General features: G+C 41.0%; 8 protein-coding genes and 1 pseudogene across 13 annotated transcripts; 4 read left to right on the forward strand and 5 right to left on the reverse strand.

The window, feature by feature from the left end:
• Positions 1-30078: 30078 nt before the first annotated feature.
• On the reverse strand, positions 30079-34452 carry LOC137287792 (uncharacterized; annotated as a pseudogene).
• An 18420-nt stretch (positions 34453-52872) lies between these two features.
• On the reverse strand, positions 52873-56357 carry LOC137287516 (uncharacterized). Of its 2 annotated transcripts, none has more exons than XM_067819856.1 (2): positions 56152-56357; positions 52873-55142 (listed from the first exon to the last, which is right to left on the reverse strand). In XM_067819856.1, exon 2 carries the CDS (start codon positions 55061-55063, stop codon positions 53531-53533), a length of 1533 nt encoding a protein of 510 aa, XP_067675957.1. In that variant the 5' UTR covers positions 55064-55142; positions 56152-56357; the 3' UTR covers positions 52873-53530. The 2 variants fall into 2 exon arrangements, with proteins under 2 accessions (XP_067675957.1, XP_067675958.1); XM_067819857.1 differs by lacking the exon at positions 56152-56357 and adding an exon at positions 55749-55915.
• A 10100-nt stretch (positions 56358-66457) lies between these two features.
• LOC137286514 (serine-rich adhesin for platelets-like) lies at positions 66458-112189 on the forward strand. The gene is made up of 22 exons (XM_067818429.1): positions 66458-66561; positions 71825-76385; positions 79029-80215; positions 80332-80701; positions 80785-80924; positions 81297-81411; positions 88250-88468; positions 88678-88784; positions 89933-90076; positions 92851-93003; positions 97186-97276; positions 97679-97792; positions 100283-100416; positions 101672-101755; positions 104807-104971; positions 107094-107201; positions 107763-107932; positions 108163-108252; positions 108385-108531; positions 108965-109072; positions 109498-109585; positions 109973-112189. The coding sequence occupies exons 2-22, from the start codon at positions 71843-71845 to the stop codon at positions 110099-110101; spliced, it is 8406 nt and encodes a 2801-aa protein (XP_067674530.1). The 5' UTR covers positions 66458-66561; positions 71825-71842; the 3' UTR covers positions 110102-112189.
• An 8554-nt stretch (positions 112190-120743) lies between these two features.
• Positions 120744-142281, forward strand: LOC137286982 (uncharacterized). Of its 3 annotated transcripts, none has more exons than XM_067819048.1 (8): positions 120744-120875; positions 124385-125435; positions 125746-126001; positions 126192-126988; positions 127219-127934; positions 128371-128485; positions 134585-134754; positions 140326-142281. In XM_067819048.1, the coding sequence occupies exons 2-8, from the start codon at positions 124397-124399 to the stop codon at positions 141721-141723; spliced, it is 4491 nt and encodes a 1496-aa protein (XP_067675149.1). In that variant the 5' UTR covers positions 120744-120875; positions 124385-124396; the 3' UTR covers positions 141724-142281. The 3 variants fall into 3 exon arrangements, with proteins under 3 accessions (XP_067675149.1, XP_067675151.1, XP_067675150.1); XM_067819050.1 differs by having other exon boundaries at positions 125755-126001; XM_067819049.1 differs by lacking the exon at positions 120744-120875 and adding an exon at positions 120986-121270.
• Positions 142282-142733: 452 nt separating this feature from the next.
• LOC137286895 (protein O-mannosyl-transferase TMTC3-like) lies at positions 142734-182866 on the reverse strand. The gene is made up of 21 exons (XM_067818914.1): positions 182784-182866; positions 181356-181600; positions 180931-181067; positions 180746-180827; positions 180413-180512; positions 178398-178513; positions 177730-177902; positions 175274-175526; positions 172413-172564; positions 171597-171680; positions 171328-171465; positions 170159-170283; positions 169796-169899; positions 162798-162880; positions 152861-152933; positions 151514-151600; positions 151207-151280; positions 149014-149134; positions 148765-148869; positions 147557-147640; positions 142734-146795 (listed from the first exon to the last, which is right to left on the reverse strand). Exons 2-21 carry the CDS (start codon positions 181539-181541, stop codon positions 146454-146456), a joined length of 2619 nt encoding a protein of 872 aa, XP_067675015.1. The 5' UTR covers positions 181542-181600; positions 182784-182866; the 3' UTR covers positions 142734-146453.
• A 4713-nt stretch (positions 182867-187579) lies between these two features.
• On the forward strand, positions 187580-203392 carry LOC137287206 (uncharacterized). Its single transcript, XM_067819391.1, has 7 exons — positions 187580-187732; positions 188505-188895; positions 189350-189431; positions 191594-191739; positions 193394-193534; positions 194514-194690; positions 197799-203392. Exons 2-7 carry the CDS (start codon positions 188541-188543, stop codon positions 198248-198250), a joined length of 1353 nt encoding a protein of 450 aa, XP_067675492.1. The 5' UTR covers positions 187580-187732; positions 188505-188540; the 3' UTR covers positions 198251-203392.
• A 1573-nt stretch (positions 203393-204965) lies between these two features.
• LOC137288115 (CUE domain-containing protein 2-like) lies at positions 204966-218029 on the reverse strand. 3 transcript variants are annotated; one of them, XM_067820511.1, is made up of 10 exons: positions 217784-217851; positions 217382-217428; positions 215806-215880; positions 215430-215573; positions 211743-211801; positions 210381-210529; positions 209548-209748; positions 208926-208984; positions 208727-208787; positions 204966-206564 (listed from the first exon to the last, which is right to left on the reverse strand). In XM_067820511.1, exons 2-10 carry the CDS (start codon positions 217405-217407, stop codon positions 206418-206420), a joined length of 921 nt encoding a protein of 306 aa, XP_067676612.1. In that variant the 5' UTR covers positions 217408-217428; positions 217784-217851; the 3' UTR covers positions 204966-206417. The 3 variants fall into 3 exon arrangements, with proteins under 3 accessions (XP_067676612.1, XP_067676611.1, XP_067676613.1); XM_067820510.1 differs by having other exon boundaries at positions 217382-218029; XM_067820512.1 differs by lacking the exon at positions 217382-217428 and having other exon boundaries at positions 217784-217867.
• Positions 218030-229143: 11114 nt separating this feature from the next.
• LOC137288117 (uncharacterized) lies at positions 229144-240740 on the forward strand. The gene is made up of 7 exons (XM_067820514.1): positions 229144-230485; positions 235337-235463; positions 236189-236354; positions 236520-237546; positions 237983-238100; positions 238637-238791; positions 239522-240740. The coding sequence occupies exons 1-7, from the start codon at positions 229533-229535 to the stop codon at positions 239625-239627; spliced, it is 2652 nt and encodes an 883-aa protein (XP_067676615.1). The 5' UTR covers positions 229144-229532; the 3' UTR covers positions 239628-240740.
• Positions 240741-242147: 1407 nt separating this feature from the next.
• LOC137288116 (uncharacterized) lies at positions 242148-264886 on the reverse strand. The gene is made up of 10 exons (XM_067820513.1): positions 264767-264886; positions 262451-264062; positions 261837-261932; positions 260903-261511; positions 260558-260680; positions 254562-254732; positions 250435-250541; positions 248905-249115; positions 244438-244731; positions 242148-243777 (listed from the first exon to the last, which is right to left on the reverse strand). Exons 2-10 carry the CDS (start codon positions 263997-263999, stop codon positions 243272-243274), a joined length of 3666 nt encoding a protein of 1221 aa, XP_067676614.1. The 5' UTR covers positions 264000-264062; positions 264767-264886; the 3' UTR covers positions 242148-243271.
• Positions 264887-268760: the final 3874 nt, after the last annotated feature.

Genomic DNA, 268760 nt, shown 5'->3' on the forward strand with positions numbered 1-268760 from the left:
AGGTTGTAACGGGCACATGACGTCATGGTGAACATGAAAAGATTGAAACACTTGCCTCCCTGCTCCTCTGTCGGCAACGTTGCACTCGTCCTCCCTCCCTCCCTCCCTCCCTCCTGGGTCCACTTCTGTCCATGGAGTTCTTGTCGGCAGTCGTCACTGCCTCTGGGGGACTTCATGGTCCATTTCTGCCCCCAGGATGATGATGTCCATGGTGCTGAGAGCAAAGATAATGAGAAGTTCAATGTTTAAAATAACTGATGTTAATTGATGTCTACTTGCCTTTATGGTATTCTGTCAGCTTCGTGGCAGTGGTCCTTGGTCCCTCCCTCCTGGGTCCACTTCACGGTCCATTTTTGCCGCCGGGATGATGATGTCCATGGTCCTAATTGTATACATAAAGAATAAATTAATGTTTGAAATCATTGATATTGATTACATAGGTAATGAATGCCAAAAGTATGTATATACATGTATACAGAAATATGGACAAATTTGTATCCTGAAATACAGGTTGTAACGGGCACATGACGTCATGGTGAACATGAAAAGATTGAAACACTTGCCTCCCTGCTCCTCTGTCGGCAACGTTGCACTCGTCCTCCCTCCCTCCCTCCCTCCCTCCCTCCTGGGTCCACTTCTGTCCATGGAGTTCTTGTCGGCAGTCGTCACTGCCTCTGGGGGACTTCATGGTCCATTTCTGCCCCCAGGATGATGATGTCCATGGTGCTGAGAGCAAAGATGATGAGAAGTTTAATGTTTAAAATAACTGATGTTAATTGATGTCTACTTGCCTTTATGGTCCTCTGTAAGCTTCGTCCACTTGTGTTCATGGAGTTCTTGTCGGCAGTCGTCACTGCCTCTGGGGGACTTCATGGTCCATTCCTACCCCCAGGATGATCATGTCCATGGTGCTGAAAGCAAAGATGATGAGAAGTTTAATGTTTAAAATAACTGATGTTAATTGATGTCTACTTGCCTTTATGGTCCTCTGTGAGCTTCGTCCACTTGTGTTCATGGAGTTTTTCTCGGCAGTCGTCACTGCCTCTGGGGGACTTCATGGTCCATTCCTACCCCCAGGATGATCATGTCCATGGTGCTGAAAGCAAAGATGATGAGAAGTTTAATGTTTAAAATAACTGATGTTGATTGATGTCTACTTGCCTTTATGGTCGTCTGTCAGCTTCGTGGCAGTGGTCCTTGGTCCCTCCGTCCTGGGTGCACTTCACGGTCCATTTTTGCCGCCGGGATGATGATGTCCATGGTCCTAATTGTATACATAAAGAATAAATTAATGTTTGAAATCATTGATATTGATTACATAGGTAATGAATGCCAAAAGTATGTATATACATGTATACAGAATTATGGACAAATTTGTATCCTGAAATGCAGGTTGTAACGGGCACATGACGTCATGGTGAACATGAAAAGATTGAAACACTTGCCTCCCTGGTCCTCTGTCGGCATCGTTGCACTCGTCCTCCCTCCCTCCCTCCCTCCCTCCTGGGTCCACTTCTGTCCATGGAGTTCTTCTCGGCAGTCGTCACTGCCTCTGGGGGACTTCATGGTCCATTTCTGCCCCCAGGATGATGATGTCCATGGTGCTGAGAGCAAAGATGATGAGAAGTTTAATGTTTAAAATAACTGATGTTAATTGATGTCTACTTGCCTTTATGGTCCTCTGTGAGCTTCGTCCACTTGTGTTCATGGAGTTCTTCTCGGCAGTCGTCACTGCCTCTGGGGGACTTCATGGTCCATTTCTACCCCCAGGATGATGATGTCCATGGTGCTGAAAGCAAAGATAATGAGAAGTTTAATGTTTAAAATAACTGATGTTAATTGATGTCTACTTGCCTTTATGGTCGTCTGTCAGCTTCGTGGCAGTGGTCCTTGGTCCCTCCCTCCTGGCTCCACTTCACGGTCCATTTTTGCCGCCGGGATGATGATGTCCATGGTCCTAATTGTATACATAAAGAATAAATTAATGTTTGAAATCATTGATATTGATTACATATTTAATGAATGCCAAAAGTATGTATATACATGCATACAGAATTATGGATAAATTTGCATCCGGAAATGCAGCTTCTAACGGGCACATGATGTCATGGTGAACATGAAAAGATTGAAACACTTGCCTCCCTGGTCCTCTGTCGGCATCGTTGCACTCGTCCTCCCTCCCTCCCTCCCTCCCTCCTGGGTCCACTTCTGTCCATGGAGTTCTTCTCGGCAGTCGTCACTGCCTCTAGGGGACTTCATGGTCCATTTCTACCCCCAGGATGATGATGTCCATGGTGCTGAGAGCAAAGATGATGAGAAGTTTAATGTTTAAAATAACTGATGTTAATTGATGTCTACTTGCCTTTATGCTCCTCTGTGAGCTTCGTCCACTTGTGTTCATGGAGTTCTTGTCGGCAGTCCTCACTGCCGCTGGGGGACTTCATGGTCCATTCCTACCCCCAGGATGATGATGTCCATGGTGCTGAAAGCAAAGATAATGAGAAGTTTAATGTTTAAAATAACTGATGTTAATTGATGTCTACTTGCCTTTATGGTCGTCTGTCAGCTTCGTGGCAGTGGTCCTTGGTCCCTCCCTCCTGGGTCCACTTCACGGTCCATTTTTGCAGCCGGGATGATGATGTCCATGGTCCTAATTGTATACATAAAGAATAAATTAATGTTTGAAATCATTGATATTGATTACATAGGTAATGAATGCCAAAAGTATGTATATACATGTATACAGAATTATGGACAAATTTGTATCCTGAAATGCAGGTTGTAACGGGCACATGACGTCATGGTGAACATGAAAAGACTGAAACACTTGCCTCCCTGGTCCTCTGTCGGCATCGTTGCACTCGTCCTCCCTCCCTCCCTCCCTCCCTCCTGGGTCCACTTCTGTCCATGGAGTTCTTCTCGGCAGTCGTCACTGCCTCTGGGGGACTTCATGGTCCATTTCTGCCCCCAGGATGATGATGTCCATGGTGCTGAGAGCAAAGATGATGAGAAGTTTAATGTTTAAAATAACTGATGTTAATTGATGTCTACTTGCCTTTATGCTCCTCTGTGAGCTTCGTCCACTTGTGTTCATGGAGTTCTTCTCGGCAGTCGTCACTGCCTCTGGGGGACTTCATGGTCCATTTCTGACCCCAGGATGATGATGTCCATGGTGCTGAAAGCAAAGATAATGAGAAGTTTAATGTTTAAAATAACTGATGTTAATTGATGTCTACTTGCCTTTATGGTCGTCTGTCAGCTTCGTGGCAGTGGTCCTTGGTCCCTCCCTCCTGGGTCCACTTCACGGTCCATTTTTGCAGCCGGGATGATGATGTCCATGGTCCTAATTGTATACATAAAGAATAAATTAATGTTTGAAATCATTGATATTGATTACATAGGTAATGAATGCCAAAAGTATGTATATACATGTATACAGAATTATGGACAAATTTGTATCCTGAAATGCAGGTTGTAACGGGCACATGACGTCATGGTGAACATGAAAAGATTGAAACACTTGCCTCCCTGGTCCTCTGTCGGCATCGTTGCACTCGTCCTCCCTCCCTCCCTCCTGGGTCCACTTCTGTCCATGGAGTTCTTCTCGGCAGTCGTCACTGCCTCTGGGGGACTTCATGGTCCATTTCTGCCCCCAGGATGATGATGTCCATGGTGCTGAGAGCAAAGATGATGAGAAGTTTAATGTTTGAAATAACTGATGTTAATTGATGTCTACTTGCCTTTATGGTCCTCTGTGAGCTTCGTCCACTTCTGTTCATGGAGTTCTTGTCGGCAGTCGTCACTGCCTCTGGGGGACTTCATGGTCCATTTCTACCCCCAGGATGATGATGTCCATGGTGCTGAAAGCAAAGATAATGAGAAGTTTAATGTTTAAAATAACTGATGTTAATTGATGTCTACTTGCCTTTATGGTCGTCTGTCAGCTTCGTGGCAGTGGTCCTTGGTCCCTCCCTCCTGGCTCCACTTCACGGTCCATTTTTGCCGCCGGGATGATGATGTCCATGGTCCTAATTGTATACATAAAGAATAAATTAATGTTTGAAATCATTGATATTGATTACATATTTAATGAATGCCAAAAGTATGTATATACATGTATACAGAATTATGGACAAATTTGTATCCTGAAATGCAGGTTGTAACGGGCACATGACGTCATGGTGAACATGAAAAGACTGAAACACTTGCCTCCCTGGTCCTCTGTCGGCATCGTTGCACTCGTCCTCCCTCCCTCCCTCCCTCCCTCCTGGGTCCACTTCTGTCCCTGGAGTTCTTCTCGGCAGTCGTCACTGCCTCTGGGGGACTTCATGGTCCATTTCTGCCCCCAGGATGATGATGTCCATGGTGCTGAAAGCAAAGATGATGAGAAGTTTAATGTTTAAAATAACTGATGTTAATTGATGTCTACTTGCCTTTATGGTCCTCTGTGAGCTTCGTCCACTTGTGTTCATGGAGTTCTTCTCGGCAGTCGTCACTGCCTCTGGGGGACTTCATGGTCCATTTCTGCCCCCAGGATGATGATGTCCATGGTGCTGAAAGCAAAGATAATGAGAAGTTTAATGTTTAAAATAACTGATGTTAATTGATGTCTACTTGCCTTTATGGTCGTCTGTCAGCTTCGTGGCAGTGGTCCTTGGTCCCTCCCTCCTGGGTCCACTTCACGGTCCATTTTTGCAGCCGGGATCATGATGTCCATGGTCCTAATTGTATACATAAAGAATAAATTAATGTTTGAAATCATTGATATTGATTACATATTTAATGAATGCCAAAAGTATGTATATACATGTATACAGAATTATGGACAAATTTGTATCCTGAAATGCAGGTTGTAACGGGCACATGACGTCATGGTGAACATGAAAAGATTGAAACACTTGCCTCCCTGGTCCTCTGTCGGCATCGTTGCACTCGTCCTCCCTCCCTCCCTCCCTCCTGGGTCCACTTCTGTCCATGGAGTTCTTCTCGGCAGTCGTCACTGCCTCTGGGGGACTTCATGGTCCATTTCTGCCCCCAGGATGATGATGTCCATGGTGCTGAGAGCAAAGATGATGAGAAGTTTAATGTTTAAAATAACTGATGTTAATTGATGTCTACTTGCCTTTATGGTCCTCTGTGAGCTTCGTCCACTTGTGTTCATGGAGTTCTTCTCGGCAGTCGTCACTGCCTCTGGGGGACTTCATGGTCCATTTCTGACCCCAGGATGATGATGTCCATGGTGCTGAAAGCAAAGATAATGAGAAGTTTAATGTTTAAAATAACTGATGTTAATTGATGTCTACTTGCCTTTATGGTCGTCTGTCAGTTTCGTGGCAGTGGTCCTTGGTCCCTCCCTCCTGGCTCCACTTCACGGTCCATTTTTGCCGCCGGGATGATGATGTCCATGGTCCTAATTGTATACATAAAGAATAAATTAATGTTTGAAATCATTGATATTGATTACATAGGTAATGAATGCCAAAAGTATGTATATACATGTATACAGAATTATGGACAAATTTGTATCCTGAAATGCAGGTTGTAACGGGCACATGACGTCATGGTGAACATGAAAAGATTGAAACACTTGCCTCCCTGGTCCTCTGTCGGCATCGTTGCACTCGTCCTCCCTCCCTCCCTCCCTCCTGGGTCCACTTCTGTCCATGGAGTTCTTCTCGGCAGTCGTCACTGCCTCTGGGGGACTTCATGGTCCATTTCTGCCCCCAGGATGATGATGTCCATGGTGCTGAGAGCAAAGATGATGAGAAGTTTAATGTTTAAAATAACTGATGTTAATTGATGTCTACTTGCCTTTATGGTCCTCTGTGAGCTTCGTCCACTTGTGTTCATGGAGTTCTTCTCGGCAGTCGTCACTGCCTCTGGGGGACTTCATGGTCCATTTCTGACCCCAGGATGATGATGTCCATGGTGCTGAAAGCAAAGATAATGAGAAGTTTAATGTTTAAAATAACTGATGTTAATTGATGTCTACTTGCCTTTATGGTCGTCTGTCAGCTTCGTGGCAGTGGTCCTTGGTCCCTCCCTCCTGGGTCCACTTCACGGTCCATTTTTGCCGCCGGGATGATGATGTCCATGGTCCTAATTGTATACATAAAGAATAAATTAATGTTTGAAATCATTGATATTGATTACATAGGTAATGAATGCCAAAAGTATGTATATACATGTATACAGAATTATGGACAAATTTGTATCCTGAAATGCAGGTTGTAACGGGCACATGACGTCATGGTGAACATGAAAAGATTGAAACACTTGCCTCCCTGGTCCTCTGTCGGCATCGTTGCACTCGTCCTCCCTCCCTCCCTCCCTCCTGGGTCCACTTCTGTCCATGGAGTTCTTCTCGGCAGTCGTCACTGCCTCTGGGGGACTTCATGGTCCATTTCTGCCCCCAGGATGATGATGTCCATGGTGCTGAGAGCAAAGATGATGAGAAGTTTAATGTTTAAAATAACTGATGTTAATTGATGTCTACTTGCCTTTGTGGTCCTCTGTCAGCTTCGTTCACTTCCGTCCATGGAGTTCCTTTCGGCAATCGTCACTGCCTCTGGGGGACTTCATGGTCCATTTCTGCCCCCAGGATGATGATGTCCATGGTGCTGAAAGCCAAGATAACGAAAAGTTTAATGTTTGAAACAATTGATGTTAATTGATGTCTACTTGCCTCCCTGGTCCTCTGTCAGCTTCTTGGCAGTGGTCCTTTGTCCCTCCCTCCTGGTTCCACTTTACGGTCCATTTTTGCCCCCAGGGTGATGATATCCATGGTCCTAATTGTATACATAAAGAATAAATTAATGTTTAAAATTATTGATTGTTACTTTATGGGTAATGAATGGTAAAAGTATGTATATACATGTCTACGGAATTGTTGAAAAATCTGTATCCTGAAATGCACGTTGTAACGGCCACATGATGTCAAAAGATTGAAACACTTGCCTCGCTGGTTCTCTGTCGGTTTCGTGGCACTCGCCCTCCATCACTCGGCACTTGGTTCACTTCTGTCCTTGGAGTGTCTTGTTTTTAGTCGTCACTGCCTCTGGCTGAATTCATAGTTCATTTCTGCCCCCCGGATAATGATGTCCATGGTCCTAGTAGAAAAGATAACTTGAACTTTAATGTTTAAAATCGCTGACGCTTACTACATATATAATGAATGGCAAATGTATTTCTTTATGTCTGCACGGCGGTCCTACTCATAAAGGTAAAGATCGTTTATATCGTTCATACTTATCACAGATGATATGACTGCATGAATGTAGTTTTACGCTGCTTTTAGCAATATTACATGATTTCCACAATGGGGAACAACAACTATAAAATGATGTTAACAAAGATGTTAAATGCCAAACAAATATGTTGGGTCGTGAAAAACACGATTTAACCTGAATATCAACCTGAAATATTGCAATATTTTATCCGGTGGTGGCCAGTACACTGCCCCCAAAGAGACCATATGGGACTTGCTGTGTCTGGGAACTACCTATTGAATGAATTAAGGGTGGGTAAGCACTAAATCATGCCATCTCTATGACAGCATCATGCAGGGCATGCATGAGGAGGCCCTATCGACCTAACCGCCTAAACTACCAGTCAAAGGCTGTCAGCACTGGGGGCACAGAGTGTACCAACCCTAACTTGCTACAACAACCATCCTGACTGGACAGTCAGGCCCTAACACCGAACCTACTCCATAGTTTCATCGGCTGGGAGGTACGCGAAAAGCGGAGACACTGTAGAGCCACCATCAGACATGAACTCCTCCCATCGGTGTCTCGGAGAAACAGTGTACTGAAGTCCGAGTAGAAGCGGGTGTGGAGGGACCAAAACCAAATCCAAAATGTGCCAGGGTCCCTGCGTCTGAAAGAAACGGGTATTGGAATCACATTTTTAACGTATGTAGATTTGTTTAATAACAGTGTGTAAGTGTGGCTTCTGCCGTTTTATCAATTTTCCAATGGGTCGTCATTGACACAGTTTAGGAATGTAACTGGAATACTCATGTTCTCTCAATCACAAGCGAGTACTTGCGGGGTTCGGGGGATATATTTGTGTAAATGGTAGTCCAGATTTGTTCTAAGACATACATAATTCAATCATAAATATCATGGCACTGCACAGACACAGTGTAACCATGTTATTTATAACACTTTACAATTCATTTGTATATGCTTTACAAATCCCTTTAGATAAATCGCATTACCCTTTATATAAAGAGCATGCACATAGATATATTACCTCCTCAAAGGGACGCAGGCTGGATTAACATACTATATAAGTTTATGATAAAGCTTATGGAACACTAGCACAGGTCTTTGAAGGGCATTTAGAAGTGAAATACATAAGAATGAAGATTTTATGGATATCAACGTCTTTATTATGAGAACACAACGTTTCGGGGTTAATGCTTAATGGGGTACAGAGCCATATTTACATGTACAGGTAAAACAATAACAAAGTAACAAGTGGAATGAATTAACGAAAGCTGGAAGCCAGTATAAACAAGCACTGATAGGAAGCTGACGGTTATGATAACAATGATGGAGGCCAATGGTATTACAGATGAAAGGATATGTATACATAACACGGAAAGGGGATAAGGACGATGTACATGATTGGGGATAAACTATGGAAGTGAATGGTGATACATCACGCATGATTGGATGATGTTTACATAGCAACTGGCGCTAAAGGAAACTACAAGAGGCCATCGAGATCCGGAGACGCAAACCAGCAATCAACCGTGACCAAGGAGGGTACCTTCCAAGTGCCTGGGACTTATTGATAGATTTATCTCATCTATCTGTGTACATTCTATGTAATTCATGTATAGACAATCTACCTGTGTACATCCTTATCAACTTGTGTTTGTACATCACCCTCATGTAAACATGCTCATCAAGCCCCATGCAGTCATCATGTACACCGCCTTAATCCCCAATCATGTGCTATGTAAACATCATCCAGTCATGCGTGATGTATCACCATTCACTTCCATAGTTTATCCCCAATCATGTACATCATCCTTATCCCCTATCCGTGTTATGTATACATATCCTTTCATCTGTAATACCATTGGCCTCCATCATTGTTATCATACCTGTCAGCTTCCTATCAGTGCTTGTTTATACTGGATTCCAGCTTACGTTGTAAGCGTTGTGTTCTCATAATAAAGAAGTTGATATCCATAAAATCTTCATTCTTAGCGTGTACAGATTATGTTATACACTTCCGGAAATACATACATGATATATAAGATACTTCTAACCCGTTTACACATACAAAATGTACATTTATATCCTGTGCAATACACTTTGTCTATACCTCTATCAAGTACACGGGTAAGTTGAATAAACACTACCATACAACATAATACACTACTTACTAAAATACTACATATATAGCAAGGCCTAAAATACATAATGGTCAACCTAAAATTCCAGATAAAGTAATACATGAACTTACCCTATGTTCCCTCGCGCAGAACATGTGCTCACTGGCAGAAGGGAGAAATAGTCTGCTGATGAGCCAAACGTTTGAAGTTTGACCTCATATGACTAAAACGATCACGTGACCCCAGAGAACAATAAAACCCCAATTACAGGCCAAGCCCGTGACTGCCCAAGTGACAATACCCAGGAACCTATATACAATAAAGAGGCTACACTATCCAAGTGCTAGAGTTGACACGGGTATTTAAGGAAATTAAATGTTACATGCTTAGGTTTATGTCATTAAATATTTTGGTTTAGGTTATTAATTTACTTCATATAAGTTTACTATGATGATGATGATGATGATGATTTAAAATCTAACAATATACAACACACAAACATACTGCTACATGAATGCGAAAAGCATATGCTGGATTGTAAAAATAAACCTGTAACAGGATGTCCTGGTCGTCCGTTGCCCTCGGAATTTGTCACATAGCCCTTCACACCTGGTTGAAAAAGTAAGTGCATGATTTGGAAATGAAATGGGTAGTTTTATGCTGTTTGTGTTTCTCTGTGATCTCAAATGTCTTGCTAATCAGTATCCATGCTCTGATAGTAAGACAAGAGCGTGAGAGGATGGAACAATGGTGACCAATCAGCCACCCGTGTACTCCTGAGACATGCAATTGTCAATCAGACAATCAGTACACCAACTTCATCGTCCGCCAGTCATTATAAACACACTATATGTGAAGGGGAAAATAAGAAAAAGATGTTGTAGATTTGGACGGGAAGTGAACAATCTATGTACAGTCCATGCAACTAACCACGAACGCATACAAAACAAAACCAGTAATAGTTCAAACTGTTTACTCAATGCTGTGTTCTGGAATGTTCAGTTTTCCAAAAATAAATCCACAGAAATAGCTGACATGCTTACTGAATATGACATTGATGTTTTATTCTTAACTGAAACTTAGCTTCAAGAGGCAGGGGATGAAGCAATATATAGCCGAAATGACACCACCAGGATTCCGTCATGTGCATGTCCTTCCAGAAGGAAGAGGAGATTGAGTCACGAGGACAGTCTTCTTGAGCGGATAACACCAAAGGCATCCTTATCCCCATTTGAAAACTTGGAAGCAACTTTTACATCCTTTGACATAACACTTAAGGTAGTCTATATACAGGCCGACACCTTCATCTAAAAATAAACTTTGTGTTTTGGCCCTGCATCCTACACAAAAACTATATATGTTTTACTAGTTTATGTTGCCAAATCGTTGATTGATGTTTTTTTGTTTGTGAAAACAAAGCAAAAGAACCAGACAGGTAACTCTATAAACTTTACGAATCATTTGTCTTGTTGGCTGTGTGGTCCATTCAACAAATAAGCACCTTATAATATATACCTAGATATATACCCAGAACTGCTCTTGTTATGCGACCCGTGAAGGTCCCGGGGTAGAATAGGCCTTCAGCAACCCATGCTTGCCATAAAAGGCGACTATGCTTGTCGTAAGAGGCGACTAACGGGATCGGGTGGTCAGACTAGCTGACTTGGTTGACACATGTCATCGGTTCCCAATTGCGCAGATCGATGCTCATGTTGTTGATCACTGGATTGTCTGGTCCAGACTCGATTATTTACAGACCGTCGCCATATAGCTGGAATATTGCTAAGTGCGACGTAAAACTAAACTCACTCACTCACTCACTCACTCTTGTTATGCTGAAGTGATTCTTTACAGTTCAGTAAAAAATAATAAGGAATCAGCCACAGATATGGAATCGTTTTCAGGAAACTGAATATAAAAGGAAATCGCCCTGAATGTTTCATGCCATGTTTACACATCGGAGAGTAACGCAGTTTATGTCACGTGACAGCTGACAAACCTTCCAAACTCTGTTTCTATATCTTGGGAGACAGCCTAGTGGTTGGTACAGTGTGTAAAGCCCATTTCTGGTGATATAGCAGAAATTGCTTTAAACCGCTGTAAATCCATACTCACCTACTGCTAGACACATATTAGATGATCCCGCGCACTAAACGCATTTGTGACAAGAGAGGCGGTACAACGAATTGGGCGAGTACACGTGGCTGCTACAAGCAGCTTGACGATTGTGCACGTGCAATACATGCTAACCGTGACATGAAATCAACACCGCTACTGATAAACACCTGTCTCGCTACTGTTTTACACCTGTCTCAAGACTGTTAAACAGATTTCAGTTGTAGTAAAAAAATGTCTGTGCACGTGCAATACATGCTAACCGTGACATGAAATCAACACCGCTACTGATTAACACCTGTCTCGCTGCTGTGTAACACCAGTCTCGCTACTGTTTTACACCTGTGTCAATACTGTGAAACAGATTTCAGTTGTAGTAAAAAATGTCCAAGTTAGGAAAACATGGGCAAATAGTTCATTCTCGGGCAAAGGAGATAGCATACAATGTTATCATGTATATGGACACAAATTGTGCAACCAAAGCAGATTCTCTTTTACAAAGTAGCCTTGCTACTGGACTCTCAACGGCAACTTTGAAGCGCATTAAGGCAGAAGGTGGTAGGAGTGCGAGTGGACCTACATTTATCAGTCCCACCAAGTTACGCAAACCCAAAACTTGCAGTTACAAACTTGATGATTTCGACCGGTGTGCAGCCCGCAATTTGTACAAAGTTTATATGGCGTTAAAAAACACACACAACAATTTTGTTAAAAAAAAACCCAGGAAAATGTCATTTGCTTTGTGAAATGGATCGGTGGTCCTAAACATATTTGCTCAGTATATTGTGTTGATTAAATTCGTTGGGATTGTACCTGCTCCCAAATCGAGTGTGCTATAACAATTCATGCGTGAAACGCACGGGGAAAATTAACTTCTCGATATTTATCAGACAACCTGTCTCCCTCGTGTTTCAAGTGGGTCGTTCTGTGGGGCGTTCCCAAGTATGCAAATTGGGGTCATTTGTCAGGTTGTGGATCATCTTATATGTGTTAACCAGTACTTTCATCTGTTCAATCATACTATACGATTTAAATAACTAGGTGATGTTTTTCTAGTCAATACCTTAGTCAGTATTCCTTAGTCAAGTCTGAAGTTTGAAGACCGAAAGTTGAGGCTAACACTATTTCTGGCGATTGGGGACAGGAATGTATGACAGTAGAGTGCTACTACAGTATACTGGGAAAGCAGGGATGAGTGATATTTTGAACCAATGTCAGTAGAGCCAGACTCGCCAATGATCAGGCCGTCGTTCCTTACCACTGCCCACCACGTAGAGAAGCCAGCGTCGTAGCAGCGGAGGGACAGGTTCTATCCTTTTCTGTTGACCAGATCAGCCACATGTTTCACCTCAGATCGGCCTAACAACCGCCGGATCACTGAACTTGCCATGTTAGCTACATATATTCTCACTTGTACTCTCTTGATTGCAGAACAGATACTGCGCACGAATATGGTCAGTCTCAGGTGTAGATGGAGCAGAGAAGGCTGTTTCACACGTCAGAAACAGTGCTTCAATGAAACATGTCTGCACTGTCTCTCAAGACGCCTGATATTGAAAGTATGTAAGCCTACGTTACTTATGTTGGTAATAGTTTGTTTTCTTCAAATTTTGGTTACGATTTAATTTTTTGAAGGAAACGTCCTCTTGGTTATTAACATATTAATCAATGTTCGAATATTTCTTACTTTCCATTTCGGTATTGTTCGTCAGTGAATGCTATCATTTCCTAAAATAGGATCTATATGATATACATACTTATTGTGCAAGGTTCAGTTGTTTTAAAAAGTGTAATTGAGGTTTAATATCTTGTCTTTCAACCCCTGAAATCGAAAACGAAAGTACTATTACAAGTGTCTGGATGACGAAGAAAACCGCGTTGTAGTGGTTCGCCTTTCAGCATTCGTTTACACGTATGTACCTTTCTTGAAAGTGTTATGACATAAAGTAAAATGTGATGTTATGGGTAATTTGTTCCAGTTAGTACAAATTATGCAAATAGATCAGTTGTGTCTATAAAAGTGTTACGATACCGAAAATTGACGATACGATACAAATTGCGATATCTTGGAAAGATATGCTTCGATTCCATGCACATCACGGTATGCAATCTTTAGTTATTTTCTTTCAAAATGTATATTTTATGTCAAGTAACCATGTAAATATTGACATAAAAGTCAATATCTAGTGAAAAGTAACAATTTGAAGGTTAAAGATACGCTTCACGATACGAAAAAGTATCGATTCATTTATCGTTGGATAAAGTATCACTATTATCGATACTACGATATATCGTCAGAATAGCTCTCTTCCTTTAAAGCGGGCCACCCCAATCATTTGGTTATATTTGTATCAAGTAAATATCGAAAATGACATCGTAGACAATAATAAATACTTCGGCGTTAAATTCAGTAGATAAAAGAACCTTTTTAGATTAGCAATCAAATATTTATCATGGAGGGCCTCTGAAATCATATTTGTCTTTGAAGAAAATCTAGAAAAATCATAATGTACCTTTAGACTGTTTACTTCATTCACGCTTTTGACGTAATGATATGAAGGCCTCCGAATATAAGAACAAACTGACGAACACAAGAAAATACACAGGTTGTGTTTGTTCAAAAGAAATAAAAAGTAATAAAAACTCTTGATGAAAGTTGAAGCACACTGCAATACACGCGTGTTTTATCAGCAAAATGATACTGTACCAATAAACAGCGATGTGGTAATGATCACTGTAGAAGGTTCCTACGATGTTGGAATGTGGAGGCCAATTCCACGCAGTGGTTGCTGGGCCCATATTCTACCAACACAACGCTGCAGCGTTCGAAATAATCGCCGGCCCGGAGGCCTAGCGCCGATTGTTATTGCATCGGGCCGGCAGTTTGAAATATGTGCACGCCCTTGCAGCCCTCAGTATATTATCAATTTCTTCAAAAAGAGTCTTTTGCACTGACTTTGAGAACCACCCACGAGTGAGTGAGTGAGTTAATATTTAACGTCACATCGGCATCATTGCAGAAATACCGTGACGAGAACGATTAATTATAAAAATACAAATAAATTAATAGCACATACATTGTAAAAGCCTGTCAACGAAGGACAGTAAAACTAACTAGTATATCACAGGGTAAAGCGTAACACTAGTGGTTAGACCTAAAACAATGTATCTATAGAGGGCAATACAATATAAAAATGAACTATAGGGTGCCCAGAACTGAAGATAGGACACCTTACTAAGGACCATGGGGACTTAAAGTACATTTGCTTCCTGCATGGACTCTAGTTGGATTTACATCATCTCTTCAGCTGTTAGCAATTTAGACAAATCTAGCCATACAATAAAAGAACACTCATTGTACGATTAAAAACCTGGAAAACGTAAATTTACATCAAATGTTTTGGGACTTAAATACCCTCTCATGAGGACAATGTTTTTACAGTTCTTCAACCCCCTTTGAGGGTAGAGCCACTGACGATTTGAGTTACTAATTAAATCTTCCAATCATAAAATACTTTATGTATTTACAATTCATTCAACAAATCTAATTCCTATAAAATGCAATAATTAAAAGAGGACTAACATTGCTAAAAAGATCCTTCATGGTTCGTGAATTAAAATACTGATCCCTTGTGATGGAATACTCAACACAGTCAAGCAGGTTATGCTTGACTGTGATTCTTTCATCACACGGAATACAGAACGGAGGATCCTCGCCTTTCAAAAGGTATTCATGAGTATATCTCGTATGGCCAATACGACATCGCCGCAAAATGACCTCTTCAAATCTGGACTGACAACCTATGTGGGTATACCCAATATAAGGTTTTATTGCATGTAATTTATTTCCACCCACTTGGGTGTCCCACTTCTTTTGCATCAGATCACGGATATACGATCTAGTTGTAGCTTTATAATCAGAGTATGGAATAAGTGGTGTCACAGATTTGTTGAGCGCTGCCTTGGCAGCAAGATCAGACATTGTGCTACCAGAAATGCCTACATGGCTTGGTAACCAACAAAACACGATGTCGTATTGACCAGTAGCAAGATCATTATACAATTCTATAATTTCTATTAAAAATCGACGTTTACATGGCAGGTTTTTAATAGCTTGGAGGCAAGAAAGAGAGTCTGAGTAGGTTATATACTGTTTATGTCGAGGATGTCTTTCAGTATATTTAAGAGCCGTTAATATAGCGTTTGCTTCCGCTGTGAAAATAAAACTGTTATCTGATAAGATAAGATAAGATAAGATTAGATAATACTTTATTATCCCGAGGGACATTTTGGTTACATCGTAAACAAAACACTGAATCACAACGTACTTTACAAGAACGCTAAAATCATGCACATATAGATAAATACCATATAAAGAGCACTAAGATGTTGCAGTAAGATAGGACTAACATGCTGCGATAAAAGGTGAAAACAGTTTGTAAAAAAGAAGCCTCATGGGATAAGATGGTAAAAAAGTTATTAAAAAAATATTAACTGTTGTTAAAATAGCGAATACCAGCTGGTACAAAAGAATGACGGAACCTGTTTGTTCTGGCTGCCGGCATGCGCAGACGGCGTCCTGATGGAAGAAATTCAAAATCATAATAGAGAATGTGAGAGAATGTGAGAGTTTTTTAACAATTTGCTGCTCGTAAATTTGGCCGATAGGAGTTACTGATTCTGAACCAATTATTTTGCGTGCTGTGTCAACAATTTTGTTGAGTTTAGCTTTGTTTTGAACAGACAGGTTACCAAACCAACAAAGAAGATTGAAAATTAAAATACTTTGTATAAAGGTTTTGTAGAAAAGAACCATGAGTGAACAATCAATTCTAAAAGTGTTTAAACGACGAAGGAAGTACAACCGCCGCTGACCTTTCTTGTAAACATAATCAACGTTATCATTCCAGGATAATCTTGAATCAAGGACAGTGCCCAAATACTTGTATGTGTTTACAATTTCAATATCTTCGTTGTTGATTGAAATCTGGGCCAAAGGATCACAAGTTTTTGGTAATCTGGTAATCTGAAAGATATTTTCTGGATCCAATGACAGTGGCACAAGCAACTGCGCCACCATCGTTGGACGTAAACAAAGATTTGTATGTACTATAGTAAATTTTTAATTGACTGTATTCTTGTTTATATTGTAATTCACTTGTTTCCGTTTTTTAAACCTCGTCAGTGTCAACTTCGGGTCTAACTAGCTGCCAAGGAGGAGACGAAAGAAGACGGGAAGACGGGAAGGAGATATATTGGCTAGCTCAATGCCGCCAGCAGAAAGAAAAGGTTTCACTCTTACTCCCAGAGGCGAAACTAGAGAAGACTTTTTATTGTATAGATCCTCATAAAGAGGAATAAAAGACAGTTATATGCAGGATTGGCCTCATTAGAGTATAGTTTTGTTATATGCTATAAGGAGAGTTTTATACGTCGTTGAGTAAGAGATGGCTCATCGACCTCGACGTAAAGACGGTCAATAGGAGAGGTTCTAAATGACCCAAGACAAAGTCTTAGACCTTGATGGTAGATAGAAACAAGTATTTTGATGATGCTTTTATAGGCTCCACCATAAACGGTTGGAGCCATAATCATGTGTCGAACGGATGAGAGATCTGTATAGGTAGAGTAGAGCACTGTGGTCTCCTCCCCACTTAGAACTGGAAACAACTTTTAACAGATCAAGTGCTTTCAGGCATTTAGGTTTAAGGGATTTAATGTGGGGTAGAAAAGTTAGACGTGAGTCGAAAATAAGACCCAAGAACTTGGCCTCCTTTACTACTTTGATTGGAGTGCCATTTAACAATAATACTGGACCTTTATGCGGTTTATACTTTCTGCAGAAATGCAAACAATTTGTTTTTGTTATAGAAAATTTAAACTCATTTTCAAGTGACCATTTTTCAATTTTATTGAGACAAATTTATAATTGCCGCTCTATTGTATGCATATTTCCACCTCTACAAGAAACAATAAAATCATCCACAAATTGTGATCCATCTATTGAATCACTTACAACCTTAGACAGACTATTGATTTTAATACTAAATAAAGTCACAGACAAAATACTGCCTTGTGGAACACCCTGATCTTGATGAAAGTAGTCTGAGACGGTTCAAACCACACGTACTTGAAACTGTCTGTCAGTTAAAAAAATAGATATAAATTGAGGCAAGCGACCTCTCAACCCCAAAGAATGTAAATCCTTAAAAATACCATGCTTCCGAGTAGTATCATATGCTTTTTCAAAATAAAAAACGATTGATACTGCATGTTGTTTTCTAATGAAAGAATTTTTAACAAATGATTCCAAAAGAACCAAGTGGTCAGTTGTGCTTCGGTCTTTGTGCTTCGGTCTTTACGCAAACTACATTGTATCTCAGTGATCAGATTCTTGGTTTCCCAAAACCAAAATAAGCGATTATTTACCATTTGCTCCATGGTTTTGCAAACGCAACTAGTTAAGGAAATGGGTCGATAATTTGATGGATCTGTATGATCCCTGCCAGGCATTGCAGTAGGAACAAATATGGCTTTTCGCCATGAAGGGGGTAAATGTTGCGTTATCCAAATATGGTAAAAATGCCAAGTAACGTTTCGAGACAGGATTCAGGCAAGTGTTTTAAGAGTTGGTAATGGGTATCATCAGGTCCTGTTGCAGTATCGTGAGCCTGTGATAGCGCAGCATGAAGTTCATGTTATGAAAATGACTCATTATAATCTTCATAATTATTAGAATCAAAATTCGCTGTTTTCTTTTCTTGGTGTGTTTGTCTGGAATTTTGGATGATAATTTGAGGAGGACGAATGTTTAGCCAAAGTTTCACCCAGCTTGTTTGCAGTATCAGATTTTTCAGTTAGTGTATTATTATCATTTTTGAGATGCCGAATACTACTGCATTTGGAACCCTTGCCTTTAATTTTTTGCATCATATTCCATACGCTTGACGTAGGAGTACGGGAATTTATTTTGGAAACGTTCTTTTCCAAGTATGGCGTTCAATGTGTTGAAACGTTCGTTGAGTCTTAACGTAGCTGTTTTTTACATTATTTAAGTTATGTACAGTAGGATGAAGGCGAAAACATTTCTTGGCTTTCTTCCTCTTTTTCCTAGCCGTTTGCATTCATGATTAAGCCATGGTTTACGGGTGTGCAGCTTTACAGAGGACTTATATTGGAATATTTTCATCAGCTATATGTTCTAATTTGTCCGAGAACATTTTAACTGGATCAGGTACGTACATCCATGAAAAGGTCTGACTTAAGCTCTTCAATGTAGGTGGCCTGCAATAAGGACCAAATGGACTTTGAAAAAATCCATCTTGTTACAGGCGGATCATCGGAAGGGTTAATTGCTGTAAGTACTGTTGGGAAATGGTCACTGCCACAAAGATCATTATGAACTGACCATTCAAATTCATTATCAACGTTTGAATCAGTGAGTGACAGGTCTAAGGAAGAATATGTTCCCGTTGCAGGATGTAAATATGTGTCAGAGCCATTACTGAACGTACTTGAATTATTATAAGATATAAACTCTTCAAGAACTTTTCCTTTACTGTGGGTATCAGGACTTACCCCATAGTGGGTTATGTCCATTGAAATCACCAATTATGATACAGGATTTTGGTAATTGGTCAAATAAATCTAAATATAAATAAATAAATAGATCAGTCTGGTGAAGAATGGCAGAAGGAGAGGTATACAAGGAACAAAGAGTTAGGGTTACATGCAAAGTAAGAGGAACAGCAACAGCTTGAAGATTGGTTTTAACAAGAACAGGTCTATGAATAATACCATCTCTCACCAGTATGGAAGATCCACCAGTTATTATGTCACCAGGGGGGTGAAAAAGAATGATAGGAATTTACGCTATTCAAACTTTTGTTTCAAGTAGGTTTCTTGAAAACTAAATGCTGACGGTGTAAAGTCCTGTGCTAGTAATTGTACTTCATTAAAATTGGTCCTAAGTCCTCTGCAATTCCACTGGATTAAGGAGTTATTGTTCATTTAATAGCAGGGAGTAGTACTGGGGACAGACTTTTCCCCTTTCGAGGCGAACTACTGCTATTTCGCGCATGGGGATGAGAAGAGGCGTCCAGTAGAAATTATGCGCCATGCAAAGCCTTAGTGTGCTACGTCAATTCTACTAGATATCATGGTTGCATCATAAGAAATGATGAAAGTTATCAAGCTAAAGTTATCAATGATAATGGATATAAACTGGAACAATACGCTGATGATACTGTACTGTTTCTTGATGGGGCTGAAGAGACATTGTATTCTGCTACTGACAACCTTTTACAAATTATCAGGTTTGAAAATTTAGAAGATTTAGATAAATTGAAAGCAACCTGGATTGGATCAAAAGCTAGATCTATTGATCAGTCCGAGACGTAACGTGTACGCGAGACGGTGCGCTCCGCGGTACTAACTGAAGCGCTCCCCGCTAATTAATTCAATCGCCGTGGAACCACCTCGACTGGGTGTGAACACGATGCAGGGTAATTAAAGCGTCCCGTAAAATCCCCAAGGGTGGTGGGGTACTTGACTGTTGTGAATGAACAGGTTTTTCGATCTCGGATGCCACGATTTCGTCATTTGCACTCAGTGGATTACAACCTGCAGAATACAAGTTGTTTGTCCGACAAAATATGCACAATCATCCTAGGTTGATGCATACTGGACCTCTCTAATTTTCGATTTTTTTCGGCACGTGAAAACATCGGGAAAGCAGAAATACCACGCCCAGGTTCGGCTGTTTACGTAAGCAAATCAATTCATCGCTCATGAAAAGGTGATTTATTTCATTTGAATGTATAACTGGTGGAAATGTTAACGTATTTATCTTGCAGAAAGTTACGGAATGTTTTGAAACTAATACGACTCCTATCGCATCTTGCATCTTGCATCTTGCATCTTGCATCTTGCATGAATCAAAACTTAGCTAACTTCGTCAAAAGTAATTCTGCGAAAACTATTAAATGTCACATATACAAGTGCACAATCACTTGCTGACATCGTTATAAATGAAACCCCGTCATTAACACTGCTCAATTCGGTCTTTAATTACCTTAAATCGACCTTTTTCTCAACAGTGCACAATTCTCAGCCGCAAACGACATTTCAACCAATCAGAGCGGCGCGTCTCCGTGACGTAATAGTGGGTATAGAAATGAGGGTCTGTGCAGTATTCATCTACATTTCAGGGGTTAAACTATTTCGTTTTCAGGTTTGTACAAACCTGAAGTCGCGAAAGCTGTTGAGAAAAATGAAAGCTCACAATCTGTTATCATTCAGTTTTGTCTCCTGCTTTGCCTAGTTTTCGAGTTACAACCCTTGTTTTCATAGACGATTCTGTCAAAATCACTTTGTGTCGCTAGGTTGTAATCCGTGTTAGGTGGTATACACGTTATTTGTCATCATTCACTTGATGCTCAGTTAATGAATTTATAACAGGTATAATTAGTGGTAACGCCACTTAGATTACCCGACAAAGGCCCCCATTTGGCATTCCTTTCGTCTGGGTCGATCAAAGGATTAACCGATAACACGCTCATTGATTAATTAGTTTTATGGGGATTTAAATGGGGGGTTGTCAAAAGGTTGTGTTTATGTATGTATATTTACTAATCTATACTGAATACACTCTGTCGTGTCTCTGTCTATGTAAAACAACACTTTTCTTTCAAAGGATTAACCGTCAATACATTGATTGATTGCTCATTATTGGCTAACGAAATAACTTTTTAAAAAGAATGACGCACATTATGCAAATTATTTGCTAGGTGTGCTATCTTGGGTAACCAATGAAACTACACAGCCATGTGAAAAACCTGAAACGATACATCACGTTTTCGTATATTAGACTGTGAAAAAGACACATCACTTGGGAAATCTGAAGATGAATTATATATCACTTGTTTTTGTGGATATTGATAGATACATTCCTCGAAGAAGGTATTAGCCTGACATTGCTCCTTTAACTTTAATTTTAATATTTGCATTTTTGTTTTTAATAAGTTGTCGTAGCTTTCAACAGAATCATTGTTTTCGTCGTAAAGTGTAATGATACAGACGACATACACTAGGGCGTGCGTGTGAATTATGATTCATATGGGAAAAGTATGAAATGTCAACATATTACATTCCTGTTATACATTCGCAGATCGCTTCTTTTTATTAAGTTTCAAAATTCATATAAGTATGATTATATAGTAATTGGGATTATGAGACCAAGTATAAAGACGTATATTGACAAGTGTCTACAAACTGGTGAGGGAACGTTACAAACCAAGAAAATTTAGCATGTGAAGAAATTTATCTCGCAGTATTTTCACTTCGACCCCGACCTCGCTTAGTTTATCTTACAGGCTGTGTCATGCAAACTCCTTTTGGTAATGCTTCAAATACATATGCTATGTTATCAAGTTTTGATTGTTACATTCTCAGAAAGCTATTGTTTATTGTTTGATAGTTGCACGCTTTTCTCCTCACGTCTGCTTTATATAAGTTACTTGTATCCCGGAGCGGTATTAACATAAGCAACATATTGCTTGTTTACCGATCCAATTCCCCTTCTGGAAATAAATATGTTTAAACCATATGGCGGCATTTCAAACAAAGACCTATGGGTGCTCAGTTATTTTCTAAATTCTATTGTAAACATGTCACTAGTCTGCGTGTCCTTCATAGTTTTAGAAAAACGGTGACAACTGCAATATTCAACATATGTCATATTTGGGATTTCACTTTCTTAGTGAAGTACAAATTCTAGTACTTTTTTCGGTTGAGTCCCATCCGGGATTCGAACCCGCACCCTCAGAGTCAGGCACCTAATCGCCAGCACACAAAGTCAGCCGCCTAGCCCGCTCAGCCACCGCGACTTCCACAAAAATGAAAGTCGGACAACTGGTAGTCTAGACTGCGTACTTTGTGTACCCCTCTGATGAGTGTAAATTGGCTCGGCTCCCACGGCCGAAAGCTATGACTACACGATGCCATTTAGACTTTGTGTGCTGGCGATTAGGTGCCTGACTCTGAGGGTGCGGGTTCGAATCCCGGATGGGTACTAGAATTTGTACTTCACTAAGAAAGTGAAATCCCAAATATGACATATGTTGCATTTGACCACTTTCTAAATGGCATCGTGTAATCAACTGCAATATTGTTTTCACAATTACATCACATCTCGCGAGGCCTTATTCATTCCTAATCAAGCGCTTCCGGTTACGTAGTCTGGCTGCTAGGTGGGCAGCGCCTGCTCCATCGGCCGTGACGGACACAGGGACAGTGCAGCTCACTCCCTTGGCAGGCATTAAATAAATGAAACAATAGTATCGATGGACGTAGTCTGGTTGTTATAAAGTATTTCGGCAATGTAAGCTTTCTCAATACTGAAATGCCGAAATTGCCCGACAGTGATTTCCGTTTAGCATTTCGTATGTCTGCACTAAATATTCAAAGTTATAAATCAAGGTCGGATGTATTGCATGTTGTGTAATGTATGGTTGGAGGAGCATCAAAAGGAATAACAACTGAGTTAAAATAACAAACACGGATGAAAGGATTAGCCGATAACAATCTAACTGATTTATTACTTTTATCTTGCACAGCGGATTTGTCAAAAGTGGGGTACCCCACTGTGCCCCCTGCCTTTGTTTCAGGGTGGATTAACAAGGGATTAAGTACAACCAGTTCTGAACTTTATTCTGCCTGCCTGCCTGCCCGCCCGCCTGCCTGCCCGCCCGTGTTTAAAATCATGGTTACCAACTAACAAACGGCATCACAGACATACATCCATGTTATTCCTAACTGAGTGAAGGAGTGAGTGAGTGATTTGTTCCAAGACATTTGATTTAATACTAGTTAATTGTTCATTCTCTAGGGACCATATTTTCACGTTTGTGTGACGTTAATAATAATATCGGTCCATTTATATAGCACAACACTGCACATCAGAAATACTCACAGCGCTAACAATAAACATCAAAACACATTATTGCCCTGGATAACCGAAACTGCCTGCGATGCGATAGAATGTCAATAGTCTTGTGACCTATCCCATCGGGAACGCATTTCCTGTTGGGTGAACAGAAGCAATTTTGAGCAAATTCACTTGCTTAAGATGTGACCTCATGTATCACATATGATTCTTTCTGTCAGTACTATGTGTTACCTTGATATCATCAACTTTATGTTTTCTAAATTTCTCCTAGACCCAGTCAGTCACTATTCATTGGGCCTTATCCTCACCTGACATATAATACTCCAACAGAAGTCGTTGCCGAAGTCCTCCTCGGAACAGAACATGCAACTAACGAAATCACGAAATTCAGTCGCCCTCTTTCAACAAGCAGTTGTCATAAATATGTTTCCCATATGAGAAGCAGGTAATCCAAGCCATTCTATACTACCAAAACTTCCAATATGCGGCAAGTGAATTTTAATCCAGCAAAAACTGAAACGATTTTATTCTCTCGCAAAGTAAATCAAATGAAAGGAACTCAAGTAAATGAAGTATATTTCCATAAACCTTAAGGTATTTATCTTCAAAACGATTGTTAATGGAAATAACAATTTGAAGAGATAGTAAAAATTGTAAGTCCTATGGTAAACTGCTTAAGAAGCTTTAAATATAGATTAACTAGACATACATTAGAATGTATGTATACTTATCATATACTTCCACACTTTGATTATTGTTGCCACATATGGGACAACTGTACGACAGAACAATCTATTATTTTAGAAAATTTACAATTAGACGCTCTAAGAACGATTTGCGGAGCCGTGAGAGGAACCAGTCATGAAAAAATCTACAATGAGACAAACTTCGTACCATTAGTTAAGCGTAGAGAAATCAAGAAACTTACTTTACTCTACAAAATGAAAAATAATCTTACTCCAGCCTACGTATCAGATTTAAGTCCAGAACATGTTTCCGTTTTAAGTTCCTACAATCTGAGAAATAAATTAAATTAATTTATAAATGATTCGTTGCCACACAGAGTCGTATGCTCGGTCCTTTTTACCAAACACCATACTCTCATGGAACAATTTACCACTTGAAATAATTAACTCAGAATCAGTAAATTCATTCAATAAACGACAGACCAAAGAAAGACATGTTCTCTTTGACCAAAACTTTGGATCTAGATTTTGTCAAATAATTCATGATCGTCTCAGATTGGGGTGTAGTGACTTGAACACTCATCGCTTTGATAGACATATTTCACATAATCCAAATTGTGCATGTGTATCCATGGGAAGACTCTCTCCTGCCCTTATTATGACTCAATAAAATCAGATCAATTTTTCTACACTAGTGGCTTTGGCCTAAACTCAGTTCTTCAAAGTAATCAAACTTCAAGCAACGGAATTAATCAACTTATTCTTGACTCTGTTCATAAATACATACTGCTTTCAAATAGATTCAAATTCTTCTAGACTACAACCACTGTGAACCCCTTTAATGCAACTTATGTAGACGTATTTCCCGAATGTTAATGATCTAATGTCTTTGTGGAAATAACTGTTTCTTTTGCTTTTATTATTTTCTGAAATAATTCCTTGCCCCTGTACTGTGTAAAGTTTGATTGCATTATATCATAGGTAATGGAGAGGCACTTGTCTTAAGCCTTTGGCTCGTTGTGCCAATCCATATTCATGTTATTTATGTTCATGAATAAAATATGTTTACACACCAAAACAATACTACCAAAACATGATATACGGTCATCTCTGGCCTGCATCCAGACGGTGTTACATCCCCAGAAACCGATCCGACTGATCGTTCGATAATGAAATCCAACACGACTGTTAATCCTTGGATGATCAGAACTGTAACAGGGACCGTGAGTTTCACTAAACAAAACAATGCGTCATGAAAGACGAGTAACCATCCTTTACCCACTCCTCTGTCACCATGATGTATGTCACCTGGTACGTGGTGTAAGAATGATAACATCTACCCCAAGAGATAACATATGGTGTGTTTGTCTTCGTTTGGACCAGTGACTCCTTATTTGATTAAGTTGATACTAAGAATGCACTTTTAAGTGTGTACGTGTATAATGTTTTCATAAATAAAAGCAGAACCTAATATTGGTCAATAAAATACTAGACCTAGAGAGCTTGGGTTGCCACTTGAATCATGGTATATTTAATGCTCTGACACGCCACGCACATATGAAGATGATCATATATAATACTCTCACACGCCAAGTACATAGGTAGATGATCTTATATAATGCTCTGACACGACACGCACATATGAAGATGATCACATCTAATACTCTCACACGCCAAGTACATAGGTAGATGATCTTATATAATGCTCTGACACGCCATATGCAAGCATAGATGGTCATATGTAAAGCTGAAAATCTTAGGCTATGAGTTCCGTACTGTAAACCCACGATGTGGTGACATATTTAGCCCACGTCTATGTACTACACGTATTACATATGTGTTGCCGTAGACTTGCTGACGGTACATTTAGTGTTGACACATGACTAGCGATGCTTAGAAAACGCTTCCTGATGTGTTGTTTCAAATCACACATTCTGATACGACATTGTCTTAGTAACTAAATGACCGGGTATCCATGACGCCTCGTATCACTAACTTTGAGACTGACGTGTAGATAAAAATATCTGTAGACATTCGTATGTTGAGTGGACAACAAGTTACTCATCTGTATTCACAAACGTCAGTATATATCGCATGTAACCTCGAACACTTCCTCTTCTGCTACCTCGTTTAATACTCAATAAAAATAAAAATGAAAATCAATGACTTTTAAAGTTTTTAATTTGAGAGTAACCGAGTACATTATAAAGCTTCAGTTTTCTGGGAGAAAACAACCCAAACATAATTATTCGGTATACGATAACGGTAATGAAACAGCATTGTGAAATGCATTAACGTTGGGTTTTTTCTTCCATGACTGATAGACACGACTCTTACAGTGCCTGTGTATATCAGTTCCGTCCGTTCATTTCAGTCCTATATCAGTGAGTGTGTGAGTTTAGTTTTACGCCGCTTTTAGCAATATTCCAGCAATATCACGGCGGGGGACACCAGAAAATGGGCTTCACACATTGTACCCATGTGGGGACTCGAACCCGGATCTTCGGCATGACGAGCGAACGCTTTAACCACTAGGCTACCCCACCGCCCAGTCCTATATCAGTGGTTTGGGCGTTGTATATAAGACAAACTACGGTTTATATTAACTGTATTGATCAGAGATGCGATCGTGCTGCCATTGTCCAAAGTGCTATAATTTCCCAAAATCGTGGCTTGCAGCGCACGCGATGCCAGTATTTGTGCGTACATGCTCGAAAATAATCCACGCCGCTAAAATAGTACAAGTCTATACTTGTATATATGTGCAATAACATAACCACACCCCTATCATAGTACCAGTCTATACTTGTATATATGTGTACTAACATGGCCCACACCCTTTTTATAGTATCAGTCTATACTTGTCTATGTGTGTACTAACATGGTCCCACCACTATCATATCACCAGTCTATACTTGTCTATGTGTGTACTAACATGACCCACACCCTTTTCATAGTATCAGTCTATACTTGTCTATGTGTGTACTAACATGGCCCACACCCTTTTCATAGTATCAGTCTATACTTGTCTATGTATGTACTAACACGACCACATCCCTAATATAGTATCAGTCTATACTTGTCTATGTGTGTACTAACATGGCCCACACCCTTTTCATAGTATCAGTCTATACTTGTCTATGTATGTACTAACACGACCACATCCCTAATATAGTATCAGTCTATACTTGTCTATGTGTGTACTAACATGGCCCACACCCTTTTCATAGTATCAGTCTATACTTGTATATATGTGTACTAACATGGCCCACATCCTTTTCATAATATCAGTCTATACTTGTCTATGTGTGTACTAACATGGTCCCACCACTATCATATCACCAGTCTATACTTGTCTATGTGTGTACTAACATGACCCACACCCTTTTCATAGTACCACTCTGTACTTGTATATATGTGCAATAACATGGCCCACATCCTTTTCATAGTATCAGTCTATACTTGTCTATGTGTGTACTAACGTGGCCCACACCCTTTTCATAGTATCAGTCTATACTGGAGTATATGTGTACTAACATGGCCCACACCCTTTTCATAGTATCAGTCTATACTTGTCTATGTATGTACTAACATGACCCACACCCTTTTCATAGTATCAGTCTATACTGGAGTATATGTGTACTAACATGGCCCACACCCTTTTCATAGTATCAGTCTATACTTGTCTATGTGTGTACTAACATGACCCACACCCTTTTCATAGTATCAGTCTATACTTGTCTATGTGTGTACTAACATGACCCACACCCTTTTCATAGTATCAGTCTATACTTGTCTATGTGTGTACTAACATGACCCACACCCTTTTCATAGTATCAGTCTATACTTGTATATATGTGTACTAACATGGCCCACATCCTTTTCATAATATCAGTCTATACTTGTCTATGTGTGTACTAACATGGTCCCACCACTATCATATCACCAGTCTATACTTGTCTATGTGTGTACTAACATGACCCACACCCTTTTCATAGTACCACTCTGTACTTGTATATATGTGCAATAACATGGCCCACATCCTTTTCATAGTATCAGTCTATACTTGTCTATGTGTGTACTAACGTGGCCCACACCCTTTTCATAGTATCAGTCTATACTGGAGTGTATGTGTACTAACATGGCCCACACCCTTTTCATAGTATCAGTCTATACTTGTCTATGTATGTACTAACATGACCACACCCTTTTCATAGTATCAGTCTATACTGGAGTATATGTGTACTAACATGGCCCACACCCTTTTCATAGTATCAGTCTATACTTGTCTATGTGTGTACTAACATGACCCACACCCTTTTCATAGTATCAGTCTATACTTGTCTATGTGTGTACTAACATGACCCACACCCTTTTCATAATATCAGTCTATACTTGTCTATGTGTGTACTAACATGACCCACACCCTTTTCATAGTATCAGTCTATACTTGTCTATGTGTGTACTAACATGACCCACACCCTTTTCATAGTATCAGTCTATACTGGAGTATATGTGTACTAACATGACCCACACCCTTTTCATAGTATCAGTCTATACTGGAGTATATGTGTACTAACATGATCACCATCTCTGACACAGTACCAGGCTGTATCTAGCACCGTCCAAGACTAAATACTTAGGTAACCAGCCGCCATGCCCTAGTCATAATATAAACATGCTGAGTACCAATGAAAAATACACGGGGCAGGATGGCGAATCAACTGAAAAACCGTACATATGGGGTGGAAGATACAAACACGTGTAATATGAAACATCGTACTTTGATGGATACATTCATTCAGGAATAATATGTGTCTCTATTTTGAATTGTGGTCAAACGGACGAATCATCAAAAGTAATTGAACTGAAATACTATTTTACAGATTTGGAAAGGAACCCCTTATTTCTCCGACCAACACTAATTACATACCATTAAGCGGCTATCCTCGCGTCACTGTAGAAAAAAAAACCTGTCACCAACAAGTAACAAGTTTGAGAATACAGTTTAACTAAGATAAAGCATGTATTATATTTATCGAATTGTCGCCAGAATTACATTCCTATCAACTGGTTTCAATGAGAACCATTGAAATGGTGGGTATAAGCTTTCCTCCATGTCTGAAATCGACACTCTTATCAGCATTTGTCAGAAACAAATAAAAGGAAATCGAACTTAAATCTTTAAATCAATATGTCTGATAGGAGGTAATGAGTTAGCAGGACGTGGCAGTTGGAGTGACGTAGCTCCGAATGATGCAGGCAGTGAACCCAGTGAAACACCAGTATTGCGGGCAGAATCACCCCAGGCACGCCGACTGTCAGGGGTGTTCTGAAATTAACACAAGACATGATATGAAGTTGATAACTGTGGATGAAATGAATATATTCACTTCACATACTCATTGACACTACAGGTTGCTTGGTCCTAATGTCATGGATGACATCACTAAATAGTCATACTATGTGTTTTGATAGTTTCTGGTATCACTGTGTGTAAGAGACCAACCCTCATGTGATGAAAGGGCGCGTCCACGTCTGTAACCTGGGCACTCTCATCTTCAACCTTGTTCTGAAATATCGAAAAACGAATGTCCTAATTATAATATGATCAGAGCTTCATTACAGAACAATATCGTATTAATGACTGACGATTGAAACAATTCTCTATGGGAATATTTCATGCACCACATAACAGTCTATAGATTATTCGAAAGGTACTGGATATTTAGTGTCTTTAATGAGATAAATAGTAAAACAGTGGGACATCGACCTGATGTTGGCATTTGTCGTTGACATTGAAATGACCATGAATGCTATTAAAATGATTGGTCTACCCAACCTACTATCCATCGCATCATTTGCCATGAATTGTTAAACTAATGATTATTATTAATAGTAATATAATAATATGTTCTCAAGACAATCGTGAATATGACTAGGAAAACTCCTAATCAAACGCTCCAAGTCATCATGGTTCATGTCAGGGCATTCTTACTGCAGGCCAGCTCCAGGATCGTTGAGAATGTATTTTTGTTATTGGCGGAGACGAACGCGCCGACAGACCTGGACAACATGGTAACATGTTAATGTTGCTCTGGTGGGGGTATTAAGTAGAAACGTGAGCCCCGCCCAACGTCGCTTCGTCAACCTTAAACAGGCACTACGTTCATGTCGGCGTCCCAATATCACATTGTGTGCCTCCAGCATGTACTCTCGTTAGAACTGACCAGTGACATGGCCATGAATAACATGTAATGGTTTTCTGTTAGCCACAGAGATTTCACCCCACACCATTACCGAGCCAAAACGGTCGTTCTGTTCAAAGTTAAGGGCATGAAAACGTTCGTCTTGTCTACGCTACGCTCTGCGGCTCTCAAAGAAGTAAAAACAAGCCTTACTTTATCCAAAACACTCCTACTCCGACTCGTTCTTGACACGAACGACGTTTTCCATTAGTGTAATGGTCTGTCAATCGTGGGATGGTAGGCTCCACCTTGAAAGCCGAGTACGAATCGTGTCCACTCGCTCTAACACTTGTAGCTCAGTAAAGGTCATGTGCGTCTGCTATGGCCATTGGTCGACTAGATCAACGTGTGCCATCGAAGTTGACATCGTGGTTGTAATATGTCAACTAATGACTGTGAACATAAAGACCTCGTCACAACACCACAAATGAAAGTTGCCACTCCTAGAGTGAGAGACGCCCCATGTCATGGTTGGTTCAGTCTCATCTGGGATTCGAACCCACACCATCAGAGTCAGGCACCTAATCGCCAGCACACGATCATAAGGTGCCTCACCTGATGTGACTCGATCCAACAGAAGTGGTAAAATCAGTACTTCGCTAAGAAACTGTAATCCCAAATATGACATATGTTACATTTAATGCCACTTTCTAAATGGCATTGTGTGAACACTGTTATATATTTCGTTTGCTTCTTTACCATCCACCATCGTCTTCTGATGACTTGCATCCATCATTCATCACAGCAAAATGTTTTATCGTTTTATTTTAAGACCTTTGACAGAATTTCCATGAATGTATGGCCCTCATACACACACAACTATTTACACGCTTTCCATTTTTTGTATGTTTATGGAAGGAACATTTTTAAGTTAGAAATGTTTGCCTCATCCACTTGACCCTTTGATATTGATTAATATTATAAAAACAAAACCATACATATTGAGGGGTTAGAGAGTGGTAATGTTTTAGTAATACTCAATGCATCCTGACGTGCATTGGGGTAGGGAATGACATGTTTTCGTTTTAATGTAATCACCGTTTTATGGCACTTCGTGTATATAGCAAAAGAGATCGCAGATAGACAAAGCACTGCAACGAGCCCTCCGACGACACCTCCGATGATCGCTGAAAATATATGGTGCATGATGTAAAATGACAAAAGGTACTATGTCATAATCAGGTAAAAAATGAAGGATTTTTCTTGGATGATGGGATTCCAACCTAAATATTACCGTCCCCTATAGCAGACATAATTAAAGTGTAGAGAAAGTTGGTAGATTGTTTGCACATAACTCAAGCACAATGACTTCATCAAGGTTATAAACATGTGCCATGACGACGCTGAACCTAATACTCTAACCAGTCGTACTAAATTTACTACATGGTCATTTAGATGTGTAAATGCATGACAGGAAATATTCCCGTCGTTGACAGACTGTGCCCAGTAAAGAACGTGCGACAGTATGTATGTATTACCACGCTGTTGGGATGACATATGGTATGTGTCGTTATGAACCTCCAGTGACGTCGAATTGTGAATGTCCGGGGTGGAATAGGCCTTCAGCAACCCATGTTTGCCATAAAAGGCGACATTGCTTGCCGTTAGAGGCGACTAACGGGATTGGGTGGGAGGCTCTATGACTTAGTTGACACTTGTGATCTGCTCCCAATTGATCAGATCGATGCTAATGCTGTTGATCACCGTATTGTCGGGCCCAAACTCTGTTATTTACAGACCGCCGCGATATAGCCCAAACATTGCTTACTGAGGCGTAAAACTAAACTCACTCACTCCAGTGACACTACTCTATAGTCTCGCCAAGTTCTCCTTTTACCCAGTTCACCTTTACAGGCAATGCGCGGGCATTTCCCAGGAATAGTCCTGGACGTTGAATTATTTTACTTTAACGAGTTTTGAAGACTGGTGTAAGTTTGTCTTGCTATTACTGAACGTAACGGTAATGTATCACATTATTCAAAACGTCCAGTATTTTGTGCCGATGTCTGGCATCGACCCAACAATACATCGCCAGTTTCGTGGTTATATCCACTAGACCATGAAAAATCGCTGTAGAAGATGCGACCCGTCGTCAGTGTGAACCGTGCGTTTCTCGCAAGATGGGTTGTGCAGGCAGCGCTCATGGAGGACACAGGTAGTGCGCACAGAGCACATGTATTGCCCTCCAAGGCAAGGCGTCAACTGCCAGTCGCTTCCCGGTTGATTTCAAAAGTAAATACAAAATATTGAAATTGAGTGTCAGTCGGTTTATAAGTTGGACCAAAACCTTCTCCTGAGTTTTGTTGGAAAAGGTGAGTCCTTGGCCTTATAAACTTGTGTCAATCCTGTGGGCTCTGCTCAATTTCCCTTGCTGCAGGCTTACATTCGCATACAAACAAAACTTCGCAGTCGGTTTTGATCCTGCACTAAACATATATTAGATATAAATGTAAGTAAATGATTATGGTGATTTATGATCCTTCTTACGTGTATTAGACACTGTTGTCAGTAGTATCATTGTCACTGACGGAGTCCCTTTCACGCGTGTTGTGCCGGAAGTAGGTGTGTCTGATGTGTCTGGTACAGCAGTCATCACTGATGGGACCAGTGGGGTCGTAGTTGTAACCTTCGGACAATAATGTGTCACGTCTGATGGAATTTTCGATCCACATGCCACAGACACAAGTCCTTTATTAGCAGAAGCTGAAAACACAGCACCATACCCATTCAAGCAAGCTCATTTCTGCATCATGAAGTGCAGTCGATTGAATATCGAATACGCAATGCAAATGTAATGGCTACCAGACATGTGCCACCAGTTGCATGTCAATAAATGTTCCCCCATACATATATATCACATGATGATTACATGTACACACCCCTTAGTTTGTCATAGGTCGAAACAGATAATATCACACCAGACAACTTTGATGAATTCTGAATTCCGACTATGGTGAATGAAAACCAGTTGTTTCAATTACATGTCTAAAGGATACAATACCTGTCACAAGAATCCACAGCAGTCCACTGGTACTCGTGCCAACGCTTGCAGTCTTGTTCAGGGTAATGTCTATCTAGCTGGTATTACTTTGAAGTAATATGTTGTTAATGGTGTCATTACACTTGAAAATGGTGCGATTTCCGCCTTCCTCCGAAAAGACGAGGGTGCAAGAGGATGAGTTCACGGTGTTGTCAACAAGTTTAACGGTAATGCTTGACTGACATGTATATTCAACACAATGAGAGTTTGTATCAGAATGGACTGCCTGGTTGTCAAGTAAGAACACCTGTGAGTCTTTGAGCGTGGAGTCCCCGGTGAAACTCAAAATTTGAAAATGCAGTGTTGCAGCCACGGTCAGCAATAACATGAAACAGATCTGAGTGGGTGAGTGAGTGAGTTTAGTTTTACGCCGCACTCAGCTATATTCCAGCTATACGGCGGCGGTCTGTGATTAATCAAGTCTGGATCAGACAATCTTGTGATAAACAACACAAGTCTGATACGATGACATGTGTCAGCCATCTTTATATGGATCACACGAAACCTTTGGATGAGTACTCTCGTGTGCGGTGTCAGGAGCGGCACGAAACATCCTTAAGGTAGGCCATCATCATATGTAACAATAATGATGGAAGTGATAATTAGATGCCCGTGAGGTATCAGCCAATAGGAAATGACGCTGATTAGAGTTCTATATAACGATGAACACATCAAGTGTTGAATCGATAGTAAGGCTAATACCTGAAACGTTTGATTACACCCTTCAGGAGATGTAGTGGACAACGAAGCCTGTCATTTTTTGGCCTTATTCTAGTATCCTGTCAACCATTTCTAAGTCATACGTTGGTAAAACTATTATTATGCTGATTACGTATGTTATCGTAAAGTGTTAGAGTTGTCTTGAATGTATCTATTCAACAGTACTTACCATCAACACATTCGTATTCAAACATAATGCAATTCCAGTCCATTTGGATCCTGTCACTGTCTTTCCCATTCAACTGACAGTACTGTCTTCCTATGCATTGTGTCACAAAATCTTTGTACATCTTGTCCTGTCCCGGGATCAGTAAAGCTTTAGCTGGAAGTTCATACGTTCTCATGTCTTCAACAACCGTCAAATTCTGACAACATTGGTCACAGGTCTTACCACTTAGTGTCTTCGATGTTATCAAATTTTGACAATGCGAAGCTGTTTTACATTTTCTGGTTGTGAACATTTTGGGATACATCTTTTCACGATCTTTACATGTACCGGGATCAGTGGAGAACTGGTGTGGATAGCATCCTGCTTTGGTATACGTCCTATTCCCAACGATATCTGCATTGTGGAATAAGAAATTGGCTAATTATAGCATATCATCCAGGCTGCATTTACCTTTACGTTGTATTTACTTCCACGATGATATACTAAGGTACAGTTAAGGTTTCAAAGCATTCAGACTTACTTTACTCAAATGTCGAGTGTATATGCGGTTTTGCGTGCGCTTTCTTTAATCGAATGTTTAATTAATTTCATACTTATTTGGCCACGCTTTCACATATGCCTAATGGTTAAGGGCTACCACATATGAAAAAGCTTTCTATGTGGTATGTGCGCATTCTGTACACATGAAAAAGACACTGACAGTCAGGAGAGTGAAAGAAGAGTGGCAAGAAAGAAGAGAGGCTAGACAAGAGCAGGATATACGATGATCCATTACATGCATTCCGTGCTTGGTAAACTGAAAGGGTAGCCTATGTCTCTCCCTCCTTCTGTCTCCTAGTTTCTTGTTGAGTGACCATGCTTACCGACGAACTGAAGGGTGAAAGTGAAAAGATGAACTATCCGTATCTTGGACACCATCTCCTATCCGTATGTTCTTCCTTCTGAAATGGTGCCGTAAGCGAAGACATTATATATATATGATTCCTACAAGTATTTGATTCGGTCATTCCCTGTTAAATGCATAGCAAACATATAGGGCTGTTTATTTGTAATCGTTCTGGTTTTGTCTGTTTTTGCCTGCGTACCATGATCGCTTCCGATCCAGTGCACAACTTATCCACCTTAATTAATTTTGCATGAAAAGATCATATAGAATATATGCCTGGTTGAGAGAAGAACATCGTCTGTTTTTGATTTACCAGATACGTTAAACCCTAGAAATACAGCCACGAATGGCAAATCAGTGGCACTCGAATACCTGTCAACAGTTGAAACATGTTGTCAGTTATTGTCAGTATGCATGCTCTAACAGTTGTGATGGATTTATGATTAGTAGTTTCATGTACTGCCACATATATTTGACTTTGTAGACGACCCATTGAAATCTGGTTGCATTAAGATGCGGAGAAATCACACCGGTGATAAACAGATATGCGATATTCACATCACATTGCTGGCTGTCACATTTCTAAAATACGGGAGCACGAAGTGATCATCACAACACCCTACCTGATAACGTTCCAATGATTGTAAACACGAGTAGAAGACATATTCCGGTGTTATTTCTTGTTCTGAATAACAAGTCAACTAGAGAAGCAGATATTAACGTCAGTGAACTGTTGCAGACAGGACCTCCAGCAAATCGAAAATGTACATTGATGAAGAAGGCTCTCAAGTGTTCTTTTGAGAAATCTAATATAACCATCAAGGAATTGTAAAACGGAACTAATTATCAACCAAAAACATGCTATCAAAAGACGAACATCTTAAAACGTACTATCCTATATATTTCAATGCAACTTGCATGAACCAGTAAACATCTTCAGCAGCCCATGCTTGTCTTAAGAAGCGACTAACGGGATCATTTGCTGACTTGTTTGATGTATGTCATCGGATACCTGCTGCTGCTTATGTCAGTCATATTCTACTTTGGTCTCGACACGACTATTTTCCTACCGCTGTCAACGTCTGAAATACACAACATGTAAAAACATGCAAACTTGAAATCTCAAAAGCATCATACACACCTTAAGTTACCTGCCGTGCAGTCCAAAGTTTCATTGACAGTGTTCTTGGTGAATAACACAAACCCTTTTATATATTGAACCTGTAAGTGGGGTTATTTCTGACGTGTTTCGCATTCCAGTAACTCCTGACTTCACGGGTATTCAGGAACACTATCCAACGCAAGCGTTAATCAAAGCGGCCAATGCTATGAGGAGATAACAGATATATATTGATTATTGACGTTGCATTGACTTTTGTTCGGGTATCATGAGTCGGGTACCAACAAGGACCCTTGAATGGTAACCGACCTGTTATGGGAGAAGTCAGTTCATCGCATCAAGGTGGTTCACTTGCCCCATTGGAACGCCGCATTCAGACATGGATCAATAGTTTCTAAAGGTGGAACAAATTACTGGGGTGAATCATTCCAATCTTTCCAGATGAAGCTTGTTAAACAACATATCTCGTCAACCGATCAATTGTAGGTGGTGTCAAACGTGTACGATATCTGATTTTGTATGAGCATGAAATTGACCCCTTCATTCACCACACTTGACCCCTACAGTCAACCACAATCGTTGAAACTGTATAATAGGTGTAAAATATCAACTCACAAAACAATGTTTAATTGATAAACCTGAACTCGAACATCTCTTAAACCAGTTGTCTTTATCTCGCCCCACACCCACAACCACACCCACACCCACACGTGTACCTCGTACCCCACCATCACCCGAGAAGACCTTCTGCCTGCAAGAGTACGGAAGCGATTCATTGATGAGAATCAGAAGTTCAGTGTTGTGAGATGAGGATACTTGACTCCACCTTGTAAGACCGCTCAGAACTCAGCTATGATAAGAAGTACTACCTGTTATGTTTCCGAACTCAATGATTAATGTGCTGCTAAACATACTGTATACACGAAATGGCATAACAAACAAACTTGGTCCATTAAAGATCAGAAAACAGCATTCGACACATAATCAACTTGACTCATTATATACTTATGTTTGCACTTCATGTTGCACTTCATGTTTCACTGATTGACGATTCTAAATAGTACTTTCCGAGTTAAAAGTGTTTGTCTGCTTTTTATGTCGATGTCTGAGGTGGTTTGAGTGTGTTTTAGCAAAGCATGACGATTGTTCAGATACATGTAGCTCAATGCCAGTTCATAATGCACTCATAATTGAAATCAGACTAAATGTTGGTCCCACAAGGTAATTTATCAACTGATATGCAATTAGAGACATCCTTCCAAGAGAAGAGGTTCGAATCTCGGATGGAACTCGACCCAAACCAGTACTAGAATTTGTACTTTACTGAGTGTGATCTGTATTACATCCGACAATTTCTAACCAACAGATCAGGTTACATACTACCCACATGTTCTTGATAGCCTTATTCTGTGTTGTTTAGCTAGCAAGAGAAAAAATATATACATTGACCCTTCTATACAGCTTGACAGCCAGTGTGTGAAATATAACATGATACGAACGACCTAGGAAAATCAATTTAATCTGTCAATTTCGGATTAAGTTTGATCCCGAACTGCGCATAATGAAACGCCAATACTTGATGGATTATTACATGAAAGTATAATTGAATCATCTCTGAAGACCATTAATTTGCACAACTAAGCGCATCACACGAAAATGGTGTTGACAGGTAGAAAGTATATTGGTATATGCTACACAAATGATTCGCAATTATTTATAACAACATGGACGTCGAAGAGAAAGTGTCATTTAATTTTTCATTAAGGTTACATGTGTAGTCCCAGTCCTCGGATAAATTTCCAAAATATGCATAAAGTTATGGGTGGGGTGGCGTTGATTGTGTACATGACATGCGGGGGGATCACATACTTTGTGCATACAATTTACTGGCATCATTTACATTATACAAGCTTCTCAAAAAACGTTAGCATCACACCTCCACCCCGTTTTACACGACAGTATTTATCAAACTCCTCTATACATGTACATGTACATGTTTCTGCAGGCATATTTACGATGGAAATATTTTACAATCAGATGAACTGGTAATCACACTTTGTTGTGTCATTAGAGTTAGATTTCAGCCTTGATATTATGTATTGTGCATTTGAATAGAACGTCAAATAAAGGCCCTGAATCCATTCCTCTGAGTGCGGTAAAGATAGATCGTTACTTATTGAAAGACACTATTTGTTCAGTGAACCCGTACATTAGTGCTGGACACGAACGCAAACGTTTGAGACGTACGCCAGGTTTACGTTGGCTGTATGAAGTGCATCTATCGTGAACATCACAGGATACCTCTTTAGATAATCATTGCACTGTTGTGCAAACACGAAATATCGAATACTGGCTCGAAACCAAATGCCAAGGTTTGCTGTGAAACATAAGACCATGAATACATCAATGAGTGTTAAGCGTCCACATGCCCACAACACCACAACAAGTCCATACACCTAAAGACGTCATTGATTAATTAATGAGGGTCATCCCAAGTGTTCAAAATAAGACATCTGATCGTATCTAGACATGTAGTTTGTTGTGTGTTGCTGTGAACTATCGGGAAGTTTACATTGAGAAAGTGCGCATGGTCTTTCCTTATGTGTCCTTGTGAAAAGTCACATGGTATCAGCAGATACTGAGTACAGGCTGTAATCTAGGCGAGCGTCCCCGACAAGGAAGTGACACAAATGATAGTCACGTAGGTCTATAATGAGGAATAATCTTGTCTGAAGATAACCAATCAAGCACTCGTACTGAGGGTTATGATCACCGAATTCTACCGTTTATTTATAGGTAAGGACACGTGCAGAATATAACTGTGCTTAGCCACGATCCATACTTTCCGATGTACTTGTGGAAGGTGTGTTATTGTTAAATACCTCATTGTTAAATAAATATATCAGTACGCACTGCACTGATTATCGTGATAAGAACACTGTAGTATAGGTGTATCCACGGTCTTTGCCCTGTGTGTATTGATGGGTGCACCTTTACTTACCGGTGATTCCGATTGTTGGAAACAGTACTCGGCTGCCATATAAGTAGATTTTTCTGTAACAAGCAATACAAGCCTAGTTTATACAAAGGAATAATAAAGAAAACATGATTATATTATCACGTATATAGTAAGATCGTTTTTACAATGAGGAGGACGTCCTGATTTATCTGTGTGTGCTTCTTCGGGACATGTTCATGTTTTATCAGTGTGGGTCTTCACTGCAGTAGTGTCAGCATGTTGAAACAGTGACGTTGCACCGGACTGACGGTAGTGAAAGACAGTGTTATATTGATGTAGCAAGGCGTGGAGACATCCTACCGAGGACATCCTCACCTTTTTCGGCTTGCCGACGGGGATTATTCTCTTTGGTCATGTGGAAAAGGTGTCCGACCTCGCATTGGAAGGTCCAAGGTTCTAAGCCCAGCACGGGTCTCGGACATTTTATGGGCGCTACACGAACATTGATATTGTTTCTTGTCACGCCTCTCCTTTGTTGCTGAATCCCTTTAAATAAAATCTTGAAGAGCATTAGAAGTGAAATGCGTAAGAAAAGTAAGATCTATGGATGTCAACTTCTTTGTTGTGAATACCACGACGTTTGGGAGCGTCGAAACGTCGAGTTATTAAAGAAGCTAATATCCATAAATATTGCTTTCCCTTTAGACAGCAACTTCAGATAACAACTTCAGAGTCCACCTTTAGATTACACCGTTAGATTTATACCTGAAGATACGACTTATAGATTACCACATTAGATTACATCTTCGTGTTATATAGTTTGATTGCACCATTGGATTGTACTGTTAGACAACGCCTTTAGATTGCACCTTTAGATTATACCCGTATATTACACCATCAGAATACACCCGTAGATAACACCTTCAGGTCACCCTTTAGATAACACTTGTAGATTGCACCTTTAGATTAATATTAGTTACATTAATTTTCAAATTCTCTAAGAATCGTCTAAGCAGTAAAACAAAATTTAATTATATTTAGAGAAAATGGCAATTGTTCAGCAAAAGGAAGATCATATCTCCATGTCATATGCATAGATGCTTGATAGGTATTTGGAAGACTGCAGGATAATACACAACACTTAATATGGATGTGTAGCTTCCTCATTATTTATACCCGACATATGTTGGCTAATGCTTGCCGAGTCATTAGGCGACCTGATTCATTCATCTGGTGAAGGGACAAACGTTAGCCCAGGAACGCCGCGTGCAAATAGTAAAGAAGTTGCACATTGATTTCTAGTGTGTTGTATTTATCATATAAATGGTTGACAAAAGTACCTTAAAAGATTTGCACTACGATAATGTCAGTACGACCTGCATGGTTTGCTTCGGTATCGTGTGGAGAGAGCAGATATACCAGAGAGCAGAGATGTCATGGGGATTTTATATACCTGACAGTGAACGATTTTCCGAGGGGACAATTGTTGGGAAAGAGTTTTCTCCCCTGAAAGACTGCACCAGTCCTTTGTGTGCTTCCTGGCTTGTGCGGTGTTATGTTGGAACGGTGTTTTAGATAAACACAGATCTGACATTTCAAGGTAGATTTATGTTACATCATCTAAGACAAATTACAATGTACCCTGTGTTTGGTAGGGGTGGTGGGGGGATCACACTGAACAAAATCGTGATTTGTATGTGGACGATCATGGTGTGTACCACAATCCGGCCCAATCAGTCATCGAACATTGAAATGCGATCGCCTTCCTTTGAGACCGTACGCTAACCACTTCAACCCTGTTGTAAATTTGTCGCCAAACTGACACATGCTAAGAGTAAAGAGTCATGCTTTAAATTCATTACCAGGAGCTGATGTAATCGATGTAAATATAGCTTGGAATCAGTACCCCACGGTGTCCGTGTCTTTTGTAAATTTAGCTCACAGCTACTTTAATGGGATAACTACTAGTAGTTTAACAGGGACAGGTATCTGGTTGTGATTAACATTAGTCGATGAACATTTGATGACAGTTCATTTCGTCTGACGTCTGTCATCAGTGTAGTATATCTGTCCACATTGTGTCATTTTCTAACACGCCCGTTTTGTGTAGCCGTTAACAACACTGAGACCTGTAAAACCCATTCACCCTCATTCTTGTCCCAGGAATGTGCTTAAACACACTGATTCTTTTCCCTATATTACGTCGACCACGTTCACGTTCACGTCCACATCTTGAAAAACGCTTGCATGCTGTTTTTTTTTACATTCATACACACTCATACGCCTTGGTTCCTTTTCAAAATCAACCCGAAATGGAAAACCCCCGACTATGTTTAATAGAATATAATGTTAAACCAAGTCTATTGTTTTGCCTCGGCCAATGCCCTCGGGTGATTGTTAGTGGAACCGAGCCGCAGTTCAAAAGCGCTCGTGTCATTGCGAGGATTAAAGATTTTTAGACGAAGCAAGTATAGATTTCCTTAGGTATGTGAATCTCCCATTTTCGTCTCCTTTTCACATAAAATGTGATTATTTCTCACTCTGAAACACAAACCCACGCTAATCTAGCAAGGCTGGCTTGCTTACACATCGCTAGTTCAGTCCGGCCCAACTAGATACACACTAGGGCTTCGTGTGGTGTTTTATTTTGACCTCCACACATTTTATTCACTATTGTTATTATTATTTTGATAGTATTTTGGTATGGGTGGTCAAGGTAAATTATGAATTGAAGATGTTTTAGTGTCTTTGTTTTTGTTCAAGCAGCAGCAGCAGCAGCAGGATCTTGCAGACTAAGTAGACATATTTACTGTACTTATGGCCATATTTAACACCTACAGTTTGTGTCATATCCGCTTGGAAATGTGTATATCTACGTATGGGTGACTCATGATCTGCTTGGAAACGTGTATATCTACGTATGGGTGACTCATGATCTGCTTGGAAACGTGTATATCTACGTATGGGTGACTCATGATCTGCTTGGAAACGTGTATATCTACGTATGGGTGACTCATGATCTGCTTGGAAACGTGTATATCTTCGTATGGGTGACTCATGATCTGCTTGGAAATGTGTATATCTTCGTATGGGTGGCTCATGATCTGTTCTATGTTTTGGTGCATAAGTATGTTTTCTGCTCTATGTTTTGGTCCCCTAAGTATCTGTTATTTTGCTGATCGTGTTTCTTATACCTTACTTGACATTACACGATTATGAATGTTATATGGAGGTATAGAGGGGTTCCAGTTAGCCAGTGGAAATCGCTCACTCCGAGTGGCCCATATGTGAGAAAGGTTATAGTTGGGGATCATAGTTCAGGTGAAATTGGGTTTAACGTCGATATTGTTAAAAAATTCGCTCATATGTGCATGTGTGGCTGCATGTACTTCCCCAGACTTTAGTGTCTTTTATAGTGTTTGTTCACTGAGATACCATGCCACAGTTAAACATGAATGCCCCACTCAGACACATTATGCTGAGCCGAGCGCCAGACAGGGACAAACCATATTTTAACGTCTTTGGGTATGATGCTGCCGGGTATTGAACCTGCAACCTTCCGGTCTTCGGGCGGACCACGCCTGGCAGACACCGCATGTCAGACAATCTCAGAACAACTTTCATCTGTTTTTTCGTTGTTATGTACAGTAGCGCACTAACACGTTCACTGTAAATTCCAAATTTTCCCCCGACGTGAACCCGAACCCATCCGGTCTCCGAGTTTAGGCCTAATACCTGGACCGTTACTAGAGCGAGTTTCGGTTACGTCGCTTTTAATAATATTCCCGCAATATCAAGACAAGAGACATAGTAAATCGATGGAGTTTGGCTATAGAATCACGCTATCTAAAATCGCATAGACATTGTACACCTTACTAAGGTTGACACATGTCGACAGAGAGTAACAGTGGTACAGTGAGTTTACTTGTACGCAGCTTTTGCCAAAATTACAGCGATTTCACAATGGGGGACATCAGAAATGGGAGTCACACATTGTACTTATGTGGGGAATAGAACCCGGTTTTCGACGTGACGAGATGACACGTTACCGCCGCCATCCTTCGCTATTTAATACTGACGGGTGTATTCGAACCTTGCAATGACATGTTTCTCAAAGAAGGACGTGTGTTGTCTTGCTTTGCTCGTTGCTCGATGCTCGATGCTTGACTAAAGGTATTGACCAATATTTATCGGGTTTGACCAATCAACTACCGTAGTCTAAAGCGTTCTAGCGTTTGCTTGTCACCCCAGGTTCGATTTCCCCATATGTATACAACGTGTGAAGCAAATATCCGGTTTCTAATAACAAGCAGAACGTGTGGTCTTAGAATTGCATAACACGAAGCACAGCCGTTTGATATGGATAATGAATAAGATCGATTACATGCACCCTCCCCCTTTCAACCTTCCCCCTCCCCTCTGCATTGGAACACCCGTAGGAGGCAATGTAAATAATCAACAGCTGGCATTGACGTGAAACATATATATGTCAACATACGTCCTGGGGTACGTAGCGGGGCTTTGATGTGTGGTTCATCGGACATTTGTTATGGCTTTTTTGGTTGTTTCTTTTCGCGCGCAGGTGTGTGTGTGTATGTGTGCATATATATACACACCCTAATTTGTTGTAATATGCGGTGCTAGCACAACCTTACTTCGGTGCAAGGAACAAACCCTTTCACCTTGGAGGACCTTTGCTCTTTCTGATCTGTATTGATTCGACTGACGAGGACGTTATTATAGAGCTGACAAGGAGCAGACTTTTGTACCCTAAGGACGTTCTTCCTTATCTGTATTGATTCGACTAACCCATAGACGTCTTTATATAGCTGACAAAGTTACCGCGGGAAGTACAGCCGTAATAATGATATATGTCTCAGGGTCAGAAAACACAAGTATGTTTTGAAACAGAAGGTCAAAGAGCATTATTCCATTTAATTTGGGAAAGCATCATTGTCTCTCTTCATTCCTGTCACTATTATCGCTAGACGAGGACGAAAAATAATTTCTACTGCTTTATTAAATATACTGTTTCCTCAATCTTCATCCCAAAAGAGCAGTACATTTTCCCAGGGCAAGGTCAAAATATGATGTAATGAACACCTAAACCAGGGACACAATGAACCTACACAACCCAACAAGCTACACATCAACAGGAAAAGGTACCTCAGGGTACATAAGTGTGAATGTAAGAACATAAGTAATGTGTTTTTATGAAAGTATGCTCTGACAAAAAAAAAGACAAAAAAACCCAAAAAAAACAACAAACAACAAAAACGAATTTCACATCACACACTCATATATCATTCAATAACACGCATGAAGGCATATTGTAAACCAGATTCATTCGTAAACTAAACTATGGTCAGCATTTGGTATTGATGATGTGCTTATACTATGTTGACCACAACAAGGGGTTTGAACTCTCCAGACAGTATTACCATCTCATATAGGACGTACATAAATACTGGAGTGAGTATGTTTAACGTGGCTTTTAGCAATATTCCAGCAATATAACAGCGTGGGCCACCAGAGATGACAGTCACGCGGTCTACAGCAAGACGAGCGGCAGCGTATTAAACCACCCCACCGCCCTCTTTCGTTGTTAGGGCGGTGGAGCAGCCTAGTAGTTAAAGCGTTCGTTCGCCATGCCGAAGACTCGGGTTCTATTCCCCCAAATGGATACAATGTGTGAAGTCCATTTCAGGTATCCCCCGTCGTTATATTCCTGGAATATTACTAAAAGTGGCGTAAAACTAAACTCACTCACTCACTCTTTCGCTGTTAAACCGTGACACAAAACAGATTCTTAGTTCCAGACTAGATCCAATATATTTCACACAAAGTGGATAAGTACATTTATTTTGGTCATTAAATGGTACTCCCCAAACGTTCAGCCAGACCAAAGGGCTGGTTAGATGTAAAACTTGCCAACCCTGACAAAAACGTACCTTTCCGCAAATGATTTAGGTTTGACAAGCGAGGTAGTTCATCATTCAATTGGAATTCATCATTTTTTTGTAAGAGTGAATTAATAATGATATATTATCCTGGGATATAGTGTATACCTACATATACATGTCTAAGTTTTAACCCGGCCGTCGGGTAGGTGAATTTGAGACTATGGTAGTCCGCGTTGGAAGTACCCGTCCCTGGCGACCTGGTAGACAAGTATTTCGAACGCTGGTTTAGTGTTATAGTAATACTTGGTAATATATTGTGCACGTTAAACAAAAGCAAACTGACAGTACAATATACGTTACATTCTATACATTGAAACACTCCCTAAAAACGGTAAAAAGTAGATGTACATTATGACAGACAGTGTACATTTTGTTTCAATGGGCACTGGTGATCATGAAATACAATGTATAGGTGCAGTCACGTATTTGTGACCACGAGTAGACATCGTCCAGATAATTCTTGACAACGACAACTACTGACTTCTACTACAGGTTTGACACCGAGCAATTACATAATATGATTACAAGAAACAGTTAAAAGCGTTGGAAAAATATTATTGATGAAAACTATGAGATGTTAGAAGGCGGTTTCCAAACAGGATGAAATCGCTATCTGTTGTGGTTTTTCACAGACGCATTTGCAAATTAAAACGCCAAGAGAGGTACGGTATTTACAAACATGACATTGTCCTACTCTAACTCTAAAGTAGACGTCATGCACCCATCGGGATTCTACACACATTACTTGTATAATTGTTACCATAGAATAGTACACGATGCTGCAAATCTACGTCGGACGCAGCTCACGGCTTGTATAACGACATTTATTATTAGCTCGTTGAAGATACTGCAGTGTAATATTTTCACTTCAGTATTACACTAGTGTAATACCGCTTGACCTATGACGTCAAAATGGTTCAAAGTTGTGACGTCACAATGCTAATGTTGATGTCGCGATTTTACTAGACCTTCTTTACTTGAAAGCTGAGTGTCCTCACACTATAGGCAATTTCGCCGCAGTTTCTGTCAATTTATGTCGGCGAGTAACAAACAGAATACTAAACTCGCTTCCGTGAAATACCATTTTCATTAAACTCGTTACAGATTTAGAATCAAACTCGCTTTCGCTCGTTTGATACCAAATCATTAACTCGTTTAATAAAAATGGTATTACACGGAAGGTCGTTTAGTATCCTCTATGTATTATATTGGAGATAAAAGGAACGAATCCAATAAGAACGGTAGCATTCCAGTTCCATCCAGGCCAAAATCTGGGGTGGATCTGTAACTTAGTGGTGAACGACTCCGCTCATAAAGGCTCATGTTCAATTTCCTACACATTATACCATGTTCACAGTACAAAGAACATTTATAGTGTTACTCGTCGGATACTGGAGGGATAATGATGAAAAAAGCACGCTCACCTACTGAAAAGATGTGTATGGATTGGGACGAATCTGAAGTAGTTGTATTTGTACAGGTGTTGTTGTTCTGATACAAGAATACTGTGCCCATCTCCACATGGTATTCTTCTTGAGGGGTTGCCTTCCATAGAAGTTTCAGGATCAGGGCCTACCAGTAGAACAGAACTGGTTATCAAAGATGAATGCCGGTTCCTGGGACCTCTATGGGTGCTAGACGCCATGGTCGTGGCTGAATGACGGAAGTGGGGGCTGTACTGCCCATATTTGCTCTTGTTATACTTAGGGCATCAGCAAACTCAGAATCCAGAACATGGTCGCCTTGGTTGCCAACTTTCACCTGCAGTTGAAGCATTAGCATGGAGAAAATGTAGCATTACCGAGTAATTATTTAATATGGAGGAATCGCTATTAGACCATGTGATGTTTACACTTCGTTCGTTTGAAATGAATATCATGGTATGAAGTACTAATCGACATTACATAAATTGATTCCACACACATACACTCACATGGCACCCCAATCACTATACACGTTTACTGATTAAAACATTACAGGACGTGAACACATATCGCATGTGTAACAGAATGACATGTATGGACTATTACGTGATATAGAATATTTCATTGATGACTCTGTTCTGTGGTATGTCTACACTTCTTCCTCTGTGTTAAATACAAGGAGAACAAACAGACAAAGGACTGTCATTGCCATCAAGCCAAAGTGACGAGCTCTAAAATACTGTCATGCATGCGAACAGATAATGCCAGGAGGATATTTTGTTTTCAAAATATCTCTCGATTCTCAACCATTATTTGCTTCATATGTTACTGAAACAGAACCGTCCTAAGATATCCTTCATAAGATATGTACTGGACATGTAATTGTAAATGATCGTAAGTGCTATATCAAAACTTTCGAAACAATGTATCTCGATCACATTCTAATTATTTAGGTAGATCTGTCAAAATAGTCTGAATGTATCCGTGTGCTGTCAAGGGTACAGTTCAGTAATACACATTAAAGTATACATGTATCATCATGGATACTGAATAAACAATATTCGTGTATCCCTACCTCATTTTTCTTCTGCTTCTTTTTACAGAAAACACATAATAGTATCAGCAAAAGAGGCACTAGCAGCACAATACCTATGGTGAGGCCGACTGCTGCCCCGCGACTCAAGCCACCTGGAAATGTGGAACAAAGATCGCGTACCAATAGCAGTAACATCTGGTGAAGGTATGTGTCAAACGGTTGTTGATTTATAAATTTTAGCTAATGATGTTGTTATTAGTCATTTTATGTCATTACATAAAAGTTTTAGCGTTCATCCTCCCTAGATCCACTAGTAAAGTTGTCACATAAAATGTCTCGCTAGTTGTGTCGGGATGTTTTGATGGCGCTACGATCGATCATGATTAACAATGACTATCATCTGACGTTCAGTAAAGATCGAATGATGGATATTGAAAATACGTTCTGAAAGCACCAGGCTTGGTTTTTATCAAGAACACATTGCTTTCAATGTCTTGTAAACACATTAGGTATGCAATGCAAACGTTTGGCAACCTCATTTGCTACCCACCACCACCCGAGTCATCGTCATCATCCTTTCCCCTCCTCGGCTTTCTTGAAGGTGACGTCATGATGCTAGTTGTGGTCGTTTCCGGGCACGTTGAGACATTCCCGGCTGCTGTTAACGTTGACGTCCCACAGTGAACTACTATGCTGGCTTCATAATGTGTGGCTGTGTAAAATGACAGATATATGTACATCGACTGCTAGTTACATTTTATATACCATGTTACAAAACTATCCTCTCATATCAAAAAGGTATGTTTATTTAGTTCTCATGTGATCAATCACGCGGATTGTCTTTAACAGTTTCCAAATGTATAAATGTGTAAAACGTATATACCCATGTTCGGATCTACGTTCAGTTGATAAGCTTGAGCAAACACGGACATCATGCGGCTCACCAATTCTGTGCCCATAGTTTTGAACATTCCGTCATGATCCCATCCTTGGCAATAGACATCATCGTTATAAAGAGCCTACATTGTCATTTCTGTTTCCCAGCGCAATGGCAATTGCAAATAGTTTAAGGTACGTCAACACTGTTTAATAGTTCAAGCCACGTTTAGGAGCGTGAGAGCACTATCGTACTTTACAAATGCGATAGTCAAACCTGGAACATCGTACAAAATCTGACAAGGATAAGGTATATTTATTTACCAGATAGTTTGATGTCAAGTTTTCAACAGAGTAAACTTAACGCGTCTTCTACGCAAGGTAGAACCACGATCGCATTGGGAAATGTTGGCTTGAGATAACAAAGATGTCAACTAAACTCTATATTGGCTAGGCACGTGGAAATATCTCACTGTGAACGTGTGCGCGGACGATAATAATAAATCAAGACCGGCGATAAAGTTGAGGTGAAATGTTTCTGTTTTGCTTTTTTGTTTTTGCTGTTGTTGTGATAATTCTACATGTAATAAACTGTAGTACTCATATTTTGGTATGTTTTGATATGTTCATTCTTTGGTTAAACGCAAAACCTAATTGTTGATTTGCCTTGCCATAGGTCTTATGTATATTACCTCAAGTCCTGGAATGGCTTTTTCATGTACGAATGTACAGAAACGGAGGTGACTTGAACTCCACTAGCGCGGACTATAAAAACAAAGATCACTTTTACTTCAACCTCTTGCGATTTTTGTTGCCACTAAGTTGCTACTTACTGATACCTTATCACTATTAAAGTTGCTGTCTGTATCCGGTAGGCATTCCTCGTTCATGTGCTGGTGAAGAAGAAAATATACTGAGCCCCAAAAGAACCTTCACATTCTTTCTTCTGGGCTCTACAAAAAAAAAAAGAGGTGGTAAGATGGTTAAATTGTTATTATTTCATTGATGAGATCTGTGTGATGTACTCGATACACTGACAGTGTCAAAATCAGTTCCATTAGGCTACCGTTCCAAAACATGGGTATACAGAATGTCAAGTCACAAGAATAAAACTTCGAAATTTCTCAGTTCAATATTGTGTATGGCCGTCCCGCGCATTCACCACTGCCAAACACAGTTTCCTCATCGACTGCCTGATGCTTGTGAACAGGTGGCTAGGGATTCTCCGCCATTGCTCTTGCAAGACAGTTCCTGCAAATTATGAAGTTGGTTTCTAAGACCACGAAGCCTTCTCCCAAGTGCATCCCAAACGTGCTCTATTGGATTAACGGGACCTCGATGGCCAGTCCATGACGTTGATTACAGCGTTTTGAAGGAAATTTCGTGTCAACATCGCGGTATCCGGCCGAGCATTATCATGCTGGAACTGTAGACCTGGGCCATGAATCGCCATAACTGATGTTAATTGATGTCTACTTGCCTTTATGGTCCTCTGTCAGTTTCGTGGCAGTGGTCCTTCGTCCCTCCCTCCTGGGTCCACTTCAAGGTCCGTTTTTGCCCCCAGGATGATGATGTCCATGGTCCTAATTGTATATATAAAGAATAAATTCATGTTTGAAATCAGTGATATTGATTACATAGGTAATGAATGCCAAAATATTTATATACATGTATACAGAATTATGGACAAATTTGTATCCTGAAATGCAGGTTGTAACGGGCACATGACGTCATGGTGAATATGAAAAGATTGAAACACTTGCCTCCCTGGTCCTGTGTTGGCTTCGTGGCACTCGTGGCGTCCTCCCTCAATTCCTCAATCGTGGGTCCACTTCTGTCCATGGATTTCTTCTCGGCAGTCGTCACTGCCTCTGGGGGACTTCATGGTCCTTTTCTGCCCCCAGGGTGATGATGTCCATGGTGCTGAAATCAAAGATAATGAGAAGTTTAATGTTTGAAATAACTGATGTGAATTGATGTCTACTTGCTTTTATGGTCCTCTGTCAGCTTCGTGGCAGTGGTCCTTCGTCCCTCCCTCCTGGGTCCACTTCACGGTCCATTTTTGCCCCCAGGTTGATTATGTCCACGGTCCTAATTGTATATATAAAGAATAAATTCATGTTTGAAATCAGTGATATTGATTACATAGGTAATGAATGCCAAAAGTATGTATATACATGTATACAGAATTATGCAAAAATTGGTATCCTGAAATGCAGGTTGTAACGGGCACATGACGTCATAATGAATATGAAATGATTGAAACACTTGCCTCCCTGGTCCTGTGTCGGCTTCGTGGCACTCGTCCTCCCTCCCTCCCTCCTGGGTCCACTTCTGTCCATGGATTTCTTCTCGGCAGTTGTCACTGCCTCTGGGGGACTTCATGGTCCATTTCTGCCCCCAGGATGATGATGTCCATGGTGCTGAGAGCAAAGATAATGAAAAGTTTAATGTTTGAAATAACTGATGTTAATTGATGTCTACTTGCCTTTGTGGTCCTCTGTCAGCTTCGTCCATTTCCGTCCATGGAGTTCTTCTCGACAGTCGTCACTGCCTCTGGGGGACTTCATGGTCCATTTCTGCCCCCAGGATGATGATGTCCATGGTGCTGAAAGCAAAGATAATGAAAAGTTTAATGTTTGAAATAACTGATGTTAATTGATGTCTACTTGCCTTTGTGGTCCTCTGTCAGCTTCGTCCACTTCTGTCCAGAACTTGCTGTTCCTCCGGGTTGCTGCCGCCACTAACGGGTTAACTTGTATCGGGCAGACGTCATCAAACATTCAGGCCGCCAACCGACTGAGTAGCAACCACGCCCAATGCGTACTTTGAATCTTCAGGATCGATTCCTGATCGAGTCAGTAACGATTGCCTCGGTGCATATCGTCAGTCGTTACACATATGCGGGCCGACCCACGATTACTTGTTTATGTATTTTACGTGCCGACCCACAGCAATGACAGCAGTGTAATCAATGACTTTAAACGGCAGAGGTGTGTGCGGGTGTTTCTTACATTTAGAACCTAAACTGAAAATACTGTTACCATTTTACAGTAGACGGCATTAGTTGAAGAGGAGAAACATTATCGACACTCCATTTTATCAGAGGTGCTGTCAGCATTTATGCCAGTAGTCCAGTATTGCCAAGACATCAGCGCTGCCACATGGATTGTAGACTTTCATCTGGCAACACTCGAATATTTAACTAATACTGTTGAGTGCGGCGTAAAACTAATCACACTCACTACTTTCCCGTGTTTTGCACAAAGTGTACAATCTGATCTCTAACGATGTCGCCCCGGTCAGACAGCTAAAGAAAAAACATGATGTCATTTCACTAGCTTTCCACGCCCAAAATGGCAACGTTCGGTAACGCTGAAAATTCCTCTAGGGCGTCAGTAGGCCTTTGCACGACCAACACAGATGTTCATTGAAACCTGAATTCGTCTGTGTCAGAGCTGTTTAACACTGCTCTCATCTGTGAACAATGTAGTGCTCAAGTCTTGTCTATAAAATCTCAAGTAGTGTCTACACTAACTAGACGGTCGTGACGGTAACGTGGAAATATGACTGGACATGTCGCAATGCAATGCTCCTTAAAATGGTTGGGTACGGTGCTGCCACTAATAGATGTTATTTAATGTGTCAGTTTCGTTTTGAATCTGTAGATACACCAAGCCAATGTGGTGTCTTGTTGACGTGTCGTCCCATGTAAACGACCAGCATTTATCGAGTCATGACCGTTACCCTGATATAGATTATATATTCAAAGGGAAGGTGTTGTGTTTCGGTGAACATTAAATGTCAAGAAACAGCGTTTTGTGCTTGTCCTGTTTGCAGTATACCCATAGAGTTTTTACGTTGATTTTCAGCACGTTGTGGTGATATGTAATTGTGATAATGGCGGACAAACCTAAACACGAGCTTTATGAGTATCTGTTCCGGTGAATGAGTATCATACTCCCAACAAACACGCAGACATCCAAACAGCACATCCAACATTGTGCACGAATATGCACCTGCAAACTGGGTATCCCGACCTTTGCCTAGGTCTGACATTAGTGCATGTGGGTATAGGTATTGGCGATGTAAGCTGTGAGGGGTCAATACATCGATCATATATATGGCCACTATACTGCGTAACAAAGACGCATGACAGGATTAAAGGGTTCCCCCACACTATAGGCTTGCGTAGTGGATCAGTATTTGGGTAGCGTTTCAATGCCATCAAACAGGCTAGGACAAAACTTGCAGAAGAAATATAGAAAACATGATATTGTTAGGATAGACTCAATGTTGCAGATTTTCAATGAAATTGACAAACTATCTCAGCAATGTCTTCCTTTTATCACTGACAACCAAACTGAAGCACTTGCACATCGCAACGGCGTGACGAGACAATGTAAACCAACTCCATGGGGTGCTTGCGTTTAACATAACTAAATATACTGCAAACTACCCTTTAAAACATTTAATCATAACTGTATGTTTCAGTTTCAACTTTACGCTCAGCGGGTATTAAGTGAGTGTGTCGATGCTTGCAGTCTTCTAGCAATATCACGACCAACCACACGATGGCTACAGCAACAGGATTCACACATTGCAACCCAATAGGGAATGGACCTCGTGTGTTTGGTGCTTGTAGCGGACTACTTGGCAACTTCCCGCCGTTGTGAACAAACACCAAATGTAGTACAACTACACTGCATGGACCTTGTTTGTCGTGACGTGACAGTTACAGGCACTAGGTGTACACAAGGTCAGGAATATATACGATGATTATGACATATGTACATACGACATAGTGCAAACACCTTTATGGGATTACAGAAATATGCAGGGCACATTGCTTAAGGAAAATAATAAATAGTAAGTTGAGACATTGTGCATGCCATAAATAATACAGCATGTCTTATACTCGCTTTCACTGGTTTTATGGGATGCTCATATACGCACTATATCGAGTCTGGTACCACAACAGAACATGTATCATACTCTGTCCACTTCATTAACTCCCTCTGCTTCCTTGACACACTCATCTTCTTCTTCGCCAATTCCTTCATCAACAAGCTGAGCTTCATCCTGCAGCTTAACATCCTCCTCTTCCGCGGATTCTCTCACTTGATCAGCCTCTTGGGCCTCCCGAGCCTCCTGTCCGTGCAAACCCGGCGTGTCCTCTTCCCTGACCTCCGTGGACTCCTTCACCTGGTTGCCGGCCCACGCACAGTCTCCCTCTTCCTCTATAGCTGTGTCTACATTGCTTTGACCACTCTTGTTCCTCCCGGTCTTCTTACTATTGGCGGAAGCCGCTTTACTGAAAGCTGAAGGTGAACGCACCATGAGGAATTCCTCAAGATCCCTGTGAACTGCTACGTCAGAGTACTTGTCTGGAGACCTCAACGCACCTGGCCTGTTCATCTCCAGCATCATCCGCAGCAACACGGTGTCCGTGCAGTGGGCTGGGAAACCGGACATCTGGGGGACATGCACTGCTACTGACCGGCCGGGAGTGGGCTGCTGATAGATCCGATTAAAATGGACGTAACTGGATACAGAGTCAAACTGGTACTGGGTCTCTGTCTTTGCGACGGTGCGACGGTCTTTCTTTACCTTTCTGTAAGGGTTATTGTAGCTTGCTTTGGCATCTTTCTTCACGAACTGGGTGAAGTGTTTCAGTTTGATAGCCTCGTTCTGGGTTCCCAAGGGAAGACGAATGCTCTGATTAACACTAAGACATCGGTTGAGTTCCTGAGTATTTGGGGCTACGAGAGGAGACGGGCTCTCCTTGAAAGCGTTACGCGTGAAACGGCGAGATGACCGGATGGGGCTATCGATGCTGGGGTAGATCTCACTATACCCAGATCTTGATGTCCCGCAATCCGCACCCTTCATTTTATGGCCAGTGAGTTCAAAACCTTCCCCTTGAGACCGAATTGATCTCTTGGACATGTTTCCATACGACGGAGAGAGTGCTGGGCCAAGCATAAAGTAAGGAGATGTGAAAGAAGGAAGAGAGATGTCGTCTTTAGTTTTAACGTCTCCCATCTCCTTCTCTAACACTGCTCCATTACTAGGCTCGCTGTGAGCCTTTCCAATATGGACTTTGATTTGACGGTCGACGTCTTGAGGCTGGCTTCGTTGCAAGGGCTGGATTCTATCAGGAAGCAATTTAATTGTGTCTGGAGCGACATACTTCCCCAACCGGTCACGTACTGGTTTTCCACGAAGCACAAACTGAATTGATGACGGGCCGAAGTTGGTGTCCATGGTAGAAATGCCTTGATTCGCTGTGCGCATTCGTGAGAGTACTTCCATTCGCCTAGATGCAGGGTTGGTGCTGGTAATGAGAAATTCTTTACTGCAGCTCGGCCGCCCATTCATGTAGAAACTTTCACCGTTGGCTACCCACGCTTTTTCTGTGGGAGGGGGAAGCGGTTGGATTGCTTTACTGGGAGAAGTGAACGTGTTTTCCCGAGACGGGGACACCCCTTGAATACGCAGTCTATCTATCACTTTCGCCATCACGAGTTGTCAAGTGTTCTGTACTACGTAACGAAATCGAAGGTATATTTCAAACACACGTGGTTGCAGCGACCATATTCTGAAACAGACGAAATAGGTTTGATTTATTATCACATGCAAGAAATATTCAAACTCATTTTTAAATTAATTACCACCTCAATCACCCATGTCTAGTATACCGAACTTTCCCCACAAAACCTGACGACTTGAAATACTAAGATGATGAATGTTCCTGAACAGCGTCCAGTGAGTCCTAATACCTTTGGCCTATTAGCTACATAACGTTGTAATGGTATCACTCACAAAGCAATTACTGATCGAAGTGGGGAGCTACCCATAAACCTGCCTCTATATTCTGTATATTCTTTTCAACATCGGTAGTCAGTTAATCGCCACATGGGCATGTTAGCTGAACAGAACCTTTAACAGCAAACCCAAAGTTTTAAATCAGTACTCTGTACCGGGAGTTGTGTCTGATAGCGTGAGGTTTGTACAGCATACACAACCTTCACACTATGAACTGATATCTTAACGAACTCTTGTGAGATCTTGCCGAGAAGACACCCAAGTCCCCTTGTCTCAGTGGGGAGTAACCAGACACTGGATTACACAGACACATTCGACGCACTTCATGAGACATGTTCGGTGAACACTCGTTTCCCTTCACACTCACGCTCAACCTTACCCTAACCCGTCATGTGTGATTCCACCTCTATCCCTAGGGCACGGTGTCACACGCGGCCAGTCGCATGGTCGAACTAAACTATCAGCTTATCCTTATTCCTGTGTTGGTCAAACTAACAATACGTCAGATCATTCACACACATCTATACGCTTATTAGTGATGTCGTTGGCATGGCGAAAACAAACAACCCCACCAACTCCATCCACGTATAGCTTACATCAATACGGTTTAGCTTAAAATATATCAACCACTGAATAAACCAACAGAATCTGTCGCTCACAAAGTGGGGAATCTTTCAGTTATTTATCAACACGACAAAATATATTAACTGAAGTATGGTACATAAGGTTCAACAATAGTGTGAAATGAACGAACTGTTTCTCTACTGTTTGTCAACACTTACCAATTTAGCACCAATGACTTGATAATTCCATATAACCTCCTTGTTAAATTCATGATCTTCTCAAAGATATGGAAAGTTCTGTGCAACGTCTTCAGCAGTGACTACTGCATAACCGACGAAGATATGTAAGTTTTCCAGGAGGAATGAGTTATTTTCATGTGGCCATTTTGTTGCAAGTGTTGGCAAGGTGTGCGTGGTTTGCGTGTCGGGGTAATGTGGGATATTGAAGTATCAGCCCGAGGTCTCTAACACCACCGTGTGGAGCTAAATCATTATTCCTTCCATTGTATTTTACCAACACCGTATCGCCCTACTAATTTCATGATGTGACGTCACTAAGTCGGTTGGCAACATGTCTTATCAAACAACTGATGTTGTCTTCAGTTTTTGCAACTAACATTAATATACTTCAAGTACTATCAAACTGCCAGGGTGAAATAAAACATCTATGACAAGACTGATATGTGTTTGTTTGTCACTACAGCCAAGTTAGCAATACAAATAACCGTGCAGAGTCGTTGAATGTACCCGTCAATCCTTCGAGAAGCAAGCATGTTTCATTTAGCAAGGGAGATGATCGATGTGTGGCTAAATTTGATATTTTTCCGCTTTGTTAAACACGTGTAAAACGTATTGTTAACAATAACTTCCCAGTGACCATAAACCACGTGACAAGGCTTCGTTACATGTCCCTGAATGTGCTAATAAGCAAACCACTGAGCCGACTGGTAACCAGATTAAGTGATTACTGAGAATATTAATCGAGTGTTTAGCTGAGATTAATAGAACGAATGTCTGCACATGAACAAGTCTTGCCACAAGCCACCTTTGAAAGCGTCGTCTGTGTCATATCTTCTTCTTGTCAAACACATTGAACTGTTCTGACAGCTCTTCAAGGGCGTTGTTCGATTGTTCCTTCTACTTTCCTCAGTGAGTGAGTGAGTGAGTAACTGTTTATGGTTTTACGCCGCTTTAGCAATACTCCAGCAATATCACGGCGGGGACACCAGTAATGGACTTCCCACATTGTACCCATGTGGGGAATCGTGCCGGGCCTTGGGCATTACGAGCGAACCCTTTAACCACTAGACTACCCCACCGCCCCCTCAAGACACAGACATGTATTTACTCAAACATGGCGAACAGGTGTCACAACAATGAACGGTCTCAAGAGATGAAAATCTGTCTATCCAATATGTTTGGAATCGGAAAATGGGCATTTCGGACAAAGGAAGAGAGTTTATGTAACAATTCTAGTTTGAACATAATTCTATAATATAATGGAGATCAATTATGTCCAGACATGACACGCAGCTAGCGAGTCCATGTATGTTCACATATTCCATGATTACATTCTTAGAACATATTGGGAATATGTCACTAGACAAAACACTCCCTCTATCTCTATTAACCAGTTACAACCTGTACGACCTAAACAGTTGGTGCCATGCACTGGAACATGGTATTACACTACATTCGATATCAACATCTGGGGTCTTGAAACTGTTACCTGGTTACTATACCAATATACCCCATGTGACAGGCGTATATAGCTGTTTTTTAATACCTCGTTAAAAAGTGTACACCTGTTAGTGTCTACAGATCTCAGTATGTACCACTGGTCTCGGAAATGTTCAAACTATACTTGAACTATGTGGACTGGATCAGTTGAAACCTGTAAAGCAATGCAAACTCCCCATTCAGATGTCTAACCAATATTTCTATCCTCGGAAAGGGTGAGGCAGTAAAATAAGGCATTGAAAAATTACAGATGATTACAGTAAAATGATTACAGAAAAAGCGTTTATGACACGTAGAAAGGGTACCTCTCTTGGGTATGTTTCATTGATGTATTTACGTTTCACATATGTCTGAACGGGTACCTCTCTGTATGTTTTATGAATGTATGTGCGTTTCACATATGTCTGAACGGGTACCTCTCTGTATGTTTTATGAATGTATGTGCGTTTCACCTATGTCTGCACGGGTACCTCCCTGTATGTTTTATGAGTGTATGTGCGTTTCACATATGTCTGAACGGGTACCTCTCTGTATGTTTTATGAATGTATTTGCGTTTCACATATGTCTGAACGGGTACCTCTCTGTATGTTTTATGAATGTATGTGCGTTTCACATGTCTGTACAGACCCCTCTCTGTGTGTTTCATGAATGTATGTACGTTTCACATATGTCTGCACCGGTACCTCTCTGTATGTTTTATAAATGTATGTGCGTTTCACATGTCTGTACAGACCCCTCTGTGTGTGTTTCATGAATGTATGTGTGTTTCACATATATCTGTACAAACCCCATCTATACGTTTCATACATGTATGTACGTTTCACATTTGTCTGTACATGCCCCTCTCTATACGTTTCACACATGCCTGTGCACATACATCTCACATGTGCCAATTATATGTCTACAGATGCAACTACACACTTTTATACGTTCCTCTGTAAAATTCGAATGTCACCCAGAACATGTTCACGTGTACAACACGAAAATTGTTCGCACGAAATCGGCACGTTTACACATAATTCGCAATTTAGTTTATAGTACATTATAAGTTGTTCACTGGTCACGACTGGTACCCACGATATTTGTTCATGTTCCCTTAGTCCTAAGAAACATAAAGAAACATCAAAGGTACGTCATCTCGTTGGCCATATTTATCTTACCGAACTCTTCAATGTTCGTTTTGAATTGTTCGAAGCTTGGGTATTGAATGATAATAAGGAATGTGGAAGTTACCCAACAGTCCAAACAGCACTCAACCAAACGAAGTCCCACAGTTCGGCGTTTCCAGCGGGTAGCACAGAAAATGTTACTCGCCTGTGATGAGGGTATACTGAATGGTTCAGCCAATCTGAGCCTCGGACAACGTTTATACGTGACTTAAAGGGGCACTGATGCGGAGCAATTTCCGTGGACTGGTGTAAACTTTTGTTATTGTTTTTCTCTCGTGGGTACCCGGATGGTATCCCAGAATTCGTGACTGGTTCGTGACCTCTGCTGCGCATTCCGTATACGCAATTGATAGTTTAATTATAGACAGATCAACTAAGGTGAAGTCATTTAACGGGATGGCCTAAAAGTCGGGCCAAGAAAAGTCGGGCCGGGCCGGGCCACCGAGTACTACTAAAAGTGGATTGCAGAATATTAAAACGAAATCTGCGCATTTGGGTAGCTAGAATTCCAAGTATGGTTTGGTTGAAAATGTATAGTTAACGATGAAAAACCAAAATTGATAACGTACCGAGAGTCCCAGAGTAAAGACATTGTCTTGTTGTTATGTGTTGTCCTTGATATGTCTGTGTGAGAAGGTTACTTACTTCTCTCAGCGCGTGAGGTGTGACATCCTGGGGTTCTGGGCAGGAAGTGTTTTTACAGCTTTTCTTTCTCTAATTAAAACAGTTGGGATTTCCTAATTAACCTTTATTGTCTCATGCTGAATCAGCAGAGGATGTTTATGTTAAAGAGGAGCGGGCATTGGCGAAAGCCAGTGGGCAACTGTAATATAACATGATTATAAATATGTGTTGAGAGACATATATACTAAATCACAACTTTTTGTAATATGTTGTAAAGGATACAAAAAAAAGGAAAAATGCATTCGCACGCGCTAAAATCGTATGTATTGCCACTGTATTCTAAAAAGCATAAATCCAGCAAAAATCCAATAGCCTCCGAGTATGCAAATGCTTAAATTTACAAGTGCACATGACAGACAAAATGCAATAATATCTACCTAAATAACACTTAGCAGAGCATGTGCAAACACGTTTCCTCAAAGCGCAGCACTCTTTTTCTATACAGTCTCAACATACACACTGTGTCACAAGTATGCAAATTCAGTCAGAAGCATCTATCATCTCTCAAATGGATCTTGAAGTGTATTTAAATCCATAGATTGGTATCATATCTACCTAAACATCACATTGCAGTGTTACAAAATGCAACATGTAAAGATAACCGGTCCCTTTCAACATAACCTGTCTTTCAACATAGCCTCGACCAAAAGTGTTAAGTCTCTGAATTTCAAATTAAGTATTTGAAACAAACACGTTGCTCAAAGTGAACCCTATTTTCTATACATTCTCATTAAAGACACAGTATCACAAGCTTTCGGTCCGGCTTGGCCCGACCTCTCAAAAGCAACTTAAACCTAACCCATGTATCTTGAATTGTAATTCAACCCATAGATTAGATCTACATGTACCTAAATATCACCTTTTCATGTTACAAAATGCACCATGTAAAGACAACAGGTCCCTTAAAGTGAAGCCCTTTTCGATCTCCATTCTCAACATAGCCTCGATCAAAAGTGTTAAGTCTCTGTTCGACCCGACGTGGGCCGACCTCTCAAAAACACCTTACGCCTCACAGATGTATCTAAATTTCTATTTAAATCCATAGTTTATTATCATATTTACCGAAATGTGGCTTTACAGAGTTTCAAAGCGTTGTATTTGAAACAAACACGTTGCCCAAAGTGAACCCTATTTTCTGTACATTCTCAATAAAGACACAGTATCACATGCTTTCGGTCCGACTTGGCCCGAGCTCCCTAAAGCAGCTTAAACCTGACACATGCATCCAGACATATGTTGAAATCCATCGATTGGTAGTATATCTACCTAAAGATTTATTTGTGATGCAATGAAATGCAACATGTGAAGATAAGTGGTCCCTGAAAGTGAAGCCCTTTTGGCTGTACATTCTCAACATGGCCTCGATCAAAAGTGCTAAGTCTCTGTTCGGCCCGACTTGGCCCGAGCACTCAAAAACAGCTCAAACCCCTCGCATGAATAATGATTAGTGTTTATATACAAGAAACAGTATTTTATCTACTTAACTAATCCTTTCCAGAGTCTCAAAGCGAAGTATTTGATGGAAAAAAACGTTGATCAAAGTGCAGCACTCTCTTCCATATATATTCTCAACAAAGACACTCAGGATTTTCTCTGGCCGTCAAATTTAAGGCATCTTGCGCCTTTGATTTGTCCATAGGTTAGTATCATATCTACCTGCATATCGCTTTACAGAGTTTCAGATGGTTGTATTGGAAACAAACACGTTATTTGACGAGAACCCGACTCGGCCCGTTCTCTCAAGAACAGATTAAAGCTCACACGTATACTGATTAATGTTTACATCCATAGAAAAGTATTATATCTGCCTTACTAGTTCTTTATAGAGTCTCAAAACGGAGTATTTGAAGCAAGCACCTTGCTTAAAGTGACGCCCAGTGTTTGGTCTTCACTGCGCGGGCTAATGAACTTGATGGACCTGTTAATTACACCTGCATCCAGCTTGCTTAATTACCCTTGTCTAATTGCAATCAGCTAGGTGTTGTGATTCAATCAACATACTGTTGCCCTTAATTACCTGTCAGGGGCCTTCAGAGTTATTGATTCCTCCGCCGTTTCTTTATAACGTTTTTCACAATAACTGACTAAATTACAAATACTAAAATGAGACATTTGTTTCATTATATATTTATAAACATGTACACATATAATAAACTGAAAAAAATAGTAGAAGATATTACACCCAATTATACGACATGAAGCGCTTGAAAAGCTTGGGGTTTTTTTCACTGGTTAAGAATATAGAACTTTCCCGCACATTTCTATAGCATAGACATCACTGAATACTATCACAGACACAGACAGACGAGTGAGGCTATTCATGACAAGATTTAAACATATCAGAAACTTAATACCTACCAGAAGATAGGTAACACGAGACATCTTACGGAATTTGAGTATGACATATTATGGTTACATAATTTGAACATTCGAAACTATGAAAACACATCCAATACGTCTCTAGGTTGTCCAGCTCCGGACCAGGAGAAATTTGTTTTCACAGCATGAGCTTTGCAACACAAAGCCTACTCGGAGGTGCTGTTTCCGGATGTTGTAAACTTACAGGCTTTCATGCAGATAAACTTGCTTTCCTGAACACACATACAGACAATAAAAGCATTAAAGAGGGTCGTGGGAGAAGTATGCTTTCATAAACCCTCAGTATCTCACGTAACCTTCTCCAAATGTATCCCTACAAAACTGTTTTCAAGTCATATGACCTGAAAATGTCTACATTACTTCTTGGCGACTCGTTGTTGAAGTATGTTGGACGTTATACGGAGAAAGAAGGGATCTCGACAAGGTCTCTTTCGGGAGCCAAGGTGGCCGACATTCCCGATCGCTTGTGGGACACTGAGAACTTTAAGGTAGGAAACCGTTGAAGTATGTAGGATTTTGCACAGAATGAGGACTATTTGATGTGCGTAGACGTAATATATCATTGGATATTGCAAGCTACAAAGCGCATATTATATTTTCATCGCCCATATGGATTCATTTCTAAAGTAATTTTTAATTCTAAATTGTTTCCAGTTCATTAATAATTCAGGAATTAATAACCTGGCGTACATACCTAGGACTCCTGGAAAGGTCTTGGTCAACTTTTCGAAACTGGTTGACATTATAAGGAAACAGAACCCAGGGTATTTCATCTAGTTTTATGCATCTATTTAAAACATGACATTTGAATGCCTGTTACGTTTTTTATAAATGAGAACTGTTTAAATTGACACATTGGATTTTTGATTCAAAAATAAAGATAAAACACATGACATAGAAGTAGCTGGATGAAAAGCGCTACTAAATGGGCACATGAGATCGTCTTGCTTAGAGCAAACAGTCAAATCGGATGCAGACAAGGGACTGTAATAATCTTTTGATTCTGTATTGAGGAAATAAGCTGGAAGATCTAAAATTGGGGAAGCATGGGCAGATGTTTGATTAATGGGTACAGGGTACAAATGGACTTTACACAGAAAAAGCTGAGATCTGAAGGACGTCAGAGGAATTTTGATTGTAATGTATAAATTTGAAGCATTTCGAGTATAATACAAAAAGTTTCTGAGAATGTCGTGACTTGGATTGATTGTAACCAAAACCAACTGCAGAATTAGGAGTACCAGCATTAGGATTCGGTATATGTGTCCAGTACCTACAATGGAAAGGGAACTGTTATTGGCACCACGAAGGCAACACAAGGGTTTGAGTTTGAAGCAGGAGCGCTCATCTACTATAATACTGTGAAGCATCTGCATGACTGACAATGACTGGATACTGGACACATCTACCTCACCTCGTACTCATAGGATTACTTAGCTATTAATGCCTACTTATTATCAGTAACTTTCAAAAAGCGGTAGGGACGGCGTCGTACCTTACCTGATCTGGTGAATCTCTCATGGAAAGCAGTAATTGCATCTGGTGAAACATTCTCTTCTGGTTCCCATGAGGTTTGTGAATAGCCTACCCATTTGACTAGATAGTGGCGCTTACCATTTTTCATTTGGTTGACGCAGCAATTTTTCAACTGGGTAGTATTGGTCAGCATTGTTACTATATTTTTCACTTACCTTTGTTTGGGGAGGAGGTTCCTTAGAATTATTGACTTTCTTTTGAGGAGACGGTTCCTTGGAATCATTGGTTTTCTTTGGAGGAGGTTCCTTAGACTGATTAGTCTCTTCATTAGCACCTTTCTGCTGTGAGTCCTGTTGTGAGTCAGATGGGGATTCATCTGGATTAGGCTCTGGTGCATTTCTGGGTGCTATACCTAGAGGGTCAGGTAGTCCTGCTACTGGTTCATAGTAGAAGGGTTTCATCCTGTTCGCATGGGTTTGGGAGGGCAAATCTTTGCCTGTTTCTCTATCACGGAGTCTGTAAGTGCTCTTATTTAAATCTCACTTACTACATACGGTCCTATGAACTTGGGGATTAGTTTAGGAGACTTACCATTTGTAACAGCATGGTTGGTAATCCAAACTAAATCACCTACGGCATAGTGGGGTTCCTTGCTTCCTCTGTCATAGCGTTCTTTCATTTTCTCTTGAACGACTTTGAGATTTTCAGAAGCTATCTTCTTTACCATTTTCAGGTTAGTCATTACCTGGGTGACATGTTCAGTAGCTGTTTTACCCATATTTTATTTTGGTAAAATAGCTGTGTCGAAGGGGATATTCATTTCCTTGCCAAACACCATGTGGATTGGAGAGAATCCTGTTGATTGGGTGCACGGTGACATCCGGACAGAGACTTAACACTTTTGATTGAGACTATGTTGAGAATGGAGAGCGAGAAGGGCTTTACTCTAAGGGGCCAGTTTTCTTTACATGTTGCACTTGATAAGATTATGAAGTATTATTTAGGTAATATGATATCACTCTAAGGATGTAAATACATTTCTACATACATGAGTTAGGCTGAAGCTGCTTTTGAGAGGTCGGGCCAAGCCGAACCGAAAGCTTGTGATATTGTGTCTTTATTGAGAATGTCTAGAAAATAGAGTTGAATTTAAGCAATGTGCTTGCTTCAAATACTACGTTTTGAGGCTCAAGAAAGAGGTATTTAGGTAGATAGAACAGTCATCTGTAATTGTAAACACAAAACACTACACGTGTGTTAGGTTTAAGCTGCTTTTGAGAGGTCGGGCCAAGCCGGACCGAAAGCTTGTGATACTGTGCCTTTATTGAGAATGTATAGAAAATAGAGTTGACTTTAAGCAATGTGCTTGCTTCAAATACTACGTTTTGAGACTCAAGAAAGAGGTATTTAGGTAGATAGAATAGTCATGTAATTGTAAACAAAAACACTACACGTGTGTTAGGTTTAAGCTGTTTTTGAGAGGTCGGGCCAAGTCGGGCCGAACAGAGACTTAACACTTTTGATTGAGGCTATGTAGAGAATGGAAAGCGAAAAGGGTTTTACTTTAAGGGGCCATTTTTCTTTACATGTTGCACTTGATAAGATTATGAAGTATTATTTAGGTGGATATGAAACCGGTCTATGGATTTAATTACAATTGAAGATGCACGTTCTAGCTTTAAGCTGGTTTTGAGAGGTCGGGCCGAGCAGGGCCGAACTATTGTGGTTGAGATGACGTTTAGAATGTGGGGTTCATATCTTGCATGCTTTAAATACTATGAATAGTGAATTTATGGTGTGGTATTAATTGGATGTAGACGTAGGAAATATTTCCGTGCTGATGGAAGCCTGTATCCGAATGAGGTCAAATATTTATGCATTTTAAATCATGTTTCGTTTATCGATTCCACTTTTAGACGTAACCTCGGTCAGCCAGCTCGCAGGAAACTCGTCTTCATGAGTTTTAGCCGATTTCGTCGTAGTAAACTGTATATGGCGCGCGTTTGTGGCTTAAACTTCATTATTATTATCAAGGATGTATTTTGCATTAATCGTTTGTAGGCATGGTGCTCATTAATGGCTTCATTATCCAATAATATATTTGGCCCGCCGCGGCCCGGCCCGGCCCGACTTTTAGGCCATCCCTCATTTAACTTCATTACGAATGTATTATGAAAACAAATGAAACGCTTTGAAGGTTAATCATCTGCCAGTGGTAGATATGGTAACAAACTATTATGAGGGAAAAATAACGAATTCGAAGCCAATGTACGTCTCTATATTTTGTCTCATAATCCTAATTAGTTTATTGTCATATTTGTATGATTTTGAAAATTAATAAAAGAACACAGGTCTACTTATACTTATAGTAAATTTCAAACATGACAGCACCATTTATGCATTGTATAGATTGCAAATGTGCATCCTATTTCACACACATACGCGATCTATTGTGTGTTTTCTGTCATATAGATTCTGCTGAATGCTACAACAAATAAATTAAAACAAAATGCAAATAATGAATGTAAAACAGACTAATTTTATAACAACAGTGTCAGGCTACTACCTTGTTCAGGGATATTCACATAAAAGAACGATATTCCATTCATCTGCAGCTGGTAAATAATCCTGATTTGTGTCGTGTGTCTTACAAAAGTCTAATTTCAGAAAAGGAACACATCGTTTCACGTCTTTCAAATTGGTGAAAACCAGATAAACCTCTCATTGGTCACCCAAGATAGCACACCTGGCAACTAATTGTATGATGTCCACCATTCTAAGTAATTTAGTTTACCAACAATGAGCAATCAATCAATCAACGCAAAGGTGGTTAATTCTTTGAAGGGAGGATGTTGTGATATCGAGGCAATATTGGACATCCACTGTCCTTCACGCTTAAGCCTAAAGATGGTTTAGCTACACAGTTGTTTGTGAATGAGTGTTTTGAAAAACAAAACCTCAACCGTACATTAAACTAATTGTTTGAGTTTATTTCGATTTTCTTTTACATTAAACCACATTTGATGAATTTCAGTTCGTTTTAGTTTGGCACGTTACATATTTCGTTTTAGAACTTGTTTGCAATTTCTGAAACAAGGGCGGGTAACTGCAATCCAGAAACGACAAAAGAAAACGTACACGTCCAATGTGTCAAAATGTGAAAACTCCTTTAACTTTAAGGTGATTTTGATGTGGCTTTGGTATTTGATTTACGCATAGGTGTGTGGATACAATGATGAAAATTAGATCTGATGTCCTTACTTTCCTTTTTGCGAAATGATGATTTTTTTCGACGTACCCAGCTCACAAGTATACAGCACAACATTATATCATGCAAAGGGGTTGCAACTTTGAGATATAACTAAGTTATGTGTATACACCAATACCGAAATATTTTTGTTCGTATGTTCGTATATCGGATTATTGGCTATCAGTGGGATGACTAGTGGGTTTATCTCATACTGACGGGAGTATCAGCTGATTATCCATCATCAGTTGGGAAACACATCAATGAAGTTTCATGATAGTTATTTCGCAGTGATCCATGTCACATCTCTGTTTCAACCAACAGAAAGTTCGGAAATGCTTACTACTTCAGAAGCACTTGATGGTAAACCCACTATTATGGAGACACTGTGTTTTGAAACGATGTCAGTGTTTTCTTGAAAATGTGAGAACTTTTATGACAAAAATAATTGTCACTGAAAAAATGACTTAGCTGCATCAGAAATTTCCATTAGACCCATACCCGATCTGGGAGACATTTGGATGGCCCATATACAACTACAAGTATTGATGTTTTGTGCACACTAACGTTCACTCATCATCCTGAAGACCTGGGTTTGATTTCCCACATTCGTAAAGACCCTTACTGAAATTTCTAATAGTGCTGTAAAAGCATACTCACTCACTACAGAACCTGTGTTCATGTTTTGGAACCATATATTTTCATACTGAATTTGTGAAATGGGGATTGCATTGACCATATCATCATTCTAATCATTTGTAGACAGCCCTGCATTCTCGTATTCCAACATACTAAAGAAGTGCACTTCTAATTCAATGAATCACATACAGTTATTCATGACATATTTCTATTTTGGATGAATAATGGTGCATAATTGTGGGTGAATATTTCTTCCCTGTAAGATAAATGATCAAAAAAGAAACGAATCACTATCATATTTGTACCATTAAGGGGTGATAGTTGCTCCTTAGGAATAACTGGTTGATAGTCAGTGATAAGTGCCACTTGTGTGAAGTTCACATGCACTAATTAGGGTGAATCCATGATGACAGGCTCAAGGGCCACAACTTTACACAACTGATGATGGCCCTTTTGATAAGTACACTACCTAGGCCTTGATGACAATGAACAAGCTAATATAATTAGACAATGAAGCTAGAAATGGTAGAAAATGGTGAAACATTTGCCTTTTGAAATATGATGCAAAATTGGAGTAAACCATATCCATTTGTGCTCTTGGAATGATTAGTAGTCATGGAGTAAAAAAATTAATGTGATAAAGAACATAAATAACCTTTAACCTTGCATTGATATTTGTTTAACACCAATATTCTTATATGTATGTGTGAGACCCCTGAAGATCCGGGTTAGAATTGATCTTCAGTAACCCATGCTTGTCGCAAGAGTGAGTGAGTTAATATTTAACGTCACATCGGCAGTATTGCAGCCATATCGTGACGAGTTGTCGCAAGAAGCAACTAACGGGGTTGGGTGGTCAGACTTAAGTGTCATGGTATCCCAGTTGCATAGATAGATGCTCAAGCATTGGATTGTCTGGTCCAGACTCGGTTATTTACAGACCATCACCATGTAGCTGGAATATTCTTGAGTGCAGTGTAAAACCAGGGATACTCTATAACAGGGATTGGTCACTCGCTTGCTTTCCTTACCATTTGTACTAATTAACGTGTGCCTCGTCATGCTCCACTGCACACGTCGACTTGGTTTGTTCTCAGCGCAAATCGGCTGCGCTTCACAGTATTTCAACCAGTTTATTGTCTGAAACTATCGGCATCTCCCGGAGTAATACTCGGTAGATTGGAGTAGGCTCCCCTGAATTTTGTCACAACAAGCTGGTTACACTTCCTGTCGCCGAATGATGCATGTGTGGATTAATGAGAGGACTTGAGAATGTGTTTACACATTGCCTTGTTCAAAGACTCTCAGTTTATGTGACAATTTTGATACAGCGTTCGAAACGATCGCCAGCCCAGAGGCCCAGCGTCGGTTGTTAATGTATCAGGCCAACAGTTTCAGTTATCTGCAGGCCCTTGTGGTCTTCTGTCAATTAGATCTCATTTCTTTTCAACTAGCATCTTGCCCATAATTTGTACTAATGTTCAGGAATTATCCCTGATCCTTCATGTTAGGATAACTTCCAGTTTCACTTCATAGTATTATATATTCAGTGCCGCATAGGAATGTCAGCAGTCTATAACTAATGTAAACTTCTCTGTGCTCCATACACTTCACTAATGGATTTTGTAGGGACTGTGAAACTCTCTACAATGAAGACTATTTTGTTTTTATTGGTTTGATTTCAACAAAATGGGTATGCAGACTTTAAAGACTGCAAGTGGCAGCAAGCCCTGATGGCCAAATGGCAAACTAAAGAACTGCAAACACTGTTATTATATGTATTTGAAATTATCTGTTACACAATTAAAATGTCTCATTATGTTTCAGTGGTTTTCTGTTTGTGTGGAATGCTTAGGCTGCATAAAAATATGTATCTCAGACACATTCTTTTCAAAAGTGACGAGTAAGACTTTGATTTTTAATTTTTGATAGAAAAAAAGTGACGAGGGAGGAACACATTTTTATTTCTTTTTCCTTCAGGAATACAGTTTGGAAAGTTAAGCACATGTTAATGAGTTGTAGATTCAGTCACTCTCATTCTTACAGACACTCAGTCTATAATGGACAAATGGATGGTCGTGGCAAAGTCGAAATTATTTTTTAAGAGGTTAATGAAGATGACCAGATGTCTTCCTGCATGTGCGCAATTGCATGGATACTGACAGAATGTCAACTGACACAGTCACTGCCCCCTAAAAAACAGAAAGTTTAAAACCATCACAAAGCGTTAAAAAGTCCTTTGCAGTTTTGTCAAATATCAACAATAGTTTCAGAACTAAAACATTCAAGCATCAAAGGCATCCATGGCAGATTAGAACAGATCAGATATGTCATACCTCACACTTTCACCAGATAGAATATTCCCCTCAATACTTAGAGGTGTATTTGAAAGAAATGAATTTTAGGACGACTAAACACATTCAAACATTGGCTTGTAGTAATGAGTGATCAGATCAGATCAACGATATGTCATATTTTTCACACACATGAAATACTTGTGACTGTATACACCCTACCAATTATTTTTTAATTCAGAAAATCATCACTATTACTTCCAAACACCTCTCACCAGATGGAACGTTTCCCTAACAGAAATTAAAGGTGTGTGTGAAAGAAGTGTTTTGAGCAATAACTAGAAACACTCAAAAAATGCTGTGTAGTATTTCAATGGCAGATCAGAACAGATCAGCGAGATGACACGTTTTTCACACACCTCAAATACATCCTAACAATATGTTTAGATTATCAAATTATAAATATTACCTGCAAACACCTTTCGGGTCATAGTATATTCCCCTCATAAATATTTAAGGTGCATGTGAAAGAGGTTTTGGAGCAATAACTAGAAACACTCAAAGTTATACTATTTCAATGGCGGATCAGAACAGATCCGCGAGATGGCACATTTTTCAACACCTCAAAAACATCCTACCGATTTTTTTTAAATTATAAAATTATCACTATTACTTCCAAACACCTTTCACTAGATGGTATGTTCCCCTAATGGAAATTAAAGGTGTATGTGAATGAAGTTTTTGAAGCTGAAACAAAAGCACTCAAACAACGCCGTGGAATATTTCAATGGCGGATCGGATCAGATCGGCGAGATGGCACATATTTCACACACCTCAAGTACGTCCTAACAATTTATTTTAGATTATGAAACTATCACTACTACCTGCAAACACCTTTCGCCTGATGGTAAATTCCCCTCATAAAAATTAAAGGTGTATGTGAAAGACGGTTTTGAGCAATATCTACACACACTTCAAACAACGGCGTGTAGTATTTCAGTGGCGCATCAGATCAGATCGGCGATATGCCACATTTTTCACACACCCCAATTAAACCCCAACATGTTTTTAAGTCACAAAACTATCACTATTGCTTGCAGACACCTTTCAACTAAAGGTATATTTCTCTGCTAAAACATAAAGGAATGTGTGAAAGAAGCTTTTATTGACGAAACTCAGTCTATCTTCGCTGTGTACCGATAATTGAAGCCAGAGAGTTACAAGATGCCGACTTGAAACTTTACTACAAACATATTTTCTTATACTGACACTAATTACAAATATGTGACTAGAACTGAAGTAACAGAACAGGTGACTTACCTTCTACTTGTAGGTTCCGAGTTGTCACAACACTCAGCGAATGTAGTCAGCTGTTGAAAATGAACCGAGCTCAATCTTAAATACTAAGCTGCCGCCATATTGTCTCCACTGGTCACGTGACAAAGCGAGACATACGTTCAGCGGTTTTTCGAGGAGTTTCACCTCCCCTCTCTATATAGGCTCCCTGGTAAAACTAAAACTCACTCACTCACTCACTCATTTACTCACTCACTCCAAGTTGCTGCAGATGTGGGCAACAGATGTGGGCGTATATAATCACAGTACATGATTACATGTATTTCTTATGGCACTAACATCTCTGCATCATTATATGATTGCATGTATTTCTGTCAGCACTAAGATGTATTTTGCAACACTTACAGACTGTCCTAGTCATCTCTCATTTCTTACATTTTTTATGCAATCAGAGTGTCCTATGACCATTCAATCCCATTGTCACCGAAAAACTTCCATTTTGTTGTAGGAATTTACTACTGAGGTGGAGACATGAAAAATGTCTTATCTATGTCTTCCTTATTGCTTAATTGATGCTTGCTTGGTAGCAAACATTTATTTGAAGATATTGCTGGTAGAGCAATTTTTACATACCTTCAGTGGATGAATAAATAAACAATTACTGGATGTGATTTTGTATACATCACCCCATAAGTTTACTTACTGTTTTAACTCATTTGATCAAACTGTGTAACAGCAGAATGAGCTATTGTCATGGCTTGCATGGTCAGCATCATGCCATCTGCTCCTTTGTCCAATAAATATGAAAATAAAGGAAATATTTTTTTTATCATTGCAGATAAAGAATCGCAGTCATGTGTTATTTAGACTCCTGTCCCATGGCATTATTCTTCCATTAAAATATTCATTTGATGTACAATTTTGCGTAGCTGCATTTATTTGATTTGTTTGATCTGTTTTCTTCCAGGATTTCCTTTAACTTGGTATGTGGTTATCCAAGTCTAAGACCAGCTGTAGCAGTGACACAAGCAAAAAGCAGACTCCCCAAACGCCGGGAGTCTGTGGGAGCCAGGAGTATGACCTGTTGAATAAACGCAAGAGAAGGAGGTGGGAGGCCAGTGATGAGAATCTTGACAATTGTCTCCCAGTGTCTGAAAAACCCACAACAGCTAAAAAAACAAGAGCCACCGTAAGTGCTAGTCAGTATGAGGATGATGTGTCTGATGAGGAGTATGTCATCATCGACTTGTTCTCCTCTGATGAATCTGATAATAAGACTGTGGCACACAAACCATCCTCCCAAAAGAAAAATACACAAAATGACCCCAAGAATATTGCTGCAAATTCACAGGTGTCTCCAATCTACAACACCTCATCCATCTTCAAGAAATTCCAAAATCAAAGGGAAAGTAGGGGGACAAGTTCTTCAAGGCAAGATTCTGCTGATGAGCTGATGTTTACACAGGATGCAGGCAACACTGATTTACCAGAGATATCCTGGCCAAAGAGAAGGACTCCCAGACAATCTCAGATACACAGTTCCACCTCTAGCCAGAGCCAGGCCAGTCAGTCACCCAAGAGGAACCAAAGTATGTCTCAGATCATCCAACGAGTCATCTCAGATATCCACAGTTCTAGTTCTGACTCAGAGGACATGTTAGATAAAAAGTTTGTAACACTGAAGAGGCATGTAAAGGAACAGTTACCAGGCTCTAACAGTAATCCAAGTAATAAAAGTTGTGTTCAGGGTATGAAATCCTCAGGACACACACTTACTGCCATAAAACCAAGACCTAACAAGCTCTCTCTCAGCAAAAAGAAACCAAATGTTTCGTCTGACAGTTTTTCAGACTTTGTGATACTAGAAACATCTAGTACCGAATCTTCGTCAGATGAAATACCCGCAAGCAAGCGAAAGAATATTAAGATTACTAACTCTACAACCTCAGTCCCAGTTGGTGTTGTGTGTGAGAAAAACAATAATCTTGACTGTCAAATAGCTAAGCAGAAAAGGCCAAAAGATGCTGGAAATATGTCGCGGTCCAATTCATCATCAGTTTTACCATCCAGACAATTGACAAAGCCTAGTGAAAAGGATGCCTCCTTCATTATAGCAGATTCCTCTGCAGCAGATAGTGAGCTCCCTAAACAGGTGCCCATGTCCAGCACCACCAGTTGTACTGGTAGACAGGTGGTTGAAGAAGCTTACAAATTGAGGACATCAACAGCTGTCAGTAGTAGGAAGCTTAGGACGAAGAGAACCTGTGAAAGTTTTTCAGATGAAGATATTTCATGCCATTCCTCTGAATCAGAAGAAGGGTACCAACAACCCCTTCTGCGGACAGCTCCCAGAAAGTCCAAAGCTGTTGCATCTTCCTCTGATGAGGAGACACAAGAATATCGGTATGAGCAAGGTGAACACCAAACAAAAGCATCTACACTTGACTCCTCCAGTTTGATTGTTTCTCAGACTGCCAAGGAGAAGTTGAAGAAGGTGGTGTCTGCTGCTGGCCAGATTGAGTGTAGGAGGAGCTGCGCACAGGATGATGACACACAAGAGTATGACATCCAGGTTTGTGACAATAGGAACTTTGGCTCTCTTGGTTCTCAAAATGCAGACAGTGTTAAACAAGCAAGCGAAACAAAATCTCCTTTAGGGGAAAAAACTGTGTCTGGATCCAAACCAACGCATGATGAAATCGATGATGAACTGACGCAGCCCCCAGACACATTGTTTGACTCCCTGGAAGGTGATGACAGTGATATTATGGTGATTGGTCTTGATGAGGACATAACACAACCAATGGAAGAGGATGAGGAAGAACTGACTCAGGAACCATCACAGACTGCTTATGGGAATCCTCCTGAGCTGTCCCTGGTTGATGCAATGGTGCCTCAGAAATTTGCTTCCAACATATCTGATATTGATCCCCCACTTCTGACACAGCAGATTTCAAAGCCAAGAGCTAAGTCCAGTGTTGAACCTTCCATGGTGGAAACTGCAAGTACCAGTACAACTTTTGCAGACTCAAAGAAAGGCAATAGATTCTGTCTTAAGAAAATTGAAAGTAGATCTAGAGGTAGCACTGAAAGCAGTAACAGTGAAAATTGTCTTTTGTTTAAGCCAGTGAATGATAGCAATCAGGAGTGTGAGAAAAGTGAAAATAGTGCTGATTTTGATATTTCAAAGCATTCTGAAACCCTCGGGTCAGGACTTCACAAACAATCTGTGGCAGCCTTTCAACAGGAACAGTCAGAGGACACAAAGAAAGAGTTCACTGATATACCAAATGATTTTGAAACAGTAAAGGTGAAAATTGAAGGCGTAAAGATTAAACAGGAGAAGGACCTTGAGTTTCCCACCAAACTGCCATGTTACACACAGGAAGAAGATGTTATATTTGTTTATGACTCCAGTGATGATGAGGCTCTTATTGATCTCTCACAGACCAATGTTCGCTCAGACCACATCTCTGACACTGACAGCATGTTTGATGTGTTTGAGCACTCTGATACAGAGTTGTTTGATCTTGACTTTGGCGACAATGAGGATGTAACACTGGTTAACGATGTTGATTATGATAAATCCCTAGATGACATAGCTGAGGAAGAAAAGAACCCCTTTGATCATCTGGGAGAGTCTGATGAATCTGATGAACAACTGACTCAAAGGACAACCACCTCTGGAAAAAAAGGGACATTTGACTTTGAACATGTTTCTGATGATTCAAGTGAACAAGTTGATTCTCCAAAGTCATGGAACAGAACAAGCATTTATGAGATCAGCTCAGATTCAGAAAAAGAGGAACTTTTCCATCCTGAACATAGGCCTTCACATTCAATGTCTGTTGGTGAAGCACAGGATGCAAAATCGGTTGAAGACCTGTACCTTGCAGAAACACAAGTAGATGATAGCACAGAGGACAGTTATGAGATGCTTAAATGGAATGATAAACCTACACGTTTAAATGTTGTACCAAAAAACAAACAGCCTGCTGTTCCGCAATATCCTCTTACCAGTGATAACAGTCTGTTTGGTGTATTGACTGAAGTTGATGACTGTCTTGATGAAAAGAATGACAGCAGTGTGAAACAATCAGTCTCTGATTTAAGTGACAAGAAAGAAGACCGTAAGGAAAATGAAATCCAGGCTGGCAGCAGTACTGGACTACTGAAGGTGTTAAGAGGAAGAAGGGTGTCATTTGATACGAGGCAGGAACCTTCTGTACCAAAAACAGATGATTCATTTCTGTCTGATGAAGACCTCTATATGGCTGCAACACAAATGGATGCAAGTGTATCTGAAGCCATCAATTTGTCAAAAGCTGTTGTTACCCAGGATCAATATGTGTGTAGCCACGAAAAGAAAAAGCGAAAAACTGCTTCAGTTAAATCAGTTGTTATGTCATCTGCCAATGTAGAAATCAGTCCTTCAGTATTCAAAACTCCTAGTTCATCCAAATTGGGGAAAAGTAGTACTGGTCATGAAAACATATTTGATGTTGATACCCAAGTTGACAGTCCTCATCTGCCATCTGTGGGGCCATCAAAGACTTCAACACCCAAATGTACTGATGTAAAAACAAAATCATTATTTGCCATGACCAAATTAAATTTTCAGAAGTTATACAGCGCACAAACACAGTCAATGTCCTCATCTATTCACACAGACGCTTCCACTGCCTGGAAACTGGGGCCAAAGTCTGATAAAGAATCTGACAATGATAATGATGATGATGATGATGATGCTTTGTATAGAGCTCTGGATGATCTAGAGGAGACAAACCTGTCCTGTCTAAATACCACAGAACTCCCAGAAGAGCAGGTACATGACAAGGACCATGTGGATAATGTATATGGAGCTGCTACACAAGTTCAGTCTGAATCCAAGGGAAGGATTAGCCAACGGAGGGATGTGTATGGAGCTGCCACCCAGATTGATCCTGCATCACGACAGGTTTTGGAGAATCTACACAGATCTAGCGATGAGGAAGTTCCTGCTTCCATGGATGTTGATCCTTTCGATGTAATGACTCAGGTGGATGAACCTTACCGCCCTAATCCTCCACTTGTAGAACCTTGTGTCAAGGGAGCACTACCTGAACAAAGGAGAGAATCAGCAGAAACCAATTTTCCAAAGACTGCACAATCTGTAATGAAAAGAATAATGTCCAAGCATAACCAAAGGAAAAGCATTATGGTTTGCCCAGATAAGAGTAAACTGTCTAAAAAAACCGAGACAAATAAAAAAGAAGTAGAGCAAAAATCAGATGTGGCTGTTATCACAAAGTCTAAGTTTTACAAGGCTACTCCACAAATAAAGACTCCATGGTTGTCCAAAAGAGTTCAACCACCAAAAACGGTGCCACAAAAAGCTGGCAGATTTAGCAAAAAGAAAAAGCAGAAAAGTGAAGATGTTGGCTTCTCCCTGACACAGAAGATAAAGACAGCCAAGCAGCATCAAAAGGAGAGATCCCGCAAGACGGCTGTGGATCCTATGGTGCCTACAGCCAAGATGAAGCCAGCAGGTTGGTTTGGCTTGATGCCTAGTTTTACATTTAGTCTGTGTATGTTACTGAGTTTGTCATTTATTTACTGTGAAACAATTCATAGTATATGAATATTTCCCTCAAACACATGATTACCTTTCTCCTGAAACTTTTTTCTGATCCACGTGTTAACTTGAATACAATATTTAAAGGCCGGGATTTTGCCTCTCTATCTCCTGGTCCTCATGGCATTTTCACCTATCGGAAGTGCAGGAAAATCACTAAAGTTTTCCTGTGGTTCACAGGCATGCATGTGTTTGTTGTTTCTGAGGTTTGGCTATTTTCTTCTGTTTGTGATGGTATGTCTAATCACACTAAGTTCCTCCCTGTTGATCATGTTGGAAACACATGTCCCCTCAGGTACACCACTGACTGTGTACCATTAGGTGATCTCATTGGTTCAGGTGAGAATTTATAGGGTCATGTCTGGAGCCAAGTAATTCATCTTCAGATTGACAACCATACAGCCATCACAGCGAGGTGGCACAGTGTCTCCATCACTAATTCGGGAGATATGTGAGTTCCTAATGTGGTGTGACAAGTACGGCTGTTGGATGATTCTGGTGTATCTTCCAGGTTTAGATAATGTGCGAGCAGAAGCACTCTTTCTCTGGATTCTGGTTCCAGACAAGCAGATGCTCCAGTGGAGAATTTCGATTGTATGGGTCATTTCCGACTGACTGCATCCAACTGACTCATCCATCTGTTTCCTAGAAATCCCAGAGCATACCTCTTAAATTATGAGGTTTTCAGCACTTCTGATAGGTGAGATAACTCCCCCAGTAGAAACACAAAACCTTGGACTTTGAATATTATATTCAAGCTAACCCTTGGGTTCAGAAATGAGTTTCAGTGAAAAGGTGATCAAGTGAGATAGTACACTACGAAGTATTACTGTCACCCCTCGCAATAACATGCTTCGCGATACCACGGATTCGGTTAAACCGTGGGGTAATCCGTGGCTCCCATAATAAGGTTGTACTGCGATCACACCCACGAAATTGAAAATAGCTCATCAACAAATCCGCTGCTGTGCTGTTATAACTTACGTAAACAAGTGAAATTCTGTGCGGATGGCAACTGACAGTGTTTATCGTACATATCCATTATGTTTCACATGCTTAAAACATGCAGGGCTTTCTCAGTAATAATCGTACCAACATCGTAGCAGTAAAGACAAGACATACTATCAGTCGAGTTGCGATGAGTGCTTACAATGTTCACTGTGATGCAACACACCACCGCGCTTTAGCGCGGTAAGACACAGTCATCCCAAGATATGGTGTCAGAAACCACATTTTATTTGATTAAATTAAATGCCAATTTTATTTATTAAAACTGTTGACAGAAACAACAGAAACACCTTGAGAGCAGTACCTCATTCCATACACGTACAACTTCCGCATACCTTATTCATGAGGGTCCATTTTTCGTGCCTACCCCGATAGCACCAATTTCACATTATTCTTAGCAGTCACCAACAGATTACAGTCTCGTAATCCATAGACTCCGAGACCCGCGTTACTGACTCATTGAAGTCAGTTTCAACAATTAAATGGGCAAAATTTTCTTTTTTTACAATCAAAGTTGCAAGAAGTCAGCGGTGACTTGTCAAACTGTCTCCTACGTAAATTGTATCAAGACAGGTAACGGCCTGTGTTCATTGTTATGTTAAATATGTTTGCAGAAAACACGCATTATATACTAGCCAGATAGCAATGTAAAATAATCTGTTACAATAACAGCTTAATATGTAAAATATTCTCATAATGGAACAGAAGTTCTTTGATGTAATATTGTCTGATCGTTTTTACCTGAATCACCGGTACATTGGACCAAAACATCTGTGCACAGCTGATCGCTATTTCCGGCTTAGTTGAATAACAACAAAGATGTATATTCACGTGAATGTACGTCTTTGCTAACAGGTAGTGTTTTTGATTGCAAAGTTTTCTGTACATATATATATTTTCATTTTTCAAAGTTTGTTTATTTTCACCTTCAACGATACGATATATTTTTACTGGACCCAATTCAAGAAACAGCAGTTTTGTTATGTCCTTGGAATATACGATCTAACTCGGCCTTTGTTCCACATTATGTAATAGGTACTATAACGCGGATGTCTAATAATGCGGGGGGTCATCCGTGGCAAGGGATGACTGTATCGTTGTTGTCAATGTTCAGTGTCACCGTACGAAACAGTATTCAGCTTGTTTGTATGTTTGTAAAATATCTGCCAGTTCTGTCTGGCATGGTACAAAAGTATTTTGTTAACATTTTGTTGAAGAATCTTTTGTGGAGGGATGAGACTGGTAGATCATAATCCTGGTATTACAAAACACTTGTCACACTTATTTTCATTCTTATTTTCTGCTAATTATGTCTTGTTTTTCTCTCTACAAGCTGACTATGCTTGTTATAAGAGGCAACTAATGGGATTGGGTTGACTAATGGGACTTGGTTGACATGTCAGATTCCAAGCGCAGACTGATGCTTATGCAGTTGATCACTGGATTGTCTGGTCCAGACTCCAGACTCTTGCTGAGTGTGCTATAACACTAAACTGACTCACTCAGTCCAGAAGGCATAGCTAATAGTATTACATGTTTCATATTTCAGCTTTTCACACCAGCAACAGTGATGTGGTTCTCCCTGATGAAGAGGAGATCATGGCCAAAGGCCTGCCTCTGTTGACCTTTAACAAGCTGGTGGAGAAGCACAAGCCAGAAAAGGACAGGACCAGAGGTTCTGCAGATGAACCCCCAACTGATGTTGACATGGAGGTCGAAAATATTACTGCCTCTGTGACAAAAAACAATGCTGAAACCTTGCTTTCATCTGTCTTGAATAAAAACATATCAAAAGTGTGTGAAAAATCTAAAGACAGATCCAAGTCAGTATCACCAAAACCATCATCATCCAAATCCTCTGGAGCTTCATCCAAACATTCTTCAAGATTATCCCACACATATCACGCTGCCCATTCAAAATCAGAGTCAAGTTCATCTAGAGTAAAGTCTAGTTCATCCAAATCTAGTTCATCCAAAACAACATCATCTAGATCATCCAAATCAACATCCAGTTCATCCAAAACAACATCATCTAGATCATCCAAATCAACATCCAGTTCATCCAAAACAACATCATCTAGATCATCCAAATCAACATCCAGTTCATCCAAAACAACATCATCTAAATCATCCAACTCAACATCAAGATCAGCACATCCAGCATCAAGTTCAACAAGATCCTCATCAGATACATCCAAGTCTGCATCACGGTTATCACCAGCTTTAGCTTCATCATCCATTTCAGGACGGTCCTCTATCTCTTCATCTTCAAGATCATCTGGTTCTGTTAAACCATCACCTTTGTCACAAAATAGACATTCAGTTGCTGAAAGGAAGATTTCTAAAGATATGGTTCCCCCCAAGTCAGGGCAGAAGGAATCTTTTCTCAAAGTGCTTTCAAAGGCTGCATCAGCTTCTACCCCACCTCCAGGGAAAACATCACCAAGTTCTGCAGCTTCTGCTAAACCAGCTAAAGAGACCTCCTTCGATCTGTCTATGTACCCTCTTCCTGCTAAGATTAGGACTGCACCCACTCCTCTGGCTGGACCAGGGAAAGAAAACAAAGTAGAAAGTCTTGAACCAAGGACTTTAGGAACAGCTTCCAGTTTGAAGATGACAGAGTTTCATACCCCTGTACGGTTGTCCACGCCACCTCCAGCACACCATCCTAATGACTTGCCGCCTGAGAAACTGCTCAGGAAACTCAGTGAAAATGACCCAAGGAAAGCCAGCCAGGTACGTTTTATAACAAACATGCTTAGATGCATTTTGAAAAGAAAGCATTCCATATTTTATATGTTTGTATTTTAAAAAATCATCGTTATTGATCATTGAGTGTATTTGTTTTGTAGGTAAGACACATACGTAAGTCTGTGCCTCCACATGCATCCAGGGACGCAAGAGGCCTGTCTGCACAAACTTCGGGTCAGCATCAGAATCTCCTATTGAAACCAACCCAGAATCTGCTGTTGAAGCCATCAGTGTCCACTAAACCAATGGGCACGAATCAGAGACCAAGGACAGCCTTCAGACCTATTGAACCAATACTACCTTTTTCACAAATGTTAAAGGGTTCTGCAGGAGAGCGTGCACCATCAGTATCTACAGCAGCAGCAGAAACAAAGACTCAGAATGTGGTTAAAGATCCATCCAAACTGATGGATATGACTTACTACCTTCAGAGGGTCCTTGCCTGGAACCCTTTATGGCTGGAAGAACAATGTAAGTGAAACATTCATTCTTTCTCATTCTCAGAACTGTCTAATTCAGCACACTGAAGAGACCTGTTACTGTTTTGTCTCCAGGTAAACCAGAGTTTGCTGGCCACCCACCCCCAATTTTGAAACCTGAGGAATCTGTGTACCCACTATTGGAGAGCTACACCAGTCTAGAGGACTACCAGACCATCATGACCAGACTGCTGCTCATGGAGACCTGGGATATGGTTGGTTGCATCTCACTTAGGCTTCTTGTCTGGTGTGTGGTAGACACCGTGTTTTCTTTATTGGAGACAGAATTGCATATCATATCTGCTTCAGCAGAACAGTATGTACCAAGATATCTGAGACTACCCTTCTGAACTTATTTTTTGTAGAATTTTGTTATTATGTGGATTATCAGTTTGTTATTATGTGGATTATCAACAACTGAAGTTACTAAACCAAACTGGACTTGAACTTCAGCCTGGTTAAGGTCACAGACTGAAAGATTGATTGCTTTACCCTGCTATCAATGATTCATGTGAGACTTCCGTGTACCATCCACCATTACTCCATGCAATGCATCTCCATGACCACTGACACTTATCATGTTTCAGATATTCAAGGAGTGGAAACAAAAGAAAGTGAAGACAGTGACAAATGTGATGTTTCTCAGTGTGGACATTTGTAACAAGCAGGACAAGGGTGGACTCAGCAAATTCATCTGGCAAGGTCAGTGGAGTTGGGATACATATAAGACAAGGTCGTCAACCCCTCTGACTCTGGAGTTGCCAACACACACCACAGACAGGTTAACCAGTTCCCAAACCCCACAAGCCATAGAATCCATCAGAATGATGAAGCATATTACGAACCTATAGCTATCGGTCATGTGATTCATTTGTTAAATTTTTCATTTTATTGACAGATTGAAAGTTATTAAACCCTTTTCCAGAGTATTAGTGAAAAAACAATTCTCAGGTTCCTGCTTCTGTAATGGGGCCACATTGAAAACGTCAGAGAGCTAAATACATCTGAATTGTTATTTCCATCTCTTTGCAAGACCGAGTAATGTAAGTCAAGTGACATCTCCAGGGATCACTTTTTTGCAGGGATTTGGGGATTTTTATCGTTTAAAATACAAAATTTTAAAATTATCCTATCTCACAATTTGCACTTCTGTCTCTTGCTGTGATACTGAGCCTAATGAATGAGAACTTTCCCTCTAGGCCTCTCTTGTCCATATGCCCATGTTCCCCAGACTACTCTCCTTAATAGGTCAATGGTCCAATACAGTGAATGCCTATCTACCTACATGACTACTTCAGACTGATCATTCTTCTCCTTATCACACTACTGTGGTCTCTTCCTCGGATCGACACTCATCATTTGTGGATTGTATTTGCCTGTGTACCTGGAGCACTTGCTGTCGGGAATGCGGCCCATTACCTAAGATGTTTTTAGAACATATAGATGTGCTTGCTCCCATCGGCTGGCAGACAGAACTCATTACACTTCAACAGAGAATAGTCATTTGCCTAACAACCCCTCTGCATTCAGCGACCCATATTCAACAGCTCGTCGTTCGAAGATTCCACTGTTGGGAGGTGATGACTGTTTTGGTGTCCATAGTCAAATGTCTACTGTACTTGTTAAGTACAGTGTTTTGTACCTATTTTGTTGGGTTGAGTCCCATGCAGGATTCGAATCCATACCTGTATGACACTGTGAAATGAGATGTCTACTTGTCATTCCACCTCATCGAACTAGCCTGTGTTGCCAGCTAACTCACATAGCTGATCTACAGTGTCAAGTCACTGTACTGATACACATTGAGTCAATTCGCCACATATAACTGTTTATTATTGCCGAAATGGTTCACATCATCGAATTGATTTGTCACACCGAATCTGTTCGCCGCTCCAAATGGATTCGCTGGCTAAACCATTTCGCAACAACATATTGGGTCATATCATCAATTCATTACACCTTATATGACTGTTTCTATCACCAAAACGACTCTCACCATCAAATCGGTTCACCACATCAGAATGGTTTGCTTTGCCGAAACAATTCACCTCGTTGAACCGTATCACCTTGGCCTGAACATTTCACCTCGACTGACCTGTTCATCTGATCGTTCTAAATCTCTCCATCGGTTGAAATCATGGAAACGTTATCGAACCAATCCAAACCACAGCACCGATCACAGACTGATCCAGATAACATCAACATTACGGCACATCACTCTTAACCAGATCACTAATGTGAACTGATTTACCAGCCTGAGTTGTTTCACCGTGCTGTACCGATTCACCTGCCGAATCAAGTCACATTTGATGTCAGTAGCGCAAACATCTAGACATATTCCGCTCGTCACTTAATGTACTGACGATCTGAGATCAAGACACCTCCGGGTTCATCTCATTCTAGATTTAATCTACCTTCTGATCTTCACCTTTAATGAATGATCCGGTTTAATGAATCTTCTCTTCGGTGTAGATACCCCCAGATCTACACAACCACCCATTTGGGCAATACTATATAAGCTTGCTATTCAGATATATTCTGTGATGCTCCACTGAGCCAAGTTACTACAGACTACTTGTAACAACGTTTTGGTGTGTCGCTAGGTGCAGAAAGTGAGAAACGCCTGAGTGCAGTTTGATTTTTGGTTGGGTTGCTCTGTTGTCTACCTTAGCTCAAGTACTGAGCTCAGAGGTGACTGCAGTTATGTCCAGCGATCACCAGGCAGCGATTTACTATTTTTATTACTCCTCAGCAAACCATAATTCTATTTGGTCAACCAAATATTCCTGAGGTTTCTGGTCATACAAATTTCATCAATTTGTAAACAATTTGAACGTTCCTGTAGACCTACCTACAAACCTACTACCTTCATCACTCCATTAGTTCTGTCATAGTAGCGTGACTACTTGAATGTTCCTGTCTCAGGAGATATCCCTTTGTCAAAAGGCAAGAGTTGCTAGACCTCTCATTTCTCTCTACCTGCGGGAAGCCTATTTTCTCATCCCAGTACATCCAGACAATCGTAAGTATCTTTGATTCACTTTCAAGGAGCATGATTACCTGTAGGGGGCCCTTCTGTTGGCATATTTACTGCCCTGTTGGTCTTTACTCGGGTATCCAAACTGGTAACATTACGAGCTACCTGCATTGTTGAGGTGTGACATTCGAGAGCTATATCAATGACTGTCTTCAAGCCCAGCAAGATCCAGTCATCCTTTGTTGTCACAGGCAGTTCACCATCAAGCTGCTAACCGGATTAGGGTGGCTCCTGATATACGAGAACTTGGAGTTAATACCAATTAAAATTCAAAGGGGCGATATTTGACACACAACAGGCCATGTTGTTTGTACCCTAGGACAAATAGGGCAAAATTCGGTGCATTCTAGCGTTGAACTCACCCAGAACTGCCTTTGGCAGGAGTTACTAGGGTTATTGACATCAGCACAAGCACTGACTTTCAGGGGCCAACTGCAACTTTGCCCTCTTCTGATGTTTTTGTGCCAGTACATATAGAACGACAATCCCAGGGAGTTGATTCATTTTCTACAACAGGTTCTTCATTGATGAGTCGATGAGCAGAATGTTTGTGCTGGAGTCTCTACAGTGCTCTTCACACCGACTCGTCTCCTGTTCTTCAACGCATTCCTCAAGGCATGTGATGTCCCCTTTCTTCATCATCAAGTGGCTGGGCAGTGGTCATCTGCAAAACGCCCTTCACATCAACAAGTTGGAATTCAGTGCTGTCATTCTCAACCATTCAACACTTAGTGGCAGAACTCATCTACTGATTCAATCATACAACTAAACAGTAATATGGTACATCAATCATCAAGGCTCGACAGGTTCGGTAGCTCTGCTCCAGTGGATGTTTGATTCTACCATCTAATCGAATCTCCCGAGCCAGACACATTCCAGGGGCGAATAATGTCATAGCCGACGCCCTGTCATGCCCCAAACGGTCATCACCAACAGAGTGGAAATAACTGACCCTGATATTCCAATAAGTGAGCTACATGGTATCTCAACCAGATGTAGATCTATTTGGCCCTTGATACAGCCATCAGCTTCCATGGTTAATGTTCTCAATTCCGGATCCTCAGACATGGGACCACGATGCATTAGCCATATCCCCTGACTCTTCTACCCAGGGTAGTTCAACCAGCAAACAATATTCCACTCTTGGTTGTGTTCTTTTGGCTAGCGGGAAGCTGGTTTGTCAGCATAAAAATCTAGCAGAACTGAATCCAGTATTTCTACCCGCTCGAATTGACCTACTTCATCATGCACATTTGAACATGGACCGGGTGTCATCACAAACCCTCAATCTACATGTATGGTGCATTTACAGATATCTGTGATAACCAAGGATTACTTTTTCAGAGTAGCTACAGTTATAACATCTGCACACAGGACATCCACCGGATCATTGTATGATGACAAATGGAAGAAATTAGGAACATTACTGTAGAATCAGGAGAATTAGCTCTCCCACTACGGTCTCACATCCATCAGGTTGTTGCCGAATTTCTGCAGCATATATGGGCTACAAAGCAACTCAAAGGTGCTACAATTTTTCAACCTATTTTGCTGCAGTTAATTCAGTTCTTGCTACAACTACTGGAACCAAGGTGTCTACTACTCCCAGCCTCCAATATCTGCTAAGTTCCTTCAGACTTGTTGACCAGTCTAGGAGGTTCAGACTACCTCCATGGGATTTGTCCTTCATCACTTGGTATTCAGTGAATATGAGCCACTACATGATGAGGAGTGTAAACAGATAACGTTCAAAACTTTCTTTCTAGTTGCATTAGCTACTGCGGCTCGTATTTAGGAGATGCATGCATTGAATTTGAATTGAGTGGTTTGAGCGAAACATCATGGCAGAATATTTCTGGAACTGCTTTGGGACTTTTGTCACAAAGAACCAGTTACCAAGAAGAACTGAATAGAAAAAGTTCACTATCCCACCATTGTCAACAGATCTTGGGCCAGATGATGTTGAAGATTTGTCTCTCTGCCCTGTCAGAGCTCTATGGATATTCCTAGCTGCCTGCCAAGGGCACCGCCATCTTTGTAAGAGGCTATTCATCCCGCTATCTACCACATCCAGGCTGAGGTCTCACAGACAACTTTGTCCTTTTGGATGCATGCTACCAAACTGAGGGTGTATGCCTTTGCTGGGTTGCCTCCCCCAGCAGCATCCAGTCCACATGAGACCCAGGCGTTAGCCTCTATGATGGCCATCATGAGGGGTTGTTTTAGGCGCTCGATACAGTGCTTTCCCCACATTATCTGAGGGACTTATCTGTCACTGACGTCCAGGGTTTATACCAGTTTGAACCCCTTGTGTTGGCACAGCAGCTATCATTGGCCCATCAATGTAGATGAGTACAGTAGTACAGTGTGCATTTTTGCATTCGCTCTATTGTACATGCTGAATGAATTTCGGAATTTTACTTTTGAATTTTCTCCTCGATTCTTCTGGGAATAGAATTCTTCACTCAGTTTTGTTGGTTTATCGCAATTAACTCTATATGAACCAATCTCATTCTTGTATTTGCAATGTAGAAAAGATTGAGAGTCTTGCTTGCTGACCTCTACTCCACGGAGCAATCACGTAAGTGTAGTGAGTCCTTCCCGATTTCTTTTGTAGCTTTCATAGTGTTCTAGATCCATAAGTACCTTAGCACTTGTGGTCTTACTTTGGTAACTAGTGGAACCCATGTGGTGCTGTTCTGGTACTGAACATTAAACTTGGGTGCTTTTCTGATTCAGTTTCCTACTCCCCTCTTTGCCTTGGGGTCGTGGGGTGCTGTCTCAAAGCAGGTGCGGGCCTGATGACTAGTCACATGATTATATTTATGGGGTTCCTCTGATAAATCTTGACCAAGTCAGGTGACTCACCTAGTTATACCCCAGCTGTGAAGTAAGGGCATATATAGTGTTCACTCCAGCCAGCCGGCCTTCCTTAACGAAACTTTGTTTGATAATTTCTTCGTTTCATATATGGAAATAAAGGTGTACAAGGCAAAACTATTGTCTAATATGTATATGAAGTTCTGTAGAGTCAAGAAGAAAATTTTGTGAGCTGATCCAGACATATTATATATCAACATCAATCATTCCATGTCCCAAAGTGGGAAGTGGGGGATATGTGAGCTGTGCTCACTTCTACACTTGTTGTAGATTGTGTTTGCGAGAGTTGCGGCTGAACACCATATCACTCAGGAGCACCCACTCCCTGGATTGATTGTGCCTAGTAAGACTATGCTAGTTTGATCTGGCCTGCAGTGTTCATTGCTATCTACAGTTGTCATTACCCTATACAGTGTATACTGTTAGTGCTTTTGACCCCGGGTAATCTATGACGTACCATCCAACCATGGGAAAAGTACAAATCATGAGATACAATAAGTTTAAATATTTGGAAAATTTACTAGAATATACTGTTTATTTATATACTTATCCTATCTCACAGGATGTATGTCCCACCCGTCCTCCCCGCTACTCAGATTACAGTGATGGCTTCAAGAAGAGAATGATCACTCTGAGGCAGTCACATGTGTAGTAATGGGAGTGTGCTGCATGCTCAGCATGGTACTAGGGACCTGTCCTATAAGGAGAGCATATGGACAAGAGAGGCCTACAGGGAAAGTTCTCACAGCCTCCACGCTACTCAGATTACTCTGTTTACAGTTGCTACTGTCATTGGCGCCAAGAACAGAATGATCACTCTGAGGTAGTCACGTGGGTAGAGAGGGGAGCGTGCTGCCCTGGGGACAAGAGATGCCTTCAGGGAAAGTGCTCATGTATTCTACTCAGCGTCGAAGCATGATAGATGTGCAAATCGTGAGATAGGATAAATATATAAATGTACAATTTATAGTTATATTTTCCAAAATATCCCATTACATTTTAAAAAGGGGAGAAATTCCCATTACTATGTAATGATATAGGAATATCCAAAACATTTCCTCTGAAAATCCCATTGTTAAGATTAAGAAAGAGATTTTCCCCCATTGACCATTTGCTCCAGAGTAATCCCTGCACCTCAACTTCTGCCTTACAGGGTGCACTTGTACAAAGCGATCGTAACACTAAGGTGACTAGAACTAATATGCTTTAACATAGACTTAAGGTAGTTCAACAGTACCTTGAAAGTTAGCCCTTGTTAACCTTGTTATGTATGATGATGCTCAAACATCATCTGTTGCATATATTTGTCATGCCATTGTCTGTAAATTGTATTTGCAAGAATTTGGTATCATTATACAGGGATGGCAATTTTCCATGAATTTTTTGGAAATCCGCATATTTAAATGCAAACCCTGTGAAGGGCCGCCAGACCACTGATTTTCAGCTGGAATCACTTCCACATGTTGCCATTCCTGAATATAATACATGAACTGTTTATGTCAATTAAATGCCTGAATATATGCAGATTTAGCACTTTGTCATTAGTTTTTATGTTACAAGTGAAGTTTCTAATTATCAATTAAGAATGCATGTCTGAGGCTTTGGCCCTGTTTGTGAGTGCAGGAGTACTTACAAGAGAGCAGTACCGCCGCTGCCAGTATCCTCTGGAAGGAGACCTGGTGAGGATGAATGTTTGGGGGTCACCATTGCCAGCTCAGAAGGGTGCAGTCATCAGGCCTCCAGCCCAGCCAACATGGAAGCCATTCATGGGATATGTGGAGAGGATGAATGTCCGGCCCTGCGACAATGCAATTAATCTCTTCCAAACATACCCTCTACTTAGTAAGTCCATAAGTTGCCTGGTCCAAATCATTGCTCAATAAATACAGTTAAGTACAACAGTGAATTGTTCAGTGAAATGGCTGTTAGGATTTGTACAGAAAACACAGAGGTTATTTTTTTTCAAGAGATTGGAATATCAATTGTATCTTATGAAAGCAGAAAACATGTTTGTCTGAGACCTGTTATAGTGTAATGTCATGTCTGGTCAGAATGCTGTGTTGAGAAGTCAAGTGGTGAGCTGCATCTCCTGACTCTGACGGCACTTGGACGGTACCGCAAGTTTAAGCCCATCAGTGACAGACTTATGACACTAGAGGTGAGAAAACAGATTCCATCAGTATGAAGCGTATGAGGAGGCAAGGCACCCCACTGTCAATAAGAATAATCTGTCCATGTCGTTGGAGGATGCTTACATTTTTACTGTCGATTAAGGCCGATCTCATTGTGCTGAATGCAACTAACGTAACAAACTATCCATTTGATGATAAATTATGTGGTTTATACAGTTACAGCCACAGAATGACTTGTCACTGCATGAAATCACTGTAACGGAGTGATGTTGGTGAAAACATTGTAGTGACAGGTGGCCATGTGGTACTGAGAATGCTGATGTATGTGTGTGATATGGTGTCATGCTGGTTGTATGCTATGTGTGATATGGTGTCATGCTGTGGGTATGCTGTGTGTGACATGGTGTCAAGTGAGTATGATATGTGTGAGCTGGTGTTGTGTAGTGTGTGACATGATGTCATTCTGTGGATGCTGTGGGTATGGTATATGTGACATGATGTCATGCTGTGAGTGACATGGTGTCTTGCTGCAGCTGTGCTATGTGTGACATGGTGTCATGCTGTGAGTATTCCTTCTCATGGTGTCATGCTGTGGATATGGTATGTGTGACATGGTGTCATGCTGTGGGTATGGTATGTGTGACATCGTGTCATGCTGTGGGTATGCTGTGTGTGACATGTTGTCATATTGTGGGTATGCTGTGTGACATGGTGTCATGTTGTGGGTGTTCCTTCTCATGCTGTGGGTATGGTATGTGTGACATGGTGTCATGCTGTGGGCATGCCGTGTGTGACATGTCATGTTGAGTGGATTCTATGTGTGACATGGTGTCATTCTGTCTTTATGCTTTGTGTGACATGGTGTCATTCTGTGTTTATGTTATGTTTGATGTGGTGTCATTCTGTGTTTATGCTATGTGTGACATTGTGTCATTCTGTGTTTATGCAATGTGTGACATTGTGTCATTCTGTGTTTATGCTATGTGTGACATGGTGTCATTCTGTGTTTATGCTATGTGTGACATGATGTCATTCTGTGTTTATGCGATGTGTGACATGGTGTCATGTTGTGGGTATGGGTTGTGTGACATGGTGTCATGCTGTGGGTATGGGTTGTGACATGGTGTTATATGGTGGATATGCTGTGTGATATGGTGTCATGTTGTTACTGCAGCCACTGTGTTCGCTGGTCAGCAATCGACGGCAGTTCCAGGGACTCATCTACCTGCCTCGCAGCCCACTGCTCAGGGACATCCTGCATCCAAGCAGCCAGAGAGTATTCCACCAAGATACACGCAAACCTGATCCGGCACTCCTGGTAGGACACACATTACATACTTTCCTGTAAGGGACATGCAGTATCATTCTAACATGAAGACACTACAAGGGCTTGTGCAAATTGTTTTCTTCACAGAGTGCTGTGTTAGTCAGTTTAGGGCACATTCTAAAGATAGTAGTTCCTTCAACTATCTTAGCTCTATTACATCATGGACAAAATTTATGTTTGGGCATAATATTTATACACAATTCAGATTATCACATATTGTTCTCTGTGAACACACAAAAACATTTTCCCAGTTTTGCAAGAATTAAGAAAGGTTGGTTGTTGATAATCATGTGAAGTTACTAGTTAAATGCCACCTTTCAAGATTTTGTGTTTGGTGGTTGAAAGTAGAGTATATTTCTCTGCCCAAACTGTGGAACCCACAAGATTTTAAAGGATCCCCAACTATGTGTTTGAGGTGCAGAGATGTGCACTGTGGATTTCAGATGACATCTGTACATTTCTCTTACAATTCTACAACTCCGGGAGTGTCTCATTCAAAAGTCTGCAGAGAAAGGGATCCAAAGAACTCAGATCTAAGATGGAAAGATCAATGATTAATTGAAAGTCAGGGCACGAGAAGCTCTCAAGGGAGAGTTATCATTTTTTCCCGCAGCTAAGGTTATGGCTGTGGTGGAGTAGTTCTCCATGATAACTATTATCTTTCCTTATCCTTACTCATGCTTGTAATGCTTATCTTCTTCTGTGCAAGGGTGGTGGGGTAGCCTAATGGTTGAAGCGTTCGCTTGTCATGCCGTTCTATTCCCCACATGGGTACAATGTGTGAAGCCCATTTTCTGGTGTCCCCAGACACTAAAAAGCAGAGTAAAACTAAACTCACTCACTCACTTATTCACTTCTTCTAAGCAAATGATAGTGGAACACTTGAATCCCATGTAAGTCCCTTGAAGAGGACCTAAAAGTTCACTCACCCACGAGTTGCTTCCCTTGAACTCTTTTCCTGCCCAAACAGTCATTGACTTGCCACACTTGTCACACTCTCCTTCATGGCCCAAACAGATGGTTTTGTGAGCACTGGAGTCCCATATAAGGCCCCATATCCTTATATTATCCAGATTAAACTGTGCATGGTTTTTGGCTATAATTAGCTTTCATCGTATGTAAAAATTTGGATAATTACCCGTACTCTGTGACATTTAGTCATCATATTTGTAGTTTGTTTGGTGAAACCTTGCAGTGACTGCAGGTACGGGTTACCATGTTGTTTCACCTAGTGTTGCAGATACTGTATTGATTTATTAGATTTGCAATATAATCATTACTTGTGTTATATCTATAGTCGTGTGATGAACTGGATGAGGAATCCATCTCAAGTCAAAGGTGATAAATCTGGAGATGCTTTACAGAGGCATTCGCCTGTTGCTGGTCAGGATTTAGCTGTGTCTAAGAAGACGTCTGCTACTACTGAGTTGACGCCATTGGAGAGTAAAAGGAAGACGATGATCGTTCCCTGCAACCACCACAGCCCTTCAGCTGTTTGGAGACTTGTCTCCAGCAATGCTGACATCTGTCAACAAAACTGACATCATCACAGCTGCAGGAAGATGCAGATGATGCCTCAGTGAACTTGAGCGCTTTGTCTACCCATCAGTTCCAGCCTACAATGCAGAATTCCAACTAGGCTCACTTCATGAAGCAGTTTACAGCACTGGTGATGGTGATGATGGCATTCTGGTTTACCAAAGAAAAAGCTGCACATCAGAACCCTAGGATGATAGATGGCATTTGGGGAAGCATGGGCCTTCCAGATCCAGTTCCCAAGAGATCTACATCCACATCCCTCAAGTCTGCGGTCGAAGACGTTCAAAAAGATCTTCACATTTGGAAGACTCTGTAGTCATAGGGAAGAGAAAGATGGATCCACAGACGTCCTTCGACTACAAGACACCATGAAGTCACATCAGGGAATTCTCAATGTCCAAGAATATCAAGCATAGACAAAAGCAAGCATCAACCAATCAGAGGGCTTGCTTTGATCACACACCCTTTGGGCGGCTTTATCGTCCTTGCTGTCATCCACTATTTGTGTCAAGATGGTGTAGCGATCAGCAAAGCAGGTGTATGGGGTACACCAAAGTGTCCAGCCTTGTCTAGATATATTGCACTGTGAAGCATTTCGAGTTGGGGGTCATCTCAAAATGTTTCTAGTTTTTCAAAAAATCTTTAATGCTCACATTGACACGAGGGCCTGTGGGTTGAGGAGGGGGTGGGGGTGTTGGATTCAGGATGTACTTAAGGACAGCTGATGATTCCACGAAGTGGCCTGATCCACGATTGTATGCCGTCAGCTTCTGGAAGTATAATAAGCATGAGCCAGGAAAAGGAAAAATATGTAATTTTTCATTAAATTGATATTTTATACTTATCCTGACTCATGATGCCATGCCCTCCCAAGCTCACTGCAGAAGGCACTTCGGGTTTCCCAGCAAACCCAGAGGCCAGGGCTTATTCAGGAGAGAGTGACAGGCATGGCAAGTCACATGACTGTTTGGGCAGGAAGAGGGTTCAAGGAAGGCAACTTGAGGGTGAGTGAACTTTTAGGTCCTCTTCAAGGGAACTCCAAGTGATTCAAGTGTTCCACTATCATTTGCATAGAAGAAGAAGATAAGCATAATTGGTATGATTCAGAATAAGTGTACAATATTAATTTTGCCTAAAAAATGACATCTTTTACATTTGAACTCAGCATTTAGAACTGAAGAATAGGAAGAAACATTTGGGTGATATTAAGATGATTTTGTTTGTAGAAATCTTACAATCAGTCGCAGGCAGAGGCCATAAGTGCTGTGTGCAGGGCAGTGCAGGAGCCTAGACACATGCCACGTATCTGTCTACTGCAGGGGCCACCAGGTACAGGCAAGACGCACACCATCACTGGCATCATCTCCAGGATTATACAGGTACCATCTCAAACAAACATACCACTCATCGCTGACATTGTCACAAAGATTATACAGGTATCATCTCAAACAAACATACCACTCATTGCTGACATTGTCATAAAGATTATGCAAGTACATCTCAAGCAAACATACCACTCATCGCTGACATTGCCACAAACATTATACAGGTACCATCTCAAACAAACATACCACTCATTGCTGACATTGTCACAAGGATTATGCAAGTACATCTCAAGCAAACATACCACTCATCGCTGACTTTGCCACAAACATTATACAGGTACCATCTCACAAAAACATACCACTCATCACTGACATTGTCACAGAGATTTTAAGGTAACATCTCATACAAACATACCACTCCTCACTGACATTGTCACAGAGATTTTAAGGTAACATCTTATACAAACATACCACTCCTCACTGACATTGTCACAGAGATTTTAAGGTAACATCTCATACAAACATACCACTCCTCACTGACATTGTCACAGAGATTTTAAGGTAACTTCTCATACAAACATACCACTCCTCACTGACATTGTCACAGAGATTTCAAGGTAACATCTCATACAAACATACCACTCCTCACTGACATTGTCACGGAGATTTTAAGGTAACATCTCATACAAACATACCACTCATCACTGACATTGTCACGGAGATTTTAAGGTAACATCTCATACAAACATACCACTCCTCACTGACATTGTCAGGGAGATTTTAAGGTAACATCTCATACAAACATACCACTCCTCACTGACATTGTCACAGAGATTTTAAGGTAACATCTCATACAAACATACCACTCCTCACTGACATTGTCACAGAGATTTTAAGGTAACATCTCATACAAACATACCACTCCTCACTGACATTGTCACAGAGATTTTAAGGTAACATCTCATACAAACATACCACTCATCACTGACATTGTCACAGAGATTTTAAGGTAACATCTCATACAAACATACCACTCATCACTGACATTGTCACAGAGATTTTAAGGTAACATCTCACAAAAACATACCACTCCTTGCTGACATTGTCACAGAGATTTTAAGGTAACATCTCATACAAACATACCACTCCTCACTGACATTGTCACAGAGATTTTAAGGTAACATCTCACAAAAACATGCCACTCCTCACTGACATTGTCACAGAGATTTTAAGGTAACATCTCATACAAACATACCACTCCTCACTGACATTGTCACAGAGATTTTAAGGTAACATCTCATACAAACATACCACTCCTCACTGACATTGTCACAGAGATTTTAAGGTAACATCTCATACAAACATACCACTCCTCACTGACATTGTCACAGAGATTTTAAGGTAACATCTCATACAAACATACCACTCCTCACTGACATTGTCACAGAGATTTTAAGGTAACATCTCACACAAACATACCACTCCTCACTGACATTGTCAGGGAGATTTTAAGGTAACATCTCATACAAACATACCACTCCTCACTGACATTGTCACAGAGATTTTAAGGTAACATCTCATACAAACATACCACTCCTCACTGACATTGTCACAGAGATTTTAAGGTAACATCTCATACAAACATACCACTCCTCACTGACATTGTCACAGAGATTTTAAGGTAACATCTCATACAAACATACCACTCCTCACTGACATTGTCACAGAGATTTTAAGGTAACATCTCACAAATACATACCACTCCTCACTGACATTGTCACAGAGATTTTAAGGTAACATCTCATACAAACATACCACTCCTCACTGACATTGTCACAGAGATTTTAAGGTAACATCTCACAAAAACATGCCACTCCTCACTGACATTGTCACAGAGATTTTAAGGTAACATCTCATACAAACATACCACTCCTCACTGACATTGTCACAGAGATTTTAAGGTAACATCTCATGCAAACATACCACTCCTCACTGACATTGTCACAGAGATTTTAAGGTAACATCTCATACAAACATACCACTCCTCACTGACATTGTCAGGGAGATTTTAAGGTAACATCTCACAAAAACATACCACTCCTCGCTGACATTGTCACAGAGATTTTAAGGTAACATCTCATACAAACATACCACTCCTCACTGACATTGTCACAGAGATTTTAAGGTAACATCTCATACAAACATACCACTCCTCACTGACATTGTCAGGGAGATTTTAAGGTAACATCTCATACAAACATACCACTCATCACTGACATTGTCACAGAGATTTTAAGGTAACATCTTATAAAAACATACCACTCCTCACTGACATTGTCACAGAGATTTTAAGGTAACATCTTATACAAACATACCACTCCTCACTGACATTGTCACAGAGATTTTAAGGTAACTTCTCATACAAACATACCACTCCTCACTGACATTGTCACAGAGATTTTAAAGTAAGATCTCATACAAACATACCACTCCTCACTGACATTGTCACAGAGATTTTAAGGTAACATCTCATACAAACATACCACTCCTCACTGACATTGTCACAGAGATTTTAAGGTAACATCTCATACAAACATACCACTCCTCACTGACATTGTCACAGAGATTTTAAGGTAACATCTCATACAAACATACCACTCATCACTGACATTGTCACAGAGATTTTAAGGTAACATCTCATACAAACATACCACTCCTCACTGACATTGTCAGGGAGATTTTAAGGTAACATCTCACAAATACATACCACTCCTCGCTGACATTGTCACAGAGATTTTAAGGTAACATCTCATACAAACATACCACTCCTCACTGACATTGTCACAGAGATTTTAAGGTAACATCTCACAAAAACATGCCACTCCTCACTGACATTGTCACAGAGATTTTAAGGTAACATCTCATACAAACATACCACTCCTCACTGACATTGTCACAGAGATTTTAAGGTAACATCTCATGCAAACATACCACTCATCACTGACATTGTCACAGAGATTTTAAGGTAACATCTCATACAAACATACCACTCCTCACTGACATTGTCAGGGAGATTTTAAGGTAACATCTCACAAAAACATACCACTCCTCGCTGACATTGTCACAGAGATTTTAAGGTAACATCTCATACAAACATACCACTCCTCACTGACATTGTCACAGAGATTTTAAGGTAACATCTCATACAAACATACCACTCCTCACTGACATTGTCACAGAGATTTTAAGGTAACATCTTATACAAACATACCACTCCTCACTGACATTGTCACAGAGATTTTAAGGTAACTTCTCATACAAACATACCACTCCTCACTGACATTGTCACAGAGATTTTAAGGTAACATCTCATACAAACATACCACTCATCACTGACATTGTCACAGAGATTTTAAGGTAACATCTTATACAAACATACCACTCCTCACTGACATTGTCACAGAGATTTTAAGGTAACTTCTCATACAAACATACCACTCCTCACTGACATTGTCACAGAGATTTTAAAGTAACATCTCATACAAACATACCACTCATCACTGACATTGTCACAGAGATTTTAAGGTAACATCTTATACAAACATACCACTCCTCACTGACATTGTCACAGAGATTTTAAGGTAACTTCTCATACAAACAACTTCTAGTATGTGCACTGACGAGTAAAGATGATAGCATCCTGGCACTCTTGAAAATCCAAATTAATCTTTAATAATGAATGCCTTTTAGAGAAAATCAAGTAACAAAAAAGGGTAAAGGATGTGGTCAAGTCGCCAGGGAAGGCGATGTAGAGACGCTTTTGTTCATCTCAAACACACATACCACTCGTCGCTGACATTGTCACAAAGATTATGCTGGAACCATCTCAAACAAACATACCACTCATTGCTGACATTGTCACAAAGATTATACAGGTATCATCTCAAACACACATACCTCTCATCGCTGACATTGTCACAAACATTATACAAGAACCATGTCATACAAACAACTTCCGGTATGCGCACTGATGGAAGAAGATGATAACATCAGGTTAAACTAGGTCTTCAACAACTATTTAGTACTGGTTGTCCGGACTGGGAACTTGATTGATTAGGTGACATGGAGACCTGACACAGTCAGAAGTTGCTCATGAAGCAGTCTTTATATCATGACAATTATACATCAGCTCACATCAGCAAACATCTTCTAGTTACATTTTATATCTAATTCTAGGACAGCAAGGGCAAGTGTTGTGTCTGTCTTTGTACGCCATCGAATGGTGCTGCAGATGAACTCATGAGGAGACTCATAGATCTACGCAGTGGTGAGTTGATGTTGTTTCTGTGACAATAAGAACTTCAGATATCGGTGTTGTTTCTGTGACAATAAGAACTGTAGGTATACTCATGAGGAGACTCCTAGCTCTATGCAGTGGTGAGTAGGTGTTTGTTCTGTGACAATAAGAACTGTAGATATACTCATGAGGAGACTCTTAGCTCTATGCAGTGGTGAGTCAATTATGGTTCTCTTAGACTGAGAGCTCTTCACAGTGGTGAGTAGTAGTTGGCTTTCTCACAAAAAGAGGTCTAGATGAACTTGCAAAGAGAGTCAGCTTTACACAGTGGTGTGTGCATGTTTGTTCTGTCAGTCTGTCACAGCTGCAGAATAAGGTAGTCAAGTGTTTTGGACAAGTAGGTTTGCATCCTACATTCTGTGTGTGTTGAAGGTGGAAGTGGATGTTCTTCTATGAGGCTGGTACGATTTGGAAAAGTGAACAGCATCCATCCAGATGTCCAGGAGTACTCCTACGATGAACTAGTCAACACAGAGCGAGCAAAAGGTACCAGGCTTGTTGATAATATTCTCTACACAGGTTTAAACAAGGAGACACATCGATCAAGGAAATGTCATAAGGTGTTATCATCATGTGGAGTCCCAGTGCTGGAAATTACGATTAGGTACTTTTTAACTGCCAGATATTTGCTTTTCATAGTTGCATTAATGTTACATCACAGCTAAGGAATTCCAAATGATATGTATCTTTCATCACACCACAGCCAAACTGTAGCGCAAATGAGGTTGCGCAGCGTAAAGAATATATCAAGTCTTCTTATATGCGAGCGAAGCAAGCAAAGGTTGGCAACGTACTTTCCTCGCTTTGGTTCGAAAAATAATTTTGGGGGGTTTGAGTGAGGGGTTGAAGGCTCACTCGGTCAGGGCAGTCGCTGCTTCCAAAGCATTTGCATTGGCACTGCCCATTGAAGAAATTTGCTCTGCTGCTATTTGCAGCAGACCTAGCATGTTTATTAAGCATTATCAGCTTGATACGCACTCACGTGATAGAGCACACTTTCGCAATTCGGTTCTATCCAGTGGACAGTGTGCTGCCACCCGGCCCGAATGAGTCTTGGTTCATTGACAGTTGACGCTGCTGTTACTGCGTATTAGTGCTATGTCTCCACTGTTGACAAGTCTGACTACTGACGATCTAGTACGATCTGTTTTCAGTATAGGTTGCGTTTTCCCCCTTAGGGTGCTCTGTATAGAATTCACAATGTGGGCGGGATTATGTTCGCACTTTGAACAGTGCTATACATCATGCTTATTGGTGCGGTTGCTCCATGTCGGTTTCCTCCCAAAATGCCTCTCGTCGAAGCTTCGGGTGAGATCACAGGTGAGCGTTACTGCGTAAGTTAATTTTCATAATTACAATCGCTATTATTACGTACTGTGCCAGAAGTCCCTCCTCCCTAGCCTCCGGTCTTTGGGAGTCTGAGTTTATGCATATATGTACCCCAAGGACAATCTCTATGAAAAAGAATTAGACAAACTGTAGAGGTTTCCAATTCTTTGAAGAGAATCGTCCTTGGGGTAGGGCCACCCACTTCCCCTGCTTTATATAACAGAAGGAATGATGATACAGGCTTGAATGCTTACCTGTTTTTCCTGCGCATGCGCGGCAGAGGGGTGACTCCACGTGGTGAAGGGCTGTATAATGAACAAAAAAGACTTTCTGTTTATTGTACAATATTTTATTAAAACATTGATACAACTGTCAGGTGACATTTTCAGAAAATGCATATACGTACCCCAAGGATGATTCTCATCAAAGAATTGGAAACCTCTACAGGTTTGTCTAAGTTTCATAGATTTATATCGACATTATTTAGTAGAAATTAATCATCAGAGCACACTCAATGTTTGAGAACACTTCCTACAGTAGCGAGTGCATCTGTGTCTTGTTTCCTTTTGGTTTATATGAAGCAAATAAAAAGGTGTCTGAGTTATTCCAAAGAAATCAAACTTTAGTTGTGGATTGACTTGAATGTCACAGTCCTTTTCTGGACTATTCTGGAGAAAAATGCAAATAAAAATCACTGACACATTGATTATTTCACGTGATAAAACCATCTGAGTAAGAGATGTTTAACCTTACTTGAAACTACACAGTGCTTAAGTGTCCCGACCTTTAACCTCACCAGCAGTACTGAATTATCTGTCTCACACAGTCTGTTTTAGGTTGTACTCATAAATCTTTTGGCTGTTCTCACAACATAAAATCTTAAGATAACAGATGCTTTTCTTTACTGCCCGTGAACGTATATAGAAGTGAACATAATAAATTATGCCACTTGGACAATCAAAACTTTGGATAGTTTTATAGTGCTTTTGTTTTGGTTTATTTGTCACAAATAATATTCATCTTCCTGTGATAGATTAGTCTTGATTATTCTCTGCAACAATGAAGTTGCGGGGGATATAGAAACAAGCTCCATCCCAGAATTGAATTTTATTTAAGTGGGTTTCCATGGAAACATGACTTAGGCTGTGACATGACTAATGATGAGGATGTCATATGATGTGGAGCAGATCTTCCAAACTATACATTCTATCTCCATCAAATTTGAAACATTTGTGTTATACACCAGTGTGTGAATTTTACTTCTTGTGGTTTCCATGACAAGTTTGACTTTGATTGACATTGGTTGTTGTGCTCTTTTCTCTGGCAGAACTTTAAAACCGTTCTCTATTTCTTCTCCAAACTTGGCACATAGATAGGTCTGGTGGTATACTGGTGCCTTTTGATAGGTTTGTATATCTGAATAAAATATTGTTTGCATTTCCATGGCAACCAGTTCGACCTCGACTGAATTTAATGGTAGTTTTCTTTTCCAGAACAGAACTGTACAACTTAACAATACTGTCCTTCTACTCTGCAATATGTACCATTGACATACTGAAATCATAATTAGTAGACATATTCTTGAAGAGTAATTTGCCGTTGCAGGGGATATTGATGACTTTGTCTTCTTGTTTTTCTGTCATTCAGAGGAGAAGCGTAAAAGAGAAAACAGCTCATCGCTGCCAGACAGTGTACGTCAAGAGCAACTACAACTTCGACAACGGATTGAGAAAGTTAAGAAGGAGCTTGACACCATGAGTAGATCAGGGAACAAAATTCAGGTACAAGATAAGTCTGTTAGCAGTAGAACCTTGGTTTTATCAGAAAATACAGTAACTTCTTTGCGAAGCATTTTAGAAGTTGTATAACTGGAAGAAAACCACATACTTTGAATAGTCAACTTTGTATTTACAATGAAGGTCATCACATGCTTGCTAGTGGTGTTGGTACATCCACCTAAACGTCACACTCATTGCAGTAAAGAAGTCAACTATCCATAGACCTTGGTTTCCCTTCCTTAACAAAATACACATACAAGATAAATCTGTTAGCTGTAGAACATTGGTAGATGAGGGAACTATAGGTACAGGCTAATTGTGATAGGTGTAGAACATTAGTAGATCAAGAAACTGTAGTTATTGGTTAATTGTGATAGCAGTAGAACATTAGTAGATCAGGAAACTGTAGCTATTGGCTAATAGTGATATCAGTAGAACATTAGTAGATCAGGAAACTATAGGTACAGGCTAACTGTGATAGCTGTAGAACACTGGTTTACATGAAAACGATAAATGATTACATAACTAGAAAGACAAAACAGACATAAGACACATGTTCCTGAAACTTCTGTGCCTGAAATCTGACACTTTGTGATGAATCACGGAAAACTATGATGTAACATTGTTCTGTTTTCATGCTTCACTCTGAGTGGTGAAACGCCAGCACTGTTTCACCAGCCATTTGTCACCCCTCCGTGTGAAGAGTGAAAATAGAACAATCTTGCATGATAGTTTCTGAAACAGCTATTCCATGATCAATCATAAATCAGCTGTAGGTTCTGTGTGTTAGCAGCTGACCTGTGGTTGCTCAGCGAGCTGAATTCCCTTCTTTCATTGTGCGCATGTATATCTGCATCAACCACAGCCTTCTGTTTTGCTACCTGGCAATAAATACAGATTGCAGAAATATGATTTAGGTTGCAACTTGGAGGGGTTGTATGCTTATTCTGTTGCAAAAACTATGGACACCACATCCATATTTGTAGAAGATGTTTTCTAACTGTTTGTTACACAAGTGATTCCCTCTACCCTTTTTGCTAGCGATTTCTTATTTATATCCACAGTTATATGCAGAGGTGATCTCTCACTTCTCTGATCCATGAGCATCACGTGATTCATGCTTGTGGCTTGTTACAGTCCATAGCAATGACTCACCTGGTGCTTACACACCATGTGAATACTGTTATCAATTACATTCACACGGTTTACCTGTAAGCATTTGACTGGTGGTTAAAATTCGAAGTGTGTTCAATTGCAGATTGACAGAAGGCAGGCAGACCTCAGGAAGTATGAAAAAGAACTCCGTTACTTGGACAAACAGCAGTGTGGACCAGCTCAACATGTATGTTGCACATTAGTTTCAGAACTGTGTTTGTCAGTACTATTGTATTAAGTGTTTTCCATGTGTTTTACTAAACAATTACAGTTCAAGTCTGTCTTCCATATCCATAACCCAGTGTGAAAACAACTTGTATGAATACACTGAGGTATCATGTGTCACCAGTTATGGGGTTATCTGCCTCTGACTTTTCTGTCACGTCCTATAACCTTATTAAACACACAAAACATTTTCCTTCCTCAAATATCCTTCAGTTTCCTGCTCTTTTTCAGACATTGTGATTTACATGGAAATGTTCCTGTATTGTCCATTAAAGTTTTTTTGATTCAGGCTTTTTCGTATATCTATGTACTTGTTTGTTGATTTCCTACTTTGTATGATTCACCATTTATGATTATTTCCCATTTGTATCTACTTTGCTGCTATCAACTCCAGTTGCATGCAATGTCTTACTCTCAGTGCCTCTCCTGCCTATGTGACCGTATGTGCCACCGGTCTGATCTTACATTGTCTGACCGCTGCTCTGTTGAGCAGACCTTCTGTAATACTGATAGGTATGCATATCATCATCTCCCAGCCCGGTAGCCATGCATCCTGCAACCGTCTTTAGTGCTTAAATGGTCCTATGGCTCAACCTATTTAGGTGTCTTTTCCTTATCCTGACTCATGCTTATTTGCTTAACGCCTCTTCCCTGGTGAAGGTAACAAGCATGGTCGGTCAGCTGGCCATTTGCGTGGGAAAGGGGAGGCTACTTGTGGGTGAGTGTATTTTACGTCCGCTTCTTTTAGAAGGGAACTTTAAGGGATCTCAGGTAATTCCACTACCTTCGCCAGGAAGAGAAGATAAACAATTAAGCTTGAGTCAGGAAAAGAATAAAATATCAATTTTATTCAGAAAATTACATACTGGTTACAGTGATTCCAGATTTTGTTCATCACCTGTTTTCATGTTAAGGATTTTAGCGATAAGAAGCAAATTGCACACTGAGGTGGTTAGTGAATGAGTGAAAGAGTTTTTACTCTGCTTTTAGCATCACTGTAAACTGGAAATATTCTGTGTCAGTTTATATTTTGTGAATGCATTTACTTATTATAAAAAGATATGCATGGTCATCTATTTCCCGATATCAGTGGCTTTTCGCTCGGTAACAGGATACTACAAGGGAAATACCTTTGTTTTGGAAGCTTCTTACAAATAACATGGATGCATCTTTTAGTGGCGGGTATTGTTCAAACATCAACATTATCACTGTCCACTCACCAAAGGTATGCTTGTAGTTGTAAGAAGCGATTTTATTGGATGAAGATTAGTTTCTAATGACGCTTTTCAGCCTCCGTCTGCTATGAGGATTGTGATTGGTCAGAATCATACATGTGTCCTTAGGCATCCAGTCATATTACAGCGATGGATACCGTCCTCTTAAAAAAAACCCTTTAGATTCAGGTGAAAGCTTTTGGTAAAATCATGCTTACTGTGAACAGTTTGGTCAAAAAAACTCATCACCTATAGTATATTATGGAATTGGATGTATCATGCTAGGTTATAACCTGTGACAAGAATGCTTCATGCATATATTTTAGCATTAAACATCATGTCCAAGCGACCCGTGAAGGTCCCGGGGTAGAGTAGGCCTTCAGCAACCCACGCTTGCCATAAGAGGCGTCTATGCTTGTTGTAAGAGACAACTAACAGGACCGGATGGTCAGGCTCGCTGACTTGGTTGACACGTCACTGGTTCCCAATTGCGCAGATCGATGCTCATGTTGTTGATCACTGGTTTGTCTGGTCCAGATTTGATTATTTACAGCCTGCTGCCATATAGCTGGAATATTACTGAGTGCAGCATAAAACTAAACTCACTCACACACTCATGTCGAAGCAAGACCTTCAAGGTGACAAAAGCCAGGATGTCACTTGAATGACATTAAATGATCACACAGTCTAAGTAAACTTATCCTCAGTACTTTTCGTTACACTCCACCACTGAGTCTAACAAAACCTTATGGGAGGTCACGTCAGGTAACCTTTGAGATTGACCAATCCGAACACAGCTTACCAAATCGCGAAAGTGCAAATTCACACATACCTTTTGAACTTTTTATCTCGAGAGGGTTTGTACCCGAACGATTCCGAATTCTATTTAACGTATGCTCGCTTACGGGTGATGCACACGACGTATGTACAACCACGACAACGGTGAATAAACAGTCGCCGAAAATGGTGTTTGGGGCAATATTCAAGGATGTTATCTTGCAGAAATATTAGCTAATGGTAACCATGTCAACAGAAACCCCAAAGCGTATAAACTGCAGGTCAAATAACTGTATTATATGCAGATTTTTGTTTGTGGAGAGATCTGTGTCAGTGGCCTGGATATTTTGAAAGTCCCTCTGATCCCTAAATAGTAGCTGTTGTGTCTGATTGGATAAATCTATTTAACGGTCTCGCGTTTGATTGGACTGTCATTTGTCGCTCAAAGGTTACCTGACGCGACCTTCTACTAGGTTTTATTAGACTCAGTGGTGGAGTGTAACAAAATACACTGAGACTAAGTTTACTTAGACTGATGATCACACAAAAAAGATGGAAATAGTAAGTTGTAATGTACATTTGACAACTTTTATGAATACTGTAAATGATTTTATTCTTCAGTTTACTAAGTATGTTTAATTTTTATATCGAAACAGTGATGTTGCATTATGATGTAAGAAGCTTGGTGGCTTTTGTTAGCAAGTCCAATACTGCCACAGAAGAGGCGGGGCGTACTTTGACGTAATATTTTCTAGGGGCAGAATATTTCTGGTTTACTGTATTTCAGCCATGTCATGCGGGTCACCCCAGAAATGGGCTTCACACTGTAGTAGCTAAGTATTTACTCTATGGAGTAGAGTCATATTACAGTAGTGTTGATTCATTTTTGTCACTTAGCTAGTTCTTAAATTGTACAAAAGTGAGATTTACAGTGAAATCTATTTTGAATTTTTTTCCAGAACTTGTCACAGAATCATACAGTGTTTGCACTTTTAATTGATGTGTTTTGTTTGTGCTGACAGTCTGTCCAACTGACTCATTCAGAGGAGACCAGAATACGTCAGCGAGTCCTGCAGGATGCCCATGTCATCTGTGGAACCCTCAGCAGCCTTGGAAGTGCTCGCATCATGAACATCCTTCGTACCAACAACTGTAGGAACCCCTTCCTTTGTGCCATCATTGATGAGGTAACAGACAGTTGCAGTTCAGTTGATGAAGGCTTGCAACAGTATGAATGAATTAAAAAAAGATTGTATCAATGTAAAGCTCACCTGACTGAAAGTTAAGTTAGCCTCTGTTATGGGTTTTTAGCCCAGGATGTTATTAGACGACTAATAAATACAGTAGAACACGGATATAACGAACTCCAGGGGACCAAGGGATTTAGTTCGCTATATCAGTTGTTCGTTATTCAAGTTTGACCGCCATATTGGCTTATAGAGATGAAGAGACACGTATATACATGGGCTACATATTTTTATTCTTGTACATTGACATTTTCGGCTACAACAATTTCATTGTCAGCGTTGATGAAGTCATCCAGCGTGACATCAGCCGGGATTTCTTCTGCCTTATCTGACAGTTCACTCCACATAATTCTGAGATATGGAAAGAACCATGTTGTCACTCTCATCGTCTGATGAATCTTCATCTTGCACAGGAATAACAAGTTTTCAGCCAATCATCAACGAGGTTGGGGTCAACTGATGCACTTTCCCCGTGATCTGATCTGCATATAATACCACGCCTCTGTTTGAACCTGTCAATCCAAGCACTGTTGCAACTGAAATCTAAATAACCTAACTTGGATGCCAATCCATTTGCCTTAGTCTGCAACATGGGACCACTCAAAGGAATGTTTTCACTTCTCGCTCCTTGAAACCATTTGTAGAGCGCATCTTATACATCTTGGTGATTTGCAGTTCGTAACTTCTTGCGGGCGGGGCCGAAATCACTAGAGACACATTTTGCCAGTATCGAGTCGCGATTCTTAATAATGGAACTGAGTGTTGATTTCGGAATGCCAAAGTCGAGAGCGATGTTTGTCTTCGATCTTACTCCTGATTCTACAGCCTGGATTATCTGATGCTTTGTGTCAAAGGTGATAGCTTTACGTTTGCCTGCCATAGCGACGAGAGCGAACTGAAGATCTGTGTATCAGTCAAGCTTTTAAACAAGATGTGTTTCTTTTGTTAATTAATTAATGACTATCCAACAATGTTGATTCACCGCCAACGAGGTTAAACAATGTTGATTCACCGCCAACGAGGTTAAACAATGTTGATTCACCGCCCACAAGGTTGATGTATGCCGCTAAGTCGTTGAGCTGACACTGAGTGAGTTCGCTACTCATGTCGTTAATTGGGCTTGGGGTCAGGAAATCAGTTCGCTGTAACCGTTAATTCACTACTCACGAGTTCGTTATTCACGTATAATTTTAATGATATTATAAAGGGACCATTGACAGGACTTTCAAATTTGTTCGCTATATCCATGTTCGTTATATCCATGTTCTACTGTAGATATCAACTGAGCTGGGTTTCCACTGTCTCGTTGGAAGATGACAACCAGCAGGTGCTCTGCCTGGAGGAAGGTTCTACTACGTAGTCTCCTGTAATTAGTAATGGTGTCATGTGTCCTTATGTTTTAAGTGAAAGCATTATTTCCATGTGAATCATCAATGTGTGAAGGGTAGATTAGTCCTGCAGCAACTCATGCTTGTTGTAAGAAGCGACTAACGGGATTGGGTGGTCAGGCTCGCTGACTTGGTTGACATATGTCATTGGTTCTGAATCGCGTAGATTGATGCTCATGCTGTAGATCACTGGATTGTCTGGTCTAGACTCAATTATTTACATACTGCTGCCATAATGCTGGAATATTGTGTGGCGTAAAACTGAACTAACTATCTCTGGTAGTTTCAGATAAAAATGTATACAGTTCAAAAACACATATGCAAAATTAGAGCAACATGAATTGCATCTTCTTCAGTATAGGTGCATTGAAAGGAATACTGAAAATCTGATATGACCTTCTTAAACTAATTCAGATGTTACGGACAAATGAGTGAAGCTTGGTCTTTGGCTGCATGGCTTCAGAGGCAATAATGCCATCTGTAAAATTGATGTTTCTTGTAACAATTGTCATAAATTAGATATATGGTCTTGGAGAATGGAAACTTTTGAAAAGTGGTTTTGCTTGTTGCTGTTTGAAAATTCTTATGGTTCCAGTATTTATAGGTAGGCAGGCATTTCTGACAGCAACCAGCATCTGAACTTTTTCAGAATGACACATGTGTTGTTGTTGCAGGCTACCCAGTCCACAGAGCTTGACTGTCTGATCCCCCTGCAGTATGGCATTAGTAAGCTGGTGATGGTGGGCGACCCAGAGCAACTTCCGCCCACAGTAATCTCCCAGGTACATCATATGCACCACACTCCAGGCTACCTTACTTCTAAGGACACACCAACTTCCATTAGTTAACAGATCTGAGATATACATCATCTAGGCTCCGATTCAGGACACGATGCCAAGACATGCACATGCACAGAATATAATGGAGAATTACACCTTTGTTGTCCAGTGAATCATTTCTTGGTAACTTTGGACTCAGGAAAATGTAACCTCACACCTCTGCAACTAGGAACACTTTATCAAAAGCACAGCTTCATACTTGTGAGACTCAATGTACTTTCCTCGAACAAACAGCCTCAGAATCAGTGTACATGAACTCAGTAGTTTGTCATCAGTGGCTGTAAGTGGAACATGTCAGTGAAGTGAGTGAAGAGTTGATGTTGGCTTCTCGTGACTTTCTTCGAAAGAAAGAGCTGCCCATCTTGCTCAGATCTGGTATCGGACAAAGGACAAGATTTAACTTTGATCACTGTAGTAGTCACATGTGAAATGATCATGTTCAGAATATCTCTAGGATGTTTAAGTTTCATATAACCTTATGTTGAGGTTTTGTCTTTTCAACAGAAAGCTAAGGACATGAAGTTTGGGCTGTCCCTTTTTGAGAGGCTTTACACATACTTCAAATCAAAGGACCAGAATGTTGTTCTGATGCTGAAAACACAGTACCGCATGGATCCTGCCATCCTCAGCTTCCCCAACCTGTATGTGTACGACGGCCAGCTGAACACTGACAGGTAGGCCAGTCGGCAGGCAACACCTGGTGTTCAAGGTAGTGCCTCCCAGAATGTAATGACTGATATCAGAGTATTAGTCCAAAATGTCCAAGATAACTGATGAACTTCACTTTTTGGACACACTGACTAACTGTAATTTGCCCCTCTTACACTGACTGCAGTTCTTTGTGTCTATCAGTACTGTATGTTTTGTATGTTTGAGATTCTAACTCCTGTGTTCATGACTTCAGTTCAGTTGGTGTCCGAGTTAGGAGCTGGCCACTGTTGCCATACCTGGTGTTCAACATAGAGGATGGTCAGGAACAGAGCTCAGCTGAAGGGTGGGTCTGCTTCCTTCCTGTAGCTGTCTCTAGGGTTCATTTGTCAATAGCGATTTTAATACTTTTAAATATTTCCATGTCAAGCTCCTTTCACCACAAGCATAATTATGATGTTCATTTTTTTCCAAACAGGTCTGTGAGCAACCAGGCTGAAGCCATGTGCGTGGCAGAGCTTTGTCACCATATCATTACCCGCTGCAATATACCTGCAACCAGGCTAGGAGTTATCTGCCCTTATCAGAGTCAAAAAAGTCTTGTCAACAGCTCCCTCAGCTCCAAGTAAGTTTATATGTAGTCACACACAGGATCACTGTTTGTTATTTCCACCCCATTGCTGTGCAGTCATATGACTGGCACCTCTAAATCATGAAATCTGGAACAGACTGGTGATTGATATCATGAGCATGTCCTATACTGTAAGAATTGCCGCAAAGTTATCCTTTTCTTAGATACCCAGTAAGGAAATTTGGAATCCTCCCATTTGTACGTGGGGAACCCAAGAGCTGGCACATACTGAACAGTATTTTTTCTGTAAGATTGACATTTGACAGATGGTTTTGTAAAAAATTCCATAAAAGATGCCTCAAAATGATGAAAATCAATTTAATTGAAGAAAGGGTTGAAGTTACAGATCCATAGCAATATCCTGTGTATGAGCTATCTTTTCCTAGTACTCTTTATCTTCTGAATGCATCCTGCTTTCCTCCTGTAGAAGAGTGCGAGATGTGGAGGTGGGAACAGTGGACGGGTTCCAGGGACGAGAGAAGCATGTCATCATCATGTCTTGCGTCAGGGCACGCAGCTCTGATGGAAGTATTGGGTATGTTACAGATAGGTAGCCTCTGTCAGTGATCTTTGCTAGGGAGCTTTTAAAGTTGTCTGTTCTGTAAATTGAGTTCTCAAAAAATGGCTCAAACAAGGCTCATGGCAAACTCATTCATCATACAGTGATGTGTGTTGATAATGACAGTATATGAAATAAGGCCAGTCCAACCGCCTGAGATGGGCTAGATTTCTGACAATCAAAATTTACAGCTGGCCAGTCTGCTCTGGCTGATGAAAACATTGGATGACATGTTCCATACATCCAATTTATATTGTTTAGTCGAGGTAAATCCGGTTTGGGCTGGTAACATTTTGAAGTTTCCAGCCCTTCACTGTCGTCTCCTGTACGTAACCTAGCTTGTAACGTTCCCCAACACATTCCCCACACTGAACAAGCCATACTGTATGTATACCTTGCAGGTTTCTGTCCGATCGAAGGAGAATGAACGTGGCTCTCACCCGTGCAAAGTATTCCCTATACATCCTTGGCCATCTCGACACGCTAAAGGTAAGCTAACTTTATGGGTGTAGTAGCTGGGTTTGTTTAAATATGGATGAAGATTTTTGTTTCGTAGCAAGGTCTAGAAGTCACTCGTAATGGGGTCTTTTCACCTGGCGTAGTAGTACTAATGTATTGCTGTATTTGGGGGTATTTATTACCCGATTCCCAAGATGGGTGAAAAAGTAGCGTTGTTCATAACTGAAGTCTGGGGGATATGCAAGTTTTTATCATATATATTTCAGCTCTTACAGCAGTTTGTCAACACATCAGTGACTGATATTGTGGGAAATGTGTTCCCTTGTAGGACAAGCATAAATAAGTGGGGAACATTTTTAGCTGGAATTGCCATGGGGTACTTACTGTTCATGTACTGTAACAATGTGACTGTTTCAGAGAGGGCAGGACTGGCGGTCTCTTATAGATGATGCCAAACGAAGGGAGGTTGTTGTCAGTGTACCATCAGTCAGTAATTTCAGTACCATGGCAATGAAGTGCTTTAAGTCTCTGAATGCAACCCATTAGGTCGACTTGTGGAGACTTTATGTGCTGACCGGGAGCAGAATCCATTGAGTGTTTTACTTTCTCTACAATAGTTGTACAGTAATTATGATCAAGTTCAAGGATGACTAAAGGTGTGACAATGAACAAAAGGCCCTCCCAAGGCTTTAACTGGACAACAGTGTTTCATATTGTACAAAAGGTCCTCCCATTACTGGACAACAGTGTTTCATATTGTAGAAAAGGCCATTCCAAGGCCTCAACTGGACAACAATGTTTCATATTGTACATGGGGCCCTCCCTTAACTGGACCACAGTGTTTCATATTGTACAAGAGGCCCTCCCTTAACTGGACCACCGTGTTTCATATTGTAGAAAAGGCCATTCCAAGACCTCAACTGGACAACAATGTTTCATACTGTACAAAAGGTCCTCTCATAACTGGACACCAGTGTTTCATATTGTACAAGAGGTCCTCCCTTAACTGGACCACAGTGTTTCATATTGTACAAAAGGCCCTTCCAAGGCCTCAACTGGACAACCATGTTTCATATTGTACAAAACGCCCTTCCAAGGCCTCAACTGGACAACAGTGTTTCATATTGTACAAGAGGTCCTCCCTTAACTGGACCACAGTGTTTCATATTGTACAAAAGGCCCTTCCAAGGCCTCAACTGGACCACAGTGTTTCATATTGTACAAAAGGCCCTTCCAAGGCCTCAACTGGACAACAGTGTTTCATATTGTGCAAAAACCCCTCCCTAACCCTATAACTGGACAGCAGGACACAGTGTACATTATACAGATAACAATTACACAAAGCAGCTGGCATGTATTTACTATTATACAGGCAAGAATGACCAAAGTGCTTATAGTTGTGTGGCAAAACAGTGCCTGTATATGTGTATAGAAGGGTTGGAAAGGGTTGGAAAGTAAGGAGGTTTGAAGTAAATGACCATTCAACAATGTCAGTGTCCACACACCACAACAAACAACATTTTTAGAATTGTATTGGGAAGGTCTTTCTAGAGTTAAAGGGGGTATTTTTAACAAGGTGTATGTTTGTGAAAACTATGAAAGAAAAGATTTACTTCATCAAAAGAATCAACAAGTAGCACAGCACTGACTTTATTCTCAATCACTGAACCTGTCATATACATGTATGAAATGCAAATCTATTTTGCCATAAAAAGGTTGGAAGATGACTTAAAAGACTTGAAAATGGCTTGAATTTCAGGTTAAAGCTTGAAGTGAAGGTTGTGTCTGCTAACCTATTCAACACTGTAGGCCTGTTTTCCAACCATGACATCACTAGTCCCCAGACACCATAGGCCGATCAACCAGGCAGAAGTTGTATTTATCATTTTTATTAGGTTTACTTATTTAATTACTGGTCTTACTGGCCTTAATTTTGCACTGAAAAGCCTTAAATTTTGGTTTTGAAATTCTGTGTGAACCCTGATTGTACAATAAGCAACTCCTTGTCATTGTTTGTGTCTTAAATATTATGCAGCCGCTATAGTAAAGCTGGCACATGCAATATACATGTATACTGAATGACATCACTGGTATCAGGTCGTTGGCTTCCTTTAAAGGGGCACTGATGCGGAGCAATTTCCGTGGACTGGTGTAAACTTTTGTTATTGTTTTTCTCCCGTGAGTACCCGGATGATATCCCAGAATTCGTGACTGGTTCGTGACCTCTGCTGCGCATTCCGTAAGCGCAATTGATAGTTTAATTATAGACAGATCAGCTTAGGTGAAGTCATTTTTACTTCATTACAAATGTATTATGAAAACAAATGAAACACTTTGAAGGTTAATCATCTGCCAGTGGTAGAAATGGTAAAACACTATTAGGACGGAAAAATAACGAAGCCAATGTACGTCTCTATATTTTGTCTCATAACCCTAATTAGTTTGTTGTCATATTTGTATGATTCTGAAAATTAATAAAAGACACACAATCTGCTTATACTCATAGTAAATTTCTAACATAACAGCAAAATTTATACATTGTATAGATTGCCAATGTCGATCCTATTTCACACACGTACGCGATCTAGTGTGTGTTTTCTGTCTGAATGCTACAACAAATAAATTAAAACAAAATGCAAATAATGAATGTAAAACAGACTAATTTTATAGCAACAATGTCAGGCTCCTACCTTGTTCAGGAATGGATCCATCAATATCCACGTAAAAAAAATCGTATTCCATTCATCTGCAGCTGGTAAATAATCTTGCTCTGTGTCGCGTGTCTTACAACTGTCTCATCTGCGAAAAAGTAACACATCGTTTCACGTCTTTCACACTGGTGAAAACCAGATAAACCTCTCATTGGTCTCCCAAGATAGCACACCTGGCAACTAATTGTATGATGTCCACTATTCTAAGTAATTTAGTTAACCAATAATGAGCAATCAATCAATCAACGCAAGGGTGGTTAATTCTTTGAAGGGAGGGTGTTGTTTTTGCACTCACACTTTACGACAGGGTGTAGTCATCTCCACTGGCTTTTGACAAATCTGCTAAGAGATAAAAGTAATTAATCGATCAGTGTGTTATCGGTTAATCCTTTGATCGATGTTTGTTTTTGTAACTCAGCTGATAAACCCTTTTGCATCACTTACATGCACATATTACATAACATACAATACATTTGCCATTACAGACCTTAATTTATAATGTTGAGTATTTACTCCAGACAGGAGAAATGCCAAATGGGAACCTTTGTTGAGTAACAGAAGTGGTGTTACTACTAATTATACCTGTTAAAAATTAACTAATTGACCATCCAGAGAATGATGACAAATAACACGTGTAGGTTTACACCATCAAACGCGAGTTACAGCAAGGAAGATGTAATCTCTGTGTCGCATGCAGCCAGAAAACACTTATGGGCAGAAACTGTTTTGAGGATACCAACGGAATTTCGTTACATAAGGAATACACACAGGCATTTGCTGTGTACTTGGGTAAATAGGTGTAATAAGGGTTTTTTTTACGCAAGAAAATTTTCAGATTTCTCTACCAAAGGCAGTCATCGTTTTTTGTTTTTTACGAATTCAAATAAATCAACTGTGTGTTTTTATTATCATAAATAATAAACCATTGTAGCTACCATAGCTACCAAAATTTACGTATGATATTTGCTATCACAGCTGAACCAACACTCAAAACTACCTAAATATAAAGCTTTGCAATCTTCCGTACTGAAACAAATGGCTTATGGCTTGCTACGTGCCTGTAGACATCATATTTTCATGTAACATGATTAAATAACGAGGTTAAAAACACAGAAATAGGATCAAATTGGATCAGTAACTATACCATCCAAGCATCGGAAAAAACCTACACTGCTGGAATATTTTGTTACGATCAGACAAAGAATAGCATGGATATTTTTAAATAATGGCATATGGTGGGCATCCGGCCTCCTGACTGTTTAGGTGAAGAAATTCTGCTAATATGGACAGGAGCCCAGTTCCTTTGTCCGTCACGGTCGAAGGAGCGGGCGCTGACCAATTTGCGTTTTGGTTTCGTAATTAGACTGTTGGCGAGAAACATTATTCGCTCCGCATCAGTGCCCCTTTAAGAGTTTTCTGGTGGTGGGTTTAGCTGCCACTGAGTTGACTTGCAGAATGGAAGGCCTTAGGGTTTCTTATTTGAGATTAGATACAGAGAGCTTTCAAATGATGAACATTTGATGAGCTGATGTTTTGCTTACCTGTTTAAGGGAGCAAGCTTTTGATGTAGTTAATGGAGGTGTGCAGTTGATTTATCAACATCTGAAGGTTGATCTGTATTCAGACATGGAGAGACCATGTTTTGAGTAAAATCTGGTGAAGATATTTGACATGATAACTTGACAGACATATTTTTCTTGGTTGTATTTTGCTCCCTAAATTATGAGGATTATAAGCGCTTTGTTATGTCCTTGACTCTCCCACAAATTAGGGCGTGTGAGTAGCTTTTCTCTTTCTCACACATGCACACACAAAAAAAATAGATTAGACCGCAACAATATGATGAACACCTTACACTACATGATTCTCACTGCCTTGTGTCAGCTTTACACAATAATATTATCATGATATAAGCAGGTGTTCATCATATTGTTGCGGTCTAATCTATTTTTTTTAACGTCTCTATCCTAATTTACAATGTCAGAAAAAAATTATAAGTTATGCTGGAAAAAGAGCAAGCAAATATTACTTGCAAATTTAATTGATCCTAAAAATTCTATGACTTTCTACAGCAATGACTGTGGGTTTTCTTTTTATGTAATGGCAATTTTTATGTCAGTATTGTATGTTTTCTTCAAAAAGCCACACTTGACATATAGAAAGTTTTAAGAGTTCAGATGTACTTATCTGTCTGTTAAAAATAAATCATTAAAGATGTGTCAACAACACTGTTGATTTTGTTGTGTTTCATTGAAGCTGTTACAGTGTACATAGGGTCTTCTGTACAATACCATAGCTGAATTGAAAACAGACAACTTGAAGAAACTATTGTTCATTCTACATCCCATTCCATGAAGCAATATTTGACTCATGTTTAGAACATGATCAACTGTCAGCTCAAAGTCCAAACAAAACAGCTGTGCACAGTTGTCTCGATATTCATGGGACCAAGAATATCAAAGTATTGGAACTTCAAGACATCTGACCTAGGCATATCATCACATTGTGTCCAGCTGGACTGTTGAAAACTTAAAGTTTATAAATTCGATGTTTTGGGTATCACACAGTCTAAGTAAACTTATCCTCAGTACTTTTCGTTACACTCCACCACTGAGTCTAACAAAACCTTATGGGTGGTCGCGTCAGGTAACCTTTGAGATTGACCAAGCAGAACACAACTTACCAAATTGCGAAAGTGCACATTCGCACATCCCTTATGAACTTTTTATCTCAAAAAGGTTCGTACCCGAACGATTCCAAATGCTACTTAGCATACGATCGCTTCCGGGTGATGCATGCAGCGTACATACTGCCATGACAACGGTGAGTAAACAGTCGCTGAAAATAGTGTTTTTGACAATATTCAAGGATGTTAATTAGCGGAAATATTAGCTAATGATAACCATGTCAACAGACACCTCAAAGCGTATATACTGCAGGTCAAATAACTGTGTTGTATGCTGATTTTGGTTTGTGGAGAGATCTGTGTCGGTGACCTGAATATTTTGAAAGTCCCTCCGATCCCTAAATAGTAGCCGTTGTCTGATTGGATAAATCTATTTAACCGTCTCGCATGTGATTGGACCGTCATTGGTGGCTTAAAGGTTACCTGACACAACCTTCTACTAGGTTTTGTTAGACTCAGTGGTGGAGTGTAACGAAATACACTGAGACTAAGTTTACTTAGACTGGGGTATTACACAAGGAGGTAAATAAAGTTAACTCTATGGCATAAGAATCTCCCGGCATTAAGGAAAACAGAATATGTTAAACAGTACATTATTTATTGTGGACACTTTGTATTTTGGACACATCATTGTTGTATTCATACCCAGTGAGCAAGGTAGCCAGTCTCATCTACATAGTTCATGATCAAAATCTCTTGTCTCTGTAGCTGGTCCTTGAGACTTGAGACTAGCCTTGTGTCTAGCAGTGCTTCCTTGCTGGCGCATGTCTGTGCCCATACACTTGAGCAAGGCAAGCCTCCACATAGGACTGCTGTCTCTTCAACACATAAACATGCTCATAAATGTTGGGATGACATTTCCCACAAAAGATGATGCCAATCTTCTAGATTATTGTTCGTGCAATGGCCATCATTCAGGAATTGGTTCCACAGCTCCTTCTCCACTGATTTGGTCCATCCACTCACGTCTCTGTGATATAGTCCATAAATCTGGTGATGGCAACACCTTGAGGATCACCAGTATTGGCCTGCACCCAAACATCCTCAACTAGATCAACAGGCACCAAAGCTAGTGAAACAGCATGTCGTACAAGCCGTCGCAAGTCATCACTCTTTTTGTACTCAGTCACTAGGCCAAGCTTCTGGATACATCTCCAAACACACTTGGAGTAGTGAAAATAACATCCACGTTGCTGTCACGTAGGAAACACTGTCAACATGGCATTGTGGGCGGCCTTCTCAAAATCCATCTGAATTATGTCAGGAGATAGATTGAAGCCACGTTGTGCTCTTGCTGCTTTCAGTAGGGCGGGCACGTGTCCTCTTTTTTGTTGGACAGAAGGAAGTACACGAGTGGATAATGTGACAATCTGATACAAATCTAGTTAACATTTCTCATTTCAACAATAGTTGTGTTTCCGCCTATATCTGTATCACTGAGAAGGAAATGTGCCAAATCTAGTTTACTCAAACTCACTCTTTTCTCATTTCTACAACAATAGTACTCATGTCTTCTCCTCATTAATTAGAGTAAAGCAGATTAGCGCAGTCTTTCTGCTGTTCACAGGTTCATCTTCTCCAAATTAGTCGACACTCCAGACGTAATAAGAGCAGCGTTGAGCATTGCCACACTCCACTGCTTTTTGACAGTCCAGGTGTGTATTCGATGAAATATTCCACAGTCAGGGTGTCAACCCATCACATGGCACTATGAAAGAAAACAAAACAATAGGTAGATTTCATGTGTATTTATTTGTGTATTCATTTTTACTCACAGTTATCAGTAGTCTTTTGTTGTGACAGTCCGTGCTTCCTAATTAATTACTTCTTAACTAATCCTAATTAAATAGCAAACAAGTGACACCTTCAGCTAAGTTACCCCTATTTAGCTTACCTCATACCTCAGTTCAGAGAGGTATTTACCCATACAAAGGATGTGAATATCGAGTAAAATACTGTAAACGGGAAGTTTTGCTTGTTGGGACCATTAAGTTATGTTGAGATACCTGAAAAATCGAGACATCAAGCTAAAAGAGCTTGAATAATGATAAATTATGAAGAAAACTGCCGGAATGAAGTTATCAGCGTTCTGTACAAAGGTAGGTGCGTGCGTGCGTGCGTGCGTGCGTGCGTGCGTGCGTGCGTGCGTGCGTGCGTGCGTGCGTGCGTGCGTGCGTGCGTGCGTGCGTGCGTGCGTGCGTGCGTGCGTGCGTGCGTGCGTGCGTGCGTGCGTGCGTGCGTGCGTGCGTGCGTGCGTGCGTGCGTGCGTGCGTGCGTGCGTGCGTGCGTGCGTGCGTGCGTGCGTGCGTGCGTGCGTGCGTGCGTGCGTGCGTGCGTGCGTGCGTGCGTGCGTGCGTGCGTGCGTGCGTGCGTGCGTGCGTGCTGGCAGCATGGAACTATGGGTAGGAGAGTGTGTCCATCTGGCTCTAAAGTGAAGTTTGTAGCTAAACAATCAAGTGACAACTACAGCCTTGGTCCTCATACAGACATTAACATCCCATCAAAACAATATGTCTTTAGTTAATGTTGGGGACTGGATGAAATCTCACAATTGATGATTGCTTCTTTTCCAACGATCAATCACTGAAAACAGTTAGTGCCATTTTTAAGATTTTAATATCCAGCTGGTCTTTTGCCAGCTGACTTATGCTGATAGGTATAACATGATGCAAATTGTTACTTTAAAGTGATGACTAATGTATCATGAATACAAACTTCAATAAGTATTCAAGAAATATTCAGTCATGTCTGTTCAGTTAGTCAAGTGAGTTTTGTAAGAAATAAGCATGTTTTCAGGCCTTGACAACATCAAAGATATGTTCCATAGGCAAGTGTTTTAAAGACTAAATGAGTAGCTCCAAAATCATTTGTGTTTGATTATGAAAAATTGTGACCGATTGCTTGGTCTTTCGTTCACTACACTGTTCTTCGATTATTTCAATTAATTGGAAAACTAGTACTTTTTGTCATACTTTTCTCAATGTCATCAAGTTGACTCGCATTAATCTATGTCAATACTTTACCATATGTTAGTGCATGCATAAGTGTGAGGCTTGGGACAAGAATGAAGACAGGAGTGAGTAAGTGAATGATATTAGTTTTACACAGCTTTAAACAATATTTCAGAAATATCATGGCAGTGGACACCAGAAATAGACTTTGCACACTGTACCATTGTGGGGAATGAAACTTTGGTCTTTGGTGTGACGAGTGAACGCTTTAACCACTAGCCATCACAATGAAGACATGAAAGTAATTTTTTAAGAATGTAGATGTGAAAAAGTGTGGAACAATGAAAGTTGAGAATGTTTAATTTGACCATTAATATATGTAACACTGTCATTTGGTACGAAATACCTGTAGAGAACTATGAAATGGAAAATGTGTTTATTTTGCTGTTACTTCTGTCTGTATCTTGTAACACATATCAACTCTACTATCATATTTATGTTTATTTTCAACATTATTTGGGGTTGTTTTTGTACTGGCTAGCAACCAGTTATCGCCATTTTTTAGTGTTTTTTTAACAGTTTACTCCATTGTTTCGAAACATATCTCAGTTTATCTTGATGACAAATTAGCTATTCACTGATGCTTCCTGCTTGTTTACAGTTGCTGATCAAAACAAAACGCGCTCTCATTGTGAATGTTAACAGGACAACCCCTGACATTTTGGGGTCTAGTCTTCCAAGGTGATTCATAATTGTAAACGTCGATAATGTAAAATACTTAATGATTTAACTCTTGTAGCCCTTCACTTTGTGATGGCAATATGTGAAATACTACAAAAGTACAAGTCAAGCTGTCTGTGCAAGCCCTTCAGCCAGGCGTTGGCAATAACTGGTATATGGCAATAATTGGTTGCTAGCCAATAGCCTAGAAAGATTCAGGAGAGTGACAAAGCAAATGTAAGCTAATGTTTTCACTGTTGATTGTTTCTGGTGGATAATCTCCTGCATCACTTTGAGCCATAATCATATATAATTACTCACATTTACTTTGAATTTAAAAACCCAAACTGGACTGTTACAGATCTTATGATTAAATTTCCTTAACTTTGATCCAGTTTTCACTAACACTAAATATGGACTAAAATTTTTCTGGAGCTTGTTAACAAGACCCTCTCTGACAAGACCACCTACCAAACCATCCAGAAAGACCCCACAGCCAAACTGGAACGACAGCACAAGAAAACCCTGAAAGACCTTCACCAAAGAAGAGAAATAAATAACACCTTCTTCAACCACATGAACCCCATCAACTCGCAAGCCACATATGCCAAAGCCACACTTAAGATCCACAAGAATCCACCTAAAGCCAGAATGCTAGTCTGTTCCAGTGGATCCATCTTTTATCATTAAACACTGCCCAGTTCCTTTCCCGACTCCTAGCTCCCTTAGGCAAAGAGGGCAAATCCTACATCAGTGACTCTTCAACATCTGTCAATCTATAAAAAGAATCCAACCACACAGGCACCATGATCAGCTATGACGTCATCGATCTCTTCACTAAAATCCCTCTACAAGAAACCCCAGACATCCTCCAATACAAGCTCCAGACCAGAACTGATGACATAGACACCTCACTCACCAAAGATAGCATCATCAGCCTTATCTCCAGCTGCTTTGACACCTCTTACTTCACCTTTAATGACAAAGTCTACAAATCTACAAACGACAATGTAGATGATCATTTAATGAAGTTACATAACAAAGCACACATAAAATCAATTTAATGACAGTAACTGTAAATAGATATTTCAACCCCACTTCCATCATTGGCCCACTTCCATCTGTGTGGTAGAGTGTCTGCCTACAAATTTGAAAGTTGCAGTTCCAATCTTGCACTTTGAGCTTAAATTTGAATGATATTTTTCAATTGATTTTATACACTCATATATTATTTGTATGTTGATGTTCATACAGAGTTAGAAAAAGTTGACTGCACAAAGTAAAACCTGGGAAGAGGTCTTTCTAGCGAAAAGTAAAACCTGTCCCTGCAAAAACAAAAACCTCGAACGCAGTTATTCTGGGAAAACAAGAGAAGATCTAATTTACCCTGAGAAGCACACATCTGTTTTATATGTATCGGAGAAAACATGCCTCCAAGGTTTTGGTAGACAAAGTAAAACCGGAGGCATTTTACACTGTCTACCAAACAGAGAAGTGTTTTCCCTAACATATATACCGTCAATGATGGGTAATGACAATGTAATAACCATAACTGAAGCACATGTAAAATCAGTTTAATGACAGTAACTATAAGTAGATAATTTAACCCCATCAACTTTGTTGGCCTAGCGTCTGTCTATGGATGTGAGATTTGTGGTTCCAATCCCTCTTTGGAAAACATTTGTATTGTGAGTATTATTTTGAATGGTATTTTTCAATTGATTTCAAACACTCATGTATCATTTGAATGTTGATGTTCATATAAAGTTAGCAAAACCTGGGAAGAGGTCTTTCTAGTGAAAAGTAAAGCCTGTCCCTCCAAAACAAAAACCTCAAATGCGGTTATTTTGGGAAAACGAGATGACCTAATATATATAGTGAGAAGGGCACTTTAGGTTCATATATGCCCTTCAAAGACTCTATCATGTTTTCACTGGTGCAGGTGGGACCTAATACCAAAATGAGGAAATCTACCATGGATAATCAGCATCCAGGAACAAAGTAACATCATGATTGCCACAAAAGTGTGCATATCTATGAGTTAACACGCAAAATCTAGACTTTGAACGTCCCGCGGAAATTCACCCCACAAACAAATCAGCCAATGAAATGTCCGGAGCATTACGCACGCGATTAGCATCACGACGACGAAGTGCACCTTCCGTTCGATGCTTACGCTGGCTGAAGCAAACGGCCCACGGGAAAATGCCGACATTAATATCCTGATCAACACCTGCTTTTAGCCTAATAAGGTATTTTGCTATTAATGTCGCCAAGGAACATTCTAAAACGCCCATCTTTCTTCAGAGTTACTCCCCCAATGTTTCCAAGCAATCTCTAGACTTGGAGGTCGTTTTGCAGTAAAACTGAGTTTTTAACCTCCACCGTGAAAGATCTTTAGAGCTCTTCAGTGCGAAACAGTCTTTCGCCAGCTGACTTATGCGACTAATAGTGCTTACTGAGCATTGTATTCTTCTCTTATCGTGCTGAATGTTTGACGTTGTTCGCTGTCCCTTCCAGTGCCTTTGAATGATGAAACGAAGTACAAATATGGCGGTCGCCGATGTTAATCATGACCTAAATTCAGTAAACATGGCAGAACTGTCAATTTCATCACAACAGTCGCCATTTAATTGGAGAACAACAGGTGTTAAATTACGTCTTCAAATCTTACACGATATATCATGCTCTTAGCACGGTTGAAACGTTTTATGGTTATTTGGTGTGTGTAGGTTACAATAAAATATTTTGCTATGTCACTGAGGCCATCTCACATCTGACCAGTTATCACCATCATTACACATCTCTGACGAGTTTCAACCATTATTATTCTCCGACTAGTAATCACTATTGTTTCTGTTAGTTGGAATTATATCTTTACATGTGTATGACCAAGTTTGATTGTATTATATAAATGAGAGCACTGCAAACCATGAATGACACAACTGTGAATACAGACCTTTCCTATCAACAAACTTAGACTGATGCACCTTTTTTAGCGGTATTTACAAAATTACGCTGCTGTTCATTATACCAGTGAAACAGAATGAATTATGATGCTTATAGGGATGCGATGGTATGAAAAATGAAATCACACATCCACTCACCCAAACAGGAATTGCAGTAGTAAGGAACACAGCGCTTCAGTCATCTTTCTGAATATTCAATCACAATGTGACAGATATTATAACAGAAAACTTGAAAGGATAGCAATAAAACATTGAAACTGGACTATTTATGTTTTAACTAATAACTAACATAAAGAGTTACACCATTACTTACATTCCTCATTGAAACGCTGAACTATTCGTTCCTGTTGTTACTTCGACTTGACTACTCACTATGATACAGTAGTCATTAGTAATAACCTGCATTAACCCATCAATTTGTGAATGAAAAAGAAATGGTATTTATTCAACTTTTAGACAACTACTGCTATTCTAACTGAACCTATAATATTTTACTGGTAGATGTTATGTAAGCTTGCATTGAATAAAATTTGATTGATGTATTTGCTGACTAGAGAATTCTATACGAAAAATACAGTCAGTCTGTAATGCAACTGAGTTAAGCAACAGAGCTAAATGCTCTGAAGAGAAGAAGAATGGTCATTTTGCTCTGTTATGCAAGTCAGTTGCATGCCAAAGTACAGACTAATACAGTGCCTTGAGTAACTCATTAACTGTATATCAAATATTTATAGTGATTTAATTTTCATATTTCCAGGAGATTATTAAATAAAGCTTTGAAATCCTTTTGAATTTATGGGTAAAGAAATTATCTATATGCTATAATTTCATGTGTAAATGAAAAAGGAAATGCTGGATGTAAAGTAGAGGCTGGATCCATGAAACTGAAATAAAACAGAAACTGAAATAAAACAGAAACTGAAATAAAACAGAAACAAAAGACAAGATTCATTATAATCTTAAACCTTTTAAGGAACTGACTTAATAAGCAATGAAGAAAAAGTTACACAATGTAATGAACAGGTTTATGTTTTACGGCATGTTTTAGTGCAAGATGTTTGTTGTACTGCTTCCGCAATGCATAGCATGGTACCACAGACTTGGCATTTGGTTCTCTTGCCTTTTGTATCTAACTCAAAATTAGCCCAACTTAGCCCGTGTCGTCCATTTTTGTACTTGGTTGTCATTACAAAGTTCTCTCCCTTTCCAGTCACTCTATTCCTTGAAATAATACTCAGTTCCAGCTGTACCCGACCCGGATTCAAGTACCCGAAAGTCCCTGTCCCAGATACTTAATTATTCACATATTACAACATATTGGTTATCGCCAATAGCTGGCTGTAGGGCTTGTGTCAACAGTTTGACTTGTTCTTCGGTAGTATTTCACACATTGACACATCACAAAAGTGATAGGCTACAAGAGTTAAAATCACTGTAAGTATTTCGCATTGTAGACATGACATGTATGAATCCCTTGGAAAACTAGACCCAAACACGTTGGGGGGATATCATGTGTGTTGACATGAAATTTCATAAATAGTGAGAATTGAATGTAACCTACTTTTCATTCTTGGTTTTATGGACTTGACAGATACCATGGAGGCAACACTGACAAAATAGAACGGTCAATTTTCACCTTTGTTTCTACGTTTTTCTTAGAGAAACCAAACATTACCAAATTTCCAAACAGCTACTCAAAAAGTCACCTTTGATAAGGTCAAGCACGTGATGACATCTCCATATTCCCGTCATCTTACATATAAACATCATACATGCGTGCGTGCATGCGTGCGAGCGAGCATCTTACATATAAACATCGTGCGTGCGTGTGAGCGAGCGAGTGTGTGTGTGTGAGTGAGTGTGAGAGAATATAAAGAAAATGTTAGCATAAATCAACATTCACAATGAGAGTGAGTTTTGTTCTTTTAAATTTGGTTTTTATAAACAAATTCCAATTATGAAATTTCTTCGGATGTCCAGGTTGGAAACCAGTTTTATTACCAAATTGATTTTGGTGAAGAAACATGATCGGCAAGTGTAAACCAACAGAAAACGTCAGTGAATAGCATCAAGATCAATTCTATTTCATTATGATTAGAAACTCTGGAGCAAATTCTTAAAAACACCACTAAAAATGGTGATAACTGGTTGCTAACCAGTAACAGTCACCATTTCAGAATTTCTCATGCTGTTTGTGAAGTAATGCATATTTATAAGCCTTAAATGATTGATTGTGTGACTAGTTGAGTGTTTCTTTTGCTTTCGACGTATACTGTGATAGGGAATGAAACAATTAAGGACTTGTAAATTTGAACTTGCTATGCTATAGATCATGTAAGCGGTGTTCCTCCTCCATCCCAAATAATATGTATGAATTAAAGAAATATGCTAAAATTATTAACAGTAACATACAAAACACTTACAAGGGAAGTCACAAAAATAACTGCAAGCCCCAAAATTAATTACAATTTGTATGGTGGAACCATGTTGTATGCGAAAAGTCTCAATCATGGTAATGTTACTAAGCATGTATGGAGGAGACAGAAAAAAACTCTCGTTACTTACCATGAAGAATTTTCATTTGTTGTCCTTGATTGTTATCAGATACCATTTAATACCAACAAGTGTAATTGACCGAAACTCCATAAGTTTGATACTGATGTATTTTTCGCCAGCCACTACCAGTTACGTCCATCAACTGAATTATTAAACTGGCTCCACTGATAAGTTTGTTATTTACAAACCAAAGTGCAGTTATTTTAGTTTCTAATTGGCTGTAGTATTTGTTGCAGTTACAGATCCTCATGCCTTCAACAAGGAGCAGTTCACCACGAGTTGTGGATGATAATAAACAAACTTTAGCTCGGGCTGGCAATTCAGACAGACGTGCAAACGCCCAAAAGAGGAAAATAGACACCACAAAATCCATAAGATGCAGGGTCCCATTATTAACTGAAAAAACTCATCCCAAACATGACAAAGAAAAGAAAAAGCCAGAGGGTGAATCCTCTGAAGAACCTGTAGTGAAGAGAAGTCGAGGTCGCTCAAGAAGGCAGGAGTCTCCTGCTATCACTGCAAAGATCCAAGATGAAAAGGCAGAAAGAAATAATGCTGCAGGAAATAACAGGGCTGAGAAGCAGGAAGATCTTGTTGAGAAGACAGCTGAGGAACACATGGACCTGATTGAGGTGGAGAAAAAGGTCGAGAAGCATAAGGGCCTGACTGATGTGGAGAAGAAGGTTGAGAAGCACAAGGATCTGATTGAGGGGGCGAAGAAGGTCGAGAAGGATAAGGGTCTGATTGAGGAGAAGAAGAAGGTCGAGAAGGAAAAGGGTCTCATTGAGGTGGAGAAGAAGGTCGAGAAGGATAAGGGTCTCATTGAGGTGAAGAGGTTGAAGAAAGATGGCTCTCCTATACAGATGGATACAAAGAAGAGTCCGGGTAAGTTGTGTACAGAGGAGTCAGGCCAGGATGAGGCAAGGAATATTTCTGATTCTCATGCAATAGAAACCAAGTCACCTGTCACAAGGAAAAGAGACAGAAAAACAACAGTTGCTAAACTGCCTGCACCAGCTGAGGCGGTCTCAAGTGAGACTATATCACATATGGGCACTTCTGCATCTGAAAAGTCATCCAAGCGGCAGAAGACTGACAAGCTGGAGGAATCTAAAGCAAGCACGATTTCCACAGCGATTCATCATGATGTCAGAACTTCTGGGGAGGGTAACTCTTCTGGTATGTTGTCGCCTAGAAGAAGTGGACGAGGTATGGTGCCCAATTCTCGCTTCAAGGACATGCATCTCTTCTCAACGGGGAAGAAGCGCCAGACTTCTAGTAAAAAGGGTTTGTATATCAGTAGTTTTGCCGGAGATTTTCTTTGTTGTGCAAAGTTTAATGGGATACTCTTGAATGACAGTGTCCTAAATAATGAACCGATCTGAAACCCTGTCACATACTAAAATACTTGTGTTCTTTTATTTTCATATCAGTTTGACCTAATATCTGCACATGCAAGACAAGAACATGTACATGTGCTACATGTAGTAATTGGCAGCCATGCAAATAGTCATCTATCATCATCATTGTTGTAGTTAAGCATATTAAGTACTTTCATCATTTTGGGGTTTTTATTTGTTTTGGGTTTTTTTTGCAGATACTTCAGCTGACACAGGTAAACAGAAAAGTAAAACTAACAGCAATAAAACAGCTGAGCAGGACTTGCTCACACGAAAGAGGGGCCAGTCAGGAGATGTCAAGTTGAATATGGGCACTGATGAAGATATACCTGAACCAAAGTTTAAGGAGAAGCCAAAGTTAAAGACAATCTCTAGTGGAGCTACTATGACCATGGCCCAAGTCAAGGTCCAGTTGCAGACAGAGTCCAAACCGAGGACTATAGATAAATTTAGGTGTGTTATGTTTTATTTCAGTGTCCAAGAACTGAGTACTACTCCTCTACTGATGGTTAAAGAGCATCACTTAAATGATTTTTGGGAGCTGTTACAGGGTCTGTGGCAGGGGAATCTTGAGTTTCATTTTTTGACTGATTCAATTCTTCTCCCCTTCCTCATTAATTTTTATCATTATTGCGTATTCCAGCATTAAAGAAGTACCAGAAGGGCTAGAAGTGACTGGTAGAGACGGTATCCCTGTGGTAGTATCAGCTGAGAACATAGTGCGGGTGCCTTTTCCTGACAAGCCTGCAAAGACAGACGCTGTAGATACTTCAAGCATTCCTGTAGTTGAGCCAAAGATGAACTCACCACAGCCCATCATAATAAGATCAACTTTAACAATGGCACCAGACAGTGGACAAGACGAGTCAGTCATACAGACCACCACTACAGGATCAACTGTATTAGAGGCAGCAGAAAATGGCCAAACCAAGTCAGTCACACAGCCCACAACAGGATCAATTACATTAGAGGCTTTCGACAGTGGGCAGGCCTGTTCAGTTGTACAATCCATCACTACAGGATCAGCTGTATTAGAGGCATCAGATAGTGGGCAAACCAAGTCAGTCACACAATATACTACTGAACCTGAAGCAATAAAAGAGTTTGCAGATAGCAAACTTAAGCAGGAATGTAGCAATCGGACAAATTTGAGTAAGAATGATGAGTTGTCTCCCCTGACTGTTTCTGATGTATGTGTGACAGAGGAGGTGATTGAGACGGATGTGATCTCTACAAATGCTGAACTACCTCCTCTATCACCCAACCAGAGTAGAAGAGAAGGTACTGACATGATGGCTACAGTCACGTCTCTGGAACAGCATCAGGCAGATGGAGCGGGGGCAAGCCTAGGACATGACAATGATGCCAGTATGCATGACCAGTCACCAGACATCGCCACATCACAGGACTCTGCCACCACTCCTGATAGTGCTCAGTCAGGTAGTGACCTGTTCAGTTACATAACATTGGCCTGAATAAGAAGCATAAAAGTTTGAGGTTAGGTTTATGCCTAGAGGAAATAGTTTCAGCATGTTCAGACAGACCTCACATAGTTTCCTCTGTTTTCATTTTGTTATCACATGTTTGACCTAGGGACTGATACTCCACAGTAGTGGTACTAACTGTTTTTCATTCCAAATTTGTGTAAAGAGATGTGTTGTCTGCTGCAGGTGTTGACCAGCATCTGGACAGCAGCAATGACAAGATCATAGCAAGTGAAGTGACCACAAGCAACAAGTCTGCCGAGATGGCAGTCAAGAACAAAAGGCTTCCCACCCAGTTCCTCAAGGATGCTTCCTCCTTGACACCAGCCAAACCTGGATACATCATCTCCTCAGCCAGGAAGAGCTCCTCTGTGGTGAAGATAGTCACCCTCTCTTCCATGTTGGAGGGTAACAGCAGCAAAGCTGTGGTGAAGGATGAGAGGGAATCGGGAACATTCAAAAAGCTCACTGATTCAGATAAATTGCAGTCTTTGCCAAGTGAACCATCTCCTGTCCTGGACACAGTGTCACGACCCACTGGAGTGGATATGATTCTTGAAGGCAGTAAGACTGTTGATGCAGCAGACATGGCATGTTCTGATTCTGAAGACACACACGACTCGCAGACCGATGATTCCAAGTTCTCCTCAGCTTCAACCCAGACACCAATAGACAGAGATGGAAAGAAGACCATAATACCGACTGTTTACAAGCCATTGCCTGCGCCCACCGTTAGGACTATTTCAGTCAACCTGGGCAAGCGTGAGCTGCAGGAGGGTGAGGTGGGATATGAGAGCCCAGGGCCAGGGGGCAGACCCAAGAGTGAGGAGTACATTCTCGTGGAACTGCCAGAGGGTGCCACTATACAACAGAGATATGTTAAAAGTCGTACCAAGATTGACGTATGTACATAAAATAGATTGGAGTGAGTGAGTGAGTGAGTGAGTTTTGTTTCATCCCGGACTCAGCAATATTCCAGCAATATGATGGCAGTCTGTAAATAATCAAGTCTGCACTGGATAATCCAGTGATCAACACAGTGATCACCAATCTATTCAATTGATAACAATAATATGTGACAACCAAGTCAGCAAGCCTGACCACCAAATCCCATTAATGGTCTCTTACGACAAGCATAGGTTACTGAAGGCCAGTATTCTAACGCGGACCTTCACGGGTTGACTGAATGAGAAGATTGTTCAGTTATTACAGTTTTGAAGAATGATGTTGACAGTATGTAAACAGTTTCATATGCTATTTTTTCAAGTTGGTAAGTTGGACTTTATCGGGTTTAAATCAGACTATATTTTGTTGTCTATGATTGATGTACTGTTTCAGGACTCCATGTTCCTGTCCAGTGAGGCTATGTCCCAGGGAGTGTATCACTGCACCTTGTGTAACTACAAGACCAGCAAGAAACCTAACTGGTACAAGCACAAGAAGAAACACCTTGGTAGGTCCACTTAAGATACAGGGACACACATAAGAATTCTTTTTCAGAAGAAGTCCTCCTTGGGGTACATATATAGCATTAAAATGTCCATTTAAAATGCCTACGACAGTTGTAACAATATTGAATAAATATTTTACAAAACAAAAAACTCGTTTTTGTCTTGTGAGACCACCCCTACAGGGCCCCTACCCGGGCCTCTCAACAGCCAAGAGCAGGTAACTCTCACCGTATACCTCATACCTCACTTTTCATGCTGTCGTCATAGAAGACAGTCGTCCATTCAGCAGCTCTCATATTTAGAGGAAGCTTACGAGTTGATGAGAGATGAGTGAGAAAGCTACAAAAACCGTATGTATGGTTCCTTTTTAACGCACAGACGCTATTAGGAATTCATATTTCACTCTTTTTCATTCATGAAATGTAACTTTCTGTGGTGACCGTGGTCTTCAGCCATGTGGCTGACAAGATGGCGGTCGGCACGTAGGTGGTGGTTATTTTTTCCTGCCTATTTTTAGGTGTGGTTGTAAATACAAACAGGATATTTGTATGTTTTTTACCCTTCTTTTCTATGGGAAGAAAGAAGAAAAAAAAACATATATGCTATTGTATGTTTACATAAATAGCTTTATTATTTAACAGTTAAATATCGCCAGTGCATAGTATTGTTTCTGTTAAATACTCATGTGTTTGTTGGATTAACGGGCCTTGCTATTAGTCATAGCGCGGTTCTGTTTTTTCCAGTTCAAGGGGTGTGCTACTTCCCCCACGGGATAGGCATCTTGTGTGCCTGCGTTGCCTGGCAGAGGAGGCTCACGACGAGCAAGGATGCACAATGTGTCAAGACTTTTCCCCCAGGGCTAAAAAATCCAGACATGCAGACTTGATCTTTTACAGATCTTTGATCCAGGCTCAGGAGCCGCCATCAAAAAAAGACCAAAACAAGGGTGCGTCTTCGTCTTCAGTCTGGGGGGGTGGCTTCTACCTCCGCAGTACCTCCTACTGAACCCTCGCAGCCTTTAACATTCAATTTATTTGGTTTCCTCCAGGAGATCGTCCTGAGTGGGGGTGTGTCTTCCTTTTCGCTCGGCGCTTCATTGAGGCAGGTGCGGGAACGCATAGCTTCCGTCCTGCCTCAGGTCGTTTTTACTTCGGCGACACCTGACCCTGAGGAGTTCCGTCTACCGGGTGAGGCTTTTGCCCCAGCCAAGGTGGCGGATTCTCGGCTGCGCATCCTCCCTTCTCTATTGTCAGAGGTTATTACCCCTCTTCTAACAGGCGCGCGGTCACGCTTTGATTTACCGTAGCTAGACCGGTGTTACCTCATGGGTGATCTTAACCTGTATAACCCTCCAGTGGTCGACGACTGTATCTATGCGTTGGTCGCCCTTGGGGGTTCGTCGGGCAGCTCTTTAGCTTCGGCTAAACAAGGGCGGCGCCTGTCTCCATTTACTTCTAACGTTACGGTTTGAGGAGCAGTACCGTAATGCAGCTCAATGCCTTAAAGTCACAATACACGCCACATATACCTCAGTATTGCAGCGTCAGCTTCTGGATGGCGGTGGTGTCGAGGAGGAGTGTGCCTCTCCTACACTCGCACAGCAGCTTACGGAGGTGCAGTCTCATCTGGCACGGGACTTGATCAGGTCCTCGGCGTGCCAGATGATGTCAGCAGTTATGGGCCTCCGTAGGCTATGGCTGTCCGTGGCACGGTATTCACCGGCCAATCAACAAACGCTCCTGTCACTGCCCTTCCAGATGGTATCTACTCTCTTCCCGGGAGCGGCATCGTTGGTCCGGGAGGCCGGGGAGGCTGTATCTACCTTCAAGGAATCTAAGCCCTTGTTAGAACAGCCTCACACTTCTCATGCACGGCCCCCGGCGCTTACCTCCGCTTATCCTTTGGCTCCGGCCAAGGACTCTGCTAAGTGGGCACAGCCCTTGCAGGTGCGTAAGGGTAAGGGGCAAGGGCAAGGCTGCGGCGCCCCAGCAGCCTTTTCTGAGGAAGGGGAAGTCGGCCTCCGGAGCCCTTGCAAGTGAACCCGAATCAAGCAGTCGGAGCCTGCCAAACCTTCCTGTGGGTGGCCGCCTTTCCCACTTCCTGTCGGACTCGGAAAAGGTAACCCCCAACCCATGGGTCCTATCCACACTCAGGGATGGCCACTTACCACAGCGGAAGATAGACCCGCCTCCCTTTTCCGGGATCCATCGCACTCCTGTGCCAGTAGTTCCAGAGAAAGCCAAGGTTCTCCGCGCCGAAGTCCAGTCTTTACTGGACAAGGCGGCCATCGAGGTGATTCCGGGGGGGTCAGGAACAAGAGGGATTTTACTCCACTTATTTCCTGGTCACCAAAAAGGACGGAGGGTTGAGGCCGATTCTCAATCTAGAACGTCTGAACACTATGCTGCAGGTACCGTCATTCAAGATGGAGACACTACGGTCTGTGATCTCATCTGTAGAAAGAGGCGACTGGCTTACGTCCATCGACCTCAAGGACATGTACCTGCATCCCGAGTTCAGGAAGTACCTGTGGTTTTCCTTCGATGGGGTATGCTATCAGTTTCGGGTGCTTCCCTTCGGCATCGCTACGGCTCCGAGGGTATTCACCAAGCTTATGTTAATCCCAAGTGGCCAGGTCACAGGGTAGGTGTTGTCACCCGTACCTGGACGATTGGCTTATACGAGCACTTGCCGCTCACTTGAGTCGAGACGCCACATTCTCCATCATGTGTATTCTCACCAGGTTGGGCTGGATTATCAACCTCAAGAAGTCAGACCTAGTTCCCACACAGGATCTGATCTTCTTAGGCGCACGGTTCGACACAGTGAGAGGCCTTGTCTCCCTGTCGCCGGATCGGATCTCCAAAGTTCAGAGAGTTGTTCTGCAATTCCTCGAGTTCCCCTCGGCTTCGACTCGGGTTTGGCTCCAGTTGCTAGGCAACATGGCAGCGACGGTGGACGTTGTTTGGAGGGCGCAGTTGAGGATGCGACCCATTCAGTATGCTTTGGCGCGGATGTGGTCCCACGGCCGGAGTTACGAGATGATTCTCCTCACTCCGGAGTGGCTATTTCCTCATTTACGGTGGTGGACAGTGGTAGGGAATCTATCCAGGGGGTTACCCCTGGACACTCCCTCACCAACACTCTCGATTCAGACGGACGCTTCCCTCACAGGGTGGGGGGCGTACTGGGCGCTCAATCAGTTTCGAGTCTCTGGTTACAGCACGAAACGCGCCTGCACAATGTGCTCGAATTGAGAGATGTCCGGCTAGTGTTCCAACACTTTCGGGAGACGGTTCGAGACTGTGTGGTGCGTCTAGAAATGGACAACCAGACAGCAATGACCTATATCCTGAAACAGGGCGGTACGGTTTCTCTGTCCCTCCTAGAAGAGGCGTGGCACTTTCTACAGTGGTGCGACCGGTTCAATGTTCGGGTGGGTCCCATGTATCCCCCGGGGTGGACAATGTTCGAGCAGACGCGCTCTCTCGACATGTTCTAGCTCCACACGAGTGGATGTTGCATCGGGAGATATTCGGGATTATCTCCCTGTTGTTCGGGTCGTTCCAGGTGGATCTGTTTGCCTCTTTGGGGACGAACCAGATTCCGGTTTGATTCCCAGGACGCTTTCCAGCTCGATTGGACGGACAGGGTATTGTGGGCGTTCCCACCTCTACCGCTGATTCCCAGGGTCCTCTCGCAGCTTGCCACCCAACCAGCTCGACTGTTAGTGCTTCTTGCTCTTCTTTGGTCGTCTCAAAGCTGGTTTCCGGTAATGATAAGGTTTCTGGCATTGCACCCTGTCCTGTTACATTTTCGACCGGACTTACTATCCCAGAACGGATTCAGTGGGTGACCTGGCCACTGTCAGGATTCGCCTCCGAATTTCTGCACCAGTTGCAGACACAATTCTGGCTTCGCAGAGGGATTCGACAAACGTTCAATATGAGGATAGATGGGCCTGTTATGCACACTGGTGTGTCGACAGGGGGATTCTTGATCCCTTTTCTTCAACTTTAGTTGAAGTACTGGAATTTTTACAGTCCCGGTTAGAGTCAGGCCTAGCCGCCTCTACTATCCGGGGCTATTCCACGGCCATTTCGGCGTTCCATATTCCTGTTGACTGTGCTCTCTTGGGGCAGCACCCTCTTGTACAGCGTTTTTTAGCGGGTGTGGATAGGATCCGTCCGACTGTCCAGCGGATTAGTCCCTCGTGGGACTTGTCAGTCGTTCTTGACTGGTTGTCCAGTCCTCTTTTTCACGAGCTATCGTCTCTTTCTCTGCAGCTGTTAACGTGGAAGGCGGCCTTTCTTGTGGCGGTAACGTCCGGCAGGCGGGTGGGTGACGTGCATGCAATGTCAGCAGATCCTGCCCTGACCATCTTTCACAAAGACAAGGTCAGTATTAGACTGCCGGAATCTTACCGTCCTAAGATCGCAGGCGCTTTTCATGTTACAGCGCCTATCGAGCTCCCTAAGCTCATGCAGCCTCCCTCGCCTGGTACCTGTCTTCGACGTGCTCACGTCTTAGATGTCCATAAGACCCTCAGGGCTTATATCAAAGGAACGGCTGGTATCCAAAAAGATAACCAGTTGTTTTGTTGTTATGGTGGGGAGAAAGCTGGTCTGCCAGCGAACAAGCAAACCATATCTAGGTGGCTTGTCTCTGCCATTTGTATGGCGTACACTCATAAAGGGATAACTAGTCCTAATGGGTTAAAGGCTCAATCTGTTAGGGCAGTGGCTACGTCACAGTCTTATGCTACGGCTGTGCCCATTGAGGAGATCTGCTCTGCGGCTATTTGGAGCCGACCGAGCACATTTATTCGTCATTACCAGCTGGACAAACATTCACGTGAACGTGCTCGGTTTGGCCATGCAGTTCTCACCAGTGGACAGAGTCGTGATTCCCCTAGCTGAATGAGCTTATGAGATCTCGATTTAGTTTACATGAAATGTTCCTGGTGATGGGTTTTCATGAAACCATTCTGTTTTATTGATGACGGGTACCCTCTGGTGGTGGTTTTTAAGAAAAAAATATATATATAAAAAGGGTGAACTACCTATAGACGTTTTTTTCACTTTAGCGTCGACATACGCTCTTATTCACCTTTGCACTGTTATTCCCGGCACTACTTCGCTGGTTTGGGGGAATATTGACAGTGTATGACATGAGGTGTGGTCATATGTCCATCACCGCTATCGACTCACATTCGTTGGGAGTCTGGTTTATGGTATATATGTACCCCAAGGAGGACTTCTTCTGAAAAAGAATTATACAAACCTGTAGAGGTGATGAATTCTTTGAAGAATGTCCTCCTTGGGGTACGGCCACCCACCTCCCCATGTTCTGTCTGACAAGCTCAGCATGAAAAGTGAGGTATGAGGTATATGGCGAGAGTTACCTGCTCTTGGCTGTTGAGAGGCCCGAGTAGGGGCACTGTAGGGAACGTGTAGGGGTGGTCTGACAAGACGAAAACAAGTTTTTTGTTTTGTAAAATGTTTATTCAATATTGTTACAACTATCATAGGCATTTTAAATGGACATTTTAATGCTTTATATGTACCCCAAGGAGGACATTCTTCAAAGAATTCATAACCTCTACAGGTGTGTATAAATTTTACTGAATAATAAGATGAAACATGACAACCGAATTGCAGTGAGTAGTCTGGTGGTGTATCTGTGTGAAATATACATAGAATATTGCAAGTTACTCTTTGAAAAACAATTGATGAACAACAATTATGCAATTAAATTATTAGATACGCAAAAAATTTAAAACATGCATGCATTAAGTATTTATAAAAATCGCTAGCGTAATGAAAAAGACATCGGTTGCTATGAAAGTATAGGAGTAGTGTTTTACTGTCAGTATAGGTGAGTGACTTGTTATGAAATCATTTCCTTTATATTTAAGTTGGTTCTGATTAGGTATGACATAAGCAGTACATATCTGCTTAGTAAACTTATTCTACGACATACTTAGCTGAGTAAAATCACTGAAATACCCACTCCAAATGCATTACAGATGGTACAGTAGTAACCACATGGACTAAACCTTGTCTGGAGCTCACAATGTAGCTGTTTGTATTGTTCTGCAGGTCTGAGAGAGTATGCCTGCACCCAGTGTGAGTACCGGGCAGCGACTAGCAGCAACTTGAAGCGCCACATGGCCATACATGAAGATGTCAGGGCCTTCTCTTGCCACAAGTGTAGCCTCACCTTTAGACAGAAGATTCACCTAGAAAGACATATCAAGTATAAACATGAGGTACTCTGCAATTTGCCTGTGTTTCCACTGGTCTGTATACACAATAATCAGGACTTGCCAGGAGCACACCAACATCAATTATTCGGGTGTTTTGTTGAACACGATGAACCCCAATTTACCTCTGGCTGTTGAATTTTCTTGTCTGTTGTAAGTCAGGCTTAGACTGTAGACTATTGACTCAAAATATATACTTTTTACTTACCTTACCATAGGTCTATAGCATATTACCTCAAGCTTTGCTTACTAGGAGATCTGACAGAGTTGAATTTCTATTCAATCTTGAATGGCTACCTCGAATTCGACGACTGTAATGATACGGAAGTATCTGGATCTCCCCACTGCGAATGCATGCAGACACCACAAGAACTTCACTTTTACTTGAGTTGGTACCTTTTTTCATCTAATAAAGTTTGATTAACCGCGCTTTTGCACTGATTCCTTTTACAGGTTTGTAGAACTTCGTAGATATGTGTTTCAGACCCCAAAGTGGTGTCTTTTGGTATTTACAGGTTTTGTTTTATTTATTATTTTCTCAGTTTCCATGGAAATGGTTCAGTCTTAGTCTCAAAATGAAGACGGTTTCCAGAGCAGAACTCAAAAACCGTTCAATATTCTTCTGCAAAACTTGGTAGATATACCAGTCTGAAGCTGCAATGGTGCCTTTTGCTATTTACAGGTTGTTTTGATTTCTTAGTTTCTCGGTTTCCATGGAAACAATTCAGACTTTGTCTCAAAAGTGAGAGATGTGTTTCGTTTCTGTAGCAGAGCTCAAAAACTTCTTAATATCTGTCAGTGTAACTTGGTAGATACGTGTGGCAGGCCCCAAAGTGGTGCCTTTTGGTATTTACAGGTTCTTGTAATTTATTATTTTCTCAGTTTCCATGGAAACGGTTCGGACTTCGTCTCAAAATAGAGGGATGGGCTTCATTTCCAGAGCAGAACTCAAAAACCGTTCAATATTTTTCAGCAAAACTTGGTAGATATGTGTGGCAGGCCCCAAAGTGGTGCCTTTTGGTATTTACAGGTTTTTTTATTGATTATTTTCTCAGTTTCCATGGAAACGGTTCGGACTTAGTCTCAAAATGGAGGGATGGGCTTCGTTTCTGGAGCAGAACTTAAAAACCATTCAATATTTTTCTCCAAACTTGGTAGATATATCAGTCAAAAGCTGAAGAGGTGCCTTTTGCTATGTACAGGATTTTCTGATTTATTATTTTATCGGTTTCCATGGAAACGTTTCGGACTTAGTCTCAAAAGTGAGAGGTGTGTTCTGTTTCCGGAGCAGAACTCAAAAACTTTTTAATATCTGTCAGTGTAACTTGGTAGATATGTGTGGCAGACCCCAAAGTGGTGCCTTTCGCTATTTACAGGTTTTTATGATTTATTATTTTCTCGGTTCCATGACTTCGTTTCCGGAGCACAACTCAAAAACCATTTCATATCTTTCAAAAGATCTTGGCAGATATACAAGACAGAGCTTGAAATGGTGACTTTTTCTGATTAGAGATATATGGCATTTATATTTTTCATGAATTCAATGGAAACAATTCAGACTTGGTCTAAAAACACAATAAGTAACTGTCGGATGTTTTGTCCTTTCAAATATTTGGCGGCCAGGGGGATATGTCATATTTAATGACTCTTGTTTGTCACATGTTGCTGTATCTAGTGTATTTTTGCTGTCCTTATCAGAGGGGCAGCCATTTCACTTATCATTTGCAAAGCAGCTGCAGCACGTGGAGCAGTCCATTACTTGGTAAAGGATGTTCTTCATTTATCCTTATTGTCGCGTTTATATTTCATTTTGTTACAGTAGTTGTGTATGACATGACACTTGTGCGTGGTGTGTAAAGGCCTGAAGTCTAGTAAAGATCCTCACCCCTTGTGTCCGGATTGTGCTACGATGTCGTGCACCCTTGAGCAGCCTTGTGCGGTGTGTACAGGTTTGAAAAGTGCAGAGTTTAAAGTTTTCCTGGCTGTGGTTAAGAAGAAGAAAACTCAGAAGTTACACAAGATATCCTGTTCGCCTGCGTCTTCATCAGGATCCAGGTTTTCGTCGCCTTGTACACCAGAGTTACAGCCTGCGCTTGAGGTGCCTAGGGCAGCGTCTGATGCTTCGTCGACAGTGGAGCCGACGCTAATGCAGACACTGACACCGTTGCCGATATCGATGCCGACGCCAATGCCAACGCCAACTGCCCAGACTGGGGTCAAGACCAGGAGCCCACGTGCACCCGAAGGTACAACAGATTTTATGATCGTTGCTAGTACCTACCCTTTCGATGACATCAGGCGCATCTCAGGAACTGGCGGCGCCTACTACTAGTGCTCCACTGTTGGTCCCGGACTTTGCAGCGATGCCGAGAGAGGAGCGCATCCATTTACCGGTGCCAGCTCATAAAACTGTGAAATTGTGACTTTGCTGGTTACAGATATAAAAAAGTTACAGTCTATAAAAGCAAGGAGTAAGTGTGAGATTATTTGTCCTTTCAAACGTGGGGCCGGTGGGATATGTCATCTTCTGATGACTCTTGTTTCATGGTTTTACGCAATTATATGTACATGCCTGTAGCTTGCATTTATCCACTTACCCATGTTATTTAGCTGGGTTAAATGTATTTTTGCTTGGTTTTGGCAATTGATTATCACCCGTGCATCTTGCTTGTGGTGTGTTTACTCGTGTATATTTTTTTCTATACATCAGTTACCATTAGGTTGGTTCTGATTGTTACAGTTCCGTCCCTGCACTTCCTGTGGTAATACCCTACCACCTCAGGACCCACATCAGATATGTCTAAGGTGTCTAGCGGAAGAGCACCACGATGATCAGGCCTGCGAGAAATGCAAGGCTTTTTCGCCACAAACTATCAAGAGCCGTGTGGCCGACTACATGTTTTACAACAACTTGTTACAGACTGGGGGGGATATTTGGGCACAGGACCCGCCCTCCAAAAATGTCAAGGGGAAGAGTAAGAAGAGCTCTAGCTCTTCTTCGGAAGGTCCAGGGAGTAAGCAGGCTAAGTCGGGGGATGTACCCTCCTCTTTCCCTCTCCCCTCTACCTCTAAAATCCCTTCCCCTGCACCACTCACATTATCTGATATAATATCTCTTTTACAGCAGCAGATGTCGTCTGTCCGGTCCTTGATCACGGACGCGATGTCCGATCTCCAGCAGGAGATCGGCATCCACCCCTCTGATCTTGGCGGTCCGGGGTCGTCTATGGGAGGCACCCATAGTTGCTGTCCCTGAGGGAGTGTCTGATCCGAGCTCAGGCTCCGGTGATGGCCTCCTCGCTGGTTTGGCGAGTTCTGCACCGGGCTCCGGCCTGGTCCATCAGGTCTCGTACAGTTGGTCACTGGCAACCTCACTGGTGGTCCTTGAGCACCGGCTTTGCCGCCTGCCTCGGTTCCGCTCAGTGCACTGGGGGTCCCTGCTTCGGCAGCCGGCGGGTTCCTTGTGTGTACCTTCGGAGGTATCCCTCGGTACAGGGGATTCCTTTGTGGATATGCACATCGAGTTGGCCTTGGATGAGGATGGCGGTCCGGAGCAGTCAGGGGAAGTTCATAGCTTCTCGCTCAGATCATCCCTGCAGCAAGTGCGCGAACATATCACTGTAGTTTTGCCGCATGTGGTCGTCCCTTCGGACGTCTTCCTGGGGAAGCTTCTGTCGCATAGCCACTAGCGGTTCGATCTCCCGGGGCTCAACCGCCGCTACTCGATGGGGGAGGATGCGCTGTTTGACCCTCCTGTTGTCAACGAGTGCGTTTATGCCTCGACCGCGCTTGAAGGGTCGACTGGCCACAGTCAGGCGTGAGCTGGTCAGGGCTGCCGCTTGCCACCTTTCACCTAATCGAACCAGGTGTTTCTCTCAGTTTACCGCTCCTTTGAGGAGCAATATCAGAACGCCGTGCAGCAACTTAAGGTTACGGTGCACTCAGCTTACCTCTCTGTCCTGCAGAGGCAGCTGGTGTCACAGCAGGACGGGGACGAGGATATTTCCTCATCCACGTTAGAGCAGCAGCTTACAGAGGTGCATTCACATCTGGCACGAGCCTCAATGCGTGTGCCGTGATGGGCCTTCATAAGTTATGGCTGCGTGTCGCCAGGTATTTCCGGCTAATACACAGACAGTATCCCAATGGATTGTATCGGCAATCTGCATGGCCTCTATACATAAGGGCTTATCTCAGTGAGAGCAGTGGCCACGTCAAAAGCGTATGCCGCTGCTCTGCCCATTGAGGAGATCTGCTCAGAGGCTATTTGGAGCTGTCTGAGCACGTTCATCCAGCATTACCAACTGGACAGACACTCATGAGATCGTGCTCGGTTCAGTCAGTCAGTTCTCCACAGTGGACAGAGTAGCGCTGCTCAAGCTGATTAAGCTTTGTTGACTATATCTGTTTGCACTTGGTGGTGGGCTACTATCCGTTCCCATTTGACTGGTGGTGGTATTTGGTGATGTTTTTTTAGTACCACCTTCCCTTGGCTTGATGCCTTACTTTCCTATCCATTTCCCCACTTAGCCTGCTAATGTGGTATGGACAGGTTTCAGTTTGGCGAGTTTCCCCTATGCTCAGGTCTCCAAACTTTGATTTGGGTGTGCAGGGTTTGTTCTTTGGGGTTTCCCAGTTTCTAGCCAATGGGCATAATAGCTTTGACAAGGGGTCCTCAGTTTTGTCATGCCCGACACCCACCCCCTGATTGACATCAGCGATCAGGTGACAAGGTAGGTGCCTTTTCTATTTCCGTGTGGTTGTAGATTCACACTTTGATCGAATGAACTGTGCTGTCAGACAGAATACCACTCCCTATTGGTTATCTTTGGGACCGAACCAGGAAGTAAAAGTGAAGTTCTCATGGTGTCTGGGCGCATGCGCAGTGGGGAGATCCAGATACTTCCGTATCATTACAGTCGTCGAATTTGAGGTAGCCATTCAACTTCAAGATTGAATAGAAATTCAACTCTGTCAGATCTCCTAGTAAGCAAAGCTTGTGGTAATATGCTACAGACTGGTGGTAAGATAAGTATTTAAATATCTGAAATATTTAGATTTTAACACTTTCTTTATCACATCAGACCCGTGAAGGTCCCGGGGTAGAATAGGCCTTCAGCAACCCATGCTTGCCATAAAAGGCGACTCAGCTTGTCGCAAGAGGCGACTAACGGGATTGGGTGGTCAGGCTTGCTGATTTGGTTGACGCATGTCATCGGTTCCCAATTGTGCAGATCGATGCTCATGTTGTTGATCACTGGATTGTCTGGTCCAGACTCGATTATTTACAGACCGCCGCCATATAGCTGGAATATTGCTGAGTGCGGCGTAAAACTAAACTCACTCACTCACTCTTTATCACATCAAGACCCTTCATCTAGATTTTATGGATAGTTGGTTAGCACAGTAAGTATGTTTGTGTGCTTATCATACTTACACATCAGTTGGTAAATGTCTTATGGTTACACTCAGCTAGCACAGTAAACATGTTTGTGTGTTTATCGCAGTTATACATCAGTTGGTAAATGTCTTATGATCCAAGCTGTGATTTGTACCTGTGTGTAATTTGTACTTCAGGAGAAGCAGATCAAGTGTCCCTTCTGCGACTACATGTGTGCTAATGAGAATCCCGACCTGAAGGTCCACATCAAACGGAAACACTTGCCAGGAGACTCGCCAGATGGCACAATAAATACCTTTACCTGTGAAGAGTGTAATTTGGTGACTGTCAGCAAACGGGATCTCAAGCAACATATGAAGTTCCACCGGAATGGTCCCGAGCTGAAACTGTTCTGTGAACATTGTAGTTTTGTTACTGACTGTGAGAGTCGGTTACGTAGACACGGGCTCATTCACACAAAAGAGAAACCCTTTCAGTGTGGGCTTTGTTCATATCGAGGGTCACAGAAGGAACATGTACTACGCCATATGCGCTCACAGCATAATATAGATGTGCTACGAAGACGACGTAAGCCTGTTTCAAATGAAAATCCTCCTGTTGAGGGTAGTCAGGTTGCTATGAAAGATATATCCAAGCTTATAGATCGAACAGATTACAGTACTAAGGATAAAATATTTGCCTGTAAACACTGCACAATGAAATTTTCAAAGTTGATCAACTTGTATAAGCATTTGCATACTCAGCACCGAAACATTATGCCGTCTGAGCGTGAAGATGAATTTTCATGTGTTGTTTGTGATTTCCATACAAACACTAAGAAGAACTTGCTTGTTCACATGCGTAAACATAACATGATGGACCACACCCCTCCCTCCCACCTGTACTCATGTGTGTTGTGTCGATACACCAACCCGAAACGCCGGAACCTTTTCCAGCACATGCGCAAGAAGCACCATATTGAGATAGTGATGAAAGACGATGGATCAACCAGCTGTTTTGTCACTGATACATCCAATATCAGGGAAGATGTGGACCATAATGTTCTTACTGTTGGGGATGTTGTCACAGCAACAACTGCAGAGACTGACTCACAAGATGATCCAAATGGTGTCCAAGGTGTTATATCTTTGGAGGATTTGGCCACCATAGTGACCCCTGAACCAAACCAAGAAGGCAACCTGATCATTGATGCCGGCCAGCTTCACAACATCTCCCTCAACTCCCTTGTCCAGCAACATGAAGCGGCTGAGGCCATCGAGGGACTCCAGGCCCTGGCAGGACAGATCAACCTGGCAGACAGTGTCATTGAGGAGGTGCAGGTCATGGATGACCCAGGCCTCGACCCAATCACCATGGAGACAACGGTGGAGACCAGTAAGGATGCTGAGGAGAAGTCAAGCATCCAACTGTCAGCAGAACAGTTACTGCATCTGAGTAGTGGGGACTTTGTGGAGATAAATGGTGAGATGTACAAGGTGGAGATCACAGCAGAGGACAGTGCTACAGCTACAACCACCACCCTCAGGGCCATGGCGGAGGAGACAGAGAACTCTCATTGTCAAGAACCATCATAGGAAATTATGATCCATCAACATACTAAATCCCACTAAAACTTCACCATCAGGATGTGAACAGTCAATTTAATGTCTCCTGACTGTAGACAAGTGTAAATGTATCATTTGATTAAAGGGAGTTTTAAATCATCTACACTTGTCCCAAGTCTTCAACATCTTGTCTGGCATATGCCCACTTTTGAGACTGGGAATGGGAAAAACTATTTATATGACATTTGCTAGGTCTTCACCTTTACAATGTTTGTTATTAACCATAATATGATATTATCCAGTCAAGAATGGAGCAGGGTCTTGCCATTGTCCTGTGTGCTGGGTTACCAGAGGTGGTAGCCTTGATAAATTCTACAGACTACATTTCCCATTGGTCAGTGTGAAGTCAGCTTGTTTTGTATAATTGTATAGTGAATTCATGTAAACAATATGTTGTATGGGTTTGTTCAATGTACCAGTTGCATATTAATATCACTACTGTAAATATGCCATTATTGTACAAAGAGCAAAGCTTGAGTTGAAGATGAAGGAAGCATGAATGATTCCATATTAAACCACTTGTTTCTCGAACAGTCATTGTTAGTTTTTGAAACATACCGTGTTTGTTGTGTACAGATCAAGAAACTGTTGGTACCCTCAGATGTTGAAGAATAATTATGCAGGTCCCTGTTTGGCTTGGTGTTTTTCCAACGACTCTTTTTATACCTCTTGGTAATTTTCACACACATGGTCAAGGTTAGTAGTATGAACTGGTTCTGCATGTGAGGTAAAGTGAAAAAGTGTACTAAAAAGTAATACTTTTCGGATTTGCCCTTTAAAAAGCATATTTTATGGGATGTTTTAGAAATATCCAATAATGAAATATAGGCACATAATTATTTGCTATCCGGACACCAATTTTCAACCTGTTCACTGCTGTCTTGGTGGACCTACTGAATACCAAATTGGCCATGGATGATGCAACACTGTATCACCTATCCTTGTAAATGGCCAACCGATGAAAGATGAAACTGACACACTGGAATTGAAATGTTTATTGTTTTCATGAAGACACAGAGGAGCAACAACAGCCGCAGTCAGGAAGGATATAATGGACCATTCATAAACTCAAACAGGCAGGACCAAAATTGTACATATGTTCTTTGAACAATGGCATAAATACTTATAAACCAACAGTGACGTCACTCTTTCTTAGGGAACACTTTTTCTTGTAATATCCCTCATATCTGATACAATCGTGCTTCCTCAAGTAATTATCTAAATGATGTCTGCCCAAGGCATTATCTTAATAATGTCCCTCTGCCCCGGTAATGTTGGCAGCACATATGCATTGCGCGTTCAAGGCGAGGCATCTGCTGCCTATCTCATCCCAGTTGATTTCAACACTAAATATTCAAATTTTATCCAAAGTATATCCTTGGTTGTTTTATAAGTTGGAGATAACACGACCCTTGGGCCCATGAGAAGCTAGCTTACTTTTGAAAATGCCTGCAGGTCATGTTATATCCTACACATAAAAACATTACAGCAAAAATATTACAGCACAAACATTGGATATACGAAAATAAACTGATGTCTTTGGTACCAATAAAATAGAAAAATTAACTTCCTCTTATCTCATTTTCCAATATAAGTTATCACATCATGTCAAGGGAAATACAGGGTTTTATCAGTCCTGAGCAAGGTTATATTCGCCAAACCTCCTGCTTGGGGGAATATAACCTTACTCGGGACTGATAAAACCCCGTATTTCCCTCGACACGATGTGATATCGCATTTATCTAGCTGAATGTTTTCACTAAATCAAAACAAAACAACACGCATCAAATCGACTTGCTGCCATGTTGACACCAGCTGATCATTTGACCTCAGTGCACTGCACGTTACTAAAGACTTGTCGATGCACGCTTTTCTCACTTCGCATTGTCACCGAGGTGTAGCGGGGTGACATGACTTTCGTAGCGGGAGTACTTATACTCCCGCTCGCGGATTGTTATGGATGTACATGGTATTTTATCACAGTCACATGGACCAATCAAAACTCGCCATTTTTACATGAGGTTAAATAATATCTGTTACCATCCACTGATGTCTGATTGGTGGAAGGGTTACAATTAGCTAAATAAATGATTTCAAAGAGACTGGATAACACATATAAGTTCTCTTAATTTGAGAAACATGACAACCCAAAACAAACTATTCAGTTATAGCACTAGTACTAGAGTAATACCTATAAAACAAAGTGTGCAATGTATTTCAGTCAGCTAAAGTTGCAGATGTACTTCAGGTTACCAGTTATCTCATCCTCACAACCATCAAGAAGAAACCATGTCACCACACGAGCAACATTTTGCATTTATCCTCTCATTCCCAGCACAGAAACTGGAAAGTAAATGAAACATTTTGTCTCGTCTGGAATGGATTCACCAACTCATTTTAATGATGTTAATACGTAATGCTCAATACTGGAATGTTAGGGACAACACAAGAAAACTATGTACCACTTCCTCTCCTCCTCACATTTATAATACATGATCAAATAAACTATACATATTGGCAACAATGGTAGATTAACAGTCATGTAGATGGGATGATCACTGGGCAAACATCAACTTGGATGTTTTGATTATGTCCATGATTTAACAGATCTGCTTATTTGCAGGTTCAGGTATAAAGCATGAGGGTGCATATGAAATTCCAGTCACTTGAGTGGGAAACATTGTGTTGTCATCTGCTGCTTACCATGCATGAAGCAAGTAGTCAATGTACTAGCCTTACAAATAATGAACATCCTCATGTGAGGACCTATACCTATATGTGACCTGACAAACAGTTCTGATCTGTAACCATTACCTCATCACCTTCAGGTTCAACAAACTCCTACATCGATCCAAAATATAACTGAAAAATGTTCAGTGTTTAAATCGTTCAAAACTCAGAGTGCAAAATGGTGAAAATGCATAAACTATTTTTGTGCTGTGTTCTGTTAATAAAATGACAAAATGGGCAATGTTGATCCAGCTCAAGCGGACATGATATGCCTAAGGTGAGACCACAAGTTCTTAAAAGTACCAGGGAAAGAATTTATCAAACAATGTACTACAGAGAAAGACTACACAACATTCTACAGTGATTTTACAGTGCGAGACTATAGGACATACTATGGGGACAATGGGTGATTTTACTAGGTAAGAAGGGAAAGTCTACTAGACACATTCTACAGGAAAAGATTGTACTAGACACAGCAAACTGATCTCAAACAATCATGTACTGCGTATTTATTACTCTCCCATGGAAGATACAGTGTAATATTTTTACAATATTACACTAGTGTAATAGCGCTAGACATATGACATCATAATGATTCACAGTTCTGATGTCACAACACTAATGCTGCTTTCGCAATGATAGAACCTGCTTTTCTTTTATTTAAAGCTGAAAAAAAAACTCACAGGGTAGGCAGTGTAGTCGCAGTTTCTATCAATTTGTGTTGGACAGTAATAAACAGAATACTAAACTTGCTTCTGTAAAATTCCATATTTATTAACCTTGTCAAAGATTTAGTATCAAACTCTCTTCCACTCGTTTCATACCAAATCATTAACTTGTTCAATAAAAATGGTACGTATTCCACGGATGGTAGTTTCATATCCTCTATATCTAACAACGGGGAGAGTTCTGTGGACATAGAACTTCATTACAGATATGAATGAAATGCAGTTACTAACACCATTTTGAAGCATATATTTGTTCTGCAAAACATGGTAGTCACTTAAGCTGCTCACCAGGCCACAGAGATCGGGTGTAAGGAAATAATGTCAGAGACACTTGTTTACGATCTGTTTGTTTGCATGGATGGGTACGGATCATAGGCTCATACAGAATGACAGTAAAGACATCATATAAACAAGATAAACACAATAAGAAGATTTCTATGAAATCATAAAATAATCAAGGCTTGATATAAAATAAAATCTAAACATTCCCATTTATAAAATGTATTACTGAAATAGGTACTTGTCAGTGTCCAGTCTGAGAACTGTCTCGCATGAAAACAAGGAAATCATTAAGTACCAATCATTCATCTGTATATCACAGTTCTATCAGTAAATATACAGCTGTCCCACTGAGGATTCATCGATGGAACTTGTCACACAACCAATAAATCCACCATCTCTGTTTAGCAAGTCAGTTTAATAGCACCATTCTGTCATGACAAACACACTGGACTCATTCCATATCTTCATGTTGGTTATTCAGAATCTTTCACAGAATGTCACATACCTATCAGCAATGGTTGTTACCTGCTGAACCTCATAACATAGAGAAAAAAGTATTCTGCCTCATTTTTATGGTTTCAGATGAGTGATACAGTAGATACGAAGGTGAATGGGTCCCATGCTATTTATCACAATAGAATGGATGGACGTACGATAAACAGGAAAAAAAGTCTGTATTTCTTTGTGTTTTGGCATTTGATTATAGCAGTGTAAGGAGGATACTGCTATTTTCAAAAGTATTATGACACTATCTTAGAATAACACTCATGATATCACTGTAGTGTATGCCTCAGAACATACTTGACTACAACCTTCATGGAATTATCCTAATCCAACATATTAACAAGAGTATGGGAATAATATTTACACAATTAATTTAAAAAATAAAATCATATATGATTTACATATGTCCCAAACTAGTGTGATGATATGATGAATGATGTAAAGAATGTTGTCACATCAAGGCTGGGGTGATGGTTGCTTGTCCCCTGCCCTTGCTGATTGTTGGGCCTGGGGTGGCGGCTGATTGTCCACTGATTGTGCTGATTGTTGGCCCTGCAAGGGTTGCTTGCCTGCAGCAGCCTGTGCCTTCTGTGAGGCCATCTGTTTTCTGATCTGCTGTATCTTGCCGCGGACAATATTGAGATGCTGTTTTATGTAGTCCTCCTGTGGGGCCAGGTTGTGTGCATGGACCAGGCACTTCTCTGCTTTCAGCAGGTCGCCCTGCTCCACATACACTACACACAGATTGTGGTTGCCCTGAACGTGGTTGGGGTCAAGGGCTAGCACTGCCTCAAAGTTCTGTCAGAACAAAACATAATATTGGATATATACACACACATACTAAATAGAATTGGAACACATTCTAAAGCTTGTAGTTTCAGGAAGAAATACATACAAAGACAGGTTTGTGCACTGAAGTATATATCCTAAGGTAGAACATTTTAAGTTTGGTAATTCTTCAGTTGTAAATACCATAAATAGTTAGCAGATGGCAAAATAGAGTGTATCTATAACATTAAAAACTATCAATCTGAACACGTGATTTTTAGAAATATGTTCCAATAGCAGCTGATTGCCAAATCCATTATAGATTCTGTGGGCGTTAATCTCTGTTAGGAAGACAACTGTAACACTGTAAATGTTCACTGATAGACAGACAGACAGACAGACAGACCTGGGTTTGATTGTGGTGACAACACTTAGAGGGTCGGTCCACTTGTAGGTCTGATTACACAAGGTCATTTAGAAAGTGGTCAAACGAAACATATGATACATTTGGGATTACACTTTCTAGTACTATACTGCTCACCCCCACAAAAACCGACTGTGTTGGTGATTAGGTGCCTCACTCAGAGGGCGTGCTACTGAATCAAGTATGGGACTAAAAAAAGTACTAGATTTTTCAAGAAATGAATCAGACTTGCTAGTTTATTCTGTCTCCTAGTGAACAATAAAAGATCATAATCAGCTGGTATCATAACTGACTCTGCAGTTCAAAGGACATATATTTAACCTAATGTTTAAGATTCAGGTAGTTTTCTTGAGCTGCCAGTACATACCTGTTGAGCTGCCTTGAGGTCCTTGACAAAGTTGACATTCAGATCTCCCATCAGGATGAGGCCCTTGATGTGGTCTGGCTTGTACTGAGGATGTACAAGGTCACACGATCAATGCAAGCACTAAGGACCAGCAACATGAGAGATTTTAAGTACAATCTGAAAAGGCCTCAAGTGCAGACTTACAAGTATACTCAACTGGAGACCTAATTTTTCACACACAGAGTGAGTGAGTGAGTTTAGTTTTACGCCACACTCAGCAATATTCCAGCTATATGGTGGCGGTCTGTAAATAATCAAGTCTGGACTAGACAATCCAGTGATCAACAGCATGTGCATCAATCTGTACAAATGGGAACCAATGACATGTGTCAACCAAGTCAGCGAGCCTGACCACCCGATCCCATTAGTTGCCTCTTACAACAAGCATAGTCATCTTTTATGGAAAGCATGGGTTGCTGAAGGCCTATTCTACCCCGGGACCTTCGCACATTGATGATTCACATGGAAATAATGCTTTCACTTAAAACTTAAGAACACATGACATCATTACTAATTACAAGAGACTACGCAGTAGATTCTTCCTCCGGGCAGAGCACATGCTGGTTGTCATCTTCCACTGAGACAGTGGAAACCCAGCTCAGTTGATATCTATTTATTACTCACCCAATAAAGACACTGCAGTGTAATATTATTACAACAATATTACACTAGTGTAATGCTGCTAGATATATGACGTCATAATGATTACAGTTATGATGTCACAATGCTAATGGCGCTGTGACAATGGTATAAGACGATGCTTGACTCGTGGAAAATTGACATGAATGTCATCACACTGTAGGCAGTTTCTATCAATTGATGTTTCCAGAGTAATAAAGAGAACACTATATGCACTTCCGTGAAATAACATTTTAATTAAACTTGTGAAAGATATAGCATCAAACTCGTTTTTACACCAAATCTGTCATTTAATTATATTAGTATTACACAAAATGCTGTTTAGTATCCTTTGTTTATCATATACCTATCAATAATACGGACCATTTTGCACATAGAATACTGGGTGCCAGCATATGTCCATAGTGACCACCTAGGTTGAAAGTGTATATCTGCAATATCTGCCCACAGGAACTTACTTGTCAATAATGCCCGCCACTCATGTTATATCCTACATATATTACCAGTATATACTTTCAGCTGACTCTCACCTGTAGCAGTGTCCGGAGATAAACGAGAGCATCAGCTGGTCGGTTCATGTCGTTCACCAGCATCAAGGCCATGTTAAACAGCGCACTTGGGAAGTTCTGCCTGATCTGTCAACACATTAAATCATACCGTCCAATGCTAATATATGCTCTTACAAACATTAGACAAAGACGCTATCACCCTATTGTTAGGTCATTCCTTGGTGTGTGACACTATGAAAGTGTGTCCTACAGGTCAAATGGAGGGCTCACCTCTAGAGCTCGCTTGAAGTATTTCTCAGCAGCTATAAAGTCCTTGTCGTCCATGGCCAGCATAGCCAGGTTAAAGTATATCTTGGAGTCCTCTGGGTCTTCTTCCATCAGCTTCTTCAACCTAAATACACACAGATCACATCAAGAGTACCTGCCAATTTGAGTCAAGCTAACAAAATTGTTACAAAGCTGGACCAGCAGTGATTCATGAAATTCTTTCAGAAAGAGTAACTGTTTCACAGAGGGTAAAGCAAAAAGTTAACTGGAAATTTATCACAAACAGGCCCCACTAAGAAATTGAAGGAATTACAGCAAATTTGAAGGAATTGCATCTCAAATGTAAACAAACGCAGCCCACTCATGAAACAATTGCAGCGATATCGGTAGTTTAGCGGTAATAAAAGAAACACATCGGCCCTATCGGAAGCAATGTCGGTAATACTGGAAACACGCTCGGCCATCTTCGGAGATTTTTCGGTCGCGAGCGGAAACTCACGCAGCAAAACATGGCGTCATTGGAAGAAACACCCGTCTCGATGAGTTGTGTTTTTAGTTCCTACTATTACATTTTTATACTTATCCATCTTTGACCACCCGTGTTGAATGCGTTTAGGTATGAGGTGTTGTCGGGGCAATAGCTTATGTTTTTAGGAAAAGATAGTCACTCTAGAAGAGTGTCACAAGTCATGCGCCTGGAGGTTGTTTACATCTGAACATCGAAGTCGTGCCGATGATTACGAACGTGCGCTAGATATAACATCATTTTTTTTGTAAAATGTGTTTAAATTTGTCAATTGCACTTCATAGAAAGAAAAATTATGGCTCATAAACTTCTTCATGGCACATGTTCATGATGTTCGTAATCATCGGCACGACTTCGATGTTCAGCTGTAAACAATCTCCAGGGGCATGACTTGTGACACTGTTCTGCAGTGACAACCTGTTCCTAAAAACATAAGCTATTGTCCCGACAACACCTCATACCTAAACGCATTCAACGCGGGTGGTCAAAGATGGATAAGTATAAAAATGTAATAGTAGGAACTAAAAGCACAACTCACCGAGACGGGTGTTTCTTCCAACGACGCCATGTTTTGCTGCGTGAGTTTCCGCTCGCGACCGAAAAATCTCCGAAGATGGCCGAGCGTGTTTCCAGTATTACCTACATTGCTTCCGATAGGGCCGACGTGTTTCTGTTATTACCGCTAAACTGCCAATATCGCTGCAACTGTTTCGCGAGTGGGCTGCGTTTGTTTACATTTGAGATGCAATTCCTTCAAATTTGCTGTAATTCCATCAATTACTTAGGGGGGCCTGACAAAGAACAGTGAGATTTAAAACATTCAACCTGGATGTGTCCAATGTTTGCAAATATCCTAACTAGTGGACCATTCATCCCACGCAAGGAACCTGGTACAGATCATCCTTATCAGGAAAAGTTTTTGATCCATCAATACCATGCCTGTCAGTGAGCCTCCAATCAGTAAAGTCCTGTTCTGTATCATCCCAATCAGTAAAGTCCTGAGCCCCGTTTCACGAAGCACTAAGGTGATCGTACGTCACTAATGCAACCTTAGTGTATGGGAGTTAAGGTTAACCTCAGTTTAGGTTGCTTCGTGAAAGGAGGACCTGGTTTGTATCATCCCTGTCAGTAAAGTCCTGGTTTTTAACCATCCCCATCAGTAAAGTTCAAGTCTGTGTCATCCTTTTCAGTAAAGTCCCAGTTTGTGTATCATTGTTGTCAGAAAAATCCTGGTCTATCTGTATCATCCCTGTCAGTAAGTTCCTGGTCTGTATCATTCCTGTCAATAAAGTCCTGGTCTTATCAACCCTATATGTAAAGTCCTGGTCTGTATCATCAACATCAGTAAAGTTTTGGTCTGAATCATCCCTATCAGTAAAGTCCTGGTCTGTATCATCCCTATCAGTAAAGTCCTGGTCCGTGTCATATCTATCAGTAAGGTCCTGGTCTGGTGTCATCTCTATCAGTAAAGTCCTGGTCTGTATCATCCCTATCAGTAAAGTCCTGGTCTGTATCATTCCTATCAGTAAATTCCTGGTTGGTGTCAGCGCTCTCAGTAAAGTCCTGGTCTGTATCATTCCTGTGAGTAAAGTCCTGGTTGGTGTCATTGCTGTCAGTGTGGACTCTGGTCCATCAGTGTCATCACTGTGGACTATGTCAACTGCTCCCACCTTCTGTAGGCCTCGGGTCTATCCTTGGGATTCCCTCCTTCTTGTAACAGTATTGCTGAGTTGAACAATGTTTGCTGAAACAAAGGAAAAGAAAAAAGATTCAGCAATGTGAAATTCTAACAGTATTACCCAATAAAGTCTGAACGTGTCTTGAATAATAAATCTTGAATGTTAAGAAGACTGTTAAGAATGTTAAGAAGTTGTTCCATGATTACTGAATTCTTTTTACGAAGAAAGTCACAGTTTGGATATTTGAGCATATGAACATCAACTTATAAAATGTCTGCAAATGAGAAGCATTGCTCACTGTGTGGTCTGGGTTGCGCACAAGGGCTTCCTCGAAGTACTTGTGGGCATCGTTAAACTGCTTCAGCTCCAGGCTGACCACACCTAGCTGTTGAGAAACAACCTTCCATAATCATTGCACTGGAAGAAAAACTTGCCAAGATGCCATGCACTCATCTACCTAAGGTAAAAGGAATTAAGTGACTACTATAGTCCAATCTCCATCCTAACCAAGTAAGCAAGGTTTACTGGTATTGGCATTGTCCAATCCAAATGCATATTAAAATCAACATTCTGTTTGTAAACACAAAGGTTATGGTTAATCCAAGGATTTACAAAATTCTGTGCTGATCAAATAAGAATCAATAAATATTATTCTTCCTCTGTTACTGATGACTTCTTTTGAGTGATAAGTAACAGTAGATGAGTCTAAAAGTAGAGGTCTAACATTTCTTCCTCAAAAAAAGCAAGTCTATTCCTTTAGCTGGCAAAAGAATGTATTCAGTTTCATAGGATCTTACAGGATGACTGCTCCCTTAAAAGTCAGACCATTAATGACCACACAATATGACATAAAGCTGCAAGGGCCACTACCAGGGAATATCAAGATTGACTGAAGGTGTGTTGCTGCACCATGCATCTGTGGACAAGTCACCAAGTTATTGCATTGACTGAAATACGCATGTCTGGCTTTGAAGTCGTTAACCTTCCTCACATTTTCTTCAGATTTTCAAGCATCATAATTCCAACTCAAAATTGAAAGAAAGAAGTGTGTGGCAAGCATTATACAGACGATGATGACAACATGTCTGCTGTGGAGAACATGTTACCCCCAGGATAAAGCCTTCTACACCAGTGGGCTTGAGGTACTTCAACCTTCAAGGGTACAACTGTTTTGACCGTGCCTGGGCTGATGTTGAAACAATATTTAGCAAGAAACTTTGACATCAAGATCTTTGTTCACCTTCAGGTCAAGTGATGAAGGGACGTGAAGTGACCCCGAAATGTTGTGTGTACAAGAGTAAAAGAAGATTTGTCCATCAAAGATCTTTGTCACAGCTGAAAACTTCTATATGTCATTAAAAGACAAAACGCCTACTTTGTCTGAGCAGGAACTTAGACATGATTAACAAATACTGCAGCCCCAACCAGGGCTAGAGCTCAAACAAGAAACCAAGTAATAATCGATGTTTGATAATTCACTTACACACCAAAACATGATCAGGCTGAATAATTCAATTTGAAGTAATGATGAGTGACAGTTGACAGAATAGTGTACAGGCACTGTGGCTGTATGTGTTCATATAGAGAGAAGCATTTACTGTATCCTTAGGTCAGCTTTATGTCACTCATGGAAACAATTTCTTACATTGTAATAGATGTCGGCATTGTCATCGTCCACCTTAAGAGCTTGCTTGTACACCTGTAGGGCCTCCTCTCTCCTACAACACAAAACACTCCACATACACTTCAATGTCTACTTCAACACACATCAACATGTCTACTTCAGTACACATCAGCAAGTCTACTTCAACACACATCAGCAAGTCTACTTCAACAAACATCAACATGTCTACTTCAGTACACATCAGCAAGTCTATTTCAACACACATCAACATGTCAACTTCAACATACTCCTCCATGTTTACCAGGGCACACATCAGCATGTCTACCTGGACACACATCAACATGTCTACCTGGACACACATCAGCATGTCTACCAGGGCACACACCAACATGTCTACCAGGACACACATCAACATGTCTACCTGGACACACATCAGCATGTCTACCTGGACACACATCAGCATGTCTACCTGGACACACACCAACATGTCTACCTGGACACACATCAACATGTCTACCTGGACACACACCAACATGTCTACCTGGACACACATCAGCATGTCTACCTGGACACACATCAGCATGTCTACCTGGACACACATCAACATGTCTACCAGGACACACACCAACATGTCTACCAGGGCACACATCAACATGTCTACCTGGACACACATCAACATGTCTACCTGGACACACATCAACATGTCTACCTGGACACACACCAACATGTCTACCTGGACACACATCAACATGTCTACCTGGACACACATCAACATGTCTACCAGGACACACACCAACATGTCTACCAGGACACACATCAGCATGTCTACCTGGACACACATCAGCATGTCTACCTGGACACACACCAACATGTCTACCTGGACACACATCAACATGTCTACCTGGACACACATCAGCATGTCTACCTGGACACACATCAACATGTCTACCTGGACACACATCAACATGTCTACCTGGACACACATCAGCATGTCTACCTGGACACACACCAACATGTCTACCAGGACACACACCAACATGTCTACCAGGGCACACATCAACATGTCTACCTGGACACACATCAACATGTCTACCTGGACACACATCAACATGTCTACCTGGACACACACCAACATGTTTACCAGGGCACACATCAGCATGTCTACCTGGACACACATCAACATGTCTACCTGGACACACATCAGCATGTCTACCAGGACACACACAAACATGTCTACCAGGACACACATCAGCATGTCTACATGGACACACATCAGCATGTCTACCTGGACACACACCAACATGTCTACCTGGACACACATCAACATGTCTACCTGGACACACATCAGCATGTCTACCTGGACACACATCAACATGTCTACCTGGACACACATCAACATGTCTACCTGGACACACACCAACATGTCAACCTGGACACACATCAACATGTCTACCAGGACACACACCAACATGTCTACCTGGACACACATCAACATGTCTACCTGGACACACACCAACATGTCTACCTGGACACACATCAACATGTCTACCTGGACACACATCAGCATGTCTACCTGGACACACATCAACATGTCTACCTGGACACACATCAGCATGTCTACCAGGACACACACCAACATGTCTACCAGGACACACATCAACATGTCTACCTGGACACACATCAGCATGTCTACCTGGACACACATCAACATGTCTACCAGGACACACACCAACATGTCTACCAGGACACACACCAACATGTCTACCAGGACACACATCAACATGTCTACCTGGACACACATCAGCATGTCTACCTGGACACACATCAACATGTCTACCTGGACACACATCAGCATGTCTACCAGGACACACACCAACATGTCTACCAGGACACACATCAACATGTCTACCAGGACACACATCAACATGTCTACCAGGACACACATCAACATGTCTACCAGGACACACACCAACATGTCTACCAGGACACACACCAACATGTCTACCTGGACACACATCAACATGTCTACCTGGACACACATCAACATGTCTACCTGGACACACATCAACATGTCTACCTGGACACACATCAGCATGTCTACCAGGGCACACACCAACATGTCTACCTGGACACACACCAACATGTCTACCAGGGCACACATCAACACGTCTACCTGGACACACATCAACATGTCTACCAGGACACACATCAGCATGTCTACCAGGACACACACCAACATGTCTACCAGGACACACATCAGCATGTCTACCTGGACACACATCAGCATGTCTACCTGGACACACATCAACATGTCTACCTGGACACACATCAACATGTCTACCTGGACACACATCAACATGTCTACCTGGACACACATCAACATGTCTACCTGGACACACACCAACATGTCTACCAGGACACACACCAACATGTCTACCAGGACACACATCAACATGTCTACCTGGACACACATCAACATGTCTACCTGGACACACACCAACATGTCTACCAGGACACACACCAACATGTCTACCAGGACACACATCAACATGTCTACCTGGACACACATCAGCATGTCTACCTGGACACACATCAACATGTCTACCTGGACACACACCAACATGTCTACCAGGACACACACCAACATGTCTACCAGGACACACATCAACATGTCTACCTGGACACACATCAGCATGTCTACCTGGACACACATCAACATGTCTACCTGGACACACATCAACATGTCTACCTGGACACACACCAACATGTCTACCTGGACACACACCAACATGTCTACCAGGACACACACCAACATGTCTACCTGGACACACATCAGCATGTCTACCTGGACACACATCAACATGTCTACCTGGACACACACCAACATGTCTACCAGGACACACACCAACATGTCTACCAGGACACACACCAACATGTCTACCTGGACACACATCAACATGTCTACCTGGACACACATCAACATGTCTACCTGGACACACATCAACATGTCTACCTGGACACACACCAACATGTCTACCAGGACACACACCAACATGTCTACCTGGACACACATCAACATGTCTACCTGGACACACACCAACATGTCTACCTGGACACACATCAACATGTCTACCAGGACACACACCAACATGTCTACCAGGACACACACCAACATGTCTACCTGGACACACATCAACATGTCTACCTGGACACACACCAACATGTCTACCTGGACACACATCAACATGTCTACCAGGACACACACCAACATGTCTACCAGGACACACACCAACATGTCTACCTGGACACACACCAACATGTCTACCTGGACACACACCAACATGTCTACCTGGACACACATCAGCATGTCTACCTGGACACACACCAACATGTCTACCAGGACACACACCAACATGTCTACCTGGACACACACCAGCATGTCTACCTGGACACACATCAACATGTCTACCTGGACACACACCAACATGTCTACCAGGACACACACCAACATGTCTACCAGGACACACATCAACATGTCTACCTGGACACACATCAACATGTCTACCAGGACACACACCAACATGTCTACCTGGACACACATCAGCATGTCTACCTGGACACACATCAACATGTCTACCTGGACACACACCAACATGTCTACCAGGACACACACCAACATGTCTACCAGGACACACACCAACATGTCTACCTGGACACACATCAACATGTCTACCTGGACACACATCAACATGTCTACCTGGACACACATCAACATGTCTACCTGGACACACATAAGCATGTCTACCTGGACACACATCAACATGTCTACCAGGACACACATCAACATGTCTACCTGGACACACACCAACATGTCTACCTGGACACACACCAACATGTCTACCAGGACACACATCAACATGTCTACTTCAACACACATCAGCATGTCTACCTGGACACACATCAACATGTCTACCTGGACACACATCAGCATGTCTACCTGGACACACATCAACATGTCTACCTGGACACACACCAACATGTCTACTTCAACACACATCAGCATGTCTACCTGGACACACATCAACATGTCTACCTGGACACACATAAGCATGTCTACCTGGACACACATCAGCATGTCTACCTGGACACACATCAACATGTCTACTAGGACACACATCAACATGTCTACTTCAACACACATCAGCATGTCTACCAGGACACACATCAACATGTCTACCTGGACACACATCAGCATGTCTACCTGGACACACATCAGCATGTCTACCTGGACACACATCAACATGTCTACCAGGACACACACCAACATGTCTACCAGGACACACACCAACATGTCTACTTCAACACACATCAGCATGTCTACCTGGACACACATCAACATGTCTACCTGGACACACATCAGCATGTCTACCTGGACACACATCAGCATGTCTACCTGGACACACATCAACATGTCTACCTGGACACACATCAGCATGTCTACCTGGACACACATCAACATGTCTACCTGGACACACACCAACATGTCTACCAGGACACACACCAACATGTCTACCTGGACACACATCAACATGTCTACCTGGACACACATCAACATGTCTACCTGGACACACATCAACATGTCTACCTGGACACACATCAGCATGTCTACCTGGACACACATCAGCATGTCTACCTGGACACACATCAACATGTCTACCTGGACACACACCAACATGTCTACCTGGACACACACCAACATGTCTACCTGGACACACATCAACATGTCTACCTGGACACACATCAACATGTCTACCAGGACACACACCAACATGTCTACCTGGACACACACCAACATGTCTACCTGGACACACATCAACATGTCTACCTGGACACACATAAGCATGTCTACCTGGACACACATCAACATGTCTACCTGGACACACATCAGCATGTCTACCTGGACACACATCAGCATGTCTACCTGGACACACATCAACATGTCTACCTGGACACACATCAACATGTCTACCTGGACACACATCAACATGTCTACCTGGACACACATCAACATGTCTACCTGGACACACATCAACATGTCTACCTGGACACACATCAACATGTCTACCTGGACACACATAAGCATGTCTACCTGGACACACATCAACATGTCTACCTGGACACACATAAGCATGTCTACCTGGACACACATCAACATGTCTACCTGGACACACATCAGCATGTCTACCTGGACACACATCAGCATGTCTACCTGGACACACATCAACATGTCTACCAGGACACACACCAACATGTCTACCAGGACACACACCAACATGTCTACTTCAACACACATCAGCATGTCTACCTGGACACACATCAACATGTCTACCTGGACACACATCAGCATGTCTACCTGGACACACATCAGCATGTCTACCTGGACACACATCAACATGTCTACCTGGACACACATCAACATGTCTACCTGGACACACATCAACATGTCTACCTGGACACACACCAACATGTCTACCAGGACACACACCAACATGTCTACCTGGACACACATCAACATGTCTACCTGGACACACATCAACATGTCTACCTGGACACACATCAACATGTCTACCTGGACACACATCAACATGTCTACCTGGACACACATCAGCATGTCTACCTGGACACACATCAGCATGTCTACCTGGACACACATCAGCATGTCTACCAGGACACACACCAACATGTCTACCTGGACACACATCAACATGTCTACCTGGACACACATCAACATGTCTACCTGGACACACATCAACATGTCTACCAGGACACACACCAACATGTCTACCTGGACACACATCAACATGTCTACCTGGACACACATCAACATGTCTACCTGGACACACATCAACATGTCTACCTGGACACACATAAGCATGTCTACCTGGACACACATCAACATGTCTACCTGGACACACATCAGCATGTCTACCTGGACACACATCAGCATGTCTACCTGGACACACATCAACATGTCTACCTGGACACACATCAACATGTCTACCTGGACACACATCAACATGTCTACCTGGACACACATCAACATGTCTACCTGGACACACATCAGCATGTCTACCTGGACACACATCAACATGTCTACCTGGACACACATCAGCATGTCTACCTGGACACACATCAACATGTCTACCTGGACACACATCAACATGTCTACCTGGACACACATCAATATGTCTACCTGGACACACATCAACATGTCTACCTGGACACACATCAACATGTCTACCAGGACACACACCAACATGTCTACCTGGACACACATCAACATGTCTACCTGGACACACATCAACATGTCTACCTGGACACACATCAACATGTCTACCTGGACACACATCAGCATGTCTACCTGGACACACATCAGCATGTCTACCTGGACACACATCAGCATGTCTACCAGGACACACACCAACATGTCTACCTGGACACACATCAACATGTCTACCTGGACACACATCAACATGTCTACCTGGACACACATCAACATGTCTACCAGGACACACACCAACATGTCTACCTGGACACACATCAACATGTCTACCTGGACACACATCAACATGTCTACCTGGACACACATCAACATGTCTACCTGGACACACATAAGCATGTCTACCTGGACACACATCAACATGTCTACCTGGACACACATCAGCATGTCTACCTGGACACACATCAGCATGTCTACCTGGACACACATCAACATGTCTACCTGGACACACATCAACATGTCTACCTGGACACACATCAACATGTCTACCTGGACACACATCAACATGTCTACCTGGACACACATCAACATGTCTACCTGGACACACATAAGCATGTCTACCTGGACACACATCAACATGTCTACCTGGACACACATAAGCATGTCTACCTGGACACACATCAACATGTCTACCTGGACACACATCAACATGTCTACCTGGACACACATCAACATGTCTACCTGGACACACATCAACATGTCTACCTGGACACACATCAACATGTCTACCAGGACACACACCAACATGTCTACCTGGACACACATCAACATGTCTACCTGGACACACATCAACATGTCTACCTGGACACACATCAACATGTCTACCTGGACACACATAAGCATGTCTACCTGGACACACATCAACATGTCTACCTGGACACACATCAGCATGTCTACCTGGACACACATCAGCATGTCTACCTGGACACACATCAGCATGTCTACCTGGACACACATCAACATGTCTACCAGGACACACATCAACATGTCTACCTGGACACACATCAGCATGTCTACCTGGACACACATAAGCATGTCTACCTGGACACACATCAACATGTCTACCTGGACACACATCAGCATGTCTACCTGGACACACATCAGCATGTCTACCTGGACACACATCAACATGTCTACCTGGACACACATCAACATGTCTACCTGGACACACATCAACATGTCTACCTGGACACACATCAACATGTCTACCTGGACACACATAAGCATGTCTACCTGGACACACATCAACATGTCTACCTGGACACACATCAGCATGTCTACCTGGACACACATCAACATGTCTACCTGGACACACATCAACATGTCTACCTGGACACACATCAACATGTCTACCTGGACACACATCAACATGTCTACCTGGACACACATCAACATGTCTACCAGGACACACACCAACATGTCTACCTGGACACACATCAACATGTCTACCTGGACACACATCAACATGTCTACCTGGACACACATCAACATGTCTACCTGGACACACATCAGCATGTCTACCTGGACACACATCAGCATGTCTACCTGGACACACATCAGCATGTCTACCAGGACACACACCAACATGTCTACCTGGACACACATCAACATGTCTACCTGGACACACATCAACATGTCTACCTGGACACACATCAACATGTCTACCAGGACACACACCAACATGTCTACCTGGACACACATCAACATGTCTACCTGGACACACATCAACATGTCTACCTGGACACACATCAACATGTCTACCTGGACACACATAAGCATGTCTACCTGGACACACATCAACATGTCTACCTGGACACACATCAGCATGTCTACCTGGACACACATCAGCATGTCTACCTGGACACACATCAACATGTCTACCTGGACACACATCAACATGTCTACCTGGACACACATCAACATGTCTACCTGGACACACATCAACATGTCTACCTGGACACACATCAACATGTCTACCTGGACACACATAAGCATGTCTACCTGGACACACATCAACATGTCTACCTGGACACACATCAGCATGTCTACCTGGACACACATCAACATGTCTACCTGGACACACATCAACATGTCTACCTGGACACACATCAACATGTCTACCTGGACACACATCAACATGTCTACCTGGACACACATCAACATGTCTACCAGGACACACACCAACATGTCTACCTGGACACACATCAACATGTCTACCTGGACACACATCAACATGTCTACCTGGACACACATCAACATGTCTACCTGGACACACATAAGCATGTCTACCTGGACACACATCAACATGTCTACCTGGACACACATCAGCATGTCTACCTGGACACACATCAGCATGTCTACCTGGACACACATCAGCATGTCTACCTGGACACACATCAACATGTCTACCAGGACACACATCAACATGTCTACCTGGACACACATCAACATGTCTACCTGGACACACATCAGCATGTCTACCTGGACACACATCAACATGTCTACCTGGACACACATCAGCATGTCTACCTGGACACACATCAGCATGTCTACCTGGACACACATCAGCATGTCTACCAGGACACACACCAACATGTCTACCTGGACACACATCAACATGTCTACCTGGACACTCATCAGAAACCATGCTCAATGTCTACCCAACACACACCATATTTATTATTATCTTGCCTCACACATAAAGGTTGTTTTCTGTTTGACTATATGCTGTTCCATTATTTTCAATGTACCCCAATTTCAAATGAGGTACATTGCAATGTACCTGCTGCCACAGGCAACTCATTCGATACTTGTGGTAGTGCATGTACTTCCCTATCGCGAATAACATTGAAGCTCACATGGTGCATGGAAATTTGCGAATGCAAAACGATGGAAAAGAGATAACTCTAAATTTGTATTTCTTGTGTCGTCTGCAAAATCTAACGATGGCAACAAAAAATTTACCTCGCATTTCAATTAAGAAAGTTCCACAAAACATTTGAATGTAGTCCCTGTAAGTGTGAATATTAAGAAGGGGATTACACCAAGGCGATTTACAAAAACAATACCTGTGGTAAAAACAGCAAGATGCAAGATTCGAATCATTTGATTTACACAGGTTGAGCAGATACTATCATACGATCAGATGCTTCAAACAGTTCAAAATAAACATTGAGCTGCTTGGTAAGATAAATACTCTGTTCTCTGGGCCCCTCATAACCCATGAACAACTCATAATGTCTACTCTAACACACACCATTGTTATTAATGTCTACCCTAACACACATCAAACACAATGATCTATGTCTACCCTAAGACACATCAGGCAGTACTAAATGTCTATCCTCAGACAGTGCTACATGTCTACAAAAACACATATCAGACACAGTGCTACAGGTCGATGACAACACACATCAGACGCAGTGGTACATGTCTAACCCAATGCACATCAGACACAGTGGTATATGTCTACACAACACACATCAGACACAGTGCTACATGTCTACACAACACACATCATACACAGTGCTACATGTCTACACAACACACATCAGACACAGTGCTACATGTCTACCCTAATATATGAGTAGGATTACAGATGTTAACTAAATTACTCACTTGCCCAACTTCACCAGAACATCCCCTCGATTGATGTAGCCTTGGATGTAGTCAGACCTCATTGACACCGCTGTTTTCAGCAACTACATACAGATAACACCATCATTAGCAATACAGGGAACTACCAAAGGACATATATTGTAATGTAGTCAGGTATGAAGACAACAGGCAACCCATATACAGCAATTCAAGTGTTTCTGGTAACACTTCCATGTTTTTAAATCATATATGATACAGACAGACAGACAGACAGACAGACAGACAGTGACAATAGCGGGAGACATAAAACGTAGTCATGGGTAACATTAGGGTTGCGTTTGTGATGTGATCATGATTTTGATGAAATAGTTAGGAACAATAATTGTGAACCTGTATCCATTATGGTTTCAGTGCACAAATACATACTGAGTTACATTAGGAAGGATACAAAATTTTCCTTTTGAATTGAGCTTAGGTTTAAACAGACTTATAAACAATTTATACAAACCTGTAGAGGTTATGAATTCTTTGAAGAATGTCCTCCTTGGGGTACATATATAGCATTAAAATGTTCATTTTAAAATGCCTACGACAGTTGTAACAATATTGAATAAATATTTTACAAAACAGAAAACTTGTTTTTGTCTTGTGAGACCACCCCTACAGGGTCCCTACCTGTGCCCCTAACGGCCAAAGCAGGTAACTCTTGCCGTCTACCTTGTACCTCACTTTTCATGCTGAACTCATCAGACAGAATGTGGGGAGGTGGGTGGCCATACCCCAAGGAGGACATTCTTCAAAGAATTCATAAACTCTACAGGTTCGTATAATTCTTTTTCAGAAGAAGTCCTCCTTGGGGTACATATATAGCATAAAACAGAACCCCAACGAATGTGAGTCAGGGAGAGACATTCTGTCTGCTAACGTGTACCCTTCACACACTCTCATACACTGCTGAAGCTGCGAGAGATAGAGAAAAACACATACCCAATCACCGACACCGCTGATGTCAATCAGACGGGGGGCATGGCAAATGCGGGTCATAGGCCAATCAACTACGGAGCTAAGGAGCGATGGACATATGTCCACGCCCTAATCTCTACCCTGTATCGTACGTTCCCCAAACCAGCGAACAGTGCCAGGAATAACAGTGCATAGACTCTTTTCTCTCTCATCATTTCCAAATAATTCCACCACCACAACAATGAAATTATGGAACCCACCACCAGAATTGTACATGCTAATGAAGTCGTAAGCTCATTCAGCTAGGGGGGTCACGACCCTGACCACTGGAGGGAAATGTCTGACCAAAACGAGCACGCTCCCTCAAGTGTTTGTCCAACTGATAGTGTCGGATGAACGTGCTCGGCCGGCTCCAAATAGCCACTGATCAGATCTCCTCAATAGGCAGTGCCGCTGCATAAGCTTGTGATATAGCCACTGCCCCAACCGAATGAGCTTTTAACCCATTGGGTATGGTTAACCCCTTATGTGTGTAAGCCATACAAATGGCAGAGACAAGCCACCAAGAAATGGTTTGCTTCTTCGCCGGCAGACCAGCTCTCCCTTAGCCATAACAGCAGAACAACTGTTTATCCTTCCAGATGTCAGCAGTTCGTTTGATATAAGATCTGAGAGTTTTAAGGACATCTAAGACATGAGCACGCCAAAGAGAGGTACCTGACAGGGGAGGCTGCATGAGTGTAGGTAGCTCGATAGGTGCTGTAACATGAAAAGCGCCTGTGATCTTAGGACGGTAAGAATCTAATACTGACCCTGTCTTTATGAAAGACAGTCAAAGCAGGATCCGCTGAGATGGCATGAATGTCGCCTACCCACCTGCCCGACGTTACCCCCACAAGAAAGGCAGCCTTCCAAGTTAACAGCTGGAGAGAAAGAGACGACAGCTCGTGAAAAAGAGGACCAGACAGACAATCAAGAACGATTCACAAGTCCTACGAGGGACTAATCCACCGGACAGTCGGACTGATCCTATCCACACTGCTAGAAAGCACTGCACAAGAGCATAACACCAGAATCTGGTTCGTACCCCCAGAGGCAAACAGATCCACCTGGAACAACCCGAACAACCGGGAGATAAACTCCTGATGCAGCATCCACTTGTGCAGGGCCAGAACACGAGAGAGCGTGTCTGCTCGAACCTTGTCCACCCCTGGGAGATACATGGGACACACCTACACATTGAACTGGTCGCATCATAGCAGAAACTGCCACGCCTCCTGAAGGAGGGACGGAGACACCATACCACCCTGTTTCAGGATATAGGTCACTGCCGACTGGTTGCCCATCTCCAGACGCACCACACAGCCGCAAACCATCTCCTGAAAGTGTTGGAACACTAGCCGTACAGCTCTCAATTCTAGCACATTGATGTACAGGTGTGTTTCGATGTGACCACTGGCCCAAAACTGATTGACTGCCCAGTACACCTCCCCCCTGTCTGGCTGTCTGAATTGAGAGATCTGGTGAGGGAGTGTCCAGGGGGTAGTCCTCTGGATACATTCCCTACCACTGTCCACCACCATAAATGAGGAACTAACCATCCCGGAGTGTGGAGAATAGTCTCGTAACTCTGGGAATGAGAACACATCCGAGCCAAGGCGTACTGAATGGGTCGCATCTTCAACCGCGCTCTCCAAACAATGTCCACTGTCGCCGCCATGTTGCTTAGCAACTGGGGCCAAGTACAAGCTGAAGCCGAGGGGGACTCAAGAAATTGTAAAACAACTCTCTGAACTTTGGAGATTCGATCCGGAGATAGGGAGACCAGGCCTCGCTCTGTCTCGAATCGTGAGCCTAAGAAGATCAGATCCTGAGTGGGAACTAGATCTGATTTTCTGAGATTGATAATCCAGCCCAACTTGGTGAGAATACACATGACGGCGAACGTTGTGTCTCGACTCAAGTGGGCGGCAAGTTCCCGAAGGAGCCAATCAGCCAGGTACGGGTGATAACACCTGCCCTGTGATCTGGCCACTTGCGCTCGGATTAGCATAAGTTTGGTGAACAACCTTGGAGCCGTAGCGATGCCAAAGGGAAGCACCTGTAACTGATAGCATACCCCGTCAAAGAAAAAACGGAGGTACTTTCTGAACTCGGGATACATGGGAACGTGCAGGTACGCATCTTTGAGGTCGATGGACGTAAGCCAATCGCCTCTTTCTACAGATGAGATCACTGACCGTAGTGTCTCCATCTTGAATGAAGGGACCTTCAACATTTTGTTCAGTCCTTTTACATTTAGATCCGTCCTTTTTGTTCTTGTCCCCTTGGAACCACCTCAATGGCCGCCTTGACCAGTAATGACTGGACCTCGGCACGGAGCACCTCGACCTTCCCCGGAACAGCTGGCACTGGAGTGCAATGGATCCCGGAAAAAAGAGGTGGGTCTCGCTTCCACTGTTGTAAGTGGCCATCCCTAAGTGTGGATAGGACCCAGGGATTGGATGTAACCTTTTCCCATTCCGACAGGAAGAGAGAAAGGTGGCCACACACAGGGATGTGTGGTAACAGGCAATGAACCCCCGATGTCAGCAGTACTCCGACTGCTTGATTTGGGGTCAACAAGGGCACCAGAGGACAAACTACTGGGAAGCCGGCGCCAACTTCCCCTTCCTCTGAAAAGGCTGCTGGGGCCCGTCAGCCTTGCCCTTACCCTTACCTTTGCCCTTGCCCTTACGCACCTGTAATGGTTGCGTCCACTTGGCAGTGTCCTTGGATGGAGCCGAAGGATACGCTGAGGCAAGGGTCGAGGGCCGCGCACGAGATGAGTGATGCTGCTCCAGCAAGGGTTTGGAATCCTTGAATGTAAAGACAGCCTCGGCAGCCTCTCGAACCACCATTGCCACACTGGGAAACAGTGTAGAACCCATCCGGTACGGTAACGCTAAGAGAGCCAGCTGTGTGGCCGGCGAATACCGGGCCACCGAAAGCCTACAGAGGGCAATGATGGCAGACGTCATCTGGCACGCCGAGGACCTAATATGGTCCTGTGCCAGATGAGACTGCACCTCCGTAAGCTGCTGCGCCAAGGTCGAGGGGGCACACTCCCCTTACCCCCCTCACCGCCCACCAACTGGCGCTGTAATACCAAAGTGTACGTAGCATGAATGGTGACTTTGAGACACTGCGCTGCATTGCGATACTGCTCCTCAAAAGATCGATACATGGATTTGAGGGCAGTAACATTTGAAGTGAATGGCGGTAAATGACGCCCCTGCTTGGCAGAGGCGAGGGAACTGCCCGACGAACCCCCTAGGGCGACCGACACATAAATGAAGTCATCTACCACAGTGGGGTTGTATAACCCTAGATCTCCCATCAAGTATCTACGATCAAGCTCCGGCAAATCGAACCGTGATCGAGACCCCAACAGGAGTTGATGACATCAGCTAAAAATAGAAGGAATTATGCGGAGCCGGAGCGAATGCCTCGCCCAGAACCCTAATCTCTGTGGGGTCGAGCGTCGCTGTGGCAGGAGAGTAGTGATTTGCTCCCGTACCTGCCTCAGTGGAGTGCCCAGCAAAAAAGAAGCTTTGCTCAGCCCCACCCGACCCTCCTCCATAGTTTCCTCGACACGATCCTCTAGCAGTGACAGGAGGATCGGTTGAGGGAACACCTGAGAGCAAGAGAGGCTCCAGCAGAGCTGAGCGGCTTGACACCATCGACCCAACCGAAACGGAGTCCAGGTGGCGAATAGCCGGCAACGCTTCCATAGGAACAGATGCTGCACCGACGTTGGCCATCCCAGTGTGACCGGTTACTGATGTTGCCATCGGCACCGGCTCACCCCTTAAGGGAGTCCCCACACCAACACCTGAGTGAGTGAGTGAGTGAGTTTAGTTTTACGCCGCACTCAGCAATATTACAGCTATATGGCGGCGGTCTGTAAATAATCGAGTCTGGACCAGACAATCCAGTGATCAGCAACATGAGCATCGATCTGCGCAATTGGGAACCGATGACATGTGTCAACCAAGTCAGCGAGTCTGACCACCCGATCCCATACCAACACCTGAGGTTTGGCTGGGGACCCCTTTGGACAGCAAATTGGAAGCCACACTCAACTCCGGATGGATGCTGATTTCCTGACGGAGACCAAACATCGTGTCCAAAAATAGCGTGTGTACGAAAGCCATTTGCTGTTGCAAAAGATTGGATATTAAAACTAATGTTAAGGGTTGTGCGCTTTCAGTGTCAGGTGCAGAGGAAGTAGAAGCCACCGCCGGGGGGGACGTCAGTACTTTTCGCTGATTTGGAAGACACCCCCTCCCCCCCCCCCCCCCCACCAACTGAAACTGAGGAGGAACCCTTCTATTTATACGTTTTAGCTTTTTTTAAGGGTGGCTCCTTGGCCCATATATCTCCTTCCGCACAGCATGTTGCGCATCCTTTAAACTGGAAAAAACAGAGCCAAGCTATGACTAGTAGCAAGGTCTGTAAATCCACCAAAGCACAAGAATATTAACAGAAACAATAAAACGCACAGGCGATATTTAACTGTTTACAACAAGAGCTATACGAGCACTGTACGAATAGCAAACTGTGCTTAAGGAGAGAAGCCATCAAGGATAATATGCCACGAAAAGCACTTCACTTTTTTATACTCAATTGCTTAAAACATAAATAAGCAAGCACATGAATACTTCTTATTTTCCCCTAACGAAGGTATCCACGCCCAATACTTTAGTCATGACCAGGCTGAAAACATTAACCATGAGGAACTGCCACCTTACCTACCACACGGCTGGAAGCCGCAGACACCACATAAAGTTACAACATTTTATGAATGAAAAAGTGTGACCTATGAATTCTTAATAGCGCCCGTGTGTTAAAAAGGAACCGTATATACAGAGTTTGAAGCCTTCTCACTCATAATCTCTTATCGTAAGCCTTCACAGTACTTGTGAGAGTGTCTTGGAATGGACGTCTGTCTTGTCTGACGACAGTATGAAAAGTGAGGTACGAGGTAGGCAGCGAGAGTTACTTGCTCTTGGCTGTTAGGGGCACAGGTAGGGGCCCTGTAGGGGTGGTCTCACAAGACAAAAACAAGTTTTTTGTTTTGTAAAATATTTATTCAATATTGTTACAACTGTCGTAGGCATTTTAAAATGGATATTTTAATGCCATATATGTACCCCAAGGAGGACGTCTTCTGAAAATGAATGTTCTTTTTCCATTCGTAATTGTTTGTCATTGTTAAACAATTGATAATACAGAAAGATGGTAAACTGGCCATTTCCACATTCATCAATGTGTTTGCTTACATTTATACATTGCACATTTGGATCTCAAATTTGCTCTGTGTACAGTAACTTGGTCCTTTACTTGCATTCCAGTTTCTCCAATATAATGTTCACCACATCTCGCATATGTTAAAACATATATAACATTTTTGCTGAGGCAGTCCCTGTTGGTTTTGCTGGTAAATAATTGGTCTTCACAAAATGCAAATTTGTGGTCTTCGGTTGAACAAGTACCACATCGAAGTGAGTGACATTTTGTTCCACTGACAGTGTGTGTGTACACACACAGTCAGAGTGTGTGTGTGAGTGTGTGAGTGTGTGTGTGTGTGAGAGAGTGTGTGTGAGAGTGAGTGTGTGTGTGTGTGTGTGTGAGTGAGTGAGTATGTGAGTGAGAGAGTGAGTGAGTGTGTGCATGTGCGTGTACGTGTGTACACACAAAAGAGTATTCATTTTCAAACCTGAATTACATGTCAGACATACTCATTTATACAAATTAGTACCAAGACATATTCTTTCACTTATTTTTAATCTTTGTAATCCTATATTTCTAAGAATAGTTTGATACCTTTTATTCATTTCATAACATACATATTGTTCAGGTACAAGTAAACAGACATACACACTCACTGCATCTTATTGTATCATTAGTCTGCTTCAACCACAACATTCTCTAACTTGCAGTAAGTTTAGCCTTGACAGTGACCCAGTCATGGTGGTCTGTCTGCATGTTGGAGACGCAAGCCAAAAACTTACATCATCAGCCTCCTGCAGTCTAGCTGGGTTCTTGGAGACCAGGCTTGCCAGGTTCAGGTAAACATTCAGGTGGTTTGGTGCAATCCTGGTTGTGTAGCTCTTACCTGCAAGGACATGAACCATCACTATATGGAGTTAGCAACTACCTACAACCATGGCTTTACTTGAGCACTGCCACTTGTCTCCTAAAAAGGACCAACAAACATGTTTCTTAAAAGCCAATACGGATGTCTAACATTTTTCAGATAGGCTGTGGTAATGTCTTGACCGTCCTGAGAACATGGTACAAGACAAGAAAGAGTAAATAAAGACATAAGGACAGAAAGAGGCACATTAAAGTGCAGCAGGGGTATATCATCATACCGGGTATAACAGGGGGGAAGAGAGCTAGAGCACTCCTGTAAGATTTCTCTGCCTCTTCAGTTCTGTTCAGGGTAGACAATGTCCGACCAACATTTATATGTGCACCAATGTCATCAGGCTGAACACTGCAAATATACACACAAAACTGACAAAACATATCACCAACATTACAGAGCACATGATGGGACATTCTAGTCTGAAACCTGCCCATCTAATGGCTCCAGGACCTTGAGCTGCTCACCTGATGAGTCTCTGGAATGATTTTATAGCCAGAACCCCTTACTGGTTAATATGTGGTGCAGTTCTGGCAACTGAACGGGATGTGATTTTTCACAATCAGGAAACATAATTTGGGACAAATTACCTTTAATTTGTAAAGTTCAACTCATATTTTCTTGTAAAATGCCCTTTCTATTAAAACTGACCTTTGACCTTACCAAAGTAATTCTGCAATAAGCATATACCCGTTATTTAATATTACTGTCCACAATTTCAAATCATTATCTGAGCATACACAAACTACTATTTTAATGAAAATAAGTCAATCCAAACCAGAGTTATTAAATTAAAACATCTAGCTGGCTATCAAAATGTTTCCATAACTGACATGACATGTTGCATCTTAAAAGGGCCCCTGCATGGTAGTCACACACGGTAGCTGATGACCATGGTCTTGAACTGCTCACCTGATGGCTTACTGGAAGTACTCCAGGGCCTTGAACTGCTCACCTGATGGGTCACTGGAAGTACTCCAGGGCCTTGAGTTATTCACTTGACAGTTCTCTGGAAGTACTCCATGGCCTTGAACTGCTCACCTGACAGTTCTCTGGAAGTACTCCATTGCCTTGAACTGCTTACCTGACAGTTCTCTGGAAGTACTCCATTGCCTTGAACTGCTCACGTGATGGCTCACAGGAGGTTCACCACAGCCTTGAAGTACTCACGTGATGGCTCACTGGAAGTACTCCAGGGCCTTGAGTTGCTCCCTTGACAGTTCCCTGGAAGTACTCCAGGGCCTTGAACTGCTCACCTGATGGGTCACTGGAAGTACTCCATGGCCTTGAACTGCTCATGTGATGGCTCACTGGAAGTACTCCAGGGCCTTCCACGGCCTTGAGTTGCTCACCGGACATATCTCTGGAAGTACTTCTGGACCTTGAAACACTCACCTGACAGCTCTCTGGAAATACTCCAGGGCTTCACTGTACTTTTCCACCTTCTCCAGGGCATGTCCCACATTGTTGAACAACTTTGCATTCTTCTGGTTTACTTTCAGCCCTGACTTGAACAGTGTGTACTCAGACTCCCTGACAACACACAAAGACAAGTTATTCCATCAAAGCAGACTTTGCAGCAACTTGCATATAAATATTTCTCATAGAAGCTTCGGTCAATGGGAATTTACATGCAGTTCTCATGGGAGTGAGCATCTACTGACCAGTCATTGTTACGCAGAACTGTCTTGATGCTGTGTGTCAGAATGAGTCCAGCCATCAGTATCTGGACCACCATTTTCAGAGACCTGGTGACAGAGAGACATAAATATCATTAACATGGACGAATGGAGACATCTGATAAGCCTACCAATACCCAGGTCTGTGTCAAGCTGACCTCCCCCACTGTGTAGCTCACTGTTTCTTGTGAACCAAAACCCAAGTCTGTGTCAAGGTCTGTGTCAAGCTGACCTCCCCCACTGTGTAGCTCACTGTTTCTTGTGAAGCAATACTCGAGTCTGTGTCAAGCTGACCTCCCCCACTGTGTGGCTCGCAGTGAACCAATACCCGAGTCTGTGTCAAGCTGACCTCCCCACTGTGTAGCTTACTGTTTCTGGTGAACCAATATCAAGGTCTGTGTCAAGCTGATCTCCTCCACTGTGTAGCTCACCGTTTCTTGTGAACCAATACCCAAGTCTGTGTCAAGCTTACCTGCCCCACTGAGTAGCTCACTGTTTCTTGTGAACCAATATCCAAGTCTGTGTCAAGGTCTGTGTCAAGCTGACCTCCCCCACTGTGTAGCTCACTGTTTCTTGTGAACCAATACCCAAGTCTGTGTCAAGCTGATCTGCCCCACTGTGTAGCTCACTGTTTCTTGTGAACCAATACCCGAGTCTGTGTCAAGCTGACCTCCCCCACTGTGTAGCTCACTGTTTCTTGTGAAGTGATACCAAGGTCTGTGTCAAGCTGACCTCTCCCAATGTGTAGCTTACTGTTTCTTGTGAACCGATAACAAGGTCTGTCCCCACTGTGTAGCTTACTGTTTCTGGTGAACTAGTATCTGGAAGCCCAGCGCCACCAACATGCAGAACCCCATGCTGGGAGTGTACAGGATTCTCTCTGCCACCACGAAGCCCACAGGGAAAAATAAGTTGGAGGCAGGAACAAACGGAAGGACTAGAAATGATAAAGACTGAAACATACAAAACACAGGGATTGAAGTAAGTACACTGCTACACCTTCACAACTACTTCTACAAACAGAGAATTATGATGTAACTCATGCCTCATGCTTATAATGCTTGTCTCCTTCTATGCGAATAATAATGGAACACTTGAATCCTCCCAAAGGAACTGTACAATGGATTTAGATATGCTCTTCTTACTAGTTATCTATATAAACTCTGTATCCACCTGGATAGAGGGATCATGAACAAATTGCATGTGGAACCACTTCAGCAATGACAGACACAGGATGAATGACCATCTGGAAGGGTACCATCACAAGATCAACAAGATGGTACTGGAGAAACACCCAAACATCTATGAAGTTGTCTGTCTTCTGAAGAGTTTGCAGTCACCAACACAAGTAAAGCTACTAAAGCTACGGTTGCAGGGCAACTGGGGCGAGCCTCCCAGGAAAAATTTGTTTCAGGAATATGGACTCCAGACTCCAAACTCCAGACCATGTGTCTACTCTCCTCAAACGGTCAAAAAACTCTAAGTAGATTGACAGAAATTTGTTTTACTCTTACAGTGGAAAATGACAACTAAACCTTGATGTTGATACATGGGCTTGGTCACTTGTGTAAACAACCACTGAGCTGATGATATTCCAAACAGCACAACACTCCACTGAAAATGTTGAACTTTGAACAGGAATGATGAATAGGGATATGCAGATAAGCATCCTGCAGGTCTACGCTGGCTAGGGAGTCTGCTGGATGGATAAGGTGAGTCATCTTGAACCTTTTGGGTTTGAGGAGAGATTGGTTGACCTTTTTCATATTGTATATCGGCCTTGGGGTTCTTCTTGGGCACTAGCAAAAGGGGAGTAGAAGCCAGGCGTTGGATGGTCTTGATCTAGCACTTCTACAGCGTGCATGTCTAACAGAGGGTTGATGAATTTCTGCACTGACTGCTGGAACTGGGGCAGAGTTGATGATTCATCATTAATGAGAACATCAAGTCTTCCTTTAATCAACGTTGCAGCTGTGATGAGGATACACTGCTGCCATCTCTGGTACCTGATGTTTGACCAGCTGATGCAAGGTCTTCATCAACAAGGTATGCTGTGACGCTTTGCTGGTGACTAATTTCAGGCAGTGAAATCAGAGGGTCGTCAAACATGTCTGCTTTGGCAGGATGCACAATGTCTTCATTGAAGGACCTCTGAAGCACAGTCTTACTTGCGTGGGACGACTTTGATGAGGACCTAGATGCTGACGACTTCTTCCTCTGTGATATACATGAAGATAATTTCTGCTTCTTCATCTGTGAAGATGCCAGTTCAGATGAAGATGACTTCTTTTTTGACATAGCTAAGTCTTGAACCGGAATAGAGGCCTGCCCCTATGACATATTTGGCAATTCACTGGAAACATGAATATCAGTAATAGTAGGCACTATCTCTATGTTTATCAGTCATGACTTGTGAAATCTTCCTCACCCTGTCTTACGTACGTCTCTGAAGGGCAAACAACAAATCATTAAATAGTGAAGTTGACAAATCAATACAATAGTTGCAGCGAAGGCTGGAAGAGCATTGATTAGTACAAGAAGAGTGAATGATTTCATCAGTTGTAAACAAAGTACAAATGATGATAAACATCATACATTTTGACAAAATTTCTATGTATAATGTAAATACAGACTAAACACCACAAACAGCAAAAATTTGTCTTTGGGGATCGAAATCAAAAGGATACAGAGCCACAGAGGGACTCCTGCCATTCACCATGGCAATGAAGGAGAAAGTGACAAAAATGGTTGGTCATGTAACTGATTTTGACATGAAAATATGCAAGGGAGGCAACTGGGGGAGAGTACTTTTACATCCTCTTCAAAGGGAACTATAAGGGAATCAAGTGTTCCACTATGATTCCCAAAGAAGGAGGAGACAAGCATAATAAGCATTTTTTAGATCATGAAAAATAATTGTATATTTATAACAATTGAAAATTTTAACCATAAACTTGCAAATTCATATACATCCTATCTTACGGTATGCACTTCTGTCTCTTACTTCAACTATGTAGAAATGTGCTGTAAGCAGAACTGAACAAATCCTCTGGCTTCTCTCTTGACCAATCACGCACAGGGTAATCTGCAACCCAGCGTCCAACAGTAGAGTAAATGCATATTGTGAGATAAGATTGCAGTGGTGTTCCAAGAATGACAAGAGAGGGGTGACATGTGGCCAGACTGAGCAGCCTGAATGTTTTCAAGGGACTGTTGAGGTGTCCGTGAATGGAAGCAGTGGGGAGTGATAGGGCGAGGAGAGGCCAAAAGATCTGCTCAACTCTGATTGCAGCACCTTTCTACTGCAAGGTGGAAGTAAGAGAAAGAAGTGCATACCATGAGATAGGATCAGCTTTAAAAACAATTTTTCCACATAGACATTAACCCATCTATAACAACAAAATCACACTAATCCACAATGTGGTGGACATTAAGAACAACGGTGAAGGGATACTTTCATAGTCAGCATGTAAGTAAATTGAAACCACAAATAGATGAAACCCTACAATGGCAGGTTGTACAACAGCATATTCTTTCTAATACCTTGTAGTGTTGTTAATTGTCCATATACACACGTGAAATTATGAAATTTGACTCTACAAGCGAAATGAAATTGAACACAAGTCTTTAGAATCCATTAGAAATATACAAAAATAGCTTACCATGATAATACACCTTGATCTTTGACACTGAGTGCTGAGAGCATACGTCACAAACTTGACAATCATTGCATAGAAGATAAGTGTGAAAATATTTCTATGGTCTGTGATGCTTTCTATGAGTGGAATGGTCCCCATTGTCCAGTCACAGCACAGTAGTGAGGGGTTGAGCAACAGCCACGAGTTGACTGGCAGCAGGTAGTTGAAAGTCAGATGTCTGGTAGGGAAGTCTGCCACTGAGGCTGGGTTGTCGAACCTGCAACAGGACCAGCAGGTGTTGAGGGGACCAGACATACCTACATTGGTCAGGCAGCTATAATTACTCCAAAGTAATGTAGGTCTAGAGATTTAACACTAAATAATTAAAGATACACCTGGGAAACATTTGGATTCCATTCAGTGATTAGGACATATTGTACTTAGGACAAAATTAGTGTATCTGATAATTAAGTGGTTTTATACTAATAAATATACAATGTTAATTTACAATTCAATTTGGACCCATTGTTCAACCACCATATGTATTTACTTTTATTGATAAATATACTCTTCAAAAAAAGAAACTTGACCTAGGAACACTTTGAATTTGAAGAAATTCTAAAAATGTTATGTCACGTTTGTAGAGCAACACTATAACACACTATACATGAAATACATCTGAATCATGATGTATCACCCCAATCAGAAGCCTGTGACTGTCGGCTATAAAAAATGGTACTCCATATAAGCCACTATAAGCCACTATAGACGACAAAAGGATACCAAGACCAACAGCCGTTTGCAAGTACACATCACAGCATGACATGGAAAAGCAGTTTGGTGTGTCCAGGCAGACATATGGACCCAATACAACAACACTGGAATCGCAATCAGGTCAACCTTGAGTTTGCACCATCACTAGATCCAGTTGAGATACCTTCATTCAGGCACCACAGCAACAACACAACAACCAACATCCCTGGACTGTGCTGAATTTAAGATCAGACAGTACGCAATTGGTTATGGGAAGTCAGACTTTTCACCAGAAGACCATGATTACACGATGCCATTTAGAAAGTGGTCAAATGCAACATATGTCATATTTGGGATTTCACTTTCTTAGTAAAGTACAAATTCTAGTACTTTTTTCGGTTGAGTCCCATCCGGGATTCGAACCCGCACCTAATCGCCAGCACACAAAGTCAGCCGCCTAGCCCGCTCAGCCACCGCGACTTCCACAGAAATGAAAGTCGGACAACTGGTAGTCTAGACTGCGTACTTTCTGTACCCCTCTGATGAGTGTAAATTGGCACGGTTCCCACGGCCGAAAGCTATGATTACACGATGCCATTTAGAAAGTGGTCAAATGCAACATATGTCATATTTGGGATTTCACTTTCTTAGTAAAGTACAAATTCTAGTACTATGTAATCATAGCTTTCGGCCGTGGGAGCCGTGCCAATTTACACTCATCAGAGGTGTACAGAAAGTACGCAGTCTAGATTACCAGTTGTCCGACTTTCATTTCTGTGGAAGTCGCGGTGGCTGAGCGGGCTAGGCAGCTGACTTTGTGTGCTGGCGATTAGGTGCCTGACTCTGAGGGTGCGGGTTCGAATCCCAGATGGGACTCAACCGAAAAAAGTACTAGAAATTGTACTTTACTAAGAAAGTGAAATCCCAAATATGACATATGTTGCACCAGAAGACCAGTTCGACTCAATGTCTTGACACAATGTCAACAGGTGATCTCGACCTCACGTTGCATGGGTCAGCCATGACTTCCTCCAGCAAAACAAGGTTCAGGTGTTACCATGGCCTTCTTGATCAGCCAGTTTGTCCCCCACTCAACATGTATGGGATACTGCTTACGTCACCTCAGACACTACAAGAACTGCTTGCGTCAGCACAATCTGCCACCTCAGACACTACAAGAACTGCTTGGGTCAGCATAATCTGCCACCTCAGACACTACAAGAACTGCTTGCAGCACTTCAGCAACAGCACTAAAACATTTCTCAAGACAGCATTCGGCATCTCCTTTCTTCTACTAGCCTCGACTGCCTAGGTGTTATTGATGCTCATGGTGATCACACCAGATACTGGCATTATACTCTGATCAAGTGGCTTTTATAATGCTCTGTGGTTTTAGAAAATACTTTCTGGATATTCCCATTTTGAAAGTCAGTAAGGAGATGAATTTACTGTAACTGAACAATGATGTCATGCCTGAATCAGTTATATGCACTCAGTAAATAAACTCCAAAGCAGCATGTCAAGTTTCTTATGCTTAAGAGTATATAACATGGCAAGAAAGGTTAGTCAAGAATTTAACCAGTCAGCACTTCCTGGATACATTAGAAAAAAATAGAACTGAATTAATAAAATGTGTGATGCTACTCACAATCATCAAAGCAGTTGGGGTTCGAGTATCATACATATAGACATAGTTGATCAACACATTTCAGTTTGACTAATCTGACCTGGTAAACACCGGCAGCTGTGCTCCCATCACTTTGATCCTGGCAAACAACATGAGCAGAGTGCTGCCCACGAGGAACACCATCCTCACAACTGACATGGACAACCATCTCGGCACCCGTGGCTTCCCTCCCAACAGGCTTTGCAGGAAATCAACCAGTTCCCAGAAAGAGGCCTGATGTTTGAAACAACTTTGTAAAAACTGGCTAGATAATCCTGTTGCCCTCGGCGGTTCAATGAGGGATGTCAGGATAATTAACACTACAGATACTGGTAGTACAATGAAGGGTGACAGGATAATTAACCTTGCTGTATGCAGCAATACAATGAGTGGTGATAATTAACACTGGTGTCCTTAGCATAACACTGCTGACTTTGGCAGTACAATGTGTGGTTACAGGATAATTAACACTGATACCTATGGCAGCCCAATGTGGAGTGACTGAGTAACTAACACTACTGTCCTTGGTAGTACAGTGAAGGGTGACAGGATAATTAACACTGCTGTCCTTGGTAGTACAGTAAGGGGTGACAGGATAATTACACTACTGTCCTTGGTAGTACAGTGAGGGGTGACTGACTAATTAACACTACTGTCCTTGGCATAACACTGCTGACTTTGTGAGTACAGTGAAGGGGGTTGCTGTATAGTTGACTTCACAGTACTTACCCTCTGGGCAACAAATACTTCGTAGACACAACAGATGCCAATAACTGTAATTCCCTGTTCTTTACATAGCATCGCTACTGTAACCAGGCACACTGTTGTTATCAACCATGTGTAATCTGAAAGATAACAATTAGTTATGTTTATCATAGATGTCACTGTTATACATGATTCCTCGCTAGCATACAAGAATATATATACCGGTACCATGTATACAGCTGAACCTTGTTTATCCGGACATTTTGGTTACACTTGGAAATTGTCCAGATAGCGAGGCATCCTGTTAACAGGATCAAACAAGCAAAACGTATTGATGCTGTAAAAATAAAATGTATTCATATATGTATATGAATAAATCAATAGTCAACAGTATGAAACAGTAAATCATAACACATAACATACATCTTACTAACTCTATATCTGGCTTGATTTACATATCACATTATTTGATTCAAAAAGTCTATGATAGATGTTTGCTTCCTCCGTTTTATATCTTCAGATTTCTTCGCAACCAGTCCCTGAATAATCCACTCTTCATCCATGTTCTAATGTAATGGTGATATCGGACATACACTTAGTGGTTGAAATCTCGGTTGAAGCACCTCGGCTGTCTTGTCTAGCCAATGATGAATGGTGTCATTTACACAGTACACACAGTATTATTACAATTTAGTTAATCCGAATTCTACATAACATGTGTTTTCATTACTGATGAGATGTTCTCACACCTGCCAAATCCTAATTAACAACTGAAGTGAAATTCTCGATTTGTTTCACCTGAAACTTGCCCGGAAGGCGAGGTTTACAGATAAAACAGGGTCCAAGTAAACAGGGTTCAACTGTACATATCATAAGAAAAAAAGTAGGGGATATTTCATTTTGCAAGCATACCACTAGCCAGTGTCAATGCCAATGCATGTGAGAAAACCTACAGATGAAACATTTCCAAAGGAAAGGAATAAATTGTCACATTTCCCTTCAAGCTTGTATGTAATGCAAAACACTTTTCAGTTTCTGATACATCATGGAATGGAACTACAGTAACAAAATATCAAAAAAGCAAATTCAGCTCATTAAGATGAAAAATATTGTGACGAAAAACATTCCATGAAAACAGATTTTAAATGTTTCAGTTTCACACCAGATGGGGTGAAAAGTGGTTTCAACAGCTGTGCTGTGCTGTGCTGCACTCATAGCGCATGCATGATGATTATGTTCATGCGGTTTGAACCGGGATGGCAGGATGGTTGGGCTCTTACCAGCTCCTATTGTTTCAGCAGAAGAAATAGTGAAATAGTGTTCTGGACCTAATGTGATAAAATATCAATTACTTTTGACTCAGTATTTACCTTTGTTTATTAATTATATATGTATTTAGGTAATTTTAGGAATAAAATTGATATTTTATATTTATCCTGACTCATGCACACTGTGCTTGTCTCCTCCCTCAATGATACACTTGAAATCCCTTGAAGTTCCCTTCCTTGAAGAGGACGTAAAATCATACTCATCCATGAGTAGAGTCCCTTTATAGTTTGGCGCCTTTTTACCTACTTGTGGTTGAGTGTGCTTTTATGTCCTCTTCAAAGAAAGGGAACTTCAAGGGATTTCAAGTGTCCCACTATCATTGCATACAGGGAGGAGACAAGCATAATAAACATGAGTCAGGATAAGGAATAATGTATATTATATCTCATGAATAAATGATAAATGTGTTTTATTTTGGGGGGTTGCATCTAAGCTTTAATTTCTCTTCACCATCTGTTTCCTCCTTGCATTTGACCAGTCTTGTAAATCCAATATCCCATACTTTTTTTAAATGGTAAATTTCCAGATTTACATACTTTGAATACTCTCTCCATTCTTTTCAGCTCTTACAACAAGCAAAGTTTACTTGGCATATGATCTTGACCAGAATCATGACATCCATGTTCTGGCCTTCAATTAATCCTCCCCGATTACCTAATTAACATCATAACAGTGCTGGGAGTTTCATGGCCGGCTCCTGCACAACTCACCTATTGGCTTCCTGAACCCAGTACATCTGACATATGACATCAGTGCAGCAAGAATGAAGATGGACGACAGAGCCTCTGCTCGACCTACAACCCCTGTCACCTGTATACAGATGAAGGACATCATTCCAAGGTAATCAACCACTAAAACACCTGTGTCAAGACACAACTGACACAGATGAGATTCAGGTCATCAACTTCAAACAGATGACACCAGTTACTACAAGATAAAAGTCCCATAAACAACAGTTCATGTATCCTTTTACTGACAGATTACCGAAACAATATGAGGAACTGACAGTTTCAAGGAGCGTGACATCTGGCAGGGATACATACCGCTTCTGTGTGCACAGGGTGGACTGCAAACATCAAGGCAGCCAGAAAAGATGTCCACTCCTTCAGAAACATACTGCACATCCTGAACAAGAATACTGGTCATAAATAGAAAACCAGGAACAGATAACCATATTTACTAGACATACAAGCAATAATGTGAAATACATTTTATTATTTGTACTTACTTCATGAACATGATGCAGACAATTGCATGCAATACAGCATTCACCAAGTGGTAGCTCATTGGTTGAAGCTCACTGATACTGTAGTTGAGACGGAATGTCAGCACACATAGAGGGCGGTAGGACTTGTGACTTCTCTCCTAACAGTTACAAATTGAGCAATGGTAAAAGAAATGTTGGGAAAACAGACACAAATGTGATTAGTAATGAAAATATCTATTATTTTTAAATAAGTAACCTATGATAAATTTATGTGCAAACACAACCTAATACCTGTGATTGTTTTAGATGATTTGTACCAGTTGTTGATGTCAGTTGAAGCACTCAGTTTCATTTTGCCTACATTCATATCTCCCTTCATAAGAATGATAAGACATAACACTACATCATGAAATGCCTTAGAATTAATCATAAATGAATAGACTTACATTGGCCATTGGTGTGCCCCAGAAGTCATTCCAGAATAATCTTGAAACTGGAGTCTTTGGTCGCAAATCCTTATTGTCAACCACAGCAGACATATCATCAAAGACAAAGCCACAGCTGAGTGAATTGAAGTAGCACACACTGACCACACCAATGAGGATGGCAGAGTAAAGCCTAAAAGTCTCCATTATCACTGGCTTCCTTGTCCGTGTCCAAATTATCAACTGCTACTTCTGTCCATATCCTCCTGTAGATCAATGAGTGAATGAGAGAGTTGAGTTGTGCTGAAGGGGTCGTTGTCGGCACAGGTACTACAGAAATGTACCCAGGTACCCTTCTGTATACAGAAATGTACCCTAGCCAAAGTAAATGTACAGAATCGTACCCTAGGACGATCCCATTCTGCATTGTGATCAGCGGTTTCTCACATGCATACTTTTTTTCATACCAGTCAAACCACGGAAAAACAACATGGCAGTGCGTGTTCGTCAGGAACAACAACATACATTCCTTCAGCTGTCAGCTGTAAAATATCAGCTCCATATTCCACTGCAATAGAATACAAGGCGAATAAACATTTTTGGATGCACAGAAAGCACTTGAAGTCAGGCAATCTGGAACAACACCACAAACTGGTTTGGGCTTGAGGAAAGAGGACTCGTCTGCCATTTAGGGTATCAGTTATGTTTCTGTACATTTTCTTTGGCTAGAGTACAATTCTGTATACAGAAAGGTACCTGGGGTACATTTCGGTAGTACCTGTGCCGACAACGACCCCTTCAGCTTAAGTTCTTCCATATGACGGTGGTGGTCAGTGGACCAAACAATCTAGCGATCAATAGCAGGAGCTTCAATCTGCGCAACTGGGAACCCATGATGTGTCAAGAGATCAAGGTGGGTACAAAAAATAATGAAATGCAAGAAATCAAGGTCCTTTGCTTCTATTAATTTTATTTCGGGTTAAGGTAAGAGTTCCTCTCGTACCCCCATCCCAAATAATATTTTTAAATTGATATATGCAAGAATTATTAACAAAAACAAACACACAACCACTACGAGAGGACTCACAAAAGCAACTAAACGCACCAAACTTATGTTCAATATATTGGATTGATTCCCGGTTGAACCACTTGGTGTTATGTCTGCTAGTCTGCAGAAGAAAGAATATGGGGGAACGGAAGGGACTTTTCCCGGGGGAAGTTTCATAGGTGTAATCAACTGTTATGCTCACTTTTAGACAAGTGCTACTAGGTTTAGTGCAGGTACCTACTTGTTTCGACAATTTTTGGATTAATCTCGCATAGACAACTTCGGTTAGAAATTTAACTGTCCAGTATTCTCATCAGAACACTGACACTATTTTTTTCATGGGTCGTTTGCAACACTGAAGACTGCATTGTCAACAGAACATACAGAAAAGAGACAGCTACCTGTAATACGAATTTCACCTGTTCACCCATTAGTTGACAGATGGCTACATGGGCGCGGCCATCTTGGAATCCCCAGCTTGGTTATTGGTGCTATTTACTTATAACTAATTCCAACTTAGAGGCAATGCTGCATTATTTGGTGTAATATCCAAATATTAACCATTCAATACAACTTAAACTAACAAGTTATATAATATTTAACACGTACATGTATTCTAATGTCAATATGTTGTAGGTAGTTAGTGTTGAAGTGGGACATCTACAGCCGATATAATATATTAGTTTTTAAGCAATTACTATTTGTCGGCTTCAATCTATATTTAGAATAGTACCCACGTGTTAACCTGAAAGACAACATTGCTGAGTAACATAAGAGTTTGTACCTCCAGATATTTGTTAACTGCTGTGGTTCTGATTATGCACTATGCTATTCCATGTTAAGCAGACTGATATTCTGACAAGGATACGCACCTACGCGCGCACGCGCGTGCTTTATATGTCAATCCATTACTTTATGGTGTGGTAGGTGACTGAGTAGGGTTTGGGGATAATCTACAACAGGGATCGATAGGTCACTCGCTTGCTTTCTTTACCATTTGTACTAATTCACTGTATAGGCTCCCTGGTTTGGCAGCCAGTTTATTGTATCAGTCGGAATTTTACAATGAATGAATGAATTATAGTAAGAATTAAGAGCAAGAATTATATGTGTATGAATGAAAGAAAGAAAAAGAATAAAAGAAATAAGTACATATGTGAATGAAAGAAAGAATAAATGATACACCACGGCCTTCCCTTCCAAAACATGTTAAAGAACGCAAAAGTTTCGCGAGAACACAAGTGTTAACATCGGCTGTCCTTCTAAACAACATCTACTTTGAGACATTTTTGTTTACATTAATAATTAATTCAGATATCTTAATTATTGCTTGTGGAGAATGGCATGTACATTAACAAAATGTTAACTGACCCTGTCACACGCCCCTCAAAAACAGAAAGTGTAACATTGTCCCAAAGCGTTGTAAACACCTTGTCAAATAATACGATCACAAAGAAAGAAATTAAGAAGTTATGGTACAATAACCCTCAAGAATCTCAAGCATCACAAGCATCAATGGCGAATTAGATTAGATCGACGATACGTCACATTTTTCACACATCGCATACACCCCAACATTTTTTTAGATTATGAATCTATCCCCTCATAGGCATTAAAAGTGTAGGTGAAAGATGTTTTTGAAGAAATAACTAGAAACACTCAAACAACGGCGTGTAGTATTTCAATGGCGGATCAGAACAGATCGGCGATATGTCATATTTTTCACACACCTGAAATACACCCTAACATTTTTTTAAAGTCACAAAACTATCACTATTACTTGCAAATACCTTTCAACTAAAGGTGAGTTTCCCTTCTAAAAATTAAACGAATGTGTGAAAGAAGTTTTTATCGGCACAATTTAGTCTATCTTCGCGGTGAATCGAGAATAGAAGCCACTGAGCTAGATATAACATATACCGACTTGAAACTTTACTACAAATCTACTGTCCTAATACGGACACTAATACCAATTATTTGACTTAAACTGAAGTGACAGAATAGTTAACTTATCTTCTACATGTAGGTTTCCAGTTGTTACAACACTCAGAAAATTTAATCAGCTGTTGAAAATACACCGGACTAAGCTGCTGCCATATTGGCTACAGGTTACGTAACGACCCGCAGCATACGTTCAGGGGCTTTTCGAGGAGTTTATTCTCCATCTCTATATAGTCTATATAGTCTGAGTATTCTATTCACGGCAACGTTTTAACAGAAACGTGTTATCTCCCCTTCCCTTTCTGTCTTGGTGGTTGAGCAAACAGTGAAAGGCAATTTCTGCTAAACCTGGGGGTAGTGGATTCTGTTTCAAATATCAATATATGTATAGATCTACATCAATAATCACAAACCAGTAAAGGTTCTGATGCTACTCAAGGAAAAGGTGTCCATTAACTCTGTAACTGCCAATGAGGTCCACCATTTATTTTGCTGAGAAGCTGACACGGAACATGCAGACTCAACAACAAATAAATGTGGATATATAATACAAACATCTGATGTCCTAAAACTGCGATACGTTTAACAATAACACAGGAAACCATGACAACGAGACACAAAATGGGTCCCATACGCATAGGTGATTTCGAGAATATCGGACAAATGTTGCCGCATCAAAAACAACTCAACTATATTATTTCTCTCCTAATAGTCATCTTCGCGTGATTGTAAATACAAATGTGGTTCCATCTCCAAAACGCGTCAATTTTAACTTTCCCTGATTTAGAAGCGGTTGAAGAATTATTCGATGAAAACGGTCCCAAGAAAACATGCAAAGCAATTAAGCCGCACTTGCAAGTATAAAAAAACATGCACTATTTATGCATGTATGTTTCATTTGTACAATGATATGACGTATTTACTTATTGAACATTTCGAATCAAATATAATATTGTAAAGTGATATATGAGTGAGACACTGGTCACTCGGGACAGCTGACTATCTAAATCTGCATCATGGGAATTAGAACGCGAAGGCAGCTAAAGAGACGGGTAAATGTATTATGTTTTACATTAGAACGGTGCTGCTTAATTTATAGGGGCACTCCGTGGACTGGTGTAAACTTTTGTTATTGTTTTTCTCCCGTGAGTACCCGGATGATGTCCCGGAATTCGTGACTGGTTCGTGACCTCTGCTGCGCAGTCCGTAAGCGCAATTGATAGTTTAATTATAGACAGATCAACTGAGGTGAAGTCATTTTTACTTCATTACAAATGTATTGTGAAAGCAAATTAAACACTTTGAAGGTTAATCATCTGCCAGTGGTAGAAATGGTAAAAAACTATTAGGACGGAAAAATAATGAAGCCAATGTACGTCTCTATATTTTGTCTCATAACCCTAGTTTATTGTCATATTTGTGTGATTTTGAAAATTAATAAAAGAACACACGGTCTGCTTATACTCATAGTAAATTTCTAACATAACAGCAACATTTACACATTGTATAGATTGCCAATGTGGATCCTATTTCACACACATACGCGATCTAGTGTGTGTTTTCTGTCATATAACTTCTGCTGAATGCTACAACAAATAAATTAAAACAAAATGCAAATAATGAATGTAAAACAGACTAATTTTATAGCAACAATGTCAGGCTACTACCTTGTTCAGGAATGTATCCATCAATATCCACGTAAAAGAAATCGTATTCCATTCATCTGCAGCTGGTAAATAATCCTGCTCTGTGTCGCATGTCCTACAACTGTCTAATTTGCGAAAAAGTAACACGTTTCACGTCTTTCGTTGGTGAAAACCTGATAAATCTCTCATTGGTCACCCAAGATAGCACACCTGGAAACTACTTGTATGATGTCCGCTATTCTAAGTAAATAATAATGAGCAATCAATCAGTCAACGCAGGGGTGGTTAATTCTTTGAAGGGAGTATGTTGTTTTTACACTCGCACTTTACGACAGGGTGTAGTCATCCACACACACTGCCTTTTGACAAATCCGCTAGAAGATAAAAGTAATTAATCAAGCAGTGTGTTATCGGTTAATCCTTTGATCGATGTTTGTTTTTGTAACTCAGCTGATAAACCCCCTTGCATCACATACATGCATATTACATAACATACAATACATTTGCCACTACAGACCTTAATTTATAGTGTTGAGTATTTACTCCAGACAGGAGAAATGCCAAATGGGAACCTCTGTAGAGTAACCGAAGTGGTGTTACTACTAATTATATCTGTTATCAATTCATTAATTGACCATCCAGAGAATGATGACAAATAACACGTGTAGGTTTACACCATCAAACGCGAGTTACAGTAAGAGAGATGTAATCTCTGTGTGGCATGCAGCCTTAAAACACCTATGGGCCGAAACTGTTTTGAGTATACCAACGGAATTTCGTTACATAAGGAATACACACGGGCATTTGCTGTGTACTTGGGTAAATAGGTGTAATAAGGGGTTTTTTACGTAAGAAAATTTTCAGATTTCGCTACCAAAGGCAAAATCATCGTTTTTTGTTTACGAATTCAAATAAATCAACTGTGTGTTTTTATTATCATAAATAATAAACCATTGTAGCTACCATAGCTACCGAAATTTGCTATCACAGCTGAACCAACACTCAAAACTACCAAAATACAAAGCTTTGCAATCTTTCGGACTGAAACAAATGGCTTGCTACGTGCCTGTAGACATCATATTTTCACGTAACATGATTAAATATCGAGGTTAAAAGCACAGAAATAGGATCAAATTGGATCAGTAACTATACCATCCAAAAAAAACTACATCCGCCCTCCTGACTGTTTAGGTGAAGAAATTCTGCTAATATGGACAGGAGCCCAGTTCCTTTGTCCGTCACGGTCGAGGGAGCGGGCGCTGACCAATTTGCAGTTTGGTTTCGTAATTAGACCGTTGGCGAGAAACAATTTTCGCTCCGCATCAGTGCCCCTTAATTGGCATCTACATTAATTTGTTCTAGCTTTGAACAGCCAGATATACTCACATCTTTCTTTTGGGTTTTTGTTGTTGTTTTTGTTGGGGGTTTTTTATAGAAAAATTGGTTACAAGACTGAAAATGATAGTATGTTGTAAATATGAACTGACAAAAATACAAACACACTTACAAAAAGCCCTTTCAGAAAAACAACCCAAGAATAGAACCTGTTTGCTAAACTCCGTGTTTCGACCCGTGCGCAGCTCCCGACATCGTCAATGTATGGAGATTTTGTTACAGTGGGGATCGCTTATGATGACGATTCCTGGTGTATCGACTTTCGTGTTTAGCAACATGAAAGAAGCAATGACATGTGTCATGTTGCTGGACCCACTGGTAGCTATACTAGCAGATGATTAGAAGTTTGTGTGTTCAGTGATAATTTTGTAAGTTTCTCTACAGCATTTCTATCATCGAAAACTGAGGTCCTCTTAGCACGGATGGTGTTGCCTCGGCAGCAACATCCGTGCCCTGCACCATAATCATTATGACATGTTTATCTCTGGTTTATCTGTTTATAATTAGCCTTATAGGGTTCACCAAAACAAACAAACAACATCAAAGGAGACAGTGGCTTGTTTTTTCTTTAACGCAATCTCATGTTTTTTTATCAGAGTCCTAGATATTTTGCCATATTTGTTGGAAATCATGAATTAAAGAATTTGCTTTCATGTATAGACTTATGATAGTGGTTCGTTGGTGAGAGTCGTCTAATGCACATTCAGAAGAAGCAACGTTTCACATGTATTATGGATACTGATTGTGTGCTTCAGACATTGGCAGTAACACAGTAGGATGTCCAGCATGAGTTGGAACCAACTGAGTTTGAACTATCAGATAGATGATGTAATCAGGGCCTTCCTTTAGAATACAGAACCAGAAACTTTAAAAACATGTCATAATACTCTTTTACATAATTGTTGGTGATTAGCGTTGGGGTTAGGTTTAGATTAGGGTTATGTTAGGCTAGGTTAACCCAACCCCAATATCCTCATGAGAAGTTGTGGTGCTGTTGCTCCCTAATCAGTTATCAGTGATCAACTCTCAGCCATGTGGTAACTTGATCAGCTCCTATTTGTTCTACCTGATATTTTCATTTTTCTGTTCTCTACTTTCTCTAGATACAACTTAATGGATAACTGCTTCTTACTGTTTCAGTCGTCCTAGCAAAGCAGTCATGTTGGAAGAGTTGTAATGCTTGTATGCCAGCATACAGATGTAAACATGGAATTCAAGGGATCAGATGAAGCATTGCTACAAAAACCACCAGCCATGACATTCAAGTTTGCCCCAACGAAACTTTCTCGGCCAAACTTTCTTCCTCCAATTGTGTGTTCTCGAAGACTGTATATTCAGATAACACTTGCCATAATGCTTATTGCCATCGTAGTGATTGTGCGAGCATTGTCGAACATGCGTGTTGTGTTTGTACAATTCCATAATGAAAGTGACTCAGATGGTGAGCTTGTGATTTTACCAGAGGAGTTCTCTGCCCCTAGAGGAGCACATTGTCTGGATGGGTCCCCACCAGCCTTTTATCTCAGACATGGTGAGTAGGTGTACTGGTGTTGAAGATGTGAATTCTCTGTCGCTAGATGAATGTATAGTTAAGTCATATAGTCTGCAATTTCTGTCTCTGGCAATGTGAAATTGTAAAAATTACACTTGTTTTTGTTAAGAACAGATTGGAACTGCAACATTTTGGGGAATGAGGGATAGGAATCAATGTGATGAAAAGTTGCTCTATGTGTTGGTGAGGTTATTAAGAAAGGATCAGTCGCCTGCTTGGTGAATTCATGGTACCAGGGTGTAAACTGTATTGCAACTTTGTAATGTCAAAATACACTTCATGCAAGTTGACTCTTAAGTTATGTTGCTTAAATTGAGCTATTGTGGTATATGATCATTTGCACATTGGAGTTTAAATTGTAGATTTGTGTATCTGATCTGTAATGTAAATAATCTATCATGTCTGACTTTGTTAAGTGTGGCTGTGTTGTCAGGCGAGATCAGTGCTGAGAACAACTGGCTGCTGCATCTACAGTCTGGTGGCTGGTGTGTTTCACCCAGTGAGTGCTACCACAGGTAATCGAGATTCACATTCACTTACAGTACATTGTCTTGACATGTATGATGGATGTAGTACATTATGTCTTGTAGTTTACATTCCCAGGTAAGTGCTGTACTGATAACGTAAGCTGTGGTGATACTTGCTCTTTGTGTTTTAAGCTGATAACAAATTGTGTTGATGTTCAAAGGAGCGTTTTATGTGGGAGAGCAGAATTCACCTTGCACTTTATATTTCTTCATAGCCTATGCTTGTTTTGAGACATCTTGGTGACTTGAATGATTTCAGAAATTCAGTTGGCTCTTCCTGCCAGTAAAATGCTTGTATCCTAGTGCTTTAACATGTTTAACATTATAATAGTTAGGGGCAAAACTGTATTATGGTATACATGGGCTTAGAGTGGACTGTATTTCTTTTCTATAGTGCCATATTTGACTCTTATCAATGATTGATCTATGGCACAAAACAAATTAAAAAACAATTTTGTCAGTGACCTAAATTAACAATCCTCATTCAGGGCTAAGTTATGTGTTGTTCTATTTAGATACTAAAAAGGCATATGATAAAAAGATTCAATTTAAATGAAATCTGTGGTTATCATAAACCACATGGGACACTGTGAATATCACGTCTTTGGCTCCGGTACAGGTATAGATCCATATACCTGGATCAAGCTGACTAGTGAGTAACATTCCATGAATACATTTTGGGAGTGTGGACATAAGCCTAGGTAGGAAAACGTGACAGTGTCGCTGTTGAGTTGTGAGTTAACCTGGGGCATTATTTCCATGGAAAAAGTTAAAAGTAATGTATCGACCATATACCAATGACATTTTCTGACTGAAGCATCTGCAGACCAGGACATGTAGAGGTGTAACGATACAGAACATTCACGATATGATACGTTTACGATATGCTGTCTTGAGTTATTTTCTTTAGAAACATAAATTTTGATATCACGGAATAGTGTAAATATTGACATAACTGTGAATTTCTGATGACAATTAACATTTTTGAGGTCAACGATACGTATCACAATACGAAAAAAGTATTGATATACTTTAAAAAAATTTATCGTTCAATAAAGTATCACAATTATCGATGCTACGATATGTCATCACAGCTCTAATGAAATGCATGCTTCAATGCTGGTTGTACTGAAGGAGACTGTAGTAGGCAATGACAACTGACATGCATTATGATGTCGTTTACCAAGTTTACATTTGAAATTATTGAGGGGCAGACTAGGATGGTGTGGTTTTTGCATTTAGTCACACTGAATTGATGTAAACCACACCATTCTGACATGATGCGAAAAGTGTCCTTGAAATGTACTGGAAGCATTTCAATGGTAGAGGGAATTATGGAGTTTAGTCTTCACAGTGATAATGCCAGTTGTACTCTCAGGCTTTAAGATTAACGTTATGGGTGGACTGAAGTAAGAGTGGTGGCTGAAAAGTTCTGAGCCTGTTATTATGCACATTACTCCCCGAGAGCTAGTGTATATGTCCATATCCAGTTTGTACCATTCACATAAAGGAGTAAGAATCAACTCTCAGTTGTTGTGTTTAACACATAATTATATAAGAGAAATCCCCGACCGTGTTCAGGGAGTTGGTGATGAACTGTTTTCCAACGTATTGCCCATGATTATTCAGATTGCTGTCAGTTCTCACAGCAGGTCATGTAAGGTCTCCGTTAGTGATGGCAGGCTTTCCTTATCTTACATGATTATGTCAGAAGCTGTGTCACTGCCACTTGAACCTAGCTGGCCATCTTTAACTGTGGCAAAGGAGGTAGACTTAAATCTTTGTTTCTCATTATGTGTAATGTAGGCAGATTCAAGTAATTCCTTGTAAAATGAAAAGGAGCCCTTGTAAGTGTTGACATTAAGAACCTGAACCTGATGAAATCTAGGCTTCCTTTATTTAGGCATGAATGGAAGGGAAAATAATGATGTCCATATGGGTGAATGTTTGACTTGGTCCTTTCAGTTTTTGACATAATTAATTATAGTAAGAGCCATTCTTAGAGATCAACCAACCTCAGTTAAAGTCTTTTTGGATAGGTTGAGTTGCAGTAATTGTCCAGAAGGAGATGATTATAACTGTAAACATCCAAAAGCATTTCCCATGTGTAATGGAAGAACATCTGACCTCCTCATTGTCTGTACCCACAGGAGTTTCACGGAGCTGGGATCAAGCCAGTCTGCCCGCACCTCTGCTCTGTTTGAGGGTATCTTATCCAGTGATGAGAGGGTCAACCCTGACTTCTTCACCTGGAACACTGCCCAGTTTCTCTACTGCGATGGGAGCTCTTTTACAGGTAGGGAGCAAAGGATGAGCTTCGGATGTCTGTTCTGCTGACACTGCAATATTGTTGGGTAAGTTATCCTTATGTTCTGCTGACATCAGAGGTGTTGGGTAAAGTGTCCTCATATTGTGCTGACATCACAAGTGTTGGGTAAGGTGTCCTCATGTTTTTGCTGACATTACAGGTGTTGGGTAAGGTGTCCTCATGTTTTGCTGACATCACAGGTGTTGGGTAAGTTGTCCTCATGTTTTGCTGACATCACAGGTGTTGGGTAAGTTGTCCTCATATTTTGCTGACATCACAGATGTTGGGTAAGGTGTCCTCATATTTTGCTGACATCACAGATGTTTGGTAAGGTGTCCTCATATTTTGCTGACATCACAGGTGTTGGGCAAGGTGTTCTCATGTGTTGCTGACATCACAGATGTTGGGTAAGGTGTCCTCATATTTTGCTGACATCACAAGTGTTGGGTAAGGTGTCCTCATGTTTTGCTGACATCACAGGTGTTGGGTAAGTTGTCCTCATATTCTGCTGACATCACAAGTGTTGGGTAAGGTGTCCTCATATTTTGCTGACATCACAGGTGTTGGGCAATTTGTCCTCATGTTTTGCTGACATCTCAGGTGTTGGGTAAGTTATCCTCATATTCTGCTGACATCACAGGTGTTGGGCAAGGTGTTCTCATATTTTGCTGACATCACAGGTGTTGGGCAAGGTGTTCTCATGTTTTGCTGACATCACAGATGTTGGGTAAGGTGTCCACGTTTTGCTGACATCACAGGTGTTGGGTAAGGTGTCCTCATGTTTTGCTGACATCAGAGGTGTTGGGTAAGGTGTCCTTATATTGTACTGACATCACAAGTGTTGGGTAAGGTGTCCTCATGTTTTTGCTGACATTACAGGTGTTGGGTAAGGTGTCCTCATGTTTTGCTGACATCACAGATGTTGGGTAAGTTGTCCTCGTATTCTGCTGACATCACAGGTGTTGGGCAAGGTGTCCTCATTTTCTGCTGACATCACAGGTGTTGAGTAAGTTGTCCTCATATTGTACTGACATCACAAGTGTTGGGTAAGGTGTCCTCATGTTCTGCTGACATCAGACAATTATGTTAAGTTGTCTACATGTTATGCCAACATCAAAGGATTTGGTTAAGGTGCCCCATGTTCTGCTAACATGACACTGGTTGGCTACAGTGTTGGTCATATTCTCCTGACACAGCAACTGCTGGGTATGGTGGTAAGATTTAGTCATGTTCTGCTGAAACCATAGTTTGGCATGCAATGCATGTGGACCTGTTTTTGTAAATATTGACACTGACAAACGCTGACCTTTCTGACCCAACACTGCCGCTGTTACAGGTCACTGGCTCCCTTCCTCAGCAAGCAGTCTGTGTTCTGCTATTTATTTTGATGACAATGTCACTTAGACAGATTCTTTCATACAAATGCATAAAAAATCGGTGATTTACAATGTGATTAGGTTGTCTGACAAAACATCCACTTGGAAAGTTTGAGATCAATTGGATCATTGAATGAGGAGTTATTTACAAAAAACAGGTCCACCTGCCTTTCATGCCAAACTGTACATGTAGCGTGTAAGGTGTTCTTGTGTTCTACAAAAACTATTGGTGTTGGGGAAGGTGTCATCATATTTTTCTGTTACAGGCAACAAGTCAGGTGTGTTGAATGTGCAGTCCCGGTCACTTTACTTGAGAGGTGGGGCAGTGTTTGAGACGTTGATTGAGTACCTGATGTCTCACACTAGTCTGGCCACAGCAAATCATGTCATCCTTGCGGGTTCATCAGGTATGTCATCATCATAGTGCCAAACTACTTCTGTTGGGCCCATTCAGCAGTCTAGAGGATATAGTGTCAGCAAACAATTACAAGGCTGCCGGCACATCATACCAAAAAAAACATTACAAGACGATACTGATTGTTTAGATTCCTGTTGTTTGCCGTTAAAATAAAATCAGGTACAAACAAACAAAACGGACAAGAAATCTCTGAACATGTACAGAACAACTGCAATAATCAAATCAGCTGGAAAGAGTAGCCAACCAACCTGACTTCACCAGACAAAACTTAACCAAAGCCATCCACATAGAATGACATTGCCCCCAGATCAAAAGAAATCAAGGTTACTTCATCCCCTCTGCATATGATGAACTCATCAACCAATCCTAACTGGTTTTATTTACCTATACAAATATGTCCTTAACCCACAGTTGGCTTCTACATGTATTCCCTTGTTATTGCCTTGATACTGGCTACTACATGTAACCCTTGTCATCACATTGTCATTGTACATCCCAATTAATGTCCTGTGTCCTCTGTCATCAAATATTTTTTCAGCTCGGAGGCTAAAAGTTTGAGTTTTTAAATATCGTAACTATAGAAGTGACTGTAATTATGTCTAAATCTTCAAAGACAATACAACTTTTTTAATCATGAAGGAATGTTACGTTATGTAATCTGTTAGTCACGTGATCATAATGGGTCCAGTTATTGAGACAGGTACCTGGGTCCAACTCATTACCAACTTGTCCTGGGTTGTTGTGTGTTTGAACAAGTGCAGAGCAAGATATCTAAAGAAGTTGACTTGTCATTTTTTAGCTGACATTTACCTGCATCTTAAATTACAACCTTTACTTACATTCCTTTTTAAGTTTGATTAGATAATTTGGGGAGGGGATTTATGTCACCTACGTGAGTATGCTTGCTTCACTATAAATTACTGTTTAAAGTAGCACATTCATGTGTTAGTGGGTTTGATATCTTATAGCTGGAGGGTTGGCAGCACTTCTCCAAGCTGATCGATTAAGAGAGAAGCTGCCATCATCTGTGAAGACCCTGCATGTGCTGGTGGATGGTTCGCTGTTCTTGGATCAACCAGATGGGAATCAACAACATGTCATGGCAGAGATGCTGCACAACACTTACAACCTCCACAACCTCAAAGGTAATACATGCTGTACAACACTTACAACCCCCACAACCTCAAAGTTAATACATGCTGCACAACACTTACAACCTCCACAACCTCAAAGGTAATACATGCTGTACAACAATTACAACCTCCACAACCTCAAAAGTAATACATGCTGTACAACACTTACAACCTCCACAACCTCAAATGTAATACATGCTGCACAGCACTTATAACGTCCACAACCTCAAAAGTAATACATGCTGTACAACACTTACAACCTCCACAACCTCAGAGGTAATACATGCTGTACAACAATTACAACCTCCACAACCTCAAAAGTAATACATGCTGTACAACACTTACAACCTCCACAACCTCAAAGGTAATACATGCTGTACAACAATTACAACGTCCACAACCTCAAAGGTAATACATGCTGTACAACACTTACAACCTCCACAACCTCAAAGGTAATACATGCTGTACAACACTTACAACCTCCACAACCTCAAAGGTAATACATGCTGCACAACACTTGCAAACTTTGTAGTACCTGCAGCACAAAGAACTATGGTACTATTTCTGCAATTCAAGTCATACCTTAGCTCCTTGACTTTAAAAACTTTGACATGTATATAGCTTTCTGGGTTAAGATATATATTCTTGACTATTTTGAAAACTGACTTGATTTTAACTTTGAATTTTGGAGATGACCCTAATTCTTTCAAGATGAAACCAATGATATCAAATAAGTATGTTCAATCCAGCAGCCATATTGATCAACCTACAGTGATTTGTTTTCTTGTTTTATTTGTTGTTAATTGACAATTATTTGACAAACATTTTGGAATTTTGTACTCTGAACCTGCTCTTAAAGGGGCACTGATGCGGAGCAATTTCCGTGGACTGGTGTAAACTTTTGTTATTGTTTGTCTCCCGTGAGTACCCGGATGATATCCCAGAATTCGTGACTGGTTCGTGACCTCTGCTGCGCATTCCGTAAGCGCAATTGATAGTTTAATTATAGACAGATCAACTTAGGTGAAGTCATTTTTACTTCATTACAAATGTATTATGAAAACAAATGAAACACTTTGAAGGTTAATCATCTGCCAGTGGTAGAAATTGTAAAAAACTATTAGGACGGAAAAATAACGAAGCCAATATACGTCTCTATATTTTGTCTCATAACCCTAATTAGTTTGTTGTGATATTTGTATGATTCTGAAAATTAATAAAATAAAACACACGATCTGCTTATACTCATAGTAAATTTCTAACATAGCAGTAACATTTATACATTGTATAGATTGCCAATGTGGATCCTATTTCACACACATACGCGATCTAGTGTGTGTTTTCAGTCATACAGATTCTGCTGAATGCTACAACAAAGAAATTAAAACAAAATGCAAATAATGAATGTAAAACAGACTAATTTTATAGCAACAATGTCAGGTTACTACCTTGTTCAGGAATGTATCCATCAATATCCACGTAAAAGAAATCGTATTCCATTCATCTGCAGCTGGTAAATAATCCTGCTCTGTGTCGCGTGTCTTACAACTGTCCAGTTTGCGAAAAAGTAACACATCGTTTCACGTCTTTCGTTGGTGAAAACCAGATAAACCTCTCATTGGTCTCCCAAGATAGCACACCTGCCAACTAACTGTATGATGTCAACTATTCTAAGTAATTTAGTTAACCAATAATGAGCAATCAATCAATCAACGCAAGGGTGGTTAATTCTTTGAAGGGAGGATGTCGTTTTTGCACTCACTCTTTACGACAGGGTGTAGTCATCTACACACACTGCCTTTTGACAAATCCGCTAGAAGATAAAAGTAATTAATTAATCAGTGTGTTATCGGTTAATCCTTTGATCGATGTTTGTTTTTGTAACTCAGCTGATAAACCCTCTTGCATCACTTACATGCACATATTACATAACATACAATACATTTGCCATTACAGACCTTAATTTATAATGTTGAGTATTTACTCCAGACAGGAGAAATGCCAAATGGGAACCTTTGTTGAGTAACCTGAGTGGTGTTACTACTAATTATACCTGTTATAAATTCATTAATTGACCATCCAGAGAATGATGACAAATAACATGTGTAGGTTTACACCATCAAACGCGAGTTACAGCAAGGAAGATGTAATCTCTGTGTGGCATGCAGTCTGAAAACACTTATGGGCCGAAACTGTTTTGAGGATACCAACGGAATTTCGTTACATAAGTAATACATACAGGCATTTGCTGTGTACTTGGGTAAATAGGTGACATAAGGGGTCTTTTTTTTACGTAAGAAAATTTTCAGATTTCTCTACTAAAGTCAAAGTCATCGTTTATTGTTTACGAATTCAAATAAATCAACTGTGTGTTCTTATTATCATAAATAATAAACCATTGTAGCTACCATAGCTGCCAAACTTTACGTATGATATTTGCTATCACAGCTGAACCAACACTCAGAATTACCTAAATATGAAGCTTTGCAATCTTCCGGAGTGAAACAAATGGCTTGCTACGTGCCTGTAGACATCATATTTTCATGTAACATGATTGAATATCGAGGTTAAAAAAAGAGAAATAGGATCAAATTGAGTAACTATACCATCCAAGCATCCGAAAAAAACTACACTGCTGGGATATTTTGTTACGATCAGACAAGGAATACCATGGATATTTTTAAATAATGGCATATGATGGGCATCCGGCCCCTGACTCTTTTGGGTGAAGAAATTCTGCTAATATGGACAGGAGCCCAGTTCCTTTGTCCGTCACGGTCGAAGGAGCGGGCGCTGACCAATTTGCAGTTTGGTTCCGTAATTAGACCGTTGGCGAGAAACATTATTCGCTCCGCATCAGTGCCCCTTTAAATTATCTCAATGTCTTCCCCGGTGCAGATGTCAGACTAAACAAGTATGTCACTTTTTGATGGTATTGTATTTTGTTCAGTCTGTAAATTTGAATGCTAAATTTAAGCAGGAAATGTACAGTTATCAGTGCTGGCAGTCTTTGGTGACATTCAGCTTCACTTCCAGATGATCTTCAGTGCCATGGTAGTATTTTGTTAATGTGAAAAAAGTTTCCCCTTCTATTTTACCATGCTGTTTCCTCTCCGTCAGAATCCTTGGTGCTGAAAGAATGTACGCTTGGCCTTCCTGAAGCGGTGCAGTGGCGTTGTTTCCTGCCAGAGGTGTTCTACAAGCATGTGTTCACACCAATGTTCTTTGCTAACTCCCTGTATGACACATGGTACACATCAACTACTCTGAGAATCCCATGTACAAGGTCTGGGCACTGCCCACCCAAGGAAATGCAAGTGTTGGACAGAGTAAAGCAGGCCATTCTGAAACAATCACAGGACCTCCTGGCATCGGGGAAGAATGGAGTGTTCCTTACTTCCTGTCCTGCCCACTCCATGCTTGTCAATCCAAGATACAACAGCATGAAAGCAGGACAACTTACTAGTCAAGATGCTATTTCAATGTGGCTCAAACACAACAAAAGTGGATATAATGTTTCAGAGAGCATTGATTTAAATGACTCTGCCCATTACTGCAAATTGTTTTATTAACCCACAGTGAGTGGCTGCCTTGTATGTCTAAGCCCACTCGCTCAGAACATTCTTTGTTATGATCGACCTAAAGCACCTACAATCAACTGTAGATCCACCATACTATTGTCTTACTCCACTAGCACAAACTGATCCTAGCAGTATATATTGCACTTACATTGTTTTGTGCAAGTGGGCCCCATCTCAGACAAAATCTGCTGTGTATCAGTATGTCTGCAGTACAAATTTCTCAATATGAAAGAATGAAATCTCTTCTTCTGTACACAGCCATGTTTGTCAAGACAACTTTTTAAAGCTGAGTTTCTAGTGTTAACTTGCAGTATTAGAAACTAGTAATTTATGTGCATACAAGGGGATATCCAAAAGTTCTGATTATCACCAAGACATTTTCAAGGTAGAAACTCTATTTGGATTGGTTGTCCTTAAGACTTCATCTCTACTTGATTCTGTAGTGTAACCCGTTTATTGCAAAAAACTTATAACACAGCAGCACTCAGTCTACTGCAGGCATGGAGTTACTTGTGTTTAGGAAAATTGGATAAAGTGAAGTAAGTAGTTTCTGGTCCATTAGCTAGATAAGGATCACTGATGTTACCTTATAATTTTCAGCATAATTTCTCAATAAATTCATGTCAGCGATTAGAATTTTTTTTATATCCCCTGGTATACATAAATATGTTACAAGCAGCTTCTTCAAACAATGTAGTGTGTATTATTATTGCATAAAGAGGCCAATTTAGTCCTGATAACCCCAATGGTTTAGCTGGATTTCAGGCTGGTCTATCAATAGACAAATTTCTAGTCTGTGCTGGAGCAAAACTGAAGTATCCTGATGTAAAAAGATACACTTACGTTAAGAATATATGCATATCAGAGCTGCTTCCATTAATTCCTCAACAATTTACTGAATCCCTTGCTCATACATCATTCAAGTACAATAGCATTATCAGAGAGGGACGGTGAAAATCGGAGGTTTATTGAAATAGTAGTGTGATGGACAATTAGATGGATTCAACAGAAGTTCATGCTGGGCTTTGTTTATAAAAATCTATGGTCTTGTAAAGGCACCATCATGTTTCTGGAAGAGATCTCTTGTCACATCAACTGAACAGTGAAAGGGGCTGAAATTTATGAACTGGTGTGAGAGGTCAGTCTGACCTACATAGAAATCAGCAGAGAGACTTCAGCAGTAAACCTTGGCCTTTATGTCAAACATGACATGATGTGATTGGTGGTGTTCTGGTTACACCTGCATGATTGGTTCACTGATGACTTAACATGTTCAGTGCACTAAGTGGAAAATACTCTGTAAGGGCTTACACTCTCTGTTTGTATATTACTTAGGGCATGATTGTACTGTGTGTGATATTGGGGACATATACCAGTGGTTAGAAAGCTGCAGATTTAGTTATATTGGATACAGCGTTAAATCTGCAGCTATATAACCGTCCGTATACATCCCGAATTCATCGAAAACAGTACAGTTATCCACATTCTAATTCAACTTGTTTTACACTGTTTTTCATGCAAAAAATTTGTTATTTAAATCAGGTTAAAGTTCCTCTAGCTTAAAGGTTAATCATATCACTCCTTGAACTTACACAAGTGTCTGACAAATTAGTTCATTATGTGCACACTGACTAAAATCTGACAAAGATGAATAAATCATAGTGTTACAGCTAACATGAATGGAATTAACATAAAACATCCCTCTGGTTATCAGAAATGAGCAGAGAGCTGCAAATGATAATGGTTCTCTGATTCCTTACCGATGGACCGTTAACAGTTCTGTTGTCAAATGACATCACACTCCATAATGGCGTCATAAATTTTGTTCCATGATCTAACAGTTGCAAGTAAGTTGCTTGATCTTAAAACTAAATTTATGATACTTTTCTGGTTTTTTAATGTGAATTCCATTCATTTTTGGCAGAAGTGAGTTAACTGACCTAGGGCTTCTGCAAATGATAATGACTGGAAAAACAGTGTTACACCAACAGTGTAGGGATACATTCAAATGTTTTGGTGAGTTGTTTTTCAAATTGTGAGTGTATATGCTGATTATATGGTCAAAAATTTATAGCATCAACCAGTCATAAGTCATGTTACATATAAAGTTGAATTAGAATGGCAGATCGCAAGAGTTACATGTCTTCCTGCATATGACAAAACTGTTCTACCATCCATTCATAGTTCTCTGACAATGAACACTGAACACCTTTGTTGGTCTTCCTTGTTTGTGGAATTGAAGTACCAGTAGCACTGCATGGGAATGTTCCAACACACACATTTGTAAATGTATGTTTGGCCAGATCAATTTTATTCCTTGTTTTATGGAGACCTCTGTCATATTTTTTTCAAGAATAAGAAAGAAAAAAACCTCCCTGTTCAAAAAATAAAATTCTAATGTTTTATTGGCCAAAAATGTAAACTTACAAGAAAAAAACTTTAGATTGTTTCTTTGCTCCATATACACTTTATAAATTGCCCAAAATAGATACACTGGGTATTAAGAAGGAATATTGATTTGATTGGTGACTTTTCTTTTTTCCCTCTCTTTCTCTCTTTAGATTTTATGAGGGCAAAAAATCTGAATAAAAAGAAATATTTTCGGTCTGGCCTTAATATTCATATGATGTCATTCAAAAAGTGCTGTCTCAGTCAGCCATGATAGAAACATCCTTTGTTAATCTGATCCTTTCCTAGACAGTGTCAAGCCAAATTAAGATAATGTTTGAGCTTCTATTCAGGGGTACACCTTGTGTCTGTGATAGAAAGTGTTATGACATAAGAAGCAAAGATTTTTTAAGATGTGGCTATTATTTGTGCAAGTTTATGTACATTGTATTTAAGAGGTGTCTTAGAGATGGTAAGCCAGCAAATGCAGGTTCTGCAGGAATGAATGGATGTTCTTCTCACAGACAGATATGGAGGACTCACCTCTGATTCCATGAATGTTTTATTGCTATGCCCACTGTGGAATTGGTCCAGATGTGTACATGGATGTCTAGCAATGAGAGCAGTACATCTTCATCTGCTTAAATAGCACAAAATTTGTCTGGAAAAATTTGTTCATATTAGCTTGCATTTTAAGTTTTTATTGTGACATAGAGAACATGCCACTCATGTGATGATAAGGTACCATGACTGCACAGTAGCAAGTGTTAGTAGTCGGTGTTGAACCTTCCGTATGTAGAATCAGGCTGTTTTATAAGTCTAGGAACTCTATAAGGTGATGTCAGTGAATGTGACAAACTAGATGAATGACGTGTGCTTTCTAGCTTACCTGCTTGGCTGGCTTTACCCTCAATTCTTAAAGTTGGCTTTCTAGTATTTTCTGAACTGAATTTTGTTGTACAGTGTATTTTGTCAAAGTATGTGTTTTAGTTGAACACTCCACCGACGCTTATCTTTGTACGGCATGTCTACATGATTCCCATAACAGGGAAAAATATGGATGCCAAACTCTTTACAAGGAAAACAATCACTCCATGGAGGCATGTGAAGAAATATTTCAGTACTTAAAGGTATACATGACTCCCCAAATACTCAAATATATCTTTTATGCTTATTTCAGATCACATATGTTTTGTATGTACTGTTTGTTGTGTATGAGGGATGTGATATTTTTGTATTCAACATATAAAGGGTTGATTCTGGATACATCTTCACACATGGGTGTATGTAATGGTACATGTTTATGGTAAAGCTTAGGGTCCAAGTGCCTGCTAAGGGGAACAAGTTGTGAAGGAAACTTACCACGCATGCCTTCAGCGTTTAATTGTCCTCTTTCTACACATTGTGGGATATTTTTAGAGTTTGTGAGAAGAGCACCTGGCTCTGAACTGGGGTATTTTTGTGCAGTTTCCTATTTAGGGGTGTTTCTTCTCTCATACAATGAAAACGCCTATTTCTGAGGCAAGGACATTAACTCACTATAGTCCAGTTTCCACGCATGCTGACCTAGGTTAGTGTTTAATGACGTGATTGTAGCACCATGAGAGACTATTTTGACACATGTACATTCTATGTCTGTTGTAATTAAACAGGTCTTACCTCAGAGAGCAAATGAAATCATTTAAGCACCTGGAAAATAAACATGAAAATTATGTTTGGTGATTCTTCAAAGGCATTTAGAAGTTGGGTATTACAGGACAAATTTTATGGATTGCAACTTCTTGAGTTTATTTTGTGACATTTATTTTAGGCATATCTTAGCCCCCTCATCAGGTTCAGCTGAACTGAACAGTAACTGTTAACATTTAAGCCAGTTAAAATTTTTCCTGTATGGAAAATATTGGTCTACACCCAGGCAATATGCAGATCCTACAGTCATTAGACATCAAAACTGTCATGTTGTTTATGAACCCGATGTTGATTTTGTTTCACAATTTTGATTTGACAAAGCAATGACTTGTCAGTCCATTCAAACTACAGCTCCAGAAGTCCAGGCTATTTCGCCAAGGGTGGAAACTTCAACAGTGAGTTAACTCCCCTGCCTCGAGAAGATGAGTCGAGTATACACAACTTAGGGTGAAGAATTTTCAACTTTTATTCTGACTTGAAAGGTAATTCAGTTATCATCCCTATCATGTCTCCCTTATGAAGTGGCAAGGCTAAAGGGTGTAGACAGAGCAAGCATGTTTCAGGTTCCATGACAGAGGTGCTGTGGTTGTATTGTCTTTTTTAGTTCCACATTTGCAACAAACTCTGCACAGTTAATCACTAACTGTAAAGGAGTTTATTCATTTACATTTGTGTACTGTTTTTATATTTATGTATTGTCATTATAAGTATCAATAGTGTGTTCTGGTAACTGAAGTACAGTGTTAGCATGGGAAGGTGTCCAGTTTCAACATATATAGAGAGGGGTGCATTAATGAGGCCAATATATGTTACTTTTGTAACGTTGTGTATGTTGTAATGCATGCACAACTACAACCTCACTGAACTGGATCCTCCCAAAGGCAAATCACAGACAGCACAGGTAGCTGGTCATTATAGTATTGAAACAATGTCTTGAGATTGTATTTGTCTCAAGCTTCTGTCCTCATATGTTATTGTAAGGAACATGATACACTGATAACTGTTCAAAGTTTGGTGCCATATTGATCAACTAGTATTAAACAATTTGTTTACACATTTATTTTGTTTTTGTATTTATTTTGGTGACAGCAGAGAGAATGGGGAATAATCTAACTACAGTTATCATTGTGCATAATTGCTAAGCGTACAGATGTGCTTAGTCTTAGAGGCTTACTAAGCCCTCTGTTAGCTCTCAACAAATACCAATTCAGAAAATACATTTCTGTCATCTCTATTGCAAGATGGGGATTATGTCACTTGTTACTTAGTAATGAATATCCAAGATGACATATACTGGGGAAGTGGGAAGGTCAAATCAGGATGTATTAAAAGTAGTATACATCTCTTCATGTAGAAAGTACAAAGCTTCATAACAAGGTTGCAGGAGCATAGAGTAAATTCTTCTTGGGGAATGTCTGTTGTACCTTGATGACTTCCAGTTGAAAAGATCCCATTAGTTATTTTAGAACTGGATTTGAAAACTATTGATATAACGCTCCAGATGAAAAACACAAGCTAGTGCAGATGTGTCATCTTTAAATTGTTCTGTTTGATGCTAATATTGTCTGTTAAATCTGTCTCAGTAGGTACTCTTGATCCAATCTCTGGCAGTAGTGACTTATTTTGATGATAGATGGTTGTGAAGACTTTGCTACTTCTTCAGAGGCAGACATGAAAAACCCTGAAAAAGTCTTGGATGTAGTAGCTTTCCACACATGTAAATGGAGTAAGGGAGACAACCATAGAGTATGTCAGAGAAGGGTTGTGCATGAACATCATGACCTTCAAGAAGCATGAGAGGTGTGGAAGTAATCTCAGTACCAAGTCAGACTATCACAATGACAACCTGATTTTTCTTGTCTACTTTCTCAATGACTGTTCAGAAGGGACCAAGGAGGAGATGGACAACAAACATCCAGCTTGTCAATAGTGCATCATCTTGTAGAGCTCTGGGAGGATCCTTCCCAACACCAAACACTCTAGTTGCATGAATCCTTCACAAGTTGAATGTGAGTCAAACTATATGAACTGTGAAAACCTTATAGAAATTCCTAGTGTGAAGATCAGCTGATTCTTCAGAGTGTAAAGAGCTGCAAATAATTTCACTTTCAGAGAAAAGAACTGATGAAGTCCCCACCTAGTGCATGCATGCAGTCTCGTTAATTCCACTTCAATTTATCCTACAGTCAGCTTTATCCGACACTTTTGTTGGTAACAAATCGAATAAATGTAACTTAGTCTCATTTATTTAGTCCGACATCCTCATTAATGTAGCAAGTTCATATGCAAAGGACGATGTCGGATAAACAAGACTTGACTCTATTTTTTTTTCGTTTGGTGGGAGTATGCTATGTACATTTGGATTGTTCACTAAGCATTAAGATTTTGTAGTGGTTGCAGTAGATTTTTTGCAGTAGATTTTGTAGTGGTTGCAGTAGATTTTTTGCAGTAGATTTTGTAGTGGATGCAGTAGATTTTTGTAGACAGCAATGGCTATTATGTGATGGTGGTCGTGTATTTGGAGAGACCTACATTCAGCTTTGCACACTACTACACTCACAGCCAAGGAAGGTTCTGAAATCCCTCCCCATTAAATGTGGAGCAAAGTGAAGACACATTCACCCAAAACTTCCCAGGTTATGTCAACATTTATTCACACAACACATAAGCATTACTGTACAAAAATAACAAAATATCTAAGCATTCAAAGTGAAACAGTAGTAAAATCTACCATCAAAAGATGAGTATTTCTGTTTTTCCAGCTATCATGCTCAAAATTGGAAACCTTTGAATCTTAATACATGTATTTGGTACTTTTGCTGTAAGTACTCAAAATTACTTTCAGCAGACTAAAGTTTCACTTAAGTGACTGCAAATATAACTAGAACACATGTATAGAAATTTAAGGATTTGATTTTTAAGAAGTAGGGTATTAACTTGACCTATCTGAAGCTGGTTTGTGACCAGCTAAGAGTCTTGAGATACTGTATCAGCATGTCCATAAAAGGCTTGATGAACATCCAATGTGCACCACAGCCTCTTCTCACTAACCAGTCTGACTGTCCCAGTATCACACAGCTGAGAGATCTATGATCATATACAGTTTACCTGATAGTGCATCTGTACAGGTAACCACACAACACCACATGCCAGTACAATGACCATCTAGAACCACTAGCAATGTGCATATTGTCGGCATGCAAGTAATGTACTTGATGGGGATAAGAAATGCCTGCACTTCTTAAGTACCATGAAATAATGATAATGAGAAATAACAGACTTGACTGATGCTTCATTTACATCAGCATTTCCTTACAATGTATCAAGATAAGAATTATTTCACTTTGACAAAAAATTCACAAAATTCTATTTCTAGGTTCCTGAATATATTCAACATACACTTTGGACGAAAATGACACCACACAAACCTTACACATTGTATACACACACATACTCACATTTGTATATGATATTTACTTTGTCGACTACACAACAAAATCAACTAGCAACAACACCTAGTTTGAGACTGCAACTTGTACATGATGATACATATGACATTAAAACACTGCACTGACAGTTGAGGTATAAAAGATGCATGGCAAGCAGGTGGAGAATTCACCATGGAATGGGGTATATCAAATTAGGCAAACAAAATACATGAATGGATCAAGGTGTTCTCACACCAGGAAATAAGACCGTAAACACTGTTAAGATACCTCTGTATCTTAACATTACACCATCTACAGAGATATGCAGTGGCACAAGTGAACATCTCATTTGATATATCACAAACAAAACAGTAAAAAAGCAAGTGTTCTGGCCCTTGTACAGCAATTAAAACATAAAATTGCCATCAAGCAAGTCACTGCATGAGAATCCACCATTAGTTTCTTATCCCAACAATTATAACAAATCTAAAATGTGGTTGACAAACTGCAGTTGAAAACAACTGAGATCTCATAGTAACCATAAGTGATAAACAGGTTATTGGTTTACAAAGTGTCAATGTTAACAGTTGATCTGATTGGTGTTAGAGGTCAAGTAGCACCTGCAATGTAACAAAGAATCAGATTGGTTGCATTCAGTGGAAACGATATTTACGAGCTGGTTTGAGTGACACGTAAGTCTTCTTCATTTCCTCAGATTCATTTTTTTTAACTTCCGAGAATCTCTCGCCCTTGGTGCTGACGACTTGACCCTCTCTGTATCGGATCAACTTCTTGGATTCCTGGCAAACAGAGATATAACAATCAACAGTCTACAATGTGTAGGACAGATGCGCATGTTACATATAAACAAATATGGCACAGTAAAGAAGAAAGTGACCTTGAAGGAATCTCCTCAGGTCCTGCTACTGGGTCTCTTTCAAATGCTTTATGATCCTAACAAAAACTGTAAAAAACAAAATATCTAGCACAGAATGTCATGCCCTGGGTCCTATTGGGAAAAAAACACCATGTTTTGTTAATAGCTCAAGAATACATTCCAACTGATTTGGATACAAATATACCAGAAATATCCAATATTATTAAAATCTAAATATTTTAGGTATTTAAATACTTACCTTACCATAGGTCTTATGCATATTACCTCAAGCTTCGCTAGAAGAGATCAGACAGTCGTTGATTCGCCATTCCCTAGATGGCTACCTCATGTAATCTACGAATGTAGTCACGGAAGTGACGTGATCTCACCACAGGCGCAAGCGCAAACAATCCAAAAATCACTTTTACTGGCAACAGGAAAGGTCCAAAGAGTCCAGAGTGGGGAGGAGCATCCAGTGTTGGGAGGGAGTCACCGCCCTATTGTAAGGTAAGTATTTAAAGATGAAGATGAAATCTCAGCAGATCCAGATGAAGCTGGCACAGGGTCCGGCATCAGGGATAGGCACTGGCGTCGGTATAGGCGCTGGTATCAGGATAGGCGTTGGTGTTGGGATAGGCGCTGGCGTAAACAATGGTGCTGGTGTAGGTATGAGCGCTGGTGTAGGCATAGGCACTGGCACAGGCATAGGCGCTGGCGTAGACATAGACGCAAGTGTCGGGATAGGCGCTGGCATAGGCATAGACACTGGCGTAGACATAGGCGCCAGTGACAGGGTAGGCGCTTGTCTCGCACCAGTGCTGGGCGTCAGGAGGGAGCGCAGGAGCCTCTGGACCTCCGGATGAGACAAGGCATCTGGATGAGACAGGTCCATGAAGGAGTCCGAGTGAGGTGGTTCCGGGGATGAACGTACAGGCGTCACAGACAAGCGCCCCATCCCAGGCGTCGGCACAGTCACTGAAAGCGGTGGTAGGTCAGGGTCGTCCGGCAAAGATCCTAAAGAAGATGCTGGAGACGACATCCTTCTTTTCCGCTGTGTAAAACGTTTCCTCCTAACCGCCAGAAAAGTATTGAAGTCTGCCACTGATACCACTTCACAGTACTGGCAGCGTCCATCAATAGAGCAGGCTTAAGACGCACAATCCAGACACCAAGGGTGGGGATCCTTCGCCGATTTCTGCCCCTTGCAGATAGTACAAAAGTGGCGAGTCATACACAGTTAACTTTAACAGACAAAAACGATGCGCTTGAAAAATGCCAGGAGAAAAAAAACCCTATACAAAAAATGCAGCAAACACACCCCCGCACTAAAGTAGGTTTGCCCGTAAGTGCAGGACAGTGAAGGACAAGCAACCAAAATGGCTGGCTGCACTATATCGCTACGAAAAACATGATAAATGCAGTGAAACAGCCAGCAATAACGAACGACATGGAAAGCCACATGGAGGAGGAACAAACAGCAAGTTATAATACCCTCACGGACACCATGCTGCACTCACACACGACACGGGCGAACCCACACCGGAGTGCGAGAAAAGATAACATGAGGTAGCAAGGTAAGTGCAGTTAAATAATTCTTTAACTTGACACGCACAACTAAGGGATCCAAGCTATACCTACCAAGCAGGAAACAACTTTATTGAACCTCAAAAGTAGGCAACAAAGCGAACCAAACACGTCCGAACAGACAAACGCTACAAGTAAAAGTGATTTTTGGATTGTTCGAGATTGCACCAGTGGGGAGATCACGTCACTTCCGTGACTACATTCCTAGATTTCATGAGGCAGCCATCTAGGGAATGGTGAATCAACAACTGTCTGATCTCTTCTAGCGAGGCTTGAGGAAATATGTATAAGACCTATGGTAAGGTAAGTTAAAAATTTAGGAATTAAGGACTAATATCTCCATACTTTCCACTTACTGAGTGGAGGTGAGAGTTATCCCCAGGGCCCACTTACACAAAACGATCTTTGTGCTACAATGATTGTAACTCCCATTCTCCAACATAGACTTAAGACAATCTTAGCGCTAAGATCACTTTGTGCAAGTAGGTCCAGAAAACTAACCTGCTTGAGGGGTGGGGGCTTGTGTGTTTTCTTGTCATCGTCAGTGTCCACAAAACTGTACCTGAAACACCAGTGAAAGACTTCAGCCTAGGCACCCAGTATGTTGACACTTCCCCAGTTGATGAGAGAGCGCAACATTACCAACTCTCTAAAACAACACTGTAATCCATGATAGTAAGATAAAGCAAGAAGGACCCACCTTGCCAATGTCAGCTCTTTCAGTTGTTTGTCAGCCAGCATGCACCCTTTGTTCCGCACCTGAAACCATCATCCCACTCAAGTGTGAACGAAGCAAGTGTTTATAACAACCAGTTCTCTGGCACATTTATCATCCTGTTCTCCATGAAACTTATGGAAGTGCATTGAATATGTTGTACTTAAAACATCCCACATGGGAGGTAATACTTGGGTGAGTGTGATTTTACGTCTGCTTCAAGGGATTTCAGAGGTTCCACTACCTTCGCCAGGATGAGGAGAGTAAGCAATTAAGCATGAGTCAGGATAAGGAAAAATTTCAAGTGTAACATATAAACTGCTGCCTATGTCACACTTTACCAGTACCATGTTGAGAATGATTCAACCTTGATAGGTCAAACAAGGATAATGTAGCAAGCAATCTGGGAATCAATATGAAAAAACTAGGTGTCAACATGACAAGTCTAGTTTAAAAAATTTTAACTAAATTTGAAAGATTCACATTAGCATTACCTTGAGTTAAATAAAATAACACTTTCATAATGTATCTGTACAGTGTTACAGGCAAGAATGAGAGCCATCATCACATTTTGTTAGCCAAACTCTGACAAAAGGTAAGTTCTCACAGGTTGATTTGTCTCCCCTTGTTCGATGATAGAGTTTCCTGTTTCTTGTCTGTGGAGAATAAGTTGGACTGCTTCATCTATCTGTCCATGTGACACAGAAAGACAGTGCCTAGCTTCCATTGCACATGTGTCTGGGAACATCTCACACAGCAGTGCCACCTGGTTGTCAACTTCACTCAGACCTCCGACAGATACAGATGACTGGTGAGAAAGTCACAACATTCACTTTAAGTTATGGTTACTTTATACAAAATAAAGCTCAGTTAATCTCGAATCCTGATGCAGCTTATTGCACCTATCTTCAATTCCATAACACGGAACCCCTAACATCCATCTTTGTTTGATCACTGACAAAAACCTCCTCTTCACTTGTTATCAAGCTTCAACATAAGAGTTTGCAAGTCCATATTATTTTCCTATTATGTTGGATTCAAAATTTGTTCTAAATGTGTTATGTTCAAGTAATCCTTTCTTCATTTCTACATATGATAATGACACAATCTGCTTTGTTGTGTTACTCGTATTTGTGATATATATTTATTACCTGGCAAATACTTTCAGCTACCGCTCATCTAGCAACTATCGTGGTGGCTGTCAATGAAACCTCTGATTACTATTATTTCTTACTGACAGCATATGTGTAGCAAAGTCTGCTTTGCCTTTCCCTATCCAAACATGTTTACCAGATTTTAACTGAGAGGAAAGCTTATTGGATATTGTTGCTCTACAGATAATCAAGCAACAGAAATTTCAAATGTTTGGGATTTTCTGGAATATAATTTAAAAGATATTTGTCCTGGATCTGTTCCTGTTGCTTTTTAGCTGTCACAAACCTTCATGTCTTCCCCGTCTGATTGGCTGTTCCTGTCCCTATGTCTGGTCGTTGTCCTTCCAACATCTCCTGTTGCCTTCCTGCTAACAGCCAGACTGTCACCATTCCCTGTATCCAAACAGCTGGGGGGTGGGATGGTGTCCTTCTCTTCTGAGAAACAGGGGACATTCATTATACAACTTCTGCAACATGCATTTATATGAAGTGGTATATCCAGGAGGGAAGCTCTGGCTCCACACCCCCTACCACACAAAAAAAAATGATAGTTTGACAAACGAAGGTCTCTCACAAATAGGGAATAGTATATTATAAGAAGCTACGCAATAAAGAAGTATAGCCACATTTTTATTTTAATGGGTGTTGAATAATGCCTTTATTCATTTGTTTGTTGACTAACTCCTAATTCAGCAATATTCCAGCTACGTGGTGTCGGTCTGTAAATAAATGAGACTGGACCATAGAATCCAGTGATCAACATCATAAGCATCGATCTATATAACTAGGATGCGATGACTTGTGTCAGCGAGCCAGACCAATCCATCAAATTAGTCACCCCTAATGAATGACAAGCATGGTTTACTGAAGACTAACACAGATTTTCACAGGCATCTTTAGATAGTATTTAAATGCAATGATGCCCGTCTTGATGGAGACAAATTACAAATATTGCTACTCACCTACGGGACAGACAAACAGACAGAACTGACACATGACATACTGACCATTTGACCACTCAGCCCTGTTAATTCTAACCCAGATCTTCACAGGTCCATGGCAAACATGGATAGTAAACAACAACATATTATCCCATCAGAGACAAATGAACAAGTCAGACTTGGTCAATCTACATAGACAGAATGTTTCTATCAGAAATATCAAAAATATAGGGGATCTGCTCTGGAAATGAGCATCTAAAGACAAGTCAAACTCGCTGTCATGAAATCAAAAATAGTATTTTAAAAATATAAAAATCCCAAATCATCAAAGGCATGAAATCTGCACTATAATGATTTGCATGTGAAATTTAAGCTAGAAATATTCAAAGGTGTCTGAGTTGTACTCCAGAAAAGAAAACATACTGAGGATGTATGGACATGCTGATGGCTATATCCCACAGTGTTTCAATACAACGATCCCACCCCCTGGAGTTAGACAAGCATTTGTCTGAACAGTCTGCAGATTCCACCTATGTTCACACAATAGTGTGAAGGAATCACAAACTACAACACTCCATGAACAAAGGTTCTTTGGATTTGAATTTCAGTACAAGTAGAACATGATGTTCACTGAAGAATGATTATCGACATCTTGCTATTAAGTGAGTGGAAGAGATGAAGACAAGTAGATCCCTGAAGATATTTACCTTTACTTTCTGCAGCCAGCTTGCTGGACAGTGAAAACATCCATTCCCACACGCCAACACTGCAACAATAGGTTGGACATCAGAAATAAACTACGGCTTCGCTGTAGTAGAAACAGATTACAGCATCTCCTTCAGAACTGGTACCAGTGGCAATTGGCAATATCAATATTTGAGTTAGTGGTAAACTATAATGTAGGGTACTTGCCAGGCATGTATCTGAAACTGAAGTCAATAAAACTTCTTATTATGTGTGAGTGAACAGAAGGATATAGAGGTTTTCATTTTAAGCTTGGGTAAGTGTGTCCAAATACACCTGTCGCTATGCGTGTATGCAAGTGGGTTTCATGATCATAGCAGACCACAGCATTAATCAGTTGAACATTGTCAGTATTGTTAGACATATTGCTGAGGGACGTTGATGTAACTCCAGTCAGCAGTTACTATTACTAATTAGACTGTTTCCATTATCGGGAAGGTATTTATGTAGTAGCTTAGTTATCATTCACACTTTCTGTGAATGTGCAGTGTGTGGGATGTTCCCTTTGGTTTTTTTGCTTTTGTTTCAGTTTTGGTGTATCAGATGTCAAAATATAATTCTTTTTACTTTTCATTTATTTTGTAAATGGGAATACAAACTGCCTCCTTTCAAATGGATCCTGAATACTTCCAACTGAGCATCCACACAGTGTATAGTATTCCCAGAAATTATTGAGAATCATGTTGCGTCATGTAACTCATTACGTTTATTAACTTCTGGCGTTTTACTTACATAAAGATGTTAAAACATCATCCTTTTACAGTCTCAGTCTTGTTTTAGTACCTTGTTAGACCTCCTCGCTCAGCAATGCATGCCTAAATACGCCTAGGCACACTACCCATCAAAGTTTGTAGGTAATCGTGTGACAGGGTATCCCAATATTGGACCACCTCGGCCTTCATATCTTCAATATTTCTCAGTCCCTTTTGGTTTATTCTGTCCTTCATGACTCCTCACACATTCTCAATTGGGTTTAGGTCTGGGCTGTAACTGGGCCAGTCTAAAACTTGAACATTTTCGCCCGACAACCACTGTTTTGTGTAGCGCGCAGTGTGTTTTGGGTCTTTATCATGCTGGAAAATCCAATCATCTTCATACAATGTTTGTGCTGTCGGAAGGAGGTGACCATTTAGAATGTCAACGTATCTTTCTTTTGTCAAGTGTCCCGTGAAAACACACAATGGCGTCACTCCGCGAGCCGATATGCCACCCCACATGTGAAACTTCGGGCTATGTTTTGGTCGCTGGTAGATAGGTTTGACAGCATCTTTGGTCCAAATTTTCACACAGTTAGGGAAAAGCCAAACAGAACTTTCATCCGAAAAGAAAACATTATCCCAATCTTGATTTTCATGAGCCCTTTTTTTCCTTTTGTGCATTTTTCATCAACGGCGAGGGAATTCCACGTTTTTTCACCCAATTAAGTCTCTGTAATTCCTGCCTAACTGTTTCATTGCATACCTGAGGACTTCCTCTGCTAATCATTTCATTTCTGATGTTCTCAACACTTTTCAATTTGCCCCTACTCACAATCTGCCCAAGTCTTCGGCGATCCACAACAATGAATTTCCTAGGCCGACCTGCCCCTGCTTTGTGCTCTATCCCGGTTCCTGTTTGAATATTCTTCAAAGTTCTGTAAACTGTAGACAGAGGAATACCATGTCTACAAGCTAACACTTTAGCATCAGCCCCACCCCTTTCAAAATCATCTAGAATGAGCTTTATTTTCTCTCTTGCTGTAAATTCTGCCATGTCAACACAGGAAGCCGTCTGCTCAGACAAGGGAGATAACTCTTGACGTAATGACCTGCCTTCTAAGCCTTCAAGAGTTGTCTCCCTTATTTAGTATGCTTAGTGCATAGTGAAAGCCCTTTTTCCAATCTTAGCATCATTAGAAAAAAAACAAAGATTTTCTCAATAATTTCTGGGAACACTGTATATAGTGTATACATAGAGAGAGCACATCTGTCTATCCCAGGGAGATAAACAAGCATTAACCCCCATACTGATCACATCAAAGCCTCCTGAGGGAGTGACAGAGATACCATGCTCCACAAAGTGTTCAAACTCCAACCTGACTGCTCTCAATTCCAGCACAATGATGTGCAGGGTGGTCTCACTCTTGGATCAAAACTTAGGCTGACAGGTCACCCAGAAGACCACCCCATCCTGTAAGTGCTGCACCTATTGGAATCAAAAGTCTCAACGTTGGTGTCCCCAAGAGGAGCCCCTTGGAAGATTCCGAATGTCCATACTACAGAAAGCAAGGAATCAACTACTCTGACATCTTGAGAATCTTCTCTTGGCACTCTGAATGGGACCACAGCAGTGCCATGGCTTGCTATATGGCTCTCATTGTCAAATTCACATGTCCACCATCACCACCTGTTTCTTGCAACTGGAGCTATGTCCTTGCTGAAACTTTGGGGTACTTGAGGAATTGAAGAGTAGTTCTCTGGGGCAGGACAATGCAGCCTTGAGACATGGAAACAGGCCCAGCTCAGTATCAAATCTCAATCCAAGAAAGATCAGATACTGTGTTGGAACTAGTTCTGACTTCCTGAAAGTCATAATTCAGCCCAGTCTTAGTGTTTGATGATTGAACATATCTTCAAAGGTGTCAGGGCCTGAAAATGTGGTTGTTTCTTAGGAAACACACTTCATTAACAGAAATGTCATGACTGAATATTTCTTGAAAACTCCAGGAAGTTTATGTTCATGAAATATTAGTCATCACATTGAAGTAGCAAGTTGTTATGCATATCTGCAGTAACAACATGGATAGGAAAATCTGAAAAATGAGGCTATGAATGCTTTTGGATGATTGTTCATTGGTAATTAAGCAATCATCAAGTAGGAGATTTCAACCAATTCCCAACACTAGAAGCAACACAGAAAAGTTACAACAATAATGAATCAGATACTTTCAAAAGGTGTTCACTATATGGCTCATGTGATTAGATAATCACCACAGAGAATTCATTTCTTTCTCATTCATCTTTGCCTTTGTTGGAATTCAACTGGAAAATATTTCTTTGGACAGCATGGATGTCTTCACCATGTGAAGGACAGCATGGAAAGTGATTTGTGATTAGTGATTAGTGATTAGTTACCTTCTTTTGTATTTTATACAAAATATAGTTACAACTGTCATAGGAATTAATAGACATAAAACTGTGTATAAGAACCCCTAGGAGGACCTCTTCTGAAAATGAATTCAGGGAAGGCTAAGAGATAGCCAAGATTGTAGGGCAATATTTCTCACAGACTAAGCAAAATCTCATCCTTTATGAATGTTTGTAATCTGAAGCAAGAGATAGATAGACAGACAGACAGACAGACAGACAGATAGATAGATAGATAGGTGGTGGTGGTGATGATGATGATGATGATGATGATGATGATGATGACAAAGCCAGTCATACAGGCCACAACAGTGACTTGTGTTAAGGGTCAGATTAGAAAGCACATTCCAGCTGTCACTGAACGTTGCCTGAAAGGTCCATCTGACATGACTATAATGGAATGATAGCAAGAGTCTTGAGCAGCCATGCCATTTACCATGATAGTCCAATGGCTGGACTGTTAAGTCTGTAACAGGGAGTCAGGAAACCAAAAATCTAACTTAAACAAAGAAAATATAATGGTACCTGTTGATGTTTTCAAAGCCTGGCATGTAAGCTGCCATCATTTCACAGAAGTGTTCAGCATCCACACTGTCTTCAGTGTTGTCAGCATCTCCCAGTTCATCGAGGATACTCAGGAGATATGTCAGCACAATGTCATCCACACAGCTGGAAACAAGGTACACCAATCACCTAGAAGAGTATCAAGGTATTGGCTTACAAAGCCACGAGTGGTTTATTGGGCAATAATGAACCAGATGTCTATCACTTTATTTTTGACATTTCAGCATTATTTCTCTTTAATTAATGATGTTCAAAGTGAACAAGCATTCATCTGCCTTGCTGTCTACAGAGGCTGCAGCACATAAGTCTCTCAAAAAAGAGCACCATTGCTCTGTACCTGACTGCTTCATGCAAGTTGTGTTCCTGCAGGAAATCAGATAATGCTCTCTTCACTTCCTCTTCACGGTCCATACTGAAATCACAAGATGATAACCATGGCACGTATTCATCTCACCTGAAAGGGCCTGCTGGCATGGTTGTTACCTAGAACGTTATTTGTTTAGCATTTGTTTAAATGTCAAAAATAGAAATGTGTAATAATACTAGTATACCTGTATACTGGAGTAATCTGTTCAAATGATATGTATTGCAATATTTTTGCTCAGACCTGGTATATTTAGTAATAAAAACATCTCAAGTTTTGTAATTACATGTATATCTATAATTTAAGCTAAAATCTACACAGACGTTCATTCACATTGAAGGTTTCCATTGAACATTATTGATAAAACGGCATACTTTACAAACAACAAATTTTATAACAAAGAATACAGAATCTCTCAAAATCAATTCTAAAGTCACAAATTCTAAAGTGTACAATCATTGTCACTCACTGTTCTACGCGTTAGCTTCCAATATATCATTTTAGCCTATACTAATATACTGCAATATACAAGTATATATTTCAATATGGGTACTAGAGTTGCAACATTTTGCAGAACAATTTATTTCACAATACATAGGCCTAGTTTTTAACAACAGCACATTCAGAAGTCAATCAAAATTAAACCATCACAAAATTAAGTGGGATTTCTACCCCTGATCATAGATTCCTGGTGTGCCCACCAACAGAATGCTGCATAGCAAATTGCAGGACCTGTGACCCCTCCAAATCAAAATAAATGGTACTCATATGACTGGTATAATTTATTAATATTTGGAATATTTCACTCGCCATGGTGTATTTTACAACTGAAAGGTTACCATGTAGTCCTTACTTCTGTCAACAATGTAAGTTCACCTTAAAATACAAAATCATGACAAGTGTGACTATGCTGGCAAAGCCTTACATAAAATATCTTGAGGTTACGACCATCCCTATCAAATGCTTTCATTCCTAATGGGGTGTTTCACTGTATATTAACTTGGATGACATTTGCTGCACTGTTTTCTCTATTTTCCTGAAGTCACTGAATCTAAGTTCAAAAACTTTAAATCATTGGAACACAGTAAGTGTTTGTCTCAATGACACTGACTTGAACACTGAAACTAAAACAGCTGTAGCTGTACATACCTTCAGGAAACATAGTTCCCACAGAATATGATGGATCTCACATAAACATATAAAATATGGTAAAAAGAGAATAAAAAACTTCATGTTATGATAATTTGAGATTGTGTATGATGGTGTACCTGAACTGACAGTTACTCCACCTCTCTACCAACAACTGCCTGACGGTGTACTGCACATCAAGTACTTGTGTTGGTGGAACTATAAACGGTGGGGTAATTACAGACTAATGTTTACCTGGCGTGTTTAAACAAAGGTTTCAATAATCTCATATATTATTCATGACTAACTGTAACACCCTAGTGCAGTGATACAGCACGACAACACTTCAATACGGTAATAGCTGTGTCCAGCATCATGATTATTTGTCATCAGGAGCACACTGACATAAACTGGTACCTACCTTGTTGTGTTACCAGCAACCTCCATACATACTCCTAGTGGTGATACCTGCAGAACAGGCCTCCAACTGACGATCACACTATTTCTTTGTTCTTGTAATTTATACTTCGAGAATACTATTACTTATATGCAATGCACACCTATGCGGCATGTCCCCTGAGCACATCACAACAAACACGAAATGCACTTGAAAAGGCGAAATAAAACAGCACTTGAATTATTGTTTACAAGTAAGGTTGCTATTGTTGGGTCTGGGTGTAGGCGATGTAAAATTATGTCACAGGCGGTGGCATTTGATCACATCATTACACTGAGTGTTATTCCAAAAAATGTTTCGAGTGTAATTTTGTCAGACTGATGAAGAATAAGTCTTAATACAAACATTCATTGCGCGTTTTCATACCTGCTAGAAGGACCATTTCAACCTTAATTTTTCATATGGTCCCGCGGACGTTTATCAAATTAGAAAACCTAAAACGGAATATGAATGTGTCGAGCGTGAATGTTTCTAAACTGAAGTTACACATCTAATAGATCGTCAATATTTTATAAACACTGATAGTGTTATACTATACATGTATCACCAGACATCTTCCAGCTCTGAGCCAAGAATTCACTTGCAAAGTTATTTCCCGAATTAAAGTTTTGTAAAACCCATTAGGAGATCGCTAGATAAGGGAGATAACCGCGATTTAGAGAGAATGTTTCCACGGTAGTTTGGCAGGTAAAATTATGCAAATTTATGCAAATCAGTCACGAAGGCTAACGGCGCATAAGTCAATTGTGGCAAAACCCTTGATTTGAAAATGAAACAATATCAACGACTACCCTGTAAAACAACGTGCTTATGGTGGGTAATACATCGAGTTGAGCGAAGACATACAGATTGAATTGTATAAAAATATTGCCACACTTATTTTCTAAAGACTTTCATCTTAATTTAGTGTAGTATAAATACTATTCTTGAATTTAATTTTTGTAAGATCTGAGTCGAATTTTGCACATTTCTGAGGAATCATGTCTTACCGTATATATATTTGCGCGCGCGCACACACACACACACTCACAGACAAAAGATATATACAAAAGATTCCTGGCATCAACAGATATAATTTCTTCAATTCTGACCGTTTTCACACTATCTATCTATCTATCTATCTATCTATCTATCTATCTATGTATGTATCTATCTATCTATGTATCTATCTATCTATCTATGTATCTATCTATCTATCTATCTATCTATCAATCTGTGTGTGTGCGTGTGGTCCTCCAATGGAGAGTACAAGATAAGTTAAGATTAAGGTAATGTAAATTAAGTTAACAATAGTGACGTGTAAAATATAATCTTCATGAACTACATGTCGCGTCGAGTCCGTTGACACGGGCAGTGTGTACAGTTCAGTCTCCTCGTCTGAGATCGGTACTGCGGGACGCCAGAACATCAGGCTGCACTGCCCCCATCTCAGCCCCCAACCCACTCCACCCAACACCACCCCCATCCAACCCACTCAACACCACTCGGCCCATGCTGATATTGTCACACCGAAGTTGGTCTCTGCAGCCAGCACAGGTTTCCAACGATGTTTGGACATGGATCAGGAGGTCTGTACAGTTCATACTACATTAATATCCTTCAGAAGGCCCAGACACACGACAAGGACGCTTGCGAGCACACATTTGCACAATGACGAGCCGCTGTTGTTTCTAGAAGGGGTATCTTTCGGCAAGTAGCGAAGCTGGGTGTGGCTCTATTTAGGTGAGTAATGTCCTGAAGTATCTGGATCTGATGCCATCGATTGGTTCCAGAAGGGCTTCTGATATTTTATGACAGTGTCATTTGCGATCTTCTTCCGGGAGAGTTGAAGACACCGGAGGAGACGAAATTATTATGTAAATGTATCGGTTTGTATTTTTCAATTACATGCACTATATCTGGTATAAATCTCGTTCCTGTCTTCAATATGCAGTTTCTAAACGCAATAGGCGTGAGAGAAAGAGTTTGAAGCTAAGTAGTTGCTTCTTGCTGTAGCACAAGATGCCAAGAGAGAACAGCTGACTTCATCTTTGAACTTGCGTTTGAAGTTCGAGTGTGGCTGTTGAGGTGTGAATCGAGAAGAATGCCGAGACGCTTTATGTAGTAGACTTTAGGTAACTTCTTCCCGTAAAGTTTGATATTACAGTTGTTGTTTCTTGCTGGACTGAAGACCAAGACGTTGAGAAAATGTGAATCAAGTAGAGCTTGGCAGAGAGGACGCCACCTTGTCTCACTCCATGGTCGAGTATAAATGAGTAGGTATTATTAGCGAGAACACAACTCTATTTCAGAATATGTGTTGCAGAAAATGCGCGAAACACCTGGATGAATGCTCAGCTCATTCAGTTTTCAGAGTAGCCCATCATGCCACACAGTGTCCAAGAACACCAATTTCAGTGAGTCATTCCGCTCCTTGCAGTTGTAGACTGTCTCCAGTATGAGGAATGACGACGAGAGGCCTTTCTGGAAGCCGCACTAGCATGATTGCTGAGGATCAAGGAAGTCTGTGGAGTCTTGAAATTGTGGGATCCGCTTCGCTATAACCTGTTCGAAAGGTTTTGAAAACAGGCAATTAACAGTGTCACTCCTAGCTCTGTATGAATCTGGGGACGCCTTGGTTTGCCCCCACCTTTGAAGATTGGGATGATGTGGCAGAGTCAACTTTGTATATAGTTACTGCTGTAAATATAATAAACATGTGAATCTTTCAAAGTATTGTGTCATGATATTATTTTGATGAGATATACTGTCTCATTAAATAGCCTAAATCTACCAAAGGTTTATCAGTTATTTTATGTTCAACATTTTATATCCTACCCCTATCTCTCTAAACACCAATCGAGTCTCAATGTAATCTATTCAGTAATACTCATTTGCATTGCGTGTTTTTCGCATGTCAATCCCTCTTAAAACATGTCCTTTGCTCAGACTAGTGTGTAAGTTCTATTGTTCTGTGTTCATCCAAGCGTGTAAGGTATCAAGGTATTTAAAGTTCAGTTTGATCTAGTTTCCATGTCAGTACTTTATGTGGTCAGCGTCAGACAGGTTGTGTTTTTTTTTCACATTTGGATCGAGATCACGGTGATCTTGGATGTGTTCCGTGTATAAAGATAACGTGAGCAGGATGATGTAGATGTGTCACGTTGGCATTAGTACAGGTGTCACCAACCAGGCTAAATCATATTTATTACATTTATGTAATGAAATATCCATCTCCTCACACCCCAGTGGCTTTGTGGTTTTGTCCGCATCCTAAAGCTACTATATCCTGGAGCCCCCAGTGAGGAAGTTGGACTGGACACTGCCGTAGAGGACGGGCCTACGTCTGCCACAGACGATGAAGTAATGACCACAATAACCATGGGCAACGATGACACCACCCACGACACATGATCATCGCTCAGTGAATAGACACTGCTGGAGACTGTTTACCTGGTGTGTGTGTACATGGATTCTTGTGTGACCAAACATGTGGACACTTGCGTGACCCTGGCCTGCTCATGAAGTTCGGCCAACTGCACTTCATGTATTCAATTAATATATCATCTGCATTTTTTATGATATTGTCGTAACTGAAGTAACACTGGTTACCCTTTAGTATATTGCTCCCGAGCTAGTATATCTTATCATTAAGGTGTTTACTTTCTACTGTGAATTTATTGTGCTGTCTTTAGTTACGTATTAGTTAAGATTAGTTCATGTATTTAGTTGGATAACTAAATCATTAGTATTACTTACACATCCGCACTATACAACCACGTTGTGTCTGTGTATTAGTAATGTTAAGTAGTAAGTAAAACAATTATTTATGTTAGTAATCACTACTTAGTATAGTGAACTTTACTAGTGTATCCTAATTAACCTGTATGTTTGGGTTATATTAGTTAGTTGTGTTCATAGTTTAGTATGCTGGTCCCCTTTGCGGTACAGTTGTAGGGTTTGTGTTGTGTTCCATCATTCCTTTGCTTATTACATTCAGGTAACTAACGGATGTTATTTCATTCTCTGCTTCTCATATCTTCATTTCGTATTGCCTGGAATTATTCATCATGTAGCATACCATATATATAAGCCCCGCTGTGCGCGTACCCTGCACTTATTTACCTGCCTATGTTTATTATCTAAACACAGCTCAAAGTAAACATGTAACATTTAACTAATACTCTTTAAGGTAAACTTTCATACCATTTACGTAATTAAATATGAATAGTCCCTAAATAATAAATATTTAAGGTATCTTCGCTTGCTTCACCGAAAGCTCTACTTTGACAGCTGTGTTACAAACTAAATGTATGCGCATATTTCATGCATCACGTGTTGCATGTTGTATTTTTCGCGAATTTTTCTCACCAAGTTCCTGCATCATATATTATTTAGTTGTTTGTCATTTGTGTACTTTATTTTCTCCAACATGGCTGAATCAGGAATGTCAGAAGAGGAGGTGAAACAACTTGTTTCATCACTGAAGAAGTTGGATTTGAGACAATGGTGATACATTTCTTCCACTGGGGTGGGTAAAACCATTATTCTGATTATTCTGCTGAATAGTTCAGAAGGATATTAATGAAGGGTTGAGCCTCCGTGTTCAAGTGATCATAGCAGATTCCATCAAAATCACAGGCCTTCTTGTTTTTCAGAGATTTGCAAAGATTGCTTACTTTAGACCTAGAGTTAAAAAGAAGGCTGTAGACGTCGATTAGCATGTAATCCCTAAAGTTCTGGTCACGTAGTCATCCACCCCTTTGCTGAATATAGTCTCCATGTGGTCAGCGATCGAGGGCTTGGAAGATGTCCAAGGAATCTGCGGAATGGTTCCCTAATACACTTATGTTTGAAATGTGTGATTTCTTGTCTATGTTGCAGAGGAGAATCCAGAATGTTTCTGGTCGATATCACATAGTTTATCAAGTGCAGCAACTTATTTCATAGCAGCTCGAAATTTACATTTACATGTATGTGTTTAGTTATTATGTATTTCAAACGTAAGTTGTTCTTTAAGGTCACCAATCGCACAAACTTGGTACACTGGAGTCACGGTACTGTAGTCGTAACCTGGATGTGCATTCAACAGTCTACATATCAACAGAAGTTGCTGTCAGTATCAATTAATTGAAAAATAAGTGTTGTGTCCTACAATAAACAAATCCCAAAATGCTCGAGCTATTCCTTGGATACATGATTTCATACGCCGGAGAGAACCATATTCAAGATCGGATATGACCTCTTGAACAAGTCCAGCTTCCATAATTGGTGGGAGAAAAACGTGAAATTTCAGCTTTAGTGGTCAGGTGGTAGAGTGGAATATATAACCCCATGAATATAGCTTTTTGTATTCCAAAATGTATATCTACAAAAAGAATAATATAGATGCCAGAACCTAACAAATGATTTTTTTCACGAAATCGTATTTTCCAGTGAGGAAACAATGTACAAACCAGAGTGCATGAATTAGTTTTAGCAATATTACAGCAACGTTATATTACTATGGATTCCAGAAATGTGACTTACGCGGAGTGACCATGTGATAAATCTAGGGTCATCGGCCCAAAGAGCGGACACTTAGCTAGATTGTCAGTGAAGTGAAAAGTCTTACAACTGTCAGCGTGCAAGTGTCAAAAACGGAACGTGTATATTGAGCTCCGTAACTAGGTGCACGTGTACTAAATATAATACACTTTTGGACATATAAGACTGACTACTGTCATAACTATACTTTGTTTAACATGTCTACATGTCGTAGACAATTGGAATTTCATACTCAGTGAGAGACGCGTGTGGAATCAGTTTCTTGGTTTCAGAAGAGACGACGTTTCAGTATGGCGACTGACCACGACATAATCTCACTTGAATTTTATTCAGGTCAGCCCAAAATAATACTAAAACTTAACTTCATCAGTATACATTCAGCTGTGATGAATATTATCGTAGTAACACACTTACTTCACAGAATGATTCATTCCTCTGGTCTCTGTCAATCCATAAATGCAGTCAATATCCTTTGTGTACGATCACTGACTGTAGGACGTAGGCTATCACCAAGGGATGTTATTGTTACATCACAGGTGAAGGTGTCACAATGCCAGTGACGTCTTACATATGTTACGTCACAGTGACTCAATCTCAGACAAAGCAAACTCTTCTCTGTTATATGGTTGAAATAGTACAGGTTGTATTAAGAGATCTACAACTTGCACGTAGCGCCAGCGGACTGTGTCATTCCTGAATTTGAACCATCAAGAAAGGTAATTTATTTCCCCCTGTTTTATCGATACTGCAACAATTCTGATTCGTTTGAATCATTTCTTTATTTGTGCATGAACTAGTGACCAGTGGCTATTGGTATACTGGAGATTGTCGACTGTCACCGTGTAGTGGTCAGTATGTGTCACATTGTCATACTAGCAGACGGTGGAACAGGCGAAAACCATCCGAAAGTGTTGACGATCGAAAAGAACACTGGAACTGTTATCTAAAACCAGGCTCTAAGAAATCGAGCTAAAGCAACATAATCGGTCCAGCGCGGCAACCGCTCTTGACACCAACGATGTCTTGAAGCGGTTGGATAACCCCTCACAGAGGCGGGTGTTCATAATGTACGAGGTATCAATATATAATCATTCACAAGGACGGGTCTTCGTGTATCTCGTGAACAGAAAGACCCGTCCTTGTGAATGATTAGATGCAGACACCCCGTACACGCAAAGACACGTCCTTGCGAAGGGTTGGAAAGGGACATCTCGTACACACCTCGTACAAGACTCGTCCTTGTGAAGGGATAGATAGAGTCACCTCATACACACTAAGGTCCGTCCTTGTGGAATGTGAGATACAGACACCCCGTACACACTAAGACCCGTCCTGAGATACTGACGCCCCGTACACTCAAAGATCCGTCCTTGTGAAATGTGAGATACAGATACCCCGTACACACTAAGACCCGTCCTTGTGAAGGGATAGATAGAGTCACCTCGTACACACTAAGATCCGTCCTTGTAAATGGACAGATACAGACAACCCGTACACTCAAAGACACGTCCTTGTGAAATGTGAGATACAGACACCTCGTACACTCACAGATCCGTCCTTGTGAAGGGTTAGATACAGTTACCTCATACACACTAAGGCCCGTCCTTGTGAAATGTGAGATACTGACACCCCGTACACTCAAAGATTCATCCTTCTGAAGGGTTAGATAGAGTCACCTCGTACACACTAAGGCCCGTCCTTGTGAAAGGTGAGATACTGACACCCCGTACACACAAAGACCCGTCCTTGTGAAGGGTTAGATAGAGTCACCTCGTACACACTAAGGCCCGACCTTGTGAAATGTGAGATACTGACACCCGTACACACAAAGACACGTCCTTGTGAAGGGTTAGATGCAGACCCCCTGTACACACTAAGACACGTCCTTGTGAAGGGTTGGATAGAGTCACCTCGTACACACTAAGGCCCGTCCTTGTGAAGGGTTAGATAGAGTCACCTCGTACACACTAAGGCCCGTCCTTGTGAAATGTGAGATACTGACACCCCGTACACATAAAGACACGTCCTTGTGAAGGGTTAGATAGAGTCACCTCGTACACACTAAGACCCGTCCTTGTGAAATGTGAGATACTGACACCCCGTACACTCAAAGATTCATCCTTCTTAAGGGTTAGATAGAGTCACCTCGTACACACAAAGACCCGTCCTTGTGAAGGGTTAGATACAGACACCCTGTACACACAAAGGCCCGTCCTTGTGAAATGTGAGATACGAACACCTCGTACACACTAAGACCTGTCCTTGTGAAATGTGAGATACTGACACCACGTAAACTTAAAGATCCTTCCTTGAGAAGGGTTAGATAGAGTCACCTCGTACACGCTAAGACCTGTCCTTGTGAAATGTGAGATACGGACACCTCGTACACACTAAGACCCGTCCTTGTGAAGGGATAGATAGAGTCACCTCGTACACACTAAGACCCGTCCTTGTGAGGGGTGAGACAGAGTCACCTCGTACACGGTAAGACCTGTCCTTGTGAAATGTGAGATACGGACACCTCGTACACACTAAGACTCGTCCTTGTGAAGGGATAGATAGAGTCACCTCGCACACACAAAGATCCGTCCTTGTGAAGGGATAGATACAGACAACAAGTACACATTAAGACCCGTCCTTGTGAAAAGTGAGATACAGACACTCCATACACACTAAGACCCGTCCTTGTGAAGGGTTAGATAGAGTCACCTCGTACACACTAAGATCCGTCCTTGTGAAGGGATAGATACAGACACCAAGTACACACAAAGACCCGTCCTTGTGAAGGGTTAGATAGAGTCACCTCGTACACACTAAGGCCCGTCCTTGTGAAAGGTGAGATACTGACACCCCGTACACACAAAGACCCGTCCTTGTGAAGAGTTAGATAGAGTCACCTCGTACACACTAAGACCCGTCCTTGTGAAATGTGAGATACTGACACCCCGTACACACAAAGACCCGTCCTTGTGAAGGGATAGATAGAGTCACCTCGTACACACTATGGCCCGTCCTTGTGAAATGTGAGATACTGACACCCCGTACACACTAAGACCCGTCCTTGTGAAGGGTTAGATAGAGTCACCTCGTACACACTAAGGCCCGTCCTTGTGAAATGTGAGATACTGACACCCCGTACACACTAAGACCCGTCCTTGTGAAGGGTTAGATAGAGTCACCTCGTACACACTAAGGCCCGTCCTTGTGAAATGTGAGATACTGACACCCCGTACACACTAAGACCCGTCCTTGTGAAGGGTTAGATAGAGTCACCTCGTACACACTAAGGCCCGTCCTTGTGAAAGGTGAGATACTGACACCCCGTACACACAAAGACCCGTCCTTGTGAAGGGTTAGATAGAGTCACCTCGTACACACTAAGGCCCGACCTTGTGAAATGTGAGATACTGACACCCGTACACACAAAGACACGTCCTTGTGAAGGGTTAGATGCAGACCCCCTGTACACACTAAGACACGTCCTTGTGAAGGGTTGGATAGAGTCACCTCGTACACACTAAGGCCCGTCCTTGTGAAGGGTTAGATAGAGTCACCTCGTACACACTAAGGCCCGTCCTTGTGAAATGTGAGATACTGACACCCCGTACACATAAAGACACGTCCTTGTGAAGGGTTAGATAGAGTCACCTCGTACACACTAAGACCCGTCCTTGTGAAATGTGAGATACTGACACCCCGTACACTCAAAGATTCATCCTTCTTAAGGGTTAGATAGAGTCACCTCGTACACACAAAGACCCGTCCTTGTGAAGGGTTAGATACAGACACCCTGTACACACAAAGGCCCGTCCTTGTGAAATGTGAGATACGAACACCTCGTACACACTAAGACCTGTCCTTGTGAAATGTGAGATACTGACACCACGTAAACTTAAAGATCCTTCCTTGAGAAGGGTTAGATAGAGTCACCTCGTACACGCTAAGACCTGTCCTTGTGAAATGTGAGATACGGACACCTCGTACACACTAAGACCCGTCCTTGTGAAGGGATAGATAGAGTCACCTCGTACACACTAAGACCCGTCCTTGTGAGGGGTGAGACAGAGTCACCTCGTACACGGTAAGACCTGTCCTTGTGAAATGTGAGATACGGACACCTCGTACACACTAAGACTCGTCCTTGTGAAGGGATAGATAGAGTCACCTCGCACACACAAAGATCCGTCCTTGTGAAGGGATAGATACAGACAACAAGTACACATTAAGACCCGTCCTTGTGAAAAGTGAGATACAGACACTCCATACACACTAAGACCCGTCCTTGTGAAGGGTTAGATAGAGTCACCTCGTACACACTAAGATCCGTCCTTGTGAAGGGATAGATACAGACACCAAGTACACACAAAGACCCGTCCTTGTGAAGGGTTAGATAGAGTCACCTCGTACACACTAAGGCCCGTCCTTGTGAAAGGTGAGATACTGACACCCCGTACACACAAAGACCCGTCCTTGTGAAGAGTTAGATAGAGTCACCTCGTACACACTAAGACCCGTCCTTGTGAAATGTGAGATACTGACACCCCGTACACACAAAGACCCGTCCTTGTGAAGGGATAGATAGAGTCACCTCGTACACACTATGGCCCGTCCTTGTGAAATGTGAGATACTGACACCCCGTACACACTAAGACCCGTCCTTGTGAAGGGTTAGATAGAGTCACCTCGTACACACTAAGGCCCGTCCTTGTGAAATGTGAGATACTGACACCCCGTACACACTAAGACCCGTCCTTGTGAAGGGTTAGATAGAGTCACCTCGTACACACTAAGGCCCGTCCTTGTGAAATGTGAGATACTGACACCCCGTACACACTAAGACCCGTCCTTGTGAAGGGTTAGATAGAGTCACCTCGTACACACTAAGGCCCGTCCTTGTGAAATGTGAGATACTGACACCCCGTACACACAAAGACCCGTCCTTGTGAAGGGATAGATAGAGTCACCTCGTACACACTATGGCCCGTCCTTGTGAAATGTGAGATACAGACACCCCTTACACACTAAGACCCGTCCTTGTGAAGGGATAGACAGGGTCACCTCGTACACACTAAGATCCGTCCTTGTAAAGGGACAGATACAGACAACCCGTACACTCAAAGACACGTCCTTGTGAAATGTGAGATACAGACACCCCGTACACTCAAAGATCCGTCCTTGTGAAGGGATAGACAGGGTCACCTCGTACACACTAAGATACGTCCTTGTAAAGGGACAGATACAGACAACCCGTACACTCAAAGACACGTCCTTGTGAAATGTGAGATACAGACACCCCGTACACTCAAAGATCCGTCCTTGTGAAGGGTTAGATACAGACACCCAGTACACATTGAGACCCGTCCTTGTGAAATGTGAGATACAGACACCCCTTACAGACTAAGACACGTCCTTGTGCAGGGTTAGATACAGACACCCCATACACACAAAGACCCATCTTTGTGAAGGGTTATACCCCGTACATTCAAAGATCAGTCGTACAAGAAGGATTAGATAGGGTCAGCACACAAATACCCGTCCATGTGAAGGGCCATGCAGATAGAGTCACCTTATACAACTGGACTCGAATCATTACAGACCACAACCATTTAGCCAGAAGATTGCTGAGCACCGCGTAAAACTAAATCCACTCAGTCCATGTGGGTGGGTGGGGGTTGGTGGGTCATATGTCATCACTATCGTGCATCCGGTTAACCATCGTTGTAAATGATCGTGGTTTACATAATCAAATCGTACATACGGAGATCCACTCGTGGTTGCATTTAGTCACCTTGTACGCACAGACACATACACCTACCTGTTTCAACATTTGGAATGTGAGACCGAATGTGAAGTTCCACATGTCCTTAAACCTTCGCGACAATACAACTTCGATAAAAAAGGCAATAACTGCCTCGTGTTTGTCTCGACATTTAGACCTTTGAAATCCACACCCAGTAGTGTTACCAATTTAAAGATGTCCACTACATACCCATGCCTTTTTTCAAAATAAATACAGAAACATCGTATATGACCAAAGACTTGACGAAGGTTTTCTGTACACCCAAACAACCGCCTAACATGGAATCACACACAATAACTGGATTCCCAATGTCGTATATGTCACAGTATTTATCATCACATAATGGACTTAGTCATAGAGATGGTGAGCTATAATTAGATTTGTGACAAACATCGCAGGTATGAAAAGAGTTCCGCTTTAACAGCGCGCTCTAGTGGCAAGCATGTGCAAATCCGTCGCTTGTCTCAGGTGTGCAATGATAAAAACAGAAATGTTAAAAAATATAAATACAAAGTGGTTTGAAGTAAATAAAAGCTAAGATTAACAAATATTCAGCTATTTACATCTGGTAACATACTAACAAGTCGTTGTCAACTGTGACCTACTTTACTAGCACACCTGTGCAGTTCGCTTACCTGACCCTTCGCTCAAAGCGTCACTCATTTGAATAAGGTGAGTGTCGTCCGCCATTTTGAATCCAGGTAAACTTGATCCAACGCGGAAAAGGTTTGTTTATGAAGACAGTTAACCTAATGTGGACTTAAAATATTCGTGAGAAGACAGGTAACAATGTCGCTGTTAGTACGTGTGACTTTGGGGGTGTTTCTTGGCCTGTGCGCGCTGTCATGGGTCAAACCTGCTGTCGAAACTGATGCTCCGTTTTCATGGATGAGACCGGACAGATTTGACACTATAAATGACATGTTTTCTTCGGTAACGGGAGAAAATTGTCGTTCAAAACCAGCCGAACAGTTAACTCTCCCAAAGGAAACCATCGCCCAAATCCCCAAGTACAACAATCTGTTGAGTACTGTGATCTACTCCAACAGATCTGCGATGTTACATATGCACAACATGGCCCTCAACCGAGCCTACTTCTATAGTTTTATTTATCAGAAACTAAACAGTACATTTGATTTCCACTACCAGCCAGGCTTAATGTATTACTATATGTCCGCGGCAGCTGATGTTTCTGCAAGTCCAGGCTTCGTGAACGCTTCCTCTTTGTACTTTGACTTCAACTGCAGCTACCCGAACTGGTTTTCTACCTTACCTTTTAACACTACCATCCCCTTTTTCGGGCCGAGAGCATGGAGAGCTGATGATTACAATGAACCAACCAACTTTCTGCGAGAGCCAACCAACAACACAATTGACATTCATGATTATGGAGCAGGAAGAGATTCCAACTACACAAACTCAGCCTACAAGACCAATTCCTGGTATCACCTCTGGATGCCTGATATAACAGGAGAAACAGACTCACTGCGAAAGTTTACATATTCAGTTGGCATAAAGTACTCAAATACCACTGGGCACTTCACAAAGGACGAGTTTGAGGATACATCCTTTTTTGGCCCTCCCCAGCCAAGTCAGACTGACGGAGATCAGTCCCTCCCAGTACTGTTTACAGCCCCGTACTTCGACTGTGGAAGGTCCAACAAATGGATTGTAAGTGCCACTGCCCCAGTTGTGGAGTACTTCCCAAGATATTCCATCTATATCCACCTGCGAAGGCCAAGGTGAGTTCCATTTTGTATTTACTTCTTTAAGCAGGGTGTGAAGCCCATTTCTGGTGTCCTCCACCAAGAGATTGCAGGAATATTGCTAAAAGAAGCACAAAACCATATCCATTCACTCAGTCTTATCAGGCTTTGCATAGTTCAGAATGAGATGCAAAACAAAACTTTAGTATCTTTTATGTCGATTGGCATTTAGAAAATGAGGAAAAGATCAATCTGTTCTTGATAACAAAATGATAGTTTGTCATGGATTTGATTTCTGACTTCATTTGGTGACATACATTCAGCATCGATCAGTAACACTGAAATGGTGAAATGTTGGACAAACGATGAAAACAAAGTGTTCATTATCCATGTTGAGGAAAGTTATCAAGAGTTACATGTTCATGGTTGCAGTTATACACCAAAGCAACTTTTGATGTGGACATATGTGAAGTCTATAGTACACAATGTTTCAGTTAATAGTCCATGGCATTTATACTGTTAACATGATTAATCAGGTACGCCTTTCACCGTCCACATGTATGCCACATTATTCCTGGATGAGGAAGTGGTCTAGTAGAAATGTTACACCTGAATGGCAGTGTAGAAGGGTTTACACAGCTGCATGTAGAAAGGTAGACCTATCAAGAAGAGGTATGAAGTATATGTTGTATATACAAGACCATTAAAATTACAGAGTTGCTTAAAAAACATTTTTGTTGGTTTGCATATAATCGTGCAGATACTACTAGCATATTTGAAATTGTTTTGTTACTTTGGGTTGAACAAAATTTAATGCTAAAGAAATTCTGCAACATTTGCTGTTTTAGAAGAGTTAGCAATAACATGTATATGATTTTAAGAGTACAGATGAATATAATGAAGACGATGTCTAATATCTGTTAAGGAAACTTATGAACATATTACATTTGAGAAAAAATATTGTTTAATTTGACACATGATAGTTGAAGATGATTAAAGCTGTTGAAGATATTTCTACTGTTTGGCAACACAACCCACTCATATGAAGCTGGTTAGGTATCTATGAAAACAGTATGAAACTGGTAAAGTGAAACATGCAGAGGAAGTAACTTAAAATTTGAGTCACATGTGTATACATATGCAGGAGAATTGATAAACAAAAACATATTACTGCAGTGCAAATCACCAACTGAATCATTCTCAGCATCAGCACCAGCAGTTATGTACAGAGCGGTATCTACTGCTCAAATGCAGGCACTACTGCCACATTATTCTCGTGCTGTGAATAACAAATTGTGAGAAAGATCATTCGAACAAAGTTATTCTCAGAATTTGTAATGATTAAGATACTATAAAACTATACACATGAAACATGAATGGTAACCTGTGAGGTTTCCAATATGTGCTTGAGAGTAAAGTCATTCTTGTCAGCTTCATTAGAATTCATAAAGTACATAGGTGTCTTACAAAGTGTACAGCTGCTGTTGTCATGAACTATATCTCGAAGTATTCACCTCACAGAGTAAGATATTGCTGTGGACAGTGTATTACTGGTTTACTGCAAGGGAACACTGAACAATAAGGGTTGGGTTTTATGGGTGGCTGACAAGTGTGACCTGGCAGGCCGGAACAGATAACAGTATGTGTGTCATTGCAGCGATAACTTCGCGGGCTGTTACACCTTTCACCATCCGTCTGTATGCTTGTTACTCTGGCGATAATGACGACACTTCAAGGGGTTCACAGGCCCCACATACTTTTTGATGCCATGACCGTAACCATCATTTCCCACCCACAGAAACTACTCTAAACTGTTTTCTGTGAACAGTTTTGTCATACAGTATGCCATGAACAGTTGTCATACAGTATGCCATGAACAGTTGTCATACTGTGTGCTGTAAACATTTCTGTCATGCAGTATGCGTGAACAGTTGTCATACAGTATGCCATGAACAGTTGTCATACAGTATGCTGTAATCATTTCTGTCATACAGTATGTCATGAACAGTTGTCATACAGTATGCCATGAACAGTTGTCATACAGTATGCTGTAAACATTTCTGTCATACAGTATGCTGTGAACAGTTTTGTCACACTATTTGCTGTAAGTAGTTTTGTCATTCTGTATGCTGTAAACAGTTTTGTCATACAGTATGCTGGAAACAGTTTTGTCATACTGTATGCTTGGGTAAATAACGATGATAGCCATCAAACATCAGACCATCAACCAATCAAATTGTGAATATAACATATCAAAGTTGTTTGGCTCATAATTCATATATTTTACATATATTTTATTATGTTATGACATATGACATTATTTAAAGTGTTAACACGTCAATCAGTGCAGTAGTATTATGCAAGCATTACATGCACAATGTTTTAGCTTGCTGTACAGAACATGATCCAGCAGACCTTTTATCATGTTTATGACTCAACTGTTAGGATCTTGTAAAGCTAGCTGCTAGTGTAGTCAACTGTAAATAAGATGCAATCATTACGTTCACAAGGACATGATCTTGCTCTCTGAGAATGCACTATATATAGTTTCCTGCTCTGTGCTTTCTAGACAGACGTTTCTGTATGATGTAAAACCCTGCATAAGTGTTTAAGCCTCTTTCTAAGGGCTGATCTTAGTGTCATTGAAACACAAGTGACTAGTGACAAGTGACTGAAGTGGAATCTGTGAGATGTGATGGTGTTCTACTTAATCCAGACTCTATCAATTACATATTTTGGATTAAAATAACAGTCCCTATCAGCTTGCTATAAGGATAATTCTTCATAGCTGACAAAAACAACAGTCCATTAGAAACTAGTAGACATCTCTATTACTTCTATTCACAATGGTTAATGATTGAAAACTTGTGTTACGTGGAAACAGAGACTCTATTATATGGTCTCTGGTGGAAATGAATAGAGGCAGTACTTTGTTGACAAAATGTCACCATCACAGGATCTGTCATGAGACTGAACACTCAGTTGACGTCACTTCTTTGGAGATTACAGCTAGAATTGGTCACCTTGGTCCTGTTGTGGCTACCTCGTAGTGATTGTAGCACTAAGATGATCGCAGCTCTCATATTTAACATTAACGTACATCTGTCATAATGGTACGATAGCTCTCTAGAATGGGACCCAGTAACCAAAGCTGGTTACAGATATATCAAGGCACACCTTCGGGTCTCTGTTGCCAGGCACATGGAAGTTGAATGCTGATCAGAAAATCTACCATCATTAGATAGTTGTCGGCATTTCAACTTCCAACACTGAGAACTCTTGACAGGGTCCTGTTACTTATAGTCACATGACGTTGACAACCTGCCTGCCAAATAAGCAATCCATGGTTCGAAAGTTGATAATGATACCTATTTGTGTGTAGCATGTAACGTGAGGTGACAGGTGGTGCAAGTGATTGTTATTGGCCTGGTATTAGAGGGGTGCTGGCCAGCATCTCAGCCAGTCCGACACTCTCCACTCACATGCAGGCAACCAGGCAGGACTTGTTGGTGTGTGCTGTGAGAAAGAACACAGTACATTGTCTCATGGATTTTAACATTTGTGCTCTCCATACCATTCATGGTTGTAAGTGCTTTGTTAATCCTTATGTTAACATTGGTTTATAAATGTTTGGTTTTTTTTAATTTTAAATGCATCATAAGAAAAAAATGCAAATCTTTAGTGGTTTTGGATGGAAAAATACATTTCAGGTTATACAAAGCTGGACTATTCTTGGTTGTATTATTGTTGAATTGTTAAAGTCTTCTGAATATGTTTAAAAGGGTTATTCAGTAAGACTGATACTTGCCTAGGAGGTTGGACCAGTGTTTTCATTGTTCCACTTCATAAGAAATGTGATATGAGCAACCCAGGTAGTTACAAAGGAATATCTCTAGTGTGCATTTTAAACATGCTGTATACATCAGGTTGGTCAAATATAAGGGACAAAATACTCGAATCTCCAGCAGACTTTAGATAAGAATTCTGCACAATAGGCCATATCTTTACTTTAGTGGAATAAGTGAAAAAATTACTGAACAGAAACGGAGGTGATATGTTGCCTTTGTAGATTATAAGAAAAACTTTCCTTCTGTTAATCGAACAAAATTATTTAAATGTCTATTTGATACTTATGTAAGTTTTAAAATAATGATTTATGAATATATATAGCTCTATGAAGAAGATGCTGATTACTGTCACTGATTTATTAGTTGTAAACAAGGATGTCATCTTGTGCCATATTGCTGTTTCCCCTTACCAATGAATTATCAGTAGAAATATAAAAAAATGGAAGATATGGTGTACAGCTTTCTCCTGATCTGATACATCGATTTGATTTGTTACAGGGGACTAAAGTTTGGGTTATGCATAGCTATGAGAAGATGGCAAGTGCTCATTTAACTGATCCTAAAAAGTTTCCAACCAAAAAACTTTTAAATTGTAATCTTTTTTGTGTTCAAACAATGATTCACTATTAAGACATATGTAAATACATGTTTGAAAAGAGAACATTTCTTTTGTTCACAAATATGTTAACAAATATAATGGGGATTCTGAAATTATAGAAATATGTATAGATTGTGAAAAAGATAAAGATTCGTCTACCTTCATCCGAGGTTATTTAGTAACATGCTGGATGTAGAGATACCCACTTTTCGTTATGGCTTACCAGATACAAAAATATGCTGAGTATTTTTGCCATATAATGGTGTGAAATGAGTGGATATGAAGATTACATGCAGGTCTGCACTGCACAGACAATGGGGTTGTCATGATTAGAAGTATTAGACTAGGATTTGTATTGTCTGTGAAGTTTCATTTAATTGTGCCATTTTGGATACAAGTGGATTTGTTTTGATAAATTGCATGTTATTGTTCATCCCCCAGGTTTGTGGCTGTGTCAACAATGGACATTGAATTTGAACGGATTGACATGAACCAGTGTCCACTGGCTGAGGGGAACCCCAGTCCTAACTACTTTGCTGGAACAGCCCGATGCAAGAACACTACCATGGTAATATCTACACACTCACAAACACTCACATTACAATGAACAATGAAATGATGGTGGGTGTATGCATGTCAAGGGGAAATTTATAAAATGTACTTAAATGTTAAACAGAAACTGTTTGACCAGAAAAAAGATTTGGATCAATTCCAAATTTCTCTTCTGCTTTGCAGTTAGTGTTCTTCACACAAAATATTGTGATTTGTGCAGCAGTGATGGCCAGTTCCATAAAACAATGACAGATGAGTTTTTATTTATGAAAATATAAATGTTATGAAATAAAACATTATCTAGTGAGTGGTCATTTTGTATAGGGCTAAATGTGGTTCTCACAAACAAATGTTTTATGTAAGGGGTTGGGTGGTGAGGAAGGGTAGGTCTCTGCATTTTGTTCCCATCCATTGTCTTACTGGAACCCTTGCAAAAGCAAGAATGTGTGTCCCGTTTGAACGTGTATAATAAAAATAAGTATATCAATGTACTGAAATGATCACCTAAACCTTGTTACATTGCCATACTTTCCTAACTTGATGGTGAAAACTTTCACCAACATAGTCACCTTACACCTTAATCGTTAACTGTAGATAAAGACATAACAGGTGTGGTGAAAAATTCCGTAGTTTCACATTGTGTCTTTATTTATGCGTTCGTTATAATGTTGTTACTACCTTAAATCAGAGTATGTTTGAGGGAAATACAAGGAACACTGCATGATGTGTTTGCTGATACAGTGTGAACCAATCAGTGGCTACGGATTCAGACGGGGAGGCTACCAGTGTGTGTGTCAACCTGGGTACTACTACCCCTGGTACCACGATGGACCTTTTCTTGGATGGGAGATTGAGGAGGCCACTCGAGAAGAGTATGAAGTGGGATTTGACTGCCTAGCTGTAGAGGGTGAGAACTAATCTATATATAGCACAATGTCATGTGTCCAAATGTTACTCTATGATATTTTAGGTATTAACTTCTTTATTTTGTCAAGATAATTTTTTGTAATGTTAACATTCTGCTGCAATAAACAACTTGCAACTTTACTGTATCTTGTGCACTTTTTTCCAGAACGTCAAGTCATCCCTAACGTGATGCCAGAGTTTGTGGAGAGGAAGAAAAGATCAGTTTTGTCAAAGAAAACTGAGTTTTTGGAGATGACCCTCCCAAAAGCTCTGAGTCCCCGACCCAGTCCCCGACAGAAACGTCATTTAGTTGCACGACTCAAGGACTACAAAGAAAAACGGTTGAGGGAGAAGAGACGTACGCTGGTTGCTCGCATCAAGAGAGACACATCACGCAAGATACATCGCAACAAGCGAGATGCTGTGGATGAGGTAGCAGTGATCCGGTTTGATGACATTCTGACGAGGAAGTATCAAACCAATGCTCAGAACTGCAAGTCCAAGCAGGCTCATGAGCTGTTCCTTCCCGGGGATGCTGGCCATGGAGTAGAGAAGCTTTTTGAGGCTCAGGGTCGCACAGCACTCAGACTGGCTCACTTCCTCAGTAATTTCTTGCAGAATGTAGATGAATACGAAGAATTTGGTAACCTCCGTGGTGACAGACGTCTTAATGAAACTCAAATCTTCTCTGAAGTTCTTGCCAATGTGATGGGTGATTTCAAGATAAAGGCCAGTGGTGTCTTCTTTGATAGGTATAAGTTCCGCATGTCACCACCCATCAACAACACTGACCCCAGATTTGTGGATGGCATAACACGAGAATTCTTTGGACCCTATGCCTACAGAATAGAGACGAAGGATGAGGGTCTAGATTTTTTCAAGGCAATAGACTTTGCTGGCTTTGAGGACTATTACGTTGATGCATCCTGGTACAGGGACATGAAAGCCAGATGGGCAACTAATCAGTATGGTCTGAAGAAGTTCACAGCAAAGCCCATGATCCGATCCAATCCAGGGGGGACCAGTTCGATCCGGTTTGAATATTATCCTCTGACTTATCGAGCACCTCGCTATGAAGATGGAGAATGGTTGAGACCACAGTTCAAGTGTGATGACATGGTGAATGATTGGGTGGTGACCTACGTTGTGCCCTTCTTTGGGAAAAACAGTCTGAAGACGAAGATTGAATTTAAGTAAGCTGCAAATTGAGGAAACATTGAGTTATTGATTTTATTGTATGCATGTTTCTGTATACAGTAACACTTATGAGTTTTAAATGCAGGCTTATTTAAACTGCCAAGTTGGAATATGCAGCATATTGGCCAGTTTTGGCCAGATGAAATTTGATCAAATGTTTTTTTTTCATAAGGTATGTTGTGTTGTAAGATTACCACATACTTAAACAATTACTTGTGTTTTCAAATAGGTAAAATTCTATTTTGCCTAAATAAACTAGATGAAGGTTTTCAGTTTAATTCCCAGACATGCAAGAGACACTTGTACAATGCAAATTTTAAACAACATTTTGTGCTGAAATTTTTAAATGTTTATGGTTTGGTAGAACCAACTTTTAATGTGTATTGCTGGCCACACGTTGTTTACATTGTAAGGCCTTATCTGTCTGTCCAGGGGTGTTGTCACAGTGGATGCCAAGCTTGACTACCTGGACATCAACCAGTGTCCCTCGGAGTTCCACAGTGCCAACTCCTTCAAGAACACCGCTCGCTGCCACTTTGAAAGTCAATATGTAAGTAGTGCTAGAACCTCAAAGACTTTCAGCCAAGCGACCCATCTAGTTGCAGTTCTTGGCACTGGCGGAATAATCACGTGACAATAACTGTGGTTATTTTCTGGTGCCAACAATTGCTTCATGGACCTTTCATCTTTGTGAGGTAGTGAATTTTACAGTGGTGACTTTTTTTATTTGAAAAATGTTTTGATACAGGAGAGATTTTAAAGTTGTAATATTGTACTTGATAATATGTAATATTAGGCTCATTCTTCTAGTAAATCTAGATGGTTGCCTCAGATATACCCAACAATTTACTGAGGTATGATGTATTGACCTTTAGCTCAAACTACACCTTTACTTAACTCATTGATGAATTTGCAAGTCAAAACACTTACACTGAAAATATATCTGTAAAGGAGGACTGCATATTACATGCTCTATGCCAACTTCCATGAAACACTTCTCATGAATAGTTTAAATAATGCATACTTCTCACCTCTTTTACCACATGCTGTGCATTTTTGTCCATTCTACTTTCAATCTGCTCACAGTGTGTGCCTCTCGAAGGGAAGAGGTTTACACGTGGTGGCTACAAATGTGAGTGTCGTCAAGGTTACGAGTATCCCTTCAACGACTTGGCCTGGTTCTTTGATGGTCAGACCATGGAGGAGGAATGGAGGAAGTTGACTGCTGGACAACCCAACAGGTATGATGACAACCATCTATTTACTGTCCTTCAATCCATGAAGGTCTGGGTTAGAACATGTCTTCAGCAATGCATGCTCGCCACAAAAGGTGACTATGCTTGTTGTAAGAGGCGCCTAACAACATCAGGTGGTCAGGCTCGCTGACTTGGTTGACCCGTCATTGTTTCCCAATAGTGCAGATCAGTGCTCATGCTGTTGATCACTGGATTGTCTCTGGTCCAGACTTGATTATTTACAGACTGCTGCCATATAGCTGGAAAGTTGCTGAGTGTGGCATGAAACTAAACTCACTCGCACACTTTACTGTCCTTCAGGATGTTTGTGTCAGTTCTGTCTGTCTGTACTGCAGATAGATAGCAACATTTGGAATTTGTCTCTTTCAAGACAGTTCTCATCACAACTAAATAACATTTGAAGATACCAGTGAAGATTTGGGTTAGAATCGGTCTTGTTAGTCTTAGGAGGTGACTAACAGGATTGGGTTGTTAAGACTCGCTGATTTGGTTGGCACATTGTAACCTGGTTGTGTAGATCAATGTTCATGATGTTGATACCTGTATCGATTATTTACAGACCACCACCTGCTATAGCTGGAATATTGCTGAGTGCACTGTTAAACAATAAACCAACCAACATTTGAAGACTTTATATAAGCATCATTCAGTATATGTTTATGTTGATTGTCCTGTTGAAGATGGATCAATTAAAGTGATTATGCATATGCTGCAGGTATGCTACACTGAAGTGCCGAATAGCGGGAGCATCATCCGTGGCAGCAAGCATGTTGATGGTACTGGTGCTGTCCTCTCTAGTCACAGTGTGGACAAGGACATGACCTGGGAACTACTGTGCACTCTCATAAGCAGCAGAACAACAATTCCTGCGTCTTTTGTTTTCCTCCCAAATGTGCTTTGGACAAATTCTTCTGCTTACTGTATCTGTTCTTATTTACTGTTAATGTCAGTTTTATGCTGGATCCTTCATTCAACATTACACCTTGCTCTTAGTGTAGCCCAGGCCCTCTAGCACCACGCCTTGCCCTAAGATAATCTCAGTACTTGGATTTTATGTGTTTTTATAACAGGTTTTAAGGGACCGATTACTTCAAATGTTTTTTGGGGAAAAGTGCCTTTACTATGCATGGCCTCAGCTCTTGAGGGCACATATTCCCTAAATGTACTGAAATGGTGGAGTTTTTGGAAGATAGGTATGTAACATTTTCTCAGAAGGAAGTTAGTGGGACTGTGGAGGTTTTAAGTACCTACTTTGATTTGATTTGTTGATCATGTAAGTTTTTTTTTGTTCAACTTTTTACAGATCTTAGCTTTGATACACTTTCTGATTTTAAAATGTGTACATATGTTGATTATGTATAAAATGTTATATATGATGTACATACAAAACATGTGATAGATATACCATGCCCATTTCATGCATGATCATGAACAGATGCTACAATCTTTCATGAGCCACTGAATGAAAACATATCAGTCCAATAGGACACCTTGTACATGAACATTGATTGACATATTGCACAGATATCACATACCTATATTTTTTAGATATTAGTTTTTATGCACATGTAGGATGTTTGATGTACTGTACAGTAAACTGTGTCCCTAATTTCATACACTTAGGGTCATGAATGTTTCTGAAACATTCACATTATGTATAGAAGTGATTGAAATTCCTTTAACCTCCTAGTTACACATCAATATTGGACAGTTTGAGGTGTCAACATCAGAAATAGATGAGTAATACAGTTATTTGGATATTTTTGTTGGAAGCATATAGCAAGCAACCTTTGTGATTAAAATCATCTTCTACTATGCATATTCATTCCTGCCATAGGCACTTCATAATCATATTTCATACCATATATTTGTAGGTTTTGTAAATGAGAAATTTTGTACATGAGAAATCAATAAATCTTTTTTAATATAAATTATATCACTCTTCTATTGTTTTTTATGTGTAATATATCCATAATTCCTATTGTTTGACAAAGACAATGGCATTTCAACAAGTATGAAGTTTTGGACTGAACTTACAGTACTGTGAACCAGATGTTATCTACACTTACAGTTTGCCCAGGACTTTCATCAACAGTCATGTGTAAGCCTGGGCTTTTTTTCCCATTTATTATGGTGGCTATGGTTCACCACCTCCATGATGATTCTACTGACAAGTGACTATGGGTGAAACGCCTTCCAATGATATGTGACTATGGATGGATGGATGGATGGATGGATGGATAGATAGATAGATGGGATATTTATATAGCGCACATATCCACACACTAGTGCATGCTCAAGGCGCTGGTATTTTTCCCTCGATCACTGGATGTCAATCTCAACAGCGCATCATATTTCAATCTCAACTCCCTGGGAAGTGTACAACTCTTGCTGCCACAAGGCGACAAAGTTTATTGTGGCTCTCTCGTCCTAACGAGGTACAGCTGGGTGGACTGGGACACATAGTCACAGCACTTTGTCCAAGTTTACTGCACGTTGCTGTACCCGCAACTAGGTGTATGCATGTGTTCATGTGGCCCCATCTGGTCATATACCAACAGATTCGTGGGTTCTTTTAAGTGCACAGGATTGTGACAACACCGAAAGAGTCTGCACACAAAGTTGACTCCAAAGTTTTACACCTGGTCACAGGTGGGCTCAATCCCGAAATTTCAGCCTTGCTGGATCACTAGCCTGGCGCCTTAGCCAGCTCGCCCGCCATGCCCACCATGAAACTTGGGTTCACCACCTCTCACCTGATTCCACACAAATTAGAGCAAAAGCATGTGCCTTATACAAGATCTTCAGTTGTAAGAAGTACTGAAGAATCATGACTTGTAATTGGGCTTGTAATATTTGTTGCTGCTGTCGTAAACTGTAAGCCTTTGTACTACATTGTATTCTATTTGAAAACAATTCAGAATAATGACTTGAATGTTCATTGATGTTATGGGGATATTTACAGATTTCACAATTAAATTCTGTAAACATATGTGTCAAAAGTTGAAATGGGCTAATCATATTCTACAATATTACTTTTTTGCAACAGATTCAGTAAACACCAAAGCAACAATCCTACTGCAGATGATAAAAGAATTGGTGTTGGGTTGGGAACACGTCATCTGTCCAAGGAAAAGGCAGGTCTGAGGTTAAAAACTCTGTACCATGCACAGTCATGGTTTTGTGTACAGAGTAGCTTCCCATAGGCTTGGTCGACACATGAGATCCCAGTCTACCTAATCACTGCCCTGAGTTGGGCCGAACTCATTCACCAATCAAATGTGCGAAAGTCCCAAGTTAAAATATTCAAACATACTAGTACATCAAAAACAAGAAATTCATCTTCTCCAAGGTGATGCGTTTACTTTCTGGACAAGGTAACAAGTTCAGCATTCATGGACTTACACCTACATTCATGCTGGATGAATCTTTGTATACAACATCCAGTCAGTAGTTTATGCAGCATACAAATACTTCTGTATGCAATATTATCAAGTAGGAAAGGAAAGTCTAGCAGCAATTCATTTGTTACACTTAATATGAATGCTGTCTCTCTCACACACACGCGCGCACGCATGCACGCACGCACACAAAAATAATAATAATAACAAATTCCTGCCCCTTTTGACAGCAATGTGATTCGCAAGATTCAGGAAAAGCACGATAAATATGCAGACCTCAACTTTGAAATGTCTCGCCTGCATCCCAAGTACACTGTTGTCAGGCTCTCCATTGTTCTCGGTGCCCTTGGTTTGGTACCTCCTGATCTCTTGGCACAGATCAGGATATTGCCTGGGTTCTCCACCGGGAGCACAGCCCCTCTGACAATCTGGGTAATGCAGAAGGCTGCAGTGTTGGGGAGCCTTCATATTCTCCGGAAAGTTTTTGGTGGGTTCGATTAGGCAGTGTTTCCTGGGAGAATTCCCATTCGCTCTCTGGGCTGTGTGTAGAGGGTGCGAGGGCCCTGAGCTGATGATGAGCTTTGCCAGGATCACCCGAACCCTCTCTGCTGCATATCGATCTTAATTTGTAAAACATAATAATAATAATAACACAACCATGTCCTTCACTAACATGCTATGAACAATGAGTATTGTTTCAGGTTTTAACAACAGTAGACTCAGATTTAATGAACTACCCACCCACAATCAACTGAAAACCATTCTTCCAATAATAGGAATTACAATGTGTTCTAGTATAGTAAAGAAGTGGAAGACACAGTGCCCAACAAATGAATTGCTGACGATGAAGGCGATAGCTAAAAGTTGAAAGTATTAAACAACAGATTCATGTGTCACACTGACGATATACATGTGATGATCTATAGTTGGGGGTAATATGTGGTTGTATGTTTGTGCATTTGAGTTTAGATTGAAAGGTGGGGGCAGCTGGGCGGATCCTGAACAGAGATGTAGGGATGCATGTGTGTGCGTCCATTTGTAAAGCAATACACTGCTGCTGTGTGTCATCTTTCCTGCCTCTGATTGCGGAGACGTGCACATATACCCGTGGTTGTGTTCATGATGATGTTGTCATCACGCACAATATCGATCTCCACTTGTGGGTCTCTGTCCAATGTACTGAACAGGTTCTCCTCGCTTCCCCCGAGCCCATGGGTCCCTCCAAGCTTGGCATTTTTACAGCTCTTCAGGTGCCGGGTCAGGTGGTACTTAGAGTAGAAGGACTTGCCACACTCAACACAGGTGAAGTTGCGCTCCTTGTTGTGGACCAGCATATGCTTCTTGTAGTTGGCCAGCCTATAGAAGACCTTCACACAAAGAGCACAGGGATAGCACTTCTCCTTGGTGTGCTTTAGTTCATGGGATTTCAGGTCTGAGGGGCGAGCTATCTTTGCTGAGCAGAATCGACACTGGAGTCCCTCTCCACCAGTATGGATGATCATGTGAGACTGAAGATGGGCCTTCTGACGAAATGACTTGCTGCAGATGTCACATGTAAACTTCCGCTCACCTAAAAACAATCAAGACATTTTATCATTTACAAACAAGTTTTACTTGAAAGGAACAACGAATCCCAGGGTATTTTGCGTCATTCTTAATACTGCATGTAAGGGAAACAAAATGGTCAAGAAAAGAGGTCACCATCTTGAGTTCACCAAGTTTGCTGTCCTATTGAAATAATAAAATATGATCAATCACAGTAAATGTTGCAAGTAAATATAGTCTGCAAACAACTCTCCGGACAACAGTTTGACTCTTCCATCATGTAGCTTGGTCAGACCTCATCCAGCCCCACTATCTAGTCATCGTTATGCACATGCATGCTATGTACTGAAGACCAGTGGCATCCTGCACCCAATATTTGCAGAGAAACAACAGCGTTTTCCATGTATTCCTGTGTGGATTTAACTGTCCTAGACTACTCATAAAAGCATATGCCGTCACCATTTAAACAACCTGCCATACCTACATCTTTTGTAGTGACAGGATTTTCAGTTGCCAGTTTATCTGCACAAACATTTTGGCTATGTCAAAGCAAATTATCACTCCCTGTCATGCCTACAACACTCAATAGGTTACTAAAGTATTGGTAACCTTTGGTAACAATTCAAGATGACTTTGCAAACTTTCCTATGCAACCATGACTATCTTGTGATTGACTCAGTGCTACCTGTATGTATGTTGAGGTGCTGGCGGAGATTGCTCTGGTCGGAGAACTTCTTCCCACAGTGTGAGCAGGAGAATGGCTTAAGCCTCATGTGCAGGGCCACCATGTGGGTCTTCAGCTTGGTGGTGGACGTGAAACGTCTGTTACACATCTGACATGGCCAGCGACGGGAACTGGAGTTGGGGTGGTCACTCTTCATGTGTCGGCTGAGACTCTTCCAATCACTGAACACTTTACTGCACACATGACAGTAGGGGCAGTTGGAGGGCCACAGTTGGCTGGGCTTGGCTGGCAGGCCTGGATGCAGAATATACTAAGGGTGACCATATGACATGTTTACTACCTCAATACAGCAGCTAAACACAGAACTGGGTAACAATTAATATAGTAATATAACAGTGAGCTTGCATTTTCCACCAATTTAATCTATTGCTATACAAAGGTTGTGATAAAAATACAGGGAGCTTTTCTTTGTATTCCACAGTGTCCACGTCACTGTTGACAATTTGTAACAGTTTTTTGCCTATGGGACTTATTGGTAATTTAATATAATGTACATTCATTTCCATCATTTTAAACATTTGATTATGTAATTTTCTGATTAATTTTATACTTAACATGATTATTATGCTTGTCTCCTTCTATCCGAACATGGTGAAATCCCTTGAAGTTCCCTTCAATGAAGAGGACATAAACTTGACAGTCACCCATGAGTAGCCTTCCTTTAGCCCGTGCATTGGCACACAAATTGGTCACATGACTGGCCATGCTTGTCACTCTCTCTAAATCAAACAGTCCAAAACCTGAATTTACAGTGAAATCCAGAATGTCATGAGAAGGGAGGATGTGAGAGCTGACCTCATGAGTCAGAATCTTGGGGGTCCACACTTGACCCACTTGTCAGTAAGAGTGTCTTGTGACTTCTTCATATGGTTTTAGATATACTATTGTTCTACTAGTTATCTCATAGCAAGTTCATGGTTTTAACGTATGCATGAAGAGAAGATGCAATCACTTCTTCAGTTACAGGTATAGCATACAAGTACAGGGATACAATCACTAACGTTAGTCTGTTCTGAGACATGCACATGGCCCCTCAACCATTTTACCCTGCAGAGTGTTTGGCATCATCAAGTCACATGATAAAAAGAGTGAGATTTTTTCAGCACCTTTGCGGAACCGTTAGTTGTTGTGCTGTTGGCAAACACTGTGTCGGATTCCTCGTTTCTTCAAGCAAGCTTTTAATACAGTCCATATGTGTAGCTGGAATACTGACAGATTTCAAAGAGCTTGCTGGGTGCTGTTGATGAATTAGCAGATTCTAGTAGCTTTAGAAAAGGCAGGATTTCTGAGGACATGTAGTAGGTCGGGAAACCATACCCTTGCTGGTCAATAGAGTGCTTACATTTACATTGTATGCTTGATTTTCTGTAATACTTTAAGCAGTAGTACTAGAGGCAGAAACACGTATGTGTTGAGTCCCTCCCTGGCCTCCCATGGTATGCTAAGAGCATCTGTAGCCCAGGCTTGTATATCCGGTATTAGAGACAAATGTCTGTAACCATTTTTGAACTTAACAAATAGGTCTATTATTGGGGATCCTAATGTCTGTATTAAAAGCCGAAATGCCTCTGGATGTATTGGAGACACAAATGTCTGTAAATGTTTGTTGAAACTGAAACAAGTCTATTATCGGGGATCCTAATGTCTGTATTTTATGAGCCGAAATGCCTCTGGATGTATCCTCCATTCTGTTGGATGCTGCTGTAGTGGCCATGTTAGTATGTCTGTTGTGACATTCTTGGCTCCTGAAATGTGACATGCCTTCATGGAGATGTTCACCTTGTTGACGATGCTGTACAGGTGAAACATGAACTGTAACAAACTTGGTGACCTAGTTGAGCCCTCTTTGTTGATGTAGAGTGCTACAGTGGAGTTGTCTGTGTGAACTGCGTGAACTTGCATCCTTGAAAAGGCTTGACCAGTGTTGTATTGTGTTGATCACCGCTTTCATCTCTAAGAGATTGATGTGTGGAGCTTGATCTTGTCTGAACCACTTACCCTAAACAACTTCGCTGTGAAAGTGATCCTTGGAGAGATGCATCTATATATAGATGAACAGTCTGGGTTCGCACACGTTGTCTCTGTGAGGCCACCAAAGCAAATATGTCTTCAGAGAAACTGGTACAACAAACAGGTCGGTATTGTTCAGGTGATCGCTGACAAAACCCTGTAATGGCGTAACTGTAACCTCCCCCTGTAAGTCAAGTCATGGGTTGTAGTCAGTAGATCAAGTAAACACTGCCAACTGTGAAGCGTCAACGGAGAGAGTATTGCTTCTGGTATCAGGGCTAGAATCAATGCTCTTGCACACGTTTCATCTGTAATGAGGATATTGTTACCAGAATCTCGGAAATGTGCAGTGATGATGCATCAGTCTTTGATTTCAAATCACCGACAATCCATGATGCAATGCTATCGATGGAAGTCTATTTATAGTAGACTGGATTGTGGTGATGCTTGTCACTTTAAATCACAGAAAATAAACTTTAACCTGCTGACAGAAGACCTCTATGACCCATGAAGATACATCTGTAGATGATTTCCTGATACATGAACTGTGACTGAGTTCTGCACAGGATGTTGTCAACAATGGACCAATTAGATTTCAGAAAAGTGACATCACCGGTGTTGCAGTCAACTGGTCATTATGGAATCTTGTGCAGTCACTGATTCTTTCCGTCAACACTTGTCCTTGTCCGTAAAGTCACTATGGCCTGTCCCAGAGTTACACGAGTGAACACATGTATAGGCGGCTGAGTGGTATTCTTTATTGAAAATAATGTGGTTGCCACATATTGATACAACACAGCCAACATCTATGCTGCAACATGCTTCCTGAACATGATGTGGGCCAAAACTTGACATGATATAATTGAAACGTTCCGAGAATGCTAAGGTGCAGTTTACACTTTCCTCAATATGTAATTTCGTAGAACCTCCAATGATGACTGCACCTGCTTTCATAGAAAGTACTTACGTAGCATCCTCCATAGTTGAGTCAACTAACAAATGAGAGTGTTCATGCAGGTCCTCCTCTCCAAGAGATCGTGCATGCATGGGGGAATGCTGGATGAGGACTGATAAGTGTGCGTGCAGGTGAAATATCTTGATAAATTTCCTTCGAAGAGTCTAAATGCTGAAGGATGGTCTTGTAATGAGCAGTCTCAATGATAACCTCTATGTGCAGGGTCGTGATGATCCTCCAGGTCCGACGCTGATGGCTAATCATGTCTGTGGCGTCTGTATGGAACTTGGGAGCAAGCTGTATATGGAGAAAACCCTGCGGCGTTGACGTCTGCTGACAGTCGAGTTTTCAGCAAATGTTAGCAAACATATAATGACAAGACAAACTATGGATAAAATATGTACAATTTGGTAATAATTCTGCTATATAATGTAAATATAGAGACCAAAAATGGATACACCTGAAATTTAGATAATATATGGTTAAAGAGTAAAAGGATATGGTGCTGTATCAGGACACGGGTGCCCTCACATCCGTCGACTAGGGCGATGAAGGAGAGAGTGACAAGCATGTCCAGTCATGTGAGTGATTTGTTCGCCAATACGCTAAAGGGAAGCTACTCGTGGGTGTGTGCTGATTTTACGTCCTCTTCAATGAAGGGAACTTCAAGGGATTCAAGTGTTCCACTATGTTCGGATAGAAGGAGACAAGCATAATATGCATGAGTCAGGATAAGGAAAAATATAACATGTCATATTTGGTCTTCTAGTTGTTAATTTTTAAGAGAACCCTAAAAATATTGACAAGTTTACAGAGATAGTAAAGATACTGGGAGGTCCATGGTGCAGGTTAAAACAACTTTATGTCAGCTGATGCCCAAGTATGAAAGGTCACATGTCTTTGGCTGTGGTCATTTTGAATAATTAAACACACCTGTGCTGATTTTTGTTAACACTTTTGGAAAAGTAACAGACCATAAATTCAATCTGACTAACAGTTTGCCACAGTGTTCATGCCTCTCATCACAGTTTTCTCTTTACTGTCTGTTACAGCACAGAACAAGTCAGGAATGCGAGGGAGGCTAAAAAACCCCCCGACTGTGAGTCCCAACTTTAGGTGATCATTAATTATGATAACTCGTGACAAAAATGAAGCTTTTTATCAAACTCTGCATCTTTCCTATAACCAAAGATGCCATTACCCAAATATGACAATCCATGAGATAACTGTGCTCGGTCACCTGTAGCTATGTGTCTATAGTTTGAGCACCTGTAGCCATGGAGGTGGTCTCATCTAATGTGATAATTCTCAATAAAATAAAAACTTTGCACTGCATTTTTGCATTTTTTTTCTTAGGTCCAATCTTTTTATATGATGAAAGAATCAACCCATGTTCTCAATAAATATTTTCGTATCATTACCCTTCCAGCAGAATCACTAACCTAAGAGTTTTGCGTAGTCTTTAGCAAACCAGAAAAGCATCTCTGATCCAGCCTCCATATCCTTGTTAGTTACGAAGTACAGCTCTGCATCCCGTTGGTAGACCACCACATTTTGGTCCTGCAATGTCGGTGCTGGCTTCACATACATCAGCCAGTTACACTCTGCTTCATCACTTACATCAACCACACTGTGATGGTCACTGTAGAATATCTGAAATACATAATAATGTACCACTCAACGTTTCCTACACATCAAGTCTGGGAATGAATTTCCAAACATAAGATTGAAATATCCTCAAACACAATGACTGGTTAAAGCATGTTGGTTTTCAGTCTGCTGTACACCTGTGGAATTTACAATTTTACTCAGTGCACTGAAGTGCATAAAGGTGAATGTGGTCTCTGGATTCAGAGGGCATGAATTCACATCCCACATACACACACAACACTGGGAATCACATTTGGATAGTGCTGAAGATGGACAAACAAGGATGAATGAAGATACTTTCTAAGGTGTACTTTCACAAATCAACTGTCTGTGGACCCTGTGACTATAAGACACTTGTAACCATGTGTCTGTAGCAAGGGCATCTGTAGTTATGTGTTAGTAGCTTCGGCACCTGTAGCAATGTGTCTGTAGCTAGGGCACCTGTAGCCATGAGTCTGTAGCAAGGGCATCTGTAGTTATGTGTCTGTAGCTTGGGCACCTTTAGCTATGTGTCTCTGGTTACGGCACCTGTAGCCAGGTGTCTGTAGCTAGGGCACATGTAGCCACGTGTCTGTACCTAGGGCATATGAAGCTATGTGTCTGTAGCTAGGGCACATGTAGCCATGTCTGTAGCTAGGGAACATGTAGCCATATGTCTGTAACAAGGTCATCTGTAGCCATGAGTCTGTAGCTAGGGCATATGCAGTTATGTGTCTGTAGCTATGGCATATGTAGCCATGTGTCTGTAACAAGGGCATCTGTGACCATGTGTCTGTAGCTAGGGCACATGTAGTTATGTGTCTGTAGCTAGGGCACATGTAGCCATGTCTGTAGCAAGGGCATCAGTAGCCATGTGTCTGTACCTAGGGCACATGTAGCCATGTGTCTGTAGCTCAGGCACATGCAGCCATGTGTCTGTAGCTCAGGCACATGCAGCCATGTGTCTGTAGCTAGGGCATCTGAAGCCATATGTCTGTAACAAGGGCATCCGTAGCCATGTGTCTGTCGCTTGGGCATCCGTAGCCATGTGTCTGTAACTATGACATCTGTAGCCATGTGTCTGCAGCTATTGCACCTATAGCCATGTGTCTATAGCTAGGTCATCTGTATCCATGTGTCTGTAACTAGGACATCTGTAGCCATGTGTCTGTAACTAGGACATCTGTAGCCATGTGTCTGTAACTAGGACATCTGTAGTCATGCGTCTGCAGCTAAGGCACCTATAGGCATGTGTCTGCAGCTAAGGCACCTATAGCCATGTGTCTGCAGCTAAGGCACCTATAGCCATGTGTCTGCAGCTAGGACATCTGTGAGTTACTCACCTTCCAGGTGAAACTGCTAGTGTAGGAATAGTTGTCTTCAGACACTATCTTTCCTATAAGTGGACCAAACTCTGTCTTCTTCAGTATCTTCTCATTGGCAAAAACACCTGCAACACAAAAATGGTAAGCGAGATAGGAACTTGTCATTCCAATGGTCTGACTTGCCCTGTGATTCTAACCCTAAGGTTATTTCTCCTTTGCTTTACTTAAATGACTCGTGTTCTGTAGTTCTATAGACCACCAGTTTACTGATTGAAATTAAACTTGGAAATCACATACCATTTCAGAAACAACTCAAAATAAATCAGAAAAAAAAATAACACAAAGCCAAAATATGATTCCGAAATAAAATCAATGATTTGCATGTACTGTACTGTACAAACTACATATACCAACAAAATACACTGGACATTTACAATATGTAATTTTCTGATTATTGACATTTTATACTTATCCTGACTCATACTTATCATGCTTGTCTCCTTCTGTCCAAGCATAGTGAAACACTTGATTCCCTTGAAGTTCCCTTCTTAAAAACAGGCATAAAATCAGTACTCACCCAACGAGTAACCTCCCGTGAGCCTGTGCACTTTGGCGCGCAGTCACATGACATGACATGCTCTTTACTCTCTCCCAATAATTGCCCGGCACTCGAAATTACAGGGAAATCCAGAGTATCATGAGACGGGAGGGTTAACCTCATGAGTCAGAATAAGTATAAATTTTATTTATAAGTATATCAAGTTTAATACATATTTTTCCTTATCTTGACTCATGCTTGTCATGCCACATCCTGGATTATCTGGTTGTCATGTATTTTACGTCCAGTAACCCCCAACAGGAACTTGAAAACAGCACTGCAGATTTGCAGACTTTCAACTTTTGTTCTTGTATCTTGGAGGGACCACAACTGTCAAAAACTTTTTCCAAAAGTTTATTTATGACGTCTTCCTGTGGTTTTTAGATATATTAGCGCCCTATTCGTTTTGTTATAGCAACTTCATCGATTGACACCTGTGTCAAGTGATGGTGCATTCCATTCTTCAGGTACAAGTTTAGCATAAAAGTACAGGGATATAATCACTCGTGCTAGCCTGTTCTAAAACTTGCAGATGGACCCTCAACCATTTTACTCCACTGAGTGTATTGGAATCGACAAGTCACGTGATGAAAAAGGGTGAGAGTTTCTCAGAATCTCTTAGGAACCGTTGTTGTGCTACAACTAGTGGACAGAATTGGTGAATGCCAGTGACATCTTCGGTGCCGATATCTCTTAGGCAGTGGTTGGCAAAAACACTGTATCGGATTTCCAAAAGCAGCCTTTTATTAAAGTTGTTATCTAGCAGTTCCCATATGAAGCAAGTGCTGAGGCTAGGGCTTTTACTTCGTGTGGGTTGGAGGCTTGTGGTGGTGCAAGGTCTGCTGCTTTATGTGCTCCTAAAATAACGGTTCTCGTCCATACTGTGAGTGTTCCAGTTGATATCGGGACAAATAGGCAGTTGAATTTCTGTCTCCTTGTTTTACTTTTAGACCACTGCAGGTAGATTTTCAATGCTCTGATGGGACACAAGGATAAATCTTGCATGTCATTTGGACCTGTACTGTAGTGCTGGGATATTAAATTGTCTGTCATGTTGTCCTCACGACTGATTTTAGCAATAAAATCCCAAAACTTTAAAAATAAAGTCCTAGGTGCTCACAGTCTTGATGTGCTGTTTTCTCAAAGCATGTTCGTGCATAATCCAGCGCATGTATTTCTGACATCCGGGCAGCTGTTGCAGGGGCAACCAGAAATAGTGTTTCCTGTGTTAGCATATCCAAGGATGTCCGATCTAGAGGCTCATAAGCGCTGCTTGTAAGATGTTGTAGTTGTATGTTAAGATCCCATGTGGGAGCCTTGAATTTCCTTTTTTTTGTCTTCCAACTTAAGTGAGTGAGTGAGTGAGTTTAGTTTTACGCCACACTCAGCAATATTCCAGCTATATGTAAATGTCTGTAAATAATCGAGTCTGGACCAGACAATCCAGTGATCAACAACATGAGCATCGATCCGTGCAATTGGGAACTGATAACATGTGTCAATCAAGTCAGTGAGCCTGACCACCCTATCCCGTTAGTTGCCTCTTACAACAAGCCTTTTATGGCAAGCATGGGTTGCTGAAGACCTATTCTACCCCGTGACCTTCACCAGTCTCTTCCAACTTAAAAGAACGTAGTAATGCCAGTAGTTCTGTTACTTTAGTCAACTTTATGCCCGTCGTCAGAGTAATGACTGTACTGAATGCAGCTAGGTACGTTGATAATGTTGAGCCTTTTATGTGTCTTGTGATTTTCAAATGACACACGTAGTCAGCCACTTGAGGATAAGATGTTTTACTTGCAGTACATCCCTGAGCATATATCTCAAATCTCTTCCACTCTTCATTGTAAAGTGTCCGAGTAGATGTGTGTAGGTGACAACCTTTGCCGCTCTGGCAGAATATCCTTGATTCTTTAAACAAGTCTTAATACATTCCATACATGTAGTTGGAATATTGACGGGTTTCCATGCACTTGCTTGGTGTATGGATGAATTAGCAGATTCTGCCCTTCTGGCAGTTTTAAGGCAGGATTTCCTGTAATACTTGAGGTATTAGTACTGAAGGTGGAAATGCATACGCATTTAGTCCCTCCCAAAATATGCTGAAAGTGTCTGTTGCCCAGGCTTGTGAATCCAGTATTGGCGACACAAATGTCTGTATCTGAATGTTGAACTTGGTCAATGCATCTATGAATTCTGGCTCTGTTAGGTAAGTTTCCCTGCAGACATTGTCTCTGTGTGTCCACCAGGAGATATGTCTTGGCATTGTCCAGGTGATCGTTGACTAATCTCTGTAACAAGCATAACTGTAACCTCCACATGTGTGTCACGTCTTGGGCTGATGTCAGTAGACTAAACAACAGAGTGTCAACAGAGAGAGTATTGCGTGTCTTGTAATTTGTTCAAACGATCTTCCCGGACAAGTATGCGATTATGAGCGGTGCAGAATTGTATCCTTAAGAATTAGAGATGGTTCTAGTCTGACTTGAGTAGATTTACAAGCCATCCCAACTGGGTTAGTAGACAAATGGTGAAATCTTGTTGCAGTCTGAGTCGAATGGGATCTCTATGCATTTGAATCCTGTCGTCTAGGTAGAAAGCACTGCATAGACCTTGTTGATGTAGGCATGGCATGTTATAATCCTTTGCATGCCTAAGAACAGCAAATATATAACTACAGAACTCTTGAATAGTTAAATTTTGACAGAGGATACAACTTGAGCTGAAAGAGCAAACGTCAGTGCAAGAAGGACAAAATGAATGCGGGTCAACCACTGACAACCGATATTTGCTACGCAAACAAGATTTCTTTAAATGTTATGAAACATACAACGATGAATAAAAGTTAAAAAGGCAAACAAATTATGTACAATTTGGTAGTAATTTTGTTACATGATGTAAATATACTGATCAAAAACCGAATACAGCTGTATTAAGTTGATTATAACGCCAAAACTAGTTAAGGATATGTGCCGTATTGGGACCCCACGTCCGTCCTCTAGGGCAAATAAGAAGAGAGTGAAGAGCATGGCATGTCATGTGACTGACTTGCCTGCCAAATGCACAGGCTCAAGGGAGGATACTCGTTGGGTGAGTACTGATTTTGCATCCGCTTTAAAGAAGGGAACTTCAAGGAATTCATGTGTTCCACTATGTTTGGACAGAAAAAGGAGACAAACATAATAAGCATGAGACAGGATAAGGAAACATTTATGCCTGTTTATACATGTACTATGTGTGAAACATCTGTATTGCAGAGATAATGTAAACAAAAGAAATCCAAGATTCTTTGTGGCTTATATAAAATCCCTCAAAATTGACACTTATTTTAAGGAAACAGTTTCTTTTCAGTTTTGTGTATGAAACATTGTATCATTCTGTTCCCCTTCCCTCACATAAGCTTTCAAAATATAATGTAATAAATAATGAAATAATATCCAGAAATCGTTGCTAAACATTAAACAGACCTAGCCAACTAATTCACATAGAATATCACGCTACAAACGTGATTTAAATTGCTTTGAGTAACCATGGAAGCTGCACCCACCCAGGTTGTTGACATTGTCTGCGGTAATCTTCACGCGTGAAGTTTGCAGGATCAAGCATGTTGGCAGCGTTAGCCGGGCTCGAGGCAGCACTGGTTGGTCAGCCACATAGGTGTAGTTCATTTTGTGGTAGGTGCATCCATTCTTGTAGCTGTTGTTGCACTCCACACAGTCTGCAATTACACAGGACAAGACAACAGGTCAAGGAATGACACGACACACTGTAACAACACATAGTCCATCAGAGGTTGGCCACCACACAGGTCAAGTGCCTGCTTCCTAGTGGCACGCCGGAGGGAGTGCTGTGTCATTAATACATGGAATGTTTGCTAGGCTCTGTAGCTTATCTACATTAGCAAGGCTCTGTAGCTTATCTACATTGTTATGGAATGGGAGTAAGTCTCTACAGATTATCTACATTTCTATGGAATGTTAGCAAGTTCTGTAGCTTTCCTACATTGTTATGGAATGTTAGCAAGTTCTGTAGCTTTTCTACATTGTTATGGAATGTTAGCAAGTTCTGTAGCTTTCCTACATTGTTATGGAATGTTAGCAAGTTCTGCAGCTTTTCTACACTTTTATGGAATGTTAGCAAGTTCTGTAGCTTTAATACACTGTTATGGAATGTTAGCAAGTTCTGTAGCTTTTCTACATTGTTATGGAATGATAGCAAGTTCTGTAGCTTACTACATTGTTATGGAATGTTATTAAGTTCTGTAGCTTTTCTACATTGTTATGGAATGTTAGCAAGTTCTGTAGCTTTTCTACACTTTTATGGAATGTTAGCAAGTTCTGTAGCTTTTCTACACTGTTATGGAATGTTAGCAAGTTCTGTAGCTTTTCTATACTTTTATGGAATGTTAGCAAGTTCTGCAGCTTTTCTACACTGTTATGGAATGTTAGCAAGTTCTGTAGCTTTTCTACATTGTTATGGAATGTTAGCAAGTTCTGTAGCTTTCCTACATTGTTACGGAATGTTAGCAAGTTCTGTAGCTTTTCTACACTTTTATGGAATGTTAGCATGTTCTGTAGCTTTTCTACACTGTTATGGAATGTTAGCAAGTTCTGTAGCTTTTCTACATTGTTATGGAACGTTAGCAAGTTCTGTAGCTTTTCTACATTGTTATGGAATGTTAGCAAGTTCTGTAGCTTTTCTACATTGTTATGGAATGTTAGCAATGCCCTGTAGCTTATCTACATTGTTATGGAATGTTAGCAAGCTCTATAGTCTATCTGTTGTTATTGAATGTTATAATAGATGAGAACAGTCACATAAGGGCAGAACAGGATAAGTATGTAAGTTTCTGAATAAATTTCATATTTTATACTTATCCTGACTCATGCTTAATTGCCTATCTCCTCTTCCCTGGGGAAGGGAGTGGAATACCTGAGATCCCTTGAAGTTCCCTTCTAAAAGAAGAGAACATAAAATACACTCACTCACGTGTAGCCTCCCCCTTCCCGCACAAACTGACCGACCATGCTTGTCACTCTCTCCTTGTAAATCGCCCGACATGAGAATTATTGGAATTTAGCGTGCTTGTGTGGGGCGGCTGGGAGGGCTTAAGTGAGTGAGTGAGTGAGTGAGTGAGTTTAGTTTTACACCGCTTTTAGCAATATTCCAGCAATATCACGGCGGGGGAAACCATAAATGGGCTTCACACATTGTACCCATGTGAGGAATCGAACCTGTGTCTCCGGCGTGACGAGCAAACGCTTTAACCACTAGGCTACCCCACCGCCCCTCTTTCGTCATGAGTCAGGATAAGCATAAAATATCAATTTTATATTATTCCTTACCCTGACTCACGCCTAATTGCTTACAGAATTCGATAGAAACAGCGGCCATGCCGGTCAGGCCATGCTGGATTCTGTTGGCTGTCAAAATTATGTCCAATAATTATGTTCCCTCCAACGGGAACTTGTAACAGCGATAATTTGGTCCTGTTCTTCTAATATTCTTTGTAGATTCTGGGGGGAATCACATCCAGTCAAATTTGTCTTCTGCAGAAGGCTTCGTTGACTGGCTTCGAAAGTAATTAGCATCCTGCTGGTTTCTGATGCAACTAAATGTCAAGATATTGTAATCAAAACTAGTTGCGACCCGTCTTCATGTACAAGTATCTTCATTACAAGTACAGGGTCATAATCACTCATGCTAGTCTGTTCAAGGCGTGTGCATGGACTCTCCACCATTATACTCAGCAGAGCGTCTGGCTTCCACAAGTCATGTGACCAAACGGGTGAGTGAATTCAGCGCCTCCGGGGAGCCGTTAGTTGCTGTGCAGCTATAAGAGGCCCAAATTGGTCAATGCCAGTGACATCCTTCGTGACTATGTCTCGTAGGTAATGATTGACAAACACCATGTTTGATTTCCAAAAGCAGCCCTCCATTATAGTTGATAGCGAGCAATTCCCATGTAGCACTAGTGTAGAGGCCAAGGCTCTGACTTCATGTGGATTGGAGGCTTGCGGAGGTTCCAATCCTGCTGCTTTGTAGGCTCTCCATATAACAGCTCTGATCCACACTGAGATAGTGATGCAGAATACTTCCATAGGCGTCTCAGTAGATATAAGGATGAACAGGCGCTTGAAACGTTGTCTCCTAGACTTGGTACATGTGATGTATATCTCCAATGCTCTGACTGGACATAATGATAAATCCTACGCATCATGTGGCCCGAGGACTGTAGATAATGCCGATGTGTGGAATTGTCTGTCCTGTTGTCCAGGCTTTTGAATTTTGGTGATGAAATCCCCTCTCAGTCCTTGATGGACAATCTCACAATAACTGGAGTCAAACTGTGTATGACTGTCCAGAGCATGTATTTCTGACATCCGTGCCACTGTTGCTATGGCAAGTTTTCTGGGGCAATAATTCAAACAATGTCCTGTCTAGTAGCTCGTAGACATCACACTACACTGAGGTACAACTTTCAAATCCCAAGCTGGTGCATTAAATCTACGTTGTTGGTCTTCCATCTTGTACAAACATAGAAAGGCGAGTAGTTCCAGTACTTTAGTCAGCTTGATCCCTGTTTTCGTGGTGATAACCGAGCTGAGTGCCACCAAGTATGTCGAGAGTGTAGAACCTTTCATGATGCTTTAAGCAGGCTTTGATATCATCCAGACGTGAAACTAGAATGATGTTGGATTGCTGTGTGCTTGTAGTGTTGGTTGTCCTAGTTCCGCGATGAGTACTGGGGACCAATCTCTTGCTGACCAAAATCAACATTGACTTGTCTCGTGATGAGCTTGGATGCCATCATCCAGGTAAAGGCACTGTGAAGCCCTCGCTGATGTAGGTAAGTGACAATGGTCTTGGTGACTCGACTAAATAGCTACGTGACCAAAGATATTCCATGTAGAATAGTAGAACTATCCACTAGTAATGCTGACCTTTGAATAAGAAACGCAGATATTTCCTGGAGTCTAGAATGTGCAAGACACCTACCTGCACATTCCGATACAAGATACAATTCAAGATGAATTGTTGATCCTCCTTCTGAGTGGTGAGCGCAGAGATAATCATTCTATCTTCTTCAGTTCCCGGGTTGCTGAACTTGGAGATAAGAGACTTGTTGATAGCCCTGGAATGGATGAGTCAGAAGGTACACCGCATGGTTGTATCCTGTTGAGCCAGTCGCTAATCCTCCACTTTGTAGCACCTCTTGCGAGTCTCATTAATGAGATTGTAGTCCTCATCTACGTCAGGTGCGTTCATGATGGGTCCATGTGAAGGACTCCAATGAAGAAGATGAACAATGACGGCATCCCTGACAAACGGGGGATGTAGGCAGTAAACGCTTGCGGCCCTAGTGGGCTCCATCAGTTGCAAGCCCTTGGCAAGTCGATGGAAGGAGCTTCATCCAGACTGCGACAAGATGATACAGCCGTGAACAGACCCAGTGCAGTCAATGACCCATCATGCAGGGCAACTGTAGTTGTAGCTGATGACTGACGTTTCCGTTCCTCTTCAAAACAGTGATCCATCAGATTTATCATATGACTGGTGTCTAGTAACTGAGGTGTAAGCAGAAGCATCTCACATGTTGAGTGTAGATATTGTAGATTTCTGCATAGAAAGTAGGCTCTCTGAAGGTTGTAGGATTGTTGTTGATGTAGCTGATGAAGGCCTAACAGACGCAGAACGATGATCTGGAATGCTAAAGTAGTAGTAGAGGTTCATGGTAGATGTGACATTCGTCGGGAACGACGATCTCATCGCTGAAGGTCTTCAAAGCAGTTGAAGCCTTAGTCTTAGATGATGATAATGAGGATTTCAACTTCTTAGGTAGAGATGATTCTGATTCTGGCAACGTCCTCTTATGTGATCTATACAAAGTCTCGTTGGTCTCTCAACCATGCCCTTGTGGTACATCTGGCTGATCACTAAAAGCATGGATGTCAGCCGTGGTCAACATACAGTTACAAGACACAGATTCAAACGATTTATTAAACATGACTTGAGAGAGCCTAGATTGTAATTCCCACACCTTTGAACAGTATATAAATATAATGCAAATTCTGAATCAGATAAATTCTTACAAAGTTCACAGCAAACAGTGGAAGAACAAGTAAGTTTGCATGAAGGACATAATCTGTGCAAATCAAGCACAGACTAACATTGGAAGCACGATTTCATCAACTAAGACAATGTCTAAGTTGAAGAAAACATGTCCAAAACACATGAAAATTTATATATTTCAACAATAATTTCACATCATGATGATAATAAATACAATCCAAAAACCGAATACGACTCAATTTAGATTAAAGGACTGAAATATAAGCAAAAATTTATCATTGTATCAGGACCCAAAACGCCTCCAACCATCTTTGTGGGGCGATGAAGGAAAGAGTGACAAGCATGGCTGGTCATGTGACCACATTGGCGGAAAAGGCAGGCTTCTGGCGGGTGAGCATATTGTATGTCTGCATTAATTAGAAGGGAACTTCTAGAGATTTCAAGTGTTCTACTATATCTCTGCATAGAGACAGGAGATAAGCATAATAAGCATGAGTCAAGATAAGGACAAAATATGACATTTCTAGTGGGTAATTGTACAAGAAATTCACTTTGTCTACAACTTTGACACATTTTTACACAATACTATTATGATGCTCAGTTATATTTGACCCTTAAATTCATTAAATGTGTGAGATTGTCACAACCATGACAGCAAATGACATCCTTCACTGTTTCCAATACAGTAAATGTAAATACACTCTACAACATTCATTTACAGTGGCAGTTCTGGGCGACATAGTAATGAATGTAACTGTAGTGAAGTCCAAACTGACAGTATGTATATAACTTGCACTGAACTGAAACCAGCATTGTTCATGTTGTTCTAAACATGTCTGTGTCACTATAGTTGTACAAGAAATGTTTAAAATAGGATACAAACTTTGAGAACAGTTTTCTGAGACACCAGTTCAGGAAACACTCTAGTGAAGTTTAAGCTTTGGTTGTTTAAATTTCAAAGAATCAAAAGTAGACAGAAGTAGGGAAACATTTCCATGATTATAAATTTGTCCTAAAATTACATTCTTTCTTACAATTTCATTTCGTGTGTTTGTTGTTGTGAGCGTGCACACAAACATACGTGTGTCCTTGTGTGCTGTTTCAGGGCCCATATGTTTAAGCTTTGATAGCTGATCGCAAAGCTCAAACACTCACAGTGAAGAAATTGTGTAGTGAAGTGAAATCTTTTGTCGTGGACATTACATGATGTCACAGACATAAAACACCTAAATCAGTAAGACAAGCAGGAGCCTTTGACCTTTGGAAAATGGGCAAAACCAGAAGAATATGCAGTGATCAGGCAGATTGTAAGGTATTCATAATCCAGTTAACTTAGGTGTGTTGTATGACTTGTGCATATCTAATCTAAATTACCTATGTGCATACCAAGGAGAGGGTATTCAAAGTTCTCTGTGAATAAAATATGTTTAAAACAAAACAAAAGTGTATATTTCCATGACTTTTACTCACACAATCCTGATAGTTTGGGTGTGTTGTCCTGGACTGGCTTGGGTTCTGTTGTCCCTTTGGGAGGAAGAGCAGCTCGGTCCATGTCAGGTATGTCTGATGGCTGCTTTAGCAACATGTCTATCACTGTTAAAAACATCAGCAAGTGTTACTGGGGTATTTTTAGATTATATCATCAGAAAAACAGTCAGTTAACTTGGTGCAGAATGTCTGTTCTGACAATATTTGCAGGCAGTATTAATGGCAGTCAGTGTTTTAGTGTAACATGCAAAGATCTCCACTTTTCTGGATTTAGACTAAGGAATGTGAAGACATAATAAAGTGTCATGGTGACGTGTGAACACTCACCTGACATGTTGGCCAGGGTGAAGGCTGGTGCTGCTTGTTCCTGACCCTCCCCCTTGTCTCGGCCCTGGGGATCATGATTAAGAGGCACCACTGTAAGGGGACTGGTAAGGTACAGACGGGTTGTCAGGTTCTGACTGGCAGGGTCCGAGGGAGATAGGGCAACGTTGGACAACACACCAGATGTCTGGAAGTGATTGGACAGGTGCATCATGGGAGAGAGACTGCTTGGGGCTGGAACTGGGTAGTTCTCCCCTGATACCTGCGTGGAGGCACCAGTAGCAGCAGACACGTGAGTGGACATGGAGCTGGCTATCAGTGATGACTGGTCGTCTGCTTCTGGCAGTTGACATCCAGACTGTCTTAGAAGCTGCCCTTGGGTCATCTGATGTGAGTCCACAGGGGCAAGTTGAGGGAAGGATGGTGATGATGTTCCCTGTGAGCGGGAGGGGTTGAACACAATCTGATTTCCAAGAGAGGTGACCAGATTGTGGTGACTAAGTGACTGGATGAAGGGGTGAGACAGGCAGGTCTGTAAAGACTGCATGTCACTGGCAGCTAGTGTGGAGGACTCCTGTGTAGACATCACTGGGACAGGCATTGGGAACTGAGCTGAAGACAAACATTACTGCCATTAGTAAACTTCAATATGACATCACTTCACCCAAAGAAGTTTCATACCTACCATAGTATTTGGTGCTCAACATAAGCCATATTTTCACTCACAGGCCAGATTTAACAAAACCAGTTTCATCACCTTGGGTTATCACAGTGTAACTGGTAAGTACCACAGTGCACTGGGAAATAGTTCCTCCTTGGAATGGTGTAGGGTACTGTAGGAAGTCACTAGATATACTGCAGTCAAAAACAGACTGAATAATATCATAAATGGCAGAGCACGCATAAGCAGGTAAGCTACCAAATGGATCACACTTACATGAGAAGGTGGCGGCAGCCTGGTGGTCACTGGTCAGTGCCAGTCCAGTGGTAGGCTGTGGAGGGCTGTCCGATACCTCAGGGGCAACTGAAACACCTTCAAACACACAAATGCTTGTAAGCTACACTCCCAGAAAGAATAACATCGGCGACATAAATGAATACTAAAACATGACAAACCTATTCAGCTACAACATAAGGTCAGTATATACATCTTGAAATTAAAAACAGGTTAAACAGACTTTTGTGGCATTGAAAGAATTTCATTTGCTATGCTGGAGGTAGGGTAGGGTAGTGTTTATAGTGTACACTTGTCATGCCCAAGAACATGGTATTTGATTCTCCATATGGGTACTATATCTGAAGCCATTTTGTGGTTCTCCCTGTCACTACATACACGTAGATCCAAGACACAAGATTATATATAGTAAGCTCATTGCACATAGAGATTTTTTATCTTGAAATTATGTGATCAGAGGCAAGTTTTCACTGCAGTTGTTTGTTAATTCACTCTACCTCTTATCATCTAAAAACTTAATAAAAATTAAACACAAATCCGCAACCATCTTAAGAACAAGTTTACGGATCAGGTTTTCTTCACACTTCAAAACATACCATGGGTTCCAACTGGCAGCATAGTTTGAGATGATGTTGATGGAGACCCAGTTGAAGGCGTCACCACACTTGTTACCATGGTTATACGACATGACAGCGCATGATGAGGATGTACAAGTGACACTGAAGCTGCTGCAGTAGATGAAACAGTGTTGATGATATGGGGTAGCAATGTTGAGTCCATCTGGGCCTGAGAGGTGGCAGTGCAATACACAGTAGTCCCTGACAACACAGCTGGAGTGTTGCTGCAGGCTGTTGTGATGATGTCTGGGCGTTTGTTAGTATCTGGAAGTATTTTCTGCAATACTGGGGAAAAAGGCAAAGCCACAGACTTGCCACTACTCGAGGCAGAGTTCATGGATGACAGAATGTTCTGGTTATGGACAATGTTTGTTGGAATAGCTTGAAACATGGTGGATGTAGGTGGTGCTGGTGCTATAGGGACCACATTCGGGGTGGGGATGGCAGCCGAGTTGGTGGCTGGAACCTGGGAACATCCTGATGACTGTAGAAGTGGCAAGCTTGCAAGAGCTGCTACAAAGTTTGCTGGGAAGTTAAGTGAAATAGCCTGTTGAAGAATGTTGTTAGATAATATGGCTGGTTTGACATTGGGTGTTGGTTGGAGAGGAGCGGACATTGTAGGCTGGCTGAATTCAGGTCTTGACTCACCGACACTGTCATATGTACTAGTGGGTGGGAATGCAGGTCGAAGAAGTGAGCTGATGGGAACTGTGGTTGTGATATACGTTGGCTGTGCGGAAGAATTCTGGCATGCTGCCACTTGGACCTGAGGAGTACTTACATCACAGGTCAGCTGACTAGAGCTGGGATTTAAAGTAGCAGACAGTGAAGATTCGGACAAATCACATTGAAGATTAGAGTTCTGAGCAAGTGAACTGATGGTATTTGAACTGGCACTGTTGTATCTCAACTGTGTCGAACTGTGGCCCATATTCTCCACAGAGAGAGACGTCTGAGAGTTGGATAAATCACACTGTAACACAGAGTTGCACTCTCCAGCAATGAGCTGCATTCCATGGAGTTCTTCACTTGGGATCAGAGATTCCTCTGAACTCTGTGCATGAGGCATTGTTGCCTGGAGCATGTGGGAGTCTGTCTGCTGAGACATGGATTGCTGGAGCATGTGGGAGTCCGTCTGCTGAGACATAGATCGTTGGAGTATGTTGGAGTCTGTCTGGTGAGAGAGAGATTGTTGGAGCATGTCTGACTCTGCCTGGTGAGACATAGATCGTTGAAGTATGTCTGATTCTGTCTGGTGAGTGAGAGTTTGTTGGAGAATTTCTGATTCTGATGGGTGAGAGAGAGATTGTTGAAGAATATTGGATTCTGTCTGATGAGTGAGAGATTGTTGGAGCATTTCTGATTCTGCCTGGTGTGAGAGAGATTGTTGAAGTATGGCTGACTCTGTCTGGTGAGAGAGAGATTGTTGAAGCATACTAGCTTCATGTTCTGCCTCGGCTCCATTAACAGGCAGCAACACGTCTGTGTGTGTTGTGTCATGGCCACTTGTGGAAAGGCGATCAGTCATTGTATGGTTAGAGATCTACTCAGGTACAGGACAGCATCATGCCACCTGTTGTTTCAGACTGATCTGAAAGAGAAGAACTGATGTTTTAAATTCATGAAACATATCAGAATATGAACATATAATTGATAAGTCATAGCTACGTTAGATCATGTCAACATTTCTTAAAATATGTTCATTTTCCTCCTTGAAACAAGAGTATTATATATTCATGCAATATTATTTAATCATTAATGATATAATTTCACTCAGACATGTCTGAGTCTTCTAAAGTGCACGAGCCTGTCCCAGAAAGCACCATATACTTGACTTTCTAGTAAACCGGTAAAAGCTAATTGATGGCACATCTATTTGATCCATAGACTAATTTAGATGACTCTGTACACTTTTAAGCATTTAGATTCACTTTAGATTTTCCTGAATTTATGTTTGGTTTCAAAATGACATCAGAACTCTTCTTCAAGTCTTCTACTTACACAATAGCGTCAATTGACAATCTCATCTGAGACGTTCACGAACCATTGCTAAAGTGTATGATTCCATACACCCATGACACATGAAAACACGAAAGGTGCAAGTCTGGGTACATGAATATTTACTGAAATGTACTCTACGTACAACATAAACGCTTGGTAATGTTGTCAAAAATGAAAGAAAGAGAACATAAAGTTACATATCTCATCGGTAGGTTCGACACTTCTGGACGATCTGATCAACTACAGTTTTCATCGATGGAGACACACATACAACCAACTGAAGTAAATACAAACCTTGGTAATGTGATTCACTTTATTGTGCGCTGAATATTCTTTGGTTGTAATGTAAACACGTTATGATGTTTCCAATCGCGAAACAGTCCCTCATTATTTATCTCCGTCCGTACGAGAGTTCCTTGAACTCAGTCGGTGGCAGACTAAAACGGCACTATCTCAAAACGGCAAATCGGATTTCGGGTAAATAGGTAATCGATACTTTTACAAACTGAAAAAAAAGTTGAACAGCATTAAATATATTGACTGCTAAAAGAACTATGTTCTAGTTCAGCTTGTGTGTGATGATACGGTAGTTGGCCACAAGTGAGTTATCATTAGTGAAATGTCGACAGACTTAAATCTGTTGCAAGAATAATTTTCATGATTGAGCCGAAGTCATTTTAGTTTCATATTTTGTAAACATCTTGGAAATCCTCTTCGGCTACGTGTACATAACTTCTTTTCGTTGATTAGTTATCGAATGACACCTTATCAAGCGCCATAAGTACAACTTTTTATTTTGTCTATTCCACAGACAGTCTCATGTTTGTTGCTGAAATAGTTGCTTTAATATTTTCTAAATAATAATCTGAAAATTTAATGTACTTTATGTGTATATATAGCTGAGATGATTTCCCAGTAGTTAGAAAAGTACTGAAAGCAATTTGACGACCTAAATATATGAAAATTATTCTTGCAAGAGTTCATCAACATGCACGTCTCTGGGAATATCACAAATGATGACTCAGTTATGGCCAACTACTGTACATATGATAATGATCATTCAGTAATTTATTGCATGTGTGTACTTGTACTTGGTGGAAAGTGTCTCCCATTGACATTCTCTCGAGCGTGCCCAGAAGCAAACCCACAATTTTTCACAAGTCTAGTTTGTTCACGTGCCAAATGTTGGTAATCAGTGTGCATGGGTTACAATATTTAATAACTTGTCTGACACAGTTATCAGAAGAAGGTTATCAGATGGTCATCTAGCAAATTATTGGTATATAAAACTCCAATATTCCCTATATTTTTAAAGCAGTTGGTCAGGAAATGAATATGTACACAGTTGTCGGTAGTTTGACCAGAAAATACAGGGAAGCCATCGGGATGAAGGATTGCCCTCGTTCTGGACGACCCAGGGACACATCAGATTGTGACGATAGGGTTCTCAAGCTAAGTCGACGACAACTATTCGCCACAAGGACTGTTCCAAAGTACCCCAGGTTAACATTTCAATGGGTATCTACGAGAACAGTCGGGAAAGCCGGGTACAACTGTAAACGGGTATTCCTGTACCGGGGAATCATCACCAACAAGTACGTTTGGCTCACGGTTTTTACGACGACAGTGCTGGAATCTGTGGACTTGGTGAAGAATACATTTGTCAGATGAAAGCTGATTCCTTATCCATGTGACCAGGGATAATCTACAGCGCGACCGACAGTGGACAACCCCTTCTAGCTGCCATCAAAGTGGCAACAAGCATTTATCCATGACACCTCACCTCGAGAGCAGTCGATGAGCCAGTGTGGAACAGGGAATAGTTCAACAGCAGTAGCATCTTCACAGATATTCCCCTACTGACATTATATATGGCATGTACTGTCCAACTAGCACAGGCCTATACGGCCACCAAGGTGTCTGCATCACCCAATGTGCGCCATTGCTTTGAGCAATATTCCAGCAATATCGCGGTGGTGATCATCAGAAATGTACTTCACACATTGTACCCATGTGGGGATTGGAACCGAGATCTTCAGCGTGACGAGCGAACGCTTTAAGCAAAAGGCTACTCCACTGCCCCTGAAAGCAAAATAAGATATTAATCGAACCGAAAACCAAAATAGAAACTCTATATGATACAAATGTATTTTTTGTTTGATCTTTTGATGCACAGTACCGTCAGTAAGTAATGAACATATTAAGATTGAAAATCGAGAGTGTATTCATATTCATTGCTTATAGAAAATGCCTATAGTCACTCCCAAAATGAGGAAATCCTGTTGTTATGCTTGCATGATAAACGAGCTATCAAAATGTTGACAAAAAGGTATTACGAACGAAAACCACTTTTGATCTTTGGTCGTGCAAAAAGTTGCAGCTCTTGTGACAAACATAGGACTGCACTCCCAGTGTTTAGTAACTTATCCTTTACTCAATACGTGTAAAAATGTTGATGGTGGTCCTTTCACTTTGGCGTGATGTATGCAGATAGCAGGGTTTCCTGGTTAAATGTACGAACCCGTCATCAGATAAACCGTCTAAGCTGCTTCCCTGTTTAGACATCATGCAGTAACCTAGAAATGGATCATCCGTGGCGGGAAAATTTGTCGTTGTCGTATTCTTCTTTACTATAAATCGAAACAATGATTCGGTTGGGATCTGGAAGGATGCCAAAGGCAAGCACAGTTATTGCTCTTCAACTGATTCGAACTGATCACAAAGATAGTAATGTGGTGTCCTCTTGTGTTACTTTGCAGGACGATGTCTTTTGAACAATGAAATACATGTGCAACCGTGATGTTGAAATTATATCATACTGTAATCGACGTTATTATTAGATTACACATCGATCATCAAACTGCCAGTTTGTCACTGTGCAGACATGGGTAGAAACTGGAGCAATGGTGACCATATATTGCCGTGTACAGTTTTGTAACCATGGGGGCTGTTCATGATAAGTAACTCTTAACAAAACATTATCCCCACCTATTGGCGCTATCCTGGCATCATTGTAGGCATGTACGCGGCTCTTTTAGTCTACACCATAGCTTTATAGATGTTTCAAAATTTTCCTTGAATAAAGGTAAGTGGCATGTTCAGTGTTGGGAGAACTCAGTTCTACGGTTTGCGTGTGGTCTCAACAAGTTATTAATGTCGATTTCAAGGTTATTGATTATGGCAAGGCACAACGATGCTATGGTAAATAAAGATGGTAAATCATGGCACACACAATCCGTGACCTGGAAGACCACCAGATTTAGAGCATTCATGGGTAGATTAAGATCATCAATCCTTGTTTAGTGTCATCCCCTTGCTTGGTGATCGGCTAAAAGACGAAGGATTTAAAGGTCTTCACCGAGTTACTGGCATCAAGACAACCGCTGATCACAAACTTTTCACGATGACACGGTGTCCTTACATTCGATGTGTGCGTCAGTGGTAGTGTTTGCCCTTAACCCCGAAAGACGTACCTGGGCCCTGGTCATAAAGTGAATGACCCATATTTTGAGATGTATATGCTCTTGGCTATTGGGGATGACCAAGCTGTTGGCCATGGGTACCTGCTGAAACCAAAGCTGGAGGTCAGAGTGGTTTTCAGGCCCGAGGACCGACGTAATTTCGTGCGCTGATCATTCATTATTTTTATAGGATATTCATATAGCGCACATATCAACTAGTGCTTGGTCAAGACCCCGGTATTTGTTTCCCTCGATCATTGGATGTCAATCTCAGTGTCACATCGCATTATCAATCTCAACTCCCTGGGGAGTATACAACTCTTGCTGCCACTAGGCGCACCGAGTGTATTGTGGCTCTCGCATCCTATCGAGGTACCCATTCACAGCTGGGTGGACTAAGACATATAGTCACAGTACTTTGTCCATGTTTACTGCACGTTGCTGTACCCGAAACCAGCTGTTTGAGCGCATTCATGTGACCATCATTTGGTCCTATACCAACGGATGCGTGGGTTCTTTTAAGCGCACAGGGTTGTGCACTGTACACTAGAGGTTGTGACAACACGGAAAGAGTCACACAAAGTTGACTGCAAGGTTTTTACACCCGGTCACAGGTGGTTCGATCCCGACACCTCAACCTCGCTGGGTCGTCTTGCTCACAACATCAATCACGGGTTTGTTTGTCAGAACTTCGCCAGTTAGAGGCCTTTTATAGCTTGAATATCGCTTACTGAGACAATTCAAACTTTAATCGGTACGTAAATACCCTCACTTCCAAACGCCTCAGTTGTGAGGCAATCAGGCTGAATGTAGACTGTACATTCCAA

Source organism: Haliotis asinina, chromosome 6, assembly GCF_037392515.1.
Source record: "Haliotis asinina isolate JCU_RB_2024 chromosome 6, JCU_Hal_asi_v2, whole genome shotgun sequence".
NCBI lineage: Eukaryota > Metazoa > Mollusca > Gastropoda > Lepetellida > Haliotidae > Haliotis > Haliotis asinina.

Bases quoted from the DNA above. Each gene is read 5' to 3' on its own strand.
- LOC137287516 (XM_067819856.1), bottom strand. From the start codon at position 55,063: ATGGCGAAAGTGATAGATAGACTGCGTATTCAAGGGGTGTCCCCGTCT.
- LOC137286514 (XM_067818429.1), top strand. From the start codon at position 71,843: ATGTGGTTATCCAAGTCTAAGACCAGCTGTAGCAGTGACACAAGCAAA. The intron at 88,469-88,677 runs GTAAGTCCATAA...ATGTCTGGTCAG, and splicing joins CCAAACATACCCTCTACTTA to AATGCTGTGTTGAGAAGTCA. The intron at 97,793-100,282 runs GTACCAGGCTTG...TCTGTCATTCAG, and splicing joins CAACACAGAGCGAGCAAAAG to AGGAGAAGCGTAAAAGAGAA.
- LOC137286982 (XM_067819048.1), top strand. From the start codon at position 124,397: ATGCCTTCAACAAGGAGCAGTTCACCACGAGTTGTGGATGATAATAAA. The intron at 127,935-128,370 runs GTATGTACATAA...GTACTGTTTCAG, and splicing joins AAAGTCGTACCAAGATTGAC to GACTCCATGTTCCTGTCCAG. The intron at 134,755-140,325 runs GTACTCTGCAAT...TTTGTACTTCAG, and splicing joins ATATCAAGTATAAACATGAG to GAGAAGCAGATCAAGTGTCC.
- LOC137286895 (XM_067818914.1), bottom strand. From the start codon at position 181,541: ATGGAGACTTTTAGGCTTTACTCTGCCATCCTCATTGGTGTGGTCAGT. The intron at 177,903-178,397 runs GTAAGTACTGTG...TTCAAACATCAG, and splicing joins AAGTATTTGTTGCCCAGAGG to GCCTCTTTCTGGGAACTGGT. The intron at 170,284-171,327 runs GTGAGTGTTTCA...GTATATTTGCAG, and splicing joins TATTTCCAGAGAGCTGTCAG to TGTTCAGCCTGATGACATTG.
- LOC137287206 (XM_067819391.1), top strand. From the start codon at position 188,541: ATGCTTGTATGCCAGCATACAGATGTAAACATGGAATTCAAGGGATCA. The intron at 191,740-193,393 runs GTAGGGAGCAAA...TTTCTGTTACAG, and splicing joins CGATGGGAGCTCTTTTACAG to GCAACAAGTCAGGTGTGTTG. The intron at 194,691-197,798 runs GTAATACATGCT...CCTCTCCGTCAG, and splicing joins CAACCTCCACAACCTCAAAG to AATCCTTGGTGCTGAAAGAA.
- LOC137288115 (XM_067820510.1), bottom strand. From the start codon at position 217,407: ATGGAGGTTGCTGGTAACACAACAAG. The intron at 209,749-210,380 runs GTTTGTGACAGC...CTTTCTCACCAG, and splicing joins CAGACGGGGAAGACATGAAG to TCATCTGTATCTGTCGGAGG. The intron at 208,788-208,925 runs GTGGGTCCTTCT...CTGGTGTTTCAG, and splicing joins AAAGAGCTGACATTGGCAAG to GTACAGTTTTGTGGACACTG.
- LOC137288117 (XM_067820514.1), top strand. From the start codon at position 229,533: ATGTCGCTGTTAGTACGTGTGACTTTGGGGGTGTTTCTTGGCCTGTGC. The intron at 235,464-236,188 runs GTAATATCTACA...TTGCTGATACAG, and splicing joins GATGCAAGAACACTACCATG to TGTGAACCAATCAGTGGCTA. The intron at 238,792-239,521 runs GTATGATGACAA...CATATGCTGCAG, and splicing joins ACTGCTGGACAACCCAACAG to GTATGCTACACTGAAGTGCC.
- LOC137288116 (XM_067820513.1), bottom strand. From the start codon at position 263,999: ATGACTGATCGCCTTTCCACAAGTGGCCATGACACAACACACACAGAC. The intron at 254,733-260,557 runs GTGAGTAAAAGT...GTGTAATTGCAG, and splicing joins ACCCAAACTATCAGGATTGT to ACTGTGTGGAGTGCAACAAC. The intron at 250,542-254,561 runs GTGGGTGCAGCT...TTTGTGTTGCAG, and splicing joins AGACAATGTCAACAACCTGG to GTGTTTTTGCCAATGAGAAG.